This window comes from Aotus nancymaae, unplaced genomic scaffold (genome assembly GCF_030222135.1).
Source record: "Aotus nancymaae isolate 86718 unplaced genomic scaffold, 86718_ANA_hifiasm-v0.15.2.pri h1tg000036l, whole genome shotgun sequence".
Taxonomy (NCBI): domain Eukaryota; kingdom Metazoa; phylum Chordata; class Mammalia; order Primates; family Aotidae; genus Aotus; species Aotus nancymaae.
The window spans coordinates 93,562,579-93,849,830 of record NW_026988450.1 but is presented as its reverse complement, the minus strand read 5'-3'; the positions used below and the strand labels follow the sequence as shown (position 1 = coordinate 93,849,830).

Below are 287,252 nucleotides of genomic sequence, written 5' to 3'. Positions count from 1 at the left end.
GTAATTTATATCGAATATACATTTAAATAAATATATATTTAATAACTGACAAATAAAAACTATTGAAATAACTATATTATGAGCATATACTATATATATAGAGAGAGAGATTCTCTCATTATCTAGAAAGACTCTTTTTATATAGTATCTTCCTGAAAATCAGTGCAATATAATACAATAGGAAGAAAAATACCCAGTGAAAGTTTTTCTTTCTTGTTGTTGATATAGATTGGAAAGCAATGCTACTGAGATTTAAAAAATAATAAATGTCATTTAAAATAAATGAGTAGAGATGTGTGGCTCCTTAGATTTGAAAGCTTCTGACATCACCCCCACTCCCTCTCTGTTCCTCATCCTGGGCCTGACTGGCTGTCACCCTCAAGAGAACAGCTGGGTCATCATGGAAGTGTGTTAATCTCCTACTAACTTCCCTAACACCTTATTGACAGCTCAAGTCAGGGTGGCCTACTTTGACCTTTGTAAATCTGACTTGTCAAAATTCCTTTTAGACTTTGTATCCATTTAAAAAATATGATCTCTGCAATTTCCCAAGCGGGGTATGTAATGATAACTGTTCTGAATGACCTGGCATAGTTGTATGAGAACTGTTTCCCTTTCCTGGGAGGCATTCTGCCCTGCTGTGGACTCCTTTCTACATAAATCAGCAAAGACTTAGGTCTGTCTGTAGAAAAAAAACTAATGCACAACTAATGGGTTATAGACAGCCCTAGACATTGAACAGAAAAGCTAGGTGCTCTGGTAGTTGAAGATTTTAGCATTGTTTACTGAGAGTTTTCAGCTGGAGTGGAATGAGTGCAGCTAGTTCCAGATTCTCCACTGTACTCCTGCCTGGCTTCGGGCTTCCCTAGATTGGGCCTGTTCTAGGGATCAGAACGAATTAATCAACCAGCAAATGCTGACCAAACGTCTGCCTATTTTGATGATGTGCTGGTTGGAAGGAACAGTGCTGGGCTTGCTGGGGAAGCAAGTATGTGCATAAGATGTGCACGACAGGTACCCTGCCTGTAAGAATCATCTAGAAGGGAAGTAGTTATACTGAGAACTAGACCATGGGTCAGTGGACCATCAGCTATGGTGTCAGGCCATGTGATTGGCCGGACTCATCAGGAGGGAGGCATATAAGGGATGTGATAAGGGAATGTCTGGTGAGGGGAAGAGCATTTGAATCTGGCCTTGAAAGGCTAACCATGGTATAAGAACATTTCAAGCAGAGGATAAAGATTTAGGATGTAAAATCTTAATTCATTTATGGGCAGGGCAGGCAGGTGGAGCAATCAAATGTCATGGTTTTCTTGGCACTGAGTGCGTTCCCAGTTCATGGAACTTCAGTGCTAAAACTTGCTAAGCCCCAGGTAAACTGAGATGGTTGATTATTCTCCAGCAAGGTGAGAATGAAAAAGAAGGTTGTGGCCAGAGTGGAGAGTCATGGTCCCTGTTCAGTGGCAGCTGCTGCTGGTTTAAATAAAAGGTGACGGATAGGCCAGGCACGGTGGCTTATGCCTGTAATCCCAGCACTTTGGGAGGCCAAGGTGGGCAGATCACGAGGTTGGGAGACTGAGACCACCCTGGCCAACATGGTGAAACCCGGCCTTTACTAAAAATACAAAAAAATTAGCTGAGCATGGTGGCAGGTGCTTGTAATCTCAACTATTTGGAAGACTGAGGCAGGAGAATCACTTGAACCCAGGAGGTGGAGGTTGCAGTGAGCCGAGATCATGCCAGTGCACTTCAGCCGGGGTGACAGAGTGAGACTCTATCTCAAAAAAAAAAAAAAAAAAAAAAAAAAGATGTGTGTTTGGGAAATCCCTACATGAAGCTTGCAATCTAGCTGATGAAGTAGGTTGAGTGAGCCCTGAACTGTTTCAGCATTAAAAAGAAAACGCACTGATCAGGTTTAGTATTAATTTGTGCATTGCTCCCAACTAGAGTTTGGGCCAAGGACTCATTGGACTGAATTGCAGCAGGAGAGGGAGTATTGGGATGTTAAGGATGCTGGGAGGTTGGACTTAGTTTGGGCCTCGTAGTAGGAGAGGTGGAGAGAGACATTGATGGGGAGGGAGAACCTGAGTTTAGGTCAGGATTCCAGCCATTCATTACAAGAGAAAATGTTCCTGCTGAATGATAAGGGGAAAACTTGGCCAAGCAGGGCCTGGAAATTCAGATGGAAGCTTGGGGTTATGAGAGGCCAGCATTTCCTGGAGGGTGTTGCCCAGGCGAGTAGGCCTCTACAGGTTCTCAGAAAGAGGATGGGTTCCATGCAGTACTGAGTCTGGGAAACACTGCATACTGTCTTCTCCATGTGGAGATTCACAATGAACACAAACACATTAAAGGCCCAGAGAAGTCCTGCAGTAAAGAACATTTCCAATACAACCTTGCATTTGCAACACAGATGGCTGCAAAGCCCCTTTTGTTGGAAGGCTCACCAGGACAGAACATTTATGAATATTTTGTGAAAGAAGAATTCTTTTATTTAAACAAATAGAGATAGGGTCTTGCTATGTTGTCCAGGCTGGTCTTGAACTCCTGGACTCAAAAAATCCTCCTCAGCCTCTCAAAGTGCTGTGATTACAGGCATGAGCTACTGGACCCCACCAGGAAGAATTCTTTGGGAAGCACTAATACTCTGGAATGCTTTACTATAGATATGAATGAGTGATTTTTTAAAATACAAAAGTCATATTAGTATTTATTAGTTTTGATGCATTTTAGAAAATATGAATTTTCAAAAGCTTGCCCTAATCATGGTTGCAAAACACACTGGAGGAGGTACCATGACAGCAAGTGCTGCAGAGGGAGAAGTGTAACGGAGCTCACATTTGCTGCTCCCTGCCTGTGAGTCAAGCCTCACAGGTTTGCATGGTTTGATTAAAATACGGTTTTAAATACCTTGGCACAAAGCCTAGCACATGGTAAGCACTCATGGTATGGAAGCTATTATATTATTTTCGTTTTATTATGGTAAATCGGGGCAGACTAGGTCAAGTTATCAAAGTTTGGCCCACCCATGAGATTTGTAGACTTCTGCAGAGTTGTGCCTCCTTCCCTCCCTAGACAAAATCCATCACATCAGCAGTCACAGGGCACCCTCGTTCCCTCTCCACTGAATGAACTGTTAAATGACTAAGCTGGCTCCCAGCAGAGGCAGAGCCCAGCAATATGCGGCCTGTAATCTGTCAGATGATACAGAAACTGGCCCAGTGAGGGGCCCAGCATGCCCCGCAGGAGAGAGGAGTCTCTCACTGCATGTGATGTGGAAGACGCCGAAGAGGTGAGGGGTGCACCATCTGCTGCCAGCCTGCCAAGAGAGAAGAAACAGCACTGGAAGCCTGGCACAGAGCTCTGGCTGGAACGTCCACCAGGATTGGTCAGGCACTGTCATGGCATCCTCCTGGTTATAGGCTTCTGCTTTTGTTTCTAATTTTGGAACAGTGAAGCTGAAAGTGAGGAGTGAGGAAAAGGAGAAGACCCATTTGCCCCTGTTCATTCAAACAGCTTCATTTCATTTTGAAATTGGCAAGAGGCAGTACGGGGCTGAGGTCAGTCTGTACACCACCTGCTGTCCCCTAAGCCACTGTGCCTCTCTGGCTTTCTTTATCCACCTCCTATAAAATGCCAGGTTAGCACAGTCCCCTGGGATAGGGGTAGGGGGCATATGTTTTTATAAAGGAGGTTTGTAAGGGGCAGGATGGGGGAGGCAGATTTGGTGCGTAGAACAGAGTTGAACTCCATCTCTTCTGTTCTTGAGATGTTTTACTAATCCTGCTGTCATAGTAGAGTGAGTGTAGAATTGGTCATTCAAACTGGGACAATTTTAAGGTTGAAAGAATATGCTATTTAGTCATATTACATTGGGACAATGAACTTAGATCAAGTGTCCCTGGCAAACCAGAGTGTATGGCCAGTGTTATGTGCTGAATTATGCCACCCTCACCCGAATTCATATATTGCTGTCCCAATCCTCAGTACTTTAGAATATGCCTGCATTTGGAATAAGGCCTTTAAAGAGATGATTATGTTAAACTGAGGCTAAGATGGACCCTAATCCAATCTGACTAGTGTCCTTGTACAAAGAGGCAGTTTGGACACACAGAGATACCAGGGATGTGTGCACCAAGTGAGGACCCAGCCAGAAGGCAAGCATTTACAAGCCAAGGAGAGAAGCCTCAGGGGAAAAAAAGAAAAAAAAGCCTTGCTGATACCTTGATCTTGAACTTCCAGCCTTTAGAACTGTGAGAAATAAAGTTGTATTGGTTAAGCCCCTTCCAGTTTGTGGTATTTTGTTATGATAGCCCCAGCTGACAAATATAATCACCTATTTTCTTCCAATTTCCTTATGTGTAAAAATGAAGGAATCACGCCTACCACTCTGGATTAACTTAGGTAATATATACAATGTCTGGCACATTGCACAGTACTATAATGCAGTGTGTATGCACCTTGGCAGACATAAGCCTACTTAAGGCTCCATCCTGAAAGTTCTTAGCTCTACTAATTCCTGGCAATGCACTGGGATTTGACGATAATGCAGATGGTAAATATCCATCAATCCCATATAGCTCTTGAAAATGATAGGTAGCTTGAAGGAGTTTTTCTTTTAGGGTTTTTATGGCTTTGGGTTTTACATTTAAGTCTTTAATCTGTCTTGAGTTAATTTTTGTATAAATTGTAAGGTAGGGGTCCAGTTTCTATTTTCTGCACATGGCTAGCCAGTTTTCCCAGCACCATTTATTAAACAGGGATTCCTTTCCCCATTGCTTGTGTTTGTGAAAGATCAGATGGTTGTAGATGTACGATGTTATTTCTGTGGTCCCTGTTCTGTTCCATTGGTCTACATATCTGTTTTTTGGTACCAGTATCATGCTGTTTTGGTTACTGTAGCCTTGTGGTATAGTTTGAACTCAGGTAGTGTCATGCCTCCAGCTTTGCTCTTTTTGCTTAGCATTGTCTTGGCTATACAGGCTCTTTCAGTTCCATATGAAATTTAAAGTAGTTTTTCCTAAGTCTGTGAAGAAAGTCACTGGTAGCTTGATGGGAATAGTGTTGAATCTGTAAATTAATTTGGGAAGTATGGCATTATCACAATATTGATTCTTCCTATCCATTAGCATGAAATGTTCTTCCACTTGTTTGTGTCCTCTCTTACTTCCTTGAGGAGTGGTTTGTAGTTCTCCTTGAAGAAGTCCTTCACATCCCTTAAAGAGTTTTTTAACTTCAAATTTAAGGTAGAAAAAGAGATTATTTGAGAATGATTAAACTTAAACTCTGTGATGTGCACTAGAAATGCAGTTTATTATAATAAGGTTAATTTGGATATAATTCCAGGAAAAGAACATTTAGTGAGGCACAATGGTGTTCTGATTGGCTTTCCCACTCAAGGCTGCCAGGCCATGGTTTCTGGTTGGGGCTCATCTGCAAGACTCACCTCCTTGCGTTGTCCACCTTCCCCTAACCCTCTCCTTAACCCCACCCACCGGTGGCGAGGTCTTTCCTTTCTATATCCCGACTCTGTGGATGTTTTCAGGCTCTGACTGCCATGCCTCCAGGCACACTGCATGACTGAGTTTGGCGGGTTCTCAAAAAAACAATTTAATCTTCCACACTCCATTGGTGGGGGATGGAAGCTGTTTACCATAGGACAGGGAGGGGGCTTTCTCTCTACTTGGGCTGGGTTCTCTGCATCTCTGCCCTCTAGCCTGGGTGCTCCTCAGGACCCATGGATCTTTTCTGCCTGGAACTTGAATGGGGCAAACACTGGCAGAGGCATCCCGCATGATCCTCCTAGCTAGAGGCCTCAGGAAGATCTTGGGGCCATTGCCTACCAAACCAATGTCAGGAAGAAAGCTCCACCGAGCAGCGCCCAGGCAGCAGCAGGCACTCAGCACATGGTGGACTTTTCTCCCAGGCAGCTCTTAGGAATTACTCCAAGGTTGTCAACCTTCACTCTTCTGGTCTGAGGCAGAAAGGAGACATTGCTCTTCCTTGTGGGATGTGTAAGGAAATCTGCAGGCACTCACAGAGGCCATCCTCAGACACTCACATGACCAATATGCTTTGAGCCTTAGCTGATGACCCAGGAGTATTTAGGGTGAATGAGGCTCACCAGGAGGGGCACAAGGACAAGGCAGTGGTCAACCCTTGAAGACTTGGGCTTGGATTCAATTTCTTGCCTCTTATTAGTTTTCTCCTCTAGGCTCTGATTTTATGTTCATCTGGCTGAGTCTTTTTGATGCATCCTGTTCCTGCAGCTGGAACATGCTGTAGTCATGCAATCAGTTTCTTGCCCTTTAGGGGGCTGCTGCTTATTTTAGAGAAAGACCTTATTAAAAGAACCAATTCTGTTTAGCTATTCAACAAAGTCTAGCTCTGTTGCCTAGGCTAGAGTGCAATGGTGTGATCTCTGCTTACTGCAACCTCTGCCTTAAAGGTTCAAGCTATTCTCCTGCTTTAGCCTCCTGGTAGCTGGATTACAGGCACACATCCCCATGCCTGCCTATTTTTGTTGTTGTTGTTGTGGTATTTTTTTTGTGGAGACAAGGTTTCACCATGCTGACCAGGCTGGTCTTGAACTCTTGACCTCACGTTATCTGCCAGCCTCAGCCTCCCAAAGCGCTGGGATTACAGGCATGAGCCACCATGCCCTGCCCAGATACTCATTCTTCATTCATTTATTTATCCATGTAATCATCATGTTTTTAAAAATGGTATGCCTGGTAACACTTATAGTTTCTGGGGATTCATCAAAGAACAAAACAAGCCTTTACCCTTATCAGAGGGAGCAAGATATTAAAGTTTAGGGATAACCAAATATTATGTGTTAGAGTTGATGTGTGCTATGGGGAGGCCTGAGTGAATTGCAAATGTATGTAAGATAGCCTGTACCTGGCTCTCTAATGTGAGCAGAGACCTGATGGGATAAGGGGTGAGCTTGCCAGAGTGCTGGGACAAAAGCATTCTAAGCAGGCTAACAGTAAGGGCAATGAGGGTGAGGAATGAATGTGTCATGCTCAGGACCCATGTGGCACTCAGGGTGGCTGGTCAGAGTGGGCCAGCAGGTGAGGTCCAGGATGAGAAGTCAGAAGGGCAACAAGTGGCTGGACCAGGCAGGGCCTTGGGCAAGTGAAAGGACTTTGGCTGTCAATCTGTGTGACATAAGTCAAGCTCTGACACTTCAAAAGGATCAGTTTGGCCAGGTGCAATGTAACCCCAGCACTTTGGGAGACCAAGGCAGGAGGATGGCTTGAGCCCAGGAGTTCAAGTCTAGCCTGGGCAACATGGCAAGACCCCATCTCTATTAAAAAATTGGCCGGGCATGGTGGCTCACGCCTGTAATCCCAGCACTTTGGGAGGCCGAGGTAAGCAGATCACGAGATCAGGAGTTCAAGACCAGTCTGGCCAACATAGTGAAACCCCGTCTCTACTAAAAATACACATAGTTGGGTGTGGTAGCGTGTGCCTGTAATCCCAGCTACTCAGGAGGCTGAGGCAGGAGAATTGCATGAATCTGAGAGGCAGAGTTTGCAGTGAGCCAAGATCTCACCATTGCACTTCAGCCAGGATGACAGTACAAGACTCCATCTCAAAAAAAAAAAAAAAAAAAATTAAAAAATTAGCTGGGTGTGGTGGCTCACACCTATAATTCCAGCTCCATGGGAGGCTAAGATGGGGGCATTACTTGAGCCCAAGAGGTCAATTTTTCCAGACTGGAATGCAGTCGTGTGATCATAGCTCACTGAAGCCTTGACCTCTTGGGCTCAAGACTCCATCCCCCAAAAAGAATAAAATGAAGTAAAAAATAATAAAAATGAGATAGACTAAAAGGATCACTTTGACTTCTATGTGGACAATAGACAATGGTGAAGGTAGGGGCGGGGGTGGGAGTTGCACAAGGAGCCTGGTTAGAAGGCTATGGCAATGGTCCAGGTGACAGGATAGCTCCTGGATGGGCTTTGTTTTAGTTCACCTGCATTGAATGAAACAGCTAAACAGAGACACTCCAAGCTGCCTGCTGCAGGGACATGTTTAGCAGTGCAGTACTGGTGGGGTTGTGCCACGTGGGAAATGATCCCCAGTAGACAGTGAGCCAGAGAAACCCACTTCAGCTTCCATCGAGTGTCTGCCATACCCCAGGAACTTTCCCTACCTTATGTCCAACTATCATAACAACATCTTAAGATATATTATTGCTTCCAACGTATGAATGAAGAAACTAAGGCCCAAAGAAGCTACGCCACTGGTCCAAGGCTACACAGCCAGGACTTGGCAGAACTGGGCTCTCCCTTAAATCCATCTGTCTTCAGATCTGCTGTTTATTCGCACTACCATAAAGCATCTTGCACTTCCCTTTTTTTTCTATGGATCCTTGAGATGTAGCACCTTTTGGGACTTGAGAATTTTAACAGTTAAAAAAAATTTCCATAAGCCATCTCTGCATCTCCTGTAAGTTTCTGGCACGTGACTGCCCCTTCTGCCCATATTCACCAAAAAATATACTGAATCCCTATTGAGAGACTGATCCAAAACTTCCATATCCTTCTAGAGGTCTAAAGCCTACCTTTCTATTGGAAAATGTAATGTGAACAACACGAAAAACACCTTAAACTCTGATATCATGGGAACCAATGTAAAGAAAGCAAATACATTTAAAAATACTTAAAGAACTTACTCTTTGAATCTTGTCATTCACTAGATCAAATTGCAATTTAATATAATAATTATTTTTTGATCACCTTTAAAACTGTCCACATCAGCTATGTTATTTCTTAAAAAAAAAAATTGAACACCCTAATCATTTAATACAAGGCAAATGTCATGAATTACTTATATTTTCTTCATGCCAGGTCTTCCCCAGTCAAGTGAAGCCAAGAAATGAGATGGTTATCTGGATAACTAAAACAAAGTCTTATTTTTACTCTCAATAATTGGTGAGATTTAAGACAAAGCATTTTTTTTTTTTTTTTTTTTTTGGCAGGCCAAAACCTTAGTTTATTTCAGCATCAGCAGTATCTTAGCCATCAAAAAAATAAACTACCAAGGGTGACAAAGTCTCTACAGCAAGGCTAAGGGCTCACCAGGTGGCGAACATCAGGGGTGCATGGTGGGCACTGCCCAGGCAATAAGTTAGGAAGCAGCAGGGCTGGTGTCGGGTGTGGGCCGGGCTTCACTTCTGGGCAGGCATGAGGTCATCGATGGCCTGGCCCTGTTCCAGCCGCTGCTCCATCTCAATGAGCAGCTTCACTCCGTCCACCACCATCTGCACCAGCTCCACCTCCGAGAAGCCCAGGCGGTCAGCGTTGGAGACGTCGAAGACCCCGCCCACCGCAGCTGTGTCCCGCTTCTGAAGTCGCAGCCGCTTAAGCACCTCCGAGAATTTCTCGTGCTTGCCCAGGTGGGGCAGCTTAATATGCACACCTGCCCGCAGCCCTGTGCCCAAGTTGGATGGGCAGGTGAGGATGTAGCCCAGGTGAGGGTTCCACATGAACTCATAGTTCTTAGACTTGAAAGGAGTTTCAATCTGGGTGAGGTCGGTGCAGAAGCGGGTGAACACTTCCTTCATATTGCCCCCCTTCTGCATGGAGATGACCCGAACGTGGTCCTCCTCGTTGACCCACACCAGGAAGGTCTTATTGTCATTGTGCCAGATGCCGCGGGCGTCCGGCCAGTCGCGGGCCATGCCCGAGGCCAGCAGCAGGGGCGACACGGGCTTGTCAAAGAGGAAGTGGTCGTCGATGAGCTGCTGCTGCTCCGCCTCCGTCATGCTCTTGAGCGCGTAGTATCGGCCAGTCAGGTCGCCGTCCAGGCTAGACAGGGCTTCCACCGCGAGCTTCTCGATGGCGCGGCGCTCCCCGCGGCTGCAGTGCGGGGGGAGGCAGAAGCCGCGGATGCTGCGGCCCGTGCGCACCCGCGAGCTCAGCACGTAGTTGGGGTCCAGGTCGTCGCCGCCCTGCAGGTTGTCAGGGTTGAGGTCGGTCTTGTGCTCATCGCTGGGCTTGTAGCCGCCATGCCGGTCCTCGATGATCGGGTCGAAGAGATCCTTGAACACTTCGTAGGACTCCTCGTCGCCCGCCACGCAGCCCACGGTCATGATGTATGGGTGGCCCGGGTTGTCCACGCCTGCCTGGATGACGTCGTCCAGCGTGAAGCCACTCGGCGTGCTCTTGGCGCGCAGCTCCGCGTACAGCTCGGGGGTCAGCACCTTGGCCATGTGGTTGTTGTGGCTGCTCAGGTTGGGGAACTCGTCCTCGGCCGGGAAGCGCAGCTTCAGCGTGTTGTGGCTGTTGGAGAACGGCATGGCGGCGGGCGTTCGTGCGGGGGCGGGGACGGGGTCGCTCCGTCGGTCGGCAGCTCCGGGCGCGGCGCAGGCGAACCAAGACAAAGCATTTTTAAAAAAATATTTTTTGTGGATTACCCAAGTAAGTTTTATCTGTTTTTAATATTAGCTTTGGGACCTGAAAGCATCTGAAATTGCTATGTGCTTCAGGTATTTTTGTGTTCTATAAACTTTATCCAAATTAGTCTAAACCTTTGTGGGAGGCTTTTTTTTTCCTCCAATCTCAGAAAAACTTCACTGAATGCTGAAGACAATCTTCATGAATTGTAAGCAGGATCTCTGTGAAGGTTGGGGTGGAGGTCTGGCTCCTCCACCTGCACCTAACCTGGTCCAGGTGCTGCAGCACCTTTGTGACTTCCAGCATGTGTTTTGATTCAGCGTTCAGCCTGCAACGAAGCAGGGAAAGAACAACGGACTGTTTGCTCCTCGAGCCCTACAGCCCTTGCTGACCAGGAAAGGTTGCTGTTTGTCAAGTGGATGTGGACAGGGCACCGGCAGGTGGGAACAGGGTCAGCTGTGAAGGTGGATGTTTGCGGCCAGATTGCCAGCGCTGTTAAACCAAGTCCCTGAGATGACACTCCTCCTTCCCTCCAGGAAATGCTCTGCCAGTGCGTGGAGCGTGAAGCGTGGAGCATGGAGCGTGGGTCTCCACTAACTTTTCAGGTTCCCCCACATTTTGTGCTGTGTCCACCAGCCCCCCTCCACCACGTGCTTAGGTAGAGAGTTACAGAACATCTTTAGCATCAGGCTCTGTTTTTAGGCAAGGTATTATGTATTTCCCTTCTCTCTTTTCCTTGGAAAGCATCATATGGTTTTCATCACAAAGTTGAAATGCATAATAACCGCGTATCTTTTATAAGTTCTGTTTGCCTCAAATACAGGAAAGTTTGCTATAGACTTGCATTCAAGGTCTAGGCCCTGTACCAGCAGCATGGTGTCCCTGGAAACTCTTATGAGTCTCTCAGGCCCCACACCAGAACTACTCATCAAAATATGCATTTTAACATGTGTCCCAGGGATCCCATGTGTCTGAGTACAGTACCTCTGATCCTGGAAGTGGCTGTGTGAACTTGCTGTGTTAAACTATTTAATATCTGTTGCCTCCGCTTCCTCATTGATAGCCTGGGGACAGGAGAGGCTGGATGAGGGGAGGGGGGCCCAGTTCCCTGCCTGGTGTTTGGTGGGGAGCAGCAGTCATGGATACCTGGGATTTTTCCCTTCATGGTCATTGCAGGTCCCACTGGGAGGTAGAGTACAGCAATAGTCAGCCTGGATCACGTGGGGAGATGGAATGGCAGCCATGGAGAAACAGCTCAGGAAACATCTCAGGAAATGCAGCCAGCCCTGACTTAGAGGGATCAGCAGGCTCTGCTGTGATGCCAACCACCTGCCAGGCTCAGCCCGGCCCCCACCATGGAGTGTGCTGCATCCAAGTGCCAATCAGCTGCAACAAACCCCAGTGGGCCCCAACAACAGGTGTCTCATTAAACATCTCTCACCCTCCCAGGCTTACCCACTGACAGGCACCAAACTCACACTCAATCACCGCCTAATCACAGCCAAACTCCATTAACAAGTCATGCTAATGACTAACTTCTAACAGTGTCTCTGGTTTGGAGGCAAAACACCTTATTCTTTTTAGATGAAAACTGGCTTGTGATCCTTCAGAAAGACCCATAATTAGGTCCTTTAAAAATGAGGGTCAAGGGAGGAGGCAGGGGAAAGCTGATAGACCCAGGGTGGCTACGGTCCTGAAAGTGCACAATGCGAAGCTCTGTTTGTTTTAATCTTGTGCCTGTTGGGTGGCCCACAAGAGTCCAATTAACTTATTACAGATGCTTGTATTGGTTCCATCCTCTTGTCTCCTCCTTCCTTCCTTTTTTCTCCTTTTCTTTTTTTTTTTTCTTTAATTTTTCCCTAGGAGGGATAAACTTGTAGCACAGATTGCAGGCCTGCAGGCTTCCAAAGATCAACAACTAGTTTTCTGTGATCGAACCCCCTGTGAACCATGAACACTCATTTGCAGAATTCCTAATGCATTGGATGAGGCAGGGAGGTGCTTGAGTGGCTGTAACAGGGTTTGGTACAATTTTGAAATGGCCAGAAGGTAGACATTCTTCTCTGAATGGAAGCAACTTTGCAGACTGGCTTTTTTTTTTTCTTTGCCTTTTAAAAATGTTATTTTGCATCATAATAAAATTATTATTACTTGCATTACTTTTTATCGTAAGTCATCCCATTCTATCATTTGAAAGGGATCTTGCTTTTAGAGTTTATACTTGTTACAGAATATCTTTTGCAAGCCAAATATAATGAATAACTAAAAATAAATTGATTCCTTAGACTTGCTCATGTACTCAACCCCTGGAGGATGTTTCTCTGATGTCCAAGTCAGGGCCGCCAGCACTAGCAATAGTGAGAGGAATTAAGGCAAGAAGTGAAACGACAGTAAAATATGAGTGGTTACCTTTCACCCCAATCTTCCATTGCCAAATGAGGGGCATGTAGTCCAAATATTTGAATTCATCCCACCTTTAACTCAAGCATTTGAGATTGAATCAAATTATGTTTTGAAATATATGATTTCTTTATGCCCTAATGGGCATATGAGAATAGTTTTAAGGGCTCTGATTTATATGAAGTTTATTTTTCTTCCTAAATTTCTTCTCTAAAAATCCTTGAAGTAACCAAGATTCCATCCAGCAAGTATTTTCAAACTCTCATATCTTCGGTTCCTCTAGCAACAGTTGATCAGATTTAGTTTCTGAGATGGGAGACAGGATTTGCCAACATTCACTGGTGATGAAGACCTTGAATTCTATGGGGATTATGGAATGTTTTAGATGCTAATATGCAAGTAACTGTAGGAGGGCATAGAAAAAAGCATGGTCTTTAAAGGCTGATGAACTTGATCCTTGCTTACCATACCAGCTTATCTGAGGGTTAGACCCTTTGCCCAGAACACTGGGATAATATTTACCTCACAATGCCTTGAAAATAAGAAGACATAATGAATAGGAATTTTCTTAGCCAGTGCAGCTATGCAGTGGGTACTCCATCGTACTCCTTGACAGTTCCTTCTTCTTTTCTGTAGCCAGAGCCTCTTCTTTAGAATCTTCCAAGGCAGGATAAGCTTGGTAGGCAGCATCTCCTAAACTTTGGACTGAGCTGCAGTAGCAAGAGTGTTGGGAGCCAGGAGTCTGGAGTCATGGTTCACCAGGTTTGGCTGCAACTCTTAGGGCTTAGATGGAGTGGTAGAGAAGCAGGAAGCCTAACCCAGGGATGGAAAAGCCAGACTGGCAAATTTCTACTAAAACCAGATGCTTTGAAGACCTTAGAGGCAGTCATTAGCCTAAGATTCTATAGGGGGGATCTTGCCTTCCCTTTGGCCACCACTCTGAAATGTTTTCTAATATCTACATTTAGGGGTTTCTTTCTGGGGAATGAATCAGTGAGTTGATCACAGAAGTCTATAGAAACATAGAATTTCTCTAACAGAGATTCACTCTAGAGCCATTTAAAAAATGGAATTCTTTTTTCCTATTCCTTCGTAGAACCTCATGAAAAGCAGTAAGGTTGAATGTATCTATATCTAACAAAATGTTCAAGTGCTGGAGCTCTGACTGCTCAAAGTGCTTTTCCTTTCAAAGTGTGAGCATGTTCTTGATATTATGCACTCCAAGAAGCTGATTGGGACAATGGGGTGCTAGGACCTCCTTTCATCATTTAAAGTATCAGAACTGCAATAATAAATATTGTACTTTTTGTTAGGACCTGGGAAAAATGTACATTCTGAGTCTCAATGTGCATATTTTAACTTTCCAGTTATATTTCAAAAATGACAAATTTATCTGGCAGTACTAGATAGTGGTAATATTAAATATACGTTTATTTTTATATCTTGTCCTAATGGCTTTCTTCTAGTCTCTACAGACATTGGGCAGCTAATATTAAAATGTTCATGTAAGTTTAAGTCAGTATATATATATATATAGTTTAATACGAGTCCAAATAAATGACATCATATTGTTTAGCAAGTCACAATTTTAGGTTTTTATGCAAACAGGTAACAAAGACTCTCACCTACATACTTCTTGGTGTTAAGTAAGTGTTCTTATGCTCATAAACTAGTTGCTGGGTTAAATTGCCATTTTATAGCAATTTTTGTTTAGATGCCTCACCCCCATATAGAAATAGCAGAGACAATATGGCTAGAGAAAAACTCATAGGGTTGGGTGCCAGTAACAACCAACCCTGTGAATTTTTCTCTAGCCATACTGTATGGGTTGAAGACAATATTATGAAAAATTTAATGAAAAAAAATTTGACAACTTAGATTCTTAGATGTCAACTTTTTTGAAAGTCACAAACTAACAATGATCACACAACAATGGCTTTACATATCCTAAAGAAATGTAATTTGTAGTTTAAAACATTTTCAAAAGAAAATCCAGATGGCTTTGCTAGTAGATTTTACTAAGCATTTTGGAAAATATATATCTATATATTTTACGAAAGTCTGAAAGAAAATTGAAAAGGAGGAAAGGAGGGGATATTTTAATGACATTTTTTAGGCTTAGTACATTGATACCAAAATCGGACAAAAATATTACCAGAAAAGGAAACAATATACTAATGTATTTCATGGAAATACATGGAAGAATTCTGAACAAAATGTTATTAAGTTGGACCCAATAATATGTAAAAATAATCCATCAAACAAAGTGGGGTTTATTTCAGGAATGTAGTGTTGTTTTAACATTGGAAAATATCAATTGATGTCATTCATTTTATTAGTAAAATGAATTAAAAACCTGTATGTTCATCTCCTTAAATACAGATAAAACATTTTGACAAAAATAATCACCATCTATTCCTGATGAAAACTCTCAGCAAATTAGGGAAAGAAGGGAATTTCCTAAACCCAAGAAAGAGAATCTATGATAAAACTCCAACTAGCAATCATACTGAAGATGAAAGACTGAATGCTTTTCCCCTAAGATGAAGAACAAGACAAAGATGTTAGCTCTCAACATTTTTATTCAACAATATACTGGCAGCTCTTGCCACAGCAATTGGGGGGAAAAAAAGCATTCATATTAGAATAGAATAGAATAACTTTATTCACATATATGATTTTCTATGTAAAAAGTCCGATGGAATCTCCATAAAAGCTACTAGAAGTAGTGGGTTTAGCAAGATTTCAGCATACAGGATTAATACACAGAATATAATTGCAATTCTATACACTAGCAGCAAACAAAAGGGAATTGAAATTCTAAAGGAATTCTATTTATAATAACATGGAAAAATATGAAATATCTCAAAATGAATTATAGTCTTATGTATAATACCTAAACTATAACACTTATAAAAGAAAGCAGGGAAACATTTTAGGACTTTGAGTTGGATAAACATTTCTTTAGAAAAGCACAAATGCATAATCCATAAAATAAAAAGAAATTGATAAATTGAACATCATCAAAATTAAAACCTTCTGCTCTTCAAATGGCATGGTTAAGAGAATTTAAAAAAACAAATCATAGGCTAGGAAAAATATTTGTAAAGCATGTATCTGATAAAGGACTTGCATCCAGAATATCTAAAGGACTTTCAAAATCCAATATGAAAAAAAAAAACTCAATAAAAAAGTGGACCAAAGATTTGAATAGATATAGGAATGGCAGATAAATAAGATATATGAAGGGCAAGTAAACACATGAAAAGATGCTCAACATCATTAGTCCTTGATAATGCAAATTAAATATAAAATAAGATAATATTACTCAACAAATAGAATAGCTAAAATGAAAACTGATGACACAAAGTGTTGGTGAGGACGTGGAGTGACTAGAACTTTCATGCAGGGCTGGTCACAATTTTCAGTGGAAACAATCACTTTAGAAAACAGTTTGGTAGTTTTTTGTGGAGATGCAGGTAAGAGGGTTTATTAGGAGGGTGAAGGGGTAAGTGGGGCAGGCTGAGGTAGAAAGGATGACAAAAGGAATAAGAAAATGTTTCAATGTAACAGATCTGTTCATTTTCTTGATTGCGGTAATGTTTTCACATGTGTATAAATATACCACAACCTACCAAATTTTACACTTTAAAATGTAAAGTTTCTTGTACTTTAATTATACTTTAATAAAGCTTTCTTTTTTTTTTTTTTAAGAAAGTTTTATTTCTTTGTTAGTCTGTGGGGCAAATCAAACTTTTTTTTAATCTGTATTGTAGCTCCTGAGAATCCCATGGTCCAGAAGATGTAGTGGGAAGAGTAGTGTTAGCCTTTCTCTAAAACTTTTTTTTTTTCTTTCCTTCATATAATCTATTGTCTTTAACATGCCAAAAATCCAACTTTATTAGTTGATAGAGCCATCGTCCTTTTATGAGGCTTTTGTGCACTTTAATTCCAGCTCTCATGGCTAAGGCTGTTGGGTTGACAGAAATTAGCTCACAAACCATTCCCCCCAAACAACTGTGCTTTCTGCTTTAATTGAGAAACAGAGCATGTTAAGCACTTTTATTGAGTGGTGCCTGGTGAATGACAGATGTGCTCTGTACGATGGACTGCTGTGTACATCCTGTGTCAAAATGGGCCCATTTGTTGCAAAAACACATAATGAAAAGCTTGATTTGATAAAGATACAGCCTGTGCACCAACTCCATATTGGAGCTTGTTTAAATATGAATCCGGATTTCCAGTGAGACCATGGGCAGAGCCTCTCTCATGTTGCTTTGACAACTGAGCTCCAAACGGGAGCTAAGTCAGCAGCTGGAGATTCGATGATTTTTGCACTTATGCAGAGTTTCAAGGTCCAAAACTGCTAGGAGAAGATGATTTCCTCTAATGCATTGAACTGTCAACTCATCAAGATTTGTTTTCTGACATTTCAAAGTGCACTGTATTATTCCGTTTAAAGCTATTCCTGAACTCTTTTAATCTTTTTTTCTTAATGCATATTTATTGCAATAGAGGTATTTTCTTATTTAGAGGGGATTTGACTTAGTGCATGGATATAGAATAATTAACTATGTGCATGAATACAGAATAAAATGAGAGGCTAGAAACTCCTAATTTGGCTCTACTTATTGAGATAATAAGGAGCAGAAGTAATTTCCAAACTTTGTGAGAACTTCGGCACTCTTAAAACTGTGGCATTTTTAACTAAAATGAGTTTAGAAAGCTGAATGCTGGATTTAGAATGAGTTAAACGATGTGCACAGTTGACCAGAAGCTTAGCAGATGAGCCTACCCCACCCTTTTGATGTATTAGTAACAATTCAACAGGTCACCCTAACTGCTAGGCAGAGCCAGTCCAGAAATTTAGTATCCCACCATTAGTAGCAAATTCTTCTGAGTTCTTTCTCTGGATTCTATTTGTAGTTCAACAGATGTTAATCATCTATATTAAGAAATGTTGCATGATCTGCACAAGTGCCCCAGAACCTAAAATACAATAAAAAAAAAAAAAAAGAAATGTTGACAATAAATGGCATAACTACTCACCTGGCCATTCTACTCTTCCTTCATTCAGCAAATAGTCTGAGAGCACCTTCTATGTGCCCTGCACTGTGCTAGATAGGCCATAGGACATTTTCTCTCATTTATGAAGCCATCTTGTAAAATAGTCTTTATGTATCTGGTAACAGATAATACAGCATCTATTTCAAGGTCAGCTGCGATGAATGCATTTTCTGAGGTTTATATGGACTTTTCTATATTTTTACCATGTTCAATTCCCTCCCAAGTTAGTTCTTCTCCCCATAACAACCCTCATTATATGTCAAACAGCACTTTCAGAAAAAGAGACAAGAGAAGTGAGTGGTGCAGGCTTTTGTAGTTACCATTTTTGTGACCGTATCTTTGTGTGAGCTCTTGGGGTCTTGGAATCTGAAATATCTTCCTTGAGCCACGGCCAAAGTTACCTGATGGCTCCAAGGCCGGGAGACATCAGGTGCCAAAGTTACTATCAAAATTCAGATGTGTTCTGTCCAGCATCCTGCATCAAGTTAGGTAACAGTTGGGTACCTAAATCCAACACAGAAGAAGGAGAAAAGCAAAGGATGTTGTTTTTATGTTACTATGACCTAAACACAACGGCAAGCTGTAGAAAGTATTAAGGCAGAAGGTGATATAGAAAGCCCCCTGGTGCTTTAAAGCTTCTCTCTTGTGATAAATAAGATGTTACCCACCCAAAGCATTCATGAAGGGCATAGAAGGAGCTTCCACTGATGCCTTGATAGTCCATTAGTCCATTACAGTTCCAAGCAGATCCTAATATAATTATTTTGTAGAGTTTATGAACATGTTTTCTGGAGTCAGACTATTGCAGGCGTGATCACTGGGTTGACCCTTGAGCAAATTATTAATTTCTCAAGGACTCAGTCTCTTCTTTTTCACAATTAGACTAAGATTGTCTATTTTATAGAGTTGTTATAAGCATTAATCTTCTGTGATTAGCATTACTAATTTTCTATAATGTGCTGGAAACTTATTTAGAAACTGGAGCTATTAATATAAAGTTAGTTCCTGACTTCAGGGACACCAGAGACTAAGGGAGAGACAGACATGAACAAGGCAATAGTACACATGGTGGGCATGGTAATAGAAATTCATGCTCAAGTGGGAATCTGACGGGCGGGAGGGCATCTCAGAGAAGTTGACCTCACATTGTGTCCTAGAGATTAGGAAGCATTAGCCAGGGCAGCATAGGTGAAGAAGGGGAATGGGGGTGCAGCATGAATGGTTCAAGTGCCAGCAAAGGCATGGCATTGAGAAGCAGTGTGTGAGGGCAGGGATGATGGACAACTTGCTGCAGGAACAGGAGGGGCAGGCATTGCAGGTTAACCAAGGCTCCAAAATTAGTAATGATAATGAGGGAAGATTAATGCTTACGAGAACTCTATGAAGTAGGCAATCTTATTAGTCTAATCTTAAGAAGAAACTGAGTATTTCCACAACAGCTGAAACCTAACAGTATTTAGTGGAAGCTCCTTCTATGCCCACCATGTGTATGATCATCTTGTTAGTGACTGGGGGGGCCTTGCAGGCTGTGCCCAGGTCCTGGAACTTGACCCTACTAGATGGCAAGATGGAAGGATGTCCAACAGGGAGTTGGCATGGTGACATTTACTTTTTAGATGGACTTCTCTTGTGGGCATAAGGTAGTGCTTGAGGAGACAAGGCAGGGAAGCAGGAAGGAGAGGGCCAAGGTGGGTCTGTACTGGGATAGCCACAGTAACCATAGAAAGATGATGAAGGATTGGAGACAGATGGCAGCACCCTGGAGCAAGGAGATTTCCAAAGTCCAGTGGAGAAGATGGCAGTTGATGGTCAATGTCTGCAGTCTGTGTGTGCAAGTGACAGTAATATTTTCAAGTGTTAGATATTTGTCATTCCTAAATCAGGAAGTGAAAAGTGTGGGGATGATTGAATTGAGGGAGTGGAGTGAGAAAGAGGAGGGAACTGGGCATAATCCCTGGTTCTCCAGCTTCAGGAATTGGGAGGAGCAGGGAGGACAAGACTGGGAGGAGAGGGAGGACTGTCATCCTGGTTTTCCTCCTTTGGCTCTGAGCAGGCCCCAACCTGTTCAGCAGGCATGGCTGGAACTGGAACTGAAACTGGATCTGGAAGTCCAGGTGCTTCTGGAACTGGAAACATGTGAGACGGACAACTGAGAAGATGGACTGCTGAATCATTGCTCCTGAATTCCTAGGCATATTCTGTTTTTGTGCATTGGTAATGGGTATGTCCTCTGAGGCTGGATAGTGCCTTTTGCTGATGACAGCACAAGGACCCTGATCAGCATCCGTGGTCATCTCTGTGGGTCCCACAGAGCTCTCAGAATTCTTCCCACTGTTTCTATTTTGTTCTTCTTGACATCTCATGCTCAGCTTCTTGGATGGATAATATTCTGCCTCACGTCGCATCAAAATGACTTTGAAGAGGGCTGTATTTCCATAACAGGCTGAAACCTAATGGTATTTAGTGGCTCAGCAGAAGGTGAAAGGTGCTGAATTTTAATCAAGGGATTTTTTTCTTTCATTTTCCACACCACCAGATGTAATCCTCCTTCTGCCTTCTGTTTTATCAGAGACTCACAGTACCAAGTGGTGATTAAATTAGTATGTGGCGTCACTTGGGTCTGATTGCAAATATACAGCGTGGAGGGGATTTCAGTGAGCTTTGGTTCCAAATTTCCTTCTCAGAACAGTTAAGCCAAGAGATCAACTGCAGTAAGCAAGAGATATAGAAGCAGGCTTGAAAACATTAGGCTGGGCAGTTATCCTAGGCCTGGCTTTCAAAGGAATGCAGCACCACCCTTATTAAATACAGGTGGCACAACTCCTGAGCATGAGCCTATCACCACACTTCTTTGCTGTGAAGTGAGTGAAAGCAGTGCTGTGTGAAATACTATGATGGTGGATAAGGCATTCTGTAAGTCCCAAGATGGTAGCTTTGGCAGAAACATTGCATGCAAGGAAGGCAAAGTTATATCTGGAGTGTCCATTCCTGTAAGAACAAATCGTTGTCCCAACTATGATGGCAGTTATTGGTATTGAGAAGTGAGGTGATATAACAAATATAAAGTGAACGTATTTTTAGAATTGGCTAAGGGTTAGAGACTGGAAGAGTTTTCAGGTGCATGCTAGGAAGAGCCAAGATTGCCATGAACGAACTGTTAAAGGAGACTCTGGGGAGGGCTCAGAAAGAATAGAGGAGAGCTAGAGAGAAAGCTTTTATTTTCATAGGGAATACATACATAATCATGACCATGATGTTGCTAGAAATATGCACAGTAAAGACCATTCTGTTGAGGTCATGGATAGAAAAGAAAACTCTGTTATCAAAAACTGGAGGAAAAGCAGTGCTTGTTATAAAGCGGCAAAGAGCTCGGCTGAATTGTGTTCTAGTGTGTTGTGGACAGCAGAACTTGTGAACAATAAAATTGAAATTTTAGCTGAGGAGATTTCCAAGCAAAGCATGGAAGAAGAGTTTTGATTCCTCCTGACTGCTTTTAGTAAAATGTGAGGGGGACAGAGAAATTGAAGATGAAACTGTTAAGCAAAAAGGAGCTAGAACTTAAAGATTGGAAAAATTCTCAGCCTACCCAAGTTACAAAAAATGACAATGCTTGCTTTGAAGAGAACAGTATGGGTGTGGCTGCACAACTGTTTGATAAAGAGGTCATAGGTGCAGCTTATGAACTTAATCAGCCATTTCAGCAGAGGCCAGGAGTAGAGATGGGATTTTAGCAGCGAAGGCAGTTCAGTTTGAACTAATGGAGACAGAGAATGCAGGACAAAATGAAGGAAAAGCGTTGGACTTCTTGGCTTCTGTAAGATGGAAGCACAGAGCTATTTGGCTGTAAACACAGGCTGTTTTTCATTAAAAGGGAAGACGGATCCCTTTTAATTCAGGTAATTCAGAGATCATCAGCCAGTCCCACCATAGGCCCACAGTGCACAAGCCTTGCAGAAAAGATTACGTAAATCTAAGTTTCAAAATGTGAGACCATTTTCCCTGCAGAGAGCTGTGGGATGGAGGGTAGCCCACCAAGCCTTGGGGGTGACATTGGCACCCTAGTAGGTCTGGAGAGCAGAACACTGAGCCAGAGAGGATTCTTCTCTAGCCTTGGCATTCATGGAATTTACCTTGGTTGGGTTTGGACTTCCTTGGGACCTGTCACCTCTTCTTTCATTATTATTTCTAGCTTTTAGGATGAGATTATCTCTCGTATGCCTATCCTACCATTGTGTATTTTGGCTTCACAGGTTCACAGATGGAGAGAAATTTTGCCTCAGGATGAATCATGCCTTTTATAAGTATCTGATTTAGATAATATTTAAATGAGACTTTGAATTTTTGACTTTAAAGTTCATACTAGAATGAGTGAAGATTTTGGGGGCTACTGGAGTGGAATCATTATATTTTGCATGCTATATGGGCATGGCTTTTGGGGGTTCCAGGGCAGAGTTATGGAATAAATATGTGTATGTTTATTTATATTTGAAGCCCTAACCCTCAATACGATGGTATTGGAGACAGGGCCTTTGAAGGTAATTAGGTTTAGTTGAGATTGTGAGGGTAGAGTCCTCATGGTGCTATTAGTGCCCTTACAGGAAGAGATTGAGGAGATAGCTCTCTCTGTGTCTGCCATGTAAGGCACAGAAAGAAGGCAGCCATCTGCAAGCCAGCCAGAGAGTCCTTAGCAGAACCCAACCAGGCTGGTACCCTGGTCTTAGGCCTTCCAGCCTCCTAGAAATATCTGTTGTTTCAGCAACCCAGTTTTGTGGCATTTTTTACAGCAACTGGAGAAGACCAATACAGATTGTTTCCCCATTTTTGACTATTATGAATAATGCTGCTATGAACATTTGTGTGCTAGTGTTTATAGGGACATATTTTTTTAATTTCTCTTGGGTATATACCTAGAAGTATAATTACCGGGCCTTCTTATGAAAGTTTTTTGTTTAACTTTTGAGACACTGCCAAATTGTCTTGTAATGTAGTTGTACCATTTTGCAATTCTATGAGCAATGCACAAGAAATTCCCATTTCTCTACATCCTCACCAACATATTATCTCCTACTCTATTCATTATAGCCATTTTAGTGCTTGTAAAGTGCTGGCTCATTGTGGTTTTAATTCACGTTTCCCTAATGACTAGTCATGCTGAGCATCTTTTCATGTGCTTATTAGACATTCATATGTCTTTGGAGAAATGTCTGTTCATATTTTTTGCCCGTTTTTGGGTGGGCTATTTGTTTTCTTCTTATTCTTTGTAAATTCTGGATGCAAGTCCTCCCCTAGGTTTGTGTTTGCAAACATTTCTGAATTGTTTGATGAGAACTTTGAGGAGACTACTCTATGTGGGCTCTAGGACATAGGATATTTCATGCATGGCTCCCACAGCCCTCTTCTCACAGACAGCCTTTCTTCTAGTAATTTCTGGTTATGTGAAAAATCAAGCCATTTATATTGTCTGATGGATCCACCAGACTTCTCTTGGATGCCTGAAAACCGCTGATGTACTTCCCTGTTAGGTTTGCAGGTTGGGGGAGGAGGGATATGGCTTATTTTACCCATTGGTAACAAACCCGCAAAGAAAACTTCCAGCTGTTTGCAGAAATTTTTGATAGTACAGGGTACAAATGATTTTGGATATCCATTTGATTTGTTACTTAGTGACAATGTATTGAAATCCGAAGAGAGTAGTCTCTAGGAGTGTACAGAACACAGGTCCATGGCTTACCTGGTGTGTGCTTCCTTCTGCACAGGCCTTCCTAATTTTTCAAATAATGCATTTGGGATTTACAACTTTCTTCACGGACTGTGACCTGATTCGAAAACACTTGCTCTTTTCTGCAAATAATATTTTTCAATGTGTGAAAAATGAGAATAGAATCAACTATGTGAAATAAAAGAAAATCTAAACTGGCTTTTAAAATGCGAATAAATATCAGGGTTGACACAAGGCTTGGAACTTTCCTTGTAGTAACATAATCCTCATTTCCTCTCATCAATGAACAGCTACCCAGAGAATCACAGGAAGTTTCCCACAATGTCCTCCTCTTTCTCACTTAATGTCAAGTTGTCATCCAAATTAACCTAAAACAAATAGCATCTTAAATATAATTAGCATACTAATATGAACAGCATCCAAATATAAACAGTATCCTAAATTCTTACCCAAATTACAAGCTTGATGCATCCCTTTCCCATTTTGCTAAATCTACTTTCCTACTGGCTTTGATCATCTCTTTTTTCAGATGGAACATTTTTCAGAAAAATATGTATGGTGCTAAAATCTCAGAGAAAACTTATAGAATCTAGGAAGATGATCCATTCAAGAGTCCTAGCTCTTAAGGGAAAACTCAGGCATTAAACAAACATCAGGCATCTTTGTAAATGAATGATTTATATTCCTTTGGGTATATACTCAGTAATGGGATTGCTGGGGCAAATGGTATTTTGGTTCTAGATCATGGAGGACTCTATTATAAAGATACATGTGCACGTATGTTCATTGCAGAACTATTCACAATAGCAAAGACATGGAACCAAAGCAAATGCCCATCAATGATAGATAGGCATTTGGATAAAGAAAATGTGATACATATACACCATGGAATGCTATGCAGCCATAAAAAGAAATGAAATTATGTTTTTTGCAGGGACATGGAAGAGGCTGGAAGTCACCATCCTCAGCAAACAAACACAGGAACAGAAAACCAAACACTGCATGTTCTCACTCATAAATGGGAGCTGAACAATGAGAATACATGGGCACAGGGGCTGGGGGGGGGGCGGATCATCACACACTGGGGCCTGTAGCAGGGACACAGGGAGGGAAAGCATCAGGATAAATAACTAATGCATTCTAGGCTTAATACCTAGGTGATGCGTTGGTAGATGCAGCAACCCGCCATGGCACACGTTCACTTATGTAACGAACCTACACATTCTGCACATGTATCCTGGAACTTAAAATAAAAAAAAAATCAGGCCTGTAAGGTTTTATTCAACAGATTTCTGTAGTCTTATATGGGAGTTATAAATCCTTATTTCTTTCCTCACCTATAAATTTAGACCTGCACTGGAGTAGGGAGTAGGCATGTGCCCCAGCAATATGCCCATGTGAAATCCCCACATTCCAGAGAGGAGAAAAAACTTACAATCATTAGAATTACAAGCACATGGATAAATACATATAAGAACAACTAAATCCATTGTGACACATAGTTCCTATTATTGCTTTTGGTGCTCTGGGACAATATAAGAGTTGCATTTTTCATAAACATAGAAAATAAAAACAAAGACACTCTGAGCATCACCTCATGGAGAGACCTCCCTTCTCCTGGCCACCCCCATGTATCAACTCCTCCTTGCATGGCTCTCCTCATTCCACTTTTTTTAAAGCATTGATCTGCCACAAGTACACTCAGGATTCCTTCGAAACAGAATTCTCATGAAAATCAGATTGAAATGGAGCAGACAAAAAGGTAGAGATTGTCCATACTTCTGCCCTGAATTTTTTTAGGTCTGTGGCATTTACCCAATATTTAGTTTCTTTTAAAACATAATTTCGATAGGGTTGTTTGTTTTTGATGAGGTTGAAAGTGGGTAAGTGGTATGAACAGACACTTCTCAAAAGGAGACATTTATGCAGCCAACAAACATGAAAAAAGGCTCGTTATCACTGGTCATTAGAGAAATGCAAATCAAAACCACATTGAGATACCACCTCACGCCAGTTAGAATGGTGATCATTAAAAAATCTGGAGACAACAGATGCTGAAGAGACTATGGAGAAATAAGAATGCTTTTCCATTGTTGGTAGGAGTGTAAAGTTCAACCATTGTGGAAGACAGTGTGGCGATTCCTCAAGGACCTAGAAATAGAAATCCATTTGACCTAGCAATCCCGTTACTGGGCATACACCCAAAGGATTATAAATCATTCTATTATAAAGATACATGTACACATATATTCACTGTAGCACTGTTCACAATAGCAAAGACTTAGAACTAACCCAAATGCCTATCAGTGATTAATTGGATAAAGGAAATGTGGCACATATATACCATGGAATACTATGCAGCCATAAAAAATGGATGAGTTTGTGTCCTTTGTAGGGACATGGATGAATCTGGAAATCATCATTCTCAGCAAACTGACATAAGAACAGAAAATCAAACACCGCATGTTCTCACTCATAGGTGGGTATTGAACGATTAAAACACATGGACACAGGGAGAGGAGCATCACACACTGGGGTCATTGGTGGGAGCTAAGGGAGGGACAGTGGGAGGGTGGGGAGGTCGGGGAGGGATAACATGGGGAGAAATGCCAGATGTAGGTGACGGGGGGATGGAGGCAGCAAACCACATTGCCATGTATGTACCTATGCAACAATCCTGCATGATCTGCACATGTACCCCAGAACCTAAAGTACAACTTAAAAAAAATGCCATATATTGCCAATGATATTCTCTCATTTAAAAAAAAGAATAAAAATTAACAAAGTATTAAAGGTGCCTTTAGTCACTAATTACCATTACATATGTCCAGATATTCAGTATGATGGGATGACAATATTTGGATATAAATAACAAAATAAAACATGTACTTTGTAAATCAATATATGCTTATCCTGTACATTACTTTTCTTGCCATCATCTCAGACAATTCTCTGTTTCACAATTAAAATTGTGTTTTGCTGCAAGGAGGAACCAAATAATTGAATAATAAAATATAATCATGTTCAAAGTGAACAAAATTATATTCTCATTAAAAATATGACTAAAATGAATACAACATCTAAAACATCAAAAAGTTCTTCCTCAACTATCTTAAAATTTGTGTTATAAATAAAAGAGAAACACAAATTATACCCTTAAAATTCAAAATAAAATTATACAAGTTAAGATTGAAATGTTTTTATAAAAGTTAATAGTTAATAAAATTTTATTAAATGTTTGCATGAAAATAAAACTTTTTTCCATTCCAGGACTCTATGTCCCTCTCTGTCAATATCAAGGAAGGCATCACACTTGATTTACTCTTCATCTACATCTCCAGCTATTCAGATTTTAGCTGGACATAGATCTATTTAGTGTTGCAAAATGATCCTTGGCACCATGGGCAACTGTTGTGAGCATCTTGTTAATTCGTAAGGTCCTCTGGAATCACCAACTGGAACTGAAAGAGAAGCTACAAATGGGAGCTAGGCACTAGAGGGAAATGATGTGCAAAAGTCTGCTGCACTCATTTTATCTAAGAGGAAAAACTGACAAGTTAATTAATTTTTTTTCTCACTTTCCCAATCAAACCTTCCTCTGACTTCTAAGCCGTGTGCATTCTTCATGCTGGCACTTCACAGCCTGCAAATCCATGCCTGTTTGGACCAATCTCCTTTTGTAAGAAAACTGAGGGCAAGAGGTGTGGCCTCCAGAGATGAAGTCACCAGCAGGGACATTAGGGGACAGGCTGTGCTGTGCCTAATCCCAAGTGACAGAGAAGCTTGTGTGCTCTTTAATAAATGTGTTTTGTGTGTGTGTGTGTGTGTGTGTGTGTGTGTGTGTGATTTTTGGGTCTATAGCATGGAGCCCAAGGCAAGGACTCCTCTTGCCAGGGTCTAAAGGTGGTGCTGTTAAAAATATCTTAAGATCAGAAAAATTCATTCTATTTGATTTCCAAAAGTCTTGAAAATGAGTCATGTATCTTGAGCTGGTCACACAATATGGTCTATCTATGCAAATGAATAAAATAAAAACAAGTCTATTTTAAATCAAGTGAAGAGAGAAGATGTTTAAAATAATCATGAAAATTCTTTCCCCAAAAGATTTGTTTAAATCTTATTCTTGTGTTTGAGGCAGTATGAAAAGGTAACAATGCATGCCACCCCCAGCACTCTAGTGGGGTTTTGGCATCTCATTAGCCCTTGTGCCATCCCCGTGGCTTTGTTGTATTTTGGAGCCCAGTGGTTTTGAGGCTCCTCATCAATAGAACTGAAATTCACACCAGAGCTGGGTGATTTCAGAGGCCTTTTTCTTAATCACTTTGTCAAACTGTGGGTCCCTGAGAATACATGGTTTCTACAGGTGAATGGATAAACAAATGCAACCCATCCATTCAATGAACTATTGCTCAGTCATCAAAAAGAATGAAGTTCTGATACATGCATCAGTGTGGACGGACCTCAGAAACATCATTCTCAGTGAAAGAAGCCAGGCACAAAAGACCACATACTGCACGATTCAATGTATTTGAAATGTGCAGAATAGGCAAATTCAGAAAGACAGGAAGTATATTTGTAGTTTCCAGAGACTGGAGGGAAAGGAGAGTAAGGAGTGAGTCTTCATGGGGTGGGGTTTTACTCTGGAGTGATAGAAATGTCTGGAACCAGGGAGATTGGTGCAACACTGTGAGTGCAGTAAATGCCACTGAATTATACTTTAAACTAGTTAATTTTATGTTATAGAAATTTAACCTCAGTAACAAACAGGCATAATTTTTATTTTGTCTTACTCTAAAGTGATTTCTACACTTTTATTATCTTAATGCTAAACCATATGGCTGCCATGGAATTTTACTTTGGGGCTCTTTTAAGAAAACAAGATGGCATTTTTACACAATGTTATTGATTTTATACAATTTGAAATTTTTAAGAGAAGCAATTTATAATATGTGCAAATATATGTGCACTCAAATGCACATTATTATTGGTTGTTGTATGTGTGGTGGTGGTGGGGATGTTGAGGACAGGGTGATGGGGGAGATATTAAATTAGAAACCAAGGTGTAGATGTGGAAATATACCGTAAGTGGCCCTTGCTTGAGAGGGACCATGCTCACACAGCTAAGGTTCTATAAGGTCACAGACATGGTTCTGGACTTTCAGATGTTGCTACTGGCTGTAGATTCTAGGCTTGTGCCTCTGCAGCCTGCTCTGGAGTGGGAAGGAGAGTAAGGGGGAGGGTGGCTTACATGCCTGGGGGCAAAGCAGACAAGCTGTAACAGATGGCAGCAGGGTCCTTCTGACATTAGGCCCCTGATTCTTTTCTGTCCTGCATGAGCTTTGCTCTCTCTCCCTCCTTATAGGGCTCTGGCATTTGTTTTTTTTCTTTTTGAGATGGAGTCTTGCTCTGTCACTCAGACTGGAGTGCTGTGGCTCGATCTCAGCTCAAAGCAACCTCTGCTGCCCAAGTTCAAGCAACTCACCTGCCTCAGCCTCCTGAGTAGCTGGAATTACAGTTGCATGCCACCACGACCAGCTAATTTTTGTATTTTTAGTAGAGATGGGGTTTCAGCATCTTGGCCAGGCTGATCTTGAACTCTTGACCTTGTGATTCACCTCCCAAAAGTGCTGGGATTACAGGTGTGAGTCGCTGTGCCCAGCCAGGGCTTTGTTTTTAAATTGCTTACTGTTTCTCTAGCCTGCCATCTTCCCTTTGCCCACCAGTTGCCTGGGTAAACAACAAATGGGTGTTTGAGGGAAGCACCCATCGAGATCAGACATGCTATATGGAGAATGGTGACTCATAGACTTGGTGGGCAGAAAAACCCAACACCCAGGAAAACCAGAAAAGACCTGTGGTGACCCTCCTTCTTTGGAAAGCACTCAACACTTGGCAAATACGTTCTCTAGCATCTGAGGCCATAGCACAGACTATGAGCTCTCTTTAATAAATAAATAAATAAATAAATTTATTTATTTACTTATTGAGAGTTTTGCTGTGTCACCCAGGCTGGAGTGCAATGGTGTGATCTCAGCTCACTGCATCCTCCACCTCCTGGGTTCAAGCAATTCTCCTGTCTTGGCCTCCCGAGTAGCTGGGACTACAGATGTGTGCCACCATTCCCAGTTAATTTTTGTATTTTTAGTAGAGACTGGGTTTCACCTTGTTGGTCAGGCTGGTCTGGAACTCCCGACCTCAAATGATCTGCCCGCTTTGGCCTCCCAAACTGCTGGGATTACAGGTGTGAGCCACTGCACCCAGCCTCCTTAATGAATTTAATGCCAGTGACCAGTACGTTGTAATTTGATCACATTGTTTCAAACATATTCTTGGACATCTGAAGGTGTACATGCAGTGAGTCATCTTATGTGTTCTACCTAATTTGATTCATTTTGCACTTCAAATAATAGTTTACTGGGCAACTACTTACACTGTATGCTGTAGGGAGAGTAAAGGAAATAGGTACGACATTGCATTTTGCATGGAGCAGGTGTGCTTTCGTTATCACACAAAGCAATCCTTTCCCAGATATTTCCAAAAGCTGAAATTGCTGAGCAAAAATCGCTCTTGTATATACAATAAAGGTGGTCAAAAATATAAACTGTTCTAACTAATAGAAAACAGAATTGATGCATCCAGTACTTTTTTTTTTTTTTTGAGACGGAGTTTTGCTGTTGTTGCCCAGGCTGGAGTGCAATGGCGTGATCTCGGCTCACTGCAACCTCTGCCTCCTGGGTTCAAGCGATTCTCCTGCCCTCAGCCTCCTGAGTAGCTGGGATTACAGGCATGTGCCACCACACCTGGCTAATTTTTGTATTTTTTTAAATTGTACTTTAAGTTCTGGGGTACATGTGCAGATCTTGCAGGACTGTTGCGTAGGTACACACATGCCAGAGTGGTTTGCTGTTTCCATCCCTCCCATCACCTACATCAGGCATTTCTCCCAGTGTTATCCCTCCCCAACCTTCCCACCCACTGCTGTCCCTCTCCCAGCCCCCTACCCCCAACATACCCCACTGTGTGATGTTCCCCTCCCTGTGCCCATGTGTTCTCAATATTCAACACTCACCTATGAGTGAAAACATGCAGTGTTTGGTTTTCTGTTCTTATGTCAGTTTGCTGAGAATGACGGTTTCCAGATTAATCTATGTCCCTAGAAAGGACATGAACTCATCATTTTTTTTTTTATGACTGCATATGGTGTATACGTGCCACATTTCTGGCAGAGATGGGGTTTCCCCATGTTGGTCAGGCTGATCCCGAACTCCCAACCTCAGTTGATCCTCCCACCTCAGCCTCCCAAAGTGCTGGAATTATAGGTGTGAGCCACCGTGCCTGGCGATGCATCCAAATAAAAACATGTTATCCAATGTAATTCACATTGGTATAATAAAGTCCTCAGCTTTTTAGCATACATACCACATTATTAAATATCCAAGTATGGGTTAGTAGTAAGAGGCTTATCAGTACTGATTGAAGGAAGATGCTTGAGTTCCTGGTAAATTCACTGTCTCCCATAAGCGAGCTCACCCACCAGGGAATGACCAGGGCCTATGAGTACATTGCTATGAGCGGAACTGAGGCTTGTGCATGGCCAACTTCTCCTTGAGTGAACTCATTCTACCCTTTCAACATTGCAGTTTCATAATTTTATTTTGATTTTTATACTCTTAAATATTTACATATAGAAGGACACACATGCATTGCACATTGTTTAAACACAATGAAAGTAGACACAAAAGCTAACACTTTGTCCTCGGGGAGTAATTTTAATCAGATAATATTTAGTGTTCAGCTTAAATAGTTAGTGGCACTTGCAAACAAATTCCCTTTTTGTCAAGGAGATAGATTTTAAATTTCCAGCCCTACAAGAGAGGACAGTTAGGCCCCCTGACAGTTTGGGGGTTCATTTTTTTTCCAGTTGGCTGCAGAGCGAAGAAGGACGATAGCAGCTTGAGGTCCCCGGCATGTTCGGAAGCTGCGAATCACTTCTCCCAATTGCAGCTCCTTGAGGATACCATCAGTATGCACCAGCGGTTTCTCGTTTTATTGTTTTTTTTTTTTTTTTTTTTTTTTAGCCAGAAGCAAATGAATATATTATCTGTCCACAGCAAGACATGGGGCAAATCAATCTATGAGTCGTGGGTGATTGGGATTCCTCTCATGCGTGGGGGTGTGACCATACTTCAGAGCTCATTTTCACTAATGCTGACATGCAGGACTGTCCTCGGAGACCTGTCTATCAAACTGCAACATGCTCTGCAGAAAAATTAGATTACTCATGCTCAGAGGGGGCGATGGCAATTTAGAGGGGCCCCTTAAATGCCAATTACACTTGTATTCATAAAGCAAATTAAACCCACGTAAAGGGCATTGTTCACACTGGCTTCTCTGGCTCTGTATGTACGAGGTTGCACACTGTTTGGAAATCGTGAAGAAATGGAAGCGTGCGCACACATGGACACCCATCCACAGGCAGTCACTGTGTACAGCTTTTTCTCCCCCTTTGAAATTTAATTTTAATAACCCTGAAAGGCTCAATTTATTTATTTAAGTAGCTGAATACACTGTTTTACTATTATTGCCATATAAATTGGTTGGCCAGTCCACTGCCTAAATACCTGTTATCCATATCCAAATATCCATCATCAGTTAGAAATTTGCAGGTGGATTCTCTTTGTCTGTCAGAGGAGAGGCTAGAGCAAGGCTTCCTGTGCTCTCCATAAGGAGGCATTGTGGGGCTCTGCATGTCATTCACAGTGTTTGCATAGTTACCGAAGAAACAGCTGGGTCAACACCCATAAGATGGACCCAATTCAGTTATGTGCAGGCTTGCCAATAAAAGTCTATTTTTTAATTAAAAATAAAGTAGTAAATCATGTTAAGAAAAAAATTACATATTGAAGGTGCAATGAAGTCTCACAGAAGAAAAAGCATAGCTCTGGGAAGAGAAATTTTAAAATAATCCAGAGGAGCACACGGTGACTGTTGGCTGAAAATAGACTTTGGTGCATGCGGAGGTCGAGTACTTCCCAGCCCCTCATGGAGGGCTTTTCACAGCACTGGATAATGAAAAAGCCTGGCTGGGAGAACATTTTCCCCTCATAATGGTACGAGAGTGCTGGGCTCTTTGAAACTCCCTGAGTATGTTCTGAAATGCTAATTGAGCACTTGGATCCTCATCTGGGGGGTATTTATTTGGATTTACTTGCATCAACTCAGTGGCAGCCTGATTCTTCTGATCAGTGCAGCCGTCGTGGAGGATTTCTCTGATTGACAACACCCCAGACTGTGTGGCACTCGCAGCTCAGCACCAAATTGTTTCATGTCTCCACATCTCAGTATCTTTTGCTGTCTAATGCAGCACGGTCTTGTCTCTCCAGCATTCTGTCATCCAGAAAACTCTATTAACTTTTGCATCTGTTCTTTGCTGCCATTGGGATAATTGATGTTCATCATTTTGACCCTGAAGCAATTCAGGAGCCTTTTGAATCATGCAGGATTCCATTATATTTCACAGGCATGTGAGTGAGGGAGTCTCTGGTCTTGAGACAGTGTAGCAGTTTGAGAGTCACATTAGTGTCTAGCACAGGACAAGCCATGGCTTAATAGAAGAAGAAGCCCTCCTTAATAGAAGGACTTCTATTAAGGCTTAATAGAAGAAGCTTAATAGAAGAAGAAGTTTGGCCAAGAAAGGCTTTCTCCCTCACTTTTCTCCATCCTTTATGCATGCATCTAGCCCACATTATCTTTTCTCTTTTTAAACAAAAGCCATTTATTAAAAAAAAAAAAAAGACTTCCCAAAACTTACAGTAAGAAAACAAACATCTCAATAAAAAATGAGCAAAAGATTTGAGCAGACACTTTGTCAAAGAAGGTAATATGTAGATGACAAATACATGGAAAGATGCTCAACGTCATAATTAATTAGGAAAATGCAAATTAAAACCACAATGTGATTACATTATTCACCTGTCAGATTGACTAAAACAAAACAAAACAGAATGAAACAAATGGACAATTCCATGAGCTGATGGGAATGATGTGGAGAAACTGCAAATTATATTGCTGATAAATATATCGAATGGTACACTCATATTGTATTCTTAGAAAATATTGGCAGTTTCTTATAAAGTTAAACACACTTATTGTATCGCCCAGCAATTCCACCCTTAGGTATTTATCCAAGCAAAATGAAAATTTATGTTCATACAAAAAACCTGCATACAAATATTTAAAATAGCGTTACTCATAAATGCAAACTGGCAAACCCAGTGTCTTTCAACTGGTGAATCCATCCAATGGAATGCTCTTCAGCAGTGAAGAATGAACTATTTCACATGCACCAAAATTAGTGACTCTCAAATGCACTTTTCTAGGTGAAACAAGCTAAAGGACATTACATGACACTAAAGAGCAGACAAACTATGGGGACAAAGAACTGATCAATGGTTTCTAGAAACTCAGGGAAAGTAGAGTTTTGTACTACAAAAGGGCAGCATGTAGGCATTTTTGGAATAATGGAGTTGTTCTAAATCTTAATTGTGGTATGATTATATCACTGTGTATTTTCCATGACTCAGAATTATATGCCAAAATATGTGAATTTTACTTATGTGAATCTAATCAAAATTTTTAAAAAGTAGCCAAGGCCTATCTGATTGAAAACTGTCAACAGAGCAAAACCAATGTTTATTGAGTATCTACTAGGAGCAGGGCCTGGACTGGTATTGTGAGGAGAACAAAACCTCATAGTAAGCTCCTTCTCTCCATAGACACCAATCCACTGGAAGACAAAAGCAAGCACACAAATAACTACTATGAGGCAGTGAGGAATATGAAATCAAAAAAGGAGCCAGAAAGGTGGAAGTGAAGAACGCTGAATTCTTATAAGGATAATGCTAAGCTTGGAGAACTGTGAGGCTGAGTCATAGCCAAAAATAAAGCAGACTGTAAACTGACAAGAATAAGAGAGGAGCAAGTTATGAGTATGCAAAAATATGGTCATTCATCTGGGAGGGTAGGGTAATAAAGGAGTACTCTAAATGCAATGAAATCGAATCAATGGATGCAGCACACACTTTCTGAGTGTGTGCATCTACCAGGCCCTCTGCTAGGCACAGAGACACAAAGAGAGGTTAAAATCCAGCCCTGTGTCTAAGCAACGGCCAGTGTAGAGTGGGGCAGACTCCTGATCTGATAGTTATAAAACAGTGATAATGATTTGCAGTGTGTTTTTGAGTGCAGAGGATGGGAGAGTGGTAGGGATGGGGACTTTCTGGTAGAGATAATGGTCAAATTGATTGTGAAAGCTTGGATTGGGGCTTAGTGGGGTGGATAGGGCTAGGCAGAGAGAAGGGATCAACAAAACCTTAGGGCCGTGATACAATGCCTGCTGGGAAATACAAGTTGTTCATTGTCGTTGGAAGATGGTGTGCAAAAGGAAGATGCTGAAGTGGTGTGTGTGTGTGTGTGTGTGTGTGTGTGTGTAGTGGTTGCAGATCACGAAAGTACTTGCATCACATAGAGAAACAGCTTCATTTTGAGCCTGTTGGGGACCACTATAGGGTCTCAAAGAGCAGTCTGTCCTAAGTCACGCTCATGATCAAATTTTTGTTTTAGGTTGGAATTTTCTATAGCTTTTCTTTTTGGTGGCAGAAGTTCAACACTTTCTTATTCTCTGAATTCAATCCTAAGAGGATATTGCTTCATTCATGTTAAGGAGCAGATGCTTCTGCCTCATGAAGCAGATTGAAGCGGTGCTTTTCTGTTTGTAGCAGCTCTTGTGGCTATGAACTGCCTGGATTGACTTTTCCATGCCCCTAGCTACAGGGCTTCATAAGACACTGCCTGAGGAACTAGAAGCCTTTTGTATATAGCTCCTTTACAAAGTCTAGGAGAGATGATTAGGACTTGAACTGGGCTGCAGGACTAGGGGAGAGGGAATGATTTGAGAAATGTTTAGAAGGAAAATCTGGTAGCAGGAAGCCCAATGAAAACTTTGCCTATTTGATTCAGTTACTTCAGCAATTGATAGAGAGTCCTACTGCTTTACCCCGGGTGGGAGACTCATTGCATGTCATTAGTAAGACATAGACGGCATTTTCCTTCCAGAAAAGGTGCAGAAACTTCTCAGTGCTCCTGGATTTAGAGCCCTTCCTAGAGAAGCTCAGGTTTTCTTGTGTGTGAAAGGGAGAGAAATAAAAGCATTGATTAGAAATGCTTATTTAGATCAGGTTTCGCTCTGTCACACAGCCCAGAGTGCAGTGGCATGATCACAGCTTGCTGCAGCCTCAAACAACTGGGCTCAAGCAATCATCTCATCTCAGCCTCTTGAATAGATGAAACCACAGGTGCACACCACCTTGCCTCGCTTTTTGTGTTTCTGGTAGACATGGGGTTTTGCCATGTTTCACAGTCTTGTCTCAAACTCCTGAGCTAAAGTGATCTACCCACCTCGGCCTCCCAAATTGCTGGGTTATAGGCGTGAGCCACTGTGCCCAGCACTTTTTTCTTCTTTTTAATTAAAAAAAATTTTTTTGTGATTACATCTCCCTCGTCTTGCTGTAGCCTCAACCTCACATGCTCAAGAGATTCTCCCACCTCTTGAGTAGCTGGGACCACAGGTGCACACCACCACCCCTGGCCAATATTTTTGTATTTTTGGTAGAAATGGGGTTTTGCTATGTTGCAAATCCCTGAACTCAAGTATTCTGCCCACCTTGACCTGCTAACTTTAGCAGTGCTGGGTTACAGGCGTGAGCCACTTTGCCCAGCCCTTTTTTTTTCTTCTTTTTGCTTTTTTTTGCGATGCAGTCTTGCTCTGTCCCCAGTCTGGAGTGCAGTGGTGCTATCTGGGCTAACTGCAATCTCTGCTTCCTGGGTTCAAGCGATTCCCCTGCCTCAATCTCCCAAGTAGCTGGGATTACAGGCGCACGCCACCACGCCCAGTTAATTTTTTGTATTTTAGTAGAGACCAGGTTTCACCACGTTGGCCAGGATGGTCTCAACTCCTGAGCTCATGATCTGCACGCCTCGGCCTCTCAACTTGCTGGCATTACAGGCGCCCAGCCTTTGTTTTTTTTTTTAAATATATATATATATATATATACACATATAGATTAGGTCTCGCTCCATTACCCAGGTTGGATTACAGTGGCGTGATCAAGGCTTGCTGCAACCTCAACCTCCTGGGCTCAAGTGAGCCTCACACCTCAGCCTCTTGAATAGCTGGGACCACAGGTGCACACTACCATGTCTGGCTAATTTTTTGTATTTTTGGTAGATGTGCAGTTTTGCCATGTTGTCCAGTCTGGTCTCGAACTCCTGAACTCAAGTGATCTGCCCACCTCGGCCTCCCAAAATGTTGAGTTACAGGTGTGAGCCACTGTGCCCAGCCATTTTTTCTTCTTATTCCTTTGTTTGTTTGTTTGTTTTTAGATTACAAATTGTGCTGTTACCCAGGCTGGAGTGCATCATCATGGCCACAGCTTGCTGCAGCCTATCCCTCCTGAGCTCAAACAATCCTCCCACCTCAGCTTCTTGGATAGCTGGGACCACAGATGCATAACCCCACACCTGGCTTTTTCTATCCTTGGTAGAATTGGGTTTTGCCATGTTGCCAAGTCTGGTCTTGAACTCCTGGACTCAATTTATCTGCCCATCTTGGCCTCCCAAAGTGCTTTGTTACAGGTGTGAGCCACTGTGCCCAGCCATTTTTTTTTCTTTTTTCTTCTGTTTTTTTTTTTCAATTAAGATGAGGTCTCACTCTGTTACCCAGGCTGGAGTGCAGTGGCATAAGCATGGCTTGCTGCAGCCTCAACCTTCTGGGCTCAAGTGATCCTCCCACTTCAGCTTCTTGAATAGCTGGGCCCACAGGTGCACACCACCGTGCCTGGCTAATTGTATTTTTAATAGAGATGAGGTTTTGCCATGTTGCTCATTCTGGTCTCAAACTCCTGAACTCAAGTGATGTGCCCACCTCAGACTCCCAAAGAGTTAAGTTACAGACATAAGATACTCTACCCAGAACTTTCTTCCTCTATTTTTCTTTTTCTTTCTTTTTTTTTTTTTTTTTTTTTTTTTTTTGAGATTAGATCTTGCTCTGTTACCCAGGCTGGAGTGCAGTGGTATGTCACAGCTTGCTGCAACCTCAACCTCCTGGGCCCAAGTCATCCTCCCACCTCAGCCTCTTGAACTGCTCAAAGCACAAGTGCACACCATGCACGGGTAATTTTTTGTATTTTTGGTAGAGATGGGGTTTTGCCATGTTGCCCAGTCTGGTCTCATACTCCCAAAACCAAGTGGTCTGCTCACCTCCACCTCCCAAATTACTGGGTTACAGGCATGAGCCACTGTGCCCAGCTGTGTTTTTTGTTTTTTAGATTAGGTCTCACTCGGTTACCCAAGCTGGAATACAGTGATGTGATCATGGCTTGCTGCACACCACCACACCTAACTAATTTTTTGAATTTTTTGTGGAGATGGGGTTTTGCCACATTGCCCAGTCTGGTCTCGAACTCCTGAATTCAAGTGATCTTTCCACCTTGGCCTCTCAAATTGCTCGGTTACAGGCAAAAGCCACTGTGCCCAGCCCTTGTTTCTTCTTTATTCTTTCTTTAATTTTTATTTTTTTTTGAGATTATGTCACGCTCCGTTACCCAGGCTGGAGAAGAGTAGTATGATCATGGCTTATTGCAGCCTCAATTTTCTGAGCTCAGGCAATCATCCCACCTGAGCTTCTTGAATAGCTGGGACCACAGGTTCATACCACCACACCTGGATAATTGTTTGTATTTTTGATAGAGATGGGGTTTTGCCATGTTACCTCGGCCTTCCAAAGTCCTGGGTTACAGAAGTGAGCCACTGTGCCCATGTCTTTCTTTCTTTTTTTGAGATTAGGTGTCACTCTGTTACCCAGGCTGGAGTGCAGTGGCATAAGCATGGCTTGCTGCATCCTCAACGTCCTGGGCTCAAGCAATCCTCCCACCTCAGTCTCTTGAATAGCTGGGACCACAGGTGCACACCACCATGAAAGGCTAATTTTTTGAATTTTGGTACTGATGGGGTTTTGCCATGTTACTCGGTCTGGTCTGGAACTCCTGAGCTCAAGTGATCTGCCCACTTCCATCTCCTGTAGTGCTGGGTTACAGACCTGAGCCACAGTGCCAAGCCCTTTTTTTTTTTTTAATTAGGTCTTGCTCTATTACCCAGGCTGGAATGCAGTGGCCTGATTACAGCTTGATGTAGCCTCAACCTCCTGGGCTCATGCAGTCCTTCTACCTCAGCCTCCTGAGTGACTGGAATACCAGGCAAGTGTCACCATGCCCCAATAATTTTTAAATATTTTGTAGAGACAGGGTCTCCCTATGTTGCCCAGGCTGGCCTCCCACTCCAGGGCTCAAGCCATTCTCACACCTTGGCATCCTCAATGTTGAGATTAGAGGCATGAGCCAATGTGCCTGGCCCCAGTACTTTTCTATCAGAAGCCCTGAATTTAGCATATGTGGCCCATTACAGCTGATCCTTTGCAGTTCCACCATCCCTATAGTTCAATTCCATGTCTGATTTTCAGCCTCTTCTGCTCTGGGCAGGAGAAGAGGATTTCTGGCTTCCACAACATGCTCTGAGCTGACAGGTCAGCTCACTCCCTTTCTTCAAGATGTCTAAAGAAATCAACGTAAGTCAGCAATTCCACAATCCTTATCATTGCAGTTGCCCCCATACTGTTCAAGTGTGAGCCGTGTTTTTCAAGTATTAGCTGTATAAGAATCATGTTGAGGCTTATTAAGACACAAATTGATGGCCTCACTCCTAGAGTCTCTGATTCAGTAAGTCTAAGGCAGTGTTTGAGAATCTGCATTTGGAGAACTTTGTTCTAGAGCTACTGCATCAGCAATGCCTGCCCTTCCACCTGTACCATATCCCAGTCCACAGTGGGCGAGTGTCCTAGTGTTGGAACTGCTACAGCACCCCAGCGCAGCCCTACCCACTCACCACCAGCAGGGGGTCCTGTTGCCATCTGACGAGTGAGTTCTGGAATCCTGTCCTAAAAGTCAACTCTCTAGGGCTACTTTTGTTTTTCTTTCTTTTTAAAGTTTCTTTATTTTTTAACTTTTATTATTATTATTATTCTTTGAGACAGTCTCACTATGTTGCCCAGGCTGGAGTGCAGTGGTACGATCTTGGCTCACTGCAACCTTCACTTCCTGGGTTCAAGTGATTCTCCTGACTCACTCTCCTGAGTAGCTGGGATTACAGCTACTGGCTATAGATTACTGGGATTACATGCCTGGCTAATTTTTGTATTTTTTTAGTAGAGACTAAGTTTCACCATGTTGGTCAGGCTAGTCTCAAAATCCTGATCTCTTGATCTGCCCATTTTGGCCTCCCAAAGTGCTGGAATTACAGGTGTGAGCCACCATGCCTGGCCTTATTTTATTTTATTTTTGTGTTTGTTTTGTTTTTTTAAGATGGAGTCTCACTCTTTTGCCCAGGCTGGAGTGCAGTGGCACAATCTTGGCTCACTGCAACCCTGCCTCCACTTCTGGGGTTCCAGCAATTCTCCTGCCTCAGCCTCAGGGAGTCTTGGCTGGGTCCCTGGGGTAGGGAGGGAACTGGAGGGCTCTGGCTTGTGACTGGAGGGATGGGGGAGAGATGGGACTGCGAGCACTTCCTGGTCCACCCAGCCCCAGGCCTGAGGTCAGCAAGGCAGGCTGGCGCTGGAGCTCTGAGGCCTTGAATGTCACATGGAGAATTCAGAATTTGCAGAGGATGTGCAGGGTCCCAGGGGCTCCCCCACCCTTTCCTCCCTGTTTTTCTTGTGAGCCCCACGTTCTGAGGACAGATCAGGAGATCAAGAGGCCTGAGCTCCCAGACCTTCACAGCACTTCTCTGATGAGTAAGATAACAGACAGGAGATTAAGGTCTGGATCTGGCAGGCACTTGCCAAGGGCCACACAAGGAGAGTAAGATGGCATGAGCCCTGCCTCCACTGGAGCTTGGGCTGGGAGGCAGGAAAGAGCAGGCCAGCTTGGCCCCCATCCCTGCAGCTGGGGAAGCCTGCCCTGGAAGGTACACAGGCAAAGTGCAGCATCCGCTGGCCCCACTGCCTGTGTGTCTAGGCAAATGTCTTCCTGGCTCAGCCCGTGAGTGACCTGCCTCTGTCCTGCTCCTCCCCTTGGGGTCCCACCTTGCCCGCTGCTGCCCCATACTCCAGGACCCTTTGGGGCTCCACATACCCCCTCCTCTGGCCCTGGAGGAGGGACACGGGATGACCCCCAGTGCAGACTCCTCTTCCTGCCCCAGGGAGCCAAGTGGGATAGAGCAGATGGGAAGCCACAGCCCTGGACTGTCAGTGGAGAAGGGTCCCCTCTGTGCAGGGAGGTGCATGGAGGGTATGGAGAGGGGCAGAACTCTACCACGGAACAGCAGGTGTAATTGCAGCTGGACTGCAGGCCTGGCAAGGCTCAGGAGCTCAGAGGAGGAGGGGAACACTGGACTGAAGGGCCAGGGAGGTCCTGGCAGAGGGGGCTGAAGCTGGCTCATGACAAGAGGAATATCACCTGACCTCCTTTCTGTCCTGGACACTGCGGGTGTTTTAAAAGTATTATTGTTGAAATATTTATCCATGTGAGGCCAGAATTCCCACTGAATTTATTTCAGGTATCAGGATGGGTTAGTTCAGGTCCTGGACTGGCCTCTGGTGAGAGGCTGGGCAGGGGAAGAACAGTGTGAGAGACAGCCCAGGCCTAGCCTGGCACACAGTCAAATGCCAGACTTGCCTACCCCTGACCCCACACTGAGCCCTGACACTTGTCACAGACTCCGCCCTGGTCCTGGCCATTCTCTGAGCACTGATCTTAGACAAAGACAGAACACTGACCCTGGCCCACACAGAGCCCTGATCTCCAGTTCTTGATTGAATTTTCTCTAAAATTGTCCCTGGTCAGGGGAGGGTGTTGGTGGGAGAGGGAGCATGTTCCTGGCTTCCTGCAGCACTCCCCTCTCCTGGAGCCTGGGCCCTCTGCCTGAAGGCATGGAATGGCCTTCAGGTGTGTTTCTGTCCCTTATCTCTTATCATGTCCCAGGTAGCTGCTGCTTTCCCCATTGTTGCCAGGCAGGCCTCAGCATCCAGAGAATCTCTAGCAGAGGCCCAGCAATGCCAGGGCCCTGCCCCCCAGCTTTGGCTCCAGCCAGCCTGATCTGGAGGGGACAGGAGATGAGGATCCAGTGTCCTAGGGTGTGGGCAGGGCCATCAGGGACCAGATCTTCCTGGCCCTGAGTGTGCCAGAAAAAGGGGTGGCCCTGCCAGGCCCAGCAGGGGTTGGGCCTGATGCTGCTTTCACCCCTCCTCTGTGGGACACCAGCGCCCTCACACACAGAGGCTTCTCGGCAGTACCAGGTCCACCAGGTGAGACCTGGGCGTCCTGGGGGCACAGGCAAGGGAGGAAGATTGGGGCTGCTAGAGTGGGTTGGCTGGCCGGGAGATGAGGTCACGGCCCATTAGATGGGTGGCTGTGGAAGGGTTTGTGGGAGAACAGGGGCCGGTGAAACCGGGACTCAAGGTAGAAGTTGCCAAAGGCTAAGCCTCCCTCCCTGCCCTTGGGAAGCCATCCATCCCCACCCCCACCTGGCCAGGCTGGCCCCTTCACAGCTTCTCCAGAGGAGCCAGGAAGCAGCAGAGGATGCCAGCTTTCCAAACAGATGAGTTGTGGTGAACCGGGAGGAAGAAGGGCTGCACTGGGAGGCGTGTACGGCCGGGCCTGCAGGCCTTGCGGAGGGGAGTGGGTCGTGGAGGATTGCTTTTCCTTCCTTGGAAAATATCTCCAACTGGGAGGGGAGACAGCTGGGGAAAGGGGTATCCAGGTAGAAGGAGCTGGGTGGGGTCAGGAGGCTTTGGGGAGGACAGGAGTCTGGCCGAGGCCCTCTCCAGGTCTGATTTCCTACTGAAGAGTTTCAGCCATTATCTTCCCACCAGTGGAGGCTCTGGTGACCTGGGACAAATTATGGCAGGGTCACACAGACACCAAGAGCCTGGTGGGAGAGGCTTTGGAAACTCCCCAGGACCTCAGCAGGTGGGGTAGGGGGCTAGGTCTGAGGCCTGAGCCATCCCACGAGGCACCAGCCTCCCACCCTGCCTATCCCCTGGCAGCTCTCTGAGCCCCTTAGGGTTGCCATGGCCCTTCTTCTGTGTCGGAGGCTGGGGAGGGGCAGGGGCTTGAGAGGAACGCGCAGGGAACCTGGGAAGGACTGCTCTATTCAGGAGCGCCCACCTCCACACACACCCTGCCCGTCCGGGGCTCTGATCAGGATTCCACATGGGAAAAGCGCTGGGGGAGGAGGACTGTTCTCTTCTGATCTGTCCCCCTCCAAACCCCCATACAGCCTGATGGAATGGGACAGGAGCTGGCCAGGGGATGGGGCATGGCTGTTAATACCAACGCCTCCCAGTGAGCTCCACACCAGCTGGACACAGACAGAGCTCCCACCATGGCCACAATCAGCACCTCCAGCGTCCCCACAGCCACCATCCTCATGACTGCGCTCACCACAGTCACTCCACACCATACCCAAACCCACACTCACACCCAATCACCGGCACGGCTGCCACCTCCATGGGAAGACTGAACAGGACTCTGAACTCCTTCTCAGTGTGTTTTCAGGCCTATCACTACCCAGGCTGGGGGGCAGGCTCGTGCCATCCCTATTCAAGACTGCAGCCGCAGAGGCTTTGCTGGAGGCCACCTGGAGAGTTAGGGCAGCCAGGTGGGCACCCCTAGATGAAGGGGTAGAAATGTGGGAAAGGCTGGGCAACATGAGTCTTTTCTTGCAGGGAAATTCGAGAGGGTATCTTTGTGTTTGCCACCTGCTTCTGAAACCTCAGTTGCCTAGAGTGCCTTCAGCATGGGCGTGCAGTGGCTTCTGGCTGCTGGGGTTCTGCTGGCTGGTAAGGGAGTAGGGTGGGGCGGCTGGGGCTGGGCCAGGGGTCCTCCTTCTCAATGAATTTCCACATCTGGGCTGGCCTTCATAGTCCTCATGTGGGTTTCAATTGAACAGCATGGGGGACACCAAGATGGGGCCAGGGTCCACTCCTCGGTCCCCCAGGCTTGGGGCTCCCAGATGGCACTCAGGGTGACCAGCTGTGGGGAGCCTGGCACAGAGCAGATCCTGCATGGGTCTCAGTGTACCCTTGTATGTAGGTGTGGAATTAGCCCCCAAGGCTTTCAGAGATGCACCCCGCCCTCCCCCAACATAACTTTAGGTCCAGCCCTCAGCCTTCTGTGCTCTGAGGATGTGCTAAGCAATAGCCTTATCTTATGCTGAGGACTGGGCAGCACTTCCCAGCACCCTCAGGCTGGCCTGGACCTCACGGGTCATTGGAACAGAACAGTCAAGGGCCCCAGCCTGGAGACAGCATCCCCCTGGGGAGCTCTTGAGGCCCCGGGGGAAGGGTCCTGAGATGGGGTAGAGTTGGGGTGGGAGGCACAGAGGGTCCTCGAGGAGTGTCAGGGTCCTCTCCTGCTTCCCTCAGCTCTGGTGGGTTAGGATCAGTGTGCTTACCTGGGGTAGCTCAGTGGTTTGGGGCCAGAGCTGGGCCAGGGTTTGGATCTCCGCAAACCTCCCCGAAATGAGAGAGGCTGCAGGGAGTGTGTGGCATCTGAGAGGCTGTGGGCAGTCCCGTCCCGGCCCCCTTGGTGGCAGGCAGAACTGGCCTCTCCTGTTTGCAGCTCTCTGGATGGTCTCAGCCTCCGCTCTGATCCTTCCTTCTAGTCATAAAGACCCTGGCTGGACCCCCTCAGCCCCTGGCACATCGGCTTTGGAAGGCAGCAGAGAGAAGACACTCCTGTCACTGAACCTCCTGCCAGCCGTGGCAGATGGAGCCTCTCTCAGTGGAGAGGAAAGAGGAGGCTCCCAGCACAAGGGCAAAAGCCCTCTCTCCCAAGGTGTCTGGGGACCAGAAAGCCCCTGTTGCCTTGTCTTTGGATTCCCCCTTGGACCAACCTGTCCCTTCAGGAAGTGCTGGGTCGCAGGCAGGGCCCCACCTGGACCAGCCCCTTCAGTACCAGCCTGGCCTACAGTCCACAGAACCACTGAGTCCCAGCCAGCATCCTCAGTGGCTGGACCTGTGGCTGGACCTGCAGAGAAGACGGTGGTCCCTGAATCTCCAGAGATTGCTGCCACATTCCCACCACCAGCTTCTCCTGGCCCAAAGCACCTCAGGTCTGGGCAAAAGTCCAGTGGGGCCCCTGGGTTGTGTGTGACAACCCATGCTCCTGCCCCTGCAACCCTGAGGACACCTGGCACCCCTAGACTAACCCAGCAGCCAGCTGGAACACCCTCTGCCCCTACCACTCCTGCACCCATATCTGGATCCCCACTGCAGCTGCCCTGGCTCACCAGCAGGCACACCTTCAGTCCCCATGGCTGGATGCCATCAGGGGCCAGCAGCTTTGGACCAGAAACCTCCCCATCGCTGACATTGGTTCCAGGGGCCTCGGAGGAGGCTATGTCCTCAGAACCCTCTGGCCCACTTGTGTTTGCGTCAATCGTTAACACACTGGCAGTCACAGAGCCTCTTACCCCTGTAGCTCCAGGGTGGTCAGCATTGGCCATGACCTCCCCAGTCCTCACTGGGGGCTCAGGGTCACATGGAGAGGCTGTGGCTTCCAGCCAGGGCCCGGGGCCCAGTGTTTCTTTGACATCGCCATCAGCCTCAGCAGCACCACCTCCACAGTCATCACTGTCCTCCCCATGCCTCTCACCTGTGTTGGCCCCACCCTCATCCCCACTACCCACCGTTCCATCTTTGTCACTGTCACTGTCCCCACCACAACTGACATTTCAGTCATCAACTGCATCCCTATCCCCAGTCCTGGCCCCAGTTTCCCCTGTGAGTACCAGAGCTGAGACCTCTGTAGATCCTTCTGTGTCTGTGTTCCCACGCACAAGCACAGATTCTCCCACTGATACCTCCAGCCTCCCACCCACCCCACCACCCCCGACAGTTGCAGAGCCAGCCACTCTGCAGAGGACAGTCCAGCCTGGGCCGGGGGTCCCTGCCAGCCCAGCCCCGACAGCTACCCTCCCTCTCAGATGTTCCTCCAGCCTTCCCTCTGCGCTGCCCAACCCTGGCTCCCCAGGGGTCCCTGGGGGTGCTGACCTCATCCAGTCTTCCGCCCTGCCTCACCACAGCCAGATCTTCTCATGGCAGGACTCGGTCTCCTCCACCACAAGACCCAGTCACGTGACCCGCTCCGTGACCTTTGCAATCACCAATGAAGCCTTCTCAGCTGTGCTCTTGAACCCTGCCTCCCAGAAGCACCAGCTGCTACATAAGAGCATCAGCCACCAGGTGAGGGCCCCTCCTTTGGCCCACAGGTGGCCAGTGAGGCAAAGTGAGGCAGAGTTCCTGCAGTTCAAACCAAAGCCACTTCCACCTCGATTCTGGAAGCATGAGTGCACTAGCCAGCAAGTGCCATTTCTTGCCTGTCATCCAGGGGGAACTCTAAGTCTCTCGCCATTAGTTTATTGGTTCATTCCATCGTTTATTCAACTCATTTCTTCCTACCACTCACTGAGCACCTACTGTAGCAGTTATGGTGCTAAGTGCTGGGAGCACGCTGGTAAGCAAAAGCAAGCAGGCCACTGCCCTCAGGGAGCCTGCAATCTGGAGGAAGGGACAGCCCTACAATGAGTGATCAAACGAATCCAGATGTCACTGTAGTTGAGATATGCTATGGAAAGGGGAAGTGCAGACAGGATAGGCAGCAAGAGGGGGCTGCTGGGGAGGGGGGCTGCCCAGACAACACCTCTCTGAGAAGTAGGAATTTAAACTGGGACACAGAAGGTGGCCAGATGAAACACAGAGGGGCTTTCTAGGCAGAGAACAGCACCTGTGAGGACCCTGAGGTGAATAGGTGGTCGGAGGCAGCAGAGGAGGAGGGACACAGGGGAGAGGGGCTGGAAGGAGAAGCATTTGGAACGGTGGGGGAGAGGGAGAGGGAGAGGCCTGTTAGGAGCAGGGCAGTTGTCCAGGTGAGAGGTCTGGATGGCAGACCAGCGTGGCAGCTGTCCAGTGACCGCACTGGAGAGCTGAGAATGACTGCATTGGAGAGCAATTTTCAAGAAAACAGCAGAGAGAGAAAAACCTAGGAAGGCTGGATGTTAGCTGCAGCCTCTGCCTCCCGGGCTCAAACCATCCTCCCACCTTGGCTTCCCGAGTAGCTGGGACTATAAGCACACACCACCATGCCTGGCTAATTTTTGTATTTTTGGTAGAAAAGGGGTTTTACCATGTTGTCCAGGCTGGCCTTGAACTCCTGGGCTCAGCAATCTTCCTGCCTCAGCTTCCCAGAGTGTTGGGATTCCAGGCATGAGCCTCGGCACCCAGACAGACCTTGAGACTTTCAGCAGAGGGTGATTGGCAGGTTATCTCTGGCTGCTGTGTGAGGAGCAGCTTGGGCAGGGCCAGGGAATTCCAGGTGGTCCGTGAGGGGCCACGACAAAAGGATGGAGGGTGGACGAGCGTAGGCGGTGGGGTGCAGTGTGGGGGCGGGATAGGGTAGGAGGGAAGGTGGCAGTGGGTGGCACGTGCTGGCCTTCCATGCCTCTGCCTGTTCTCAGCTCCAGTCCCTCTACCAGGAGGCCTTCCCCAGCTTCCAGAGCATCGGTGTCCTGGTCTTCAGGTGAGTGCACGTGGCTCTCAGGGCCCACCCCTCACCCATCAGCTGCTCTGACCCTTCTCAGCCACAAGGACACTGTCCCAGGTACCTAGCCCTGCCCCTTCCACCCCCTAATCAGGAGCACCCCAGGGGAGAGGCAAAAGAGCCGTGGACAGGCAGGGAGGAGGCCCACGTCTGATTCTGCCACTGGCTATGTTGTGTGACCTCAGATGCCCTTTGACCTATCCTGAGCCCTGATTCCAGCTGCAGGATTTGAGCAGGAATGCCAAGTGTTGTCTGAGTGCAGTGGGGAAGGCAGGGACAGCAATGGCAGCAGGCATGTAAATGATATGCAAAGGAATGCAAATCCCTTGGGTGGGGCCCTCGACTCTGAGCCTCTGGGGGAAGAGGATGCTGGGGGAGACATTGGAGAGGAGCCCTGCAATGGCATGAGAAAGGCTGAAAAGGTCCAAATCACCGCAGCTCCACTTGAGTTGTGGGCTTTGTGAACTTTGAATCCTGCAAGTAATTTAAAGGCTCAAATGCACCCAGGGACAGGAAGCTCACTCTCTGTCCAGGCCATGCTCCAGAGCTGCTGAGACAGTTTTTCCTTTTAAAAACTGAAGCTTTCTTCTATGACATCCCTGCCCTGGGCCAGAAGAGAAGTTTCCTCTCCCCAACTTCAAGATGCACAGCACATAAGTGCTCACGGGAAGGAAAAACGTTATTCTAGACTCTTGTTTCCTGGTGTCTCCCCAAAAGCTTCTTCAGTGCCCTGTCGAGGCCAGGCTACCTCCTCAGGACATGGGCAATTAGTCCATCTCCCACTGTCTTTCAGAGATTCTTCAGGCCTGTCACCTCCCTCTCTCCAGAGCCCCTGCTCCTTGTGATGCAGCCAAAGTTCTTTTTCTCAGTGTGACCTAGATTAGCGTCCTGAGAGCTCACAGCCAGCTGCAGCCTGGCTGGGTAACCTGCCCTGGGCTCTCCCTGGGCAGGATTCATGGTATTCCCATGACAGCCAGCTTGCTGGGGTGTTTAAGGGAACTCAGTTTCATTGAGTGGCTGGAAAAGGGATCATTTGTCCCCTTGTACCAAGAAGGCAGCCAAGGCCCAGAGGGGTGGGGCGACCTGCCTGGAGTCACTCAGGGAGGCTCTTCTCCGTGTGGCCCACGGCTTCCCCTGTGGACTTTGCTCCCTTGGGATGCCGACTCTGCCCAGCTCCCAGGCCCCCACTGGGCGCACACAACCCATCATGCCCTCACTGGCCCTGGCTGAGGATGTGGCTCTGCCCTCACAGGCCTGGCTCTGTAGCCGTGAATGCCTCCCTTGTATTTGGGGGCCATGTCCCAGGCCCTTCTCCCTGTGAAGTCCTCTGGGCTTTGTATCTCAAAGTGAAGAGCTCAGGGCACATGCTGGGGAAGCTGTCGCTGGCTGAGAACAGCCTCACCTCTGATGGTGAGTCCCATCCCCAGCCCCTACCGCAGTGCCTTTTCACCTGCCTGGGGGGGGCGGCACTGGGTGGACTCCCTAGAGGGATTCAGCTTCTGCCCTGACCCTGAAGCAGCTGTCGGTGCAGGGGGTGAGGAGGGTCCTGGCGCATCCAGAACTCCTATCCATGGCTCTACAGGGGCCGACCTGATCACCCTGGCCCGGGAGACCATCAGTATCCGCTTCATAGCCATGAAGCCCTTCCTGCCGCAGCTCCTCATACGTGGTTCTGTCCCCTTTGTCCTGCTGGAAGGGCAGATCCTCCAACAGGTGAGGTGGCCTGTTCTACCCCTTCTGGACCCCAAAACACTCACTATGGAAGCAGGCCTCCCAGCATGCAGGCAGCACCCAGCTGTGGCACTGTCGGGGAAGGCAGGCATGGAGGGCACCATGCCATGCCCTGCCCTGGGGGAGAGGGTGGTCTGAAGGAGGAGGTGACTCTGTCTGAGTGGGAACACAGCCAGGATCTGTAAGCAGACGCCCCCACCCAGGACACATGTTTCAGGGTATGCTCCCTCCCAGGTCCTGCCTCCTGCCTCACCTGGTCCCCTCCCCACACTGGGTCTCAGGAGAGACAGCTCCCAGGCCTGCCCCGACCTCCAGACTTCCCCACAGGTCACACCAGTGGTGTCAGGATTCTACAAGGCGAGTCCCCAGGAGAGGCCCCTGCTCCTCTTCAGGTGGGTGGGGTCACCCTCCCATCCCCAGCCAGCCCCGCTGCTCTCTTGGGAGCTGCCCTGGGACATAAGGAGGCAGCTCTGTCCCAGAACCAGGATGTAGGGATGTAGGTTTGGACTACCTGGGAAAGGACTTTGTCCCAGGTAGCTGCAGCTTGGCCGTGTAAGCTGGCTCTGCCTTCCAGGCAGGGAGCCCGAATGCTAGAGGGTGTGCATGGTGGGGACACTCTGCCTGCTTCTAGAAATGTATGGGAAAGAGCTTGTGACCCCTGCACTCCCTCCTTGTGCTTCTCCAGCAATGCGGACCAGTGGGTGGGTGTATATATCGAATACAAGTTCCAGATCCCCGTCCCTACCCACCTCCAAGGCCTGGCTAATCACTTGGCCCAAAACATAAGAGACCCCATTCTCCAGAAATCCAGCATCGTGGCCAATGGTGAGTCAGGGCTGCGACCCCTGTGTGTCTTTGGGCCAGCAGGCTCTTCCCTCGCTGTTCCCCTTCTAGAGAATGGGCAGAATTTCCTTCAAACAATACTTGCTCATGTGTTGGGGTTAGAGAGAGGAACAGGGCATAGAGCTTTAGCAAGGAGCTGGATAGAGGCAAGAAGCAGCTGGGATCAGTGGGACGAGAGGGTCCAGCCACCTCCGATTGCCCAGGACCTCACTGAGTCCTCACATGCGTGACAAGATCTGTCCAACCAAGTCAGGGGCCAAGGCACTCAGCTCTGTCCCAGTGCTGGGGTTGTGGGAAGCCATTATCTCCTCTTGGGGCCTCCTGATGGGACAACTTCTGCAAGCTCGTGCCGTCCAAACAGGGAGAGCCGCTCCACACCAGGTCAGGAGAGCGCTGCATCTGGTCAGTGCCTCCAGCTACACACAGCCCGGAGCTGCTCTCCAAGGACCCGTCAGCCACAGACGGTGCTGGGCCTCCTACAGTGCTGCCCCCCACCCTGCAGCCTTCTGGGGGTGCAGTCAGGGGTGCCCCCTTCGGGCTCTACCCTTGCACCCACTCCTACACAGCTATTCTCCATGCCGGCAGCTCCAGAGACTAGAATAGTTTCGGCCTCCACCTCTGCAAGCTGGAACCACCATCTCTTCTGCTCCCCAGGGAGCCAGCTCCCAGCAGACCGGTAGTATTCCCTCTTCACTCCCCAACACGGAGGGCCCATCACAACCCTCTCAGCAGACGGTAGAGCTCCCCACACATCCTCGTCAAGAGGGCTTTGGCCATAAGCACCATGACCTCCTCCCAGGGAGTGAAATTTCTTACATGACTCCCACCAGAGCAGGGACGAAACAAAACATAAAAACAGCAAATGTGAAATTATCAGCAACATTTCCTCCTAGCTTCAGCTCTCAGGGTGAGCAGTGTATTCCACTGGATGGATTAGTGCAGGGGGCAGGGCCAGATGGGAGCTCTGTCAGGCTCTGCAGGCCAGTGGGTGTCTGTCACCACCTCCTCACACCCTGCCCTGAAGCAGCCCCAGGTAACATGTCAGCAAATGAGCATGGCCACATTCCTGAAAAACTTTCTTTACGGACGTGGAAGTTTGCATATCATGTACTTTTCATATGTCACAAGATATTCTACTTTCCACGTTTTCAACCATTTAAACATGTGAAAGCCATTCTTAGCTCATGGGCCACACAAAAACAGGCAGCAAGGAGTTTGGCCTTAGACCAACCGCGGCTGGCCCCTGGACAGAACATGAAAGCTTGGGTGTGGGTCCTACCATAGGGGGAGCACAGGCTGATGCCGCCTCCACCCCTGTGGTTCTAGGGGAGAAGGCAGACCTGGTGCTGTCTGAAGTGTGGCTGCAGATCCTGGGCCATCCCCACACCAAGGCCTTGGAGGACAGAGCCAGCCCTGAGTTCTGGGCACTTCAGGGGCAGCTGAGCAGATGGGTGAAGTGCTGGGATGAAAGGGGCTGGGGAAGAGGCCCTGGGGGGATGGGGATGACTGCACAAGGCTTTGGTACAGCTGTGACCCTCTTCATCCTCTCCTGACCCCCTAGCTGACCCTCGTCCTCAGACCTCTGCAGAACTTTGACCAAGTGGTGGTGGAGGAGTTCCGGTGGGTCTGGGGTGGTCCTGGGTGACCCAGAGCTCAGACCTGGGTTCTGGGGATGAGGGCAGGAGGCTGGAAGAGATGACCTCCCCTAGCCCCCCAGGCTATCCAGGACCCTGAAGTCTGCAATGACCCTCCCACCAGGCTGGACCCACTGACCACCAGAATGGGAGCCACCTTCTTCAGGGAGGCACCAGCCCAGGCCCTCGTGTGGGACCACGTGCGCCAGGGTCTGCATGCCCTGTGGGAGGCAGAGGGCCTCTTGGCAGAGATGGTCATTCCAGACTTCGGTCAGTACCTCCTTCCCTCTGCAGGCCCCCTCCCTCTGTCCATCGGCCTCCTCCCTCATACTCACTGCCTCTGCATGCCCTGATCTGAAGCCTGCCTCCCCTCCTCATGGAGTCCTCCAAGCTGCCCCTAGCCCCAGCTCTCTGGTCCCGCAGCACCTTCTGGGTCCAGACTCTGCCTTCTCAGAAGTCTGGGAGGCAGGGCCCCGCCTTGCCACGGCCTTCTTGCTCTGCTCCAGGCACGCCTAGCCTCACAGCCTCCAGACTGCTGGACGCTTTCTTCCCTGGCTATGCCGTGGCTCTCCTCATCCTGGGCCTCCTGCTCCTTACCCTTGCCCTTGTCCTGGTGAGTGTGGCTGGGCCCAGGCTCCTTCCTGAGGGGCAGGCTGAGCCTTTGACCCCTCGACCCTTTGAGCCAAGCTGAGGGGTGAGCAGGCCCCTTTACACCCCTGATTCACCCACCCAAGCCCAGCCTCTCCTCGCCCTCCAGCTGGGGCCTCGGGGTTTGGGGCCAGGGGGCTGGGCCTGATCCCAGTGTCCCCGCCCTTCTTGTCAAGGCGCTAAAGTGGAGGGCGTGCCTCGGGGTGTCCAGCCTGGGGCATAGAAGCGCTCAGTGCAGTACGGAGGACGCTTTCCAGACAGGTAAGTGGAGGGCCCTTCTCCACAAGCGTCACCAGGTGTTTCTTCTGGGTGGGGTCTGCTGTTCCTGCTGCCAAGGCCTCCTGCAAACACTCCTAGGGGGCTGATGCTGGCAGTGCAGGGGTGGTGCAGTCAGTGTGCCAGAAAAGCTCCTGCTACTGTGGGCAGTGGTCCAGGAGGCTTAGCAGACTCCCCCAAGCCCCCCCACCTACCCTAGCCGGTTCCCAGCTGCCTCCCACCAACCCTAGAAATGATGCTGGGAGCTAACAGAGACTGAACGTAGGACCACGGGAGGCCAAGAGACCCGGGTCAGGGCACAGAGGGTGGGAGGGAATCTCCCTTCCCTGACTTCCACCACATGAGGGCCAGACAGTGGCACTCCAGGTCTGGGAAGGACATGTGTGGCCCCAACTCAGTCTCCCCTCTGTCTCTTGGCCTTTCTTCTCCCGATTCCTGGGCCGGGTGGGTGTGGGAGGAGAGTGCCCCATCCTGGGGCACTCAGACTCAGTCCTCACTCCTGGCCTTACTCCATTTCCTCTACACACAGGCGGCCCCTCACGCTGCTGCTCCCTCTGCTGAAACCCCAACTCCAAACCTCTCCTCTCCCGTCCTTCACCTCGCCCCATGGCTTCCAGACAGCACCTCAACCCTGAGGAATGAATCTGGAGTTCCAACACTGCTGCCTTTCCCAGGAACTCAGCCAGCGAGGGCCAGGTACCGGTCCGAGGTCACACAGCCAGGGGCTTCTTCTCTCCTAAGTCCCCAAGGACTGGACCGGCAGTGCTGGGACAGAGGCGGGATGGGGAAGCCGTGCCTTGTCAACCCACGCAGGGAGGCTGCTGCCATCCCCAAGGTGCATAAAGCGGAGGACACCCCTGCTTCCCTGTCCACGCTCACTCAGGGCCCTGCTCCAGTGCTCAGGCTCACACCACCTTCCCGGCCTCCATGTCACAGATATCGGGCTCATTTACAGAGGGGGAAATGGTGGCCAAGGACTTTTTTTTTTTTTTTTGAGACAGAGTCTTACCCTGTTCCCCAGGCTGAAGTGCAATGGCACGATCTCAGCTCACTGCAACCTCTGCCTCCCAGGTTCAAGCGATTCTCCTGCCTGAGCCTCCTGAGTATAACTGAGCCTCCCAAGTAGCAGGGATTACAGGCGCCTGCCACTATGCCTGGCTAATTTTTTGTATCTTTAGTAGAGACGGGGTTTCACCATGTTGGCCAGGCTGGGCTCGAACTCCTGACCTGGTGATCCACCTGCCTCAGCCTCCCAAAGTGCTGGAATTACATGCGTGAGCCACTGCACTTGGCCAAAGATGAGGATTTAATTTCTGTTAGTGTTTAAGATTTAGCAGGACTTGTGTGTCGTTTTTAGATTCCAGGAGTCAAAGCCCGTAACACGACGTCACAGGGTCTTTAAAAGCACACACAGAAAGACACATGGATGTAATAAACTTAATTAAATTTTTTTTTTTAGTTACAGTTATTTTTCTAAGCAAATCAAACTTAATAATAATAGCATCAGAATTATTTTGATAAAACATAACATTTGTTAGGCCATTTACCAAAAGTCAAAAGAAAAGATCTTCTTCAGTGCACAGAATATTTTGATGGAAAAAACCATTTTCTTTAGGGCTTTAAGGAAACATTGTTAACATTAGGCCACAACAAACAGAACCCAAGGGGAAACAAAGTTTGTATGAGCTGAAAATGAATTGAAGAAGATTGTTACTACTTCACAATTTTTAAAAGGGGAGAGAAAACCAATGGTGAGATGCAATTAAAAGTTCAACTTTGGGTTAAAAAAAAAAACCATTATAATTTCCCTTTAAATTTAGACAACCTGATCATATATAAGCTTTTTTTAAAAAAGTTAATCCTCTTACTGTGACTTACAACCATTTATGACATGATTGGACTTACTGTTTTTTTCTGAACATCCCTGTTTCTTAAACAATCAGTCATTTTGTTTTAGGACTAAATTTCTGTACAAGATTCTTTCTCATATAAAATTATTTCTCTGTAAGCTTTCTTACCAAAAAATACTTATTTTTTTTCCATGACTTTCTTTATATCTTTCTTATTGCTTGGATCCTGTTACCTTGTTTATAAATAAACTTTAAATAAGATTTGAATTAGAAAAAAATATTCATCATTTTTAAAAGGACACTTTTTGTTCAGAAAAACTGTTTTTCTATAATATATTTTATTGGAAAATAGCCAAATAATAAAATATCTATTAAATTTAATATAACTTTAGATTCTAAATTATGACATTTGTCAACAAGTATTTATCCCATTACATTTACCTAATTATTTTATTTTAATCGTTTACATAGATTATTTATGGAAAACACAATAATCATTATTTAAGGTTATGAAACTGCCATTGCAAAATTATAACTGAGACAGTGAAAACATCTGACTTAACTGACTCCATCTTGCTTCTAACCTTCCAGCTGTCCTTGTTCATTCCTGGGCATAGGCCAAATTAACTTTGAGAGGAACTTAGTTTATAGTTTAGCTTTGAAACAAAGATGATAACAGTCCTTTCCCAAAACAAACCTCCTTATTGCCTGTGGACTAGACTGCCCAAAGCCACAAGATTTGAAGTTATGGTAATTTTACCAAATAATTCAAGATGTAGCTATTTTCATTAAACCAATATCAATACCTTATTTATTAAAAATTGCACAAGCAAAGATCATTCTATTTTGGGCTGAGTTTACAGATTTGTAAACCCTACACAAAATTGGGACAGCTTACAGTATTTGGCAGGGATAATTATAAAATCCCTTGATCAATAAATGCCAAAAAAAGTATGCTGGCAGTTTTTAAGACATCCCTAATACTACTTTACCAAGAATTTTAAAGCTAGCTTGTTTATTAATGATTTTACTTAAGTAATCTTGAATATATATATATATTATACTTCAAGTTCTGGGGTGCATGTGCAGGATGTGCAGGTTTGTTACATAGGTATACATGTGCCATGGTGGTTTGCTGTGCCTATCAACCCATCATCTAAATTAGGTATTTTTCCTAATGCTATCCTGCTCCTTCACCCCATCCCCTGAGAGGCCCCGGGTGTGTGATGTTCCCCTCCCTGTGTCCATGTGTTCTCATTGTTCAACTCCCACTTATGAGTGAGAACATGCAGTGTTTGGTTTTCCGTTCACGTGTTAGTTTCCTGAGAATGATGGTTTTCAGCTTCATCCATGTCCCTGCAACGGCCATCAACTCATCTGCTTTTATGGCTGCATAGTATTCCATGGTGTATATGTGCCACATTTTCTTTATCCAGGCTATCATTGATGGGCATTTGGGTTAGCTCCAAGTCTTTGCTATTGTGAACAGTCCCTTGCATTGGGTTAAAACATGCTCCTTTATCTCAGGGGAGTTTGTTATTACCCACCTTCTGAAGCCTATGTCTGTCAGTCTGTCAAACTCATTCTCAGTCCAGTTTTATTCCTTGCTGGCAAGGAATTGTGATTCTTTGGAGGAGAAGATGTGTTCTGGTTTTTGGAGTTTTCAGGCTTTTTGCATTGGTTTTTCTTCATCTTTATGGATTTATCTACCCTTGGTCTTTGATGCTGGTGACCTTCGGATGGAGTTTTTGTGTGGATGTTCTTTTTGTTGATGTTGATGCTATTCCTTTCTGTTTTTTAGTTTTCCTTCTAACAGTCAGGCCTTTCTGCTTCAGGTCTGTTGGAGTTTGTTGGAGGTTCACTGCAGACCCTATTTGCCTGGGTATCACCAGCAAAGGCTGCAGAACAGCAAAGATTGCTGCCTGTTCCTTTCTCTGGAAGCTTTGTCTGAGAGAGGCACCTGCCAGATGCCAGCCAGAGCGCTCCTGTATGAGGTGTCTGTCGACCCCTGCTGGCAAGTGTCTCCCAGGCAGGAGGCATGGGGATCAGTGAACTTGAGGAGGCAACCTATCCCTAAGCAGAGCTTGAGGGCTGTGCTGGGAGATCTGCTCCTTTCTTCAGATCCAGCAGGCAGGAATGTTTAAATCTGCTGAGTTGCGCCCACAGCCATCCTTTCCCCCAGGTGCTCTGTCCCAGGGAGACTGGAGTTTATCTAGAAGCCCCTGACTGGGGCTGCTGCCTTTCTTTCTTTCTTTTTTTGTTTTTCTTGATACGGAGTTTCGCTCTTGTTACCCAGGCTGGAGTGCAATGGCGTGATCTCGGGTCACCGCAACCTCCGCCTCCTGGGTTCAGGCAATTCTCCTGCCTCAGCCTCCTGAGTAGCTGGGATTACAGGCATGCACCACCATGCCCAGCTAATTTTTTGTATTTTTAGTAAAGACGGGGTTTCACCATGTTGACCAGGATGGTCTCGATCTCTTGACCTCGTGATCCACCCGCCTCAGCCTCCCAAAGTGCTGGGATTACAGGCTTGATGCTGCCTTTCCTTTAGAGATGCCCTTCCCAGAGAGGAGGAATCTAGAGGGACAATCTGGCTACAGTGGCTTTGCAGCACCGTGGCAGGCGCTGCCCAGTTCAAACTTCCCTGTGGCTTTGTTTACACGGTGAGTGGAAAACCTCCTACTCAAGCCTCAGTAATGGCGTATGCCCCTCCCCCCACCAAGCTCAAGCTTCTGAGTTCGACTTCACACTGCTGTGCTGGCAGTGAGAATTTCAAGCCAGTGAATCTTAGCTTTCTGGGCTCCATGGTGGTGGGATCTCCTGAGCTAGACCACTTGGCTCTCTGGCTTCATCTTCCTTTCCAGGGAAGGGAATGGTTCTGTCTTGCTGGCATTCCAGGCACCACTGGAGTATGAAAAAAAACTCCTGCAGCTAGCTTGCTATCTGCCCAAATGGCTGCCCAGTTTTGTGCTTGAAACCCAGGGCATTGGTAGTATAGGCATGTGAGGGAATCTACTGGTCTGTGGGTTGCGAAGGCCATGGGAAAATTGTACTATCTGGGCTGGAACACACCGTCCCTCACTGCAGGGTCCCTTGTGGCTTTCCTTGGTTAGGGGAGGGAGTTTCCAGACCCCTTTCACTACCCAGATGAAGCAATACCCCACTCTGCTTCAGCTCGCCCTCTGTGAGCTGCATCTACTGTCTAACCAGTCCCAATGAGGTGAGCCGGCTATCTCAGTTGGAAATGCAGAAATCACCCGCCTTCTGCATTGATCTCGCTGGGAGCTGCAGACTGGAGCTGTTCTTATTTGGCTATCTTGCCAGCCTGCCACAAAATAAATTTTCTAAATTGACTGAGACCTGTCTCAGATATTTTGGGCTCACAGGTTTCAGAAAATTACATATAATTTATCCCAAGTATGGATGCTGTCATATCATGACAAGGGGAAGTTTAACTCAATTGACCAGAAACAAACAACCACACCAGAAAAGACAAAATTCAAATTACCAAAATAAGAAATAAACACCATCAACCTGACAGAAGTAAAAAGCATTACAAAAGAATAGTGTGAGCAAACCTATTTCAACAAACTAGATAACTTGGATGAAATGAACAAATCCCTAGAAAGGCACAAACTACCAAAATGGAAACAAGAAAACATAGAAAATTTGAGGAGACCTACAGCAAGTGAACAGGCTGTATCAGAAACTAAAGAAAACCTCCCAAAAAGGAAATTCCAGGATCAGATGTTTTCACGCTTAGTTCAACTATGCATCTAAAACAGAATTAGTACCAATTATATATAACTCTTTCAAAAACATGGGAAGTACTAACACTTAGCAACTCCTTCTACGGGGCCAGTATTAATCAGATACCAAAACTGGACAGAGACCTCATAAGAAAAGTAAGCTTCAGCCTAGTAGCCCTGAAAAATATTGACATAACAATCCTTGACAAAATACTAAATCAAACCAAATCCAGCAACATATAAAAGGGAGTATGTACAATGATCAAGTGAGATTTGACACAGGAACGCAAGGTTAGTTTACCATACTGAAAACAGAGCACTCCCTGATCTCCCCTTGTGGACGTGTGACAGGAGTGTGGCTTCTCTGCTCAGTTGCCACTGATGCTCAAACCCCTTACAGGAGGGGGCCGTCTCAAAAAAAAAAAAAAAAAAAAAATTAGCTGGCCATGGTGGTGCATGCCTGTGTTTCCAGCTACTCGGGAGGCCAAGGCAGGAGAATCACTTGAACCTGGGAGGCGGGGGTTGCAATGAGCTGAGATTGCACCACTGCACTCCAGCCTGGGAGACAGAGTAAGACTCTCAAAAAAAAAAAAAAAAAAAAAAGGCCGGGCATGGTTGCTCACGCCTGTAATCCCAGCACTTTGGGAGGCGGAGCCCGGTGGATCACGAGGTCAAGAGATCGAGACCATCCTGGTCAACATGGTGAAACCCCGTCTCTACTAAAAACACAAAACATTAGCTGGGCACGGTGGTGCTCGCCTGTAATCCCAGCTACTCAGGGGGCTGAGACAGGAGAATTGCCTGAACCCGGGAGGCAGAGGTTGCAGTGAGCCGAAATCTTGCCATTGTACTCCAGTCTGGGTAACAAGAGCGAAACTCCGTCTCAAAAAAAAAAAAAAAAAAAAAAAGCTGGCCATGGTGGTGCATGCCTGTGGTTCCAGCTACTCAGGAGGCTAAGGCAGGAGAATCGCTTGAACCTGGGAGGCTGGGGTTGCAATGAGCTGAGATCGCACCACTGCACTCCAGTCTGGGAGACAGTGTAAGACTCTGTCTCAAAAAAAAAAAAAAAAGGCCGAGGGTCGTGGCTCACGCCTGTAATCACAGCACTTTGGGAGGCCGAAGCGGGTGGATCACGAGGTCAAGAGTTCGAGACCATCCTGGTGAACGTGGTGAAACCGCGTCTCAACTAAAAATACAAAAAATTAGCTGGGCACGGTGGGGTATGCCTGTAATCCCAGCTACTAAGGAGGCTGAGGCAGGAGAATTGCCTGAACCTGGGAGGCGTGGGTTGCTGTGGGCCGAGATTGTGCCTTTGCACTCCAGCCTAGGTAACAAGAGCGAAACTCTGTCTCAAAAAAAAAAAAAAAATTAGCTGGCCGTGGTGGTGCATGCCTGTGATTCCACCTACTCAGGAGGCCAAGGCAAGAGAATCACTTCAAGCTGGGAGGGGGGCGTTGCAATGAGCTGAGATCGCAAAACTGAACTCCAGCCTGAAAGAAAAAAAAAAAAAACAAGAGCGCAGTTTCGCTCTTGTTACCCAGGGTGGAGTGCAATGGCGCAATCTCGGGTCACCGCAACCTCCGGCTCTCGGGTTCAGGCAATTCTCCTGCCTCAGCGTCCTGAGTAGCTGGGATTACAGGCACTCGCCACCGTGCCCAGGTAATTTTTTGTATTTTTAGTAGATACGGGGTTTCACCGTGTTGACCAGGATGGTCTCGATCTCTTGACCTCGTGATCCACCTGCCTCGGCCTCCCAAAGTGCTGGGATTAGGGGCATGAGCCACCACGCCCGACCTTTTTCAATTTTTTCTTTGAGACAGAGTCTTACTCTGTCTCCCAGGCTGGAGTGCATTGGTGCCATTTCAGCTCATTGCAACCCCCGCCTCCCAGGTTCAAGCGATTCTCCTGCCTTGGCCTCCTGAGTAGCTGGAACCACAGGCATGCACCACCACGGCCAGCAATTTTCTTTTCTTTTTTTTTTTTTTTGAGACGCAGTCTTACACTGTCTCCGAGGCTGGAGTGCAGTGGTGCAATCTAAGCTGATTGCAACACCCGCCTCCAAGGTTCAATCGATTCTCCTGCCTTGGCCACCTGAGGAGCTGGAACCACAGGCATGCACCACTATGGCCACCTAATTTTTTTTTTTTTTTTTTTGAGACTGAGTTTAGCTCTTGCTACCCAGACTGGAGTACAATGGCGCCATTTCGGCTCAGCGCAAGCTCCGCCTCCCGGGTTGAGGCAATTCTCCTGCCTCAGCCTCCTGAGGAGCTGGGATTACAGGCACGCGCCACCGTACCTTGCCAATTTTTTGTATTTTTAGTAGAGATGGGGTTTCACCATGTTTACCAGGATGGTCTCGATCTCTTGACCTCGTGATCCACCCGCCTCGGCCTTCCAAAGTGCTGGGATTACAGGCGTAAGCCACCACGCCTGGCCTTTTTTTTTTTTTTGATTTTTGAGACAGAGTCTTACTCTGTCTCCCAGGCTGGAGTGCAGTGGTGCCATCTCAGCTCATTGTAACCCCCGCCTCCCAGGTTCAAGCGATTCTCCTGCTTTGGTCTCATGAGCAGCGGAACCACAGGCATGTACCACCACGGCCAGCAATTTTTTTTTTTTTTTTTCAGACAGAGTCTTACTCTGTCTCCCAGGCTGGAGTGCAGTGGTGCGATCTCAGCTCATTGCAACCGCCGCCTCCCAGGTTCAAGCGATTCTCCTGCCTTGGCCTCCTGAGTAGCTGGAACCACAGGCATGCACCACTATGGCCAGCTAATTTTTGTTTTGTTTTTTTTTTTGAGACGGAGTTTCACTCTTGTTACCCAAGCTGCAGTGCAATGGCGCGATCTCGGCTCACCGCAACCTCCGTCTCCCGGGTTCAGGCAATTCTGCCTCAGCCTCCTGAGGAGCTGGGATTACAGGCACGCACCACCGTGCCCAGCTAATGCTTTGTATTTTTACTAGAGACAGGGTTTCACCATGTTGACCCGGATGGTCTCAATCTCTTGACCTCGTGATCCACCCGCCTCGGCTTCTCAAAGTGCGGGGATTACAGGCATGTGCCACCACGACTGGCCTTTTTTTTTTTTTTTTTTTTTTTTTTTTTTTTTTTAATTATCTGGCCATGGTGGTTCATGCCTGTAGTTACAGCTAGTCAGGAGGCCTAGGCAGGAGAATCGCTTGAACCTGTGAGGCGAGGGCTGCAATGAGCTGAGATTGCACCACTGCAGTCCAGCCTGGGAGACAGAGTCAGACTCTGTCTCAAAAAAATAAAAATAAAAAATGCCGGCGTGGTGGCTCACGCCTGCAATCCCAGCACTTTGGGAGGCCGAGTCAGGTGGATCACGAGGTGAAGAGATCGAGACCATCCTGGTCAACATAGTGAAACCCTGTCTCTACTAAAAATACAAAAAATTAGCTGGGCACGGTGGCGCGTGCCTGTAATCCCAGCTACTCAGGAGGCTGAGGCAGGAGAATTGCCTCAACCCGGGAGGCGGAGGTTGCGGTGAGCCAAGATCGCGCCATTGCACTCCCGCGTGAGTAACAAGAGCGAAACTCCGTCTCCAATAACAAAAAAGAAAAAAGAAAGTCCTACTGCGCAAAAACGAAGCCCTTCTCTGGCTGCCTGCCGTCGGGGAAAAGCTGCGCCCCTTAGGCTCCAGGGCTCTGGGGGCCTGCCGGCGCCCATTCCCGGCGCGCACCTGGAAGTCCGGAGCTAAGGCCCCGCCTTAGCCGCCCACTCCAAAGCCCCGCCCCGCCGCGCTGCACCGCGCCTGCCGCGCGCTCCACCGCCCTGTCCCGCTCCACCGCGCCTGCGCTTCACTCCACGGCCCCGCCCCGCTGCACTGCGTCTGCGTAGGGAGCGGCAGGGCTGCACTTGCAGTCGGTCGGGAGCAGTGCGCGGGTTGTCTGGCGGTTGGGGAGCCGTTGGCGTCCGCCGTGAGGGAGCGTCGGCGTGGAGGCGCCTTCTGGCTCGGGCTGGGGCCGGCTGGAGCGCGAACGAGTAACGGCGGCAACTGCGGGCATGTGAACGGCGGTCTCAGCGGCCGGTAGGTAAGGTCCGCGCGGGGGAGGGTGGGTCTTGCAGGCCCGTGACGGGGTGCGGGTTGCGGGCGTGCCAGGGGTGCGGCGGCCTGGCCGGGGGTGCAGGTGAGCGCGGCCCGCGCGGGGCCCGGTGGGGAATTGTCCTTCCGGCTGCGCCCGCACCGCGCCCACTGCCGGCCGGGCCTCGGCGGGGACCCGGGTGGGGCGGGCCTCGGCCTCGGGGCGGGCGTGCGCTCCTTTTTCGCCGGTCCGTACTACTCCGTCTTCCCATTTCCTCCGCCCCCAGCCAACATGGCCGCCACTCTCCTGTCTCCACTTCCTGGCCATTGCCGGCCTCTTTGCGCGCGCTTTCTTTGAAGCAGAACTAGGAGGCCGGCGGAAGCGGGGACGGGGGAGGGGCGGGTTGGGTCACCCTGCGGACGCGGGCCTGCCCTCGGGCCACCCTTCCTAGGCCCGGGGGATGGCCGTGGTCCTTGCAAGCTGTAGGTTGCCGGAACGCCCACCGGCCAGTCCTCGCGCCGGCAAAGCCCCCTTCCTGATGCGCGCGGCGAAACTTGCGTGCTCTGGAGAGCCACGCACTTTTCTTCTCCTTAGTGAGTGGCCTTGGATGTATTCGTGTAGGAGTGAGTGTGTTGAAATTTGCAATGTGGGACTGCGCAGCCCCTCTGGTTTGGCTTTCTCCGGCGTCGATTGTGCGTTCTTGGTTTTACAGAGGTTTCTTTTGAGTAATGGCTTCAGTATTGTCAACCCCATACCCATTTCGAAGTTTGTTTATGCAATTGTTTTTACATTTCTCTTGTTATTTGTAATGTTTGAATTGGATTTTGTGTTTTTGGAGAGATTTTCCATACGTGGTGGAAGCGTTTTTAATCTTGGTAAATATGGATTTCTATTTTATCGTGTTGATCGGAAAGCAATACCAGGAACATTGAAACGTTTTTTTTTTTTTTTTTTTTTTTTTTTTTTTTTGAGGCGGAGTTTCACTCGTTACCCAGGCTGGAGTGCAATGGCGCGATCACGGCTCACCGCAACCTCCGCCTCCTGGGTTCAGGCAATTCTCCTGCCTCAGCCTCCTGAGTAGCTGGGATTACAGGCACGCGCCACCATGCCCAGCTAATTTTTTGTATTAGTAGAGACGGGGTTTCACCATGTTGACCAGAACGGTCTCGATCTCTCGACCTCGTGATCCACCCGTCTCGGCCTCCCAAAGTGCTGGGATTACAGGCTTGAGCCACCGCGCCCGGCCAGAACATTGAAACGTTTTAAAGGCTTTCACTCTCCACTGACTTGTGCAAAAGACGACGTACATACTAAAACGGGAATACCTGTCTTTTTTTCTATTGGAGTTTTCTGGAAGAAATTCTGTGCAATCTGAAAAGATTGATGGAGGATACAGTACTTGCTGTCTACATCGCTTTTGTTAAGCAGTGAAAATTAGACAAACTTGGAGATTTATACCTGGACATACTGAGTTTTTGAAGGCTCTTGAAGTGAAATTTTGGAAAGGGCAGGTGAAATGAGGCTTCTTCCAACCTCCCCCTCCCCCCCTCAGCTTGGTTAACAGGCAAACACCAAAATATTGTAATATCTGGTAATTTACAGAACATTGGTTATCAGATTTGATAATTATATATTAAGGTTGTACAATATGTGTATGTCAGAGTTACGGGTAGTAGGTCTTAGGTCGTAGAGTCTTATGAAAAATACGATTTTTTTATAATCTGAGTAGCGAAATGGTAACTGTTACAATGGTTATGAATTGTCAAGGCAATAGGGCCGGTATATGTCTTCAGTCATGTTTTTATGCCTGAAATCCAGGAACCTGTGTAAATGGATGTTTCCTGAAATAGCCATTGCAATGCCATATGTATTGGTGTCCTTACAGTATGTCTCAGATAATGGTGTGTCTCCCTTACTTGTGAACTGAGGGGTCGTGATATTGCTGCGGCTTGTCTGTGCCCCTCTGCATTTTGTGAGTAGTGTCTCACATTTGGCTATCATATTTATAAGACGAGAGTTATTAATTTGGCTTTAACTGGAAGAAATTTAGGTGGTTTTCACTTCCCAGTGACTTACCTGATTGCACGTAGTTACAACGTTAATGGTTGCCCTCCTTAATTGCTAGCATCTTTTTTCTAGTGTGTTAGATATATATTCTTTTGGTTTATCATTTAAAAGAATATTGCTGAGAAAGCATTTAAATGTTAATACTATATTTGTTTATATTTATTGGATGCTTAATTAAATGTGTTTTCTTTCCCTTTTCCTGAATGAAAAGAAATTGGGAGAAGAGAATCAACCATTTTGTGCAAGTACTTTGTTCAGTTTAGAAGGCATGGTATTGTGAAAACAGTGTAGTCTCTGGAGTCTAGACCTGGAGTCAGAATGTATATCTAACATACTAGAAAAAAGATGCTTGGAAGAATGGCCTTCCAAGTCAGAAGCATCTGGGTTGAAATTGAGCTCCACTCCATACTGGGCCAAAGCCATGTAACTGATTCATCATGCAGCCTTTTTTTTTTTCTTTAAGAAAAAAAAAAATGTTTTTAATGTTACTCGAATATGTCAGTTTTATTGTTTCTGTATACACGTTTGTTACTGAAAGTTGCAAAAATAGCACATTGAAAGTCCTTTTATTGGAGTTCAAACTTTTGAAAACAAGAAAATTTAATTATACTGTAGCCAGACTACCTAGTGTTTTCTTTACATTGTTGCCCCACAAGTTGGTTTCCTCCGATTCTTGATGTTGGGCTTCATCTCACTGACTTCAGGCTTCTGACACACATGGGAATCTTAGGACCTACAGGCTCTTTGGGTCAAGTCAGAGAGGAGAGCTTATTGAAAAGGATGTATTGAGCATGGTGGCTCACACGTGTAATCCCAGCACTTTGGGAGGCTGAGGCGAGTGGATTGCCTGAGACCAGGAGTTGTGAGACCAGCCTGGCCAATGTAGTGAAACGCATGTTTACAAATAATACAGAAAAATGAGCTGGGTGGGATGGTGCGCATCTCCTGGGTTCAAGAGATTCTGCTGCCTCAGCCTCCCAAGTAGCTGGGACTACAGGAGCATGCCACTATGCCTGGCTAGTTCTTTTTTTCTTTTTTTTTTTGGTAGGAGTTTTGCTCTTGCCGCCCAGGCTGGAGTGCAGTGGCGCCATCTTGGCTCACCGCAATGTCTGCCTCCCGCGTTCAAGTGATTATCCTGCCTCAGCCTCTGGAGCAGCTGGGATTAGCCCAGCTAATTTATTTTTATTTTTATTTTTGAGGTAGAGTTGTGCTGTTGTTGCCCGGAGTGTAGTGGCGCTATCCCGGCTCACTGCAATATCCACCTCTTGGATTCAAGCGATTCTCCTGCCTCATCCCCCTAAGTAGCTGGGATTACAGGCGTGCGCTACCACACCTGGCTAATTTTGTATTTTGAGTAGAAACAGGGTTTCTCTATGTTGGTCAGGCTGGTCTTGAACTCCTGGCCTCAGGTTATCCGTCCACCTCGGCCTCCCAAAGTGCTGGGATTACAGGTGTGAGCCACTGTGCCCTGCCCATGTCAGTTTTTAACATGAGTGTGCATGTAGTTGTTAGTATGTTCTTTTATTACCTGTTTAGTGACTACAGGATCTGTGGTTATATGTTCTCTTTCAGTGCTGGCATTCTTAATTTGAATCTCCTCTAGTGTTTTAGCATCAGCAGATTGTGAAGTTTACTGATTGTATTAAAAGAACAATTTTAAGCTGTGTGCTGACCATCGTAAAGGACTGAGCCTTTCTTCATTCTTTCCCATGGCTCTGATGCACGGTTTCCAGATACCAGTTAGGAAAGAAGTTCCTGAGATGATGGAACTTGTGCTAGTCACATAGGGCTGCTGGGACAAAGTGACCATAGACTTGGGGGAGCATATTAAAAACAGAAATGCATTAGTCACAGTCTGGGGGCTGGAAGTCCAAGGTTAGGGTCCCAGTGTGGTGAGGTTCTGGTGAGGGCTGTCTTCCTGGCTTGCAGACGGCTGCCTTCTCACTGTGTCCTCGTGTCGGGGAGAGAGAGCTCTGGGGTCTCTGCTTCTTACCAGGGCCCTAATCCCAACATTAGGGCCCCACTCTCATGATCTCCTCTAACCCTGAAGAACTCCCAAAGGCCCCATCTCGAAATACCATCATCTATCCTGGATTAGGGCTTCAACACAGGAATTGGGCAAGAGGGGGGAACGAACATTCAGTCTGTCAGAGCTCCCCAGTCGCCCCCACTGTCCCCGTTTAGGGGCAGATTTTAGGCCTCAGGCGGGACACAGAGGTGGAGGAAGCACAAGTTCTGCCTCCTGGGAATGGTTCAGCCAAAACAAGGACAGGGACGTGGGGCAGACAACAGCCAGTGGGGTAACCAGCAGGAGTCCCGAGGTGTCACTAAGCCTAGGTGTCACTAAGCCGAGGTGTCATTTTCATCCTTAGGTGAGGAAGTTGACTGAGCACCCACACACACCAGAGTACAGACCACGTTCACTTCCAACACGGCTCACTTACATTCCTCAACCCTGCAAAGGGGAGGTGCTGCCTCGTCTCCTTAGGATGGCCCTGGAGGTAGAGGAGTCACGGGAGCTGCACACATCACGCACCAGTGACTCTTCACTCCCCACATTTTCCCTGATGGGCTGATGTGCGCTGAGCTGGGGAAGCCCTGCCAAGATAAACTCTTCCCAAAGGCCACAGAGGGCAGGCCTCCGACACTGCCCACATGGAGCAGAAGGGATGGGGCAGAGGGGCATCTGTCCAGCTGACTGGTGTGTTCTGGGGGAGGATGGGGCCGAAGAGGACCCAAACATGGCTCCCTTTGTCACTCGGCAGAGGGTCCAGACCGCCGTGTGCCAGACAGCTGTGCCCCACCAGCCTCTCCTGCTGGGCCAGCCCCTGGCACCATGACCACAGCTCTGCATACAGGCAGTGCTGGGACCAGTGCTCTGGCAGTCACCATGGTCCTGAGCCAACAAGGGCCCTGGGGAGGAATCAGAAGTCAGACAGTGAAGAAGGTATTGGCCAGAAGGGAACCGGGGTGGGTGCCAGGTCCTGTCTGTGCTGGGATCTGAGATTCTGAGAGGTGGGTTAGGGGTAAGGGGGTAGAGGTCGGCCACATGGGGTGAGGGGAGTTCAGCAGAGATGAGGAGGACCGGACAATGTGGGAAAGAGCAGAGCATCCTCCCCAGCCTCAGTCCCTCTCCTGATGCAGTCGTCGTCTCACTCTTAGACTCCGGAAGTCTCCCTTCAGCCAACACCTGGCCCCTGACTCCCAGGGCACTTCCCAGACAACCAGTGCCACATCCCAAGCAGCCCCCGCTCTGCCCTTGAGGTCTGTGCCTGGCAGAAGGGTGGCTGGCCCTCGGCCCCTCTCTGCCTGGGTCCCAGCTCTCCCTGGCCCTGGGACCAGCAGACACAGCCACCCTGCGCCTGGCAGGCTGCCCATGCTTGTACCCGTTTGTGATGGTGGATTGGGAGGGAACTGTTTGAGTTACCAGTGTAAATCTGTGTCTGCATCAATTCCACACAAGAGTTGAGTTATCATATGGGAAGGGAATCATAGCTGTGGGGGGCTCCATGCAGGACCCCGAGGGCCCCTGTGAGGCCAGTCTCTGTGGCCACGGCAAGGAGCATCTGCTTCCGCCAGTTGGACAAGATTCTTTCCTGCCCAGAAACCGGCAGAAGGACTTTCTCTGCTCCCCACCCACCGTCGTATCCCAAACACACCCCTGTGAATGGATGCCTTATCTCCCCTCAGCCCAGGGCCTGAGCTCTTCCTGATGAGGGTTAAGCAGGAGCGGCCACCTCTCCCCGTGTCTATGTTGCGGGCAGTTGCCTTCTCCTCAGCTCCTACGGGGCAGAACAAGAGCCAGCCAACTCTCAATATCCCAGGATTTTCCGGGGATGCTGATAACTAAAGCAGGCAGGGCCTTGTGAGTGGGTGGTGGGAGGGATCAGGGTTTCCTCAGCATCCGTCAGTCCCTGGAGCATCTGAAGGGGCAGCCTACACCTGGAGGAACGAGTGGGGCTGACCCCTGTGGGTCCGCAGTGCCTGGCATCTCCCGGTCCCTCTGCTCTCCCTCCCAGACCCCCTCCACTGAGCAGCACAGCCCTGAGGACAGAGACAGCAGCCCAGAGAGCATTTCCAACACCACTATATTTATTCATATTTACACATGAGACCCCCAAGGCATTGCTTCCACCCCCTCCCCCTCCCCCCAGGCCTGCCCTTCCGGTTCAGTCACCTTTTCCGCTCCCTCCCTCCCCTACCCTTCCCTATCAAGCTAAGGCCCAGCAAATCAGCACTGGGGGAGAAGCTTTTGTCTGCTTTGGGGCATCAGATGTCAGAGCCCCACCTCAGGGATTGGCACCAGAGAGCCTGCCCTGTCCCCCTACTGGCTACAAGCCCGCTTCTTCTTCTTCCTGGAGACCACGGCGTCACGCTTTCTCTTTTGAGGCTGTGAGGGGCCAGCCAGCCCCCAACCCAGGGATTGCGCCCCAGAGACTCTGAGCCCAGGCCCTAGGTGGGGCGTCTGTTCAGCAGAGGATGGGCCTCCAAAGAGAGCTCGCTTCTTGGACTTGGTGGTGGGAGCCGCTGCTGGGCTGAGGCCCCGTCTCCGAGCAGAGGGAGACTGACGAGCTCCCTGGGGACCCTGTCCTTCTGGGCTGAGAAGGCCTGAGGCAGGGACAGGACTCTGGGGCAGCCTCCAGGGCAGCAGCCTGTGCTGGGAACACAAGAGGAAGGCCAGGCTGGGGATCTCCTCCTCCTCCTCACTTGAACCCTGAGCCAGCCCACGTGACTCCCTGACAGGACACCCTCCAGGGAGACCCAAGGTGTCCTTGGTCCCCAGACCAGGGCAGGTGGGTCTGTGGTCCTGGGGAGGAGAGTATGGCTGGGCAGCCCTCGGCCTGCGGGAATCCAGACTCACCAAAAGCACAACAGGGCTTTTGGACCTGCTCATGCCAGTGCAGGCTCTGCCTCATCCCTGAGGGTCCAGGGCAGCTGTCTGGGGTGGGCAGGATTCCACGCTGACCCCTTGCTGGGGGTCGGGGACATCTCTCTCTGCTCCTTGGGCCACTGCAGACTTCGAAGGACTTGGGTCCAACCGGGCAGTGCCATGACTAGGGGCTGCCCTCCCACAACGTTCCTCCTTCAACGATAGGCGGCGCTTCTCTGCTACCTGCGGGAGGAAAGGGGGCACTTACTGGTGCTGCCCAAGTGTGAACAGGGCCCAGGGTGGTGGAGACCAAGGCACTTGGGTGGCAGGCAGGGAAGCCTGAGGCAGCTGGGCTTCCTGTCAAAGGCAGAGGGTGTGGCTGTGCCAGGCATCCCATTGGGCCTCACTCCAGTTTGCATCCTGACTCCCCTCCCTGGTTCCTCTCCATCCCGCTCCATCTGAACCTGCACCTCCCCACCTCGGAGTGGCTCCCCAAGAAGCCGAGCATACCCCGCAGGGTGGGGTAGACAATCAGGTGGGGCTTGTGTGCCGGGTCCCTCCTGCCCCCGGGGTACCTGGGTTCCCCTCCCTCCCTGCTCTACCTGGGCAAGGGTGAGTCCTTCCTCCTGCTCCAGCTCCTGGCTTAGGGCCAAGAGATCCATCTGTGGATCTGGGGAAAGCAATTCTTCCAGGAATCGGGGGTGAATGATGGCCTCCACCTGGAAACAGAAGGAAGACGGTGTGAGCTACCTGGGCAGGGAGTAACGTGGAGCCAAGGACACCTGGAGGAGATGCAGAAAGCAGCGAGCACCCTGTCCCCACCCTTCTGGAGCTGTCTTGTATCATGGCAACCACCAGCTCCACACACACACCACAGACCTGGTAGCATACACACATGCAGACCGAGACACACAAACAGACCCACATATGACACAGGAAAAGACGCAGACACAAGTAACGTCCACACTCCACACTCACACCCACACAGACACACAAAGAAACATAGTAAGAAATGACAGGCACAAACATACAGCAGAGCTTAATTCCAAGGACCTGCGAGTGACCCCCTTATCCATCCGGAATCCTTCAAACCCCAGCACTTCAGGCCAGCCCACTTTGGTGATGAAGTCTTTCTGGGAGCACAGGTTGTCAATGTAGCTCAGGAGGCCTTGGTCTAGAAGCATCCCGTCCCCTTCCTGCTCCACTTCGCCCTGTTCCCATTGTGCCTTGAGCTCCCCCGTGGCCCCAGCGGGAGGCCCCAGCAGCTCCTCCATGATGTCCACATACTCCTGCACCACTTCAGGGGGGATCTCCTTGGGGGCCTTGGTCTTCACTGGCCGCTGGGGTGGTAGTAGGTGGGCCTTGGTCTTTGCTGGCCACTGGGGCCTGGGTGGCGGCAGGCAGGCAGGTGGGGCCTTGGGGCCGGCCTTCCTCGGAAGGTACACTGAGGCAGGGAGGGAGGAGGATGGGCGTGGTGAGGGCTGCTCCTCCTGCCCGCACCACACAGGGGAGGGCAGGGCTCGGGGATATGAAGTGGGACCCAGCTGGGTCAGGACCACCTGAACCACAGCGCCCCAGAGGAGATGCCGCAGGAGGGGCACATCTGAGACAGCATCGTTTGGGAGGAAGTTTGGAGCCACCGATATGCCGTGTACTCTGCCCGCTCGTCCCTGTTCCTGGGTGGATTGTATGTTGAGTTTTGGACAGGCGAGGGGAGAGTAGCTAGGAAACCTGACCAGGTCAATACCCTCCTTGGTGACCATGGGCCACCCACGAAGTGACCTGGTCAGTACCCAGCATATGCCCTTGGGAGCTGTCCTGTTGGAGGAGCACATCCCTCTCTTGAAGGGAGGCATGGGGTGTGGGGACAGTGGCCTCCCTTGGCCCCTCTGGCCTTTGCCGTGGCTCCTGTGGGAATGTGGGAAGCCATACCTGGCTGCTTGACCACCTCATGGGCCGACGATTTCTGAGGTCCAAGCCTCGGCAGGGCTGGTGGAGGCAGGCACTGGGGCCCCTTCATCCACTGTGACTTCTGAAGCTGCATCTCCTCCTCAGCCTCAAACTCCAGGAACCTGTGGTGGGACCATAGGTGCATGGCACCACACCTGTCTAATTTTTTAATTTTTTTGTGGAGGCGGAGTCTCACTATATTCCCCGGGCTGATCTCAAACTCCTGAGCTCAAGCCATCCGTGCCTCAGCCTCCCGAAGTGCTGGGATTACAAGCATGGACCACCACACCCAGCCTCAAGGTCACTTTTACTTTGAAATAGATTTGTAAGTTTATTTTGTCCACAGGTTGCCATGATGTGGTGACCAGCAAAGCTCTCCTTTGATGCTCCTCTCCTGATGTTTCCAGTGCTTGTCAGCTCTGAACCCGCCACAATGAACCAGTGCTATGGGGCTGATGTGGTGGCCACTGGTCCAGGTGGCTTGTTACATTGTAGTTTAATTCAGCAAAATGAAAATTTCAGCTCCTCAGTCACATGAGCTACGTACTGAAAGTCCGCAGGCAGCATGTGATGGGTGGGCCCTATTTGGCAGCACAGATGGAACATCGGTCATCACTGAGAACTCTGCGGGCATTGTAGGTGGTGGGGCAGGACATGGGAGGGTGAGGGAGGCGGCGGCCTGAGTGCTGTCCTCATGCTCCAGTCCTGGGCCTGGCGGTGTGAAGGGAGAGGTACCAGGCCATTAGTCAAAGTGGATAGCTCCTGCTTTGGTGCAGTTGAATCATGTGATGTTTCTTCTGTGGTTTTTTCCTTTCTATTTTTTTATTTTAGGTCTCAGCCCAGATCAACTGAAACAGAATTTGAATTGTAACTAGTTCTCTAGGTGGTTCTTCTGTGTTTTTTTTCTAACAGTTAGTCTTATTAACACGCAGATGCCATGTTTACACAGAGAGGAAGTGAGGTGATTCTGAAAGTCCTCACTGTTGTTTCAGGTGACGAGAGCAGATGTGGATGTCCAGCCCTATGTGTTCACAACCAAGTCTCTGTTCGTTGGGCACATGGATTATAAGTATCTACGTTGGCAGGTGAGAGTCTTTACTTTTATTCTTTTTGAGACGAAGTCTCGCTCTTGTTGCCCAGGCTGAAGTGAAGTAGCACAATCTCGGCTCGCTGCAACCTCCACCTCCTGGGTTCAAGTGATTCTCCTGCCTCAGCCACCCAAGTGGCAGGGATTACAGGCGCCACCACTATGCCAGGCTAATTTTTGTATTTTCTTTAGTAGAGAAGGCGTTTCAGCATGTTGGCCAGACCCATCTTGAACTTCTGATCTCAGGTGATCCACCCACCTCGGCCTCCCAAAGTGCCAGGATTACAGGTGTGAGCCACCGTGTCTGACAAGAGTCTTGTCTTTAAACAGAACAAATATCTTGGTTTATCTAGGGTTATCAAGAGCTTGAAATTTCTCCGTCATGATAAAGAAAACTCATCTGAGCCCTGGGGATGCATAAGAACAGGTCACATATCTCTGAAATAATTCAGGGGAAGCAGCCAGCCACCAGTGTGGATTTCTGCATTTTGTTAACGTAAAATGAAATTCTCTTTGTGTCATTTCTAACTCTGTTATCAAAAATTGCATGTATACAGTTTAAAAGCATGAAGCAGGCGGGGCGCAGTGGCTCACACCTGTAATCCCAGCACTTTGGGAGGCTGAGGCAGGTGGATCTCCTGAGGTCAGGAGTTTGAGATCAGCCTGGCCAACATAGTGAAACCCCATCTCTACTAAAAATACATTACCCAGGTGTGGTGGCGGGTGCCTGTAATTCCAGCTACTCGGGAGGCTAAGGCGGAAGAATTACTTGAACCCGGGAGGCGGAGGTTGCAGTGAGCCAAGATTGCACCATTGAGCTCCAGCCCGGGCGATAGGAATGAAACTCTGTCTCAAAAAAAAATAATAATAAGCACAAAGCAATATTTCCACACTGTAATTTTATAAATCGTGAAGAAAGTAATACCTAAGACATGGGAGGGTTCTCAGTTATCCCAGTTTTTGTATTTTATTATGTCACTAGTAAAAAGAAGAGTCATTCGTCGTAAGGGTGTGGCTAGTATTTCACTGAGCTCTACAGGGTTCCTCCCCGCTTTTTTGATGTTTAAATAGTGTGTACTTTTCTCTCACTGCTTTGTTTATCTTATCATGCTCAGTTTGGGAGACGACTTCTTTTTTTTTTTTTTTTTTTAATCTTTTTTTTTTTTTGAGACGGAGTTTCGCTCGTTACCCAGGCTGGAGTGCAATGGCGTGATCTCGGCTCACTGCAACCTCCGCCTCCTGGGTTCAGGCAATTCTCCTGCCTCAGCCTCCTGAGTAGCTGGGATTACAGGCACGCGCCACCACGCCCAGCTAATTTTTTTGTATTAGTAGAGACGGGGTTTCACCATGTTGACCAGAATGGTCTCGATCTCTTGACCTCGTGATCCACCCGCCTCGGCCTCCCAAAGTGCTGGGATTACAGGCTTGAGCCACCGCGCCTGGCCCTTTTTTTAATAAATTCTCCCGTTAAGATTATTAGGTCTGGTTGGGTGTGTGAGTGACTTCTGGAATGTGCTGGACAAGAAGCTCGTGGGTGAGTGTGCTTTCAGTGACATGGTCTGGTTGTTGTTAGGTTGTAGACACTCTTGGGATCCTGGACCACCCTCTGGAGGATAGGAACACCATCGAGATGCAGGCCATCACCGCCCTGGCCCACCTCCGTGCTGCGGTCCTGTATGTGATGGATTTGTCTGAGCAGTGTGGGCATGGGCTGAGGGAGCAGCTAGAACTCTTCCAGAACATCAGACCTCCCTCTATCAACAAGGTGAGTGTGGTCACTCATGTTTTCCTTCATATCCTGCAGTATGAGAATAATGATTTCATTATTTTTCTTCCTTGCCTAGTCTCTTACAGATGTAGCCAACAAATGTGATGTGAAGAGAATAGCCGAACTTTCTGAAGATGATCAGGTAAATCATGTTAATATTTTGAATATTTCTTACTTAGCCATTTTGAATTCTCATCTCAGACAGCCAAAGTTTAGAAGAAGGAATTTTAGGAATATTTAATCCACAATTGTATTTTATATTTTATAGTTGAGACAGGATCCTCAGTGGTTTAGTGATGTGACATAGTAAAAGCCTAGTTAGTGGCAAACTAAAGTAAAAGCAGAGGTTTCTGGATTCCTACTTTGTTCTTGAGTGTGTGGAAACGTGTATTTGATGGTTGGACTTCTGGAAAATGTGATGACTTGTGAGAGAGCTGTTCGAGAAGGGTGCTCACAGGTGTTACTTCCTAAAACAGGTTCTGTGATTAAATAAGTTTGGGAAACGAATGACTGAGTGAAGGAGAAGTTTCTCGGAATTTGGGGCTTTCTGGATGTATAAATGATGAGTGTCTGCTAGCTTTCTCCAAGAGGCAGGCAGTGATTGTTGGGCCTAATTTTTCAAACTAATTGAGTTCTACAAACCTTGTCAATAGGCGTCCTTCATGATAAGTGCTTTTAGAAGCGTGCAGTGGTAGAGTGGCTTTCAAATTGTGGTCCTGGACCAGCAATGTCAGCATCACTTTTCCCTTGTTAATTTCTTCCTTAATTTCCTCATTGTCCCATTGGTCATTCTGGGACATGTGTATAATTCCCCCCACCTTTTTATTTTTACAGTTTTGAAAGTTTCTCTTGGTATTGATTTCTAGTTTTATTCCATTGTAATCTGAAAAGATACTTGACATGATTTTAAGTTTTAAAAATTGATGAGATTTGTTTTGTGGCCTAACATTTGGTGTATCCTGGAGAATGTTCCATGGACTAAGGAGAAGAATGTGTATTATGCAGCAGTTGGATGATATGTTCTGTAGATGTTTGGTCTACAGTCCACTTTGTTTGTTTGTTTGTTTGTTTATTTTTGAGACAGAGTCTCGCTCTGTCACCCAGGCTGGAGCACAGTGGCATGATCTCAGCTCACTGCAGCCTCCGCCTCCCAGGTTCAAGTGATTCTCCTGCCTCAGCCTATAGAGTAGGTGAGATTACAGGTGCATGCCACCACACTTGGCTAATTTTTTTGTATTTTTAGTAGAGATGCGGTTTCACCATGTTGGCCAGGCTGGTCTTGAACTTCTGATCTCAAGTGATCCACCTGCCTCGAACTCCGAAAGTGCTGGGATTACAGGCGTGAGCCACCATGCTTGGCCTACAGTGCACTTTAAATCCAGTATTTGTTGATTCTTTTTTTGCCTAGGATCTGTCTAATGCTGAGAGTCAGGTGTTGATGTCCCCAATAATTACTGACCCCCTTATTATTATATAATGACCTTCTTGTCTCTTTTTACTGTTTTTGACTTAAAATCTGCTTTATCTGATACAAGTAGAGCTGCTCCTACTTGGCTTTGGTTTCCTGTGTAGCGTATCTTTTTGCATCTCTTCTTTGTTTTCAGTCTGTGTATGTCTTTACAGGTTAAGTGAATTTCTCGTATGCTTTTTCATGTTTTCATGGTAGTGATTATTGTCTTCACTTCCAGATGTAGGACTTTGTGAAGCATTTTTTGTAAGGCTGGTCTAGTAGTGATGAATTGTCTCAGTTTTTGCTTTTCTGGGAAATAATTTATTTCTCCTTCATTTCTGAAGGATAGCTTTGCTGGATGTAGTATAGTTGGCTGGCAGGCTTCTTCTTCTTCTTCTTTTTTTTTTTTCCCCCAACACTTTGAATATGTAGCATCCTCTTCTCTCCTGGTCTGTAAGGTTTCTGCAGAGAAATCTGCTGTTAGTCTAATGGGGATCTTATATGTGACTTTAAGCTTTTCTCTTGCTGTTTTTAGAATTTCCTTTGTATTTGACATTTGACAGTTTGACTACAATGTGCCTTGGGGAAGACTTTTCTAGGTTGACTCCATTTGGGAAACTTTGAACTTCCTGGTTTTAGATGTCCATACCTCTCCCCAGTCTTGGAAAGTTTTCACTTAAATAGGTTATTAAGCCTTTTCCCTTCTCTTCTCCTTGAACTCCCATAATACTAACATGTATTCACTTAATGTTATCCTGTAAATCTTTTAGGCTTCCTTCATCCTTTTTCATTCTTACTCCTTTTTTCTTTCTGACGAGGTAGTTTCAAATGACAGAGATTTTTTCTTCTTGTTTATCCAGTCTGCTGTTAAAACTGCTGTTGGGCCAGGCCTGGTGGCCCGTGTCTGTAATCCTAGCACTTTGGGAGCCCGAAGCAGGCGGATTGCCTGAGGTTGGGAGTTTGAGACCAGCCTGGTCCGCATGGCAAAACCCTGTCTCCACTAAAAATACAAAAATTAGGCGGGTGTGGTGGCAGGCACCTGTAATCCCAGCTACTCGGGAAGCTGAGGCAGGAGAATCACTGGAACCCAGGAGGAGGAGGTTGCAGTGAGCTGAGAGCGTGCCATTGTACTCCAGCCTGGGCGACAGGGTGAGACTCTGTCTCAAAAAAAAAAAAAGAAATTAAAAAACAAAATCAAAACTGTCTATTGTATTTTTATCTCATTCATTAAATTCTTCAGCTACAGGATTTCTGTTTGACTCTTTTCTTTACAATTTCTGTCTCAATTTCTTGTTCATATCATGAAATCGTTTTCCTGATTTTGTTGAATTGTCTGTTTATATTTTCTTGTTTCTCATTGAGTTTCCTTCAAAAAATAATTGTTATTTTGAATTCTCTTTCTGGCAATTCATTGGTTTCCTTTTCATTAGGATCTGTTCTAGAGAGTTGTATTCCTTTCATGATTTCTTATCTCCTTGCTTTTTCATGTTTCTTGTGTCCCTGCATCGATGTCCCTGCATTTAGTAGAATGATGGCTTGTTTTATACTTTCTTCTGGAGTGGTTTTCATGAAGAAAGATTTTCACCTCACTTGGGTTTTAGTGTGCCATTTTGGAAGGGAACCGTGACTCATTCTGGATAGGAGCAGTGACATCATTTCTGTGCATCTTCCTCACCTCCAACAGAATAACTGTAGGTGGCTGAGTCGCCACAGCTCTGGAAGTTTGTGCCAGTGGCGATGTACATTTTTAATATCCTTGGTGTAAAGGGCTTTTGGGGTCCTGCTATTCTTGTTTTCCCCACAATGGTGGACTTAGCTGAGGGGATCTCTCTTGGTGTCACGTCTGACATGGTCTGCAAGTAGCTGCCACAGTACTGGGTTCTAGCTGCAGGAACCCAGATTGCTGAGGGACTGGGGCTCTAGCCTTAGGGCCTCGTGTACCTGTAATGGTACCTGGCCTTGGGATGCAGGTTTGTTCTCTGTGGAGGATCTGTGACTCCGAAGCACCCCTAGCAGCTTAGGCCCAGGGCCAGGTTGTAGCTGTGACTCTACCCAGGGGGTAAGGAGTCCTAGTCTGACTCCTGGGAAGAAGCACTCTGGAGGTCTGAGCCTGGGAAGCCAGGTACAGCTGCACTTCAGAAACCTGAGCCAGTAGGGAGGGCTTAGTGTCAATTCGAGGGGATGAGGCACTGTGTGGTAGTAACTCTGGACCCTGGGATGGTGGGGCCCAGCAGTATCCCAGACTCTGTGAGGTGGCAGCAACGACCCCCAGAAAGGACCAGTCCAGCTGTCACTTGGGCCCTGGAGGACAGGGAGGAGAACAGCAGTGACTCCACTTCCTGGAAAGAGTGGTGTCTCCGCAGCTCAGTCTGTAGGGTTAGTCCAGCTCCAGGGTTAGAGCAGGTGCTGGAGCTGTTTGCATGGTGGGGCAGGTGCCTCTGCTCAGCCCCTGCTCTGTTTCCCTGGGATGTGGAGTATGATGTCAGCTCCTCCCCATGGTGCTTGGCTGGTCAGTGTGGGCCTGAGGGGTGTGACTTTTCTGGGCGGCCCAGGCACCGTTTCCCTGGGATACATGGTACCTCTTCAGCATAGGTGCTGGGATACGTGACCACTCTGGGCATTTCCCAGGAGGCAGGGCACTGCTTCAGCTTAGGCAGCAGGGAGACAGGGATGCTGTGAGAGGCCAGGTGCCGTTTTCCAGGAGGCAGGGTACTGTTGGATCCTGGAGCAATGGGCGGCGGACTGGCTCTGCCTTCACCTGGCCCTGCTGGGAAGGGTGTAGTGGCTGCTTGCAGCTGGCTCAGGGGCGGTGGGCCACCAGGTTTGGGTAGCTTCAAGGCAGCTTAGCCTCAGAGACGAAAGGGATCTGTGGCTACTTTACCCTGAACAAGACACATTCCAACTGTGGTTCCAACCCCAGGATGGCAGAGCATCGTCGCCGCATGGGCCCAGAAGACAGGGCCCAGTGTCAGCTCCTCTGTGGAGGGAGTGCAGCTGTGAGGATGCCGGGGGACGCCAGTGGTGAGGGCTCTGGGTGTCCATAGTGGTGGTGGGGGCTGCTGGCATCCTCTTGCCTACCCCTCGCTGTTGGGATACCTCTCTCCTGGGTCCCGTCGTGTCACAGCTGTGGGGTGGGTTGCTGGCGGCCCAGCGTTTTCTTTGGGCTGTATTTCACTGTCTTGTGTTTCTGTGCTCACCAGGGTCTGTGATACTCTGTGGAGCTCTCCCTCAGTCATTCACATGTAGTTGTTCATTATTCTGACTACGTTTGTTGTGCGGACAGATGTGAGGGGCTACTAGTTGGCCATCTTGTTGATGTCCTTTGTATGTTCTTAATCATTGAAGAATATGAGGAAAATAACTTTTTAGGATATGTCTGTTTTTTAAGAGTTTGAAACAGCCACAGATGTTGAACAGTTCACATTTGCAACCTCCATCTGCAGAACTATATAGTTTGTTCTGTAGGGAACTGGAAATCAATAATACATCTCTCATTTTTTCTTTGCATTCCCAGAAAATATTTACAGATTTGCAGGCTGAAGGCTTCCCTATACTAGAGACCAGCACCCTGACTGAGGAAGGTGTTATTAAAGTTAAAGCAGAGGCCAGTGCTGCCTTAAGTCAGGTATCAGTCTTTTTACCGTCTTTCTCTTGTTTGATTAAAGTCAGTCGTCGGGATAAAAGAGTTTTCTTTCTAAACATTATTAACACTTGGAGCCCTCACAGCGGTGAGATGAGGGGCATGAAGAGAGACCCCTCCAAGACCCACTTTCCCCAGTGGACAGTGTGGTTTGAGGGGATGCTTTGCTGTTCCTACCCCAGACAGTTTTTGCCTAAAGCAGCTGCTGTAGGATGTGTTTGCTTTGTTTTTTACATTATTAGGCTTGCGATAGGCTTTTGGCTCATCGAGTGGAAACCAAAATGAAGGGAAGGAAAGTGAATGAGGTGCTGAATAGACTGCACCTGGCTGTCTCATCCAGGAGGGACGATAAGGTAAGATGGCTTACCCTGGGACAGATGCCATCCATGGGCCTTTTCCAGAAGCCTCAGATCCAGTTTCACACGCACACTGGCGGATATTGTGGGTGGGCCTCAGTTTCACCTTCTTGTGTAAAGAATCAAGAAGGTGGAGAAAAGTGCAAAGCGCTACGTGGCACCCGTTTCTCACTTCATTACGCGGTCACTGTTAGTCTAGTTTATCCTTCTAGAAATGTTTCTGATATAGAAGCTTAATTTTTAAAGTCTTTAAACACAGGTGGAAATCTGTTTTATTCTTTTTTTTTTCTGAGACGGAGTTTCGCTCTTGTTACCCAGGCTGGAGTGCAATCGCGGGATCTCGGCTGACCGCAGCGTCCGCCTCCTGGGTTCAAGCAATTGTCCTGCCTCAGCCTCCCGAGTAGCTGGAATTAGAGGCGTGAGCCACCGCGGCCAGAAGATTTTTTTTTTTTCTTTTTTTGGAAAGGAGTTTCGCTCTTGTTACCCAGGCTGCAGTGCAATGGCACGATCTCCCGTCAACGCAGACTCCCCCTCCTGGGTTCAAGCAATTCTCCTGCCTCAGCTTCCTGCGTATATGGGATGACAGGCACGCGCCACCATTCCCAGCTAATTTTTTGTATTCTTAGTAGAGACGGGGTTTCACCATGTTGATCAGGATGTTCTCGATCTCTTGACGTCGTGATCCGCCCGCCTTAGTCTCAAAAAAAGTGTTGGGATTTCAGACGTCAGCCACCGCGCCTGAAAGATTTTTTTTTTTTTTTTTTGAAACGGAGTTTCGTTCTTGTTACCCAGGCTGCAGTGCAATGGCTCGATCTCGGCTCACCGCAACCTAAGCCTCCTGGGTTCAAGCAATTCTCCTGCCTCAGCCTCCCAAGTAGCTGGAATTACAGGCGTCAGCCACCGCGCCCGGAAGATTTTTTTTTCTTTTTTGAGACGGAGTTTCGCTCTTGTTACCCAGGCTGCAGTGCAATGGCGCGATCTCAGCTCACCGCAACCCCACCTCCTGTGATCAAGCAATTCTCCTGCCTCAGCCTACTGTGTAGGGGGTGGCAGGAGTAGACCACGGACGGCGAGCCGGTCCCGGCAGGGGAGTCCAGGACCAAACAGTGGAGGGGGTGGGGCAGGAGGAGACCAGGGATGGTGAGCTGGTCTCAGCGGGGGAGTCCTGGGGCAAACGGTGCAGGGGGCGGGGCAGGAGGAGACCAGGGACGGCGAGCTGGTCCCGGCGGGTGAGTCCAGGGGCAGTCGGTGCGACGGGGGCAGGAGGAGACTAGGGACGGCGAGCTGGTCCCGATGGGCTAGTCGAGGGGCAAACGGTGCGGGAGTAGCAGGAAGAGACCACGGACGGTGAGACGGTCCCGTCAGGGGAGTCCAGGAGCAAATGGTGCGGGGGGGGTGGCAGGAGGAGACCAGGGACTGGGAGCCGGTCCCATTGGTGGAATCCAGGAGCAATTGGTGTGGTGGGGGCAGCAGGAGACTAGGGATGGCGAGCCGGTCCCTTCGGGCGAGTCCAGGGACAAATGGTGCGGAGTGGGCAGGAGGAGACCAGGGACGGGTAGCCGGTCCCATTGGTGGAGTCCAGGAGCAATTGGTGTGGTGGGGGCAGCAGGAGACTAGGGATGGCGAGCCGGTCCCTTCGGGTGAGTCCAGGGGCAAACGGTCCGGGGGGGGGCAACAGGAGACCAGGGACGGCGAGCGGGTCCCGGCGCGGGAGTCCAGGGGCAAATGTCACGGGGCGGGGCAGGAGAAGACCAGGGACAGGGAGCCAGTCTCAGCGGGGGAGTCGAGGGGCAAACGGTGCGGGGGGGGCAGGAGGAGACCAGGCATGGCGCGCCGGTCCCGTCGGGGGAGTCCAGGGGCAAACGGTGCAGTGGGGGGGCAGGAGTAGACCATGGACAGTGAGTCCGTCCCAGCCCGGGAGTCCTGGGGCAAACGGTGCGGGGCGGGGGGGCAGAAGGAGACCAGGGACGGCGATCTGGTCCCGGCGGGGGAGTCCAGGGGCAAACGGTGCGGGCGGGGTAGGAGGAGACCACGGACAGCGAGCCCTTCCCAGCCCGGGAGTCCAGGGGCAAATGATACGGGGTGGGCAGGAGGACACCAGGGACAGCGAGCCTGTTGCGGCCCAGGACTCCAGGGGCAAACGGTGCCGGTGGGGGGCCCAGGAGGAGACCAGGGACGGCGAGCGGGTCCCTGCGGGGGAGTCCAGGGGCAAATGGTGCCGGGGGAGCAGGAGGAGACCAGGGACGGCGAGCAGGTCCCGGCGGGGGAGTCCAAGGGCAAATGGTGTGGGGGGTACAGGAGGATACCAGGGACTGCGGGCCGGTCCCGGCAGGGGAGTCCAGGGGCAAACGGTGCGGAGCGGGTAGGAGGAGACCAGGGACCGCGAGCCCGTCCCGGCACGGCAGTCCAGGGCAAATGGCACGAGGGGGCGCAGGAGGAGACCAGGGTCAGCGAGCTGGTCCCAGCAGGGGAGTCCAGGGGCAAAAGGTGCGGCAGGGGCAGGAGGAGACCAGGGACGGCGAGCCGGTCCCGTCGAGGGAGTCCAGGAGCAATCGGTGCGGTGGGGGCAGCAGGAGACTAGGGATGGTGAACCAGTACCGGCACGGGAGTCCAGGGGCAAATGGTGCGGGAGGGGCAGGAGGAGACCAGGGATTGCGAGCCGGTTCCTGTGCGGGAGTCCAGGGGCACATGGTGCGGGGTGGGGGGCAGGAGGAGACCAGGGACAGCGAGCTGGTCCTGGCGGGGGCGTCCAGGGGCAAACGGTGCGGGGCCTGGGTATCTGGACAGTGGTAGGTGCCAGGGGGCCTGGGTCTCTGAACGGGGGTAGGTGCCGGGGTCCTGGGTCTCTGGACTGGGGTAGGTGCCGGGGTCCAGGGCCTCTGGACGGGGTAGGTGCCGGGGGCCTTGCTCTCTGGACGGGTAGGTGCCAGGGGTCCTGGGTCTCTGGACGTGGTAGGTGCCGGGGTCCTGGGTCTCTTGACAGGGGCAGGTGCGGGGGACCTGGGTCTCTGAACCGTGGTAGGTGCCGGGGGATGGGTCTCTGGACAGGGGTAGGTGCCGGGGTCCAGGGCCTCTGGGCAGGGGTAGGTGCTGGGGGCCTTGGTCTCTGGACAGGGGTAGGTGCCAAGGTCCTAGGTCTCTGGACAGAGGGTAGGGGACCTGGGTCTCTGAACGGGAGTAGGTTCAGGGGGCTGGGTCTGTGGACAGGGGTAGGTGCCAGGGGTCCTGGGTCTCTGGATGGGGCTAGGTGCCGGCGGGCCTCGGCCTGGGAAGTTGCCGGGGTGCACGGCCTCTGGACAGGTGCAGTTGCTGGGGGGCCTGGGTCTCTGGACAGGGTCAGGGGCTGGGGCGTCTGGGTCTCTGGACAGGGACAGGTGCAGGGGGGCCTGGGTCTCTGGAGAGGGGCAGGTGCCGGGGTCAAGGGCCTCTGGACAGGGGTATGGGCCAGGGGTCCTGGGTCTCTGGACGGGATAGGTGCTGGGGGCCGGTGTCTCTGGACAGGGGTAGGTGCCGGGGGGCCTGGGTCTGGGTAGGTGTTGGAGTTCAGGGCCTCTGAACAGTGGCAGGAGCCGGGGGGCCTGGGTCTCTCCAGAGGGGTAGGTGCCGGAGGGCCTCGGTCTCTGGACAGCTTTAGGTGCCGGGGGGCCTGGGCCTGGGTAGGTGCCGGGGTCCAGGGCCTCTGGACAGGGGCAGGTACCGGAGGGCCTGGGTCTCTGGTCAGGGGTAGGTGCCGGGGTGCCGGGGACCTGGGTGACTGCACAACGGTAGGTGCGGAGTCGTAGACAGTGGTAGGTGTTGTGGGACCTGGTTCCCTGGACAGGGGTAGGTGCGGGGTCTTGGACAGGAGTAGGTGCCAGGGGTCCTGAGTCTCTGGACAGGGGTGGATGCTGGGGTGCCTGGGTCTCTGGACAGGGGTGGATGCCGGGGTGCCTGGGTCTCTGGACAGGGATAGGTGGCGGGGGCCTGAGTCTCTCGACAGGGGTAGGCACCGGGGTACTGGGTCTCTGGACAGGATAGGTGCTGGAGGCCTGGGTCTCTGAACAGGGTTAGGTGCCGGGGGGCCTGGGTCTCTGGAAAGGGGTAGGTGTCGGTGGCCCTGGGTCTCCGGACAGGGGCACTTGCCGGGGTCCAGGGCCTCTGGACAGAGGCAGGTGCTGGGGAGCCTAGGTGTATTGAAAGGGGCAGATGCGGGCGCGCCTGGGTCTCTGGACAGGGTTAGTTGCCGGGGGACTTGGGTCTCTGGACAGGGGTAGGTGCCGGGGTCCTGGGTCTCTGGACAGGAGTAGGTGCCGGCGGGGCTTGGTCTCTGGACAGGGGTAGGTGCCGGGGGACCTGGGTCTTTGGACACGGGTAGGTGCCGGGGGACCTGGGCCTGGGTAGCAGCTGGGGTCCAGGGCCTCTAGACAGGGGCAGGTGCCGGGGGGCCTGGGTCTCTCGACAGGAGTAGGTGCCGGGGGGCCTGGGTCTCTGGACAGGGTAGGTGCCGGGTTCCAGGGCCTCTGGACAGAGTAGCTGCCGGGGGCCTGGGTCTCTGGACAGGGGTAGGTGCCAGGGGGCCTGGGTCTCTGGACGGGGGTAGGTGCCCCGGTGACTGGGTCTCTGGACAGGGCTAGGTGCCCCGGTGACTGGGCCTGCGTAGGTGCCAGGATCCAGGACCTCTGGACAAGGGCAGGTGCCAGGGGGCCTTGTTCTCTGGACAGGGGCAGGTGCAGGGGGCCTGGGTCTGAACGGGGGTAGATGGCGGGGTCCAGGGCCTCTGGACAGGCTAGGTGCCGGGGGCCTGGGTCTCCGGACAGGGGTATGTGCCAAGGTCTCGGGTCTCTGGACACCTGGGTCTCTGGACAGGGGCAGGTGCCGGGGGTCCTGGACGTCTGGACGGTGGCAGGTGCTGGGGGGCCTGGGCCTCTGGACGGTGGCAGGTGCCGGGGGGCCTGCGTCTCTGGACGGTGGCAGGTGCCGGGGCACCTGGGTCTCTGGACAGGGTTAGGTGTGGTGGACAGGGGTAGGTGCCGGGGTCCTGGGTCTACAGAAAGGAGTAAGTGCCGGGGGGCCTGTGCCTGGGTAGGTGCCGGGGTCCAGGGCCTCTGGACAGGTGTAGATGCCGGGGAGGCCTCTGTCTCTGGATAGGGGTAGGTGCCGGGGAGACTGGGCCTGGGTAGGTGCCGGGGTCCAAGGCCTCTGGACAGGGGCAGGTGCCTGGGTCCTGTGTCTCTGCTAAGACGTAGGTGCCGGGGTACCTGGGTCTCTGGACAAGGGTAGGTGCTGTGGGGCCTGGGCCTGGGTAGGTGCCGGGATCCAGGGCCTCTGGACAGGGGCAGGTGCCAGGGGGCCTGGGTCTCTGGACAGGGGCAGGTAACGGGGGCCTGGGTCTCTGGATAGGGATAGGTGTCGGGGTCCAGGGCCTCTGAACAGTGGCAGGAGCAGGGGGGCCTGGGTCTCTGCATAGGGGCAGGTGCCGGAGGGCCTCGGTCTCTGCACAGCTTTAGGTGCCGGGGGCCTGGGCCTGGGTAGGTGCCGGGGTCCAGGGCCTCTGGACAGGGGCAGGTGCCGGGGGGCCTGGGTCTCTGGACAGGGGTAGGTGCCAGGGTGCCTGGGCCTCTGGACGGGATAGGTGCCGGTGGCCTGGGTGACTGGACAAGGGTAGGTGCGGGGTCGTGGACAGCGGTAGGTGTTGGGGGACCTGGGCTTCTGGACAGGGGTAGGTGTTGGGGGACCTGGGTCTCTGGACAGGGGTAGGTGCGGGGTCTTGGACAGGGGTAGGTGACAGGGGTCCTGAGTCTCTGGACAGGGGTGGATGCCGGGGTGCCTGGGTCTCTGGACAGGGTTAGGTGGCGGGGGCCTGAGTCTCTGGACAGGGGTAGGCACCAGGGTCCTGGGTCTCTGGACAGGATAGGTGCCGGAGGCCTGGGTCTCTGGACAGGGGTAGGTGTCAGTGGGCCTGGGTCTCTGGACGGGGGCACGTGCCGGGGTCCAGGGCCTCTGGACAGAGGCAGGTGCTGGGGGGTCTGGGTCTATTGAAAGGGGCAGATGCGGCGGCGCCTGGGTCTCTGGACTGGGGTAGTTGCCGGGGGACCTGGGTCTCTGGACAGGGGTAGGTGTGTGGGGGCCAGGGTCTCTGGACAGGGGCAGGTGCCGTGGTCCTAGGTCTCTGAACGGGGGTAGGTGCAGGGGGGCATGGGTCTCTGGACACTGGTAGGTGCCGGGGTCCAGGGCCTCTGCACAGGGGCAGGTGCCGGGGGGCCTGGGTCTCTGGACAGGGGCAGGTGCCGGGGGCCTGGGTCTGAAAGGGGGTAGGTGCCGGGATCCAGGGCCTCTGGACAGGCTAGGTGCCGGTGGCCTGGGCCTCCGGGGTATGTGCTGAGGTCCTGGGTCTCTGGACAGGGGTAGGTGCCAGGGGGCCTGGGCCTCTGGACGGGGGTAGGTGCCGGGGGGACTGGCCCTGCGTAGGTGCCAGGTCCAGGACCTCTGTACAGGGGCAGGTGCCGGGGGGCCTGGGTCTCTGGACAGGGGCAGGTGCCAGGGGCCTGGGTCTGAATGGGGGTGGATGCCGGGGTCCAGGGCCTCTGGACAGACTAGGTGCCGGGAGCCTGGGTCTCTGGACAGGGGTATGTTCCGAGGTCCTGGGTCTCTGGACAGGGGAGGTGGCGGGGGCCTGGGTCTCTGGACAGGGGTAGGTGACGGGGGGCCTGGGTCTCTGGACGGGGTAGGTGCCAGGGGGCCTGGGTCTGTGGACGGGGTAGGTGCCGGGGTCCTGGGTCTCCAGAAAGGAGTAAGTGCAGGTGGGCCTGTGCCTGGATAGGTGCCGTGGTCCAGGGCCTCTGGACAGGTGTAGATGCTGGGGAGGCCTGTGTCTCTGGATAGGGGTAGGTGCCAGGGAGCCTGGGCCTGGGTAGGTCCCGGGGTCCAAGGCCTCTGGACAGGGGCAGGTGCCTGGGTCCTGTGTCTCTGTAAAGAGGTAGGTGCTGGGGTACCTGGGTCTCTGGACAAGGGTAGGTGCCCTGGGGCCTGGGCCTGGGTAGGTGCCGGGATCCAGGGCCTCTGGACAGGGGCAGGTTCCGGAGGGCCTGGTTCTCTGGACAGGGGCAGGTGCCGGGGGCCGGGATCTCTGAACGGGGGTAGGTGCCGGGGGACCTGGGTCTCTAGACAGAGATAGGTGCCGGGGTCCAGGGCCTCTGGACAGGGGTAAGTGCCGGGGGCCTCGGTCTCTGGACAGGGGTTGTTGTCGGGGGCCTGGGCCTGAGTATCTGCTGGGGTCCAGGGCCTCTGGACAGGGGCAGGTGCCGGGGGGCCTGGGTCTCTGGACAGGGGCAGGTAACGGGGGCCTGGGTCTCTGGATAGGGATAGGTGCCGGGGGGCCAGGGTCTCCGAACAGTGGCAGGAGCAGGGGGGCCTAGGTCTCTGCATAGGGGTAGGTGCCGGAGGGCCTCGGTCTCTGGACAGCTTTAGGTGCCGGGGTCCTGGGCCTGGGTAGGTGCCGGGGTCCAGGGCCTCTGGACAGGGACAGGTGCCGGAGGGCCTGGGTCTCAGGACAGGAGTAGGTGCCGGGGTGCCTGGACCTCTGGACGGGAAAGGTGCCGGTGGCCTGGGTGACTGGACAAGGGTAGGTGCCGGGGTCCAGGGCCTCTGGACAGGGGCAGATGCGGCAGCGCCTGGGTCTCTGGACAGGTGTAGTTGCCGGGGGACCCGGGTCTCTGGACAGGCGTAGGTGCGAGGGGGCCAGGGTCTCTGGACAGGGGTAGGTGCTGGGCGGCCTGGGTCTCTGGACAGGGTTAGTTGCCGGGGGCCTGGGTCTGAACGGGGGTAGGTGCCGGGATCCAGGGCCTCTGGACAGGCTAGGTGCTGGGGGCCTCAGTCTCCAGACAGGGGTAGGTGCCGAGGTCTTGGGTCTCTGGACAGGGGTAGGTGCCAGGGGGCCTGGGTCTCTGGACGGGGGTAGGTGCCAGGGGGACTGGGCCAGCGTAGGTACCGGGGTCCAGGACCTCTGGAAAGGGGCAGGTGCCGGGGGGCCTGGTTCTCTGGACAGGGGCAGGTGCCGCGGGGCCTGGGTCTCTGGACAGGCTAGGTGCAGGGGGCCTGGGTCTCTGGACGGTGTAGGTGCCGGGGGGCCTGGGTCTCTGGACGGGTTAGATGCCGGGGGCCTGAGTCTCTGGACAGGGGCAGGTGGCGGGGGGCCTGGATGTCTCGACGGTGGCAGGTGCTGGGGGGCCTGGGCCTCTGGACGGTGGCAGGTGCCGGGGGGCCTCCGTCACTGGACGGTGGCAGGTGCCAGGGTCCAGGGCCTCTGGACAGGGGTAGGTGCCAGGAGCCTGGGTCTCTGGACGGTGTAGGTGCCGGGGGGCCTGGGTCTCTGGACGGGTTAGATGCCGGGGGCCTGAGTCTCTGGACAGGGGCAGGTGGCGGGGGGCCTGGATGTCTCGACGGTGGCAGGTGCTGGGGGGCCTGGGCCTCTGGACGGTGGCAGGTGCCGGGGGGCCTCCGTCACTGGACGGTGGCAGGTGCCAGGGTCCAGGGCCTCTGGACAGGGGTAGGTGCCAGGAGCCTGGGTCTCTGGACAGGGGTAGGTGCCGGGTGGCCTGGGTCTCTGGACAGGGGTAAGTTCTGGGGGGCCTGGGTCTCTGGACAGGTGTAGGTGCCAGGAGGCTTGGGCCTGGGTTGGTGCCTGGGTCCAGGACCTCTGGATAGGGGCAGGTGCCGGGGGTCTGGGTGTCTGGACAGGGGCAGGAGTCGGTGAACTGGGTCTCTGAACGGGGGTAGGTACTTGGGGGCCTGGGTGTCTGGACAGGGGTACGTGGTGGGGTCCTGGGTCTCTGGATAGGGGTAGATGCGGGGTCCTGGACAGGGGTAGATGCTGAGGGGCCTGGGCCTGGGTAAGTGCCGGGGTCCAGGGCCTCTGGAAAGGGACTGATGCCGGGGGTCCTGGGTCTCTGGACAGGGGTAGGTGCCGGGTTCCAGGGCTTCTGGACAGGTGTACGTGCCAGGTGGCCTGTGTCTCTGGTCAGGGGTAGGTGCCGGGGTCCAGGGCCTCTGGACAGGGGCAGGTGCCGAGGGTCCTGGGTCTCTGGAAAGGGGCAGGTGCCCTGGGTAGGTGCCGGGGGCCCTGCGTCTCTGGACGGGGGTAGGTGCCGGCGTCCAGGGCTTCTGGATGGGGTTAGGTGCCGGGGGTCCTGGATAGGGGTAGGTGCCGGGGGGCCTGGGTCTCTGGAAGGGGGTATGTGCTGGGGGGCCTGGGTCTCTGGACAGGGCTAGGTGCCGCGGGGTCTGGATCTCTGGATAGGAGTCGGTGCTGAGGGGCCTGGGAATGGGTCGTTGCCGAGGGGCCTGGGACTGGGTAGGTGCCGGGGTACAGGGCCTATGAACAGAGGCAGGTCCCGGGGAGCCTGCTTCTCTGGACAGGGGTAGGTGCCAGGGAGCCTGGGTCTCTGGAAGGGGCAGGTACTGGGGCATGGTTCTCTGAACGGGGGTAGGTGCCACGGGTCTTGGGTCTCTGGACGGGGTAGGTGCTGAGGGCCTGGGTCTCTGGAAGGGGTAGGTGCCCGGGGCCTGTGTTTCTGGACAGGGGTAGGTGCGGAGGGTCCTGGGTCTCTGTACAGGGGTAGCTGCCGGGTTCTGGGCAGGGGTAGGTGTTGGGGGACCTGGGTCTCTGGACAGGTGTAGGTGCGGGGTCCTGGTCCTCTGGACAGGGGCAGGTGTCGGGGAACCTGGGTCTCTGGAAAGCGGCAGGTGCCGTGGCGCCTGGGTCTCTGGACAGGAGTAGGTGCCGTAGGGCCTCGCTCTCTGGAGAGAGGCAGGTGCCGGGGGGCCTGGGTCTCTGGACAGGGACAGGTCACGGGGGCCTGGGTCTCTGAATGGGCGTAGGTGCCGGGTGGCCTGGGTCTCTGGAGAGGGGTAGGTGCCAGGGTGCTTGGGTCTCTGGACAGGGGTAGGTGCCAGGGATCCTGGGCTTCTGGTCGGGGTAAGTGCCGGCGGCCTGGGTCTCTGGACAGGGGCAGGTGCCGGGGTCCAGGGCCTCTGGACATGGCTAGGTGTTGAGGGCCCTGGATCTCTGGACAGGGGTCAGTACCGGGGAGCCTGGGTCTCTCAACAGGGGTAGGTGCCGGGGACCAGGGCCTCTGGACACGGTAGGTGCCGGGGGCCTTGGTCTCTGGACAGGAGTAGGTGCCAAGGGTCCTGGGTCTCTGGACGGGGGTAGGTGTCCGGGGGCCTGGGCCTGGGTAGGTGCCGGGGTCCAGGGCATCTGGACAGGGGCAGGTGCCTGGGGGCCTGGATCTCTGGACAGGGGCACATGCCGGGGGCCTGGGTCTCTGAACGGGGGTAGCTGCCAGGGTCCACGGCCTCTGGACAGGGGTAGGTTCCGGGGACCTGGGTCTCTGGACAGGGGTATGTGCCGGGGTCCTGGGTCTCTGGACACGGTATGTGCCGGGAGCCTGGGTCTCTGGACAGGGGTAGGTGCCGTGGGGCCTGGGTCTCCGGACAGGGGTATGTGCGGGGGGGGCCTGGGTCTCTAGACAGGGGTTCGTGCCGGGGGCCTGGGCCTGGGTAGGTGTCAAGGTCCAGGGCCTCTGGACAGAGGCAGGTGCCGGGGGGCCTGGGTCTCTGGACAGGAGCAGGTAAAGGGGGCCTGAGTCTCTGGACAGGGATAGGTACTGGGGGGCCTGGGTCTCTGGACCCCTGTGCCGGGGGGCCTGGGTCTCTGGACCCCTGTGCCGGGGGGCCTGGGTCTCCGGATGGGATAGGTGCCGGGGGCCTGGGTCTCTGGACAGGGTAGATACCGGGGGTCTGGGTCTCTGGACAGGGTAGGTGCCGGGGGTCTGGGTCTCTGGACAGGGGCAGGTAACAGGGGCCTGGGTCTCTGGACAGGTATAGGTGCCGGAGGGCCTGGGTCTGGGTAGGTGTCGGGGTTCAAGGCCTCTGGACAATGGCAGGAGAAGGGGAGCCTGGGTCTCTGCATAGGGGTAGGTGCCGGAGGGCCTCGGTCTCTGGACAGGTTTAGGTGCCGGGGGGCCTGTGCCCGGGTAGGTGCCGAGGTCCAGGGCCTCTGGACAAGGGCAGGTGCCGGGGGCCTGGGTCTCTGGACAGGGGTAGGTGCCAGGGGTCCTGGGTCTCTGGACAGGGGTAGGTGCCGGGGGACTGGGTCTCTGGACAGTGGTAGGTGCCGGGGGCCTGTGTCTCTGGACAGAGGTAAGTGCCGGGGGCCTGGGTCTCTGGACAGGGGTAGGTGCCGGGGGCCTGGGTCTCTGGACAGGGGTAGGTGCCGGGGATCCTGGGTCTCTGGAAAGGGGTAGGTGCCGGGATCCTGATTCTCTGGATGTGATAGGTGCCGGAGGCCTCGGTCTCTGGACAGGGGGAGATGCCGGGGGGCCTGGGTCTCTGAACATGGGTAGGTGCTGGGTGCCTAGGTCTCGGTTGGTGCCAGGGTCCAGGGCGTCTGGACAGGGGCAGGTGTCGAGGGGCTGTGTCTTTGGACAGGGGTAGGTCCCAGGGGGCCTGGGTCTCTGGAATGGGCAGATGCCGAGGGCCTGGGTGTCTGAGCGGGGGTAGGTTCCGGGGGGTCTGGGAGTCTGGACAGGGATAGGTACCGGGTTCCAGGGCCTCTGGACAAGGTAGGTGCCGGAGGCCTAGGTCTCTGGACAGGGGTAGGTGCCAGGGGTCCTGGGTCTCTGGACAGGGGTAGGTGCCGGGGTGCCTGGGCCTGGGTAGCTGCCGGGGTCCAGGGGATATGGACAGGGGAATGTGCCAGGGGGCCTGGGTCTCTGGACAGGGATAGGTGCCCGTGGCCTGGGTCTCTGGAAGGGACAGGTGCCGGGGTCCTGGGTCTTTGAACGGGGGTAGGTGCCAGGGTCCTGGGTCTCTCGACAGGGGTAGGTGCCAGGGATCCTGGGCTTCTCGACAGGGGTAGGTGCCAGGGATCCTGGGCTTCTGGATGGGGTAAGTGCGGGTGCCTGAGTCTCTGGGCAGGGGTAGGTGGCGGGGGGCCTGGGTCTCTGGACAGGTATAGGTGCCAGTGTCCAAGGCCTTCGGACAGGGGTAGGTGCCAGGGGCCTGGGTGTCTGGACAGTTGTAGGTGCCAGGGGTCCTGGGTCTCTGGACAGGTAAAGGTGCCGGGTGGCCGAAGCCTGGGTACGTGCCGGAGTCAGGGTCTCTGGACACGGGCTGGTGCTGAGGGGCATGGGTCTCTGGACAGGTGTAGGTGTCGGGGGGCCTGGGTCTCTGGAAGAGGCAGGTGACGGGGAACCTGGGACTCTGGACAGGTGCAGGTGACGGGGGCCTGGGTCTCTGGACAGGGATAGGTACCGGGGGCCTGGGCCTGGGTAGGTGCCGGGGTCCAGGGCCTCTGGACAGTGGCAGGTGGCGTGTGGCCTGGGTCTCTGGATAGCGTTAGGTGCCGGGGGGCCTAAGTCTCTGGACGGGGGTTGGTGCCCGGGGGCCTGGGTCTCTGGAAGGGGCAGGTGCCGGGGCATGGTTCTCTGAACGGGGGTAAGTGCCACGGGTCTTGGGTCTCTGGATGGGGTAGGTGCCGGGGTGCCTCGGTCTCTGGACAGGGGTAGGTGTTGCAGGACCTGGGCCTCTGGACAGGGATAGGTATTGGAGGACCTGGGTCTCTGGACAGGGGTAGGTGCAGGGTCTTCGGCCTCTGGACAGGGGCAGGTCCTGGGGGCCCTGGGTTTATTGACAGGGGCAGATGCGGGGGCGCCTAGGTCTCTGCACAGGAGTAGGTGCCGGGGGGCCTGGGTCTCTGGACAAGGGTCGGTCCCGGGGGAGCTGTGTCTCTGGAAGGGGCAGGTGCCAGGACATGGTTCTCTGAACGGGGGTAGGTGCCACGGGTCTTGGGTCTCTACACGGGGTAGGTGTCAGGGGGCCTGTGTCTCTGGACGGGGTAGATGCCGGGGGACTGGGTCTCTGGAGAGGGGTAGGTGCCGGGGGGCTGTGTCTCTGGACAGGGGTAGGTGCTGGGGGCCTGGGTCTGTGTACAGAGGTAGGTGCCAGGGGGCCTGGGTCTCTGGACAGGGAAAGGTGCCGGGGTCCAGGGCCTCCGGAAAGGTGCAGGTGCTCGGGGGCCTGGGTCTCTTGACAGGGGCAGATGCGGCGGGCGCCTAGGTCTCTGGACAGGGATAGGTGCCGGGGGGCCTGGGTCTCTGGACAGGGGTATGTGCCGGGGGCTGGGTCTCTGGACAGGGTTAGCTGCCGGTGTCCTGGGTCTCTGGACAGGGGTAGGTGCCGGGGGTCTGGGTCTCTGTACAGGGGTAGGTGCCAGGGGGCCTGGGTCTCTGGACCGGGCTAGGTGCCGGGGGGCCTGGGTCTCTGAACAGGGGTAGGTGCCGGGGGCCTGGGTCTGTGGTCAGTGGTAGGTGCCGGGGTCTAGGGCCTCTGGACAGGGCTAGGTGCCGGGGGGCCTGGGTCTCTGGATAGAGGTAGGTTCTGGGGGGCCTGTGCCTGGGTAGGTGCTGGGGTCCAGGTCCTCTGTACAGGGTAGGTGCTGTTGGCCTGGGTCTCTGGACAGGGGTAGGTGCCATGGGTCTTGTGTCTCTGGACGGGGTAGGTGCTGGGGGACCTGGGTCTCTTGAAGAGGCAGGTGCCGTGGGTCTGAGTGCCTCGACAGGGGTAGGTGCTAGGGGTCCTGGGTCTCTCAACAACGTTAGGTGCCGGGTTGCCTCGGTCTCTGGACAGGGGTAGGTGACGGGTTCTGGACAGGGGTAGGAGTTGGAGGACCTGGGCCTCTGGACAGGGATAGATATTGGGGGACCTGGGTCTCTGGACAGGGTAGGTGCCAGGGGCTTGGGTCTCTGGACAGGGTAGGTCCCGGGGGGGCTGTGTCTCTGGACAGGGGTAGGTGCTGGGGGCCTGGGTCTGTGGACGGGTTGGTGCCAGGGGGCCTGGGTCTCTGGACAGGGGCAGGTTCCAGGGTCCAGGGCCTCTGGAAAGGTGTAGGTGCCCGAGGGCCTGCGTCTCTTGACAGTGGAAGATGCGGGGGCGCCTAGGTCTCTAGACAGGGATAGGTGCCAGGTGGCTTGGGTCTCTGGACAGGGGTAGGTGTCGGGGTCCGCGGCCCCTGGACAGTGCTAGGTGCCGTGATCCTGCGTCTCTGAACGGTGGCAGGTTTCGGGGGCCTGGGTCTCTGGACAGGGGTAGGTGCCAGGGGGCCTGGGCCTGGGTAGGTGCCGTGATCCAGGGCCTCTGGAGAGGGGCAAGTCCTGGGGGGCCTGTGTTTATTGACAGGAGCAGATGCAGGGGCGCATGGGTTTCTAGACAGGAGTAGGTGCCGGGGGGCCTGGGTCTCCGGTCAGGGGTACGTGCCGGGGGCCTGGGTCTCTGGACAGGGGTATGTGCCGGGTGGCCTGCGACTCTGGACAGTGGCAGATGCCGGGATGCAGGGCCTCTGGAAAGATGCAGGTGCCGTGAGGCCTGAGTCTCTTGATGGGCAGATGCGGGGGTGCCTGGTTCTCTGGACAGGGATAGGTGCCAGGGGGCCTGGGGCTCTGGACAGGGGAAGTGTCGGGGGGCCTGGGTCTCTGGACAGGGGTAGGTGTCGGGGGTCCTGGGTCTCTGGACAGGTGTAGGTGCCGGGGGTCCTGGGTCTCTGGACAGGGGTAGGTGCCGGGGGGCCTGGGTCTCTGGACATGGGTACGTGCCGGGGGGCCTGGGTCTGTGGACAGGGGTAGGTGCGGGGGTCCAGGGCCTCTGGACAGGGCTAGGTGCCGGGGGGCCTGGGTCTCTGGACAGGGTACGTGCGGGGGGCCTGTGTCTGTGTAGGTGGTGTGGTCTAGGGCCTCTGGACATGGGCAGGTGCTAGGGGGCCTGGGTCTCTGGACAGTGGTAGGTGTCGTGGCGCCTGGGTCTCTGATCAGAGGTAGTTGCTGGGTGGCCTGGGTTTGGGTAGGTTCCTCGGTCCAGGGCCTCTGGACAGGGGCAGGTGCCGAAGGTTTAGGTCTCTGGACAGGGGCAGGTGCTGGGGGCCTGGGTATCTGGACAGTGGCAGGAGCCGGTGGGCCTTGTTCTCTGGATACGGGTAGGTGTTGCGGGCCTGGTTCTCTGCATAGGGTTAGGTGCTTGGGGCCTGGGTCTCTGGACAGGGGAAGGTTCCGAAGGGGCTGAATCTCTATACAGCGGTATGTGCCGGGGTGCCTGGGTCTCTGCACAGGTGAAGGGGCCAGGGGACCTGAGTCTCTGGACAGGGGCAGGTGCCGGGGTTCAGGGCATCTGGACAGCTGCAGGTGCCGGGGGGCATGGGTCTCTTGACAGGAGCAGATGTGGGGGTGCCTGGGTCTCTGGACAGAGGTAGCTGCCGGGGGCCTGGGTCTGTGGACAGGGGTAGGTGCAGGGGTCCAGGGCATCTGGACAGCTGCAGGTGCCGGGGGGCATGGGTCTCTTGACAGGAGCAGATGTGGGGGGGCCTGGGTCTGGGTCTCTGGACAGGGGTAGGTGCCGTAGGGCCTGGGTCTCTGGACAGGGGTAGCTGCCGGGGGCCTGGGTCTCTGGACAGGGGTAGGTGCCAGGGGTCCTGAGTCTCTGGAAAGGGGTAGGTGCCCGGGGGCCTGGGTCTGTGGACAGGGGTAGGTGCCGGGGTCCAGGGCCTCTGTATAGTGCTAGGTGCCGGGGGGCTTGGGTCTCTGGACAGGGGTAGGGGCCGGGGAGCCTGGGTCTCTGGACAGGTGCAGGTGCTGGGGTCCAGTGCCTCTGCCGGGGGCCTGGGTCTCTGGACAGGGGCAGGTCTTGGGTGTCCTCGGACTCTGAACAGGGGTAGGTGCGGGATCCTGGGCCTCTGGACAGGCGCAGGTGCCGGGGGGCCTGGGTCTCTGGACAGGGGCAGGTGCCGGGGGGCCTGGGTCTCCTACCCCTGTCCAGAGACCCAGGCCCCCCGGCACCTGCCCCTGTCCAGAGACCCAGGCCCCCCGGCAGCTACTCATGTCCAGAGACCCAGGGCCTCCGGCACCTGCCCCTGTCCAGAGACCCAGGCCCCGGCAGCTACCCCTGTCCAGACACCCAGGCCCCCCGGCACCTATACCTGTGCAGAGACCCAGGCCGCCCTGCAACTTGCCCTGTCCAGAGGTCCTGGACCCCGACACCTACTCAGGCTCAGGCCCCCTGGCACCTACCCCCGTCCAGAGACCCAGGACCCCAGGTACCGACCCCCGTCCAGAGACCCAGGACCCCGGCACCTACCCATTTCCAGAGACCCAGGACCCCTGCACTTACCCCTGTCCAGGGACCCAGGACCCCTGGCACCTGACCCTGTCCAGAGGCCCTGTACCCCGGCCCCACGACACCTGCCCCTGTCCAGAGGCCCTGGACCTCGGTACCTACCCAGGCTCAGGCCCGCGGCACCTACCCCCGTCCAGAGGCCCAGGCCCCATGGCACCTACCCCTTTCGAGAGACACAGGCCCCCCGCACCTACCATGTACAGTTACCCAGGTCCCCGGCATCTGCCCCTTCCAGAGACCCAGACCCCCGGCACATACCCCTGTCCAGAAACCCAGGCCCCCGGGCACCTAGCCCTGTCCAGAGGCCCTGGACACCGGCCCCTACACCTCTCCAGAGACCCAGGCCCCCCGGCACCTGCCCCTGTCCAGAGACCCAGGCCCTCTGGCACCTGCCGCTGACCAGAGGCCCTGGACCCCGGCACCTACCCCTGTCCAGACGCCCTGGACCCAGGCACTTACCAACTACCCCTGTCCAGATACCCAGGCTCCCCGGCACCTAACCCTGTCCAGAGACCCTGGTCCCCGGCAACTACCCCTGTCCAGAGACCCAGGCCCCCCAGGCACCTACCCCTGTCCAGAGACCCAGGCACCTACCTCTGTCCAGAGACCCAGGCCCCCGTCACCTACCCCTGTCCAGAGACCCAGTCCCCCGGCATCTACCCCGTCCAGACAACGAGGCCTCCGGGACCTACCCCTGTCCAGAGACCGAGGACCACGGCACCTAACCCTGTCCAGAGACCGAGAACCCCAGCACCTACTCCTGTCCAGAGACCCAGGCCCCCCGGCACCTGCCCTTGTCCAGAGACCCTGAACCCCAGCATCTGCCACTGTCCAGAGACCCAGGCCCACCGGCACCTAACCTGTCCAGACTCCCTGGACCCCCGGCACCTATACCTGTCCAGAGACCGAGGCCCCCCGGCACTTACCCCTGTCCAGATACCCAGGTCCCCCGGCACCCACCCCTGTCCGGAGACCCAGTCCCCCGGCACCTACCCCTGTCCAGATTCCCTGGATGCTGGCACCTACCCCCGTCCAGAGACACAGGCTCCTGGCACCCACCCCTGTCCGGAGACCCAGGCCCCCGGCACCTACCCCTGTCCAGATGCCCTGGATGCTGGCACCTACCCCCATCCAGAGACACAGGCTCCTGGCACCTGCCCCGTTCAGAGACCCAGGCCCCCTGCACTTGCCCCTGTGCAAAGACCCAGGGCTCCCGACACGTAATCCTGTCCAGAGACCCAGGCCCCCCTGCACCTGACCCTGTCCAGAGGCCCTGGACTCCGGTACATACCCAGGTCCAAGCCCCGGCACCTACCCCTATCCAGAGACCCACGCTCCCTGGCACCGACCCCTGTCCAGAGACCCAGGCTCCTGGCACCTACCCCATCCAGAGACCCAGGACGCCTGGTACCTACTCCCATTCAGACACCCAGGCTCCTGGCACCTGACTTCCAGAGACCCAGGCCCCACGGCACATACCCCCGTCCAGAGACCCAGGCCCACCTGCACCTACACCCGTCCAGAGACCCAGGACCCTGGCACCTACCTCCGTTCAGAGACCCAGACACCCAGCACCTGCCCCTGTCCAGAGACCCAGGCCCACTTGCACCTGCCCCTGTCCAGAGGCCCAGGACCCCGGCACCTGCCCTTGTTCAGAGGCCCTGGACCCCAGCACCTACCCAGGCCCAAGCCCCCCGGCACCTACCCTTGTCCAGAGACCCAGGCCGCCCGGCAACTTGCCCTGTCCAGAGGCCCTGGACCCCGGGACCTACCCAGGCCCAGGCCACCCGGCACTTACCCCTGTCCAGAGACCCAGGACCTCTGGCACCTAGCCCTGTTCAGAGACCCAGGCCCCCGGCACCTACCCTGTCCAGAGGCTCTGGACCCCGGCACCTACCCCCGTCCAGAGACCCAGGCCCCCACACCTTCCCCCGTTCAGAGACTGAGGCCCCCAGCACCTGGCCCTCCCAGACACCCAGGCACCCTGGCAACTATCCCGGTCCGGAGACCGAGGCACCCCGGCACCTACTCCAGTCCGGAGACACAGGCCCCCCGGCACCTGCCGCTGTCCAAAGGCCCTGGACCCCGGCACCTATCCAGGCTCAGGCCCCCTGCACCTACACCTGTCCAGAGATGCAGACGCCCCGGAACCCACCCCTGTCCAGAGACCCAGGCCCCCCGGCACCTACCCCCATCCAGAGACCCAGGCACCCCAGCACCTACCCCTGTCCAGAGACCCTGGCCCCCCGACACCTACCCTGTCCAGAGACCCAGGACCCCAGCACCTGTCCATGTCCAGAGACCCAGGACCCCGTAACCTAGCCCGTCCAGAGGCCCTCGACCCTGGCACCTACCCCCGTTCAGAGACCCAGGCCCCCGGAACCTACCCCTGTCCAGAGACCCAGGCCCCCCGGGCCCTGCCCCTGTGCAGAGTCCCTGGACCCCGGCACCTATCCAGGCCCAGGCCCCCCGGAGCCTACACCTGTCCAGAGACCTAGGCCCCCCGACACCTACCCCTGTCCAGAGACCGAGGCCCCCTGGCACCTGCCTCTGTCCAGAGGCCCTGGACCCCAGCACCTACCCACGCCTAGGCCGCCCGGCACCTACTCCAGTCCAGAGACCCAGGCCCCCCCGGCAGCTAGCCCTGTCCAGAGGCCCTGGACACTGGCACCTACCCCTGTCCACAACCAAGGCGCCCCGGCACCTACCCCGTCCAGAGACCCAGGCCCCCCCGCACCTGCCCCTGTCCAGAGGCCCTCTACCCCGGAACCTACCCAGACCCAGTCCCCCCGGCACCTACCCCTGTCCAGAGACCCAGGCCCCCTGGCACCTGCCCCTGTGCAGAGGTCCTGGTCCCCGGTGGCAACCCCTGTCCAGAGACCCATGCCCCCCGGCACCTATCCCTGTCCAGATACCCAGGCAGCTGGACTTACTGTTCAAGGCAGCTATCATGGCTTTCTTGCTGTTGGCTGCATGGTATCAGGTGACCTCTAGGGCATCTCGGCGGCTTATCTGGCCCAGGCTCAGCAGGTAGTCCAGCATGTCAGCATAGGGGCTCCAGGCCTCCGGCTCACAGCCTGGAAGGAATGCCAAGGAGCTGTTAGCATCTGTCCTCGCCCCAGCCCAAGATTCCTCTTTGTTCATCCCATGACCCTCCCTGTGACCAACACTCCATCTGGCAGAGGGACGGTGAGGCTCAGACTCACTGGTGCTGCAAGAGAGGGAAAGTGGATGGGCTTCTGGGACCCAGGGAGGCCTCAGTACCAACCTGGGGCAGTCAGGAAAGTGGGGTAGGTTCACAGAGAAGGGAACACTTAAGGAAGATCTTGAAGGTTGGGTATAAATTTCACAGAAAAGGAGGAATGGGTTATTCCAGACAGAAAGCAAACGCTTGGCTTCAGGAGAGCACAGTTGCCTAAAGGAAGAGCCATTGGCCTGGTAGAGATGGAACACAGAAGTGGAATGTGGGAAGGTTGGAAGAGGGGGCTGGATGCAGTGGTTCATGCGTGTAATCCCAGCACTTCAGGAAGCTGAGGCAGGTGAATCACCTGAGGTCAAGAGTTTGACACCCACTTGTCCTGATTCTTTGATAAGTGCTCCCTGCAGGCCATAATGACGCTCTCTGGGAAATGTCACCAACTCCAGGCCGGCCAGAGTCCCTCAGGCTCCCTGTAGCTGGGATCCCATGGGAGGCAGGAGCTCCCAGCAGAACCTAATTCTCCATCAGGCCTGGTCTGCTCTGCAGCCCCGGAATGTCCTCGACTGGAGATAACCCCTGAAGCCCCTCCTCCCTCCCCACCCTACTCCTCTTCCCCATACCCTCCTGGGATCTCAACAGGCTAACCAGAAAATCTGCCATCCCTAAAATGACCTTTGAGCACACTAAGAGGCAGCAAAGAATGTTGGACTGAGCCCAGACACCTGCCTGTCTCCTGGGGAGCTGGGTGACCCAGCCAGCCCTGGTGAGGCTGCAGATGTCTGGGCCCTAGAAAGGCCCCCGGGCTCCCACAGGACGGATGCGGACAGTGAGGCCAAGGAGGCCCTGCTGCCCTCGGGACTGTGTCTCCAGCCTGCAGTTTTCCGTGGTTCTCTGGGTCCCATCTGTGGAGGGGCAGGAGAGCCCACTCTGGATCCTGAGGCGCCGAGCTTGAGGGACCCCAGAGCTCCCTCCAGGCCGCTTCCTTGGCAGATTTTGAAGCTGAGGTCCAGAGGAAGCAGGGGCAGATTCCGGACGCTCCCTAGGCAAAGGGAGCTGATCTCGGGGCTGTGGTCACAAGGCTCCACTCCTGCCACCTCAATGGCTCTAGAGCCAGGGAGGATGAGAGACAGGAGGCCTTTAGTTCACCCCTGGGGCTGGGCAGAGTGTCAGCCTGTGCCGCAACCCTAGGCGGTTCTGGCCAGGCCAAGCCGCGGCCCCTTTAAGAGAGGGTGGTGCTTCAGCTTGAGGGGAGGGACGCTGCCGGCGTGCGTGCCCTACGGAAGCCGAGACTGCGCTTCCTGCGAGGATCCGGCAGGAGCAGCGGGGCGGTCCGAGGGCAAAGAAGCGGTGGCGCGGCCGGAGGGAGAAGCAGCAGCGGCCCGGCTGGAGAGATGAAGCGGAGGCGCGGCCGGAGGGAGAAGAGGCGGCGGCCCGGTCCGAGGGAGAAGAGGCGGCGGCGCGGCCGCAGAAGTTTCTTCGGAGAAGCCGTGGCGGCTTCCACGTGATAGTGGAGGAGGAGGCAGGTCTCTGCGGTAAGTGGCGGGGACTCGTACACCACCGGGAACCCTCCAGGCCATCCTGCTCCTTCTCTGCGGTTCCCTGCTTTCCAGTCCTTTTTTTTTTTTCCTTTTTTTTTTGAGACAGAGTTTTGCTCTTGTTACCCAGGCTGGAGTGCAATGGCACGATCTCGGCTCACTGCAACCTCCCCCTCTTGGGTTCAGGCAATTCTCCTGCCTCGGCCTCCAGAGTAGCTGGGATTACAGGCATGCACCTCCGTGCCCAGCTAATTCTTTGGTATTTTTAGTAGAGACAGGGTTTCACCATGTTGACCAGGTTGGTCTCGATCTCTTGACCTCGTGATCCACCCGCCTCGGCCTCCCAAAGTGCTGGGATTACAGGTGTGAGCCACTGTGCCTGGCCTCCCGTCCTGACTTCTTTGTGGGCATTTGGGCCCCAGTCATCCGTGTGGGGGCGGTTGTGGGTTCCTGGCCGTGGCAGCGTCCGCAACCCTGCCGAGGAGGCTATGCCTGTGTCTGACCTGCATCCAGCATCTAGGAGTGCACAGGCCCTGAGCCATGGTGAAGCCCGGGATCTGGGTCCCTCCGAGCCCCATGGTCCTCTGAACTGGGGTATCCTAATTTTCGTTTCCACCTACAGTGTATGAGTCCCCCTTTTCTAAAACCACACCCGCATTTCTACTTTTTTTAAGAGACTGAGTCTGGTTCTGTCGCTTAGGCTGGAGTGCAGTGCCACAATCTCCGTTCACTGCAACCTTCACCTTCTGTGTTCAGGCAATTCTCCTGTCTCAGCCTCCTGAGTAGCTGGGACTACAGACACCCACCATGATGATGCCAGGCTAATATTTGTATTTTTAGTAGAGATGGGGTTTCACCATATTGGTCAGTCTGGTTTCAGACTCCTGACCTCAGGTAATCCGCCCAACTAGGCCTCCCAAAGTGCTGGGATTACAGGCGTGAGCCACCTTGCCTGGCAAATTGCAGTTTCCTAATGAATTGTTCATTTTGAGGACCTTATCTCTTATCTGTTGTTTGATTTTACGTCTGCAGAATTGTCTGGTCAGGTTCTAGATTGGATTCTTCTGCTTCTTTGTGTAGTGTTTTTTGTGTACATGTTTGTCTCACCGTTTCAGACTCTTCTGGGTACGTGGGCCCACCTGCTCCCAATGGGCTTAGAGGAGAAGGAGGATGCCCGCGGCCCATGCTGGAGGCGGGAGCCTGCACTGTTCCCGACGGGGAGTGGGTTAGGGCACTCACTATTCAGGGTTGCAGTGCCTGCAGTGGGGGGTGGTTTGGGTGCCATATAGGGGCATCACTGCCTGTGGTGGGTGTCTGGTGGGGGACTCTATCTGTGGTTACACTGCCCATTGCAGGGAGTTGGTTGGGGCGCTATCCCGGGCTGTGCTGCCCATGGCAGGGGGGTGATCTGCAGGTGCCATCGAGTGCTGCGGTGTCTAAGGCAGGGGCAGGTTAGGGGCTGCCATCACGTGCTACACTGCCAGTGGTGGGATCTGGGGTGTTGGCACTATCCTGGGGCTACACTGCAGTGGCAGCGGGATAGGGGCTCTGTCGGAAGCTGCACTGCCATTGGCAGGCGATGGAGGTTTCAGTGACAGCTGTGGTCTCTGAGAGAGGTGTGGTCCTCCTCTCCCCGGACTCTAAACTCTAAAGGGCCATCTCCCACTGCATGGCGGGCAGGATTTTCACGTGTCTCTGAAAATCCTGATCACAGCAGGGCACCCAGACCCATCATTGTTCCAAGGCCTGAGCCCTCACATTCTGTGTTGCAGAGACTGCCAGGGATACCCAGGCATGCAGTAGCAGACACCATGGGGTGATAGGTCCCTGTGGGTGGAGGTCTCAGGAATGGGAACTAGCACTTTGGTGAAGAGGGCTGGCTGGGGCTGAGGTTCTGCTGCTCCTGCTTCCTGAGCACAGCCTGGGTGGTCCCAGTGGTTCCTGTGGAGCGGGAAGCCCAGACACCATGGTGTCTCCAGTCTCCACTCCCTAGCCAGTTTGGGACAAAAAGAGCTGCCATGGACTTTGGAGGGTGGGTGTGAGTGCCTTGACTGAGACTACCCCATGGCACCCAGTGGCCTGCAAATCTAATGCTACCACTGTCTGTGTCCCGTTCTAGGCTTTTCTGGCTTTGCCCACCCGGCTGCTCCATACCAGGAGAAGGAAGAGCCGTGTGCTTCATGCTGGAGGCTGGAGCCTGTGGCATCATGGCTCACCTCGCTGTGGTGGGTGGCAGCGACGGAGACTGCAGAGCGTCAGAGAGGTAGGAAGTGGCTGGCTGCCACTAGGGCAGGGACGGGTGCAGAGGTGGCCAGGTGGCAGCCTCTGAGGTGGCCTCGGTCCCCGGGTCCCCCGCTGCTGGTTACAGCGGCCAGAGCTGGGGTTGCCACCTCTTCTGCCGCAGCTTGTGCAGGTGGCAGCTGCTGTTGAGTCCACGGCAGAGGGTGGGAGTGCAGGTCCCAGACCTGAGTGAGGCTTGAGGTTCGTGGAATACCCTCCTCCCACCCTAGGATCCGCTCCTCTGTGGCGGCTCCCTGAGTGATGGGCCACGGGTCTGTACACTGTGCAGCCACTGGAATGGGGCTGAGCGCCACTTCCTGCCCTCCTGCAGCTGTGGCTTCACCGCCTCCTTATGGCCACGGTGGCGTCTGGCCTCTGGTTCTGTGCTGCTGGTCGCCGTGTGCGGCTGCACAGAGTCACCAGCCTCTTGGAGCTCCAGGACAGCTGTGGAGGCCAGGATGGCAGCAAGGGAGCCAAGTGCCATGTGCTCTGCAAGCTTCTTTCTGGATGCTGTGCCCACTTGGTCAGACGGTCAAGATGAGGAGGGCAGCCCAGTTTAGTCCAGTCACAGATGAAGCTGCTGAGGCTCTGTGGCTCTGTGCCTGCCTGGCACAAGATATGGACTTGTGGGCCCCAGGACTGAGTGGGCCCCTGTGCTCTGGGCTGTCCAAGCATGAGCCTAGAGCATGCTGGATCGAGAGCTGACTCCCAACAACCTGAGCTTTGTGTGGAGCAGGTGAGGGAGTGCCCCCGCCACCTTTCTCCCCATGTGGGTGGTGCAGAGCCTGCAAACCTCACTCCTGGCATGGGCCAAAAAGAATGGGCCCTTTGCCTAGTGCACTAGGTGACCTTCAGGCTGTCTGGAACCAGCCCTTACAGCCTCTGCTCTGGGATCAGCTGCCCAGAGGCCTGCACATAGCATGGGTTAGCAGCAGTGGCAACCCTGGACACTGGCCCCAGTAGCGTGGAACCCAGGACCTGACACTGCCATGGTCAGCCTGCAGGTGCGGGAGGGAAGGAGGCGCTCAGTCACAACTCCCCAGAACCTACCCCCGTCCAGAGGCCCTGGACCCCGGCACCTACCCCCGTTCAGAGACCCAGGCCCCTGGCACCTGCCCCTGTCCAGAGACCCTGGACCCCGGCACCTACCCCCGTCCAGAGACCCAGGACACCCGGCACCTACCCCTATCCAGAGACCCAGGCCCCCCAACACCTACCCCCATCCAGAGACCCAGGCCCACCGGCACCTGCCCCTTCCAGAGACCCAGGCCCCCCGGCATCTACCCCTGTCCAGAGACCCAGGCCCCCTGGCCAGGCCTGGTGGCTCATGCCTGCAATTCCAGCGCTTTGCGGGGCCAAGGCAGGTAGATCACCAGGTCAGGAGTTTGAGACCAGCGTGGCCAAGATGGTGAAACCCTGTCTCTACTAAAAATACAAAAATTAGCCAGGGGCGGTGGCAGGCACCTGTGATCCCAGTTCCTTGGGAGGCTGAGGCAGGAGAATTCCTCGAACTGGGGAGGTGGAGGTTTCGGTGAGTCGACATCGTGCCACTCCACTCTAGCCTGGGCGACAGAGCAAGACTCTGCCTTAAAAAAAAAAAAGAAAGAAAATGCATTCCCTGTTTGAGGTTGCAATGAGCTACCATCTTGCCACTGCACTCCAACCTGGGTGACAGAGTGAGACCTTGTCTATTAAAAAAAGAAAGAGCATTTCCTTCTTGCCTCCCTGACACAGGCACATACTGTAACACCCTAAACACACATACACACATACATCCACACACACACGAACCTCACACAGGCCACGCAGAATGAGTCCTGAGAAGCCAGGAGTTTCCTCAGAGTTTCTGAGAAGCGACCAGGGACAGAGGGCCAGGGACCAGACCGAGGCAGCGACTCAGGCAGCCCACCCAACCATGGAGGATGACAAGCACTCATGTGGGCTGGGGGCAAGTATGGGCGCCCTCCCAGGGGCGCTCTCAGGGCTCCGAGGGGAGCAGACTGAAGGGGTGGGAGTGGGACTCCTTGCTGGTGGTGGTGAAGCTGCAAGACAGGGAACAGAGTCAGGGCGGAGGTCAGGGAGAGGCCTGAGCGACACAGCGGGGAACGGCCATGAGGGATTGGCCACAGTGGGGAATCCACAGCCCAACAATGGGGCTGGCTCCCCAAGCCTAGGATGGGACCCCCATCCTGTCCCCCACTCTCAAGTCTGAAGGGCTTCTCCCAGAGCTGGAAGGTTCCTGGGATTCCCTCTGTCAGAGCCCCCTTCCCACTCGATTGGACCAGGGCCTTCCGTTTTTCTCTCCCCACACTGCCCACCCTGCGTGGGAAAGGTGAGTGAGAACCAAATTCTGGGCCCAGCTGGCAGAGATGGGCTAGGTCATTTCCAGCTATATTCTGCCCTGGGTCTTGTGTCCCTGCCCTGTTCCCTTTGCTCCCCCTGGGCCAGCCCCTCTGCTTGCTCCACCATGAATGGCTCCCACTCTGCACTCTGTTCTGAAGCTGGCCTCCTAAAAGGACTAAGGGATGGGGACAGAGAAAGGATGGATCAGAGACAGGACAGAGACTGAGACAACGTCAGACAGTGCTGCAGTCAGCAGCAACCCATAAAGAGAAGTAGAGAGCAGAAACAGAGAAACAGGCTGGAGGGGAAAGGCTGGAGAGAAGGAAGGAGGTAAAGGAGAGGACCCACATAGGGACAGTAGGGACAACCGGGAGCTAGGGCTTGGTGCCCTCAAGGCGCAGCAGGGGCCCTCTCACCTTTCCCAGAAGCTGCAGGTGTTGGGATCACTGGGGTTGAGAGTTCCAGCCAGCCCCAGGCCCAGGGCCTGCAGAAGGAAAGGGCGCAGAGGCGGTGACATTGCAGAGGCCTGCCCCAGGGCCGGCACAGAGCGGGCAGGGGTGCTGCAGTGAGCAGCCTGGAGGACCTGTCTGCAGAGATCTGAGCCGTGGGCCTGCAGAAGAGACCAGACTGCAGCCCCATGTCCTGTGGTCCCTTGCTCTGGGCTCCAGTTCCCCACCTCACTCCTGGACCGCAGTCACTTCCATGCCTCTGGTCTTTGCTCATGAATTACCCTCACGTTTCATTCACCTGGAGTTCTCATCTTTCAAGGTCTAACCCAGGTGCCGCCCCTTTCTCCTCCTCTTCCTGACCCTCAATGGCAGACAACCCCACTCATTGCTTCTGGGGGTCCCAGAACCATTCACCCTCCCCTTCCCAATGTTCCAGTGCCTGCTCCCTGGCCATGACTTCCAGAGGCTGGGACCCAGTGCCTTTCATCTCTGAATCCCCAGCCCCCATCCAGGCCCTTCCCAGGGCACTTTGATATTTGTACCAAGGTGTGAGACCAGAAGCAGTGAGGGGAAGTAATGAGGAATGCAGCCTTGGGCTCAGTCAGAGGAAGAACTTTCCAAGTCAGAGCAGCTCAGGAATGGAATTGGCTACCTCAGGTGGTGAGCTCCCCATCACTGGATGTATGCAGGCAGAAGCCAAAACCAGCCTGATGCAATACTGTCAGGGGTTTCCTGTTCTATGTGGTGGGAATGGGGCTAGGTCTAGGTGACCTCCCAACCAGTGGTGTCTTGGAGCCAGCTCATGCAGGCTCAAAGAGCCAATGGTACACATCTCTTCCTAGAAATGTGTTCAGTGACATCACATGAGTAGCTTGGAATCCGGCATGGGGGTTATTTACACCAGAGAAACTAGCAAACACTACAACCCAAGGCCAGTCCCTGCCTCCCGCAGTCAGTAGTGACACCTCAGCCAGCACACTACACCCAGCTCTAGGGGCCATCGCCTGAGGAGGTCTTCAACCTGGTGACCCTGCATTTAAGGAAAAGCTCCCACCTCCCTCACTTGCTGTCAGCCATTTGGAAATGGGGTCCTCTCCATGCCCACCACCCCTGGCTCCCAGGACTTCATACAGCTCTGCTCCCTCAGCTCCTGAGCTCAGGAGAGGCTGAGCTCCCACAGCGGCCGGCTTCAGGCTCTGTGTTCTGTTTCCAAAACTCGCTCTGGCTCCCTGCTCTACACTCCCCGAGGCGCCCACATCTGCTTATAATTTTTCTGAGAAGAGAGAAAGGTCACGGTTGCTGGCCCGTTATTCTCCTGAGTATGTCTGGAATGCTGGCCCCACCCCACACCACACACTCACACACTCCCAGGGCCCCCACAGCCCCTCTCAGCCCCAAGGAAGGCAGCCCCTCCTTCCCTCCAGGTCTAGGCTCCTAACTTAACTCCATCTCAATGTCATGCTCTTCCTCCATCTTTAACCTGCCAGCAGCCTTTCATCCAGGAGGCTGGCCCACCCTTCCTCCCAGTGCCAACGTCTACCCACCCCTCCAGTGCAGCCCAGCCACCATACCCCATCGTGCCCCCCTCCAGTGCAGCCCAGCCACCATACCCCATCACGCCCCCCCTCCAGTGCAGCCCAGCCACCATACCCCATCGCTCCCCTCTCCAGTGCAGCCCAACCACCATACCCCATCGCGCCCCACTCCAGTGCAGCCCAGCCACCATACCCCATCGCGCCCCCCTCCAGTGCAGCCCAGCCACCATACCCCATCGCGCCCCCCTCCAGTGCAGCCCAGCCACCATACCCCATCGCGCCCCCCTCCAGTGCAGCCCAGCCACCATACCCCATCGCGCCCCTCTCCAGTGCAGCCCAGCCACCATACCCCATCACGCCTGCCTCCGGCTGAATCTCAGCCTCTAGCCTCTTCTGTGCTTCCTCCCATCCATCCACAGTCCCCAAGTAACTCACCAGGTGAGACCTGCCCACAGCTCAGCCCTGGGGCCTGGGGCCAGGGGGCCAGGGGGCCAGGGGGCCAGGGAATGTCGGCGGGGGATCCCAGCATTCGGGATATGAAGCCTGCAAACAGGAAACAGAGCCTGACTAGGATAAGGGACAGCAGGCAGCATGACAGGGGTGGCTTCGTCCTCCCACCATCCCGAATGCAGTGGGGAGCATAGGAAACGGCCGTGACCAGAAGCCTCTTTCTGGCGGCTTGTCTCTAGAGCGGACACTGCGGCCCCCTCTGCAGGGGAGAGGCCAGGGTCAGGAGTGCCCTAGATACACTCCCCAGAGTGTTCCAGCGCTCCACTCACATCACCCATACACGTCCCCAGTCCTGGAGTCATCCCTTCTCCCAGCGTCCTCAAACCGTCCCCTCCCACCCTGCCCTGCTCCAGCCATCTTCCCAGGCCCAGTGCCCACTCCAGGGCTCGCTCTGCCTGGCTCCAGCTAACCTTCTCCCCACCTCTCCCTCCTCGTGGTTGGCAGCCAAGGCCGTGGGCAGGACCCTGAGCCCTCCCTCCACCCGTCTCTGCCTCATCTCTCCACCTCCACGTTCCCCTCTTCCCGGACCCTCAGCTCTGGCCCTGGCCTGGGGCCCCTGTGCTCGGACTGGACCGCAGCTCAGTCCGTCTGATGCCAGGCTGATCACCCTTGTCCCTGGGTGAGCCTCATCTCCTGAGCCACCCAGGGACTCCCCAGGCATCCGCCTGCCCTGGACCTGTTCCCAGAGCCGATGGGGTGGTGTGGACGACCCCTGCTGCAGGAAGGACTTGGGTTAAGGCCCAAGGAGGAGGTGCCGTGTAGCTTGAGCAGTTGTGGGGACTAGAAAAGGTCCTTCCCCCATTCCTGTCACCCCCAACCACCCAAGTGCTGCCCCTGTCACCTCCTCCCAGACAACTTCTAAGGGATACAGTTCACCTGGGGGGCTTTCAGATGGACTGGAGGAGGAAGAGGAGCATAAGGAGGGGCTGGCTCTAATCCCCGCCCCCTTCTGGCTGGCTGGGAGGTTAGCTGGCTAGAGGGGTGGGTAGGTTCTGTTTTCCCAAACGTCCTCAGGGTAGGGCCTGAGTGTGGAGGAGGCATCAGCTGGTCAGCCCAGGGGCTGGAAGCCAGGGTGGGGTCAGGGGAGACCAGTGGGTGGCCCAGGGAGGGGACAGATCGGTGGACATCCTGGCCAGAAGAGGAAGGGTTTGGCCTAACCATTCTTTGCCCCTGAGAAGGGAACACAAGTCAGACCAGGAACCCAGAGCCTCCAGGCTTGTTCCCATCTGAGCCTTTGTCCCTGAGGGGCTGGGGCACCTGAACCGGCCCGTGCTCCCCAAACCCCTTCCAGCCACAGCAGCACTGCGCCCCAACACTGCACATACCCCTCGAGCGGGTGAAATCAGACTACTCCTGGGCCCCTGATCTGCCCTGGGGGCCCACAGTGCACTCACTGCCTGGGGGACCCTGGAGCACCTCCCCGGCAGGCTTGCTGCTTCTCACACAGCGCCCCCTCCTGTTAGTAACTAGGAGTATGTGCATGACCTTGGTGAGTGATATCTGGGCAGGAGCAAGGGCAGGAGCCAGTTTGCAGCAGATCCAAGTGAGAACCGGAGGTGAGGAAATGGTGATGGACACAGGCTAGTCAGTTCTTTCATGAAGTTTCAGCAGAAAGGAAAAACAAATGTAGCTCCTGGTCCTGTCAGTAGGACTTTAATTTTTTTCAAGGTAGGAATGTGTTATCTAGAGGTGCTCAACCTTTAGAATCCTTTAGAATCAGTTGGAGAACTTGTTAAAATATAGGTCTGTGGGCCCCATCCCAAATGTTCTAACTCTGTGTGTTTGAGCTCAGGTTGGGGCCTGAGGATCTGCAACTTCCTCAAATGATGTAACTTCCCAGAATGATGCCAGTGCTGGCATTCCGTTTCCATAGTCACTGTCTTGTTGACATCTACAATCCCAACTGACTCTTCAGAGCTCTTGTTCACTGTCTATTTCAAAACTTGTTAGTGGCTCTACTCTGCTGTGAATTGCTTCAGTGGATTGTGAATACCTTGGAGCAGACTGGTTGTTTTGTAAGATTAATGTAAGCTCCCCATCTGGGAAACCTTGCTTAGCCCATTTCTGCTTACCTCTGACATAGATGCAAATAAATCCCGTCTACTAGAGATCGCTAAGGATGGTGGGTTTACAGGATGTTTTTGTGATTTCAAAATTAAAGTCCAGAAGAGTCATACACTAGATAAATGTCAAAGCTTATAGTAAATGTCAAAATCAAATATACATAATGTTAATAATTCAGTTTTGGGTTAAGAGAGAGAAAACATTTCCTCAAACTGATCCCAGGTTCTGAATTTTCCAGTGGGAAGGATCCTTGGGGAGGACAGTCAAGCGCAGGGACCAAGATTAGGAGTGAGCCCCTACTGCGTCAGGCACTGGGGATGCCCAGCAAGACCCTCTCTGCTTTCACAGACCATCCAGCTTTGCCTGTACAGCATTTTTCAGTTGGGTATTTGAGCTGCGGGAAGGATAGATATTGGCAGCTGTGGAAAACATCAAACGGTGCTTCCACGGGCATCAGGCATTATCCTTCCTGTTAGATGCTGTGGCAAATGGCCTAGCTGAAGACAGATGACCGTTCCCCGACTTCAGTGGGGAGGTTCTAAAAGGTTTTAAGTGGCAAAATGACGTGAGTAAATTTGCCTGTTAGTAAGGTCATGACTGTGTTGTGGCCAGGTGCCTCCCCTGGGTCACTCTTGGCTCTGTTGTGGTTTTTCTTTTGAACCAACCATCTCTTGGGTCTTGTCTGGTTTATGTCATGTTTTGTTTTCCTTTCTCTTTCTTCCTCCTGTCCTGCATCGCTATCTCCTGGGCCCCGCGCTCTCTTCCTCCTTGATGTCCTTCTCTCTCTGATCCAAAGGTCAGCCAGTAAAAAGCAGTCTCACCTGTCCAGGTAAGAGGGGTGCCACTGTCAGAGGGGACAAAGACCCCCTCCTTTATAAGATACTTGTACCCTCTCATGGTTCCAAACTTAAAAAGTACCAAAGAATATCACGAAAGCCTGCAGTTCCATTCCTGTGCCCTAGCCACCCACTTTCTCTCCTTAGAGACTGTCATGTTATATGTTTCCTTTGTATTTTTCCAGAGATATTTTAGACATTTTTGCATATGTAAATAAATGTTTAAACACATATAAACACATAATTGTATTCTCCCTTTTACTCACTTTTTTTAACTGTCAAAAAAAATTGTACATTTTGTTTATTTCACTCAGTAACATATCATGGAGATCATTCTCTATCGTGTATAAAGAGCCTCTTCATTCTTTTCTGTGACTGAGTTCTGTGTCATTGTATTACTGTAATTTATTTAACCAGTCACTCATTGTGAACATTTAGATTATTTCCAGTGTTTTGTCATCACTCACAGTGCTTCCACGAGTAGCCTTCTGCTTAGTCATTTGCTCTAGGTAGGATAGGAATCGCCCCTTTCTGAGGGGCAGCAACTGTTGATTCAGGAACTTGCAACTTGGACACTTTTCCAAAAAGGAGTGCCACAGCAATGACTGAAATTTCTTCTATTCCGTGGAGGGTCCTAGTTAAAGGAGGTCAAGCAGAGAAACCTTTGGTGATCTGTACCATTTGGAGGTTTGGGGTCTTTCACAGTTTCTAAGCAAGGTGCGTACGGTGGCTGAGGGAACGGAGCTGAATATGGGGTTGGAATACTACCACCAAACAGACCACATTCCTGTTCCCCCATGGTACCCAAAGGATAAATGGAATTTTCAGAGGCTTGGGCCATTGCTCTACCCTCTTTTCTAGAAAGTGTGCAAGTTGCCAGTTACCCAGCGGGCTTGTGCTCATGCCCACTTACCCTCCTGGAGATCACTGTTACAGAGAGGTGGAACTTTGAGGGACAAAGAGGTGAAGCTAAATGGGGAGCTTGTCCCTGCTGCGCTCATGCAGGCCTCTGTACGTGTTTGACCCACCTCGTCCTTCCCTCCAGTCTCCCCCTCCTGTGCAAATATCGCCTAACACTAACTGGCTGTTTTTTTCCTGTCTTTTCCTTGCATTCATTTTCTCTGCTGCTCCGTTCTGTTCCATCAGCCCGATTGCAGCCTGGTAAGACCCAACAAGCTTGTGTACGTGTGCACATCCCCTTCTTGCTATTCTCTCTTTGTCGCCTGACTCCAGGAAGGGTTATTTCCCTTCACAGCTTGCTGGGTATTAAAGAGATCATGCTTGCCCTGCCAGTCCAGGATGCCAGATAGGTGGTGTTGCCAGTGATGTACACATGGCTAATGTCCTGCCAGATTGGGTTACAGGGTGGGTGGGTGGGTCTCTCATTATCCAAGACCCAGGGCCCCTTTCGACAGAGCCTTCATCTACTACAAGGATGGTCCCTCCCTGCCCAGCTCACTGACGTGCTTTTCTTACTCCTTCTCCAGGTTAAGAAGCCTGTCTCCTCTGGGAGATTCTGCACCTGAGTGCAGGTCCCCTTCCCACCATCGCCAGCCCTCGGATGCCTCTGAAACAACAGGTAACCTCCTTGGGCATTAACACACAGACACAGCCAGGCATGGTGGCACATGCCTATCTTCCCAGCTACTTGGGAGGCTGATGGGAGGATCACTTGAGCCCAAGAGCTCTGGGCTGTAGTGTGCTATGCCAGTCAGGTGTCTGTACTAAATTCACCATCAGTATGATGACCTTCCAGGAGTAGGGGACTATGAGGTTGCCTAAGGAGACATGAACTGGCCCAGGTCAGAAACGGAGCAGGTCAAAACACCTACGCCAATCAGGAGTGGGATCACGCCTATGAATAGCCACTGTACTCCAGACTGGGCAACATAGTGATACTCCATCTGTTTAAAAAAAATCACATGGCCGGTCATGGTGGCTCACACCTATGATCCCAGCACTTTGGGAGGCCAAGGCAGGCAGATCACTTGAGATCAGGAGACCAGCCTGGCCAACATGGTGAAACCCTGTCTCTACTAAAAACACAAAACTTAGCCAGGCGTGGTAGCACCTGCCTGTAGTCCCAGCTACTCAGGAGGCTGAGGCAGGAGAACTGCTTGAACCCAGGAGCAGAGGTTGCAGTGAGCCGAGATCACGCCACTGCACTCCAGCCTGGTGACAGAGCAAGACTCTGTCTCAAAAAAAAAAAAAAAAAAAGCACATGAATGCAGAGGTATACACTCATACAAACAGACCTGTGTACTCCAAATGTAAAGCAACTTAGTTTTTATGTTAAGCACATGATGTGTACTAGGTAACTAGCTATTGTATTAATGGTTTTTATAGAAATTCCCTCCATACACCAACTGTAGAAGCTAGGTTTTATTATCTTTATTTTGCAAATGAGGAAGCTGAGGCACAGAGGTTAAGAAGTATGTGCAAGTTTACAAGCTTATTGGGGACAGAATCAGGACCTGAAACCAGTTCTGTTTTAACCCTAGAACCCACACTTTAATCGGTACACGATACAATCACACAAACCATACATAGAACCTACACTTTAATCAGTACACGATACAATCACACATACCATACATAGAACCCACACTTTAATCAGTACACAATACAATCACACATACCATACATAGAACCCACACTTCAATCAGTACACGATACAATCACACATACCATACATAGAACCCACACTTTAATCAGTACACGATACAATCACACATACCATACATATGCACAGTGTCTACTATACACTCACAGGAATGGAGACATCTGATAGTCAGAGCCTCTGTTTCTTTTTGTTTTCTTAACTCTGTATTTAAAAAAAAGGGGGGGATACAAGTCAAGGAGTAGAGGAAAGGCTTCCTAAAGAAAAAAGCCTGCTTTGAAGTGCAAAATACAGAGCCCACTCAGCAGAGGGAGGGATCAGAAGAGAACAAAAACAAGTAGAGGCCAGTGCAGTGGCTCCCGCCTGTAATCCCAGCACTTTGGGAGGCCAAGGTGGGAGGATCACTTGGGCTCATGCGTTTGAGACCAGCCTGGGCAACACAGCAAAACCCTGTCTCTACCAAAAATACAAAAAATTAGCCAGGCATGGTGGCACGCACCTGTGATCTCAACACAGTTAGAACTGATCTCTACAAAAAAAAAAAAAAATTTTTATTAGCCAGGTGAGGTGGCACGCACCTGTAGTCCCATAGCTACTTGGGAGGATTACTTGAGCCCAGAAGATGGAGTCTGCAATGAGCTGAGATCACGCCTCTGCACTCCAGCTTGGGCTACAAGGCAAGACTCTGTCTATTAAAAAAAAAGGAAGGCAGAAGCTGTAAATGTCTTTTTTTTTTTTTTTTTTTTTAAGAAATGAAAGTTATCATCTTTAATGATGTGAACCCCCAGAATATCTTTTTGAGCCTACATGACATGTATCCTTTTTTTTTGTCGTGTATCCTTCCCTGGATTTGCCAGGAGACCATTCCTAAGTCACCTTGCATGAGTTATCCAGCTCTCTAAGAAGAGTCAAGCATTGCTGTACCACCTGCTGCATTCATTAGATGTCACTTGACGTGTAACTTCTAGGCTCACTTGGGCTTCAATCCTGGGAGGCTCCTTACTGGTAACATTAGTCTGCAGGAGGACGGCTAGACTTGGCCCTGCCACTTCTTTGACCAGTCTCACCCAGACACACCAAAAGGCAAGACATGTACGTGAGAGACAAGCATTTTAGCACCTCAGAGAAGGGTAGTTTCTTATTTGGAATACAAAGTATACAAGTCTTGCCAACCCCCGAAGGAGGCATGTCTACAGGTAGTTTCTATAGGTAGACATGTCTACCTAGTTTCTACAGGTAGTTTCTTATTTGGAATACAAACTATACAGGTTTTGCACCTGCCCCTTTCCAAAGGCCCTGGACCCCGGCACCTACTCCTGTCCAGAGACCCAGGCCCCCCAGCACCTACCCCTGTCCAGAGACCCAGGCCCCCGGCACCTACCCCATCCAGAGACCCAGGACCCCTGACACCTACCCCTGTCCAGACACCCAGGCCTCCGGTACATACCCCTGTCCAGAGGCCCTGGACCCCGGCACCTATCCCTGTCCAGAGACCCAGGCCCTCCAGCACCTGCTCCTGTACAGAAGGTCTGGATCCCGTCACATACACAGGCCCAGGCCCCCCCGCACCTACTCCTGTCCAGAGACCCAGGCCCCCTGGGACCTACCCCTGTCCAGAGACCCAGGCCCCCAGCACCTACCCCTGTCCAGAGACACAGGCCCCCTGGCACCTACCCCTGTCCAGAGAACCAGGCCCCCAGCACCTACCCCTGTCCAGAGACACAGGCCCCCTGGCACCTACCCCTGTCCAGAGACCCAGGCCCACTGGCACCTATCCCTGTCCAGAGGCCCTGGACCCCGGCACCTACGCCCGTTCAGAGGCCCAGGACACCAGCCCCCGGCACCTGCCCCCGTCCAGACGCGCTGGACCCCGGGACCTACCCAGGCCCAGGCACCCCGGCACCTACACCCGTCCAGAGACCCAGGAACCCTGGAACCTATCCCTGTCCAGAGACCCAGGCCCCTGCCACCTACCCTATCCAGAGGACCTGGATCCCGGCACCTACTCCTGTCCAGAGACCCAGGACCCATGGCACCTATCCCCGTTCAGAGACACAGGCCCCTGGCACCTGCCCCTCCCAGAGACCCAGGCCCCCCGGCACCTACCCCTGTCCAGAGACCCAGGCCCACTGGCACCTATCCAGTCCAGAGACCCAGGCCCCCCGGCACCTACCCCTGTCCACAGACGCAGGCCCACTGGCACCTATCCAGTCCAGAGACCCAGGACCCCCGGCACCTACCCCTATCCGGAGACCCAGGCCCCCGGCACCTGCCAGTGTCCAGAGACTCAGGACCCCTGGGACCTACCCCTGTCCAGGACCCCGCACCCACCCCTGTTCAGAGACACAGGTCCCCCAACACCTACCCCTGTCCAGAGGCCCAGAACCCCAAGACCTACCCCTGTCCAGGACCCCACACCTACCCTGTCTAGAGACCCAGCCCCGCCCCCCCGACACCTACTCCTATCCAGACGCCCAGGCCCCCGGCACCTACCCCTGTTCAGAGGCCCTGGACCTCGGCACCGATCCCTGTCCAGAGACCCAGGCCCCCTGGCATCTAACCCCGTTCAGAGACCCAGGCCTCCAGCACCTGCCCCTGTCCCGAGACCCAGGCCCCCCGAAACCTGCCCCGGTCCAGAGGCCCTGGATCCCGGCACCTACCCCCGTTCGGACACCCAGGCCCCCGGCATCTACCCCTGTCCAGAAACACAGGACCCCCAGCACCTACCCCTGTTCAGAGGACCAGGACCCCGGAACCTTCCCTGTCCAGAGACCCAGGACCCCGGTACCTACCCCTGTCCAGAGACACAGGCCCCTGGCACCTGCCCCTGTCCAGAGGCCCAGGACCCTGGCATCTACGCCGGCCCAGGGCGCCCGGCACCTACCCCTGTCCAGAGACCCAGGACCCATGGCACCTACCCCTGTCCAGAGACCCAGGCTCCCCAGCACCTACCCCCGTTCAGAGACCCAGGCCCCCGGCACCTGCCCCTGTCCAGAGACCCAGGCTACCCGGTACCTACCCCTGTCCAGAGACCCAGGCCCCCCAGCACCTAGCCCTGTCCAGGGGCCCTGGACCCCGGCACCGGCCCCTGTCCAGAGACCCAGGCCCCCCGGCACCTACCCCTGTGCAGAGACCCAGGCCCCCAGCTCCTGCCCCTTCCAAAGGCCCTGGAAACCAGCACCTACCCCTGTCCAGAGACCCAGGCCCCCCATCACCTACCCCATTTCAGAGACCCAGGCCTCCGGCAACTGCCTCTTTCAGAGATGCAGGCACCTCAGCACCTTCCCCTGTCCAGAGAACCTGGCTCCCCACCACCTGCCCATTTCCAGAAGCCCTGGACCCCGGCACCTACCCAGACCCAGGCCCCCGAGCACCTACCCCTGTCCACAGACCCAAGTCCCCCGGCACCTACCCCTGTCCGGAGACCTAGGCCCACTGCACCTACCCCTGTCCAGAGAACCAGGACCCTGGAACCTACCCCTGTCCAGAGACCCAGGAACACTGTCACTGACCACTCACCAGAGACCCAGGCCGTTGGCACCTATCCCTGTCCAGAGACTCAAGCCCCCCGGCACCGGCCCCTGTCCAGAGACCCAGGCCCCCAACACCTGCCCCCGTCCAGACACCCAGGATGCTGGCATCTGGCCCCGTCCAGACGCCCTGAACCCCGGCACCCACGCAGGCCCAGGCACCCCGACACCTACCCCTGTCCAGAGACCCAGGATCCTGGAATCTACCTATGTTCAGAGACCCAGGCCCCCGGCACCTACCCTGTCCAGAGGCCCTTGACCCCGGCACCTAACGCTGTCCAGCAACCCAGGCCCCGCAGCACCTACCACCGTCGAGAGACCCAGGCCCCCAACACGTACTCCCGTCTAGAAACAGAGGCCCCCGGTACCTACCCCTGTCCAGAGACCCAGGCCCCCGGCACCTACCCTGTCCAGAGACCCAGGCTCCTGGCACTTACCCTTTCAAGAGACCCAGGACCCCTGGCACCTACCCCTTTCCAGAGGCCCAGGACCCCGCACCTACCCCTGTCCACAGTCCCAAGTCACACAACACCTACCCCTGTCGAGGACCCCGCACCTAACCCTGTCCAGAGACCCAGGACACCGGCACCTTCCCTTGTCCAGACACCCAGGCGCACTGGCAACTACCCCCGTTCAGCGACTCAGGCCCACGACACCTGCCCATGACCAGAGACCCAGACCCCCAGCACATGTCCCTGTCCAGAGGCCCTGGACCCCGGCACCTACCCCTGTCCAGAGATCCAGGACCCCGGCACTTATCCCTGTCCAGAGACCCCGGGCCCCCAGCACCTACCCCTGTCCAGAGACACTGGCTCCCGGCACCTACCCGTGTCGAGATACCCAGGCCGCTGGCACCTACCCCTGTCCAGAAACCCAGGCCCCCCGGCACCTAGCCCTGTCCAGAGAGCCATGCCCCACAGCACCTGCCCCGTCCAGAGTCCCTGGACCCTGGCACCTACCCAGGCCCAGGCCCCCCCGGCACCTATCCCCATCAACAGACCCAGGCCCCTGGCACCTACCCCTGTCCAGAGACCCAGGCCCCCTGGCACCTACCCCCGTCCAGAGGTCCAGGCAACCCGGCACCTACCCCAGTTCAGAGACACAGGCCCCCGGCAGCTGTCCCTTCCAGAAACCCAGGCCCCTGTCACCTGCCCCTGTCCAGGGACCCAGGATCCTGGCATCTGCCCCTGTCCAGACGTCCTGGACCCCGGCTCCCACCCAGGCCCAGGCAGCCGGACAGCTACCCCCTTCCAGAGACCCAGGACCCTGGAATCTACCTATGTTCAGAGACCCAGGCCCCCGGCACCTACCCTGTCCAGAGACCCAGGCCCCCAGCACCTACCCTGTCCAGAGATCTAAGACCCCTGGCACCTACCCCTTTCTAGAGGCCCAGGACCCCGCACCTACCCCTGTCCAGAGTCCCAGGTCACCCAACACCTACCCCTGTTGAGAGGCCCAGGACCCCAACACCTACCCCTGTCGAGGACTCCACACCTTACCCTGTCCAGAGACCCAGGACCCTGGCACCTACCCCTGTCCAGACACCCAGACCCACCGACACCTACTCCTGTTCAGAGACCCAGGCCCCCGACACCTGCCCCAGTCCAGAGACCCAGACCCCCGGCACATGCCTCTGTCCAGAGGCTCTGGACCCCGGCACATACCCCTGTCCAGAGATCCAGGCCCCCCGGCACTTACCCCTGTCGAGAGGCCGAGGACCCCAACACTTACCCCTGTCGGAAGGCCCAGGAACCCAAAACCTACCCCTTTCGAGGACCCCGCAGCTAACCCTGTCCAGAGACCCAGGACCCCGGCACCTACCACTGTCCAGAGACCCAGGCCCCCCGGCACCTACCACTGTCCAGATACCCAGGCCCCCCGGCACCTAGCACTGTCCAGAAACCCATGCCCCCTGATGCCTAGCCCTGTCCAAGGGCCCTTGACCCCGGCACCTACCCCTGTCCAGAGACCCAGTCCCCCCGGCACCTACCCCTATCCAGAGACTGAGGACCCCTGGCACCTACCCCACTCCAGAGACCTAGGCCCCCCGGCACCTACCCCTTCCAAAGACCCAGGTCCCCGGCACCTGCCCCTCTCCAGAGGCCCTGGACCCCCACACCTACCCAGGCCCAGGCCCCACGGCACCTACCCTTGTCGAGAGATGCAGGCCCCTCCAGCAACGTGCCGTGTCCAGAGGCCCTGGACCCCGACACCTACTCAAGCCCAGGCACCCTGGCACCTATACCCATCCAGAGACCCAGGATCTCTGGCACCTACCCCCGTTCAGAGACCCAGGCCCCCGGCACCTGTCCCTTCCAGAGACCCAGGCCCCCGGCACCTACCCTCGTTCAGAGACACAGGCCCCCAGCACCTGTCCCTTCCAGAGACCCAGGCCCCTGGCACCTGCCCCTGTCCAGAGACCCAGGCCCCCCGGCATCTGTCCTTGTTTAGACGCCCTTGACCGAGTCACCCACCCAGGCCCAGGCACCCCGGCACCTAGCCCCATGCAGAGACCCAGGACCCTGGCATTTACCCGTGTTCAGAGACCCAGGACCTGGGCACCTACTCCTGTCCAGAGACCCAGGAACCCCCGGCACCTACCCCCGTTCAGAGACCCAGGCCCCTGGGCACCTGTCCCTGTCCAGAGGCCCTGGACCCCCGCACCTACCCAGGCTGAGGCCCCACGGCACCAACCCTTGTCCAGACACCCAGGCCCCCCGGCAACTTGCCGTGTCCAGAGGCACTGGACCCCGGTACCTACCCAAGCCCAGGCCCCCTGGCACCTACACCCGTCCAGAGACCCAGGATCTCTGGCACATACCCCCGTTCAGAGACCCAGGCCCCCGACACCTACCCTGTCCAGAGGCCCTGGACCCCGACACCTACCCCTGTCCAGAGATCCATGCCCCCTGGCACCTACCCCTGTTCAGAGACACAGGCCCCCGGCACCTGCCCTTGTCCAGAGGACCAGGACCCAGGCACCTACTGAAGCCCAGGCCCCCCGGAAACTACCCCTGTCCAGAGACCCAGGCCCCTCGGCACCTACCCCTGTCCAGAGATACAGACCCCTGGCACCTACCCTGTGCAGAGACCCAGGACCAGGGCACCTACCCCTGACCAGAGACCCAGGCCCCCTGGAACCTACCCCTGTCCAGAGGCTCTGGACCCCGGCACCTATCCCTGTCTAGAGACCCAGGTCCCCCGGCACCTAACCCCGTTCAGAGACATAGGCCCCCTGCACCTGCCCCTGTCCAGAGGCCCTGGACCCCGGCACCTACCCCCGACCAGAGACCCAGGGCCCCAGGCACCTACCCCTGTCCAGAGACCCAGGCCCCCCGGCATCTACCACCGTCAAGAGACCCAGGTCTCCGATACCTACCCCCGTCCAGAGGCCCTGGACCCCGGCACCTACCCTCGTCTAGAGACCAAGGTCCCCCGGCACATATCCCCGTTCAGAGATCCAGGCCCATGGCACCTGCTCCTGTCAAGAGACCCAGGCCCCTGGGTACCTACCCCTGTCCAGAGACCCTGGACACCGGCACCTACCCAGGCCCAAGCCCCCAGCACCTACCCCTGCCCAGAGACCCAGGCCCCCCGGCACCTATCCCTGTACAGAGACCCATGTTCCTCACCACGTATCCCTGTCCAGAAGCCCTGGACCCCAGCACATACACCTGTCCAGAGACCCAGGTCCCCTGGCACCTACCCCTGCCCAGAGACCCAGGCCCCCATCATCTATCCTTGTCCAGAGACCCAGGACCCCGGGATCTACCCTTGTCCAGAGACTGAGGCCCCCGGCACCGACCCCTGTCTAGAGACCGAGGCCCCAGGCACCTACCCCTGTCTAGAGACCCAGGCCCCTGGCACCTACCCCAGTCCGGAGGCCCTGGACCCCGGCACTTACCCATCCAGAGTCCCAGGCCCCCCGGCACCTACCCCTGTCCAGAGAACCTGGCCCTCCGGCACCTACCCCTGTCCAGAGACCCAGGCCCCCGGCACCTACCCCTGTCCATGGGCCCTGGACCCCGGCACCTACCCCTGTCCACAGACCCAGGCCCCCGGCACCTACCCGTGTCCACGGGCCCTGGACCCCGGCACCTACCCCTGTCCACAGACCCAGGCCCCCAGGCACCTTCCCCCATTCAGCTACCCAGGCCCCCAGCACCTGCCCTGTCCACAGACCCACGCCCCTGGCACCTGCCCCTGTCCAGAGGCCCTGGACCCCTGGCACCTAACCCTATCCAGAGACCCAGGCCCCACGGCACCTACCTCTGTCCATAGACCCAGACCCCCGGCATCTACCCCTTCCAGAGACCCAGGACCCCTGACCCCTACCCCTGTCCAGAGACCCAGGCCCCCAGAACCTACCCCTTCCAGAGGACCTGGACCCTGGCACCTACCCCTGTCCAGAGAGACAGGTCCCTCCATCACCTACCCCCGTTCATAGACCCAGGCCGCCGGCACCTACCCTGTCCAGAGACCCAGGACCCCAGGCACCTACCCCTGTCCAGACACCCAGGACCCCGGCACCTACCGCTGTGCAGAGGCCCTGGACCCTGGCACCTATCCCTGTCCAGAGACTCAGGCCCCAGAGACCCAGGCCCCCAGCCCCTACCCCTATCCAGAGGCCCTGGACCCCAGCACCTACCCCCGTCCAGAGACACAGGCCCCCCGGCACCTACCCCCGTTCAGAGACCCAGGCCCCCGGCACCTCCCCCTGTGTAGAGACCCAGGCCACGCAGCACCTGCCCCTGTCCAGACGCCCTGGACCCTGGCACCTACCCAGACCCACGCACACCTTCTTTGCATCTTCTTTGACCAGTCTCATCCAGACGCACCAAAAGGCACAGACATGTACGTGAGAGACAAGCATTTTAGCACCTCAGAGAAGTGTAGTTTCTTATTTGAAATACAAAGTATACAAGTTTTGCCAACCACCAAAGGAAGCATGTCTACAGGTAGTTTCTTTAGGTAGGCATGTCTACCTAGTTTCTACAGGTAGTTTCTTATTTTCAATACAGTGTATACAGGTTTTACCAACCACCGAGGGAGGCATACGGTAGTGTTCAAAGAGGAATAGTCTAGGGAATTTGGTTAGTGTGAAAAGGCTTCTTGAAGAAGACACGTAGTGGGGCTTCCCTGGGTTGGTCTTGGCATGTGTACACTAACCTTCCAAAGACACTGTGTACTCAGCCTTTCTCTCCACCTTCTAGGTCTTGTTGAACGCTGTGTCATTATCCAAAAGGACCAGCATGGCTTCGGCTTCACAGTCAGTGGGTATCAAAGTTTTCTGGTGCAGTCTGTGCGGCCTGGTAAGTGCTGCATCCGTCCTGCCCACAGTGGACAGTTCTTACAAAGCCACCATGTATGTGACAGTGCCACTGTACTTGGAGAACTTGTGCGTTCCTGTGGGGCACGAATGAATTACTCTAGAACTGGCTCTCCGTGGATGCCTGGGGAAGCCTCTTCAATGCAAAACCCCTGGGCAAAGTTTCTAGAGATTGTACCTCATGCTTGCTTCCCTGGTTGGGAAGGGAAAAACCAGCAAAGTAGCTGTCAGGTCATCATCAGGCAGATGTCTGATTGCCGTCAAAGGGAGATCCTCATACTGGGTCACAAGATTCTGTGGCAGAATCCAAGGTCCCCTTTCTTCATATTTACCTCCACACTACCTGGCTAAGTACACAGATGGTCATTTTCTACAGAGGTTTATAAGTTGAGACAGGCACAATAGTCCAAATGATTACAGAGCACATTTGCTGATACAATTCACATGAAATAATAACTTACCAACAGATAAATGATATGTGCTGGACATGATATCGGGGGAAATGGTGTTTGGAAGTTTGAGTAGTTTGCAATTTGAGGTGTAGTCATTTTCCTTGTGATCGTTGGGGAAGCCCTCTTTAAAAAAAAAGGATTTCAGAAGTAGTTTGAAAGATGGAAATGAAAAGCAAATCAGCAGAATAGGAATTTGGTGGGAAGGGAGTAAAGAGTGAGTGGGCATCATAGCCAAATCCATCAAGTTACCAATTGTGTATAGAAGGGGTGCGAACAGTCAAAACTCTAGCATGTGCCAGCTAGTGGAACCATTGTTAGTGGTCCAGGCTGAGGAGGATAGTGAGAAAGACAGTGGGTGCAGAAGATTCCCTAAAAGGTAGAGAAGTGTCCCTAAAAGGAGTGAACTTCAGTGCAGTAAGTAGCGTTGGGCTGGTGCCAGGGAGCATCCTAGGCTTGGCTTAGATGAGAGCACAAGGAAAGGATTGGGAGCAGGTTTCCCCTTAGAGATGTTGCAGAGGAGGAGGGAAAATATACTTGCATTGATTCTGGAGGAAGATTTGGGCTATGTTCACAGGAAAGGTGAAAAAAGAATTCCAAATTTGTGACCAAAATGAGATATGTGGATCATATAAGGATATAAATAAGCATGGCTTCTTATGTTTGGGAGATTTGTTTTGCATATCCTGAGGTGAAGCTCTAAAAAGATAGTTTTATTCTTTGCTTTTCTCATTTCTCAGGGTTCCTGGACTGGGGTGAGACAGAGTTAGTAGAACTGCCAATACCTTGTACTTCTCCTCTGCAGCCTATCTGGTTCAGGAAATACGGGATCCCCTCCAGGGAAGTGTAGGTTCAGCTCTCCTTTACCTTCTTCCTTCTCTTAGGCTGAGCAGAGTCAGACCCAGAGAGGAAAGAAGGAAAAGATGGCTTACAAGGAGAATGTGAGTTTGAGAGACTGTGTGTGTGTACATGCGTGCATGTGTGCGTGTGTGTGTTGGGGAGGAGAGTAGAAGAGACTTCATTCATTTGGATTGGCCTTGAAGTCACAAGAATAACAAAGCAGTAGTTATCTTTTCCAGATATATATTAGGTTTCTTTAATTCACTGTTTCTGAAAGTATAATCTGCGTTCTGCCTGAATCAGAATCACCTACGCTCAAGATGATTGAAATCCTTTTTCTTGGGGCTGACCTTGGAAGCACTGAATTGCTTTCTGGCAAGAGGTCCATGAAACACACTTTTAAAAATTCCTGCAGTGATTCTCATGCTTGCTGAAGTCTGAGAACTTCTGCTGAAGTTCCTTTACTTTGAAGAGTTTAGTTGCTTTTTTTTAATCACTAAGTTATTAGAAGTCACCTCACATGTTTCATACATTCAGGCAAGACAGGTCTGTTCTCTTCAACATTAGTTTATAAATGAATGTCTAAGCAGGAATTCCAAGCTATTTGCAAGTGTTCTTCCATAAATAGCACACTTTAGATGAGGGTAGTCTTGAGTCCCAGTATTGAAAAGCCAAATTGGAATGCAGTCATCACTGTATTTTTCTTTTCAGAGTAGAAACATTTAGATGGGCTTTGTGGGAGTTTTGTTTTGATCAGAGGAATGCAACTTACAGACTTAATGATCACGCTGGGACAAATGTACAATATGTAGTTTTTATGCTTCTCATTAACTTGTTTTGGCTTTAATGCTTTTTGCGCTTCCTGGATGTAAATTAAACTAGGACTATAAGTCATTTAAAACTATCTTGTGAGTCTGGGCATGGTGACACACGCCTGTAATCCCAGGTCTTTGGGAGGCCGAGACGGGACGATTGCTTGAGCTCAGAAATCCAAGACCAGCCTGGGCAATACGGTGAAAATATTTGTCTCTACAAAAAATACAAAAATTAGTCAGGTGGGGTGGCACATGCCTGTAGTCCCAGCTACTTCAGAGGCCAAGGTGGGAGGATCGCTTGAACCCAAGAGGTCAGGGGTGTGTGAGCCAAACTCACACCACTGCACTCCAGCCTTGGTGACAGAGTGAGGAGACAGTATCTCATAAACAAACAAACAAACAAACCATATTGTGATCAAAACCACTGTAGCCTCCAGTCAGATGACAAGTTGAAAAGGTGAAGAGCATGATCTTTTGAGCACCTCAGTCAGTCACCATCAGAAGCTCTTAATTTGGTTTATTTTAAAGGGAGAAACTGGGCTGAGTATGGAGGCTCACGCCTGCAATTCCAGCATTTTGGGAAGCCAAGGCAGGAGGATCACTTGAGCACAGGAGTTCAAGACCAGCGTGGGCAACATAGTGAGACCTCATCTCTACAAAAAAAAAAAAATTTTTTTTTAATTAACCAGGCATGGTGGCACACACCTGTAGTCCCATAGCTACTTGGGAGGTTGAGTTGGGAGGATCGCTTGAGAAAACTAAGTCTGCAGTGAGCTGAGATCATGCTTCCGCACTCCAGCTTGGGCTACGGGGCAAGACTCTGTCTGTTAAAAAAAAAAAAAAAAAAAAAAAGGGAAGGGAAAAACTGTAAATGGCTTTAGAAAGGTTTTTTTAAAAGAAAAATTATTATCATTTTTAATGATGTGAACCCCCAGAATATTTTACAAAACCTCTCAGGACTTAGGAAAGTCTTGTTTTAAGCCTTTTCTCCATATTTCCCTTAATAATTATTTTAACAATTCTGTTTCATACAGGAAACTCATTTTTCCCCCTGGATAATAAAAAATAACCGATTTGACCTTGGGACATATCCAGATACATTAGAATGAAGCACACGTGCTCTTCCCAGAGCCTGGCCCTGCCTGCCTCCTGCCTTGGCCTGCTGTCAGAAGTCTAGCACCTTATCTAGGTGGAAGGAAGAGCAGGAGATGGGACCTTACATAGTTCACTCTAGCTTAAAAGTAGTTGTGTCTCTAAAGTGGAATAGGAAGTGCACCCAGTATTGGAGGTACTTAACACAGAGAAATAGGAGGAAATTTCAGAGGAGAGGTGATCTGACAGGGACCTTGGTGTAGCTTCAGTGGCCTCTGGGAGAGGTTGTTGGGCTCTAATGACCAGGCCTTCTCCTTACAGGAGGTGCAGCCATGAAGGCTGGTGTGAAGGAGGGCGACCGAATCATCAAAGTGAGTGACCCCAACATGCAATCCCACTCCCAGCTGTGGAGGCAGATGTGCAGGGCACCCCTGGCCTTGCCCCATCCTGCACACTTCAATCTTGATACCAACTGCCAGGCAGCCACTGAGTTAGGGGTGGTCCATGCGAGGGAGCACGGTGGTATAGTGTGAGAGAGAGAGCAAGGAGGAAGATAGCTGTGCTCCGTATTTTAGGCACTTCTTGACTCTGAAGCAACCAAGCTTTGAGAACAAGTTTTTTTATTCTCATTTCATAACTGACCAAAATAAGATTAACTTATTTTGGTAGTAACTCGTGGAAGGACCCAAGACTTTGATTCTCAGGTTGATATTCTTTCCTCCATATAATGCCAGCCTGGGGTCCTTGCCCATGCTGAACTACTATAACCTGCCCTGGTTGTTGAGGCCTTTCTTCGACAGAATGGTGTTCAGAACCAGCCTGGGCAGCATAGTGGGGAAGCATTAAGGAAATCGAGATGCAGAGACTGCTTAGTCCTCTGTGAGGAGGAAGCACACTGGGGCGGTGGACAGTCACATGTGTGTGAGACAAATGGTCGGAAAAGCGTATACCAAAACTAAGTGAATGAATGAACAAATTAAGGAATGAAGACGCAGGTCTTATCCCTGAAAACTTACAGGCTCGCTGGAGAGACAGAACAAATAGCAGATATGAACAGAACACATTCATAGTGTGACTTGAGTAAACAAGTGACCAGAGGAGGCTAAAGAGCACTGGAAAATGGCTTCCTGAAGAAGTGGTGTTTTGAACTTACAGAAGGATGCCCTAGCTGTTCATCACCATTACTCAAAATTGTTTGTCCCTCCAACAGGTCAATGGCACCATGGTGACCAATAGCTCACACCTGGAAGTGGTAAAGCTGATCAAATGTGAGTTGGAGAGAGGTGACAGCTAACGTAGGGGAGCAGATGGGCTGGGAGGGAGGAAAGGGCAGGCCTGCCATCCCAGGAGGTTTCCTTTGTAGATGTGTGAGTCAGCTGAAGTCACGTCTTTAATCTTAACATGGAGCGATCCACTTAAATGGCCACAATTCCCTATTATTTCAAGTGGAGACACTACTAGGCTGTCATGAGACATCTTATGTTTACCCACACCCGTCTTTGCCTCTCCTGTTTAGACCACATCCTACTGAGACCAGGTCTCCCTCAAATACCTTCCAATTCCCTCTCCCATTCATGGACATTCATACTCATTTGTTTTCTAGTTGGCAGGGAAAAGCAACTATAATCTGTTTGTAGCCAGGAAGGCTCAACCAGTTGAGTCTGTCCAAATATTCAAATAGAAGCAACAAATGTTGAAGAAAGAATTTAAGAATGTGGGAAGTTTGGGGAGGGCAGAGGGCTGGAATCTGAGTGCCTGGTCTGTGCCATGTGGGCAATATGCCCAAAGTGTGACACTGGCTACGCACTTTAGTGAGATAAAGGGGGAAACAAGGGGCTGCTGAGGCGGCCCGTGGGGTGTGTTCCCAGATATTTATGAGTGGAGTTCTAGTTGAGGTCTGTGCGTGAAGGAAGGGCAGGACGTGGTACTTGGGTCCATGCAGGGCATGAAGGCAGGGATTAAAGAACAGGTGAGGCATTAAAAGTGAGGAGAACTTAACCTACAGAATTATAAGCTTAATGACAGGACAAGGGAGAACAGTCCCCCCGACCCCCCTACCACCGTACGTGGACTGTCTGTCCAGAACAGCCCTCCTGGAGCAAGTCTCTGTCTCCCTCTAGCTGGTGCCTCTGTCAAACTCGCCCTCCTGGGCTCTTCACCTTCATCCGTGGGCATCCCTGGACTGCAGCAGGACCCATTCCCAGCAGGAGCTCCCCGAATCACCCCAGCGATCCCCCCACCACCACCTCCTCCACCTCTACCACCTCCACAATGCATCACAGGACCCAGACCTCTGCAGGTAATGATCCTTCTGGTTCTCTTTCCTCACCCTAATGTCCTGTTGAAGAGCTCCGCATTGGGGAGGAAAGCAGTTAAATCCATTGGGGCTGTGGTAAGCAGAGCAAGTCAAAAGACATATGGAAGACGATTGAAAGAGTTCAACAAAAACCAGGGCTGCACAGTAACAGTTGTTCCCTGCCTCAGTGTCCTCCTTCCATGGAAATGCATATTGGTTTTATCACACTGGAACATTGGGTGTTTCCTAAATGTGTGGAAGACTCTAAGGGCACTCTCCAAAAGTACTCCTCATCGGAGAGAGAGTGCACGCTTCCGGCAGGGACAGAATGCATCTGTTCAAGACCGTTGCCAGCCAGTGTTAACCAGGGTATGGTATAAAGTCAAGGTGTAGGGGAAAGGCTTCCTAGAGAAAAGCCTGCTTCAAGGTGCAAAATACAGAGCCCACTCAGTAGAGGGAGGGATCAGAAAAGGACAAAAACAAGTAGAGGCCAGTGCAGTGGCTCACACCTGTAATCCCAGCACTTTGGGAGGCTGAGGTAGGAGGATCACTTGGGCTTAGGAGTTTGAGACCAGCCTGGGCAACATGGCAAAACCCTGTGTCTACCAAAAATACAAAAAATTAGCCAGGCATGATGGCATGTACCTGCGGTCCCAGGTACTCAGGAGGCTGAGGTAGGAGGGTTGTTTGAGCCAGAAGGCAGAGGTTGCAGTGAGCCATGATTGTGCCACTGCACTCTAGCCTGGGTGACAGAGGGAGACCCCATCTCTTTTTTTGTTTTTTTTAATTGCATTTTAGGTTTTGGGGTACATGTGAAAAACATGCAAAGTTGTTGCATAGGTGCATTCATGGCAGTGTGATTTGCTGCCTCCCTCCCCCTCACCCATATCTGGCATTAACAAAACAAATAAGTAGAAACGGAGCTCTAGAAGCAAGGAAGGAACACCTATGTGAAGAGTTGAAAGAGAACAAGATGCAGACAGGTAGAGGGAACAGGATTTTTCAGTTGGAATGAAGACTAAACCCACAAGTCTTGGGAGACTTTAGGGAGCAACTTGATGCCAAAGGTGATTAGAGCCAAGGTTTCTAGAAGTTCAGGAATAAACTCAAAATAAGATGTGTGTTTACTGCATTCCAGCAAGGTACTGAATAAAACATACTTATGATTCAGGCTCTACTCTCGTAGCTTTCCTTGCCCAAGAATCAGCAGATAGAAGAGAGTTAAGCTATTGAGTTCATCCCTAACTCTTATACTGCCATATTTTCCATCTCTAGGGTCCTGAAGATCAAAAACATGTCACCCAGATCCTCAGAAATATGCTGAGGCAGGAAGAAAAAGAATTACAGGTAAGGCCACTGCCAACGGTAGACTGGCCATTGCCTGAGTGAAATAATACTTTTTCAGAGCAGCCTGCCAAACATGCACAACTTCATTTACAGGCAATATCCCATCACAGTAAAACCTCAAAAAATGAAACTTCCGGACCACTAAAGAGTGACCATTGGCCGGTAGAATTTATTAAAGCAGAACTTCACCAGTAGAATGAATAGGATTCTCCATGTGTAATAGGTTAGGATAGTGAATATGTAGACCAAAAAAAAAGGTCAATGGAGTTTATCTGGGACATTTCCAAGGAAAGGAAGGGAAAGAGAGAAGAAAGGAAGGGTCAAGTGAGTCCTGAGCCAGCCTGATAGAGGTGGGGAGCACTTGGATGAAGGATGAAGAGAGTTTTCAGGCCTAGAAGTGATGTGCACAGAGAACAGTAAGTAGATTAATTTGCTGGAGTAGAATAACCAGATTCCTATTACAGCCATACATGTAAGTGCCGCCATATACAGAACATGGTTAGCTAGGCGTGGTGGCTCACACCTGTAATCCAGCTCTTTAGGAGGCTGAGGTGGGCGAATCGTGAGATCAAGAGATCAAGACCATCCTGGCCAACATGGTGAAACCCCGCATCTACTAAAAATACAAAAATTAGCCGGTCGTGGTGGTGCGCACCTGTAGGCCCAGCTACTTGGGAGGCTGAGGCAGGAGAATCATTTGAACCCAGGAGGTGGAGGTTTTAGGGAGCCAAGGTTGCACCACTGCACTCCACCCTGACAACAGAGTGAGACTCTGTCTCAAAAAAAAAAAAAATTGTTTTATTTTCTAGGCTATATAGAAATGAAAAAGATTCTGGTTCTTCCCCTCAACATGTTTAAAATCTAATGGAGGAAATTTAAATTACAGCAGGAGGGAGAGTGGGAGGAACGAAGAGCTTACAATAAGAGAACAAAGGAGAGCACAATTAAGTAATAATGGGAAATATGGGGAAGGGCTTCGCAGAGTGGATAATATTTCAGCTGGGCCTTGAAGAGCAGTACTTGAGTAGGCAAAGGAGATGGGGGAGGGAATGCTAGTGAAAAGACAGCATAGGTCAAAGACACAAACATGTAAAAATACATGTATTTATTTCACAAGCACTGAGTTCTTGCTGTATGCTAGGTACTGAGTGCATGTTGGGGCAGTAGGTGGGAGTAATGTCAGGGGTGGGCGTTGGAATGGTTACAAAGATAAACAAGAAGTAAACCTCTCCTTTAATGAGTTAGTGATTCCATAGGATATGGATGAATGAATATATACTATATTATGATAAGTGCTGATATTTATATATTGGCAAACGTCAGGGTAATCAGGCCAGTATGGTACTGGTTCAAGGACAGACCTATAGATCAATGGAATAGAATTCAGATTCTGGAAATTAACCCATACATCTGTGGTCAACTGATTTTCAACACAGGTGCCAAGACAATTCAATGGAGAAAAAATAGTCTTTTGAACAAATGAGGCAGGGACAAATGGATATCCACATACAGTTAATGAACTTGGACCCTTACCTCACACGGTAAACAAAATTTAACTCAAAATGGACAAAGACTTAAATATAAAAGCCAAAAGTATTTTTAAAAACTATAAAACTCTTAGAAAAAATTTTTGATAGCAGTAAATCTTCATGACTTTGGATTGGGCAGTGGTTTCTTAGATGGACACCAAAAGCTAACCAAAAAAAAAAAAAAAAAAAAAAATTAGTTGGATTTCATCAAAATGTAAAACTTTTGGGTGTCAAAGGATCCTATTAAGAAAGTAAAGGTGGGGCTGGGCGCAGTGGCTCAAGCCTGTAATCCCAGCACTTTGGGAGGCCGAGGCGGGTGGATCACGAGGTCAAGAGATCGAGACCATCCTGATCAACATGGTGAAACCCCCGTCTCTACTAATACAAAAAATTAGCTGGGCATGGTGGCGCGTGCCTGTAATCCCAGCTACTCAGGAGGCTGAGGCAGGAGAATTGCCTGAACCCAGGAGGCGGAGGTTGCGGTGCGCCGAGATCGCGCCATTGCACTCCAGCCTGGGTAACGAGCGGAACTCTGTCTAAAAAAAAAAAATAAAGAAAAGAAAAAAAAAAACCCAGCTTTCCTAGGACCTTTACTGATCAGCAACCCCCTGCCCTCAAGGGCACTTGCATGGAGCCCTAAGGTTCTGCAAAACCTGATTTGAAAGGCCCTACTCTCAGGGGCAGAGCTAGATCCAGGAGAGACTTCAGGAAGACGGGTTTTGACTCAATGCATACAGCTTGCAAAGAAGCTGGGCTGTGTGGCAATGGAGTGGACTGACTTGAGAGCCAGAGAATTGTCCTGTTGTTTTTCAGACACTGTCAACGGTGTCTAATAACAGTAGCATCTAACAATGTTCAGATGTCGTTAGACATCTAAATATTCAACATTCTACCTATATACATTATATTATAATATTATATTATATATATAGTATATATATATATACACTATATATATTATTTTCAACCTTATACCTAAGTATAAGGTTACTTAATATTTTTCTTTAAGCCAACTCTTTTCTTTAAACTTAAATTCATCTTAAGGAAATCTGTCATTACCTTAAATGAAAACCAACATCACACACTATAAATGCAGAGAAAATGTTTAACACTAAATATAAGTGTAGAACCAAGTTTGTTAAATTCTACCTAGAAATATATAGAGCAGTGTAGAAGTGTAGAAGAAAGCTGCCATTTATATTAAAAAGAGGAAAATGAGCCTCTTTCTTTAGACCGCTCTGAATGAATGTTTAGAAACTGATGGTTATTGCCGCTGAGGAGGGGAATTAGCTGGCTTGAGGGTGAAGTGGATGGAAGACTTTTTATTTTATATTTACTCCTTTGTGTCCTTTCAATTTAAAACTACATGTAGAAAATTACTAAAAAAAAAATAGAGACAAAATTTAAAACAAGCTGAAAAATAAACTCTAGCTCAATTCTATTGCTTGTCAAAGGCTTTAATGAAGCTTGAGGCCAATTCTGCCTTGGTTAAGGTATTATTGCTATGCAGGCACCAGGCCGAATTTTTTTCTGGGTTAATCAAAAGGGTGGAATGAGAACTGAAAAGAAACTAACTTTCTTACAATATGAGCCAATGTTATTTAATGCCTGTCCACATCACCTAAGATCATTTTGACCCTCAACAAAAATCATCTCACTTAAAATCATCTTGAGTTCTACTTCACACACTGGAGAACATTGGTGTCAGGAGTTATATAGGTGGTATTTTCAAACTGTGGGTTGTCAACAACGAGGTAACGGTTTCCTAGTTTTCTCCTTTTATCATTTTTTGTGTGTGTCATACAAGATGCTCTTGACTAGAAGCAGTTTGGCTAGCACCAGCTGTGAAGGGAACTTGGGGCAGGGAGCTGTTCTCTTATGAACCCAGGAAGGGGGAATCACATGGGAGCTAAGCTGGAACCAGCTGTGCTGCTGTGCCCTGCCTCCCATCACACTCATCCTTCTGCCTTTCAGAGTGACATCATATTCCAGGATCTGGAGAAACTGAAGTCTCGGCCAGCTCACCTGGGGGTTTTTCTACGTTACGTCTTCTCTGAGGCGGACCCCAGTCCACTGGTAAGTCAGAAGCATCCGTCTTGATTGAGTGCCTGCTGTGCTGAACAGAGAGAACCTCTAGCCTCTGTTTCTGCTCCCTAGCTGTTACAAGTCAGATCCATGGGCACAGCCGGGCTCTTCAAGGACAGAGACAAAATAGCCAAGAAGATGTAACCTATACAGAAGGAACTTTTCACTGTATGACACAGCTAACTCACTACATCAGTTGCCTAGAGGGGAGTAAGAGGGCAAGGCCAGGAAAACTCATTCTTGATCAGTTCAGAACGTCTTCTTGGAGAAGTTGTTGTTCCTAGAGTTTTTTAAATGAAGGTAGATAGAGACTGACTAGGGAGTTGAGACAGTAGCCCTGCGAAAAAACTTGCAGATGGCAAGGCTGAAAGGGTCTTCCGTGCTAAGATGATGACGGGGGAATGTGAGCGCATGGAACCAAAGTGTCTGGGGACAGTGCTCAGAGCCAGCAGCCTTCCCAGTTTCTTCCTTCTGCTCAGCTGCTTAGAAAGGAAAGGGAGATGGAGGAGAGGGGTTGGGGCTGTAGCCTTCAGAATAAACTTCTCACCTGGGGCATGGGCTGCTGTTTTGTCTTTCTGGGGATACCATCAGAAGCCAGAATGAACAGCCATCCACGGGTATTCACCGAACACCTGTGTGGAAGTCCAAGTGCTGGTGACTCGGAAGCATTCCTGAATAAGACAGGGCACACCACAGAGAGAATTAAAACATGACCCCTTAGGAAACAAGACGTAAACAAGCACAAGATGCAAGTGAAATACACGTGTGGAGAGGATGCGGAGTTGAGGCGTGATCAGTGTTGAAGATGTGCCCGTGGGAAGGGGGTGCGGATTACTTTACCACGGGTTTTGAAATGGTCTGACCCCAGCTTTCTCAACCTCGGCACTCTTTTGAGCTGGAGAATTCTTTGTTGTGGTAGACTGTCCTGCGGCTTTAAGGAAATAGAGCAGTGTCGCCGGGCTGTACCCACTAGATGCTGGTAGCACCATACTCGCCCAGTAGTTGTGACAATTAAAAATGTCTCCAGAGGTGGCCAAATGTTCCCTAGAGGGCAAAATTCCTGCTGGGGGAAAACCACTGCTCTAACCCAGTTGTCTCTCCTCCTAGCTTTTTTACCTGTGTGCAGAAGTTTATCAGCAGACAAACCCCAAGGAGTCCCGAAGCTTGGGGAAAGACATCTGGAGTATTTTCCTGGAGAAAAATGCGGTGAGGATTATAATTTTATTATATTCTTTGAACTACCCAGAGGCAGAGGAAAATTAAGCAAAACATTCAGACCAAATGGAGACATGTTCTTAAAGAGAAATCTAGGCCGAGAGATTAGTATCCCTGGATTCTGTTCCAGCGCCACTCTCAAAAAATCTCGCTGTACCTCGTTTTCCACATAGAATACACATTGTGTCTCTCTGGAATGTTTGGAGGAACAGATTGTACCAGATTCTCTTTACCCTCCCCTGATTCAGCACCCTGGTTCCCCCCAGCCGTCCCTGCCTTGCCCATCTTTGGGCTGAAGAAACAGAGGTCTAGAGACATCAGATGATCTAGATCAGTGAGGCAAGAGGAGAATCCTGGCTTCTGAAGCTCAGTCCGACTTGCTATTACTACCCGAAGGCAGGAGTCAGAGGTGGGAGGCCTCTGAGTGTCTGGCATAGGCAGCACCCTGTGCACTGGCGCAGAGTTCCCAGGGGTGTGTCAGGGATCCCACGGGCAAGAGCACTTCTGCCTGCAGAGGGCAACTGCCATCCCAGAGTTTCTAATCTGATCAACTAAACTAATTCCAAGGTGACTTTATTCTTCTGGCAGTAAGCTAGTAGGGTTAATGAGGTTGGGGAAAATTGTTTTTTCTTAAGAGTTTTGGCCCAGCGCGGTGGCTCAGGCCTGTAATGCCAGCACTTTGGGAGGCCGAGGTGGGTGGATCACAAGATCAGAAGATCGAGACCATCCTGGCTAACATGGTAAAACCCCGTCTCTACTAAAAATACAAAAGAATTAGCTGGGCATGGTGGCAAGTGCCTGTAGTCCCAGCTACTCAGGAGGCTGAGGCAGGAGAATCTCTTGAACCTGGGAAGTGGAGATTGCAGTGAGCTGAGATTGCACCACTGTACTCCAGCCTGGACAAAAGAGTGAGACTCTGTCTCAGAAAAAAAAAAAAAGAGTTTTATATTTGCCCCCTTAAATGGGTCTTGAGTAGGAAGGTTAGAGCTGCTGGTTGTTCTCTGTTGGCTGTTTGGAGCCGCTCCAGTACCCAGGTTTCAACGACTTGTGTAGCAAAAGCCAGACACCATACTAACTGCAAGGCTGGGTGACACAAGGCTAGCTTTCCCTTGGGACTTGGAGGGAGGAAAAGTTCACTACATAGCCTAATGAAGGCTTTTCCCTTGCTGCTAAGTCAGCACAGGTCCACTTTTTGGACAACATGCCATTCCATGTACTCTAATGGCCTGGAAATAAGAGTGGAAAAAACTGCGTGTGCCGCTCTCAGAATATAGTCCCAGCTCTGTAGCCTCAGACTCCGTTTCCCAAAAACCCTAGCCTAGAATTCAGGTGTGCAGTTGGAGAGTAATGAGAATGATGGTGGGCAGATGTAGGCAAAAAGGCATGTGGCCAAGCCCTTCTCACCCCACACACTGTTCATCTCTCGAGTGTGCAGACCTGACCATTCTGCTCCACGCTTCTGTTTTTTAGCCTCTGAGAGTGAAGATCCCTGAGACGTTACAGGCTTTAATTGGTAAGTTGGCTCAATTGTTGGTTAGTCTCTGCTTGGTGCCTTTCTTCTCCTGAGCTCTCAGGAGGCTCCAGTGGACAGAAGGGACATAGTCGCTATCCTTGGGCAACCGTCCTCTAATAGGGGAAAGGACCCATAGGACAGTTGCTCCAGAGCACTGCACAGTAGCTAACGGACAGGTGCAAATGGGACAGACCCTGCCGAGGCGCTCACTCTGCCGTGGGGAGCTTGTCATGGGAAGACAGTGGACTTGGAGTTAGGAGACCTAGGTTCATGTCTGCCATCCTTCCACATGACCTCTCTGGGCCTCCGCTGGCTTATCTGTACAAAGAGGAAATCAGACTTGATCAGGGATTCCTAAGCCAGGTTGATTATCAAGAATCCCTTGGGGAACAAAAAATAGAGAAACTAGGGCCTCACTCCATCCTCCTGCAGAGCTGGAATCTCTAGGGTGGTTTTTCTTGTTGTTTTTTTTTGGGGGGGGGGGTATTTTTGTTCCTTAACTTATGAAAGTTAAGGAACTGACAGCAGCTAGTCCAGAGTGAGGACCCAGCAGGCTAGATGGTGCCGGGCTCCCTTTTCCTTCTGATCATGAGAAGAAGAATTAAGCAGAGGCAGTCTAAGGTGATGTCAGCCTGAGAAGCTAATCACTAGCAGCTTTTTAGAGGACAGGAATTGGAAGCTGCATTTAGAAAGAGATGATTTGTGGGCACATGTGACAGGGAGGAGAGCTTATGGACCCAGGCAGAGGGTGAACAGAGCTTGCTCAAATGCAGAGTGAGAGTGAAGCGCATCTCCCAGGAACTTAGCCTAGCCTGGGTGGGGATGGATGCAGGAATTAGAGGAGAGACATCTTTCGGTTAATACTGGGGAGCTCAGGTTTCATGGGATGTGAAGTGCTTGCCTTTTTTAGCCTTGTGAGTTGCTTCTGGGGCAGTAGAGGGGAGCAAGCCTCTCAGAGGTCTGCACTTGGATGTCAGACTGGCACTTAGACACATCTGATGAGAGGGGCTTTAATACTTCTCTCAATGGAGCACAGAACATCCAGAAAATATTTTTGTCCTTGCCGTGGACTTTGTATATCAGGATTCCAGTCCTGAATTCAGGAATGATCTGAGAGGTCCAGGCCTCCTCTTCCTTTAGGCTAACAGGGCAGATAGCCAGCTCTTCCTCCCAGTGTCACAGCGAGCTGAAATGCCTTGAGCTGCTCAGCAGAAGTGACCTTCCCCCACCCCCAGCACCCCACCCACTGTGCCTTCTCTGGTCTCCCACTACAGACTTGTGCCTGCGGAACAGCAAGGACGCCCGCGACGTTCTCTGTGAAGCTCAAGAGGCAGCCGTGCCTGAGATCCAGAAGCAGATCCATGACTACAGGTTGGCCCAGGAGCTGCCCTCCCACCACTCTCCTCTCACCTCCACCACTTGGCCCTTGCTCCTTCCCTCTGGGGCCTGCATGTGTCTCTTGTTATGTGTGTTTGCCTCACTCTTTCTGGGTGTCCATCTATTGAGCATTTGTGTATAGTTCTTTCTTTCCCTGTGTTTCTCTGGCTTAGAACGAAGCACACTCTGGGCCTGGGCAGCCTGTATGGTGAAAACGACCTGCTGGACCTGGATGGGGACCCTCTCCAAGAGCGCCAAGTGGCTGAGAAGCAGCTGGCTGCCCTTGGAGATATTTTGTGAGTCTTCAGCTTCCTCCCTCCCCACTGAATGTGCCAAGCAGGTTGACATATTTTGTGGATCTGTTCTTTCAGTCTCTCACCTTCTTCCACTTCTTGCCTGATTCTCCTGCCCCTGGAAGACGGCGAGTCATGCCCTCCTGCTGCATTGGTCAGGCTGAGGGCTGCAGGTGTCAAGGGTGTGGCAGAGCTCAGAGCTCCTGATAGTCATTTGGTGGTTATGACAGACCACGGACCCCACGAATGTGATGAGCTTTCTGCTTCCCCTGCTGGCCCTCTTCCTGACCTCTCTCCCTTCCTGCCTCTAAGATCTTACCTGTCACAGTGAGTGAGGCCAGTGCTGTGTGTGCCCAGTGGATACAGTTCCTTCAGGAGGCAGCTAGAACTGGCTTAGGAGAAATTGAACCATCTTTTACTCCTCCACGTCAGAAACCTGAACTAGGCGCTTCTGGCACAGTTGCTTTTGTTATGCATTCCTGGCCCCATTTTCTAAAGCGTCATAGGCTCCTGTGATGCAAGCTCCAGTATCGCAGACTTTGTGGGGACACTTCAAGCTTAGAAGCAAGTTTTTGCCTAATACTGCTTCTCACTAAGTAGTTATGTGGCCTTGGTTAAGCCATTCCATACAAGTCAGATCCATGGGCACAGTCGGGCACTTCAAGGACAGAGTCAAAATAGCAAAGAGGATGACATGTATGCTGTCTCTGCTAAGGCTGATATTTCAACTCGGCAAATATCGTGGAGTTCCTCCTGTGTACCAAACACTTGCGCACTTTTCCCCCACTAACCCTCCTTTCATCTAGAAGCAATCTTACCCTCCTCCTAGTGTCTGACCAGGTGACCAGCCTGTGTCTTTGCAGCCTGAGTCATCTGTTCTTTCTTTCATTCCAGGTCCGAGTATGAGGAAGACAGGAGGTAAGAAAGTCTATGGCATGCATCTGCAGCTTTCAAGGTGGAAGGAGTGGGATTGAGCTACTGTGCTTTCCATTCCTGCCAATAACAGGGCAGTCCCTAGTGTTGTACAACCACGCAGGACCATGGTTCCTGCAAGTTTAGCTCTCAGGGGAGATCATGAGGCCCATGCCCCAGTGTTCAGGGATCGCTGCCTGGGCATGTGGGCCCGCTCCTCATTGGGAAGACACCAAGCTGCCATCGCTCCTCACAGTCCCATACCTGGCTGCAGCTTCTCTACCCAGATGAGCCACTTTTTTCCCTTAAATCACCTAAAGTGGTGATGGTAATCATGAAGTCAGCCTGTTAGTGGCATCTGCAGAGGGGAGCTGGGGTGCAGCACAGTTCCTTTCTTGGCACATATTAGAATTTTGTTTTGCAAGCTATATATTCATCTCATTGTTTTTCATTAGCCAAGGTTAAAGTGAGTTTGCACTCCCTGAGCAGACAAACTAATAGGGGAGAGAAAATGGGGTTAGGAGTCTGTTGAAGAGGGAAAAACAGCCAGAGCCAAAGCCTTGCTGCATTGAATGCACAGGGTGGATCATCATCCATCCAGGAAATTGTGGGTACAAATGCATTTTTAAACACAGAGCTCTGGACATTTTCATCTGTGGCAATTGGAAGCCACTTGCCAGCTCCTTTTCTGTCTCTTTTTCTCTGTCCTGGGGGTGGGAGGATGGTGACGGCAGTATACCTTGGCAGAGGCTGCTTGACATTTCTCCTTTGCCCTGGCCTCCCCACCCCTGCACATATGCCTGAGAGTATCAGCTGCTGACCTCAGCCAGTCCTCCAGGTCTGCCTATGACTTGACCAGCCAAGAAATTATTTATTTACATTTTAGGGAATTGGCATGTTCTTCCACTGACCATCATCTGCTCATGGGGAACAGTTCTGCTTAGGGAAAGAATTAAGACTTCTCCTGGGAGTCTTGCTAGCCCAGACTTTTAGCCAGCTTCTGCCTGCTCTCCCATTTACTTATTCTAGACTTCCCTTTGAATACTTTGACCTATAACTACCCCTTCCCCACTCCACTGGGTGGTGGTGAAACACACAGGGAAGATAACTTGAGCTCTCTGATTTAAGACAGTGTTCCTCTTTTACAGCGCCCCCATGGACTTCGCCCTCAATACCTACATGAGCCATGCTGGGATCCGTCTTCGAGAGGCACGACCTTCTAACACAGCTGAAAAGGCCCAGTCTGCTCCTGCCAAGGACAAGTGGCTACTCTGCTTCCCTAAGACCAAGAAGGTGAGGGCTGCGTGCAGTGGCTCATGCCTGTAATCCTAGCACTTTGGGAGGCCAAGGCTGGCGGATTGCCTGAGCTCAGGAGTTTGAGACCAGCCTGGGTGACATGGTGAAACCCTATCTCTACTAAAATATAAAAATTAGCCTGGCGTGGTGGTGTATGCCTGTAACCCCACCTACTCGAGAAGCTGAGGCACGAGTATTGCTTGGGGAGATGGAAGTTGCAGTGAGCCAAGAGCACACCACTGCACTCCAGCCTGGGCAACAGAGTGAGACTCTGTCTCAAAAGAAAAAAAAGAAGAAGAAAGTAAGACAGCTGTCCTAGAAAATACCTCCTCATGGTGCAGTGCGCTGTGCTAAGGTAGATCAGGAAAGCCATCTTGCAGGTCTCTGGCTATATCCCTCCACCTGGATGTGGAGTCAGTGAGAACCCCCAGACTAGAGCAGCTCTCAGTCCCTTCTAAACCCAGGCCAGAGGTGAATGTACTCTTAGGGTACCAGCAAGAGTCAACTCTCCAGTTATTTGCTGAGGGCCAGCCTTGGGGGACAGTGACAGAACTGATTAGCAGCCACACCTGGGTATCGGGACCTCCTCCAAACCCCAATGTCTCCTGTCTCAGCAGAGCAGCAATTCCAAGAAAGAAAAGGATGCCTTGGAGGACAAGAAGAGAAAGCCCATCCTCAAATACATTGGGAAGCCCAAAAGCTCTTCTCAAAGCAGTGAGTATTTGGGGAGCAACAGCCTTGGGCATTCCTTGGGCAGGGACCTCAGCCCTTTTATATACCGGTATGTTGGCAGAGGGCCTTCCAGTGTTTCTGGGAGCCACAGGCTCGAACTGAGACCACAGCCACTTTCTCCCCTTGCCAAATCCAGTGCAGGATCTCTGGGGTTCAGGTAGATGTTTCCAAGCCAAGGAAGCTGTGCCGGTCCCTGGGTCTTAGTCTAGGAACCCAGAACAGTTGTAGTTAGCAAACAGCCATGTGAGAAACATCTCCCCCTGGCAAGGATCGCCCTGTGGACAGTAAATGCCCCCTTCATCTTCATCCAAGGGCCTATCATATTTCCCAGCACACAGGACTGCAGGAGTACAGATGCAGGCGGGGGATGGTTGAGTCACTATTAGTAGAACTAGTCAGTTTGGGGGCAAGTTTGGGACCCAGAGTTTCCTCTAATGCCATCAATAACCTAAAACTCAAGTGATCCTGCCATTGATCTCTTCCCAGCACGGAGAAACTTGTCTGGAAATTGTTGTTGGCCCCTCCCAGTCATTACCTTAAACCCCCCAGCATCAGTGGGAATCTGTGAAGGGCAGTGGGGTGGGCCAGCTGCCCTTTCTGAAACTGCTGCATTGCAGGAGAGGGAAAGGGATTCTTCGAGATCAGCCTTGATTTTTGCCACTGCCTTTTCATTTTCTGGCTTGATGTAACTTGTATTTTGATTCTTAAAACATTGATGTGACTTTTAATGGTTTACTTCTGTTTTGGTTTTTCTTTTAGCATTTCATATTCCCTTGTCCCTGTGGAAGGTAAAAGGACCATTTTCTTTGGGTTTGTCTTTGCATTAGCATTGAGTTTCCATCTCCCAAATCCTGTCTTTTCTGTTCCTCTTCCCTCCCTTTCTTTCTCCTCTCCATTTCTCTTATGCATTGCTCTTTGTTGCTAAAGCTGCTGTGTGCTGCAAACCCTGTGGGGGGTTGGGGAGGGCACCACCCTCATGCCAGGTACCAGACCTTGTCTCCTAACCCAGAGTTTCAGGGGGCAGGGCCCCTTCTTCTGCAGGGACAGCTCCTTCTGGTAGTTCTGGCCAAGGCTAGACTTCTGGTTCCTCTGGCAGTTTTTTCACAGCTGGAGGCCTTTTCTCTATTATTCAGTCACATCTCCATGGATGAGCATTCCAAAAATCCAGAGTTCTATATAAATGAGAGGAATCCTTACACATTGAAGGGTCTTGCAGTGAAGCAGAGCACCTCAGATTTTGTTTTAAATTTTTTTTGGAGTCGTATTCTCACTCTTGTTGCCCAGGCTGGAGTGCAGTGGTGTGATCTCACCTCACTGCAAACTCCACCTCCCAGGTTCAAGGGATTCTCGTGTCTCAGCTTCCCAAGTTGCTGGGACTACAGGCATGTGCCACCACGCCCAGCTAATTTTTGTATTTTTAGTAGAGGCGGGGTTTCACCATATTGGCCAGGCTGGTCTCGAACTCCTGACCTCAAGTGATCTGCCCACCTTGGCCTCCCAGAGTGCTGGGATTACAGGTGCCAGCCACCATGCCCGGCCAGTGCCTCAGATTTTTGTTTTTAGTTAAAATAATAATAAAAATTCTCATTTTTGAAAGTGTTTTTTTTTTTTTAAAGTAAAGTAGGAGTCTCTAACAATTTTTTCTCCTGGGTATTTTTGTTCCTATCATCTACTTAAGCCCTTCAGTGTAGCACCTCCATCTCTCTTGACTTTTAACTACCAGCACCGGGTAATCACGGCAGTGAAAAAAGAATGACCCTTAATGTATTTTAAAGGACCTAATATCTTCCAGAATCTATGTATTTAAAACATTAATGTGATACATATTAACGCACGAGAAGCTTAGCGCCTACAGTGAAGTGTTCCAGAACGCACCAAGTTCATTTCCTGTTAATAAGGTCCATGTGCATGCAATTGATTCACACTCTCTAGGCTCTACAGTAAATAGAGAGAGAGAGAGGGAGGCGCCCACAGTGAAGTGTCCCAGAACGGAGCAAGTTCATTTCCTGTTAATAAGGACCATGTACATGCAATTGATTCACACTCTCTAGGCTCTACAGTACATAGAGAGAGAGAGAGGGAGGCGCCCACAGTGAAGTGTCCCAGAACGGAGCAAGTTCATTTCCTGTTAATAAGGACCACGTACATGCAATTGATTCACACTCTCTAGGCTCTACAGTACATAGAGAGAGAGAGAGGGAGGCGCCCACAGTGAAGTGTCCCAGAACGGAGCAAGTTCATTTCCTGTTAATAAGGACCATGTACATGCAATTGATTCACACTCTCTAGGCTCTACAGTACATAGAGAGAGAGAGAGGGAGGCGCCCACAGTGAAGTGTCCCAGAACGGAGCAAGTTCATTTCCTGTTAATAAGGACCATGTACATGCAATTGATTCACACTCTCTAGGCTCTACAGTACATAGAGAGAGAGAGAGGGAGGCGCCCACAGTGAAGTGTCCCAGAACGGAGCAAGTTCATTTCCTGTTAATAAGGACCATGTACATGCAATTGATTCACACTCTCTAGGCTCTACAGTAAATGGAGAGAGAGAGAGAGAGGGAGGGAGCAATGGGATGCAATCAGGAAATTATTCTGTTACTACAATTTATTTTATGTAAAAGTGACAATGAAAAATATTCAAAATTATTTTAAAAGTTACTAAACTCTTAGACTCTATGCCATTTTAAGCAGTAAAAATAAGGAATTAATGAAAAAAAGTTTATAAAACAATGGGGAAAAAAGAATGGCCTTGAAATCCAGTCCTCAGTTTTGTTTTTTTGGTTTGTTTTTTTTTTTTTTTGGTTTTTTGTTTTTTTTTGAGACAGGGTCTTGCCCTGTCACCCAGGCTGGAGTGCAATGGTGTAATCATAGCTTAATACAGCCTTGAACTCCTCAGCTCAAGTAGTCCTCCCACCTCAGCCTTCCAAGCAGCTGGGACCACAGGCGTATATCACCACACCTGACTAATTTACTTTTGTAGAGACAGGGTCTCACTCACTATATTGCCCAGCCTGGTCTCAAACTTCTGGGCTCAAGTGATCCTCCTGCCTTGCCCTCCCAAAATGCTGGGATTGTAGACATGAGGCACCATGTGCCTAATAACTTCACTCTTTTTAAAAATGCATTTCCTTCTACCTGTTTTTCCCGTTACTCTGGGTCATTCGGTTATACCAGATCTCAGGGCTACACCTGTTTCTTGCCACAGGTCAGGTATAACTCTATCTAGAGCACAACTGGGTGTTTTCCAAGTGGCCCATGGGAAAGGGAAGAGGGGACTCAGCCTGTTGGCTTTCCATTATAGGATGTTCCCAGACTCCCACATCACCACCCAGCCAAGGCGGCTCAGGGCTGTGTCTGCTCAGCTGACCCTGGCATCTGCATGGCTTCAAGGCCCAGGTACACATTCAGGCTGGCACAGGCGAATCTGCTCTTAATCTCCAAAACAAGAGTGATGTTAGTAGCCCTTGTTCCTATAATATGCACACACAGCCACTTACACAGTTTTAGAAAAATATTCCCTAGCCACTTGCCTAAAGGCTGTGGAGCTGTAGACTTTGAAAACAGCAGCTAAATGTTTTTTTTTTTTTTCTGTTCTCTCTGACTTAGAAATTTTCCTATGAAAGTCAGATTTTGAGACAGATTTGTAAGATTGTATATTTATAAGTTTGCCCATGACTTCAGATGTCAGAATCTCTGAAGTCATCGGCAGAACTCTTAGTATGGTTAGGATCAAGGCCCAGACCCTGAGCTGTTGATATTGCCTCCTCATTTCCACTCATCCTTACCGCTGGTCTCAGGCAGCCAGCATCTCTAGCCCACCCCTGTTCTAGCATCGCTGGGCTGGGCTGAGAACTGAGCTAGTTGACTTGAAGGTGAATTCCTTATCTCTCTTCCCTCCTGCCGAGAGCCATGGAACAATGGGTCTGATTTCTCCAGGGGCTCTAGATGGCACTACCTGTGCCTTTTCACTCTCTCTTCTGCCCTGTCTGTCTGAACAAGAACAGCTCTCTTCTGCCTTAGCTGTGAAAGGGGGCTGGAGTTTGAATGCCAGTGAAGTCTTTCTTCTGTTCCTCCTAGGTCATCTCTCACGGTACTAGAGAGTCTGATTCTGTAGTGATGGAGGCCAGAGAAGCGCAGAAAGGACAGGAAGGAGAGACAGAGAGAAACAGAAATAATGAACTCTAAAATTCATTTAAATTTGAGAAACGCCTGATATATTTTGGCAACATGGTCAAATTACATGTAGATGTGCTTTGGTCTTCCTGGGTATTTTTTTAAACTGTATGTGGCTCTTAGGAAAAACCTGATCGTGACTTTCAAGCAGAAGCATTATTGTAATAATATGAGAGCCAAAAGAACATTTATGGAAAATAGACTTCCAAACCCTCTCATTTTGCACATGAGGAAAGAATAGACCCAGAAAGGTAGCATGACTGCCCAGGGCCACACGGCGAATTCATAGGAGAGCCGGGACCAGGGCGCATCTCCTGACTCTTGGTCTGGTGCTGTTCTCATCCACGCTTGCTCATTGCTCTGTCTGCTGGGGTCTGGGGGAGTCAGGGCCTGAGAAGCCATCCCTGAACAGCAAGCCTAGCATCCTTCATTTCCTTTTTGCTTCTAGTCAAACCAGGCAGTGTGAGGAACATCATTCAGCACTTTGGGAACAATCAGCAGCATGACGCCCCAGAACCTGGGACCCGGCGACACTTGATGGGAAGCTTTCCCGAGGAACTGCTGGAGAGTGACAGGTAGCAGTGGCTGGATGGGACTTGCCAGCTGCTCAAAGAGTAGGGCCTGGGCAGGGCTGATGCTAGGGTTTCATTCCAGCTACCTTACCCATCTCCACTAGCCTCTAAGCTCCCTGTACAGAACTTCCTCCCCAGCCCCAGTATCTTCAGGAGACACATTATTTGCTGGTGAGCAGGCCAGTAGGAGAGCGAGGATATCCCCGACTTTCAGCCCAAGAACGACACGCTTTTAAAATTCCCTTTGGATTTACCACCTGATGACTCAGTAGCCTTCATCTAAGATCCAGCTAGATATTGTAAAGCAGTTAATCAGGAAACCCTAAGTGACAAGGATAAGGAAGACTATAGTGGGGGCAAGAGGAAATCCTGAGAAATAAAGACCCAGCAGGCAAAAGAAAGTCGTTTCCTGTCTGTATGTGAAAAAGAGAGCCAGAGATGAGGTTCTGCTGGGTACTTTAACGACCAGGGATGTAACTATAGGCATCATGTCCACCTCAGCAAAGAGAGGCCAAGTGGATTGATTATAAATGAATTGTTTTTTCCTTTTAAGAAGGAAAAAGGGATTGAGACACTGGCATCTCTCATATTCTCCTTCTTTGGTCAGGTTCTAACTAGAGTCCTTGTCTGGCATGAAAACATATTCTTGGACTTCCTTGCTCTTGACTGTAGCATGACAACAATCAAGTCATGTCTAAAATTCTACAGCCAACACTTAAAATCAAATGCCTGTAGTCAGAAGTATTCATGCAAATTATTTAAGTCACCCTCAAGGTATAGTCACATGGTCTTATATGGGGGAATAATGCTTATGTACACTCAAGCCTGAGAGCCATTGAGGTGGAGTACAGGCAGGCATGAAAGCAAGTCAGCACGTAGTAGTCTGGATATTCAAGCCATTTTGTCTTTGATTTTTTTTTTTTTTTGAGACAGGGTCTTGCTCTGTTACCCAGGCTGGAGTACAATGGTGCAGTTATAGCTCACTGCAGCCTCAAACCCCTGGGCTCAAGAGATCCTCCCATCTCAGCCTCCTGAGTAACTAGGGATACAGGCATGCACCTGGCTAATTTTTTTTTTTTTAGACAGTCTTAAGTTTCCCAGATTGGTCTCAAACTCCCGACCACAGCAGTCTTCCTGCCTCAGCCTCCCAAAGTGCTAGGATTATAGGCATGAGCCACTGCACCTGGCCTATTTTGCCTTTGAAACAACTAATTGCCAGGCCAGGCACAGTGGCTCACACCTGTAATCCCAGCACTTTGGGAGGCCGAGGTGGGTGGATCACATGAGGTCAGGAGTTCAAGACCAGCCTGGCCAACATGGTGAAACCCCGTCTCTACTAAAACTACAAAAAAATTAGCCAGGCATGGTGGCAACCGCCTATAATCCTAGCTACTCGGGAGGCTGAGGCAAGAGAATCGCTTAAACCCAAGAGGTGGAGGTTGCAGTGAGCCGAGATTGCACCACTGCACTTCAGCCTGGGTGACAGAGCAAGACTCCATCTCAAAAAAAAAAAAAAGAAATAACTGATCATCAAACCGTGAGTCAAGCTTTCCTGCTTGAGTGCAGGTTACTCCTGTTTATCTGAAGCCTTTTTTCAGCTTAACACTTATTTAAAGATTTTGTTGAAAAAAAAAAAAAAGATTTTGTTGTCATGAGAATTGACAGATTTACGGGAGGTAAAGGTTAGATTTGTACTAGGGGGAAGATTGAGTTCTAACGTTAATTAATACACAAATTATGTGATTCCTGTGGTAGCACATGTCATAGATACAGCAAATATTTTAAGATTATAAGACATCAGCCGGGCACGGTGGCTCATGCCTGTAATCCCAGCACTTTGGGAGGCCAAGGCGGGTGGATCACAAGGTCAAGAGATCGAGACCATCCTGGTCAACATGGTGAAACCCTGTCTCTACTAAAAATACAAAAAATTAGCTGGGCATGGTGGCGCATGCCTGTAATCCCAGCTACTCAGGAGGCTGAGGCAGGAGAATTGCCTGAACCCAGGAGGCGGAGGTTGTGGTGAGCCGAGATCGCACCATTGCACTCCAGCTTGGGTAACGAGTGAAATTCCGTCTCAAAAAAAAAAAAAAAGATTATAAGACATCAGCATTTTGAGAAAATATCTGAGACCATTTACAAACTTGTATTCTTGGCATTGTTAGGTAAATCTGCCCTAAGATGTTCACTAGGATCCTAAAGCCACTCTAAGCAGAAGCCTTTGGATTTGATGCTTATAAATTCTTTGGCAATCTCAGAAGAAATAGTATTAGCAGTATGGTGGGTGAGAGCTTGTTGTAGATACTCAGCAAGGTTAAGATTCCCCAGTTCTAGAAGGCAGTATCCTAGGAATTTTGGGCCAAAGCTAGATGATACGCCTCACTTGTTGGTGGGAGCATTACTCGCCTCTGGGTGCTTGAAGGAAGGTGCTTAGCTCTGCAGCTCCAGTGACTCTACTGGGTGTTTGTTGTGGTGGTACAGGGACCCATTAGGATGCTGTGAAAAGGGTTCCGAGTTAGTCTGGGTCGGGATTTTCTAACAGAATTCTGGAGGGTGGATTTAGTAGGGGATCAGTGGGCAATGTGTTTTCTAACCCTGCAGATAAACCCATCTCAGGACCCTAGGAGATGAGCTCCATTTTGGATCATCTGGCAGTTTGGCCACAATGAATGGAGACTGAGACATTTAGCTCCTCATTGCAGCAACTTGCTGTGCTGTTAAGAGCTCTGCAGGCATTTCCAGGCCTCCTGTGGTCCTAGAAGCAGAGCAGGATGTAGATTACTGATAATATCAGAAAAGAACCAGCCCAGCAGGGCCATGGCATGGGGGTGGGGGACCATCCTGGGGCAGTTAGGGGTCAGAGATGCCAGCTGTCTTGGGCTGATGCATGGCAGGACCCAACACCGCAACACCCAGTCGTCAGCATCTCATCAAACCCCAGAGACACTCAGTGGCCAAGCACAGCCGGCCAAGGAGCGGGTCCTGCCCATCAGTAAAAAGACCCCTTTAAGCACAAGCCTGTCTGCTCCTGAGAGGTAATGGAATCTTAGAAAGGGTACTGTTAAGAATGGAACTCATCCTCATCACAACTGGAGGGCTAGGAATCCAGCAGCAGACAGAATTTTCTGACAGGTAGCAATTTCTGACAGGCAGCAGATAGAATTTTCTGATAGAAATTTCTGACAGTTGTGGAATATCCTAAAATAAGCTGCCAATATAGTGACTCTGCTTTCCTCTTATGACCTTGTAAAAGAGGTCCGCCTCAAGCAGAGTTGAAGGTGGGAGCTGACTCGTTCCAAAGCAAGGGCAATGTGGACTGGCCACTGGACGGCCCCAGGGGCAGGAAGCTTGGACTCTGTGGTCTCTGATGAGGGACAATGATGTCCACCACCTTCCTGACAGGACCATGGTTTCCCAGGCCTCTGGACACCCTACAAGTCTGATTTCATTTGCCCCAGGTTTCATCTTCCTGTTAGGATCCCTTCCTAACAGCTCCAGAGGAAGATGACTGTTCATCCATCAGGCTAGGCTGGGGAGAGGGAAGGAGTTTGTAGAGCAGCAAAAATGGCCTGTCACTGAGAAGCTTCCACTGCCATCCAGGTGCCTTGGCCATGTTTGGCAGGGAGAACCTGCGTCACGGAGGCACCCCTGAGATGGAGCCGCAGGTAAGAGCTGGCCAGGATGTAAGCATGGCCCACTGGCTTCCCAAGTCCCAAAGTCTCTGTCTCTTCTCCGCAGTTCACGCTCAGAGATTCACCTGGGCTGCTCTGAAAGCCTCAAGGGCCGGGAAGAGATGAAATGGTCTCGAAAGGCAGAGAATGTGCCCCGCTGTCGCTCTCGCAGTGACGTTGACATGGATGCTGCCGCAGAAGCTACTCGCCTGCACCAGTCGGCATCGTCTTCCGTCCCCAGCCTCTCCACCAGGTGGGCAGGGCTACAGTGGCTGCACCCATGGTCATTTTGGGGGGTGGGCAAGGATAGAGGGTTGCTGAGAGTTGACATTCCCTGCACAGGTCTCTTGAGAACCCAACCCCTCCTTTCACTCCCAAAATGGGCCGCAGGTAAGTGATGGGCACGGTGGGGCCTCTGTTTGGTGTCTCCATGTCCCAGCCACACCTAGCTGCTCTCTCACCCGCAAGGGGCTGGTTGGGTGGGTGTCTCCTCTTCTGGGCCCACTGGTTTCCCATGTGCATGAGGCAAGCACGTTGGGCAGGAGAAGGAGGGCCAAACCCTGTGTGTGAGTTCTTCCTCCTGGGTGAAGCTGAGCTGCCTGTTTTCCCCTAGGAGCATTGAGTCCCCCAGCTTGGGGTTCTGCACAGATGCCCTCCTTCCCCACCTCCTAGAGGATGATCTGGGCCTGCTATCTGAGCTGGAGCCAAAGCCTAATGCCCAAAATTGGCAGGATACAGTGGGCAAGGATGTGGTGGCTGGGCTAACCCAGAGGGAGATTGTCCAGCAAGAGGTCATCAATGGTGAGAAGGGCCCCACTGCCCACCGCTCTGCTCACACACGGGAACCACTGCCTGCAGCTCTGCTCACACATGTGGGAACCACTGCCCGCAGCTCTGCTCACACACGTGGGAACCACTGCCCACAGCTCTGCTCACACACATGGGAACCACTGCCTGCAGCTCTGCTCACACACGTGGGAATAGGTCCAGAATGCCTAAGACACAAGGGCAGGAAAGAGGCAAATAGAGTGGGGACCCCTGTGGGCTGGAGCAGCTCCACATTGCCTATTGCTGTAAGGTCCCCCTCAGTTCTGGCCCTTGGGGTGAGAGAAAAGTTGTATGATCTAAAACCAGCACTTCAATTCCCCCAAAGGTAGAGTGGTGGAGGGGCCAGGGCAGGGACTCTAGATACTTGCTGATCTCTTTTCTCCCTGGCTTTCTACCCTCCTTGTCACAACCACCACTCAGAGCTGTTTGTGACTGAAGCTTCCCACCTGCGCACACTTCGTGTCCTGGACCTGATCTTCTACCAGCGAATGAAGAAGGAGAACCTGATGCCCAGGGAGGAGCTGGCCCGACTCTTCCCGAAGCTGCCTGAACTCATAGAGATTCACAGTAAGGAGCTGGTGCCCCTCCAGACTCCTCCTCTGCTGCCCTTCAGCTTCCTGTTCCACTTTGGCCCACCTGCCAGGACCTCCCTGAGTAGATAAACCCCCACCAATCCCTGGTGAGGAAAAGATCTGTGGACAGCCTGAAACCAGCACTGGAGTTCACCCAAAAGTAAAATGGTTTCCAGACCCTCCCCATGGCACTGATGTCAGAGATTCACTTGTTTCTGTCAGAAAGGTTCTGGTAATTGAGCTCAACCCCAGGCATTTCTAGTTGTTCTCTTCTCACCCTAGATTCCTGGTGTAAAGCCATGAAGAAGCTCCGGGAGGAAGGCCCCGTCATCAAAGAGATCGGTGACCTCATGCTGGCCCGGGTATAGCTCCAAACTTTTCCCTCTCAGCAAGGAGATTGGGGGAGGCAGGTTCTCATTCCCCAAGGCCAGGGAATTTGGCAAAGGAAGGGATAGGCAGGGGACCGGTCCCAGGCAGGGATGTGATGCCTGGTCCTGTGTCCATTCTGCCTCTTTAGTTCGATGGCCCTGCCCGAGAGGAATTCCAGCAGGTGGCTGCACAGTTCTGTTCCTATCAGTCAATAGCCCTAGAGCTAGTCAGTACCAAGCAGCGCAAGGAGAGCCGATTCCAGCTCTTCATGCAGGTACGTCTCACTCATGCCCCGGCCTTCCTTCATCTCCATCAGCATCACCAAGGGTCTCCTGAGCTTCTCTCCTCTGGCCACACCCTCCCTCTCTACAGCGACTCCTTCCATCCTTCCGCACAAGCTCCTAATAAGCACTGACTCACTCTAGACAAAGAGATGGCTGTTTGTTGAAAAGGATCCTGGATTAGCAGTCAGAGGCCTGGCTTATCCACCAGCACCTGTGTGCACGGTGGTGGATCTCAGTTTCCTTGTCTATAGAGTGGCAGCAGTATACCTGCCCTTCTGTTTTGACCGTATCCTTTCCTTGGGTTGGTGTCTCCCTGCCACCACCAACCCTTCTCTACACCTTTAAGGAAGAAGCTGCCACTACCATTTCTGAGTGACCCATCTGGGGTTAGGACCTGTTTCTCACGTTCACACCCATCTTGGCCCTGAGGCCATAAATCAGCTCCCAGCCACGTTGACATCTCCTCCCCTCTGTGTCTCCTGCTGTCTAGGAGGCTGAGAGCCACCCTCAGTGCCGGCGGCTGCAGCTGAAAGACCTCATCGTCTCCGAGATGCAGCGGCTCACCAAGTACCCACTGCTGCTGGAGAGCAGCATCAAGCACACAGAGGGTAGGCCTGGGGAGGGGCTCGCACCACAGGTAGCAGGCCTCCTGCCAGACCCTCATTCTGGCACTGCTTTGTGACCTTAGCAAGTCACTGTGCCTTGTGGCCTCTGTTGTCTTCATCCTTGTCCTATTGTGGGGCATGTCAGAGAAGAAAATGATTATAAATGTCCTTTGGAAAATATAAGGTATTCAACAGCGGGAGGAGTAAGAGCCACTATCAGAGGCCCACCTGTTTGGAGCCTTTGTGTAAATCCAGGGAAAGCATCCATCTGGTGCTTGGCACAGGCTGGCACTCAAGGGCACCTGGGTCCCTCTGGTTGAATGGGGCTGGACTTTATCCCCATTCATGCCCCCTACAGTGCACAAAAGACACAGCCTATGTGGTAACCCTAGAGGAGCAGGGGGTGAGACTGAACAAGGGGGTCTAGCCTCAGCTTGTCACTCTCCCTGGGGTCCTGGGCATCTTTTACTACCCCCAAATTTCAGACATTGGGATCAGGACAGAGAAGTGTTAGGAACCCCAGCCTGATTTGAACAGGGTTTCTGGAGGTGTTATCGTGACCATTCCCACAGTCTGTCCCCTGCATCTGTAGAGCTGGCTGTGGTAGAGGCAGGAATTCCCAAGAGCTATCAGTGTCTTCAAAGCAGTGGTCTGTCTGAGACCTGGTGATGCTCAGTAAAAGTTACCCTTATCACTTGAGGTCCTCATGTGAGGCAGGAGTGGCTCACCTCTACCCACCCACGCCTGCTGGTTTGAAGCAAGCCAGTTGCCATGGATGCATTCAGGCAGGTAACAGCTGACGCTGTGATAGACTTCTCAGGCAGGAGCCCCAACCATCTCCTCTGTCCTGTTTGGTAGGTGGCACCTCTGAGCATGAGAAGCTCTGCCGGGCCCGGGACCAGTGCCGGGAGATTCTCAAGTATGTGAATGAAGCAGTGAAGCAAACAGAGAACCGCCACCGTTTAGAGGGCTACCAGAAACGCCTGGATGCCACCGCCCTGAAGAGGGCCAGCAACCCCCTGGCAGCAGAGTTCCAGGTAGGAGGCAGAGGCTGCAGCACCGTCAACCCCTCACACTTGTTGCACACCCTTAGGAGCAGAACTCTGGCAGGGCTTGGAGAGTCTTAGAGGTAGGAGACACAGACCAGATACGGTGGCACGATGGAGCCCCAGAAGACACATACCCTGTTACTGTCACCCTGTCCCTAGCTGAACAAGGCAGACAGCCCCACCCAGGAAAGACTAGATCTTGGAACTCAGCCTGAGAGAGCAGGGCACAGGATAGAACTGGAGGCATGGCCAGGAAAAGCAGTGTGTGGTCTTTTTAGGACTGTAGCTGGCACATGGTAGGGGCGGATGGGAGACCCAAAGTCAGAGCCATCAGTATATCTCCCAGCTGGCACGTGGCACATGACTTCACAGTTACCTTTTTGCTTGTCTTCATCTCCTACAAGAGAGTAAGGGCAAGGACTGTTTCTTATTCACCAATTCCCAGCACCTTAGCACAATGTCTGGCACACAGTAGGTTCTCAAATACTTTAATGAATGAATGAATGAACGAATTTGAATGAATGGTGTCTCCTTAACAGAGCCTGGATCTTACAACCAGAAAAATGATTCATGAAGGGCCCCTGACCTGGAGGATCAGCAAGGATAAGACCTTGGGTATGTGCCAGGGCACTGGGACTGAGCAGGAACCTGCAGTGGGTGGGCCTCCCTGGGCTCTTCTCTGTGTGTTTCCCAAGCATTGAAACATGATTGGAGGTGACATCTTGGGGCATGGGAAAGGAGTAACCAGAAAGAGAAATGGGGTCACCAGACTCCCAGGGCTTGGAGGTGACATCTTGGGACATGGGAAAGGAGTAACCAGAAAGAGAAATGGGGTCACCAGACTCCCAGGGCTTCCTAGAGCCTCCAAGAGCCTGAGGCTCCACATTGTGCTCATGAGGGATGAGTGGGACCAGGGAACGCCTCCCCCCTACCATACTCCTCCAGACCTTCACGTGCTGCTGCTGGAGGACCTCCTAGTGCTGCTGCAGAAAAAGAAAAAGAAGCTACAGCTGAAGTGCCACAGCAAGACTGCCGTGGGCTTCTCAGGCAGCAAGCAGACCTTCAGCCCCGTGCTCAAGCTCAATGCCATGCTCATCCACTCTGTGACCACAGGTACCTGGGGAGATGGTCCAGGCTGGCTTCGGGCTCGAGGACTGTGATCTCTATTACTTGTGTCCAGCTGGATGAGGCAAGACCAGTCTGGGGCCTTTATAGGACCTACCAGTCCACCTATGTTCCTTTCTTCCTGTCCTGACCCAGCCTAAACAGGAGGACAGAGTGGGGTAGGATGAGGGTTGAGAGGGACCAAGAGGAAACTAGACAGCCGTGGTCAGCGGTCCTCCAGCACCGAGAAGAAACTAGACAGCCTTGCGCAGGCGTGGTCAGCCATCCTCCAGCACCAAGAGGAAACTAGACAGCCTTGCGCAGGCATGGTCAGCAGTCCTCCAGCACCGAGAGGAAACTAGACAGCCTTGTGCAGGCGTGGTCAACGGTCCTCCGGCACAGTGCTGGTTTGGTTGGGATGTGCACACCGAGGATGGGGTAAGGGTGTCTGAGCAGGACTAGGAAGAATGGGATTAGGCAGGGTGAGTAGGGCACAGCTTTCTGCTACAAGAGTGACTTGAGCAGAGCTTGGTTCCAAAAGATGTTAGATGTTAGTACCTACGGTACAGAGCTGGGTCCACTGGACAAAGGCATTTCAGTGAGAAGTGCCATGTGTGTGAGAAAGGACTCTGGAGCAAGAGTCAGGCAACCAAATTCTCTGGGCTCACTTCCTTCATCTGTGAGATAGGAGTGATACCTACCCTACTTCTTGGGGGCATCAAAAGGGATGACAGGTATGAAAAAGTTGTATAAACTCCTGACCAGCTCAGCGGCTCACGCCTGCAAACCCAGCACTTTGGGAGGCCAAGGCAGGCAGATCACTTGAGGTCATGAGTTCAAGACCAGCCTAGCCAACATGGTGAAACCCCATCTCTTCTAAAACAACAAAAATTAACTAGGCGTGGTGGCAGGTGCCTGTAATCCCAGCTACTCCGGAGGCTGAGGCAGGAGAATCACTTGAACCCAGGAGGCGGAGGTTGCAGTGAGCCAAGATCTCACCACTGCACTCCAGCCTGGGCGACAGAGCAAGACTCTGTCTCAAGAAAAAACATTTTGTCAGTCCTAAGCACCATACACACATCAGCCATCACTATTATTAGAGCATGAAAGGAATGGTGGTGGCTGTGAAAGGTGACATTAGGGGTCCTGGAATTTCCTCTGTCCCTTGTGTAAGTGGGTTCCAAGTGGTCCCGATGACCCACCTCTGTCTCACGCTGCACTCTTCATCCTCATTGAGGGTCAGGGCTTTGGGTCCCACTCTGTCACCCTGGCCCAGGCTGCAGTCACACCTGCCGTCCCTAATACAGGCCCTTCTACCTTCCTTTCCTCACGCAGATAAACAGGCCTTCTTCATCATCTGCACCTCCATTCTGGTCCCACCTCAGATCTATGAGCTGGTTGCACTGACGCCATCAGACAAGAACACGTGAGACTTGATTGAGGGGTCATCCATAACTGTGGTCCCCTTGGGACCAGGGTGGTGTGTATGAGGACGGTGGACAGCAAGGCCAGGGCTGGGCCCCAGAGCAGTCCCTGGACAGGGAGTTGGGAAGGGAAGTGGGAGGTAGGACAGAAGAAGAGAAGCTGGGAGGGGTCATAACCCCTGACCTGGTCACCAGGCCCGCCTCTGGGAGAATGAGCTCCTGGCTGTCTTCCAGCCGCAGCCGCTGCTGCTGCTTCTCTGCTTCCTGCCCTACTCCGTTCACCATCAGGCGAATTAGATTCATGCATCCTTCTCAGGCGTTTGCCTCCCACCCAGCCCGTGTTTTCTGACAGCAGCCACCAGAGGTGGCGTGGTATAGTGGAAGGAGGCGGGTCGAGTCAACCCGTTTCCCACCTCCAGGGTTTTCATTTGTAAAATGTGGCTAATGCTCCCTGTTAGAGAGTTACTTTAGAGAGAAAACAGAATGCTTTGCACAGAGCGTAACAGAGGGTTGGTGTCTAGGATTTGGTCGCTGCAAGTAATATAACCCCAAGGGAGCAGCCAGGGAGGACTGTACGGGGAGGTGGGAACCTGCCAGGCAGGGGGTCCTTAGGGCCTGAAGAAGGACCTGGAAGCCCTGAAGCAGTGGGCTCAGCACGGGGTTGGTGTGTGCCGTGGTCTTGCTCTCACTACAGTCCTCTCTGTTCCTGCCGAGCAACAGATGGATGGAGCGCTTAGAAGAGGCTGTGCAGCATGCCACCAGGCACCCCAGAGCTGCCCCAATGCCTGTCCATCCTCCACCCCCAGGGCCCCAGGAGCCAGCCCACCAGGGATCTACACCCAGCAGGTGCAGCACTTAGCCCTCCAGACCCTGCACTCTCTCCACTCCAAACCGCCTGTTTTCTGCTGCTTCTAAGTCCTTCACCCCAGGGATGGACAGCCACAGCAGGGAAATGCTAGCAGGGAGCAGACAGCTCCAAGCGCTGGCAGATGGAAGAACATGCCCCCTGTCCCTGCTTCCTGTCCCTGTCTGCTCCCCCACAGCCTGCCACCTGGCTGTAATAGAGCCTGAGCCTGAAGTAGGGTGATGGGGGTGTAGAGCAGGGGACCAGAGAAGCTCAGCCAGCAGCCCCCCTCACCGGGTTGCCATGCAAACCAGCCAGGTGAGGAGGCCCCACACCGTCCTCAGATCCTACTCCATCGCCCATTCTAACACAGGAGTCCATGATGGAATCTCATGACATCTCACCCTGGGTTGGTTTCCTCCTTCAGGGTAGAACTGGATGACTCAGATGTGTTCCATGGTGAACCTGAACCTGGGGAGCTGCCTGGAGGTAAGGGCCCTGAACTGTGCAGTGGGAGCCAGCACAGGTTGGGTGTGAGTATGGGGGTGATGGGAGAGGCCATCAGGGCCCAGGGTGTGAGGTTTTGATGAAGAGTATAGAAGAAAGAGGGTGGGAGAAAGAGTCTGGAGGAGGAAGGAGAGCAGACTGAATAGACTTAGGCAAGTGTGAGCTCACTCACCTGACCAGAGATTCCCACCCAGCCTCTCTGGGTGATGGCATCAGCCGTGGAGGAAGAGGAGCAGCCTGACGGGGTCCCCTGCATCCTCCAGCCAGGGATTACTGCTGGGGAGAGAGATGCGTGCCGCAGCTACAGGAATGGGAAACATGGGAGGCCAGGGCGCTCAAAAGGCTTCAGATGCACTTACCGTGATGGGATTGGTAGAGGGGACGGCGTTCTCATTGAGAGCTTGTGTGTGGAGTAACCTGGGGTCTTGGGTTTCAGGAGAAATCTCAGGCTTCCTGGCTGGGTCCCTGTTGTTTCCTTCTGCTTAGAATGTTTTTCCTCCTAACGCCGCACCTCCTTCGCATCTGTTCCTGTGTCCCCTTCACGCAATCTGTTTAACGCCAGCACTGCCCAACCCTCACACCCTACTCTGTTGTTTTCTTCTTTCCCGTGGAAGTTACCGCCTTCTAACAAACTGCATAACTGACTGAAGTGTCTATTTTTGTGTGTCCTTCCACTAGAATGTATGCTCAGCATGGGCAGGGATCTTTTTGTTTTGCTTACTGTTGTATGCTTAGAGCCTGGGACAGTGCCAGCCAGAGGAAGTGTCCAGTGACAATGGTAGAATGACTCGGTGTTCCCAGCCCCTTGGCTCCAAAGCTGCACATGGGCTCTCTCATACGTGCCCTCTCCCTTTCCCTGCCTGGCAGTCTTCTCATCCAAAGCAGGTACTGGGCCCGAGCAGAGGGTCCAAGGGAAGCACCCGGTCCTGTTGGAGGACCCTAAGCAGGAAGGCAGTGCGGAGGAGGAGGAACTGGGTGTCCTGCCTTGCCCTTCCACATCCCTGGATGGAGAGAACCGGGGCGTCAGGACAAGGAACCCCATCCACCTGGCCTTCCCAGGCCCTCTGTTCATGGAAGGCCTCACTGATTCTGCTCTGGAAGATGGTGAGTGCCTCAAGGCCCTGGCGTCAGCCTCTGGTCCCCAGTCGCACAGCCTATGTAAACTGACAGGCGCCTGCACCCTCCACCTTCCCAGAGGCTCTCCCTGGTGTGCTTGAGGAGAGGTGGATGCGGCGACAAATGTCATTGCCCAGCCAACCCCCACCAGCTAGTTGGCCAGAGCCCTCCAGCTCTACCTGTGCCTGAGGTCACCACCTTGGGTGGGGTCGGTGATGCAACACAGCGATCCTTCTGACGTGGTGTGCAGTCCCGTGCTGGGAAGACATCACCCTGTTTCACCTCCAGTGGAGAACCTGCGACGCCTGATCCTGTGGAGCCTGCTGCCAGGTCTCACCATGGAAACTCAGGCTGCCCGGGAGCCCGAGGACGACGTGACACCCACACCTTCTGTCATCAGCGTCACCTCTCACCCCCGGGACCCAGGCTCCCCAGGGCAAGCCCTCCCTGGGGGTGAAGGGGACAACACCCAGCTTCCAGGGCCGAAGGGGGAACGGCCAGAGCAGGAGGACGTGGCTCTCCGTTCTCTGGAAGATCTACCCCCAAGGATCAGAAATTCTGGGATATGGGAATCTCCAGAACTGGATAGGAATCTGGCTGAAGAGGCTTCAAGCACAGAGGCAGCAGGAGATTACAAAGTTGTGAGAAAAGGTAAAATAAATGGGCATGTCCAGTGCGGGGGAAGCACCCTTGCTAGGTGAGATAAGTCTTCGGAACAGCTGCTTCCTTCCCTGTATTCCCCCTGGGTGTCGCGTGAGCAGAGACCTACACTGGGTCCTGGAAGAAGGGGACACGCCGATATCAGGCAGGCTTTGGAGGTGGACAGTGGAGATTCAGAGCTTAGCTCTGCCGCTTAATATCTGCGTGGCTTTAGAGAAAATTGTGAATCATCGCTCAACTTCATTTTGTAACACATAAGGACATTTCTTTCTGCCTGGCACAAACCGACTACCAGAACCGGTCTCTGTTAGCACTCCTCACTGCGCTTCTGGTCCCGGGGAAAAGAGCCGCCCTTCCCAGGAGCCTCAGCCCCGGACAGACAGGGCAGGGGCACGCAGCCCCTCACGCCAGGCAACAGCGCCGCGGGCAACAGAGGTGGCAGCTGGGACTAGAGGGTGTGGAGGACAAGGCTGGGAAGACACCTGGCGAGTGAGGGGTCTGGGGAGTGAGCAAGGTGATAGGAAGGCAGCCAAGGTTGGGGAGCACCACAGGCGGCCTTGAGACAAGAAAAGCGGAGACAAGCCCGCAGGGAGGCAGACAGGTTTGCCTGGCCCAAGCAGTGAGCCCAAGGAGGAAGGTACCCGCCCCGGGAAGAGTGGGCTAGTCTGAGAGGGTGGCAAGAAAGGCAGAACAAAGCCTGGGGCACGCACGGGGTGGGGTTCCACGCTGGGGGTCTCGTGGCAGGGGCTTCCTGCCCTCCCCTGGGGCTCCGCTCTGCCTCCCTTCCAGTAGCATTTTTCATTCCATCTGCCCGAGGCCTGCCTGTCTCCTGGGTTTCTGGGAACTGACCTTCCTTCTCTCTCTCGGTGAATTGGTGGAAACTTCTCCACGCTGCCCGGGATGTCATCGTGTATGATCTTGTGTTCACCTTGTTCTTCCCGTTTTCTCCTCCCTTGCCCCCACCTCCTGCCCTCTCTCCTTCCTGCTCGCTCTCCCTTCCCTTTCCTTGTCTTTCGGTGTCTCCTCTTCCTGGTGGTGGTGGTGTCGGTGCAGCTGAGGCGGCAGGCAGCAAGGTTGTCCCTGCACTACCAGAGAGTGGCCAGTCAGAGCCTGAGCCGCCTGAAGTGGAAAGCGGAACAAAGGCTACAGGTAATAACTTTCCCCTCGGAGCCAAAGACAGGCCAGGACTGGTGTGTGGGACCTGAGGGCAGAGCCGGACCCCTGCCCGCGGTCACACACACACCCACCAGCTCCCTCAGCTGCCCGGAAAGGGGAGGAGGAAGATGTGGACCTAAGGACGTGGATGGTCCCTGTGCTGTCCGTCCAGCCTTAAGAAGCCACCTATCCAGGCTCCCGTTTAGAGCAGCAGGGATAAACACCAGCGTGCAGTTGTGAGAGGGGCAGGGAAGCCTGGCCTGGTGCCAGGAACCCAGTGTCCTTCACCTGATGTTCGAGCAGCTGCTTCCCCACTCCAGACGCCACTCCAGTGTCACTGTGGAAAGCAGCTGAAAGGGCCTCCCAGGTTCCACAGTGGTTCTCTGAGCTTCCTGCCTGTCAGGAACCCTCCAAATCTTTCCTCCAGCTGTCTCTGACACCCCTCGGTTGGGTCGAGGGACCTCCAGAGGCTCATGGCATGGGTGGCAGAGGAGCAGGGCAGGGCTGCAGTTCATCCAGAGCTGGAGTCAGGCAGGGCGAGAGGGCTGCTGCCTGCTCCTTTTAGAAGAAGAGCCTGAAACCAGCCCCTGATCTGTTTACTCAAGGAGGGGGAGCCACTCCCATTTCCCCAAACAAAACACTGCAGCCCGACACATCTCCCTTGAGTTCACTGCTCAGCATCTCCCCCAGGTTGGGGCCAGACTGAGCAACGTACCGTCTAGAAAGGCTGGGGACCAGGGCTTTTAGGGGGCTGGCAGACAGTGAGCAAGGCCCATGTGCTCAGACTTCACATGGAGAGGGCTGCCTGGTCTGCACTATCAAGCAGCTGGGGAACCCCACGGGAGCGGGGGGATAGCTCCAACTTCTCTGTTTGCCTCCTGATCACTTTTCTCTTCTTGTGGGGACAGGGAACTGCTTTTATGTCAGCATGCCAGCAGGACCCCTGGACTCAAGCACCGACCTTTCAGGGGCACCCACGAGCCCCCCTCAGCCTGCCAGCCTCCCTGCAGGGCAGATAGAGCCTCAGCCTCAGCTGCAGGGAGGCAATGGAGATCCAAGACGCCCCAGCCACTCTCCCCAAAGCCTGGCCCTCAGGGATGTGGGCATGATCTTCCATACCATCGAGCAGCTCACCCTCAAGCTCAACAGGCTCAAGGTGAGGGAAACAGGGCTTGTCCCTGCAAGTCCGTCACCCCAAAACCATTCCCTATGAGCCCAAGATCCTGTCCTGGCCCAGGGATCTTCCCCCAGCTCACCCAGCCACCCTTAAATCACACCCCCTTCCCCAAGGCCCAGCACAGATCAGAGTGTGACCCCTTCCCCAGGGGCCTTAGCAATAGAAGGACTTGAGCAGACAATCCCCTGCCAACTCTTCCAGGACATGGTGCTGGCCCACAGAGAGCTGCCCAAGTCCCTTGGGGGAGAGTCGTCTGGTGGCAGCACGCCTGTGGGCAGTTTCCACACAGAAGTAGCAGCAGCTCGATGGACAGATGGCTCCCTCTCACCTCCCACTAAGGAGCCCGTGGCTTCTGACTCCGGGAACGGCCATGAACTGGGACCCTGCCCTGAGGATGGTGAGTGAAGCCAGGTCCCTCTCAGTACCTACCATCAGGGAGAGGTCCCCCAATTTGTGAGGACACATTGCCAAGCAGTAAGAGATGGTGGTTCTGAGAGTCTGGTTTCCCCTTGAGTGAAACGAATTCATTCCCTCAGCTTCAGAGAGGGACCCCACAGACGCTTCCCCGCAAAATGGGGAGCTTAGAATTGAGCCGTCTTATTCCTTGTGCTATGGAGGTAACAAACCAGGAGGAGCCTGGTGTCACATCTGAGACTTTTTTTCCTTTTTTTAATTATTTTCATTATTTGTGTGTGTGTGTGTGTGTGTGTGTGTGTGTGTTTATATATATTATATTTGAGATACGGGCTTGCAGGTGCACACCGCAGTGCTGGCCTAAGACTCGTGCTTATTAAATGGTGCAGAACCATACTGGGTGGGCCAGGCTATGTTGTAACTGAGGAAGACTTGGCACATACCTACTTGACGTAAGGGCTTTCGGGGCTGATGCAAGTGGAGTTAGGTAGATAGCCCTTTTCAAGCCCTACAAGAAACTAGGGTTTCTGGAGGAGAGGGAAGGTGCTGAAGGAGCTCCTCTCATGAGCCTGAACACTTTCTAGACAAAACGTGGAAGCGGTGGCCTCAGGCTGGCCAGTTCCTCACCTTCATCCTCCTCCCGCAGGCTCTGACACCCCCTGGAAGAGAGCGCAGCAGCCGCAGCCGCGTCACCAGGACCATAACCGTGCAAACCACCAAATCCCCTGCGTCCCCACTCCTTCAGGGACTGGCCTGAGACCGGACCCAGGGTGGGGGGATCCTAACTGTCCTCACTGTGGAGGAGGCAGTTGGGGAAACTCGGATCCAGCCAAGGCCTTGGGGGAGACCGGCATGTTGCTTGGTCTGCTCAAATCAGAGTCAAGTTTCGGTGTCTTTTCCCTCCCTTAGCCCAACCCTCTAAGGCCTGGTGTCTCCTAAGGATGCTGACTGCATCTGAAAGGCCCCCAATCACCACGGCTGCCCTCACCCCATACACGTGCGTACGTGTGCATGCCTGGACGTGCGCTGCCCTCAGACATGCAAGTGAGAGAAGGAGACTTCTGTGTAAATGCACTTTCTTCCTCCCCTCTTTCTCCACAAGACCCCAGGCGGAGGTGGGTGCCTCCCCTCCCCGTTGTCACTTTGGTCCTATAAATATGTATTTATTGTATGTGCATCTTTGCTGTTGTAAATAACTTTGACCTTTTTTGTTCCTGTTCCTGGAGTGCTGGAGACAGTTACGGAAGGAGCTGCCAAGGGAAGAGGGGGTTCACTTGTATCTCCTAGTTAACCCGCATGGGGCTGGAGACCACATTCCAAGAGGGGCTGGGATGAGAGGTACCAGGCAAGCCTGGAATCCCAGGGGTATGCCCTTTGCCTCCATTCCTCCCGGCAGCTTACCTCCAACTCTGGGAAGATGCTGCGCTTCTCTCTGCTCCCGATCTTGATCCCTTTTATCCTGCTTGGCTTCTGCTCAGGGATGGTTACCTCTGGGGCCAGAAGAGGAGCCAGAATGCACAGTGCACATTTCTGATACCACCCAGGCTCCCTCCCCAGAGAGAACAGGCTAGGTGAGGCAAAGACACCCCCCAACCATGGGTTTGGGTGCAGTAGAAATGGCTGGAGGGGGCCGGGCGTCGTAGCTCACACCACCAGCAATTTGGGAGGCCAAAGTGGGAGGATCACCTGAGGTCAGGAGTTCTCAACCAGCCTGGCCAATATAGTGAAACCCCTTCTCTACTAAGAATACAAAAGTTAGTAGGGCATGGTGGTGCATGCCTGTAATCCCAGCTACTGGCTAGGCTGGGACAGGAGAATTGCTTGAACCCAGGAGGCGGAGATTGCAGTGAGCTGAGATCGCATCTGTGCACTCCAGCCTGGGCGACAGAGTGAGACTCCATCTCAAAAAAAAGAAGAAAAAGAAAAAAGAAATGGCTGGAGGGGGACCCCAGCTAGGTGGGTGGGTTCTTTGAAGACAGAGCCACAGAGCTCCAGCTCCGACGAAGGGGGTGTGGAGAGCAGTGGCTCAGGACATCCGGGCCGGATGAGGCTCCCCACGTCATCCCACTGTGAGAAGGAAATCAGGCCCAGAGAGACATGGTGAGGTGAGCTCCAGGCAGGCGCGCTCAGGCCCAGAACAGCCTCCTGCACCCTGCCCAGCACTCTTTCCTCCTCCACGTGGGAAGGTGCTGCCCAGGGGCGCCCGCACTTACTCCCCTTGCCTGCCTTTGTGGCGTCTTTTTTCTTAGGGGTTCCTTGTGCAGGCAACTGCCCAGCCCCTGACTTCTCCTCTTTCTTGGTCAATTCTCATGGAGAAGGTGAGAAGAGAAGTGCAAGTCCCACCTCTGGAGGGGATGAGCAGTGGTGAGGGAAGGAGAGGGGTTAGGACCGGAGGCTTTAGGGGGAATTCAAAGGCCCATGTGTCCTTCTTCCCTCTACTGCCTCTGCACGTGATGGAAGCCCCCTCCGCTGTCCATCCAGCACCCAGGCTCTGTCCCATTGCACACCTACCCATGATTTCTCCTTTTTCTTGCCCAGGCCCTTAGGGGTTTTCATTGCCTGCGTCTTGTCTGTCTTGTCCACCAATGCACTGTTGCTGATCCCTACCATCTGACTCTTCTCACAGTCTGTTTTGGAGTCCCCGTGTCTTGAGGAGGAGGGCTGTGCTCACAAATGGAAAGGGAGGGAGGAAGAAGCCAGAGCCCCTTCCTCAATGGGGGCATGAAAGGTAGCTGTGCCCGTACTTGGGGAGCAGTGGAGCTGACAGCACCTCCCACCCACCTCCCTGCCTAAATGCTACAATAATTTGTAATGGACTCCTCTGGGGTGAGATGCTTTGGAGAAGAAATAGAAATAGCAGAGGGACCTGGGTGGGGGTGAGACAAAGGGTGAGGCAGGATCTCAGACTGTCATACTGAGGGGGGAAAATAGCAGCTAACTTTTATTGAGCTAAGTGCCAGGTGCTATTTTAAATGGATTGCAGGAATTAAGTCATTAAATCCTCTCAACAGTCATGAAATAGGTACAGTCATCCCCACTTACAGATGAAGAAACTGAAGCAAGGAGAAGTTAAATAACAGGCCGGGCACAGTGGCTTATGCCTGTAATCCCAACACTTTGGGAGGCCAAGAGGGGCCGGATCACTTGAGACCAGGAGTTCGAGACCAGCCTGGTCAACACAGCGAAACCCCGTCTCTATTAAAAAATACAAAAATTAGCCAGGCCTGGTGGCACACACCTGTAATCCCAGCTACTCAGGTGGTTGAGGCAGGCGAATAGCTTGAACCCTGGAGGCGGAGGTTGCAGTGAGCCGAGATTGTGCCACTGCACTCCAGCCTGGGCAACAGAGCCAGACTCCATCTCAAGAGAAAAAAAAAAAAGTTTAGTTATCCCAAATATCCTGCACATAATGAAATAAAGCAAAATATTCTACCATTAAAAGAAGAAGTTTAGTAACATGCCCAAGGTCACAAGCTAGGATATGGATGAACCGGACTTCAGGTCCAGATGGTCTAAATCTAGTGTCCTGTCTCTCAACCAATACACTCAACTGCCCATAGGGTGGTTCTGCAATTAGAGCCCGCCCAGCAGCGGCTTGGCAAACGTTTATGCAGAAGTCGGAGGGAAAAAGTCATGACAGAGGATGGAGATTTAACCGGATGTCCAGTTTGCTGAAAAGCAGCGGACTTCGGAAGTGGGCTCGAGGGTTAGAGGGCCTGGGCCTGGGGCCTGGGGCCTGGGGATTCCTCACCGATCGCGAGCGTTCCTGCGTCCCTTTTTCCAGCAGGAGGCGCCGGCGCTCCACCACCTCAGTGTGCGTCAGCTCGAAGGGTCGCAGGACCTGCGGAAGGCGGGTGCCCCGAGGTCGAACGCCAGCGGAGTCAGGGTCGGCTCCCCCGGCCAGTCCTCGTCCCGGACCCACCTGATCGGCACACCCACCTCCGCCAGCTTCAGGGCACCCTTGTCCTGGATGCGGTTGTGGGCCAGGGACAGCCAGAGCAGGGAACAGTTAAGCCGGAGGCCCTAAGGGGTGGTCAGGGAGGCGTGAGCCGCCCGAGCCGCACCTGCTCCCAGCGGGTCTCTCCCCGCTGCACACTCACGTCCGCGATGTGGTTGAAGCCCAGGTTGAGCGAGACGAGGGTCCGGTTGCAGCTGCGCAGCGTGGACAGCGCCTGGCCCAGGAGTTGCGCCCCGCGGTCATCGATGTTGTTGTTGCGCAGAGACAAGCGCGCGATCCTGGGCAGCCGGAGGGAGAATGTGGGTCGCTGGAAACTCGGTGCAGGGCGTCCGCCGGAATTTAGGACTCTTGACGGCTTGAGGAGCCGTCTGGTCTGAGGATGTAGGGGCAGGAATCGAGGGCCCTTGCCGAGATGGTAGGGGGACAAGGACGGCTGGGGACTAAAAATGGCTTGGGATTTCAAGGCAGCCCCAGAGGAAGGGATGAGGGCCGGGAGTCTCACATGCTGTCCATCATGTCTTCCTATGGCTCCTTTTGTTCAGAAAATTATGAAGCAAACGAACGGGCCGTTTTTCCTATTACTCAGCATCCAATGTCAATGCAGATACAGGAAAACTAAATCAAAACTACCCTGCGCAAAGGAAGATAATGGTGACACATGGCAGCCACTGGGCCTTGGTACTCTGAAATCCAACTGGGCAGGCATTGTGAAGCCACACTCTTCCCATTCCAATATACCAGAAGTGGCAGAAGTTCCTTTTAAGGTGTTGATTCTGTTCTCTGGAAAGAACTCCTTTTAACTTTGCTATGCATTTTTTTGCCATAGGTAGAATTATCCCTTTTTTATACTGTTCTCTATAATCAAACCTGAAGTGTGTACTGTGGACTATGCCCTTCTTGGTTAGGTAACTTGGCAATTCACTTTTCTTTTTAAAATTTTTTGTTATTTTTTTCTTTTCTATAGTTTCCACTTTTATTTCAGATTTAGGAGTTGACATGGTTTGGTTATGTGCTCCCACCCAATCTCATGTGAGACTGTCATCCTCAATGTTGGAGGAGGGCCTGGTGGAGGTGACTGGATCATGGGGGCAGACTTCCCCCTTGCTGTTCTCATGATAGTGAGTGAGTTCTCACAGGATCTTGTTGGTTAAGAGTGTGTAGCACTTCCACCTTCGCTCTCGTCCTGCTCTGTCACGTGAAGATGTGCCTGCTTCCTTTTTGCCTTCTGCCATAATTGTAAGTTTCCTGAGGCCTTCCCAGCCATGCTTCCTGTACAGTCTATGGAACTGTGAGTCAATGAAACCTCTTTTGTTTCTAAATTACCCAGTCTCAGATAGTTCTTTATGGCAATGCAAGAATGGGCTGATACAGGGGTATACACTTGTAGGTGTGTTACAAGGGTGTATTGTGTGATGCTGAGGCTTGAATATGAATAAGCCCATCACCCAGATAGTGAGCATAGAACCCAACAGGTAGTTTTTCCACCCTTAACCCCTTCAATTTCTTCCCTCGTCTATTAGTCCCCTGTGTCTATTGTTGCCATCTTTATGTCCATGAGTATCCAATGTTCAGCTCTCATTTGCAAGTGAGAGCGTGTGATATGTAGCTTTCTGTTCTCACATTAATTTGCTTAGGATAGTGGCCTCCAACTCCATCCACGTTACTGCAAAGAACATGATTTCATTCTTTTTTATGGCTGTGGAACATTCCACGGTGTATATGTACCACATTTTCTTTATCCAATTCACTGTTGATGGGCACCTAGGTTGATTCCATGACTTTGCTATTGTAAATAGTACAGCAATAAACATACAAGTGGATGTGTCTTTTTGTTAGAATAATCTATATTCTTTTGTATATATACCCTGTAATGAGATTGCTGGGTGAAATGGTACCTCCATTTTAAGTTCTTTGAAAAATCTCCAAACTGCTTTCCACAGTGGCTGAACTAATTTACATTCTCATCAATAGTGTATAAAATTTCTCTCTTCTCCACAGTCTTGCTAGCAACTGTTGTTTTTTTACTTTTTAAATAATAGCCATTCTAACTGGTGTGAGATGGTATCTCATTGTGGTCCTGATTTACATTTCTGTGGTGATTAGTGATGTTGAACATTATTTCATATTTTTTGGTCACTTCTGTATCTTCTTTTGAGAAGTGTCTGTTCATGTTTTTGCCCACTTTTTAATGTGATTATTTGGTTTTCACTTGTAGTGTTGTTTGAGTTCCTTATGGATAATATCCTCAGGATATTAGACCTTTGTCAGATGATTTTTTTTTTTTGAGAGTGCAATGGTGTGATTTGACCTCCCATTGGCTCACTGAAACCTCTGCCTCCCAGGTTCCACCTCCTGGGTTCAAGCAATTCTCTGCCTCAGCCTCCCGAATAGCTGGGATTAAAGATGCCCACAACCACACCAGGGTAATTTTTGTATTTTTGGTAGAGAGAGGGTTTCACCATCTTGGCCAGGCTGGTCTTGAACTCCTGACTTCATGATCTGCCTGCCTTGGCTTCCCAAAGTGCTTGGATTACAGAGGTGAGCCACCACGGCTGGCCCTTTGTCAGATGATTTACAGATATCTTCTCCCACTTAGCAAGTTGTCTGTTTGCTCTGTTGATAGGTTCTTTTGCTGTGAAGAGGCTGTTTCATTTAACTGGGTCCTACTTGTCAATTTTTAGTTTTGTTACAATTGTTAAGAAATTGGGCGCGGTGGCTCACGCCTATAATCCCAGCACTTTGGGAGGCCAAGGAGGGTGGATCTCGAGGTCAAAAGATCAAGATCATCCCGGTCAACATGATGAAACCCCGTCTCTACTAAAAATACAAAAAATTAGCTGGGCATGGTGGCGTGTGCCTGTAATCCCAGCTACTCAGGAGGCTGAGGCAGGAGAATTGTCTGAACCCAGGAGGCAGAGGTTGCGGTGAGCCGAGATCGCGCCATTGCACTCCAGCCTGGGTAACAAGAGCAAAACTCCGTCTCAAAAAAAAAAAGAAAGAAATTGGTCATAAACTCTTTCCCAAGACCAGTGTCTAGAATGGTGTTTCCTAGGTTTTTTCTAGGATTCTTATATTTTGAGGACTTACATTTAAATCTTTAATCCATCTTGAGTTAATTTTTCAGATGGTGAAAGATAGAGGTTCAGTTTCATTCTTGTGCACATGGCTAGCCAGTTATCCCAGCACCATTTATTTAATAGAGAGTTCTTTCCCCATTGCTCATTTTTGTTGATGTTGTCAACAATTAGATGGCTGTAGGTGTGCAGCTTTATTTCTGGGTTCTCTATTCTGTTTCATTCGTCTCTGTGTCTGTTTTTGTACCAGTACCATCCTGTTTTGGTTACTATAGCTTTATAGAATAGCTTAAAGGCAAGTAATGTGATTCCTTGTTCTTTTTGTTTAGGATTGCTTTAGCTATTTGAATTCTCTTTTGGTTTCATATGAATTTTAGAATAGGTGTTTCTAATTCTGTGAAAAATAGCATTCATAGTTTGAAAGGAATGATGTTGAATCTGTTGATTGCTTTGGGCAGTATGGCCATTTAACAATGTACAAAATCAGTAACATTTGTATACATCAATGATGTTCAAGCTGAGAGTCAAATCAAAAACAGAATCCCATTTACAATGGCCACACACACACACACACACAAAAATAACTAGGAATACATATAATCAAGGAGGTGAAAGGAAGAATATAAAACATCTCTACAGGGAGAACTGTAAAACACTGCTGAAAGAAATCATAGATAACACAAACAAATGAAAAAATTTCATGTTCATGGATTGGAAGAATGCAGTTCACTTTCTAACCAAGTGTCATTTAAGGCTGTTGAAAAGCTGTTTTGCTTCATTTCATTTTATTTTCAGATCCTGCTTGTGGTTACTTTGGAAACATGATTCCTCAAAAATTTAGTGGATTTCTAATCTGTTTGCTTCTAGCCAGTTCTATATGCTAGTAACTATACTCACATTTCTTTCACAGATGAAATTCTTGTACTTCCTTTTTCCATGTCTTCTTCCTTTACCGTGGCTCCTTTGACATTATTTGGAAAAATAAACTTAGGTGGGATGACATCAAAACTTAATCTAATCTTACCTGCAAACCTGAGTTTTGATGGACTTTTGTCTCTCAAAATCACTCTGGATTTTATCTCTTCAGATTTTTGGTTTCCTTCTATTTTCTTGCATTTATGTTTACAAAAGAGCCCATTTTCTTTGTTTTTAAAATACCTTTATTGACACAGAATTTACATACTACAAAATTCACCCTTTTGAAGTGTATATTCAATAGTCCTTCATACATTCACAGTTCATGCAATTATCAACACTATCTAATTTCAGAACCCTTTAATCACTCCTCCAAATAACTCCATACTGATGAGTTGTTAATCCTCATTCCCCTGCCCCCAGACCCCTAGAAACCACTACTCTACATTCCGTTTCTAGAAATTTGCCTATTCTTGACATTTCATATAAATAGCATTAAACAATATGTGGTCCTTTGTATCTGACTTCTTTAACTTAGCATAATATTTTATTTTATTCATTTATTTATTTTTTATTTTTATTTTACTTTAAGTGCATACTATATCTGGCATTTCTCCCCATGTTAACCCTCCCCACCCTCCCCACCCCCTCTCTCCCTTCCCTGGCTGCCCCTCCAACTGCCCCCAGTGTGTGATGCTCCTCTCCCTGAGTCCACACGTTATCATTGTTCAACACCCGCCTATGAGTGAGAACCTGTGCTGCTTGGTTTTCTGTTCTTGTGTCAGTTTGCTAAGAATGATGGTTTCCAGATTCATCCAAGTCCCTACAAAGGTCACAAACTCATCGTCTTTTATGGCTGTGTAGTATTCCATGGTGTATATGTGCCACATATTCCTTGTCCAGTCTATCATTGATGGACATTTGGGTTGGTTCCAAGTCTTTGCTATTGTAAACAGTGCTGCAATGAACATTCGTGTGCATGTGTCCTTATAGTAGAATGATTTATAATCATTTGTATATATACCCAGTAATGGGATTGCTGAGTCAAATGGAATTTCTATTTCTAGGTCCTTGAGGAATCACCACACTGTCTTCCACAACGGTTGAACTAATTTATGCTCCCACCAACAGTGTAAAAGTGTTCCTATTTCTCCACATCCTCTCTAGCATCTGTTGTCTCCAGATTTTTTAATGATCGCCATTCTAACTGGCGTGAGATGGTATCTCAGTGTAGTTCTGATTTGCATTTCTCTAATGACCAGTGACGATGAGCATTTTTTCATATGTTTGTTGGCCTCATGTATGTCTTCTTTTGTAAAGTGTCTGTTCATATCCTTTGCCCACTTTTGAATGGGCTTGTTTGTTTCTTCTTGTAAATCTGTTTTAGTTCTTTGTAGATTCTGGATATCAGCCCTTTGTCAGATGGGTAGATTGCAAAAATTTTCTCCCATTCTATTGGTTGCCAATTCACTCTAATGACTGTTTCTTTTGCTGTGCAGAAGCTGTGGAGTTTGATTAGGTCCCATTTGTCTATTTTGGCTTTTGTTGCCAATGCTTTTGGTGTTTTGGTCATGAAGTCCTTGCCTATGCCTATGTCCTGAATGGTTTTGCCTAGATATTCTTCTGGGTTTTTATGGTGTTAGGTCTTATGTTTAAGTCTTTAATCCATCTGGAGTTAATTTTAGTGTAAGGTGTCAGGAAGGGGTCCAGTTTCTGCTTTCTGCACATGGCTAGCCAGTTTTCCCAAAACCATTTATTAAACAGGGAATCCTTTCCCCATTGCTTTTGTCAGATTTATCAAAGATCAGATGGTTGTAGATGTATGGTATTGCCTCTGAGGCCCCTGTTCTGTTCCATTGGTTTATATCTCTGTTTTGGTAACAGTGCCATGCTGTTTTGATTACCGTAGACTTGTAGTATAGTTTGAAGTCTGATGGTGTGATGCCTCCAGCTTTGTTCCTTTTGCTTAGAATTGACTTGGCTATGCGGGCTCTCTTTTGGTTCCATATGAAGTTTAAGGTGGTTTTTTCCAGTTCTGTGAAGAAGGTCATTGGTAGCTTGATGGGGATAGCGTTGAATCTGTAAATTACTTTGGGCAGTATGGCCATTTTCACAATATTGATTCTCATTTACTCTTTTCCCATACTGGGGAGTCTCTCTTGGCTCCCAGCCTATCATCGGCAAGCAGGCTGCCTAATTTCTTTCTTCTTCCTTTCTTTGTTTTAGTATTTCTTATCATTTTCCTGCTGAATTCCAGTGTCTGCTCTGGATCATCTATTTGAAGTATCATTATCTACTCTCTATTTTGGTTATTCTTAGTAATGGAAGTAAGTATAATATACCTTAAGTTAGCCACCTTGAAGCCTCCCTCTTTTAGCACTTTGACTATATCATTTCAGTCTCTCCTGGCCTGCATGGTTTTTGGTGAAAAATCTGCTAATAGTCAAATTATGGGGATTTCCTTATATGTGACTTGATGCTTTTCTCTTCCTGCTTTTAGGATTCTCTCTGTGTCTTTGACTTTTGCAGTTTGGTTATTATATGATTTGGAGAGGACAGCTCTGGTTTGAATCAGTTGGGGAATCTTGAAATTCCTGGATCTGATGTCCATATATCTCTCAAGACTTGGGAAGTTTTCAGCTATTGTTTTGCTAAATAAGCTTTTTGTGCCATTCACTATCTCTTCATCCCCTGGAATTTTTATAATGTGAATATTTGTTCACTTAATGGTGTCCCATAAGTCCCATAGACTTTCTTTACTCTTTTCTAATTTTTTTCTTTTAACTGGAAAAAAATTAAAATGATGCTTTCAAAAAACTTACCTTCAAGTTCTGAAATTCCTTCATCTGCTTGATTTAGTCTGTTGGATGTCCTACATTTCTGTGCTCCGCATGGGTTTCACCACTTCTGTGCTTTATCCCAGTGCTCTCCTTTAGATACTGTAATCCAAATGTAGTTGGTTATTTGTTGTTTTGGTTTGTTTTTGTGAGGGTGGTGGGAGAACTGGGCATCTCTAGTCATTCATCTTGCTGATATCATTGTTCTCTTGTTAATTTTATTTCTAAATGTTTTATTGTTTTTGGTTCTATTGTAAAAACTGTAAATGTAAAGCCCAAAACTATGGGGGAAAAAAAACCCTAGAAGGAAATCTAGGCAATACCATTCAGGATATAGTCTTCAGCAAAGATTTCATGACAAAAACATCAAAAGCAATTGCAACAAAAGAAAAAATGGACAAATTAGATCTAATTAAACTAAGGAGCTTCTGCACAGCAAAAGAAACTCATTAGAGTGAACAGACAACCTAAAGAACGGGAGAAAATTTTTGCGGTCTATCTATCTGACAAAGATCTAATATCCAGAATCTGCAAGAAACTTAAAGAAATTTACAAGAAAAAACAAACAACTCCATTAAAAGTGGGCAAAGGACATCAACAGACAGTTGCCAAAAGAAGACATTTATACAGTCAACAAACATAAAAAAAGCAGCACAGATGCAGAACCCACAGATACAGAGAGCTGACCTAAGAAATTCTTACACACACACACACACACACACACACACACACACACTTAGAACTTACAGACAAATTCAGCAAGATTACAGGATACAAGATCAATATGCAAAAATCAATTGTATTTCTATGCACAAATAAGACAATTTTTTTAGTTTAGACATGTTAAGTACACTGATATTATGCGATGTATCTCTAGAACATTTTTATCTTGCAAAAGTAAAACTCAATGCACACGGAACAACTGCCCATTTTCTCCTTTGCTCATTGTAGTTTTGATTTGAATTTCTCTGATGATGTACTGCTGCTAATAGACTACTATAAAATGAGTAGTAATGATGTGTCAGCTGAATTCCTGATACTAATTCCATTTTATGCCCAAGATAAATTTGTGATATAAATATTATTTTCCACAGTTTGCAATAAAGAGATTAAAATTCTGATTGAATTGTTCCTCAAATCAATCAAAAACTAATTAAGGAAAAATAAAGGGGTTTAAAATGATATGAAAATAATCGTTGATATGGCCCAAAATTCAGATAACAATAATTGTGAGATCCTGCCTATGGATGAAAGAAAGATGGAAAAAAACCCAAATAATTGTATAATATTGCTAATAAAGCAGATTCAAAATGAAGCAAAAGATTCATTCACAAATATATATGCAAAGATGATTTATTCAGGGAGTGAAAGAAAAGTGACAATTGCACAGGTGGGAGAAGCTCATGCCCAGGTGACAGACAGACACAGAAAACATCAACAGAATTCTCTGATGGTTCCCAGGGAGAGAGCTGCTGCTCTTTCTTCCAAAGCTGTGAGAGCTGGCACAGCTGAGGACTTCCTTTTCTCAGCTCCACCTGGACAGTGGCAGTATGGCAGCCTCAAAAAGGAAACATTTTGCTGTCAGGGATCATCACAGGCAGATTACAGGCCAAGGGGAAAGAAGCTCCCTGTGTAACCACGGTAGGCTTTGATAAGAAGATGCAGGTGAAGCTGTGGAACAAGATGAGCCAATTATCCTCATCATTTCATGATCCTGATGAATCCCGAAGCTGTTACTTGCTCTTGGGTGGATACTTCTGCTGGCAGGGGGGAGAAGGTGGCACAGGAGGACATTTCTGCTGGCACTGCTGAGGTGGGCAGGGCTCTGGACACTTTGGTGGTGGGCAGGGCTCAGGGCACTTCGGGGGTGGACATGGCTCTGGGCACTTTGGCATGGGGCACATAGGAGGTGGCTGGCAGGGCTGCTTACACTGCTGCTGTTGGTAAGACATCCTGCTGGAGTCTCAGAACCTGAAAGAAATGATATGACAGTGTTCACAGGAAGGGGTTCCTATAGAGAGAGAAGCCAAAGCTTATGTAACACCATGGGATATTATTTCTCCAGTCTCCAAAAATTTATTTAAAGTCTTATCTGCCTTTTAATGACTCCCTCATTTCTCTCTTCCACTTTAGCAAATTAATTGCTTCCTTGGCCCTGGGAAATCCTGTGTTTTCTCATACAATTTTTCCAAAGAAAATATCTCTGCAGTAATGAACCAAGCATGTTATCTCTGTGAAAATTACACCTTCAGGAAAGGCAGTGACACGTTCAGATACCATGGGCAATCTCACACGCCGTTTCTACCACCATTATCTGTTGTAAAGTTCCAGTGGGTTGACTTGAGCACAGAACAAAGGGCTGTTTGGGATGGATTGCAGGCTCTTCCGCCTATTAAGTCACAAACATTTGAAAAGAACACCAAGAAAACATGAGGAAAAAAATACTTTGTTCTTTCTTCTTCTCCAAATCAAAGCTTTCCTATTCATTTCTCTGTCCTTATAGACACCTAAGTGTATACAAGAAACAAGCTAAAATAGCATATCATTGTACTCTAATTCTAAATTTCCATCTACTAAGTAGCATCAAACCCATGGTCACAGAATTGGATCAACCAAACTTGCTGATAACCGATTAAATTCAACATTTCAGGGCACAAAGAACAGAGGAACTCAAGGAAGCAGACTCACTAGGTTCTCCAAAGCAGATCGATGCTCGGGTACCAGGAGTTTAGGAGTCTCACAGCAGGGAATATCTTTATAGGGCCTGCTACCCCACCCACTGGGAAGTGGAACTGCCTAAAACTGGGCTGGTCCAGCAATGTCCCAACTAAAATGCAAATGTATTCTTAGCTGGCATGACAGGGATTCTCAAACTAGGAAATATCCTGTTCTGGGATCTCCCCACTGAGTTAAGTGCTCCTGACTCACAGAGGACCTGCCCTAGCTCTCAGTTTCAGTGACTTATGTTAGAGAGAAAATTGGGGGATTCTCTAACTGCTTGTCAAGGGCGCTCTTGATTAGGAACAGTTATCCCTTCCTATCTTAACTCCCCTGAATCCTAAAACTTCCCACCCTGATCCACTTTAGCTGAATGCCGTATTGCTGTACGTGAACCCAATTCTGCGTCTACTTTCCTTGTACAATTGGCCAATGTGCTAGAAGGAAGGAGAGACCTAACAAAGGCCTGAACTGGGCCTGGCATTTTCTTTGCTAAGTTCCATGATGACAGGCAGGTCACATCAACTCCCTGGGATTACACACAGGGGAGAAAAATGCTTACCTCTGGGTTTGCAAGCTGATCACATGTGCTATCCGCTGACCCTGTTCAAGACAGAAATTTACCACCTTTCTGTCATAAAAACCCAGATTTTTACCTATATTCCTTTCCTCTTTGAAGCTGTCTTCTACACCACAAGTGCCTCCTGGGAGGCACTTGCATCCCAGGACAGATTCCAGAGTGAGATCTAGTCTCCCCAGCACGTTTGCTACTTGCCACCATCAAAGATGTGAACTACAGCCTTTTTATTTATAAAAGGTAGTGGAGAGAAGGAAACTGAAGTTACAAGCATTCACTCAAAATCTATGCATGGAACCATGTGTATATGGTTCCCTGTGAAAATCCTATAGAGAACAAGATGCATAGACTCACATTATCATATGTAAATAATTAGAAGTAGGTTTGCAGAGTGAGGAAAGTTGGAGTGCTTGAAGTCTGAAATCAGGGGGAAAATACAAATGAAGGGTAGTCTATATGTATTATTTCTATTTCCAAACAGGTTTTAGATGTTTCTCAGTGCTTTTTAATTTGTTTGCATGTTCTTCTTTTGTCTTTTCCATAAACCTTCCAGTCCCACAAATTGCTAGATTATCAACTCACACCCCAATGTATACCTCTCATCTGTCTATTTTGGTACATATGTTCACTCAACACATATGTTGTCAATGCATTTAGTGCATTTATAAACAAATTTTCAAAATTGTTCTTTCACGTGTTTCTTAAACTCTTCCTGCAATCAATGAGGCTTTCTAAATATTATATATTTAACCTTTAAAGTGATGTTACTGGAGCTTCCTTATCTGGACCATTAATCAGGAAGCTTTCCAAGAAAAGTGGTTTTATAAGTGAATAAGAAGAGAGGAGAATGAGGATGAGGAAAGACTCAGAATCACTGGAGAAGTCAACAGCTGTGCTCCAGAAAAGGCAGGCGTGCTGAATCCACCCAGCATCACATCCCTCAGTTAAGCAGGTTAGGGTCCCAGAACAGCTGCTGATCCTGTCAGTAAGGAAGGGCTTGGCCAAGATCATCACCAGCCAGAACATTACAAAAATAGAGCCATTATGTCAGCACCATGAAGCCAGGTGTTTACAAATGATGTTCTCACAAAATGCTTCCTATAGACTATTATACGTGGCAAGCATTTCACTGGGCCAAGTAAAGGTCCCTTATGAAATAGGTCCCCTACTACCACCCGAGAGCCTCACATCACATCTAAAACATAAATCCATAGAGAAATGTCTGATGTCTGCCATGCAAAAGTGAAGAATTTGCTGCCAAATGAGATCACTGTGTGACATAATACAATTGGGTCACACCCTGAGACTCCCCTTCTGAGGACACCCCACTCAAACATGCTGCTTATCATGGCAGTGCAGGCACCAGAGTGGCAGCAGCCCTAGTGCACCCAGGATCTCAACCAGGGTCACTTTACGAGTTGAGGTGGTGAACTTGAAACTCACAGTTCCACACAGATGAGTTACATGAAGAACAGCCACCACATGAAGAGAGGCGGCTAACAGGCACAGTTTCCCCAAGTTAAGGCATCCAGGCCCTCAGACAGGGAGCCCAGCATATTTCACACACACACACACACACACACACACACACACACACACACACGCACACACCAGGGGCCTTATTTATCTATCATCTATCTTCATGTCTAAAGAGCTTAGCTTTATATTCCTTAAGAGTCTGATAGCATTAGGTTCGTTCCTATTACTTCTACTTCCTAATTTTCTAGGGGATCATTAAGTATGAATTATTAGTACCTAAAAATGACAGGAAAGAACAAAAACTTTTATTTGGTCTAATACTTGATTTAACATGTTATCTCACATTTTACTATGATACTTTCCACTAAACAAAGCAGTGCTGGAAAATGAAGATTTTAAATTAAATATGTTTTAAAAATTAAGAAACAGGAATCATGGTAAAATATTCTTTTTATGTTCCAAGAAATGGTAACTGTGAGTCCCCACACATGTCTGCCTTCTGCTTTCATCTCTGAATGGAAGGCTTAGTCTCCATTGTCTTTCCATAATTTGATGAATCAGGTAGAATATGGGAGAATTCTGAAGATAATTAAGAAGGATATTTTGGAAGGTTACTTAACATTTTAAAACATTCAAATTCTACTAAAAACTTATGTAAGCCATGATGATATTTTCATTAACATATATTTATTTAATGTTAGGCAATATATAAAACAACATATTAAATGTGATTATATTTGACTGGTATAATTAGAGATGATGTTTATTTTCTTGTTTTACTTTTCAAAATATTCTCCAAATGTTACCTTTATTGAGTAAGTAATCTTAAAATTCTACTTTGAAAAGCCATCAACAGACAAGCCTGTCTATTGCTTAATTAGTGAGATAACAGTCTTCCTTCTTTTCAGTATTTTTGGCCAGACACTAAAGGTGGGGCTGGATGTAAGTAGTTTTTTTTATTGTTATGGCTCTACATTTGATCACATCCCTTCTAAAATCTGTCTTGAAGAAAACTCCAACAATAATCCCCATCCTCATAGCATTGACATATACACGCAGAAGCCACAGACACGCCACAGCCATATGTATCTATGAAACAATTCACCAGAATTGGGAGATCATACCGTAGTAAAAAGAAATCAGGAATGAGTTTCTCCACTAACCAAGAGCCAGGTGGATAGAAAGCATAAATTGGCCATAATATGATGAAATTGGAAGAAATGGATAATTAGTAGGACAGGCAGTAAGGATACTAGAACATAGTGATAATATAGTACCTGCCACTAAACTGTCATGAGAAAACAATTAAATCAGAGACTGCATATAAGGTACTTAGCACAGGCTACAGATAGTACTCAAAATACTAACGTAACACATTGTTAATAAAAGAGATAGAAGCAAAATATTGAGTTCGTTTATGGTTCAGAAAGTTATTTGCTTCAACTTTAAGACTTTTTATATTATCTTTATTTTAACTGTGTGCCACAGTTTTTAGGAGAAAGCAAATGCAAATATATGATTTGAATGAAGTGTGCAGAAACAGTAAGATGGGATGATTTTGACACTTATCCTATGTGATGAAAATGAGAGTTAATCTAAGCAGAAATTTACAGCAAAGGATAGAAACCAGATACTTCAATTGTTCCTTGTTGTTTGGACTCTCTAAGACTTTCCTCTGAATTCAGTTTATATAAGAAAATAAGTCTAAATACAATAAATAGCAATATGTCAATTTGTTCATGTGTAAAATAAATAGTATTTATATACATTTAGCATTCTATGTGAAAAATATATATAAAGTTACCTCCAATTTAGTTTGCTGTTGGTGTGGTTAGCTGTGTAGGACAATTAAAAACTGCTCATTTAAATATCACATTCCTTCTGGTGGGAAATAACCTAAATTTTAGGATAAATCCTTATAAGAAACTGAATAGCTCATTAGCACTAACCTTCCCAAAGTGAATAGACCCTATATATTCTACTTTTATTTTCTGTGTATATTAGATCAGTGTATTTAAGAGCATAATTTCAAGAGCTATTAGTAATATAAAGTAGTCCTGTATGCTCAGTGTCAATGAGATTAAGAAGGATAAGTGGTAAATGATGGAATGAATCAGATACTTCTCCTTGTAAAAATCTTTTCAAGATAGTGAATGTGCATGTTATGGTCTCCCTCCAAAAAAAGTCAAAAAGGAAAACAAAGAAACACAGACAAAATTGTGAAAAAATTTGGACAGAAAAAAACTGTTTGAACTCTAACATATAAGACAAGAGATCCGAATTCTACTGGAAGTATTAGAAAGGTTACATAAACCAGAAACGTTATGAGAAAAGTGAAAACCAATTCACAATCTTAAAGAGATAAACATAATTTTATGCTATGATTCAGCAAAAGCACATTCAAAAATTGATCTAACAAATTTCAAGCTGCATTCAAATGATTATAGCAGCTTTATTCATAATCTCCAAGATCTGTCATCTACCAAGATGCCCTTTAATAATTACATTGATAAACTGTGGTGCATCACATCCAAGCAAGCACTGGAATACTATGCAGTGATAACATGGAATGACCTATCAAGACTCATGAAGACATGGCTGAATTTTAAATGCAAATTGATAAGTTAAAAAAAAAAGTCAGTCTCAAAGACTATAACCTGTATGGTTCCATTTATACAAATTCTGAAAAGTGTAAAATTACACATACAAAAAGCACAACAAACTCCCAGTTAAATGAATTCAATGACACCCACACTGAAATACATTATAATTAAACTATCAAAAGAGAGACTATTGAAAGCAGCAAGAGGGAAGTGAATCATCATATCTAAGGGATCCTTAACAAATAGTTGACCAAATTCTTACCAAAAGTCTCAGCAAGAGGGAAGTGAATCATCATATCTAAGAGATCCTTAACAAATAGTTGACCAAATTCTCACCAAAAGTCTTTAGGATCAGGAGGCAGTGGGATGATATATTGAAAATAAAGAAAACCTAGAATTCTTTCAACCTAGAATTCTACAGCTGGAAAAATTGTCCTTAAAAATGAGGGCAAAATTATGACATTCTTGGAAATCAAAACTTAAGGCAGTTCATTGCCCCTAGATTTTCTGTATGAGAAGTGATAAAGAGAGCCTCTGACATTCAAAAAATGCTAGAGAGAAACTTGAAACTGTATGAGAATACAAAAATCTCTGATAAATGTACACAGGTACATAAAAGACAGCATTATTGTAATTTTATCTTGTAACTCCATTTTTTGTTTTCTACAAGACTTAGATTGCAAATGTATACAAAATAATTACAAATCCATGTTAGTGAACACGCAATGTGTAAAGATGTAATTTGTGAACTAAACATAAAAAGAAGATAGGATTGTACAACTTCTCTCTCTTTCTTTTTTTTTTTTTCTTTGAGACAGAGTCTCACTCCATCACCCAGGCTGGAATGCAGTGGCATGATCTTGGCTCACTGCAACCCTGCTTCCTGGTTTCAAGTAATTCTCGTGCCTCAGAAATTACAGGCAGACGTGTGCCACCACACCCAGCTAATTTTTGTATTTTTAGTAGAGACAGGGTTTCACCATGTCAGCCAGGCTGGGTATAAGTCAACTTTTCAATGCGATTGGAGTTAAATGGTTGTTAATTCAAATTAGATTAATATAACTTTAGGATAGTATGTATAATCCCCATTGAAACCACAAAAAAATATTTTTGAGTACACGCAAAAGATAAAACGCAATAAATTAGCTTTACCACCAAAAAATCAAATAAACAGAAATCAGACTGTATTGAAAGACAAACAATATACAGAAAACAGTAAATCCAGAAAGACCAGAGGTGGATACACTAACATTAGACACAATTAACTTTGAGAACTGTTATAAACGACTACAAAGGACATGTATATTGTTAAAGAGATTTATTCATCAGGAAATTATAGAAGTTATAAACATACATTTACTAAACATCAGAACTCCAAAATATACAAAGATAAAGTGAGAGAAATTAAAAGAAGAAATTGATAGGTGTATAATAAATGCTAAAAACTCGAATACTTCACTCTCAAAAATGGCTAAAATAACAGAATTTTAAAAAAATAGAGGACTTAAATATATAAGCCAATTGGACCAAACAGACAAATATAGAACACTCCACCCAAAAGGAGCAGAATACACCTTAAAGTTTTCTCAAGAGAACATGGAAGAACACTCTCCAGGATAGACCACATATTAGGCTAGAAAACAAGTTAATATATTTTCAAAGACTAAAATCATACAAAGTACTTTTCCCAATCACAATAGAATAAAACTGAAAACTTATACAAATCGGATCTAATTAAACTTAAGAGCTTCTGTACAGCAAAAGAAACAATCATTAGAGTGAACCAGCAACCAACAGAATGGGAAAAAAGATTTTTGCAAGCTACCCATCTGACAAAGGGCTAATATCCAGAATATACAAAGAACTAAAACAAATTTACAAGAAAAAAACAAAAAACCCATCAAAAAGTGGATGAAGGATATGAACAGACACTTTTCAAAGGAAGACAATTATGCAGCCAACAACTATATGAAAAAACGCTCATCATCACTGGTCGTTAGAGAAATGCAAATCAAAACCACATTGAAATACCATCCCATGCCAGTTAGAATGGCGATCATTAAAAAATCTGGAGACAACAGATGCTGGATAGGATATGGAGAAATCGGAAAGCTTTTACACTGTTGGGAGTGTAAATTAGTTCAACCATTGTGGAAGACAGTGTGGTGATTCCTCATGGATCTAGAAATAGAAATACCATTTGACTCAGCAATCCCATTACTAGGTATATACCCAAAGGATTATAAAACATTCTAACATAAAGACACACGCAGACATATGTTCATTGTGGCACTGTACAATAGCAAAGACTTAGAACCAACCCAAATGCCCATCAATGATAGACTGGATAAAGGAAATGTGGTGCATACACACCATGGAATACTATGCAGCCATAAAATAGGATGAGTTCATGTCCTTTGCAGGGACATGGATGAAGCTGGAAACCATCGTTCTCAGCAAACTGACAGAAGAACAGAAAAACCAAACACCGCATGTTCTCAGTCATAAGTAGGTATTGAACAATGAGAACACCCGGACACAGGGAGGGGAACATCATACACTGAGGCCTCTTGCGGGGTGGGGAGCTAGGGGAGAAATAGCAGGAGGTGGGAGGAATAGGAAGGGATAACATTAGGAGAAATACCTAATGTGGGTCACATGGGGATGGATGCAGCAAACCACCATGGCGTGTGTATACCTACGTAACAATTCTGCACAATCTGCACGTGTACCCCAGAATTTAAAGTATAATTTAAAAAAAGAAAAAAACCTGTAATCTAATTAAAACTGAAAATTTCACAGATTTGTGGAAATTAAACAATAAATTCTTTTTTTGTTGTTTTGAGATGGAGCTTCACTCTTTTATTGCCCAGGCTGGAGTGCAAAGGCGTGATCTCAGCTCACCACAACTTCTGACTCCTGGGTTCAAGCAATTCTCCTGCCTCAGCCTCCTGAATATCTTAGGTTACAGCATGTGCCACCATGCCCAGCTAATTTTGTATTTTTTGTAGACACTAGGTTTCTCCAGGCTGATCAGGCTGGTCTCAAACTCCCGACCTCAGGTGATCCATCTGTCTCAGCCTCCCAAAGTGCTAGAATTACAGGCATGAGCCACTGCACCCAGAGAACAACAAATTCTTAAACAACCAACAGATCAAAAAAGAAATCACAGAGAAAATTAGAAATTGCTTGAGACTACTGACAACAAAACACACGATACCAAAATTTACGGGTTGCAGCAAAAGCAGTGCTAACAGGGAAATTTATAGCCATAACCACACACATTTTTAATGAAAAAAACAATTCTCAGACCAATAACCTCATAATACAACTTAGGAAGCTACAAAAGATAAAATACACTAAGCCCCAAAAAAGCAAATATGAGCCTAGAGTAGAGATACTAACAAAATACAAACAAACGGTAGAGAAAAATCAGTAAAATTGTTACTTCTTTGAAAAAGTAAATAAAATTGACAAATCTTTAGACAGATTAACCAGAGAAAAATACAATATAACACTCAAATAGCTAAAATCAAAAAGAAAGTGGGGACATTACTACTGATTTTACAGAAATGAAAAAATTTGAAGAGGAAACTCTGAACAATTCTGTCAGTTTATCAGATAACCCAGTTGAAATGAACGAATTCTTAGATATATACTATCTACCAAACCAAATCATGATGAAATAGAAAATCTGAATAGATATATAGTAAGAAACTGAATCACTAATTTAAAACCTCACAAGAAAAAAAAAAAGTGTTGAACCAGAAGGATTTACTGAAGATGTATATACCAATCCTTCTCAAAATCTTTCAGAAAGGGAAACGGAAAATACAGAATACTCCCTCTCTTGTTCCATGAGGCCCGCCATTATACTGATAGAAAAACCAGGCAAAGACACTACAAGGAATGAAAACTACAGACCAATATTCCTCATGAATATTGATGCAGAAAAAGCCTCAGAAACATTTACCATACCAGATAATTCCTGTGGCTCGGGGCAAGATGGCCAACAGGACGCAGCCAGGTGGAACAGCTGCCACTGAGGGACCGAGATGCCAGGTGCACGTCTAACAGATATTCAGAGGGAAGGTACTGAAAGTGAACAAAGGGAAGACCCAGAAGCTAGGCTGAAAAGAGAGAAAGTTAGGAACCCTGCACAGGGACACTACACACCAGGACTCGTTCCTGGCCTCCAGTGACTTCAGGGGAACAACTGAGTTGAACTGGCAGGAAGCTACCCACTCTCACCGTAGGCCTCTGGAATCCAGGCAGGAGACCTCCTCAACCACCAGGGAGACTCCAGTTGGAAGGGAGAGCTGCTTAGAGAAGTGACAGGGCAGCACGCCAGCTGACGTGGACCCCAAAGGGTTTGGTGGGGAAGTATCTGCGGTGGAGCAGGGCCAGGGATGGCCATCTCCCTAAGCTCAACTTTCTCTCATCGAAGACTTTAGCTCTCGGGGAACCACTGGACCTGAACTCTACAGGGCAATCTTGCCCTTGAGATGGGGCCAGTCTGACCTGAGCACTCCCTGGTCAGCTGGCCTCTCTTGGGGTGTCAGTCTGGCTGTACCTGCTTGCAGGGAAAACACTGGTGCCCTTGGGACCCACATCGTAGCCTCTGTGCTGGCAGATCACAGCTGACAAGTGGAGAACCGCAATGGGGCAGCTGCCCACAATCACCCACTAGCCCATCTGCTTGCTCCACACACTGCAGCTTCCCCTGGGTTCAGAGCAACACACCATGTCACTTTGCCAGCATGTGTGTGCATGAGTGGGTTTTGCTTTCCTCTCCGCAGCAGTACATGTGAGTGTGTGCATCCCTCTCTGCCACTGCTGCAGTGAGAGTACAGTCAGCCCCCTTCTCCCTGGTGATGGCCATTGCTGTCTTGGAGCCAGCCAGCCCCACCCCTGCCAGTGTACTGCCCATGCCAGCATGTACCCTTGTGCCAACACTACCATGGGAGTGAAACTAGGCACTGAAAACAGTGGAAACTCCTGCACCACAAAAAACAACAACTTCCCACTGCACACAGAGAAAGCACACAGATCTGCACCCGCCAGCACCCCACCCAAATACCAATAATACAAGTGTGACCACACACACAGTCACCAGCAGGGACCCCCTACAGCCCCAAGCTACATTGCCTTCACAGAGGCAGATACCCTAGCACCTGCTAGAATCCTGCCCCAGTCTAAGAGTATGCAGCCTGACATGCTGCCACTGCTCCTGGCACATACAAAACAATAATGGACCCCGCTGGCACCATCCTGCTAAACACTTCGGCTGACACCACCCATCACAGTGTAGTGGCTAGGGGTCAGCGAGCACATCAGCCTCCAAAGCACAGTGGATTCCTAACCTGGGGGAGCCAAAGAACAAAGTCAAGCCTGATACAGTCCCCCCAGAGTTACAGCATGCAGGCCAGGAGTTCGGACCTGAGTGTTGGGACCCTAAAATCTTTCAGAAATGAAGTCAGTTGTCTGGATTGACCTTACACCACAATCAAAAGTTCAAGGTTATCAAATGAGATTAAAAAAAATAAAACCCATCCAAACATTGCCAACTTCAAAGACTGAAAAAACATAAGACACAAAGATAAGAAAGAAGCAATGCAAGAACTCTGAAAACTCAAAACGCCAGAGTGCCGTCTTTCTTCCAAAGGATCACACGACCTCCCCGGCAAGCGTTCTGAACTGGGCTGAGATGGATGAAATGGTAGAAATTGGATTCAAAATATGGATAGGAAGGAAGATCAATAAGATGCAGGAGTATTCTGAAACCCAATCCAAGAAGGCTAAGAGTCACAATAAAACAACACAAGAGATGACAGACAAAATACCCAGTTCAGAAGGCAATTGCTCAAAGACTTTAAAGCAGAACTACCATTCCAACCAGCAATCCCATTACGTGGCATATACCCAAAGGAATATAAACCATTCTATATTCTAAAGACACATGCATGTGTTATGTTCATTGCAGCACTATTCATAATAGCAAAGACATGGAATCAAACTCAGTGCCCATCAATGATAGCCTAGACAAAGAAAATATGGTACACGTGTACGTATACACCATGGAATACTATGCAGCCATAGAAAGGAAGGCGATCATGTCCTTTACAGGTACATAGATGAAGCTGGAGACCATTATCCTTAGCAAACTAATGCAGGAACAGAAATTCAAATACCACATGTTCTCACTTATAAATGTGAATTAAATGATAGGAAAACACGGACACCTCGAGGAGAACAGCAGACACTGGCGCCCACCACAGGCAATGGAGAGGATCGGGAAAAATCACTAATGGGCGCTATAATTAAACCCCGTGACACGAGTTTACCTATATAACAAACCTGCACATGACCCCTGAACTTAAGAGTTAAAAAGATTATGCTGGAGAAGATGCAAAGAAAAAAGAAGACTTGTATACTCTTGGTGGGAATGTAAATTAGCACAGCTGCTATGCAAGACAGTACAAAGATTTCTCCAGAAACTAAAAAACTACCATTCAATCCAGCGATCCAATTACTATGTATCTATTCAAAGGAAAAGAAATCGGTACGTCAAAGGGATGCCTGAACTCCTGAGGTTCTTGCAGTACTATTCACAATAGAAAAACTGTGTAACCTAGGTGTCCATTAATGAATAAATGCATAAAGAAAACACGCATATATGCACAATGAAGTACCATTCCATTGCAATAAAAAGAATAAAATCTTGTCATTGGCAGCAACACAGATGGAACTAGAGGTCATTATTCTAAGTAAATAAATCAAGCAGAGAAAGACAAATATTGCATGTTTTCACTCGTATGTGGGAACTACAAAAGTTCATCTATAAAGGTAGAGAGTTAATGATAGATGCCAGAGGCAGGGAAGGGTGTTCAGGGGGATAGAGAATGAAGAAATACTGGTTAATAAGTAAAAACATACAGATACATAAAAAGAGTAAGTCTTAATATTTTTTTGTATCGGATTACTTTATTTAACTGTTTTACAACTTGTCCAGTGTTACATGTAAATTTTCAGTGTTGCAAAGAAAAAAATCCTCAGTTCTGGGACAAAGGATCTCTCAGCAAAGCAATTCCTTTTACTTCCTGCAGAAAGGGGACCCCTGTTAGCAATCGTGCCATAAGAGTACAAGGTTTTAATATTCGATAGCAGAGTAAGGTGACTACAATATACAAAAATGTGTTGTATACTTCAAAATAGCTAGAAGAGAGGAACGAAAACGTTCCCAACAAAGAGGAAAGATAAATGCTCCAGGTGATGAATGCTGTAAATTTCCTAATATCCTGACTTGATCATTAACACAGTCTATTCATGTAAAAAATACTACACGTATGCAGTAAATGTGTACAAATATTACTAATCAATACAAATAACACTAGAGAGTCTTCTTAGTTCCTACATTAGTTACATTCAAGCCACACTCTTGCTGGTACATATACAGAGGTGTTGTGGCCGGGAGTGATGATGATGGAGGTGGTGGTGATGGTGATGGTGAAAACAATGATGATATATTGCTGTGAATAGACCTCTATCAAATGAGGCCTAATTATATGTCAGGCAATGTACCAATCAAATATCAGATAGTAATCCTATTTTATGCCTTAGACTAGTTTGTGATGTAAATGTTATTTTGCTCACTTTGCATTAAAGAGATTGACATTGAGAGAAGTTCAATAATATGTTCCTCAAATCAATCAAACGCTAATGAAGGAAAGTAAAAGGGGTTTGAAATGGTAAAGAAATAATCTGTGGTATGACCCCAATTGTGAGATCCTACTGTGAATCATAGGAACATGGAATTAAGCCCAAACGATTGTATAAGATTGCTAATAAAGCAGATTTGAAGAGAACCAAAAGATCCATTCACAAATATATATGCATAGGTACTTTATTCAGGGAGTGAAAGAAAAGTGACAATTGCACAGGTGGGAGAAGCTCATGCTCAGGTGACAGACAGACACAGAAAACATCAACAGAATTCTCTGATGGTTCCCAGGGAGAGAGCTGCTGCTCTTTCTTCCGAAGCTCTGGGAGCTGGAACAGCTGAGGACTTCCTTTGCTCAGTCTCTACCTGGACAGGATGGCAGCCTCAGAAAGAAAACCTTTTGCTGTCAGGGATCATCACAGGCAGATCACAGGCTAAGGGGAAAGAGGCTCCCTGTGCATCCATGGTAGGCTTTGATGAGAAGATGCAGGTGGAGCTGCAGAACTAGGTGGGCCAATTATCCTCATCCTTTCATGGGCCTGACAAATCCTGAAGCTGTTATTTGCTCTTGGGTGGACACTTTGGCTGGCAGGGTGGGGAAGGTGGCACAGGAGGACATTTCTGCTGGCACTGCTGAGGTGGGCAGGGCTCTGGACGCTTTGGTGGTGGGCAGGGCTCAGGACACTTCGGGGGTGGACATGGCTCTGGGCACTTTGGCGTGGAGCACACAGGAGGTGGCTGGCAGGGCTGCTTACACTGCTGCTGTTGGTAAGACATCCTGCTGGAGGCTCAGAACCTGAAAGAAATGATATGACAGTGTTACGGGAAGGGGTTCCTATAGAGAGAGAAGCCAAAGCTTATTTGTAATACCGTAGCATATTATTTCTCCAATTTCCAAAAATTTATTTAAACCCTTAGCTCCCTTTACATGACTATCTTCTATTTTCCACTTTAGCAAGTTGCTTCATCAGACCTGGGAAATCCTGCCTTTTCTCATACGATTTTTCCAAAGAAAAATCTCTGTAATAAAAAATTAATCATGTGATTCCACAGTCACAAGTGCAGACACCTCAGGCAATCTCACAAGCTATTCCTATCATCATTATCTGTTGTAAAGTACCAGTGGATTGACTTGGGAACAGAGCAAAGAGCTGTTCAGGAAGAATTCCAGGCCCTCACACCTGCTAAGATACAAAACTTTGAAACGGATGCCAGAAAAACATGGAAAAGAGAAAAATACCTCATCCTTTTCTCTTCTTCTAATAAACCTTTCCTATTAACATCTCTGTCCATATGGACCTATAACTCTGCATTTTTCAAAAAGCAATCTAAAACATTGTATCATATTATCTAACCCTGTGGTTCCATCCCCTAAGTACCATCAAACCAATGATCATAGTTTTGGATCCTCCAAACTTGCCGTATTCAGATTAAATTCAACATTACAGGGCACAAAAAACAGAGGAACTCAAGGAAGCAGACTCACCAGGTTCTCCAAGGCAGATCGGTGCTTGGGTGCCAGGAGTTTAGGAGTCCTGCAGCAGGGAACCTCTTTATAGGGCTTGCTACCCCACCCAGCAGGAAGTGGAACTGCCTAAAACTGGGCTGGTCCAGCAATGTCCCAACTAAAATGCAAATTTACCCATAACTGGCATGACAGGGATTCTCTAACTAGGAAATATCCTGTTCTGGGATCTCCCCACTGGATTGAGTGCTCCGAACTCATGGAGGCCCTGCCTTAGATCTCAGTTTCAGTGACTTATAGCAAAGAGGGAATTGGGGGATTCTTTAACTGGTGGTCAAGGGCTCTCTTTCTTGATTGGGGGCAATGAATCCTTCCCGTCTTACTCCCTCCCTAAATCATAAAACTTCCTGCCCTGATCCACTTCAGCTGAATGCCATATCGTTGTACATGAACCCATCTCCACCTCTACTTCCTAGTACAATTTGCCAATGTGCTAGAAGGAAGGAGAGACCTAACAACGGCCTGGATTCTGGCCCCAGACATTTTTTGCTGAGTTGTATGACCACAGACACATCAAGTCTCCTCCCTAGGATTCTAAATAGAGGAGCATCATACTTACCTCTCGGTTGGAGGCACTGACCACACCGTGCCATCTGTTTCCCCTGTTCAAGCCTGAAATTTTCTGCTCCGCCTCTGCCTTTCTCTCACAGAACTCCAGATTTTACCTATATTCCTTTTCTCTTTGAAGTTGTCTTCTACACCCCTCATAGAGGTACTTGTGTCCCAGGACGTATACCAGAGTGAGACCCAGTCTCCCCAGTATGTTTGCCACTGCTGCCATCAAGGATGTGTACTACAGCCTTTTTATTTATAAAAACACACTCTTAGTCACCACATTAGGGAAACGGAGGGAAGGGAACCAAAGTTACAAGCATTCACTTTACATCTATGTGCTGAACCATGCCTCTATGTTTCCCTGTGAACATCCTATAGAGAACAAGAAGCAAAGACTCTCAGTATCTTACTGTAAATAATTAGAAGAAGGTTTGCAAAGTAGAGAAGGACAGAGCACCTAAAGTCTGAAAACTAGAGGGAAATATAAACTAAACGTGATCCTATATGTTTGCTCTCTCTATCTCGCTTTCCTAACAAGTTTTAATCCTTGAAAGACAGTCATTTTTGTTTGTTTGTATGTTCTTCCTTTGTCTTTTCGAAAAGCCCTCCAGCCCCATAACTTGCTAGATTATCAACTCACAGCTCAATGTCTACCTCTCGTCTGTCCATTTCAGTACAGATTGTTCACGCAACACATATGTTGTCAATGTGAATGTCTTTCACATCTTCTTAAAATTCTTTCAACGGTCAATGGGACTACTACACATTGTATATTAAACATTTAAAATAATGTTGCTGGAGCATCCTCATCTGGGCCAATAATAAGGAAGCTTTCCAAGAATGTGGTTTTATAATTGGAGAAGAAGAAGGAAGAGGAAGACAAGGAAAAAGAGGAAGAGGAGTGACTCAGATCCTTTGGAGCGCTCACCAGCTATGCTCCACGTAGAGCAGGAACACTGAATCGACCCAGCATCACATCCCTCAGTTAAGCAGGCTAGGTTCCCAGAACTGCAAGTGCTCCAGTCTCTAAGGAAGGGCTTTTGGCCAAGATCGCCACTGGCCTGTCACTACAGGAACAGAGCCAACACATCAACACCTTGAGGCCAGGTGTTTCCAAACAGTGTTCTCACCAAATGCTTCCTACAAACTATTACACATGCCAAGCACAGTGGGTGAAGTAAAGGGACGTCTCTCAGTAGGTCCCCAACTATTCCCCAGATCCTCGCATCACATCTGAAACAAAAATTCTTAGAGAAATGTCTGATTTCTCCCACACAGAATTGGAGAATTTGCTGCCAAATGAGATCACCGTGAGAGATAATACAGTTTGGGTCATGCCCTTCTGAGGACTTCCCTTCTGAGGACACCCCACTCAAATAGTCTGCTTATCACAGCAGTGCAGTCACCAGAGTGGCAGCAGCCCTAGGGCCCCCAGCATCTCAGACAGGCCGGCTTTATAAGTTGAGGTGGTGAACTTGAAACTCAGAGTTCCTCACAGAAGAGCTACATGAAAAGCAGCTGCAACATGAAGAAGGGCAGCTAACAGTCGGCTTCCCCGAGTTAGGACACCCAGGCCCTGAGACATAGAGCGAGGCACGCGTGCGTGCACAGACACACACACCACACACACACAACACACACACATGCACACATACACAGACACACACATACACACCACACACACAGACACACACACACCCTGCACACACACGCAGACACAGACACACAGACACACACACCACACACACACCACACACACACATGCACACATACACACCACACAACACACACACATGCACACATACACAGACACTCATACACACCACACACACACCACACACACATGCACACACACACAGACACACACACCCTGCCCACACACACAGACACACACACAGACACACACACAACACATACACACACATGCACACATACACAGACACACACATACACACCACACACACCCTGCACACACACACAGACACATACACACACAGACACACACACCCCCACACACACATGCACACACACACACCACACACAGACACACACACGCACACATACACAGACACACACATACCACACACACAGACACACACACCACACACATACACACCACACACACAACACACACACATATGCACATACACAGACACACACATACATACCACACACACACACCCTGCACACACATGCAGGCACATACACAGACACACACACACCCCACACACATGCACACATACACACATACACACACAGACACACATACACACCATGGGTCTTTATCTATCTAACATCTATCTGCACGTCTAAAGAGCTTAGCATTATGTTCTCTAAGAGTCTGATCACCTTAAGTTCATTCCTATTACTTCTACTCCATAATTTTCTAGGGGATCATCCCGTATGAAGGAACAGACACTTCATTTTTTTGCATTTCACAAAGTATATTTGAATGTTATAGGTTATATATTCACTCATTTGTGTGTGTGTGTGTGTTTATAATGCTATGAAATTTACATCACATCCGTAGCTTTGGCTGACAGCCACGACAATCGAGATGCGTAACTGTTCCATTCCCACGAGGCTCCTCTGTTCCCCACTTAAAGCCATAACCACCCCTTGTTTCCCAGATGCTTACCTCTAGTAAATACTACTCTTTTTTCCATCTCTAGGATTTTATTATTTTAAGAATATTTGAGTGCATCTATACATCATGTAATCTTTTGAGAATTGCTGTTTTTTTTCACATAACATAATTTCGTGGTGGTCCATTCACTTTGTGCAAAGCCTTTTAAGGTTGTCTAATTATGGTAAAATATTCTTGATGTGCTCGTAGAAATGGTAACGCCAACTCCCATGCATATCTGCCTTCTGCTTGTATTTCTTTATGAAAGCTTAGTCTCCATTGTCCTTCCATGCTGAGTCTGATAAATTACAGCACGTGCATATGCTAGAATTCTGAAGATCATTAAGGTGGATGTTTTGAAAGATTATTTGATATAATTTAAAACATTCAAATTGTGCTAAAACCATATATAAAGCATGACAACATTTTCATCAACATTTATTAAAAGATAGAAAACACACGAAACAGTATATTAAATCTGATTACATATGGCTGGTGAAAGTAGAGATGATGTTTATTCTTTTGTTTTACTTTTCAAAATATTCTCCAAATATTACTTATTACTGACTAAGGAATCTTAAAATTCTACTTTGAAAAGCTGACAAGACAAATGTCTGTCCATTCCTCAGTTCGTGAAATAATGGTGTTTTTTTCTTTTCAGCATTTTTGGTCAGACACTAAAGGGGGACTGGATGTAATTACCACCTTTTATTGTTGTAGCTTTACATTTGATCACATCCCTTATAAAATCTCTCTTGAAGAAAACCCCAATAATAATCCTTGTCCTCACAGCACTGACATACGTACACAAGACACAGACACCCAATAGCCATATGTATCTATGAAACAGTTCACCAGGCTGGGCGCAGTGGCTCACGCCTGTAATCCCAGCACTTTTGGAGACCAAAGCGGGTGGATCACGAGGTCAGGAGTTTAAGACCAGCCTGGCCAAGATGGTGAAACCCTGTCTCTTTTAAAAATACAAAAATTAGCCAGGTGTAGTGGTGGGTGCCTGTAATCCCAGCTACTCAAGAGGCTGAGGCAGAGAATTCCTTGAACTCAGGAGACGGAGGTTGCAGTGAGCCAAGATCATGCCACTGCACTCCAGCCTGGGTAACAGAGTGAGACTCCAGGTCAAAAGGAAAAAAAAAATAGTTCGTCAAAATTGGCAGCTCATACTAAGGTAAAAAAAAAAAAACAGGAGTGAGTTTGTCTACTATCCAAGAGCCAGCTGGATAGAAATCATAAAATTGGCCATAATTTGATGAAATTTGAAGAAATTGATTATTATTAGAGAGGTGACAAAAATAATAGAACCCAGTGATAATAATGGTACCTACCACTAAATTGTCATGAGAAAAACTTTAAATCAGAAACTGCATACGAAGTACTTAGCACATGCTACAGGGAGTATTCAAAATAGTAAAGAAACACATGACTAACCAAAGAGATAGATGCAAAATATCGAGTTCGAGTTGTTCACGGTGAGAAGGTTATTTGCCTCACCTTTAAAATCTTTTATTTTATCTTTATTTTAAGTGTGTGCCAGGAATTTTTAGGACAAATCAAATGCAAATATATGATTTGAGTGAAGTGTGCAGAAATAATAAGATGGGCTGATCCTGACGTTTATTCTTATGTGATGAAAATGAGAGTTAATCTAAGCAGAAATTTAGATCAGTGCCTAGTTGTTTGTGATTTCTAAGACTTTCCTCTGAATTCAGTTAATACAAGAAAATAAATCTAAATACAAGAAACAGCAATATGTGGATTTGTTCATTTGTAAAATATTAGCATATATAGATATTCAGTATTCTATGTGAAAAAATATATATAATGTTACCTCCAGTTTAGTTTGCTGTTGATGTGGTTAGCTGTTTAGAACAATAAAAAAATTGCTCATTTAAATATCACATTTCTTCTGGCGACAAATTCCCTAAATTGTAGGCTATATCCTTATAAGAAACTGAACACCTCATTTGTACTAACCTTCCCAAAGTGAATAGACCTTGTAAATTCTACTTCTGTTTTCTCTATACGTTAGATCAGAATACTGAGGAGCATAATTTCAAGAGCTATGAGTAACGTAAAGTACTCCTGCATGCTGAGTGTTAATGAGATTAAGAAGGACGTATGGTAAATGATGGAAGGAATCAGATACTTCTTCTTGTAAGAATCTTTTCAGGATAGTGAATGTGCATAGGCTGTGGTTTCACTCCAACAAAGTCAAAAAGGAAAACAAAGAAACACAGACAAAATTGTGAAAAATTGTGGAGAGAAAAAACTGTTTGAGTAAGGTGACTACAGTTTACAACAACATATTGTATTTTTCAAAATAGCTAGAAGAGAGGAATTTAAATGTTTCCAACAAAGAGAGAAATGATCAATGCTCAAGGTGATAAAAGTCCTAAATTTCCTAATGTCCTGACTTATCATTACACATATGATGCATGTAATAAAATTTCACATGTACCCCAAAAGTGTTCATAGGTATTATGAATCAATAAAAAGTGACAAAAGAGAGTCTTCTTATTTTCTATATTAGTTACATCCAAGCCATTCTCTTGCTGGAACAACTATAGGAGGTGATGATGATGATGACGGCAGTGGTAATAGTGGAAACAATGATGATATGTTGCTGCAAATAAACCTCTATTAAATGACAGGTAATTACGTGTCAGGCATTGGGCCAGCAAAATTTCACATAGTAATTCAATGTTATGCCTTAGACTAGTTTATTAAGTAAATGTTATTTTGCTCACTTTGCAGTAAAGAGGTAGACATTCAGAGAGTTGAATAATATGTTCCTCAAATCAATCAAACACTATTAAGGAAAATAAAAGGGGTTTAAAATAATACAGAAATATCTTTGGTATGACCCAAATTGTGATATGCTGCCTGTGGATGAAAGGAAGATGGAAATAAACCCAAATGATTATATAATACTGCTAATAAAGCATTTGAAAAGAAACAAAAGATCCATTCACAAATATATATGCATAGATACTTTATTCAGGGAGTGAAAGAAAAGTGACAATTGCACAGGTGGGAGAAGCTCATGCCCAGGTGACAGACAGACACAGAACACATCAACAGAATTCTCTGATGGTTCCCAGGGAGAGAGCTGCTGCTCTTTCTTCCGAAGCTCTGGGAGCTGGAACAGCTGAGGACTTCCTTTGCTCAGTCTCCACCTGGATGGTGGCGGTATGACAGCCTCAGAAAGGAAACCTTTTGCTGTGAGGGATCATAACCAGCAGATCACGGGCAAAGGGGAAAGAAGCTCCCTGTGCATCCATGGTAGGCTTTGATGAGAAGATGCAGGTGGAGCTGCAGAACTAGATGGGCCAATTATCCTCATCCTTTCATGGTCCTGATGAATCCTGAAGCTGTTACTTGCTCTTGGGTGGACACTTTGGCTGGCAGGGTGGGGAAGGTGGCACAGGAGGACATTTCTGCTGGCACTGCTGAGGTGGGCAGGGCTCTGGATGCTTTGGCATGGGGCACACAGGAGGTGGCTGGCAGGGCTGCTTACACTGCTGCTGTTGGTAAGACATCCTGCTGGAGCCTCAGAATCTGAAAGAAATGATGCGACCCTGTTCATGGGAAGGGACTCCTCCAGAGAGAGAAGCCAAAGCTTATGTAATACCATGGGATATTATTTCTCCAATCTGCAAGAAATTATTTAAACTCTTAATTTCCTTTTCAAGACGCCCTGGTTTCTCTCTTCCAATTTAGCAAATTGCTTCATTGTCCCTGGGAAATCTTGTGTTTTCTCACACAATTTTTCCAAAGAAAAATCTCTGTGGTAAAGAACCAATCATGTTATTCCTATGAAAAGAACATCTTCAAGAAAGACAGTCACAAGTTCAGATACCCATGACAATGTCACAAGCTATTTCTATCATCATTATCTGTTGTAAATTCCCAATGGATTCACTTGGAAACAGAGCAAAGTGTTGTTTGTGAAGGATTGCAGTCTCTCACACCTACTACGACATAAACCTTTGAAAAAGACACCAGAAAAGCAGAGCAAAAAGAAAAATACTTTGTTCTTTTTTTTCCTTCCAATCAAAGCTTTCCACTTAACTTCTCTGTCCATATGAACACCTAACTGTACCAAAAGAAAGTTAAAATAGCACACCATTGTGCTCTAACCCAAATTTTCATCCACTAAGTAGCATCAAATGAACATTCATAGGACTAGATCAACCAATCTTGCTGTATTCAGATTAAACTCAACATTTCAGGGCACACAGAACAGAGGAACTCAAGGAAGCCGACTCACCAGGTTCTCCAAAGCAGATCGGTGCTCGGGAGTTTAGGAGTCCTGCAGCAGAGGATCTCTTTATAGGGCCTGCTGCCCCACCCAAGACAGAGTCCAGAATGAGATCCAGTCTCCCCAGCACATTTGATACTTGTCCCCGTCAAAGATGTATACTATTGTCTTTTTATTTATAAAAATGTACTCTTGGACACCACATTAAGGAAATGGAGAGACGTGAACCAAAATTACAAGCATTCATTCAGAATCTATGGATTTGAACCATACCTGTAGGGCTCCCTGTAAACATCCTATAGAGAACAAGCTGCATAGACTCACATTATCATATGTAAATAATTAGAAGTAGGTCTGCAGAGTGGAGGTGGTCAGAGCCCTTAAAGTGTGAAATCTGGGGAGAAATATGAGCTAAGTATAATTGAGTATGTGTTCTTCCTATTTCCAAACAGGTTTTAGGTGGTTCTCAGTGTTTTTACATTTGTTTGCATGTTCTTTCTTTGACTTTTCCATAAGCCCCTAGTCCCACAACCTGCTAGACTATCAAGTCACATTCCAATGTACACTTTGCATCTGTCCATTTTGGTACACATTGTTCACTCAACGTATATATTGTCAATGCGTGCAGTGATTCTTCTTTCATTTCTTTTGTAAATTCTTCCTGCAATCAATGAGGTTTTCTAGACATGATATATTAAACATTTAAGGTGTTATTGCTAGAGCTTCCTTATCTGGACCAATAATCAGGAAGCTTTCCAAGAACGTGGTTTATAATTGGAGAAGAAAAAAGGAGAATGAGGAAGAGGAAGAGGAAAGACTCAAAATCATTGGAGCAGTCACCAGCTGTGCTCCAGGAACAGCAGGAGTGCTGAATCGACCCAGCATCACATCCCTCAGTTAAGCAGGTTAGGTTCCCAGAACTGCCATTGCTTCTGTCAGTAACGAAGAGCTTTGGGGCAAGATCACTACTGACCAGGATGCTACAGAAATAAAGACATCACATCGGGACCTTGAGGCCAGATGTTTACAAAAGGTGTTCTCACCAAATGATCCCCATAGACTATTACACATGCTAAGCACTTCAGAGGGCAAAGTAAAGGGCCTTTACTCAATATTCACCTACTCTACTACTCCCCAATAGCCTGACATCACATCTAAAACACAAATCCTTAGAGAAATGTCTGACTTCTGCCATGTACAATTGGAGAATTTGCTGCTAAATGAGATGACTGTGTGAGATAACACAGTTTGGGTCATACCCTGAGATTCCCCTTCTGATTCTGAAGACACCCCACTCAAAGAGGCTGCTTATCACAGTAGTGCAGGCACCAGAGTGGCAGCAGCCCTAGTGCCCCCAGCATCTCAGACAGGGTCATTTTACAAGTTGAGGTGATGAACTTGAAATTCAGAGTTCTTCACAGACCAGCTACATGAAGAATGGCCACAACATGAAGAGGGTCAGCCAATAGTCACAGCTTCCCCAAGTTAAGACATCCAGGCCTGAGACATGGAGAGAGGCATACTTCACACACACACACACACACATGCACACACACACCATGGGTATCTATCTATCTATCTCTCATCTCTCCACATATCTAAATAGATTAGCTTTATGCTCTTTCAGTCTGATAGCCTTAGGTTCATTTCTCCTACTTTTACTCCATAATTTTCTAGGGTATTATTAAGTATAAATCATTGCTACATAAAAATGACAGGAAAGAAAAAACTTTTGAACTTTTGTGTTATTCTTGATTCAGCAATGAATAAGGAAGAGAGATACCAGAAAGGCCAAAAGTGGATGCATCTGGAAGTTTTGCCCACCAAGTATCCCTGGGGATAGTCATTTAGTCCAAAATCTCTAATCCAATGCTGGGTGGGCAGAAGCTCAAGAGAGCAGTCTGAAGAGGGGAGGGGAGAAGGAAGTAAGTGGCTTTGTTATTTTACAATAACTTGGGTACCAAATACAATCATCCCTCAGTATCCATGGGAGATTGGTTCCAAAACCCTCCCATAGATACCAAAATCCACAGATGCTCAAGTACCTTACATAAAATCAGATAATGTTTGTATATATCCTATATACATCCTCTGGTATACTTCAAATCATCTCTAGATTACTTATAATACCTAATACAATTCCTAAGCATCATTTCATTTCTGTGGAGTGGGTTCAACATAGAACTTTACACACTGCAAATTCAAGTTTGCTTTTCGAAGCTTTGTGGATTTTTTTTTTCTGAATACGTTTGACCCACAGTTGGTTGAATCCACAAATGTGAAAAACGTGGAACCCACAGATATGGAGTACCGGCTGTATGTTTAAGGAACCTAAAACTTCCCTCAGGCTAGAGATGGAAAGTGGCAGAATAACTTCTACACGCTTCTCACCTCTCCCTGTTGAAAACTTTCGGGAAATTCTTTTTGTTTTCATCCTTTAAGTTGATCCAAGATAGAAGTAACTTAGGTCCTCTGAGAACAGGAGCAACTAGAAGAAGATGATGAATGAGATGGTTCTACCTGGCAGGAGATAGACTCCCATTGAGTCTGAAAATCAGATCCAGAACGTTTGTACCCAGGCAGCTTTCAAGGTAGGATTTAGAAAAAAAACATGGAAAGATGGATGGATGGATCAATTGATTGATCAAAATATAGGGAGAGTCTAAATATTGACAGATATTGAACTAGTACAATAAAAAGGATATTATAAGTAAAAAACATAAAAGAGGAATCCTACTGCAGAACATGAAACTGAAACCCAGAGTAGATCACTGACTTCATAACAACTCTGCCACACTTAGATTATGACAAACTCAGCATGTGTTCTGGTGGGGAAGTGGCAGAAATAACAAAAAGCCTAAGACAAGATAATACATAATAGAGTCCTGAAAGTGTAGCTTTGGAGGGAAATCAGCGTTCTACAACAGGTGATAAGCAACGTCTTCTTTCAGTTCTGCTGGTGTGTCTTTGTGATTGTGCATAAAACCTTCTTTGAAGATGAGAAACTAAAATCTCACTTTGAGGGCCTCTGTGACTGTGAGGCACAGGCTTCATGGCCCCACCAATAGCAATGACAGACTTGGAGTCAACTCAGAAATACCTTTCTTGTACTGTGGTGGAATCAGGCTGAACCTCTGGCCGTAAACTTCACAGGCACCAATTCTGCTTTTTAATCAAGGCTCAGCTGTTTGGATGGCACAGTTAATGCTCTTACTCACCCAAGCCTTCTCTTTCCCGTAAGGCATCCCCAGTGCCTCGCATGACATAATTTTTAGCTCCTTTCCTGCCTGGTCTCTTTCCTTGCACCTACATACTGGGTGGGTTGATAGGGCAGGTCCAGAGAATCATTCCTAACCTGTGTCTGGGCAGAGATTTTCCATGGACAGCCTTGAGGAGAACTGGTTTTCTGCCCTGCCTTGTACCAGGGAGGCTCCTGCACTTGTAATTTTCTTTCTGGTTATGGTAGAGGCGAATGAAAGGTGTTTAGTCATTGAGGATGAAAAAGATTTGAGTGTTTATGAACCTCTCCTACATGAGTATTTAACTTAATCACTTGGGCTTTTGTTGTTTGAGAAAGAACCTCATATGAAAACCTGGTTTCTACAAGCCTTTTTGTTGTTGTTGTCATGTTGTCTTGGTCCCAAGGAAGTGTTCCTAATATCAGCAGCAACAAAAAAATTACTACCCCTTCTCCTCTTTTCCTTAATATGTAAGCTCTGACCCTGCACCCTCAAATAAGCAGAACTGGGCCTCTGGAAAGCAGAGGACCATCCAACAAGGTAGAAGCAACACATTTCACAGTCTCCAGACCACTGGGATGAAGATCCCCAAGAATAAATACGTATTTCATTCATCACTCATTCCCATATTAGCCCACAGTATCAAGATCTGGAAGATCAAAGATGGGTTTTGAATCTAAGAAAAGAACAGTCCTACTCAGAACTCTCTTGGGATAACTGATACCATCCAAACAAAGACAGAAAATATCTTGATGTGCTCAACACTGTAAGAAATTGAGTATCACAGAATGTGAGGGCAGTTAAAGAACTACTGTAAAAATCCACTTGACCACTTCGGAATAGTTTTTAGGGAAAAAAAATCCACTTGAAAATTGACAAAGGTCTATAAAAGGAACATAATTTGGGAATGGAGAAGAGGGGCAAAGATCCAAAACCATGCCATAAATAATCAAAATTGACCCCAATATAATCTGTTTGATTCCACTACCACCATCATAGAGGTCTCAAAATATATATGAGATATTTGGATCCTAATAACCTTGGCATGCCATACTGCAGTTAATGATGTGAAGAGATAAACACGAGAGCCTCTGTTTTGGAAAGAAAAAATATATATCTAAAGTAGGTAGGGTAAATTTGACAATTACAGTAAGTTATTTTTATATGTTTACTGTATTGGTACCATGTAAATTTGATTCACATCTGTTTAATGATTAGAGATTAGGAAGTAAAATTTGTTACTCTGCTAGATGCTGGATATAAAATGGAGGATAACTCAGAAAATATTTGTATCCTCTGACCTTATATTCCTATGGAAGATATAAGACAAAATATGTAAACTTACAAGTAAATAATATCAAATGATAATAAAGGTTTTGGGATCTTACCTGTTCCATTGTCATTGGGACCAAAAGTCATGTGTGCCCTTCACCACAATAATATAGTAATGTTTTTAATAAGATTCAACAACAACAAAAATACATCCTATTTAATTGTGTAATGCTTGCTATTAATGGTACGGCAATTGTCTTAATACATTCGCCTAATATTTGCTACCCCAAGTTTTATAAAATATTAGAACCTGAGTGTAAACGGTTCCATGATCCCCTGAGAGGGAGAAATGCTATGTTCTAATCACTTTCTTGGTGCTCTGAGTAGTGTCTCAGTCAAAGAAGAATATGTTTTACTTTAATATCTCAAAATATTACTAAGAGAGAAGAATGTTTTATATAACACAGTTGTCAACATCTACCAAAAAGAATGAACTCTTCCACCAACTGGTGAAGCACCATCAGTCCTGGAAACATTCAATTCCACAGAATGACCCCCTAGACCAAAGGCTCAATGCAATGCCCATAGCTTTATTTATTTCCAGCAAGCAGTCTGGGAATTGCTTGTGTCTCAATAGAACTTTCACTGTATCTTATATCACATAGAAGTACGTCAGGGGCTTAATTCAGCATAGACTTTCAGTTTTACAGCAAGAAAGGCATGGATGTGAATCCCATGGAAATTGATTTCCCTCACATTCCCACTAATTCTGCACCTATATTTTGGCATTTATAACTATCTGATTTTGACTATTATTATTTTTATCATAATAGCAGAATCATAATAATTGTCAATTATTAAGTGCTTATTATCTGTTCGGGACTTTATTAGATGCTACTTTATATCATCTCATCTAAAATTCTTAACTTTCAGAGGGGTTTTGAAAGAATTATATAAGCGTGTGAATGATCCTATGGAAAGGCGTTGATACCTTCTTACAGCCAGTGAAGAGAACATGAAAATACACTGAAAGACTCACAGCAAGAAAAATCCAAATAAGTAGCAAATGAAATCAAATAAAACCTGGGAAGGAAGATGCAGATTTGGACAACAGAGAATTCTTGGTTAATGTGCAATTTGAATCAGAAGAGCATTGACTATGAGACTACCCTACCTGGATGCCAATCCCAGCTGTCATCTTCACTGTATACTCGTGTGTGTGTGTGTGTTTTTAAGATATAAAATTTGGCATGTTAGATTATCAAAGAAATCAGCCTTGAGAACCAAAAACAAAATCCTAAGCCTCCTCAACTGACTAGGTAGACCCACTCTTGGCCAAGGGGTCCCCGAAGAAACCTTAAAACTGGGTTCCTAACATTACAGAATGAGAGGTTGGAGGTGCCTTGTTATACTCCCTAACCACCTTTAGGCTTTCTTCCCTCAGAATTAAAAGAAACCAGCCCTTCTGAAAGATCTGCTCCCCACTGATTTCAACCAAGCTTGTGACTACTCCTCCCTTTTCCCTTTGAACACAACAATGGACTGACATGCCTTCCTGATAAAAGGCCACCAACCACGAAGTGGTTCTGGCCAGCCAACAGAGGATGCACAATGACGGCTTTCATGTTCTCCACTTCACCTTTTAATGTCGGAGGGCTGAAAACTTTAGCCTTCCATCTTACTAACACTGCCATTTTTTGAACATGGGACCCAGGAGCATGAAGCTCGGTTGTGTATGTGCATGTTTCTCCTTTCATAAATACTCATGACTCCTCCTATAGCTTATTGAACATGTATATTCAGCCACACCATTCAGCAATAATTCCTGTCTTGTTCTTCTCATCCTCCAAATATCTGTATATCTGGCTTCTGGCTGGAGGCTGTGCTTCCCAGTCTGTCAGAATGGCCACCTTGCAGATTGAACCCCTTTATGAGAAAGAAAGCTCTCCTCTCCAGGTGTATGAATCTTGTCATTCTTCAGTTGACAGTCTTACAGTTTACATTAAAGCACGTAACTATTTTATTTAGACATGATTTTAAGTTACAAAGTGTAATGGAATTTGGTTAGGTTTCTGAATAGTACTGAAATACTTAAGAAAACATAAGAATCAAAATATGTATAAATTTTCTTCAAGTATGTCTTTGGAATTGTACTAGTCAGTTGGAGAGTTAAAGTACTCTAAAATTGAGGGTATCAACTTTGTAACCTCACTTTACATTGTTTAAGAGAAATTAAACAAAGTTGTTAAATGGATCAGTTATCACTCCAAAGCCCCTTGGAAAAATTACACAAATTTCTAGAATTTTAATTAAATTAATAACATTAGTTATTTATGCTTATTGAGGAAGGAGACCCAGGCATCTAGGATCACCTCCCCCTTAACTTCCACACTGCATTTAACAAAAGAAAGCCTGGCCGACAGGCACCTCCTAAATCACCTTCCTGTAAATAGCAGGCATGGTATGGGGGAATCTCTCAGGAAGACACCGTTTTTACTTAAACAGGATCAAACCCATTCCTCCGTCCGGAGACCAGAAACCCTTTCACATGTAATTCCTAAAACTGTAAGCCGAACACCGTTTCATATGTGATTTCTAAAGCTGTAAACCCAAGACCCTTTCACTTGTAATTTCTAAGGCTGTAAACCTAAGATCCTTTCACGTGTAATATCTAGAGTGTAAGGCTATATAAAGGCAAAGCTTCTCTTTGTTAGGGGAGCTTGGCTGTTTGACCAAAACATAAAGCCTTGCTCCCAGGTTGCAATAATAAAACCCCTTCCTTTTCTAGTTCGGTGTCTGAGAGGTCTGTTTCTCGCAGCCGCTCCTGCTTCATTATGGCTCACAAAAAGCAGTGTAATTGGTAACTTTAATAAAGTAAATATAAATTTTGAAAACCAAACTATGCTTTAAATCATCCATGTGATATACAAAGGCCAACTTCGAGGATACAAACAAAAACAGCATATGGCAATTAAAAATGAACAGAAAACAAAAGCCTTATGTGTTACAAAGAGTAGGTAGAAAAGATAGACCCAGGTTTAGGAATCAACTCCAGAAGACTATTGGGCAATAGAACAAGAGAGAGGAAAGGAGGGAAGAAGAGAAAGTAGAAGAAGGGCTTGATACAGAGATAACAGTGACATCATGCCATGGTTTTAATTGCTTTTGATTCTAAAAATTAACTGGCATATGGTAAATCAGCCCAGGATCCCATAGACCCACCTACCAGGCCCCTCACATGCTTTTCTCCTACTCAAAGTTCCTACCTCCCTGCACCTTCCCGTGGCTACCCACCACCCTCTGAGAGCCCTCTGTGCAGATGGTGATTCAGGTCAGGACCCCACAAATCCACCTAAATAAACCAGCAATGGCCTGTCGGTGACTCAGAGAGGTAGCCAACAAACGAGGAAGAACAGGGTATCATGGGCAACTGACATAGAAATTTTTCAAAGGCCCAGAAAATCCATGATCCACGATCAGCTCATTCTACCCTCTTTGGCCTTGGCAGTGACATCAGATGGGAGGGTCAATCCTCCCTCTTTTCAGGGAAGAGTACTTTGCTTGACAAGGCTGTTTCTGTCCCTAATGTTTATTTGTTCACACCTGCCTTAAATGCCAGCATGACTAAAATATTGAAACTCTCTCATCTACATTATTTTAACCTGAATTTCCCCAGGCAATTAGTTTCTCTAAATATGAGCAGGTAAACACCCTTCCTCCACCCTTTTCCCAGCAGTCCTGGGACTACCTGAAACACAGGTGTGTCTTACCACACATAAACACTAAAACTCAAAAATAGAGTAAATGACAGCTACAGCTACTGAGGAAAGAGACCCAGGCATCTGGGATTCCCTCCCCCTCTGTCATCCACAGTGCATCTCAATAGAAGAGAGAGCAGGCCAGCTGGCTCCTCCTGAATCTCCTTCCTGTAAGTGGCAGGCTTGGTCTTGGGGAAACTCTCCGGAAGGCACTGTTTTTACTTAAAACAAGATCAAACCAGAAACTTTTTCATATGTGAGTCCTAAAACTATAAACCCAAAACCCTTTCATACGTGATTCCTGAAGCTGTAAACCGAAACCCTTTTCATATGTGATTCCTGAGGCCATAAACCTAAGATTATCTAAAGTCTAAGCCTATATAAAGGCAGAACCTTCCTTTGTTAAAAGAGCTGAATTTGGATAAATTATTCCTCAGCTCCCGGCTGTAGTAAACTCTTTCCTTCTTCATTCGGTGTTCGAAAGATCCGTTTCCCACGGCTGCTCCTGCTACACTACTATTGAGTTAATAGATTGCATATGAACATTCCAGATTTCTGACCTGCAAGAGGCTTTTAGACCCACTCACCTCCCCACAAGTACTCCACTGTATTCATTCATCAGACTGACATTTAAGAATTTGGGTTACGTGGACTTGTGTGATCATACCACATATTCTTTCAGTACCTGAATCTCCACTGCACATGCCACCACCTTTCCTCCGCCCAGCCTACAACCACTCATCACTGTGGACAGCTCTTCAGCAGATAATTGCTCACTGGTTAGGGCTTGGGTATCATGCACAAAAACGCTGAAAGTTGGCTGGAAACCCTGTGTATTCCAGAGGTGAACAGCCACCTCTCAACTTCATAGCTGCCCACAGATAGTGATCCCATCTCCCTGGCACAGTGAAGTCTCTTTTTCTTCTGCCCATGTATGATCCTATAGGCACAGTTTTCCCTACTAGACAACATGACAAAGCAAACACATCAACTAGTGAAATTAGTGGATGTCTAACATGACCCAAGGACCAGAATCCCCCTCTTGAGCTCTGCCTAACACTTCTGCCCTCCACTCCCAGGCCCCCTGAATCCCCAACCCTGTACTCCAACTATCAGTATCTACATCTGTCCTTCGGCCATGTACTAAAGACTTGTTCAGAGCATCTTCTTTGGTTTACCAATTTCCTTTTACTCTCAACTTTAATCCTCCATTGAGATTGGAGTGACCTATGGCTTCAGGTATCCAGCATCTTCCTCACCGCATGGGACAAGTGACAGCCGAGCCATGTCCCATAAGATGACCAGGAATTAGCTCCCATTCTACTTCACCTCTCACCTTCCAGGGTCTATCAAGACTCCCTGACAAAACTATTCTTAAATTACAACTCTCATGCTCAGAAGACCAGGTCTACTTCTCTGGACTGTCTCATTTACTTTTCTCTAATGGCCGTTTTTATCCATTAAGTCCACAGAGTTATTTCCTGGTGGCACCTACCACAATATGTGATCTGGTCTCATGGGTTGACTTTTGCTGTAGCATTACAACATAAGTTCACGTCTTCCGCCACTAGCCTACCACCTACCAGTCCTCACACACATCCCTTCCCCACTCAAGGGTCCTGTCTCCCACACACCTCATTGAACCTCTCCCTTGGTTGCCCACCCTGAGAACCCAGAGGCACGGTGGGAAAGGTCTTCTGTGTCCTGTTTCTCCCAGGCTGCCCTTCCACAGGAGATGAAAATCTTGCTGGTCACTCAATACCTGCAAAACTGGAGTTTTCTGTACAAAGAAAGAGTTAGACACGTCACTTTAGCACCTGGAATGAGGCACCCAAAAAACAGCAAACTGGGGCAAACCCTTTTGTTTGCCAGACGTTTGACTGTGCTTGGGATCAAAGAAAGTTTCAAGATTGAGGCCCTTTTTATGCCATCTTAATCCTCTGAAGCAGGAATTTGAAGAAGAAACAGTGACTAGGATTATCCCTGAAAGGAGGAAAGAGATCCCCTAGGGCTTGGGCTAGCCCTCATCTGGGCTGGAAGAAGATTGTGTGGATGGACTGAGAGTGACCACTTTTTTCAAGGTGGAGTTTTAAAGAATTAGGATAGTTAGGAACATAAATAGACAGACAGGCAGGCAAACATAATATAATTCTAAGATTAACTTTGGAACTCTTACAAGTCTTCAATATTAGAGATGAAGAGATAAAGTGGTGGAGATACTGAGGAACTTCACTAAGACTGCACAGCTGGTTAATGTCAGTAAAGCTAGCATCCAGACCTTCACATTCTATCTCATGTTCTTTCTACAACCCCAAGAGGCCTTATTTCACTTAAACTTGAAGTCAAATCCCAACTATTCAGAAACCAGAGTCTTTTTATTTTTATATATTTTTTATTTTTTTTCTTTTTTCTTTTTTTTCTTTTTAAGATGGGGTTTCACCATCATGGCCAGGCTGGTCTTGAACTCCTGACCTCAGGTGATCCACCCACCTCAGCCTCCCAAAGTGCTAGGATTACAGACGTGAGCTACAGCACCTGGCCTAAAACACAGTCTTCAAGTGCGGATATAGACCTGAGAATTTGAGTGAAGGTCTTGGGACAGAGAATGACTAACACTTCCGGAATCCCCAGGCTTGTGATATTCAATTACTTCCTGGTTCCTCTCTAAGCGCCTGTGGTTTGGACAGCAAAGTGGGAGAGAAAAAGTATAAAATATCCCTATAAAGAGTGAGTATATGGAGGTCGCCCTACAGAGAGAGGGAAATGATGAAGGCTCTAAAGGGTAGTCAAACCAGGAAAAACAAAATCTCAGATAAGAATAGGAATTACGGGATCAGAAGCATATATTGAATGGAAATCTGCCCTAAAACACCCCCTGATGGTTTTTCAGCCTCTGCTTGAAGCCTGCCCACAGTAGAGGGCTCTGTACAAGGGAGGCAACCAGATTAATTGTTAATGGAATTACTTAGAAACTATTTCCTTGGTTGCACTGAAATGTGCTTCCCAGTGATTTCTGTTACTTTAGGAGAATTCTGCTCTGGACTACAGAGCAATTCCCTCCTTGTCACTGGAGGTATCATACGAGGCTAGAAGTCCTGAGTCTGTGACACTCCAAGGAGTTCCTTCCATGGGATTGGGGGTGGCAGGACTGAAGTCTCTCCTTAGCTTCAGGAATTGTTTTTGCCTTGGTTCTTCCCCGCCGAGTCCACTCTTCCACCTGCTCAGGGACTCCTCGGGAAATCTTACAGATTATTCCACACCATAAAGGATGGGGCAGAAAAGATTCACTCAGTAATTCAGAAGCATTCACATTTTTTACTTTGTTATAGTTTAATTTTTAGCAGATGAGCTCAGAAATTCATCTATGAGAAGGCCCTATGAAAGAGTTTATTCAGAATGTTATAGGGACATACATTTCTCTTATATGTTGATGAATGTTTGGCATAGCCCATATGTAAGCCAAGTATAAAGAAAAGTTCTGATCAGACCTATTTCTTCCTATTTGGTCACTTCCAATAACTCCAATTTCATGATGTTGCTTTAGTAGAATTTAAAGAGCAGGCTAATACTGTGTAATTAATAGCATTTAGTTTTGTATCATCTCAGGATATTAATTACAAGCAAGAGAAGCTTACTCTGGCTGATTAAGCAGAAAAGGGATTTATTAAAATATTATTGAGTAGATTATAAAAATCAGAAAAGCCACAGAACCAGGCTTGAGGCTAAACATATAGGAGAAATGTCCAAAAACCACACCACAAAACTAGCCTGGTGAGGAGGCTACTGCCACAGCGACTCTCCCGCATTGCTCCATCGTGCCAGGGACATTTTCTTGCATCCTCAGCCAGCAGCAAAAGGGAGCCACCACCCCTGCCAGCAAAATGTCTTCTGCAGGGAGTTCCTCCTCCAATTGTTCCTTTCCAGAGCACAGCTCTGACTGGTAGAGTCTCCGTCATAGGGTGCACCCTGACTGCAAAACAGACTGTGAGATTTACTTTCTGGGTTTTACCTTGGGGAGAAGGTGTATAAGTCTGTAAAACAGTCCATACGTAGTGACAGTGTGCAAAGAGTACTGGAAAGCAAGGGGAAAGATTACGTGTTTGCCACAAGCTCAAATTATCTCTGGTTTTAGATCCAGGCAAGTCGAGACAACACCTGCAGTGTCAGCCACATATTTGAAGCGTTTGTCAAGGCATCCAGTTTTGCTATCTGAAAATTACCTGGATGGATGCTGGGCTTGAAAGAAAGGAAGAAAGAAAGAGAGAGAAAGAAAGAAAAAAGAAAGAGAAAGAAAGAAAGAAGAAAGAGAAAGAAAAAAGAAGGAAGGAAGGAAGGAAGGAAAAAGAAGAAAGAAAAGAAACAATACCTCAGGCAGCAGGCTGCATCCTAGAGTAAGGTAGACCTAACTGTATTTATTAACTGTGCCATAATTTTGACTACTAAGATATTATTATGGATCCCAGACCCAGAGAATTGTTAGAATGATCAGAGCTAATATTGTGAGCTTCACAATTACACCTGATATCTCCTCTATATCTTCCATTTACTTTTCTCCATTTCACTCTTGCTACCTTCATCCAGGTACCATCATCTTTCACTTGAACTAACCATAAGAACCTCTTAACAGGTCTTCAACTCCCAATCCCCTATAAGCTACTCACCACACCACCAAAATAATCTTTCAAAAATGCCAAGGCAATTGTGTTATCCTGTCCGCTGTCCTTCCTTCAATGCTTCCTGTGTTACACTTAGAAATAATAGTTGAACTCCTTAATATTGATCTGTAAGATTCTAATTGTTTGGCTGTTCCCCTAAGTCCAGTCCATGCAGCACTCCTCTCCCTGGGCTTGGTTTAACAGGCCCTGGTCTCTCTATTCCCCGTATGTGCCAGGTTCCTTCTTCCCTCCTAGCCAGGAACTCTCCCTGACGGGCTTTCATGTACCATACAAGGTCCAGGCCAACTCTCATGGATTCTTTCATATGAGGTCAGTTCCCTCTGTTTCATGCTTTTATAAATCTGAACAACTCCTTTATGACACATATCAGCATTATACTTAAGTAATTATCAATTCCATGTATTACTCATGACTGTTACGTGCCCAGCATCTCACTGTTCCTAAGACATATGAGGACTCATTAAATATTTGTTGAATAGTTGTTATAGTCTGGTTCATTTCTCTTTCCTCCTAAAAACGAAGCCTTGATCATGCAAGCAAGGGGAGGTGAGATCTGATAGTGCCGGAGAAGGAATAGGGCACTGTCAACTTGCTAACTGGATCCTAGTATTGGCTATGCAACCTAGACCAATTATTTTACATTTCTAGACCTCAGTTCAGCAGTTGCAACACATGGACTTTGGATTTCCTTCTTGCTGGAACTTTCTTTATGCACTCGTGTTTGTTACTCACGCATATATTTATCCACTGTCCGTGTCTGCTTGTCAGTTTTAATTACCTCCTACCCACACCTGTCCAAGGTGCTCTCGTACTCAGAAGATCCCGGTGGCATCGAGAAGACTGACTTGGGAAATTTTATCCTAGATAAAACTGGTCCTATCTTGTGTCCTGATAAAAAGTCTTTCCCCACAGTTTTCATTCACCTCAATTCCCCAAAACTAACTTCTGACTTTCAAGGAAAATTCTACTTTGGCAGCTGCACGGGCACCAACAACAGTTTTCTCTTACCTGGAAGAACATCCTTGGAGGAGAAAACACACCATATCTGTATGGGTGTGATAAAGGCTACTTTTTCTAGCACTCCTGGGGCTCACAGAGAACGTATTTATTTTTTTCCTGACATCTAACACCATAAATTTGTTCTTCAAATTCTGAACTGTACATAAAGGTGATCATACAGTATGAATTCTTTGGTGCCTGGATTCTTTTTCCTCAAAATTGTGTTTGTGATACTGATTCATTTCCTGGTGTGTAGTTATAGATTTTTCATTCCCATTGCTGTACAGTATTTCTCTATGAGAATATACCACCACTGATGTCTCCATTTTATTGTCAAAGGCATTTTAGTAGTTTCCAATTTTGAATTTTTTTATATAGTGCTAGTGTGAATATTCATATACATGTCTTTTCGTGACTATATGTATGTACTTATGTCAGGTACATACCTATGAATATAATGACTGGGTCAGAGGATAGGCATATGCTTAGCTCTAGTGAATACTGTTAACTTTTCCAAATTATTTCTACCATCTAGTATTCCTATCAGCAGTGTATAAAAGTTTCAATTGCCCCACACTCTGATCAAACTTGATATTGTCTATCTTTTTTCGTGTTAGCCATTTCAGTGGCTACGTGGAGATAATACATTGTGATTGCATTTCTCTTATGAATGATGAGATTGAGCTCTTTATCATATGTTTATTAGAAATATGGAAATGCCCTTTCATGAATTGCCTATTCAAGTTGTTCAGATATCTTTTTATTTGCTCATTTCTTGTTTTCTTGTTGATCTGTGAGTAGGAATACATGTGTATATATGTTCTGGAACCAAGCCCTTTGTAAATATAGATATTACATACAGCTTCTCCATCTCTGTGGCTTCATGTTTTCACAATCTCGGTGGTGTTTTTAATAACCAGAAATTTTTAATTTTAATGAAATCCAATTTATCATTTTTCCACCTTATTGGTATGTGTTTTGTTACCTGATTAAGGAATGTTTCCTATCGACAACATCTGAAGACGTTCTCTCAGGGTTTAGGATTTTGTTTGTTTTGGTTGTGTAATGTATTTTTATTTTCTACTGATACATAATATACATATTTAAGGGGTACATGTGATATTTTGTTACACACACAGAATGTATAATGATCAAACCACAGCATTTAGAATATCCATCACCCTGACCGTTTATCATTTATCTGTGTTGAAGACATTTCAGTTCCTCACTTCTAGATATTTTGAAACACACAACACATTCTCATTAACTATAGTCACCTCACTCTACTATCAATCGTTAGAACTTATTTCTTCTATTTAACTACATGTTTGTACCCATTAACAAGCCTCTCATTATCCCCACAACCCCATGAACATACACACCTCTCCCAGTCTCTGGTAACTGTCATTCTGTTCTCTATCTTCATGAAATCACCATTTTTAGCTCCCACATATGATGCAACATGTGATCATTGTATTTCTGTGCCTGGCATGTTCTACTTAACATAATGACCTCCATCCAGTTCCATCCATGTTGCTGCAAATAATGTGATTTCCTTATTTTTATGGCTGCATAGTATTCCATTTATACATACATACATATATATATAATGTATATCACATTTTTTTTATGCATTTATCTGTTCATGTCTATGTTATTGTGACAGTGCTGCAGTAAACATTAGGATGCATATCTCCTTTTGATATACTGATTTTCTTTCCTTTGAATAAATACTTAGCAGTGGGATTGCTGGAGCACATGGTAGTTCTATTTTTAGTTATTTGAGACATCTCCATACTGTTACCCATAATGCCTGTATTAATTTGCATACCCACCAATGGTTTATGAGAATTCTCTGCATCCTCTCAAGCATCTGTTACATTTCACCTTTTTGATAATAGCCATCTTTACTGGAGTGAGATGATATCTCACTGTGGTTTTAATTTGCATTACCCTGAGGATTAGTGATGTTAAGCAATTTTTCATACACTTGTTAGCCATTTGTATATCTTCTTTTTAGAAATGTGTATTTAAATCCTTTTCCTACTTTTTAACAGGATTGTTTGGTTTTTTGCTATTGTTTGAGTTCCTATATACCCTGGATATTAGTCTGTAGAGTGTTATCTAGAGACATTAAAGGAGATTTAAATGAAATAAAAGTATCACATGTTCTTAGTTTGAAGACCCAATTGTAAAATACATTATACTCAAATCACTCTATGGATTCACTGTGTATGAATTATAGTACTTTTATTTTTGGTAAAATTTGGCAAGCTTATTTAAAAATTCAATTTTAAAATTAAGTTGTAATTATTGTATATGAATTCTGACACAATTTTGTTGGTAGCCCTTGATAAGCTTATTTTAAAATTTATTTGGACAGACAAATAACTAACAATAGCCAAGAGGTTCCTAGAATATAACTAAGTAACAGAATTTCAACTGCTAGATTTGAATGCTACAGTAATTAAAACAGCATGGTGCTGGTGTAAGGATAGGCCAATGGATATATATATATATATATATCTTCTTCCCTACCTTACGTTATATACAAAAATTCATTCCAGGTGGATTACAGATCTAAATTTGAATGGTAAAACAATGAAACATTTAAAAAAATAATCCACGGGCCAATAATGAGTAACGAATAATGAGTAACAAGATTGGATCAGTAATAAAAAGTCTCTCAGCAAAGAAAAGACAAGGACATGATGGCTTCACTACTGAATTCTACCAAACCTATAAAGAACTAATACCGGCCGGGCGCGGTGGCTCAAGCCTGTAATCCCAGCACTTTGGGAGGCCGAGGCGGGTGGATCACAAGGTCAAGAGATCGAGACCACCCTGGTCAACATGGTGAAACCCCGTCTCTACTAAAAATACAAAAAATCAGCTGGGCCTGGTGGCGCGTGCCTGTAATCCCAGCTACTCGGGAGGCTGAGGCAGGAGAATTGCCTGAACCCAGGAGGCGGAGGTTGCGGTGAGCCGAGATCGCGCCATTGCACTCCAGCCTGGGTAACGAGCGAAACTCTGTCTCAAAAAAAAAAATAATAATAACTAATACCAATTCTCCTGAAATTATTCCAAAAACCAAAAGAGAAGGGAATTCTACCTAACTCACTCTATAAAGCCAACATTATCCTAATACTAAAACCAGACAAAGACACAACAAAAAAAGAAATCTATAGGTCAATATTCCTGATGAACATAGATGCAAAAATCTTCAAAAAAATACTGGGAAACCAATTCCAACAGCACTTCACAAAGATAACACACCAGAATCAAGTGAAAGTTATCCCAGGGATACAAGGATGGTTCAACATATGCAAGTCAATAAATGTGATATATCACATAAACAGAATGAGGGAAAAATAACATGTGATCCTCTTAATAAATGGAGAAAAGGCATTTGACAAAATTCAACATCGTTTTATGATAAAACTCTCAACAATTTTGTATAGAAGAAACATACCTCAACAAAATCAATGCCATATACAAGCCCATAGCTAACATAATATTGAGTGGGGAAAAGTTTAAAGTCTTCCTCTATGAACTGGAATTAGGCAAGGAAGGCCACTTTCACCATGCATATTTAACATAGTACTAGAAGTCCTAGCCAAAGCAATCAGGCCAGAGAAAGGAACGAAAAGCATCTAAGTTGGTAAAGAGTAAGTCAAATTGTCCCTCTTTGCAGATGACATGATCTTATATCTAGCAAAACCTAAAGACTCCATCAAAAACTTCTTAGATCTAATCAACAAGTTCAATAATGTGGCAGGACACAAAATCAACATACAAAAATCAGTAGTAGTTCTAGACAAAAATAACAAACTATCTGGAAAAGAAATCAAGAAAGCAATCTTACTTACAATAGCCACAAAAAAAAGCTAGAAATAAATTTAACCAAAGAGGTGAAAGATCTTTACAAGGAAAACTATAAAACACTGATGGAAGAAACTGAAAAGGATACAAACAAATGGAAAGAGATTCAATGTTTATGCACTGGAAAAATTAATACAGTTAAAGTGACCATCCTACCCAAAGCAATCCATACAGTCAATGTGATCTCTATCAAAATATCCATGTCATCTTTTTACAGAAATAGAAAAAATAATCCTGCAATTTGTATGGAACCAAAAATGAGCCTGAATAACCAAAGCAATGCTGACCGAAAAAAGACAAAGCTGGAGGCATCACTGTAGGCTGTTTGTGTTGCTATAAAGGAATACCTGAGACTGGGTGATTTCTAAAGAAAAGAGGTTTATTTTGGCTCACAGTTCTGCAGGATGTACACGAAACATAGTGCTTGGCATTTGCTTCTGGTGAGGGCCTCAGGAAGCTTACAATGAATCATGGTGAAAGGCGATGGGGAGCCAGCGTGTCACACGGTGAGAGAGGTAGCAAGAGAGAAAGAGGGGATGAGGTGTCACACTTTTTTACAATCAGATCTTGCATGAACTCACAGAATGAGAACTCATCTCAACATCCAGTATTTATTACACAGTAACAAGATGCCACCAAAATTTTGATTTGGGGCTGTTGCAGCCTAACTTTAATAACATCTAATAGACATTATTTTTTAGAATAATTATAGGTTTACAGATAAAATTCAGCAGATAGTACAGGGGGTTCCCCTATGCTCCCTTGTCCCCTAGCACACAATTTCCTCTGTCATTAGTGTCTTGCATTAGTGTGATACATGTTTACAATTGATTAATCAATATTGACATTATTATTAACTAAACTATAGTTTACATTAGGGTTACATTAATGTAAACCATAGTTTACATTAGGGTTCATTCTTTGAATTTTAAAGTTCTATGGGTTTTGACAATTACCTAATGTCATGAGTTCCCAGTATAGTATCACACAGAATAGTTTCACTACCGAAAACCTCCTTGTGTTCAACCAATTCATCCCTCCTCCACGCTTGGCAATCACTGATCATTTCACTATCTCTACCATTTTGACTTTCCTGGAATGTCCTAGTGTTGGAATCATACAGTGTGTAGAGTCTTTAGACTAGTTTCTTCCTACCATTATGTATTTAAAGTTCCTCCATGTCTTTTCATGGCCTGATAGCTCATTTCTTTTTACCACGGAATCATACTCTATTGTACAGATATACCACAGTTTGTTTAGCCACTCACTTAGTGAAAGACATTTTTGTTACTTCCAGTTTTTGACAAGTATGAGTAAAACTGTTGTAAATACTTGGATGCAAGTTTTTGAGTGAACATGTTTTCACATTACTTTGGTAAATATACTAAAACTGCTATTTGCTGGTTATATGGCAATGTTATGTTTAGCTGTGTAAAAACAAAACAAAACAAAAAGAACCCTGCCAAACTGTTTTCCAAAGTGACTACCATTTTGCATTTCCAGTAGCAGTGAATGAGAGTTCCCATTGCTCTGCATCTTTGACAGCCTGTGGTATTGTCACTTCTTTGGATTTGAGCCACCCCATTAGGTATATATTATAGTGTAGTGGCATCTCATTGGTTTAATATGCAGTTTCCTAGTACAAATGATTTTGAACATCTTTTTCATATGCTTATTTGCCATCCATATATCTTTTTCTGGTGAAGGGTCCAGATCTTTTGCCTATTTTTAAATTGGGTTGTTTGCTTTTTTATTATTGAGTTTTAAGAGTTCTTTATATATTTTGGACAACAGTCTTTCATCAGATCTGTATTTTGCAAATATTTTTTCCCAGTCTATAATTTGTTTATTCATTCTCTTGACAATGCCTTTCACAGAGCAGAAGTTTTTCTTTTTAATGAAGTTCAACTTATCAATTTTTTCCTTCCTGGATTGCGCTTTTGACAATTGTATCTGAGAAGTTATCATCAAACCCAAAGTCACCCAGATTTTCCCCTATGTTATTGTCTAGGAGTATTAACAGTTTTTCACCTTACATTCAGGTGTAAGATCCATTTTGTGAAAGGTGTAAAATCTGTACCTAGATTTATTCATTTTTCACATGTTGATGTCTAGTCATTCTAGCACCTCCGTTGAAAAGACTATCCTTTCCCTGTTAAATTGCCTTTGTGCCTTTCTCAAAGATCAGTTGAGTATATAGGTCTATTTCTGAGCTCTGTATTCTTTTCTAGTGACCTTTCTTCACCAATTTCCACCCTGTTTGGTTACTGTAGCTTTATAATTAGTACTGATGTTGGTAGTGTCAATTCTGTGGGGATTTTTCTGATCTTTACTATGAGAACCCTGTTGGACTCCTGGTGGTAAAACTTAGAAAAGCATGAAATCCCCACTAAATCTGGGCCCCAAGGAGTTTCTAATGCTTAAGCCAGGCCACCCTCAGCTTCTAGTAATCTGTCAGTACCATTTAAGTGCTCCTCCCAGTTGCTGGCTTCAGCAGCTTCTGTTCCCTGTATCTGCCTGTCTTTCTTGTTCTGAGTGTGGCAATTTGTCCTGTGACTTCTCCTCTTGTCCTCCTAAGAAGGGTTGATAATTTTCAGTTTGTTCAGCTCTTTTCTTGTGAGGACAAGTGGTGACTTCCTAGCTTCTTATAAGTTGGAATAGAAACTAGAAATTTTATTTAAAAAATTACTTGTAACAAAGTCATTAATTGTAAGTGTAGAATTTAATCATTTAAGTAGATATGTAGAATTTTGCAGCCATCACCTCAGTCCCCTCTTAGAATACATTTTTTACCTCCCCAAATTCCCCTGGAGCCTCTTTGCAGTCATTTTCTCCATGACTGGAGCCTGAAGAAAATAAAAATTTGGAAAACAGACAACACTAAATTTAAGCTTTTATTAGATTGGAATTTTACGTAATGGACCATAGTCTTATGGCAACTAGAGGAGATATTTTATTCTAAGGAATTTCTTTTGGGGAAACTTAGTTTATTGCTCTTTATTGCTCTCCTTGAATTGGTTCATTCATGCTGGTGACAGATAGTTGCTATCAAACTTTGTCTGGTGAGCACAAGTAAAAGAGCTAAAAAAATCTTAGAAATGTAGTTGATGAATTTGCAGATAGTGTTATGCAGAGTTAAGTTTTTTTAAGATGGAGTTTCACTCTTGTTGCCCAGGCTGGAGTGCAACAACGTGATCTCGCCTCAGTGAAACTCTACCTCCCAGGTTCAGGTAATTCTCCTGCCTCAGCCTCCCAAGTAGCTGGGATTATAGGCATATGCCACTATGCCAAGCTAATTTTGTATTTTTAGTAGAGATGGGGTTTCTCCATGTTCGTCAGGCTAGTCTCAAACTCCTGAGCTCCGGTGATACGCCCACCTTGGCCTCCCAAAGTGTTGGGATTACAGGCATGAACCACCATGCCCGGATTTTTTTTTTTTTTTTTTTTTTTTTTTTTGGGACACAGTCTCACTCTGTCACCTGGATGGAGTGCTGTGGTGTGATCCTAGCTTACTGCAACATCTACCTCTAGGGTTCAAGCTATTCTTATACCTCAGCCTTTCGAGTTGCTGGGATTACAGGCATGCACCACCATGCCTGGCTAATTTTGTATTTTTAGTAGAGACAGAGTTTCTCCATGTTGGTCAGGCTGTTCTCGAGCTCCTGACCTCAGGAAATCGGGTTGGTAACATTAAAGAGACACTTCTCACCTGCCTGAAATACCCTTCATTATCTTCTTCAAGTTGCAAGAGCTCTGGAACAGCCCTTGCAGTGCTCCCACAAAGGTAAGTATAACATTTTACTGTAGTTCTTTGCTTTTTTTTCTTCTTTGTGCCTATAGGGATTAGCATACATGTATGTGAAAATATAAAAAGAGTACAGGTAGGCACCTGTAACTTGTTTTCTGTTGCCACCTATTAACACATTATAACAAGTTAGTGGTTATAAGTTGGAATGATTGGATTCTCTGATCAGGGTCTTAGGAGGCTGAAATCCAGTTATGGGCTGCCTGTGTTTTTCATCTAGAGCTCAGGTTACTCTTCCAAGTTCACTGCAGATGTATTGGCAGAATCCATCTTCCTGTGGATGGAGGACTGAGATCCCTTTTTCAGTCCTCCTGGCTCTCAGCCAGGAGACACCCCGATTCCAGAGGCCACCTGCATTCTTTCTCACTTTCCCCATCTTCCAACCAACAACAGCCCATGGAATTCTTCTCCAGCTCCCATCCTCTGACTTTGTCTTCTCCTACATGATAGTGAAATCTCTGAAACTTAGGGAGTGATATGATTAGATCCAGCCCACTCAGGAAAGCTCAGCTTTGTATTAGTCTGTTCTTGCAATGTTATAATTAATGATCTGAGACTGGGTGATTTATAAAGAAAGAAGTTTAATCAGATCATGGTTCTGTGGGCTGCTCAGGCTTCCACTTCTAGAGAGGCCTCAGGAAACCTACAATCGTGGTGGAAGTGGAAGCAGGCACGGTCTTCACATGGCCAGGAGGAGAGGGAGAGAGGGAAAGGGGAAGTGCTACATACTTTTAAACAACTAGATCTCATGGAAACTCTATCATGCGACAGCACCTGGGGGACCCATACACAGACGTTCATGTCCCTGTGCATATTGGGCTGGCTGTGCTTGCAGCGTGTGAAATGGGAAATATCTGAACGAACACATCTGTATTTGCAGAAAATAATGAAGATAAGGATGAAGATGTTAAAGTTGCTCAGGCTGAGAAAATACAGGAGTCATGTGCCCCCAGGTAACACTGAATAATCAGGAGCAAGTAATGGGTGGTAAAATTAGATAAAGGTCTAGAAGCGTACCCTCTCTGGTGTCTACCATGGGCCAAAAGCCTGCATTCCCTTGGCCATAGTATGTTAAATTCAACCCAGGTTAGACACAGGATGTGGCAGCTGTTGTGGTTCTCTGGACATGCTGAGTGTCATGTCTGTACCATACGGGGATAGCTAAGTCTCATTCCTTCTCAGCTCCTGTCTGCCCAGTACAATGAACATCAGCTGCTGTCCTCTTCTCTGGCTCCCATGGCAGCCATGCTCTGTTGCAGAGAGAGGAGGATTGCCTGTTCCCTCTTAAAGTCAACCTCCCATTTGCTTACAAGGACCACTCTCTTATTCCTCCTGTCAAAACCAACTAGGATTCCCTGGGTTGCAATTGATGGTGGTGACATGGGCTTGTTTGTAGAGGACAGGTCAGCTGTCTGACTCAATGGTCTACACTCTGAAGTTGTCTGAAAATGTCCTCATGATTAAATTCAGCCTAAGTGTCTTTCCGGGAACACTGCAGGGTCAATGCTACCTCACCCATCTGCAGGCAGAGAAGGTCCCGTGTGTCTCCCACCGTGATCATGATACCAGGACTGTTCCACCATTTGTCTGTCACCACGATCGTGATGCCAGATCTGTACCTTTCAGAGACACCTTATTTATACCTAAGTAATTGGAAAAATGGTTTTTAAAAGTATTAATATCTTGCATTCAAATGATCATCCCCTAAAAATTTTATTATTGATTAATCATCCCTGGCTGTGTCAATTATTATATCTCTACACTGGAAACTTTCAATTTTTACTGTATCTTTGCTTTTGCTAGTTTCTGTTGTTGAAAAAAAAAATTCCCTGCCTGCATTTTAATTTTTGCCAGTTAATTTTAATCTATACAATTAAAGTTTTTTGTCTTTAAGATAAGATCGTCAGCACATAAGACCACAACAAAACAGAGATTTTGCTAATTTTTAAGCCTTTGTTAACTTCTGGCTGATAAGAGAGGGAGTTTACTTAGTTAGCTGCTAATATTTATTTAAGTGAGCAACCAGAGAAATGTTCATCAGACTAATGGTATGCAAAGCCCAGGCCATTCTCTGTGAGTCTTTTAAACTATTTCAGAAGAGAAGAGAATAGGCAGATTCCACATATGTGGACAGGAAGGAGAATACACTAAAAGACACAAACTACTATTTCCCAAAACAGAATAGAAAATTAGATTTAAATAAACACACACCATTAAAATTCATAAAATATCTTCTCACAAAATATAATCTTTCTAAACCATTATATGAAAGTCGATTCTTAAAATACCACACACTATGTTGACTGTTGACATTCATAAGAATACATTTCCCAGTTTATTATTTGTAAAAGAAAATGGACTATAATCATTTTTTTTTTTGCAGTGATCTTTTTAGGATTGAGGATTTCTTTTTTCAAAATAAAAGCAAATATTTTAAAGGTTGAAAATGACATTAAAGTATATCTACTCAAAATAATGATGTTTAACTCAGGCTTATTCCCATTTATAGTATAACTGTCAAGTGATTATTTAACCATTCTTTAAATGTTTCCAGTTACTGGGAACAAACCACGTTCCAGGGTGTATCTTCTTCTTCTTTTTTTTTTTTTCATTTTACTTGAAGTTCTGGGGTACATGTGCAGATCTTGCAGGATTGTTACACAGGTATACACATGCCATGGTGATTTGCTGCCTTCATCCCCCCATCACCTACATTAGGTATTTCTCCTAATGCTATCCCTCCCCAATCTCCCCACCCCCTACTAAACCTCCCCTAGCCCCCCACCCTCCAACAGACACCAGAGTGTGATGTTCCCCTCCCTCTCTCCACGTGTTCTCATTCTTCAGCACCTTCTTATGATTGAGAACATGTGGTGTTTCATTTTCTGTTCTTGTGTCAGTTTGCTGAGAATTAAGGTTTCCAGATTCATCCATGTCCCTGCAAAGGACATGAATGCATCTTTTTTATGGCTGCATAGTATTCCATGGTGTATATTTGCCACATTTTCTTTATCCAGTCTATCGTTGATGGGCATTTGGGTTGTTTCCAAGTCTTTGCTATTGTAAACAGTGCCACAATGAACATATGTGTGCATGTGTCTTTATAATAGAATGATTTATAATCCCTTGGGTATATACCCACTAATGGGATTGCTGGGTCAAATGGTATTTCTATTTCTAGATCCTTGATGAATTGCCACACTGTCTTCCACAATGATTGAACTAATTTACACTCCCACCAACAGTGTAAAAGCATTTCTATTTCTCCACATTCTCTCCAGTATCTGTTGTCTCCTGATTTTTTAATGATCACCATTCTAATTGGCGTCAGATGGTATCTCAATGTGGCTTTGATTTGTATTTCTCTAATGACCAGTGATGATGAGCAGTTTTTCATATGTTTTTTGGCCACATAAATGTCTTCTTTTGAAAAGTGTCTGTTCATGGCCTTCACCCACTTTTTTATGGAGTTGTTTTTTTCTTGTATGTTTGTTTTAGTTCTTTGTAGATTCTGAATATTAGCCCTTTGTCAGATGGGTAGCTTGCAAAAATTTTCCCATTCTGTTGGTTGCCAGTTCACTCTAATGATTATTTCTTTTTCTGTGCAGAAGCCAGGGAGCCAAGTGGTCTGGCTTGGTGGGTCCCACCTCCATGGAACCCAGCAAGTTAAGATCCATTGGCTTGAAATTCTTGCTGCCAGCACAACAGTCTGAGGTTGACCTGGGATGCTTGAGCTTGATGGAGAGAGGGGCATCCACCATTGCTGACACTTGAGTAGACGTTTTTACCCTCACAGTGTAGACAAAGCCTCCAGGAAGTTCAAGTTGGGTGGAGCCCACCACAGCTCAGCAGGGCCACTGTGGCCAGACTGCATCTTTAGATTCCTCTTCTCTGGGCAGGGCATCTCTGAAAAAAAGGCATCAGCCCCAGTTAGGGACTTAATAGATAAAACCCCCATCTCCCTGGGACAGAGCACCTGGGGGAGGGGTAGCTGTGCGAACAGCTTCAGCAGACTTAAACGTCCCTGCCTGACAGATCTGAAGAGAGTAGCAGATCTCCCAGTGCAGTGTTTGAGCTCTGATAGGGGACAGACTGCCTCCTCAAGTGGGTCCCTGACACCCATGTATCCCAACCTGGAGACACCTCTGAGTAGGGGTCCACGGACACCTCATACAGGAGAGCTCTGGCTGGCAGCTGGCAGGTGCCCTTCTGGAATGAAGCTTCCAGAAGAAACAGGCAGCAATCTTTGCTGTTCTGCAGCCTCTGCTGGTGATATTCAGGCAAACAGGGTCTGGAGTGGACCTCCAGCAAACTCTAGCAGACCTGAAGCAGAAGGGCCTGTTAGAAGGAAAACTAACAAACAGAAAGGAATAATATCAACATGAACAAAAAGGACATTCACGCAGAGACCCCATCTGAAGGTCACCAACATCAAAGACCAAAGGTACATAAATTCATGAACATGGGGAGAAAACAGCCTCAAAAAGGCTGAAAATTCTAAAAAACAGAAGACCTCTTCTCCCTCAAAGGATCACAACTCCTCGCCAGCAAAGGAACAAAACTGGAAGGAGAATGAGTTTGATAAATTGACAGAAGTAGGCTTCAGAAGGTGAGTAATAACTCCTCTGAGCTAAAGGAACATGGTCTAACCCAATGTGAAAAGGCAAAGAACTTTGAAAAAAGGTTAGATGAATTGCTAACTAGAATAATCAGTTTAGAGAAGAACAAAAATGACCTGATGGAGCTGAAAAACACAGCACGAGAACTTCATGAGGCATACACAAATATCAATAGCTGAATCGATCGAGGGAAAGAAAGGATATCATGGAAATGAAATAAAGTGGGAAGACAAGATTAGAGAAAAAAAGAGCGAAAAGAAATGAACAGAGCCTCCAAGAAATATGGGACTGTGTAAAAAGGCCAAAACTATGTTTGATTGGTGTACCTGAAAGTGATGGGGAGAATGAGTCCAAGTTGGAAAACACTCTTCAGGATATTATCCAGGAGAACTTCCCCAACCTAGCAAGACAGGCCAACATTCAAATTCAGGAAATACAGAGAACACCACAAAGATACTCCTTGAGAAGAGCAACCCCAAGATGCATAATCGTCAGATTCACCAAGGTTGAAATGAAGAAAAAATGTTAAGGGCAGCCAGAGAGAAAGTCTGGGTTACCCACAAAGGGAAGCCCATCAGACTAACAGCGGATATCTCAGCAGAAACCCTGCAAGCCAGAAGAGAGTGGGGGCCAATATTCAACATTCTTAAAGAAAGGAATTTTCAACCCAGAATTTCATATCCAGCCAAACTAAGCTTCATAAGCAAAGGTTAAATCAAATCCTTTACAGACAAGCAAATGGTGAGAGGTTTTGTCACCACCAGGCCTGCCTTACAAGAGCTCCTGAAGGAAGCACTAAACATGGAAAGGAGCAACCAGTACCAGCCACTGCAAAAACGTACCAAATTGTAAAGACCATTGACTCTATGAAGTACACAGAAGCACCCAGATTCATAAAGCAAGTTCTTAGAGACCTACAAAGAGACTTAGACTTCCACACAATAATAGTGGGTCGAGACTTTTATACCCCACTGTCAATATTAGACAGGTCAACAAGACAGAAAATTAACAAGAATATCCAGGACTTGAACTCAGCTTTGGGCCAAGTGCACCTAATAGACATCTACAGAACTCTCCATCCCAAATCAACAGAATATACATTCTTCTCAGCACCACATTGCACTTACTCTAAAATTGACCACATAATTGGAAGTAAAACACTCCTCAGCAAACGCAAAAGAATGCAAATCATAACAGTCTCTCAGACCACAGTGCTATCAAATTAGAACTCAGGTTAAGAAACTCACTCAAAACCTCACAACTACATGGAAATGAACAACTTGCTCCTGAATGACTACTGGGTAAATAACAAAATTATGGCAGAAATAAAGATGTTCTTTGAAACCAATGAGAACAAAGACACAACATATCAGAATCTCTGGGACTTATTTAAAGCAGTGTGTAGAGGGAAATTTATAGCACTAAATGCCCTCAAGAGAAAGCAGGAAAGATCTAAAATCGACACCTAACATCACAGTTAAAAGAACTAGAGAAGCAAGAGCAAACAAATTCAAAAGCTGGAAGACAAGAAATAACTAAAATCAGAGAGAACTGAAGGAAATAGAGACAAAAAAACCTTTAAAAAATCAATGAATCCAGGAGCTGTTTTTTTTTAAAGATCAATAAAATAGACAGCTAGCCAGACTAATAAAGAAGAAAAAAGAGAAGAATCAAATAGACACAGTAAAAAATGATAAAGGGGATATCACCAGGAAAGCGAACGGTTCTGTCTCTCTGGCATTCCAGATGCCACTAGGGTATGAAAAAAGAAAACCTCCTGCCACTAGCTCAGTGTCTGCCCAAACGGCCACCCAGTTCTGTGCTTGAAACCCAGGGCCCTGGTGGCACAGTCATATCCTAGTCTGCTGGTTGTGAAGACTGTGGGAAAACCACAGTGTCTGGACTTGAATGCACCTTTCTTCTCGGTACAGTCTCTCACGACTTCCCTTGGCTAGGGGAGGGAAATCCTGGAACCCCTTGTACTTCCCAGGTAAGGCAACACCCCACCTTGCTTCAGCTCACCCACTGCCCAACTAGTCCCAGTGAGATGAACCGGGTACCTCAGTGGGAAATGCAGAAATCACCTGCCTTCTGCATCGATCTCGCTGTGCTCCCAGAGTCTAACATACAAGTCGGTCTGTGACGAGGGACACTAATGTTCCTGAAGAAGTGCTGATCAAGTTGTAAGTTGTAGGGGCAGTACAGAAGGTCCAGGGAAGCTGCCAAGGAGGGATGAGTAAGAGAAAAAAATGCCTTAGGAACAGGGGTCATAGAGCCAAAGAGAGGACATGTTTCATAGCAGAAAAAAATATAATCCAATTTCCCTCTAAATGAGATCATCTGCAACAACAGTTCTGATTAATTTAGCCGGCGCTCTGCTATCCCCTATCCCATTTTCTTCAAGCTGACTATTCTAAAAACACTTTACCTTTCACTTCAAGGCTTGCTTCCCACATACCTTCCACATCTTTTCTCTCCCCTGACTCACTGTGGTGTGAAAATGTTCCAGGCAAAGGACAGAGTGCAGTCCAGACACCAACTCCTTGGAGGGGCAGACACTGCAGACCCTAGCCATCCATGGGACAGCCCTACAAAAGGCTCCTGTGGGGTGGGCAGTCTCAGGAGCAACTGCCCACCCTACAGGAGCCTTTTGTGGGGATGGGGATGTCTTGTCATTGACATTAAAGAGAGGGGTGACGAGAAAGGGTGCTTCTCCCTTGTGGTATTTTGGGGAATACTTTTCTTCACCGATGTTGTCTTATACTAAAGTACTTTCTTCTTTCTCTCAGTTTACTTTCAGCTAGGGAAAATGTCCCAGCGGCAGCAGAAACAAGTCAAAATCCCCTGCCAGCACTGACACCCCCACCTCAGGTCCCACAGCCCTGTCCTCCCCAGGTGCCTGAGCCCTATCTCCCACCCTTCATACAGTAGAAGTACCCCCCGTAAGTGCCCCCATGCCAGCAAGACTGCAAACCAAAGCAGAAGTGATCCTCAGAAGCCACCCTCTCCGACCTTGACAAGAGGATACTGCACCCCCCCACCCACCTCCATCCCCTTATTTCCAGCAACAACAAGGACCACCACATAACCTAGAAGATGCCACCTGTCCTCAGATTCAAGACGGAAGATATTGTCATAGTCTACTGGGATTTCCTCCCTGAATCAAGAACCCCTCCCAGCTTTTCACCCAGGAGACAACATGGTTTAGACAGTGTCACGTTTTCAAACCTTCCACCTGTGGTCCAAATATGCCATATTCCCACCTGCTGCCTTCTCTACCACACTGCCTTCTGCTGGCTGTATGAAATTCCTACAAGAGCACAGAACATTCAGCTCCCTGCCTCAATGGGATTCAACAACTTTATTAAGGTTTCTAGGAGCAAACATTGCTAAAAAATTCACAGAAAAAAATTGCTTGAATCAATGGAAAATGTACCAGAATTCTTTGCAGGACAACTCCACACTCTTTGATAAAGACAACGACATTGTCTATTTGTATTTTCTTCCTGATAATCTCCATAAATCCTAACAAAGCTCACCTCTTCCTCTGGACTTTAAACCTATTCCAAGGCCTATGATTTTTTTCTCTCTCTGCTTCTCAATCAAACATATGTATCCCTGACTGGCCATGTCTCTGCTCTCTTGCCGGAAATGGATCTCCTTTTCCTCTCTGGTTGCCCAGTCTCAGTCTCTGATTTCAGCTGCCTCCAGACCCACCTCTACATGAGGCACCTATCCATTTCTGATTAGAGACCAGCCATGCAGGGGAGGTGAGGAGGGTGCACAAAGGAGCCATCAGTGTCAGGACTGCAGGAGGGATGAGCATGTGACAGGCCCTGCAGGGTTCACATATGTGTGAGCGCTCAGCATCTGGGACCAGAATTGTGAGCCTGGCTCCACACAGAACCCAGCCTGTTGGGGATCGCGCCCGGGGAGAGTTATTACTGCAGCAGTTCTCACACTATGTGATCTTGAAAATGATTTACATACTTAAAATTATTAAGGACCCCAAAAAGATTTTATTCATGTGGTTTACATCTATTTCTTGTATTAAAAATTAAAACTAGAAAATTTTAAACACATTTTACACAAGTAGATATTGCACTAACTGGCAGAGTGATAATGTCATTGCATATCATCTACTCTCTGGAACATTCTACCATAGACTCATGAAAGAATATGAGTAAAAACATCAAATAATACCAGCATTATTATTAAAATAGCTTTGACCTCCCTGACCCTACCGAATGCATCTCCGGGACCCCCAACGTCCCCACACCACACTTTGGCGACTACTGATCTAGGGCATGATTGTGGGCCAAGCCTCTGGAACCTCAGAGCACAACGCACCACAGTAGCACAGGTTTCAAAGGGTTGAGGACGTTCCCCTCAGTCTCAGCTTACTTGTGAGTTTTATTTATGTCTGTTGTTTAACTATCCAGCCAAATTAAGTTCTGCCCTTCAATTCAATAATCATTGATCAGAACCAATTTAGCACGGCTAAATTGAGTTTTGTACCATCCTTCAACAATCATTGACAACACCTAGAAAGCAGATAATTTATAAAACCTGAAACTAAAGAGAATAAGACACTGAGTCTCTCTAGGGAAGCCTCCTCGGTTGTCTCCTGCAGCAGTGGGGGCACACGTGTGCTGCAGGAACCATTAGACTGATCTGGCGAGGGCTTCCATCAGGTGCAGAGGGCATGCCGGATGATGTGTTGAACATGGAAGGTGAGGAAGAAGGCAGAGCAGAGGATGCTTCCTGGCTTCCTATCTCGGTTTCTTCCTTGGGTTCCTAAGTGCAACCGGCAGGAATTTCCTTGGGAGCTAATCATATTCAGTGATTATGGAAGTTTGAATCTAATCAAATTATTTCCCAATTCTTTTCCTGCCAGCCCTGCAATAGCCTCTCCATTATTTCCTTGGATATAAAATCACATCATAGTCAATTGAAAAATATATCTGAAGGATGAAAAATTTCAAGAATAATCAAGAGTGGAGGTGGAAGAGAAAGGATAGAATTTTTTTTTTTCTAAGAGAGTCTCCCTTCGTCACCAGGCACTAGGCTGGAGTGCAGTGGCACGATCTCCGCTCACTGCAACCTCCGACTCCCGGGTTCAAACAATTCTCCTGCCTCAGCCTCCCGAGTAGCTGGGACTACAGGCACGCACCACCACACCCAACTAATTTTTGTATTTTTAGTAGAGACAGGGTTTCACCATGTTAGCCAGGATGGTCTCGATCTCTTCACCTCATGATCCGCCCGCCTCGGCCTCCCAAAGTGCTGGGATTACAAGCATAAGCCACCATGCCCAGTCACTAATTTTTACCTATAGTAGGATTGGGAAGGTCCCCCCAAATTTCACCCACTTCCCTTTTGCCTAGTCAACAAGATTATAGGTTCCTGGGTCCCTTCACTGTGCACAGGAATGTCCCTGCTGGCTGATTTCAGACAGAAACAAAGAGACTGGAGCTTCTGGTTCTTGTTCTAAATCTTATTAAACTCTTCTCCTGGACCTAAATTTTTTTTCTCAAGCTCTTTGCATTGTAGGTGTATAGAATGTATTTTTCTCTGCAATCTCCACAGCTTCAAGTCTTTTTTTTAATGTTTAGCAGGTGGAATTTCTTAAATAAACTTTAAGCTGACACTATTGCCTGTGTAGGTAAGAACCTCTGTCCATCCGCTGTCCGGCCCCAAACCACTGACGTGTTTCTAGCACCACCACCTGGGAACTGGTGGTATCAAAAGATCAGAGACACTCAGGCTGCGCCTTGGCAAGGAGCACAAGGTGAGTCCTTTGTGAGGCACACACGAGGACACGGTTTCCATTTCTTTATTTTGAGAGCTTGGGTAAACCTTCTCCTGGCCCGCTGACTAGCCCAGGAAGTCTTGCTGGTGAAGACAAGAAAAGGATGTAGTATCCATACACAAATGCAGCCAGAGAACGAAAGACTGGATAAACTGCCACACGAGGGTCAATATGTATCGACCTAAAAAGAGACAGAGTCCCCTCTACACCATCCCTGGAGGTGACAGCTCCCCAGGAGGTTTTCTGTGACCCGCTCACCCCCACCTATCACCCAAATGGATTTCCATAGCACACTGATCAAACTTCAGCCATATCTCCCCATACTTAACTCCATGCCTCAACATCAGTGACTCCCGCTCACTCTTGCCTAAACTGCAGAGTGCTTGTCAAGGGTGCTCTGCACCTTCATCCCCTGTGCTGCCCTCACACATGCGCGTCCACACACACAGGCACATGCATGCACACATGAGCACACAGGCATGCACACGCACACACAGGGTCTGGCCTCTGGGAGAGGCTCAATGACTTTAAACTTCCTTTGATCCTAAAGAGCAGAGCTAGAGGTGGGCTAGTTAATGTTAAGTGATTTCATTTCAAGTCCCCGAAAGAGATGGTGGGATTGGGGTGGGGCATATGAAAGATGCTAAGTACCCAGCCCAGGAATCCCTGCAGAAGAACCATTTCCTGGAGAGGAGGAGCTCAGCAAGTCCTTTCTGCTTGTCTCCTCTCAGACCAGGATGTCCCAAAGACCTGAGGTGCTGCTGAGCAAAGTGGACCTGCCCCCCTATCCCTTTCTCTCACTCCCACATCTCCATCCAGGGCAGCTATCTAACTGGAACCCCCCTGGGGGCTTAGAGCAATAACACCTCCGCAGGTCTATGAGGGCTGCATGGACACCAGAGCCCCTGACACACTGCCTGCCCACCACGCCCCAAAGACACAGATCACAGGCATGATTCTCTTAGACCTGAGCTGGAACTTAACTTTCTTGGATCCCCATGCTTTGCTCCTCCTCCTGCATCATCTTGAGCTTGTAGGAAACATCTTTGTTCTCCAGCATCAAAGGCGTGCACAGATTGGAGTCCAAGATGAGACACCCAGGCATTAAGAGGAAGCACGGGACTAATGAACAGGGAGAGTCCAGACTTATCAGAGAAAGGAGAAAACTGCTGATTACAGGGGAGGCCTCTACAGATGGGAAGGGGACAAGTCTGCAGATTGCAGACAGGTAAGCAGACGCCAAGCAGCCAGCAGGCCTTCATCGAGCTCTGTCATAGGAACCTCCACACCTCCTTGTGCTCACAGAGGTCTGCCCCAGCCTGTGCCTGGGCCACTGCTGCTGCGGCCTGGGCTCTAAACACGCAGACCAGGGCCACAGCCACAGAGGCCACAGGGACAGCTAGGACACACCATTCAGACTTCCCCAGCTGCTGCTTCTGTGCTGAGCCTTTCAGAAAGTGGGGAGGGGTCTTACCAAGGAGAGTCCCAGACGTTAGAGGTTCTAGTTAACAGTTAACTCAACATGCGACAGCAGTGGGTCTCTGGGCTCTGCATGCCAGGAGGATAAAGTGCAAACTGACAGGAATTCACAGGAGGAGCTGTGGATTCACTCAGTCGTTCAAGATATTTACGGGGAAACCACTATTCCAAGCCAGGCTGTGCCTGAACAACTCTCACATCAGGAAGTGTTGAAAAATATTTAGTGTACAAAAGAAACATCCGAGGGAGTTGGGCAGCTGAACCCAAATATCTTAAGTGCTTTCATGAGGGAGGTGTGAGATTTTTGTGAAGTGCCAAACAACAGAGTTAGGACCCATGGGCAGAAATCATGAAACTGGGCTCAGTTTAATAACTTTCTTATAATAAAATCTACTGGATGGCGACAACAGCTGACTTTGGAGGTGTTGTGTCCCATGAACTGGAGGTCTGCAAGCCAGTGGGTGACAACCAGCTCCTCCCAACCCGTCAAATGCTGAGACTCCTCTAATTCTAACTTGTGTGTGGAAATGGGACCCAGGGGCAGGAAGCATCCCACGAAGGGAGATTCAGAAGACCTGACCGCAAGGTCAGCACACAGTAAGTTTCTTTGGCTTTCAGAACACTCCTGGGAGGCTCTTCGGGGGGCCCAAACTTCTGGGGACCAGCAGAATGTATGACCACGGGTTGAAACTAAAGGAAAGGAGGAAGATGGCTAAGTTATGGGAAGAGGTTCCCCCAGATTTGGGGTTTTCTTAATGTTTTTGGACCGATGAATGCTCGGCCCTGAGCAGTACCCTACGGTAATTCCTCTGTGCTTTCTAATCTGGTTCTTCCCAGCTGGGTTTAGTGTGTCCCGTAGAAGACATCTCATTTCTTTACCATCCAGACATGCTTTCTCTTTTGTACCAAAGTAATCTGCCTGTTCTTCCACCCAACCCATCGTAGATTCCTTTCTGCCTGCACTTACCTCTCCCACCCAGGGCTCTCTCCCGTTTGTCTCAGCCAAACCAGGAGTTTCAACCTGACCTCCAGGAAGCCCTCCACAGTTCAGCCTAGTTCCTAAGTACTGCAGCTTGGACTCTGCATTGCAGTGGCTTCAGGGGTCTGCACCTGCAAGCTGCCTGCGTGTGAATGACACGTCTCCTGTCAGCATGAGAGCCCAGATGGCAGCTCCTGGGGCTTGGCTGTGTTCTTGCCTGACTTTACAGCACTTGTCATGCTGAGATCTGAGACACCCTCATGGTCAGCCACCAGCATGCCCCGAACAAGGACAAAGGGGAGTGCTGGCCTCTGGGCCACCAGGAAGGCGTCTTTTATTGATAGGGTAACCAACTCATCTTGGTTTACCTGGAACTGTCCCTTTAGCACTGGAAGTTCTGAATCCTGGGAATTCCCTCAGTCCCCAACAAACTGGGATGGTTGGTTGCCCTAGCTGAGTACCTGAGTGTATGAGACATGATGCTTGGTTCTGGGTTGGGGAGCACAGAGGGAAAGCAGATGAGGCCTTCCATTCTGGAATAATTTATAGCCCAAGGGATTTTTCTGGAAAACTGTAAACCCAAAAAACCTAGTTCCCACTGCCTGGCCCCTCCATAGCCACATTCTCCATAAGCAGAAGTGGGGGCAACAGGGGCTGGTGGGGATGGTCAAATACTAGATCAACAAGCAGGTTCCCAGCCTAGGCCTGTTTAAGCATGAATTGGCAGGTCTTGACCAGAAGTGGTATCGTGGGGGATATCCCACCCATTCCTGCTCCTGTTCATAACGCCGTAGACAGCAGATCTGAACTTGTCCACTCCTGCTCCTTCTTCTCTCCCACGGACACCTGTCTCACATCTGAAAATGGCTGAAAGAAAAGAGGTGGCCAGCCTGCAGGGCCTTCACATCTCAACCGCCCGCATCACCGGCTTCCCCAGCCAATCTCCTAACCAGTCTTCCGTCCTTAGAAGCCGCTGGGGACCCCATTTCTCTTCCCAACAGCACCACCTGCTGGTCATAGAGGCACTTGGCCGTCTGCTAATCACACCAGTCTGGCTGAGTTGGAGAGGGCCGCACACACCCGGCAGGAGCGAGAGTACAGAGACGCAGCATCTAACAGAGTCAGAGGAAGGCTATATGTGCAAGACAGAGTTACACACTTCAGTGTCTGCCTGCAGATCGGTTACTCAGCTGTTGCATCAGTACCTCATTCTACCATCAGTTGGTACAAGCAAGTCCTGGCTTTGGCTGTGGAGACCGATCACACCTTCCTACTTGCTGAAAAGGTCAAGGCCTTCTTGGCTGATCCATCTGCCTTTGTGGCTGCTGCCTCTGGGGCCACTGCCACCACTGCTGCTCCTGCTGCAGCTCCCGCCAAGGTTGAAGCCAAGGAAGAGTTGGAGGACGAGAATATGGGATTTGGCCTCTTTGAGTAATCACCAAAAGGCAACCAACTCATCCAGCTCTATTAGCAAAACAAAGAAATAAGGCTTATTTCTTTAAAAAAAAAAAAAAATTCATTCTAGTGTTACTCATAAAATCCAAGTATCAGAAAGAATACAAATACCCATCAATGAATAAATAAATGGTATATTCACACAATGGAATTCCATACAGCAATGTGTACAAATGATCTACAGCTACACACAGAAATATGGATGAATCTCACAAACGTAAAGTGAGTGGGCAAACAAAAAGACACGTAAAAAAGCATTAGGATGAACCATAGGAAATTGCCATTTATTGAGGTTGAAAACTGTTCTTAGGGTTCAACATAAAACACGCTGTTTGGCTCCATTTATATCATTTATGTACAGTGCAAAAGCTGGCCAAACAAATCTCTGTTGTGGACAGTAAGACCGTGGTTGTATGTGTGTTGGGTGTAATAGCGTGGTCATTGGAAGGGAGAAGAAGGAAGGCTTCTGTGTTGCTGGTAACATTCTATTTTTTTATGTGGAGTCTGCTTGCCTGGTTGTGTTTAGCTTGTGAAAATTCATTGAGCTGGACATTTATAATATGTGTACTTTTTTGAATGCATATTTTAATGAAGAGTTGAAAGTTGTGTTGGGGTTCATCATATAATACATACATATTATTTAGAAACAACAGCTATGTACTGTCATTCTAACATCATGTAAGTTAAAAAAACACGGCCGGGCGCGGTGGCTCAAGCCTGTAATCCCAGCACTTTGGGAGGCCGAGGCGGGTGGATCACGAGGTCAAGAGATCGAGACCATCCTGGTCAACATGGTGAAACCCCGTCTCTACTAATACAAAAAATTAGCTGGGCACGGTGGTGCGTGCCTGTAATCCCAGCTACTCAGGAGGCTGAGGCAGGATAATTGCCTGAACCCAGGAGGCGGAGGTTGCGGTGCGCCGAGATCACGCCATTGTACTCCAGCCTGGGTAACAAGAGCGAAACTCCGTCTCAAAAAAAAAAAAAAAAAAAAAAACACACACACAAAATACAGATAATTTTAAAAGATAAAATATATACAGAAAATTTTTTCTTTCTGGTTCCAGTGAATAGTTTTATGCACCCTCAGTGAACATCAGCTCCCGCTGGAGATTTTTTATAAAGAAGTCCTTGGTTACTTAATGGCTGCATGATCTTTGGCAAATCTCCCAGCCTCAGCTTCTGTGTCTGTAAAATTCCACTAGATGGCTGTCCTCAGGATCAAATGAGGTATTTGTGAAAGTATTTAGTAACTGGTAAAATGCGAAGTGTCAGTATGATTATTACTATTAGCAGAGAGTTACTATTAACATAGATTTACAAGCTAGTGAAGCCAATTCTATAGTAAATAGTTTGAATTTCACTAAAAGTAGCTAGAGATTTTAAGAAGAGTGTTCCGGCCAGGCGCGGTGGCTCACGTCTATAATCCCAGCACTTTGGAAGGCCGAGGCAGGCGGATCACAACGTCAAGAGATCAAGACCATCTCTACTAAAAATACAAAAATTAGCTGGGCATGGTGGCGCACACCTGTAGTCCCAGAGGTTGTGGTGAGCCGAGATCACGCAATTGCACTCCAGCCTGGGTAACAAAACTCCATCTCAAAAAACAAAAAAAAGAAGAGTGTTCCCCATCACTAGAATGGCAAAACTATCTGCCAAAGATATTGCAGAGTGATTTCTGCACCAGGCAGAGTGGAAATGATAATATTTAAAATGATAATAGTGGTGAATCCTGTGTGGCAGATATTTTCTAAGCACTTTATGTATATTAGCTGCTATTATAACCCTTATAACAAGCAAAAGAAGGAGGTCATAATATTATGACTATTTTATAGACAAGAAACTAAGGCTCAAAGAAATTAAATAACACACACAAGATCTCAGAGAACACAGATGAGATAGCCTAGTGTAAATGCTCTCCACGTTACCCTCCTGAGGCAGGAGAGTCACTTGAACCCGGGAGGCAGATGTTGCAGTGAGCTGAGATTGTGCCACTGCACTCTAGCCTGGCAACAGAATTAGACACCATCTCAAAAAAAAAAAAAAAAAAAAAGCCCGGGCGCAGTGGCTCATGCCTGTAATCCCTGCACTTTGGGGTGCAGGTGGGCTGAGGCTGAAAAGGGTGTCAGCGAAGGTCGGTGGGAGAGAAGTTGGTTTTATAGGTTTGGGGTGGGCAGCGGAAAGTTACAGAAGTTACTCTAGGGTGGTTTTTTGCAAGCTGGGAGGGTGTCATAGGTTTGCAAGCTGGGAGGGGTTCGTAGGGTGTGGAGTCAGGAGGTTGACCAAGGTCAGTTACAAAGTCCAATGACCTTATCAATTAGTGTGGGAATAAGGAACAATAGAGAATGTCTCAAAGTTAAGTAGATGCCACAGGGGATGATCATTTCTTCAGTCTTCCAGTTACTTTAGATATTCTAGGAACTCATCTGGAGTGTCCGTGCAGGTCACAGAGGTTAATATGGTATCCATGGCACGTCAGTCAGCCTATAAGATCTTACAGGGAGGCTGAGGCGGGCAGATCACCTGAGATTGGAAGTTCAAGACCAGCCTGATCAACATAGAGAAATCCCCATCTCTACTAAAAAAAAAAATACAAAATTAGCCGGGTGTGGTGGTGCATCCCTGTAATCCCAGCTACTTGGGAGGTTGAGGCAGGAGAATCACTTGGACCTGGGAGATGGAGGTTGTGGTGAGCCAAGATCACTCCATTGCACTCTAGCCTGGGCAACAAAATCAAAACTCCATCTCAAAAAAAAAAAAAAAAAAAAGAAACCCTTCTATCTCACCATAGCCTCTGAGGAAGACAGGGAGATGGGTGAGAAATGGCCTCGCAGTAGCTCCTCACAGGCCTCTCACTTTCTCATGTTCTGGGAGGATCATGGGGCAGTTTACCAAGATTTAGATCAACTGAGGTTAAGCCCTGTCAATGTGGCCTATATGGACACATGCAAGGTCATCAGGACATCTCACAGAGCAGTTTACCTCCACTTCCTTTATTTTTAATTTTATTTTTTTCTTTGAGAGGGAGTCTCCCTCTGTCACCCAGGCTAGAATGTAGTTACACAGTCTTGGCTCACTGCAACCTCCACTTCCCATATGCAAGTAATTCTCCTGCCTCAGCCTCCAGAAAAGCTGAGATTACAGGTGTACACCACCACACCTGACTAATTTTTGTATTTTTAGTAGAGATGGGGTTTTGCCATGTTGGTCAGGCTGGTTTTGAACTCCTGACCTCAGGCCCATGTCAGCCTCCCAAAGTGCTGTGATTATAGTCATGAGCAACCATGCCCCACCTGACCTTATTATTATTTTTTTTAATAGCCAGTTAAGAACTCTTTTCCAAATACAGGCCACCCCATTAGATGCTTTAATTAAACAAACAAATATATATATATGTTTTGAGACAGAGTCTTGCTCTACAGCCCAGGCTGGAATGCAGTGGTATGATCTCAACCCCCACAACCTCTGCCTCCCGAGTTCAAGTGCCAAGATTCTTGTACCTCAGCCTCCTAAGAGGCTGAGATTATAGGTGCACACCACTGCTGCCAGCCAATATTTGTATTTTTACTAGAGACAAGTTTTCACCATGTTAGCCAGGTTGGTCTTGAACACCCGGCCTCAAGTGATCCACCTGCCTCAGCCTCCCAAAGTGCTGGGATTATAGGCATGACCCACCACGCCCAGCCTTAAACAATTTTTTAAAATTTGTCCTAGACAATATAGATCCAACAGTTAAATTTTAAGCAATTGCTATAGTCTGTGACTCAGATCAGATCAAGGTGAAGGAAATCAGATTAACATCCAGAAAACTGATCTTGTTCTGACGTGGATCCTGTTAACTCCTGGAGTTACTGGAGTTACCACTGCTGGGAGGATTTTGAGAATTCTCAGATGAAGATTTCCTACTGGTCAGGCTGAAGGTGGCTAGGGCAGTCTGCATTCAAGTGGTCAGATGCCCGGCAGACAAGAGCTGAGAGAGATCAATGGTTCCTCCTCAGCATTTTTCTTTCCCAGCCGCCAAGGTTGTTGCTGTCCTGCCACAGACATGCTGTGTTTTGTTTTAGGTTACTAAGCTTTGGGGTGATTTGTTAGTGATATGCATCCTAGGCATCATTAGAAAGGGTATCTCATGTATATGTAATCTATAAACATATAGTTCCTTGCTTTATATGAGGCTATGAGTTAAGCTTTCCCCCTCAGGCTCCAGGGCTCCGGGCGCCTGCCGCCCCCCATTGCTGGAGCGCACCCGGAAGTCCTGAGCTCGCGGGCCCGGCCCCGCCCCGCCCCGCCCCGCCCCGCTCCACCGCGCCTGCGTGGTGGGCAGTCGGCGCCCGGCGCCGGGGCGGCGGTTGCAGTTTGCAGTCAGTCGGGCGCAGTGCCGCGGGTTCGCTGGATGCCGGGGAGCCGGCGGCGAGGCGCCGTCTGGCTCGGGCTGGGGCCGGCGGGAGCGCGAACGAGCAACATCGGCAACTGCGGGCATGTGGACGGCGGCCTCGGCGGCCAGGAGGTAAGGTCCGCGCGGGGGAGCGTGGGTCGTGCAGGCCCGTGAAGGGGTGCGGGTTGCGGGCGGGCCAGGGGTGCGGCGGCCTGGCCCGGGGCGCAGGTGAGCGCCGCCAGCGCGGGGCCCGGTGGAGAATTGTCCTTCCGGCGGCACCCGCACCGTGCCCACTGCCGGCGGGGCCGCGGTGGGGACCCGGGCGGGGCGGGCCTTTTTCGCTGGCCCGTACTCCTCTGTCTCCCCATCTCCGCCGCCCCCCGCCAACATGGCCGCCACTCTCCTGTTCCCACTTGCCTGGCCACTGCCAGCCCCTTAGCGCGCGCTTTGTTTGAAGCAGAACAGGGAGGCTGGCGGGCGGAGGGGGAGCGGCGGTGCTGTGCAGTCGGGCGCGGGGAGAGGGGAGGGGAGGGTTGGGTCACCCCGGCGATGCAGGCCTGTCCTCGGGCCACCCTTCCTAGGCCCGGGGGATGGCGTGGTCCTTGCAAGCTGTAGGTTGCCGGAACGCCCACCGGCCAGTCCTCGCGCCGGCGCAGCCCCCTTCCTGATGCATGCGGCGAAACTTGCATGCTCTGGAGCGCCACGCACTTTTCTTCTCGTTAGTGAGTGGCCTTGGATGTATTCGTCTAGGAATGAGTGTGTGGAAATTTGCAATGCAGGACTGCTCAGACCCTCTGGTTTGGCTTTCTCCAGCGTGGATTGTGCGTTCTTGGTTTTACAGAGGTTCCTTTTGAGTAATGGCTTCAATATTGTCAACCCCATATGCATTTCAAAGTTTGTTTATGCAATTGTTTTTGCATTTCTCTTGTTATTTATAATGTTTGAATTAGATTTTGTGTTTTTGGAGAGATTTTCCGTACGTGGTGGAAGTGTTTTTAATCTTGGTAAATATGGATTGTCTATATTATCATGTTTATCGGAAAGGAAAGCAATACCGGGAACATTGAAACGTTTTAAAGGCTTTCACTCTCCACTGACTTGTGCGAAAGACGACGTACATACTAAAACGGGAATACCTGTCTTTTTTTCTATTGGAGTTTTCTGGAAGAAATTCTGTGCAATCTGAAAAGATTGATGGAGGATACAGTAATTGCTCTCTACATCGCTTTTGTTAAGCAGTGAAAATTAGACAAACTTGGAGATTTATACCTGGACATACTGAGTTTTTGAATGCTCTTGAAGTGAAATTTTGGAAAGGGCAGGTGAATGAGGCTTCTTCCAACCTCCCCCTTCCCCCCTCAGCTTGGTTAACAGGCAAACACCAAAATATTGTGATATCTGGTAATTTACAGAACGTTGGTTATCAGATTTGATACTTATATATTAAGGTTGTACAATATGTGTATGTCAGAGTTACGGGTAGTAGGTCTTAGGTCGTAGAGTCTTATCAAAAATACAATTTTTAATAATCTTCTGAGTAGCGAAATGGTAACTGTTACAATGGTTATGAATTGTCAAGGCAATAGGGCCGGTATATGTCTTCAGTCATGTTTTTATGCCTGAAATCCAGGAACCTGTGTAAATGGATGTTTCCTGAAACAGCCATTGCAATGCCATATGTATTGGTGTCCTTATAGTATGTCTCAGATAATGGTGTGTCTCCCTTACTTGTGAACTGAGGGGTCGTGATATTGCTGCGGCTTGTCTGTGCCCCTCTGCATTTTGTGGGTAGTGTCTCACATTTGGCTATCATATTTATAAGACGAGAGTTACTAATTTGGTTTTAACGGGAAGAAATTTAGGTGGTTTTCACTTCCCAGTGACTTACCTGATTGCACGTAGTTACAACGTTAATAGTTGCACTCCTTAATTGCTAGCATCTTTTTTCTAGTGTGTTAGATATATATTCTTTTGGTTTATCATTTAAAAGAATATTGCTGAGAAAGCATATAAATGTTACTATTGTATTTGTTTATATTTATTGGATGCTTAATTAAATGTGTTTTCTTTCCCTTTTCCTGAATGGAAAGAAACTGGGAGAAGAGAATCAACCATTTTGTGCAAGTACTTTGCTCAGTTTAGAAGACGTGGTATTGTGAAAACAGTGTAGTCTCTGGAGTTAGACCTGGAGTCAGAATGTATATCTAACATACTAGAAAAAAGATGCTTGGAAGAATGGCCTTCCAAGTCAGAAGCATCTGGGTTGAAACTGAGCTCCACTCCGTACTGGGCCAAAGCCATGTAACTGATTCATCATGCAGCCTTTTTTTTTTTTTTAAAGAAAAAAAAATGTTTTTAATGTTACTCGAATATGTCAGTTTTATTGTTTCTGTATACACACATTTGTTACTGAAAATTGCAAAAATAGCACATTGAAAGTCCTTTTATTGGAGTTCAAACTTTTGAAAACAAGAAAATTTAATTATACTGTAGCCAGACTACCCAGTGTTTTCTTTACATTGTTGCCCCACAAGTTGGTTTCCTCCGATTCTTGATGTTGGGCTTCATCTCACTGACTGCAGGCTTCTGACACACATGGGAATCTTAGGACCTACAGGCTCTTTGGGTCACGTCAGAGAGGAGAGCTTATTGAAAAGGATGTATTGAGCATGGTAGCTCACACCTGTAATCCCAGCACTTTGGGAGGCTGAGGCGGGTGGATTGCCTGAGACCAGGAGTTGTGAGACCAGCCTGGCCAATGTAGTGAAACCCCATGTTTACAAATAATACAGAAAAATTAGCTAGGTGGGATGGTGCGTGTCTTCCGGGTTCAAGCGATTCTCCTGCCTCAGCCTCCCAGGTAGCTGGGACTACAGGAGCATGCCACTATGGCTGGCTAGTTCTTTTTTTCTTTTTTCTTTTGGTAGGAGTTTTGCTCTTGCCGTCAAGGCTGGAGTGCGACAGCGCCGTCTTGGCTCACCGCAACCTCTGCCTCCCGCGTTCAAGTGATTATCCTGCCTCAGCCTCTGGAGCAGCTGGGATTAGCCCAGCTAATTCATTTTTGTTTTTATTTTTATTTTTGAGGTGGAGTTTTGCTGTTGTTGCCCGGAGTGCAGTGGTGCTATCCCGGCTCACTGCAACATCCACCTCTTGGGTTCAAGCGATTCTCCTGCCTCAGCCCCCTAAGTAGCTGGGATTACAGGCACGCACTACCACACCTGGCTAATTTTGTATTTTGAGTAGAAACAGGGTTTCTCCACGTTGGTCAGGCTGGTCTTGAACTCCTGGCCTCAGGTTATCCATCCGCCTCAGCCTCCCAAAGTGCTGGGATTACAGGTGTGAGCCACTGTGTCCTGCCCATGTCAGTTTTTAACATGAGTGTGCATGTAGTTGTTAGTATGTTCTTTTGTTACCTGTTTAGTGACTACAGGATCTGTGGTTATATGTTCTCTTTCAGTGCTGGCATTCTTAATTTGAATCTCCTCTATTATTTTAGCATCAGCAGCTTGTGAAGTTTACTGATTGTATTAAAAGAACAATTTTAAGCTGTGAGCTGACCATCGTAAAGGACTGAGCCTTTCTTCATTCTTTCCCATGGCTCTGATGCACGGTTTCCAGATACCAGTTAGGAAAGAAGTTCCTGAGATGATGGAACTTGTGCTAGTCACATAGGGCTGCTGGGACAAAGTGACCATAGACTTGGGGGAGCATATTAAAAACAGAAATGCATTAGTCACAGTCTGGGGGCTGGAAGTCCAAGGTTAGGGTCCCAGTGTGGTGAGGTTCTGGTAAGGGCTCTCTTCCTGGCTTGCAGATGGCTGCCTTCTCACTGTGTCCTCGTGTCGGGGAGAGAGAGCTCTGGGGTCTCTGCTTCTTACCAGGGCCCTAATCCCAACATTAGGTCCCCACTCTCGTGATCTCCTCTAATCCTGAAGAACTCCCAAAGGCCCCATCTCGAAATACCATCATCTATCTTGGATTAGGGCTTCAACACAGGAATTGGGCGGGACGGGGGAACGAACATTCAGTATGTCAGAGCCCCCCAGTCGCCCCCACTGTCCCCGTTTAGGGGCAGATTTTAGGCCTCAGGCGGGACACACAGGTGGAGGAAGCACAGGTTCTGCCTCCTGGGAGTGGTTCAGCCAAAACAAGGACAGGGATGTGGGGCAGACAACAGCCAGTGGGGTAACCAGCAGGAGTCCCGAGGTGTCACTAAGCCGAGGTGTCACTTTCATCTTTAGGTGAGGAAGTTGACTGAGCACCCACACACAGCAGAGTACAGACCACGTTCCCTTCAAACACGGCTCACTTACCATTCCTCAACCCTGCAAAGGGGAGGTGCTGCCTCGTCTCCTGAGGATGGTCCTGGAGGTAGAGGAGTCCCGGGAGCTGCGCACATCACCCACCAGTGACTCTTCAGTCCCCACATTTTCCCCAATGGGCTGATGTGCGCTGAGCTGGGGATGCCTTGCCAAGATAAACTCTTCTTCCCAAAGGCCACAGAGGGCAGGCCTCTGACACTGCCCACATGGAGCAGAAGGGATGGGGCATAGGGGCATCTATCCAGCTGACTGGTGTATTCTGGGGGAGGATGGGGCCGGAGAGGACCCAAACATGGCTCCCTTTGTCACTCGGCAGAGGGGCCAGACCGCCACGTGCCAGACAGCTGTGCCTCACCAGCCTCTGCTGCCGGGCCAGCCCCTGGCACCATGACCACAGCTCTGCATACAGGCAGTGCTGGGACCAGTGCTCTGGCAGTCACCATGGTCCTGAGCCAACAAGGGCCCTGGGGAGGAATCGGAAGTCAGACAGTGAAGAAGGTATTGGCCAGAAGGGAACCGGGGTGGGTGCCAGGTCCTGTCTGTGCTGGGATCTGAGATTCTGAGAGGTGGGTTAGGGGTAAGGGGGTAGAGGTCGGCCACATGGGGTGAGGGAAGTTCAGCAGAGATGAGGAGGACCGGACAATGTGGGAAAGAGCAGAGCATCCTCCCCAGCCTCAGTCCCTCTCCTGATGCAGTCCTCATCTCACTCTGAGACTCCAGAAGTCTCCCTTCAGCCAACACCTGGCCCCCGAATCCCAGGGCACTTCCCAGACAGCCAGTGCCACATCCCAGGCAGCCCCCGCTCTGCCCTTGAGGTCTGTGCCTGGCAGAAGGGTGGCTGGCCCTCGGCCCCTCTCGGCCTGGGTCCCAGCTCTCCCTGGCCCTGGGACCAGCAGACACAGCCACCCTGTGCCTGGCAGGCTGCCCATGCTTGTACCCGTTTGTGATGGTGGATTGGGAGGGAACTGTTTGAGTTACCAGCGTAAATCTGTGTCTGCATCAATTCCGCACAAGAGTTGAGTTATCATGTGGGAAGGGAATCATAGCTGTGGCGGGCTCCATGCAGCACCCCGAGGGCCCCTGAGGCCAGTCCCTGTGGCCACGGCAAGGAGCATCTGCTTCCGCCAGTTGGACAAGATTCTTTCCTGCCCAGAAACCGGCAGAAGGACTTTCTCTGCTCCCCACCCACCGTCATATCCCAAACACACCCGTGTGGATGGATGCCTCGACATCTCCCCTCAGCCCAGGGCCTGAGCTCTTCCTGATGAGGGTTAAGCAGGAGCGGCCGCCTCTCCCCATGTCCATATTGCAGGCAGTTGCCTTCTCCTCAGCTCCCACGGGGCAGAACAAGAGCCAGCCAGCTCTCAACATCCCAGGATTTTCCAGGGATGCTGATAACTAAAGCAGGTGGGGCGTTGTGAGTGGGTGGTGGGAGGGATCAGGGTTTCCTCAGCATCCGTCAGTCCCTGGAGCATCTGAAGGGGCAGCCTACACCTGGAGGAATGAGTGGGGCTGGCCCCCGTGGGTCCCCAGTGTCTGGAATCTCCCGGTCCCTCAGCTCTCCCTCCCAGACCCCCTCCACTGAGCAGCACAGCCCTGAGGACAGAGACAGCAGCCCAGAGAACGTTTCCAACACCACTATATTTATTCCTATTTACATATGAGACCCCCAAGGCATTGCTCCCACCCCCTCCCCCTCCCCCCAGGCCCTCCCTTCAGGTTCAGCCACCCTCTCCCTCCCCTCCCTCACGCTCCCTCCCTCCCTATCAAGCTAAGGCCCAGCAAATCAGCACTGGGGGAGAAGCTTTTGTCTGCTTTGGGGCATCAGATGTCAGAGCCCCACCTCGGGAATTGGCACCAGAGAGCCTGCCCTGTCCCCCTACTGGCTGCAAGCCCGCTTCTTCTTCTTCCTGGAGACCATGGGGTCACCCTTTCTCTTTTGAGGCTGTGAGTGGCCAGCCAGCCCCCAAGCCAGGGATTGCGCCCCAGAGGCTCTGAGCCCAGGCCCTAGGTGGGGCGTCTGTTGAGCAGAGGATGGGCCTCCGAAGAGAGCTCGCTTCTTGGAGTTGGTGGTGGGAGCCGCTGCTGGGCTGAGGCCTCCTCTCTGAGCAGAGGAAGACTGACGAGCTCCCTGGGGACCCTGTCCTTCTGGGCTGAGACGGCCTTGGGTGGCAGGCAGGGAAGCCTGAGGCAGCTGGGCTTCCTGTCAAAGACAGAGGGTGTGGCTGTGCCGGGCATCCCGTTGGGCCTCACTCCAATTTGCATCCTGACTCCCCTCCCTGGCTCCTCTCCATCCCACTCCATCTGAACCTGCACCTGCCCACCTCGGAGTGGCTCCCCAAGAAGCCGAGCATGCCCCGCAGGGTGGGGTAGACAATCAGATGGGGCTTGTGTGCCGGGTCCCTCCTGCCCCCGGGGTACCTGGGTTCCCCTCCCTCCCTGCTCTACCTGGGCAAGGGTGAGTCCTTCCTCCTGCTCCAGCTCCTGGCTTAGGGCCAAGAGATCCATCTGTGGATCTGGGGAAAGCAGTTCTTCCAGGAATCGGGAGTGAATGATGGCCTCCACCTGGAAACAGAAGGAAGACGGTGTGAGCTTCCTGGGCAGGGAGTAACGTGGAGCCAAGGACACCGGGAGGAGATGCAGAAAGCAGCGAGCGCCCCATCCCCACCCTTCTGGAGCTGTCTTGTATCATGGTGACCACCAGCTCCACACACAGACCACAGACCTGGTAGCATACACACATGCAGACAGAGACACACAAGCAGACCCACATATGACACAGGAAAAGACACAGACACAAGTAACGTCCACACTCCACACTCACACCCACACAGACACACAAAGAAACACAGTAAGAAATGACAGGCACAAACATACAGCAGAGCTTAATTCCAAGGACCTGCGAGTGACCCCCTTACCCACCCCGAATCCTGCAGACCCCAGCACTTCCAGCCAGCCCACCTTGGTGAAGAAGTCTTCCTGTGAGCACAGCTTGTCGATGTAGCTCAGGAGGCCTGGCTCTTCCCATTGTGCCTCGAGCTCCCCCGTGGCCCCAGTGGGAGGCCCCAGCAGCTCCTCCATGATCTCCATATACTCCTGCACCACTTCAGGGGGCATCTCCTCGGGGGCCTTGGTGTTCACTGGCCGCCGGGGTGGTAGTAGGTTGGTCTTGGTCTTTGCTGGCCGCCGGGGCCTGAGTGGCGGCAGGCAGGCAGGTGGGGCCTTGGGGCCGGCCTTCCTCGGAAGGTACACTGAGGCAGGGAGGGAGGAGGATGGGCGTGGTGAGGGCTGCTCCTCCTGCCCGCACCACACAGGGGAGGGCAGGGCTCGGGGACATGAAGTGGGACCCAGCTGGGTCAGGACCACCTGAACCACAGCGCCCCAGAGGAGATGCCGCAGGAGGGGCACATCTGAGACAGCATCGTTTGGGAGGAAATTTGGAGCCACCGATATGCCGTGTACTCTACCCGCTCGTCCCTGTTCCTGGGTGGATTGTATGTTGAGTTTTGGACAGGCGAGGGGAGAGTAGCTAGGAAACCTGACCAGGTCAATACCCTCCTTGGTGACCATGGGCCGCCCATGAAGTGACCTGGTCAGTATCCAACATATGCCCTTGGGAGCTGTCCTGTTGGAGGAGCACATCCCTCTCTTGAAGGGAGGCATGGGGTGTGGGGACAGTGGCCTCCCTTGGCCCCTCTGGCCTTTGTCGTGGCTCCTATGGGAATGTGGGAAGCCATACCTGGCTGCTTGACCACCTCAGGGGCTGACGGTTTCTGAGGTCCAAGCCTCGGCAGGGCTGGCGGAGGCAGGCACTGGGGCCCCTTCATCCACTGTGACTTCTGAAGCTGCATCTCCTCCTCAGCCTCAAACTCCAGGAACCTGGGGTGAAAAAGGTTGCAGGCCGTGTTGAGAGGGTCCAGGCCCCCTGCCCCCAGGACCAGGCAGCAGCCGATGGCAGGGATGGGAAGGCGTGCCTCAGACGGGCTGTCCAGGCCTTGCCTGGGGCCCATCCCCCAGTCCCAGAGGGAGCTGCTCCCAGAGTTCTGGGCTCTCCCTCCCTCACCCGGCCCCCGCAGAGCCCATGGCATCAACAGGGCTTCCTGACTCAAGTCAGGGCCGCGAGGCCCAGGAGGGCACCACGGGGACCCCTCCTCCTGACTTCAGCTGGCCAGGGGTGGGGTTTATGGCAGAAGGTGTCAAGAATGTTGCCCAGATGCAGGAGTCCTGAGGTAAGGACTGTGGGTCCCTGAAGTATAACCCAGGAGCACGAGGCCTGGGAGACCCCTGGTCAGGAGGAAGCAAAAGCTGGGCCCAAAAGACAGGGCCCCTTTCCCCCGAGGCTGCTGTCTTTCTGTCTTAACGGAGGGGACTTCCCAGGAGCAAAGGCAGGGAGGCCAGAGATGGGTCTCATGGTGTCCTGGACGCAGGTCGCCCCTGACCCAGTGCAGGTTTCTCGAATCCTGGCCAGGCCGGGATGGGTGAAAACCGACTTCTGGCCACTGCTGTGAGGAGAGTGCACCCGACTCTGTCTATAGTTGCCAGCCCCACTTCTCCCCATCCCCACAGCTGGCGGTGATCTCCTTTGGGCTGTGATGCTGGCTGCTCCCTCCATGACCCCCAGTGTCAAGGCAGGGGTTGGCCCCAGGCCAAGCAGGGTGTGGCTTTCCACCAGGGCAGTATAGAGACCCCAGAGCACTCTAGGAGGGAGGAGTAGTTTCTTGAGGGAGGCAGGGGCCCAGGAGGGCCTGTGTTTGTCCACACCCTCATGCTCCACGCTGAGAAACCACCACGGCCACCGGGCCTCTGTCACCCTCTCTTACCCTGCCATGCGGGCTCTGCCCCTGCATCCCAGACTCACTTTGCCGCCATCTGGTAATAGATGATCCGCTCAGAGTTGCTTGTGTGCTGCCATTCCCGCATGGCCCGCCACAGTTGCTCCTCCAGGGTCATGCTGGGCTTCCGCCGGGCCAGGGATCTGAGAACTGGGCTGTAAGGCGGTGCAGTCAGTCCCAGTCCATAAGCCTACCCTCCGTCCCAAGCCCACCTGGTCCCAACACCCGGCCCCTGTCCTCCCCACACCTGTCCTGCCATGTGTCCCTGTCCTGTTTTCCCCCACATGGGCTCCTCAGCCTCCAGGACACGCCCCCAAGATCAAACATCAACACAAGCCACTGGGTGGCCTCTCCTACTGCCCCTCGAGTCCTCAGTGTTGACAAGTGAACTCAGTACTATGGGTGGAACGTGTGTGTCCCAGCATTCCTGTACTGAAGCCCTGAGCCCCAGTGTGTCGGTTCTTGGAGTCAATCAAGGTTAAAACAGGTCATGAGGGTGGGTTCCTGTCATGGCATCCGAGCCCCGATAAGGGCAGGAGGAGACGCCAGGGCTGTCCCTCTCAGCCACAAGAGGACACAGCCAGAGGCAGCCCTCTCCAGCCAGGACACCAATCTGCTGTCACCTTGATCTGGGACTTCCGGCCTCTGGAACTGGGAGACATGACTGTGTCCTGATCAAGCACCCAGTCTGTAGGATTAGTTATGGCAGAGCCCGAACTGACTGAGACAGCACCCACACAGAATGACCGGGGAGCGAGGGTTAACGTGCAGGTTCCAGGGCCCCAGGACTGAGCATTTAAGCAGCTTCCTGGGGACTCTGGAGTAAGGTAGCCCCTGGGGACATAGCCTCAGGGTCCTGGAGAGGAGTAGAAACCAGAACCAAAGCAGAGCGGCATCGAAGCCCACTCCACGCCAAGTCTGTGAGCCTGGGGCGACTCCATTCTGAGAATCAGGGTCCCCAGTGTACCGGGACTCAGCTCCAAGGGAGAATGCAACCAGTTCCAGGATGCAGGGGCTGCAAGATTTTTTGGGAACAGTGATGGAGCCTCCTTACACCTACACGCTGGGCAGGGGACTTGCCTAGGGAGTGGCCAGTGTGTTGCCTGGTGGTTGTGCTCAAGCTCCCGTGGAGTACGGGTTTGCTCATCAGCGGGGGACACAGGGTCACAGAGGCCCTGCAGGATGGAGAGAGGCAGGACTGGGAGTGAATTGACAAACTCTCAGATCTGAGGCGTTGCCGCCTCAGTCACCACAGTCCACAGCCCTGAATTTCTGGGCTCGTGGGCTCGTGGTGCACTGAGAGCCATCACTGGAGCCCGTGGCTTTGGGGAGCGCTGTCCTAGATGGCCTAGTTCTGATAATGATAGCAATAGGGACAGTAATCATAACAGCTATCATGTAATGTGTCCCAGCATGTGCCGGACACTGTGCTATGTGCCTCATATGTGAGCTCAAGTCACCTCCTCACCATCCTCTGAATGAAGCATCATTGTCCCTTCTTCTAGAACGGATCGAGGGCGAAGCTGCAAATACCTGCCCAGCATCGACCCTAGTGTGGGGCCCAAGACCATCCCTTGTGCAGGCTGCACCACCGCTGTGCCAGCTGGACCTCGGCAGAACGGTGGGCGTGTGCCGGTTTCCTGCAGCTCCCACCCCCAGCTCCATGTAATGTGCCCCTGGCCTTTGCCACTCAGGTCAAGGGGAGGCACTGGGGTGCACTAAACCCAACCCGTGGCTCATGTTGGACCGGGAACCCTCTCTGACCTGGGTCTTCTGTAAACATTGTCATGAAAATGTTTGAAAGTAAGGATTGGCCGGACTCACAGGACAGTGAGGGGCAGGTGAGATGAGGCCCCTGAGAGTCTGTCCTGAGCGGCAGCCAGATTAATGTTGCTGAAAATGTGCCCTTCCATAGCTCCACCCATCACCTTCAAGACCACCCTGCAAGCTTCCCTGAACGGCGCAACCTCCCATCCATCCAGCAGCCTCTTTATGGGTGAGCTGCGAGATGAACTCCGGTGCCCCGAGGACACTCACATGAAGAAGCAGGAAAGCGCTTCCATGTCCGGACTCTGGGGAATGTGCCTCCGGGCCAGGGTCTTGTAGTGCTGCCAGAGTCGGAAGTTCTCATACACACTCTTGTTGCAGGAGTCGGCCGGTTGGGCCTTGGCCTGGGAGGGAGCCTGGCTGCCCTCTCCATGAGCCCCTTGTGGCCATGGACAAGCATTCCCTGGGGCCATGATGGGGGCCGGCTGGGGAGCCAGTGGTGGTGCTGGAGGAGGAAGGCTCTGGGACCAGCCTCCCTCACAGGCCTGGGTGCCCCCAATGACGTGGGCAGCCCTAGCGGGCACCACAGGGGCAGCTGCTAGGGGTCGGGGAGGTGGACAGGTGACACCCCCGCAGAGGGTGCCTGGAGCCTGCCAGACGAGGGGTGCCTGAGTTAGGACCAAGGTCTGTGCCTGAGGGACCTTCACAGGCCCCACTTCTGTCTTTATCTGTACAAGGGTGTTGGAAGCCCCAGCCCAATTCAGGCCTTGGCCATCCTGTCCTGCCACCAGAGGGGTGCTGGGGAAGGCAGACAGCACAAGAGAGCTGCCTGGAGGAACCACTGTAATCACGAGGGTCGGCCCGTGTGCTGGGCTGGGAGCAGGTGTGGTGAAGGGCAGAGCCGTGAACACTGGCATGGAGGCGCCAGGGTTCTTGGTCACACTTGGTTCCAGCACTGGGCATGCTGTGGAGACAAAGGAAAGAGGTGAATGAGCTGGGGTCTCCAGGTCCGCACTAGTCACTGGGAATCAGAGGGGTGTCCCAACAGCTGAGGGTGTGGGACAAGGAAACTCTGCAGCTTGTAAGTGTCTGTGAGTGTGCATCGCATGCGCTGTTCCTCCACGGGAGGGTCGCTTCACTAGAGAGCCTGGCCCTGGCTCCACTAGACTCCCTGACCCCTGTCTGCCAAGAAGCAACAGCCAAGCCTTCGCTGCCTCTGAGGGTCTCCCTCAGACATCCCTGGCAGACCCTGCCAGCCTTACAGGCATCTCCCAAGCCATGGGTCAGGGATGAATCTCTTGCCGGCTTGGTGGCCCTCAGCATGCTCAGCAGCAGGTGAGGGGCCTCCCCCAGGGCAGTGCTATGCACTCAGAAGGCCTATAGGAAGCCAGAAGATTCCTAATATTATGGTCCTATCTCCTCTTCAGTCTTCCTTTTCCTGAAGCTCTTGAAAATCCCTTTCTTTCTTAGCTCAGCACAACAAAATAAAACCACTGATTAGAGTGGGCGTGGTGATTCATGCCTGTAATCCCAGCACTTTGGGAGGCCGAGGTGGGCAGATAACCTGAGGTCAGGAGTTGAAGACCAGCTTGGTCAATGTGGTGAAACCATGTCTCTACTAAAATACAAAACTCAGCTGAGTGTGGTAGTGCATGCCTGTAATCCCAGCTACTCAGGAGGCTGAGGCAGGAATATTGCTTGAACCCAGGAGGCAGAGACTACAGTGAGCCAAGATTGCACCACTGCATTCTGGCCTGGGTGACAGAGCAAGACTCTGTTAAAAAAAAGAAAAAAGAAAAAAGAAAAAGAAAGAAAGAAAAAGAGAAAGGGAGGAAGGAAGGAAGAAGGAAAGAAGGAAGGAAGGAAATCATTGGAAAGAAATCTGTCCCAAGCCAGCACCCTGTGAACCCTGAAGATAACCCATATGTGTTATGGCCAGTGTGCAAGTGATTGTCCTGGCACCATGCACGGCAAGTGCTGAACAGGGGTCAGATTTGGGCCACTCTTTCCTCAGTGCTCAGTGGTCCTGGCTGCCACTCAGGAAGCTCTGTTCCCAGGGGGCAGGTCTGAGAAGCAGTGGTGTGGAGTTCCCTGAGATACTTTGATTGCTCAGCCAGCAACAGCTGCACACGATTAGAGCACAGCCAGGAAGCAGTGAGCAGTGGGGCTGTCAGGGGAGGTGTCCAGGGATTTCCACAGCTGCTGGTCATGTTACAATAGGTCATGGGACAACGAGCCCGTCTCTGGTCCTTTTCCTTTGAGCTCCCCATAACTGAATCTAGTGACCAACCAAGAACCAGAGGTTCTTGGGCCACAGGCCAGGTGTGGCAAAGTTGTCTGGAGCTCATCCCTGTTCACTAGGACCTCATGCAGTCTCCAGTCAAGGGGAATAGGGATACAGCACACGCACCTCATCAGTCAGGACACACATCCTGACTTGAAGAAGAATAATAAGAGGACCATCTTCCTATTTGTACGCTACTCTCCTTCCTCTACTGAATAGGAAACCAGTCTTTCCAGACCCTTCCACTGAGAACCAGCAAGAGTCCACACCTGACCCCTGTTCACGAGGTAGTAAACATGGAAAAGAGGCAAATTCTTCCTCTCCACAGTAACACAAAGTGCAGAGGACAGGTCATGAGCTAGCAGACAAGAGGAAGTGGATCTGAAGACCTGAGCTTCCACAAAAGGACGAACAATTCAGAACAAGCTGGGAAGCCCAGGCTGTGTTGCCTGAACTTCCCCAACTGCCCCCACCCCTGTTAAATGAGAGCCAACAGCCACCTGAACTGACGGAGAAGCCACCTCTGGGCAGGGAGCTGAGAGGCTGTGGCAGTTACAGTAGCCCCAGCCTCGCCCACCCAGAGGCTGTCACTGCGTGCTCTGTCACAGACAACCCACCCAACAGTTTTCTGGCTGAGCCCACTTCTCCCCACTCTTCCCTAAGATCTAGAAACGTCCAGTCCAAATCCCTCTGAACAATATGGAAGGGCACCTTCCAGGTGCCTCAAGACACAACACAGGGCCCAGACTTGCCTGTCATCCTCCCTGGGCCACCAGCACAACACGATCCCACCACTCCCTACAAAGACACGGCGATGTGACCTGTCCCCCTCTAGAAAGAATCAATACATCCACTCCATCCTTTCCCCTACATGGTGTATTCCGCCGGGCACCTTGGTCCACCTCTAAGGAGCCGTCCTCCCTAACCACAGACTCAGGGTGCCATGGCCCTCCCCAGGTGTGATGTATTTGGGAACATCCAGTGCTCCCTACCTCCTGGACATCAGCCCTATCAGCTGTCCCCTGGGGCACTGTGAAATCTGAATTCCCAAGGATTTGAAACATGGCAGAGAATTGGATAATGCCCTTGTCCCTACAGACTCACCTCCATTTGAAGCCATCGCCTCAGGCTGGGTGCTGATCACTGCTGTCTGGCAGTTTCTGTGGTGAGAAAAGTCAAGGGCAGGACCCAGAGAGTGACCTGCCTCAACAGATTCTCCTGAGTTCGGGTAGGTCAGGTAAAATTTGAAAGTATGGCAGTTTAGAACATAGGACCCAGACATTCTGCAGAGGGGGAGGGGCACTGCAGCAAGTACTGGTTGCAGCAGGGGACATTCTGTGAAGGGCTCCAGTCAGTAGGCAAGAGCTGAGCTTCCCTTCCAGCTGGAGGGCAGCAGCGCAGACTGTGTGCGCCCCTTTAGGCAACTTTTAAATTGTCCTTCTGTCTCACAGCACAAAGCTTCAACCTGATGTCCCCTTTACTTCCGTTCTTTGTCAACAGACCTACTTTTGTGCCCCTCAACCCATGCTCCTTCCCATTTGGGCTCTTTCCCTCTCTTCATGAATCTCAGCTGCACTTCCTAAACACAATTTAGGACACTTTTCCTAAGAAGCCCTGTGTTTGTCAGACGATCCACATCTGGATCCTCTGCCTGGTTCAGGCAGAAAGCCTTTCCTGGAAAGCCTCAGTCTGGGAAAGAGTGGCTCTGCGGCCAGAAAGCCTTTCATTTTGTTTCCCAGCATATTGTGCTTGTATTAAATATTTATTTTTTATCTTTTAAATGACTTGAATTTAACCAAGCAATACTTTTGCATGGTTCGAAATTCAAATTGTGCACAGTGGAATAGGCAGTGACCAGTCTTCCTCCCACTTTTTTCCTGTCCACAACATTTTGTTTCCTGTAACAAACGGGTGTTCTGATTCTTTTTCATCTGTCCAGAGATCTGTTATACAAACGAAAGGATAATGAAGCTGTTTTTGCTGTCTGCAAATGCTTTCAGGTTTTTTTGGGTGAAAGTTGATATATTCATATTAATATGTTCCAGTATTCTAACACTTCCCGTTGGCACTTATGAAGCATTTGCCCCTTCCTAGGACAATTGGACTCATGCAGGCAGAGTTGCGAGACAACATAACCGGGGCCACACTGCAGGGAAGGCGGCGGATTGCAAGTCTGAAGCCCAGGGTTCTCCCCTCCTTGCTCCGGTTGTGTGAGAAACTCATTTTCTAACTCCTGTCCGATATCCCTCATGAGTTCTCGGTTTGATCCCGATTCTGAATGTGAATGGTCCTTGAGCATTTCTATGAAATGCCTCCACAGTGGCCACTGGGAGGGGAGCGACCTCCACGCAGTGCCTGCCTGTCCGGGTGCTCCCAGGCCTTTTGTCCTCTGAGACAGAGCTGCCTTCTTACACGCAGCCCTCTTCCGCCGTGCAGCTCACCTCGATCTTAGCTGAGAAGATTGGTGGAGAGCAATTGAAGCAAAACGATGGTAAACTTACCAAAACAACATCCCCAGTAGTGGGGATTACAGGTGTGCACCACCACACACAGCTAATTTTTGTGTTTTTAGTAAGAGACGGGTTTTCACCACGTTGGCCAGGCTGGTCTCGAACTCCTGACCTCAGGTGGTCTGCCTGCCTTGGCCTCCCAAAGTGCTGGGATTATAGGCATGAGCCACTGTGCCTGGCCTGTTAACGCTAACTTCTAAGTTACTCCTTCCCATTTCCTTTTTTGTATTCCTATTTGCAAATGCTTTGTATCCTTATATATCAAGATCATCTGTGATATTGACTGACTTAATTGGCATCTCCCTTTTGTTTTACAAGTGATGGCCAAAAAATGAGCAAACGGAAAAAGAATTATCCAGATCCAGTTTCCATTATCCAGAAGTATGGTGCTGATGCGCGCAGGTACAGACCGGTGCTTTGCCTTGTGTGTCTTTATTGTTTTATATGTAAGCGTCTCCTATACTATTAGTCAGAATTGTTAGGTTTGGTTCATAGTTAGGTTTTTGCCAACACATCTCTGTTATAATTTGGGTGTTATGTTGGTGTGCTTGTTGATCTTCAACTCCCCAAATAGTTTTCTAGATAATAAAGGCATTTTTCAACCTAGAGGTCCGTTTGGGGAAGAGGTCCTCTGTTGGGTGTTGGTCAAGCTGTCCCAAGTCTTCCCCAGGCTAGATGTGGATTGCCTCTGCCTTCGTTCCTTTCTAGTTTCCCTGTCTTGTTGGTATTCGAATTCTCTTTCATCATTTATTTTAATTTTGTACCTACAGGGCCATGTGAGATATATCTATGCTAGAGCTAATATGTGTATGCTAGAGCCTGGTTGTGGTGCTGCCAGAGAAACAAAGCAGGACATGAGTTCTGTGTGTGGAGCAGGGACTTAAGATCAAGGAGGATTTTGCAAAGAGTGGGATAGAACATTCTGGGTAAAATGAAGAGCTTTAGCATGGCAGTTACTTCTCAGTACTCATTTTGAGTTTGTGGACAATCATTCAGTCCTAGACAGTTTGACTGTCCTTCCTTCCTGAGGTTTAAAGGAACTAAACCCTGCACTTTCTGACAAGGTTTTAGAATCTCTCTCAATTCTTAATTACTGTTTGGTGCAGAGAAGTAATATTTTCCTAAACTCTCTTCGGTTCACTCAAAGACATAATCGAGGACTTAATGTCGTACGTTGGTGCTTATGTTGAAAGTATTGCTGAAAATCAGAAATTCACACTGCCAGCAGTGTTTGGGATTTTTGTTATTTGTTTGTTTAAGTGATTGTAAAAGTTTATTTCCTTATAGTAACTTACCCCAATGTGCAAGTGTTTAACTGATTGTTCATTCCTAGGAAGAAGAAATAGAATTTCTCTCCAATGAGAACACAGTTAGAAAAAGCCCCAACATGACGGACCGGTGGATCCTGTCCTTCATGCGGTCTCTCATTGGCTTCTTTGAGACTGAAATGGCAGGTGAGTCTCTCTTGGTCTGTCCTCCCAGAACTACTCTCTTTGTAACTGCCCTTTTGGCATGTGTCTGTCTATAAACATAGTGGAAATATTGAGAGATACAGAAAATTAAATAGTTACTTCCTTTCACCTCTCAAATGCAGTTTTGTTAGGGCTTGTTAATTGTTGGGATGTCTTTGTTTCAAGGCCCTGGGGAATTCTGACCTGGCTTGGTGGCTCACACCAGTAATCCCCAGCATTTTGAGAGGCCGAAGCAGGTCACCTGAGGTTAGGAGTTCCAGACTAGCCTGGCAAACATCGGTGAAACCCCGTTTCTACTAAAAATATGTTAAAGTTAGCTTGCGATACAGGCGGGGCACATGTAATCCCAGCTATTCAGGAGGCTGAGGCAGGAGAATCGCTTGAACCTGGGAGGCGGAGGCTGCAGTGAATCGAGATTCCACCACTGCCTGGGTGACCAGAGTTAAACTCCATCTTTAAAAAAAAAAAAAAAAAAAAAGGCACTGAGCAATTCTGTCTTTAGGAGGTGTCCTGGCAAGCTCAACCCTCCACAGAAGAGCTTTGGAGTTCGATAGCTGTGGGTTCAAAGCCCAGCTGTACCACTTGTTCCCAATCCAGAGAGTTGCATAAAGTCTGACCATCAGTTTCTTTTTTTTTGTTTCTTATTTATTTATTTATTTTTTTGATTTTTATGGGTACCTAGATATATATATTTCTGGGGTATATATTTTTAGACAGGCATACAATGTGTAATAATCACATGACGGTAAATGTGGTATCCATCATCTCAAGCATTTATTGTATCTTTAAACATACCAATTATACCCTTTTAGTTGTTTTTCTTTATTATTTATTTATTTATTTATTTTTTTGACACACAGTTTCCGTCTTGTTAACCCAGGCTGGAGTGCAATGGCGTGATCTCGGCTCACCACAACGTCCACCTCCTGAGTTCAGGCAATTCTCCTGCCTCAGCCTCCTGAGTAGCTGGGATTACAAATACGCGCCACCATGTCCAGCTAATTTTTTGTATTTTTAGTAGAGACGGGGTTTCACCATGTTGACCAGCATGGTCTCGATCTCTTGAGCTTGTGATCCACCCGCCTCGGCCTCCCTAAGTGCTGGGATTACAGGCGTCACCCATCGCGCCCAGTGAAAGCTCACCTTAAAAAGAAAAAAAAAAGAAACACAAAAATTAAGTTGGAAACGGTGGCCCAAGCCTGTAATCCCAGCACTTTGGAAGGCTGAGGAGGGCAGATCAGGAGGGCAGATCATGAGGGCAGAGGTTCGAGACTACCCTGCCCAACATAGTGAAACCCATTCTCTGTAAAATAAAATAAAACAAAATAAATTAATAAATTACCCGGGATGTGCTCGCTTTGGCAGCACATACACTAAGCTTGGAATGATACAGAGATGATTAGCATGGCCCCTGCGCAAGGATGACATGCAAATTCATGAGACATTCCATATATTTTTTTGTTTTTAAAAATCAAATAAAAATAAATTTAAATTTAAAGTTAAAAAAAAAAAAAGAAAATTAGCTGGGCACAGTTTTGGACACCTGTAAACCCAGCTACCTGCGAGGCTGAGGCAGGAGAATCGCTTGAACCAAGGAGGCAGAGGTTGCCATGAACCAAGATCGCACCATTGCACTCCAGCCTGGGTGACAAGAGGGAAACTGTATCTCATAAAAAGGCGGGTCGGGGGGATTTATCTAGCACCTCATTTTTATAAGTGTGGACACTGAACTCTCTGATTTTTTTTTTTTTTTTTTTTTTTTTGAGAAGGAGTATTGCTCTTGTTACGTAGGCTGGAGTGCAACGGCGCGATCTCGGCTCACCGCAACCTCCGCCTCCTGGGTTCAGGCAATTCTCCTGCCTCAGTCTCCTGAGTAGCTGGGATTATAGGCACACGCAACCATGCCCAGCTAATTTTTTGTATTTTTAGTGAAGATGTTGTTTCACCATGTAGACCAGGATGTTCTGGATCTCTTCACGTCGTGATCCACCTCACTTAGCCTCCCAGAAGTGCTGGGATTACACTCCTGAGCCACCGCTCCCGAAAGATTTTTTTTTTTTTTTTTTTTTTTTTTTTTTATGAGACGGAGTTTCGCTCTTGTTACCCAGGCTGGAGTGCAATGGCGTGATCTCGGCTCACCGCAACCTCAGCCTCCTGGGTTCAAGCAGTTCTCCTGCCTCAGCCTCCAGAGTAGCTGGAATTAAAGGCGTCAGCCACCAGGCCCGGAAGATTTTTTTTTTTTTTTTTTTTGAGTCGGAGTTTCGCTCTTGTTACCCAGGCTGGAGTGCAATGGCGCGATCCCGGCTCACCGCAACCTCTGCCTCATGGGTTCAAGCAGTTCTCCTGCCTCAGCCTCCAGAGTAGCTGGAATTAAAGGCGTCAGCCACCAGGCCCGGAAGATTTTTTTTTTTTTTTTTTTTTGAGTCGGAGTTTCGCTCTTGTTACCCAGGCTGGAGTGCAATGGCGCGATCCCGGCTCACCGCAACCTCTGCCTCATGGGTTCAGGCAATTCTCCTGCCTCAGCCTTCTGAGTAACTGGGATTACAGGTGCGCGCCACCATGCCCAGCTAATTTTTTGTATTTTTAGTAGAGACTGGCTTTCACCATGTTGACCAGGTTGGTCTCGATCTCTTGACCTCGTGATCCACCTGCCTCATCCTCCCAAATTGCTGGGATTACAGACATGAGCGACCGCACCAGGCAGATTTTTTTTTTTTTTTTTTTTAATAAGATGGGGTTTCACCATGACGGCCAGGCTGATCTTTAACTGTTGACCTCAGGTGATCCACCCACTTCCGCCTCCCAAAGTGCTAGGATTACTGGCATGAGCCACAGCACCTGGAAGATTTTTTTTTTTTTTTGAGACAGAGTTTCACTCTTGTTACCCAGGCTGGAGTGCAATGGCGAGATCTCGCGTCACTGCCACCTCCGCCTCCTGGGTTCAAGCAGTTCTCCTGCCTCAGCCTTCCGAATAGCTGGGATTACAGGCATGAGCCACAGCGCCAGGCAGATTTTTTTTTTTCTATTTTTATGGGGTTTCACCATGACAGCCAGGCTGATCTTTAACTATTGACCTCAGGTGATCCCCCCACTTCTGCCTCCCAAAGTGCTGGGATTACAGGCGTGATCTACCGCGTCCGGCAAAATCTCACGTTTAAAAAAAAAAAAAAAAAATTAAGTGGAAACGGTGTCCCAAGCCTGTAATCCTAGCACTTTGGAAGGCTGAGGAGGGCGGATCATGAGGCCAGAGGTTCGAGACTAGCCTGACCAACATAGTGAAACCCATTCTGTGTAAAAATAAAATAAAATACAATAAAATAAATTAATAAATTACCTGGGCATGTGCTCGATTCGGCAGCACATACACTAAGCTTGGAATGATACAGAGCAGATTAGCATGGCCCCTGCGCAAGGATGATATGCAAATTCATGAGGCTTTCCATATTTTTTTGTTTTTAAAAATCAAATAAAAATAAATTTAAATTTAAAGTTAAAAAAAAAATTAGCTGGGCACGGTGCTGGACACCTGTAAACCCAGCTACCTGGGAGGCTGAGGCAGGAGAATCGCTTGAACTAAGGAGGCAGAGGTTGCAATAAGCCAAGATTGCACCATTGCACTCCAGCCTGGGTGACAAGAGGGAAACTCTATGTCATAATAAGGTGGGTCAGGGGGATTTATCTAGCACCTCGTTTTTATAAGTGTGGACACCGAGCTCTCTGATTTTTTTTCTTTTTTTCTTTTTTTTTTTTGAGAAGGAGTTTCGCTCTTGTTACCCAGACTGGAGTGCAATGACGCGATCTCGGCTCACCGCAACCTCCGCCTCCTGGGTTCAGGCAATTCTCCTGCCTCAGCCTCCTGAGTAGCTGGGATTACAGGCACGCGCCACCGTGTCCAGCTAATTTTTTGTATTTTTAGTAGAGACGGGGTTTCACCTTGTTGATCAGGATGTTCTAGATCTCTTAACCTCGTGATCCATCCGCCTCGGCCTCCCAAAGTGCTGGGATTACAGGCGTGAGCCATCGCCTTTTCCTTTTCCTTTCTCCTTTTCCCTGCCCCTCTCAGCCTGGGACACCCATGACTTGACAGCTGGCCTTGGGGTGCAAAGGCTGCTGTGGGTGACGCATTGATCTCCAGCCAGGTCTGGGCTGATGGCGCGTGGCTTGGGTGGATCTGAGGAATCCAAACAAGCAGCACATGGCATGGTATACTGGAAGGACCATGGCCTCATTTCAGGCTGAGCTAAGATTGAATCCTGATGGTGCACTGATGAGTCAGATGACCTCTATTATCTCAGCTTCCTCACCTGTAAAATGGGTTTGTAGTGTCTCTTTCACAACATATGTAAGACATCAAACACAGTGGTTTTTTGTTTGTTTGTTTGTTTGAGGCGGAGTCTCCCTCTATCACCCAGGCTGGAGTGCAGTGGCATGATCTCACTGCAACCTCTGCCTCCCAGGTTCAAGCAATTCTCCTGCCTCAATCTCCTGTGTAGCTGAGATGACAGGCAAGCACCACCAAGCCTGGCTAATTTTTGTATTTTTAGTAGAGACTGGGTTTCATCATGTTGGCCAGGCTGGTCTTGAACTCCTGACCTCCAGTGATCTGCCCGACTTGGCCTCCCAGAGTGCTGGAATTTACAGGCATGAGCCACCTCACTTGCCCGCACAGTGTATTTTGGATGTCCAATTGGCACTGTGGCTGCCTCTGGCCAGCATCAATTAAGCCATGCAGATGGTGGACTAGGCTGCTGGGGTAAGAGGAAGGAGAACCGGCTCTTCTCTCCTCACTTTCTTTTCTTTTTTTTTTTTTTTTTAAACAGAATCTTGCTCTGTCACCCAGTCTGGAGTGCAGTGGCGTGATGTTGGCTCACCGCAACCTCCACCTCCTGGGTTCAAGCAGTGCTACTGCCTCAGCCTCCTGAGTAGCTGGGATTATAGGTATGTGCCACCATGCCCAGCTAATTTTTGTATATTTAGTAGAGACAGCATTCACCATGTTGGCCAGGCTGGTTTCGAACTCCTGACCTCAGGTGATCCATCCATCTTGGCTTCCCAAAGTGCTGGGATTACAGGCATGAGCCACCACACCTGGACCCTTTCTTACTCTCTTTCTCTTCTGGTGACTTCTACAGCCGGACAAGAGCTAGGTCTCCAGTGGTTGCACAGAGAAGTGTGTTTGCACAGCAGGAGCCATTCAGTGCAGGGACTTCCGATGCCCCTCTGGATCCCACTGCCAGCTCAGTTCCAACAACAGCAACATCAACTGTGTCTCAGACAGTAAGGGGAGCAACCAGGGCGGGTGGAGAGGGGAGCACTTGGGGCCAGGGCAGAGCTGTGGGAAGAGGCAGGCTGGTAGAGGCTTAGCCTGAACCCGTGCACAGGCTGGGTTTGGGGCGGGCAACTGAATCAGGAGGTCTGGTCTCCAATCTGGCTTTTGCCAACTCTGGTCATTTGCCAGGTCCTGATCCCCTCTGGGACCCTGCACCTGTAGGGCAAAAAGAGGGGACTGGTCAAGGAGATCCTCCAAGGTTTTCGTTTGCTTGTTTGGGTGGGTTTTTTTTTTTTTTTTTTTTTAGTCTCACTCTGACGCCAGGCTGGAGTGCAGTGGCGTGATCTTGGCTCACTGCAACTTTCGACCCTCTGGTTCAAGGAATTTTCCTGCCTTAGACTCCCAAGTAGCTGGGATTACAGGCACTCACCACCACGCCCAGCTAATTTTTTTATTTTTAGTAGACATGGGGTTTCATCATGTTGGCCAGGATGGTCTCTATGTCTTGACCGCTGAGCTGGGGAAAGAGGCAGGGCAGGAAGGGGTTTAGCCTGAACCCGCGCACAGGAAGGGGTTGGGGCGGGCGACTGAATCAGGAGGTCTGGTCTCCAATCTGTCTCTTGTCAACTCTGTGGCCGTGTGCCAGGTCCTGATCCCCTCTGGGACCCTGCCGGCCTTGACCTCCCAAAGTGCTGGGATTCCAGGTGTGAGCTACTGTGCCTGGTTGCTTGTTTGTTTTTTGAGACTGGGTGGGTCTTGCTCTGTTGTCCATGCTGGAGTGCACTGGCACCATCGTATAGCTCGCTGTAACCTCAAATGCCTGGAATCAAGTGATCCTCACATCTCAGCCTCCCAAGTAGCTGGAACTGCAGGCATGCACCACCACACCCAGCCAATTTTTCTATTTTTTTGTAGAGATGGGGTCTTGCTACGTTGACCAGGATGGACTTGAACCCATCTCAAGTGTTCCTCCTGCCTCGGCCTCCCACAGTGTTGGGATTACAGGCGTGAGCCACTGTGCCCGGCCTCTCTAAGGTTTTTAATCGGCCCAGGAGAGGGAGAAAGTTGAAGATCAAGGATCCAGGGAGGCTGAGCATGGTGGTTCATGCCTGTAATCCCAGTACTCGGGAGGGCGAGGTGGAAGGGTCACTTCAGTGCAGGAGTTCAACACCAGCCTGGCCAACATAGAAAGACCCTGTCTCTACAAAAAATTTTAAGATATTAAAAAATTAGCCAGGTGTAGTGGCTTGTGCCTATAGTCTCAGCTACTTAGGAGACTGAAGCAGGAGAATTGCCTGAGCCCAGGAGTTTGAGGCTGCAGTGAGCTATGATTATACCACTGCACTCCGGCCTGGGAGACAGAATAAGACCCTGTCTGAAAAAAAAAAAAAAAATGGGCCTTTAATTGAGTGTCACTAGGTATTGGGGAAAAAAAAAAAAGCTCAGGCACCAGGCACAGTGGTTTATGCCTGTAATCCCAGCACTTTGGGAGGCCAAGCTGGGAGGATTTCTTGAGGCCAGGAGTTCAAGACCCGCCTGGGCAACATAGTGTGACCCCCACCTCTAAAAAAAAAAAGAAAAAATTTAGCTAGGGGTGGTGGTGCACTCCTGAAGTTCCAGTTACTCAGGAGGCTGAGGCAGGAGGATTGCTTGAGCCCAGGAGCTGGAGGCTGCAGTGAGCCATGATTGTGCCACTTACACTTCAGTCTGGGTGACAGAAGGAGACCCCGTCTCAAAAAAAGAAAAAAGAAAAAAAAAAGAGAAAAAGGATCCAGGGAGCCTAAGAGGGTGTAGCCACAGGGGACGTCACCGTGGGGGAGTGACTTTGGGGACCATTACACCTGGGCAGGGTCCCTTCTCACTCTTTTTGTTTTTGTATTTTTTGAGACGAAGCCTTACTCTGTCGCCCAGGCTAAAGGGCAGTAGCGTGATCTTGGAGCTCACTGCAACCTCTGCCTCCCGGGTTCAGGCAATTCTCCTGTCTCAGCCTCCCAAGTAACTGGAGTTACAGGCACACACCACTGCACCTGGTTAGTTTTTGTATTTTTAGTAGAAATGAGATTTCTCCATGTTGGCCAGGCTGTTCTCGGACTCCTGACCTCAGGTGATCCACTCGTCTCTGCCTCCCAAAGTCCCTGGATTACAGGCCTGAGCCACCATACCCAGTCCCTTCTCACTGACTTCTTGGCAGAGTCTGAACAATGCTCAGTCTACGGGGACCCCCGTTACCTCACGTTTGACGGCTTCAGCTACCGCTTCCAGGGCCGCATGACCTACGTCCTGATCGAGACTGTGGACGTGCTGCCTGATGGGGTGGAGCCCCTGCTTGTGGAGGGACGCAACAAGGTGGATCCACCCGGGAGCTCCATCTTCTTGCACGAGGTGATTACCAGTGTCTATGGCTACAAAGTGCAGTTCCAAGCTGGTCTGGAGCTTGTGGTAAGTTCTGGGCCTGGGCCTGGTGGGTATGGGGAGGCAGCTGGACCAGGTAGGCCACCTGGAGGAGGAGAAGTCAGGGGTCCCTCTTCCCTGGGACGTTGGTGGCAGGGGCGGGCGGGTTGTAAAATGGGAGTCAGCAGGACGCAGTGGTTCATGCCTGTAATCTCAGCTACTCAGGAAGCTAAGACAGGAGGATCACTTGAGCCCAGAAGTTCAAGACCAGCCTGGGCAACATGGCAAGATCCCACATCTCTGCAAAAAATTTAAAATGAGCTGGGTATGGGGGCGCACACCTGTAGTCCCAGCTATTGGACAGTCTGAGGCTGGAGGATCGCTTGAGCCCTGGAGTTTGAGGCTGCAGTGAGCCAAGATCTTGCCACTGCACTTTAGCCTGGGTGACAGAGAGAAACGGTCTCAAAACCAAAAACAAATCCAACAACAAGCTCACTGCACATGGGGAGGCAGCAGAGGCTGGCAAGAGACAAGAGGAAGAGAGGAGGTGGAGGAGGGCAGAGCATGAGGTGTGTGAAGGTCAATCCCAGGCTGAAGAATCAGTGGCATCCACTGCACCAATGTGGGTTTATTTTGTTTTGTTTTGTTTTATTTTGTTGAGACAGAGTCTTACTCTCTGACCCAGGCTGGAGTGCAGTGGCACCATCTCAGCTCACTGCAACCTCCGCCTCCTAGATTCAAGTGATTCTCCTGCCTCAGCCTCTCGAGTAGCTGGGACTACAGGCGTGCGCCATCACACCTGGTTAGTTTTTGTATTTTTAGTAGAGACCAGGTTTCCCCATGTTGGTGAGGCCGGTCTCGAACTCCTGACCTCAAGTGATCCATTTGTCTCAGCCTCCCAAAGTGCTGGGATTACAGGCATGAGCCACTGTGCCCAGCCTCACTGCACCAATTTTTTGCAAGGAAGGACTTGCGCTGGGAAGGGGGCGGACCTCACAGAGGCTTCTGCCATGTGGAATAGCAAAGCCGCTACTTGGGTATCTCATTCCCCTGTCTTCACGGACACGTATGGACATGGCTGGGAAAAGCAAAGCCCAGGCAGGAAAGGTACCAGGTCAGGCAGATTCAGCCCTCCATGCTGCTCCTGTCTTCTCTCTTTAGGTCAACAACCAGAAGATGGCCGTCCCCTACAGACCGGATGAGCACCTGCGCGTCACCCTGCGGGACCAACGGCTCTACCTGGTCACCGACTTTGAGCTGGTCGTCAGCTTCGGTGGAAGGAGAAATGCAGGTAGCGGAAACAGGGCAAAGAAGAGCAGAAGGGCCATTTCTGAGAAGGGGTAGGGAAAATCCTAAGACAGGCAAATCCTGGTGAGAGGACCTCTGCCCAGATGTGGGGCACCTGGCTCCAGAGGAGGACCAGGAGGAGGTGGAGTGAGGCCAGTTGGAGAGCGGAGGGCAGAGCCTTGGTCGGGTGCTGCGGCACCGGCCTGTAATCCCAGCATTCTGGGAAACTGAGACACGGGGATTGCTTAAGGCCAGAAGCTCAAGACCAGCCTGGGGAACATAGTGAGACCCCCGTCTCTACAAAAATTTTTTAAGGCCAGGTGTGTGGCTCATGCCTGCAATCCCAGCATTTTGGGAGGCCAAGGTGGGCAGATCACCTAAGGTCAGGAGTTCAACACCAGCCTAGCCAACATGGTGAAACCCCATCTCTACTAAAAATACAAAAATTAGCTGGCCATGGTGGCAGGTGCCTCTAATCCCAGCTACTTGGGAGACTGAGGCAGGAGAATCAATTGGACCCAGGAGGTGGAAGTTGCAGTGAGCCGAGATCATACCATTGCACTCCAGCCTGGCAACAAGAGCAACTCTGTCTCAAAAAAAAAAAAAAAAAAAATTAAAATGAGCCATGTGTGATGGTGTGTGCCTGTAATCCCAGCTTCTGGAACTGGAGAGGCCAAGACGGGAGGATCGCTTGAGCCAGGCATTCGGGACCAGCCTGGCAACATAGCAAGACCCCGTCTCTACAAAAAATAAAAAATTAGCTGGGTATGATGGTGCACACCTGTAGTCCCAGCTACTGGAGAGGCCAAGGAGAGAGGATTACTTGAGCCCAGGAGTTGGAGGCTGCAGTGAGCCATGATTATGCCACTCTACTCCAGCCTGGGCAATAGAGCCAAACCCTGCTTTTAAAAAAAAGTTAATTAAAAAAAAAAGTGAGGGCTGGTTTTGGTGGCTCATGCCTATAATTCCTGAACTTTGGGAGCCAAGGTAGGTGGATCACTTCAGGTCAGGAGTTCTAGACCAGTCTGGCCAACAGGGTGAAACACCATCTCTACTAAAAATACAGAATTAGCCGGGCATGATGGCATGTGCCTGTATTCCCAGCTACTTGGAGGCTGAGGCACGAGAGTCACTTGAATCCGGGAGGTGGAGGTTGCAGTGAGCTAAGATTGTGCCCCCTCACTGCAGCCTGGGCAACAAAGCAAGACTGTGTCTCAAAAAAAAAAAAAAAAGAGCGAGGAGTCTCACTTTTGGGGGCCCCCTTCTCCCACAGTGATCTCCCTACCCAGCATCTACAGGGGGCTCGTGCGTGGCCTCTGTGGGAACTACAGTGAGAACCGCAAGAATGAGATGATGCTGCCCAGTGGTGCCCTGACCCAGAACCTCAACACCTTCGGCAACAGCTGGGAGGTGAAGACCGGGGACGCCCTCCTCCGGATTCCCCAGGTGCGTGGCCTGGAAGGGATGCGGCTGGGGAGATGAACAACTCTGCGCCCAGTGGCCGCTGGCCCTCCTGTCCTCAGCAGAGGATGAAACTCCAGGGAGAGGGTGCAGAGACACCTGGATCCTCCCGATTCTGTCATTCCCTCTCACCCGACTGTCGGGGCACCCACTCAGTGGAAATCCCAGTCTGTGCCCCCACCCCACCCTCCGCCTGCCTTTCCAGTTCTTTTTCTAAAAATCTTTTTTAGAGACAGGGTCTTGCTCTGTCGCCTAGGCTGGAGTGCAGTGGTGTGATCCTAGCTCACTGCAACCTCTGCCTCCCAGTTTTAAGTGATTCTGCTGCCTCAGCCTCCAGAGTATCTGGGTCTACAGGCACCCACCACCATGCCCGGCTAATTTTTCTATTTTTAGTAGAGATGGGGTTTCACCATGTTGGTCAGACTGGTCTCAAACTCCTGACCTCAAGGGATCCACCCACCTCAGCTTCGGCCTCCCAAAGTGCTAGAATTACAGGTTTGAGCCCCAATTGTTCTTCTTTCTTTTTTAGAAAAATCTTTTTTCGAGACAAAGTCTTCCTCTGTTGCCCAAGTTAGAGTGCAGTGGCGTGATGTCTGCTCACTGCAGCCTCTCTGTCTTCTGGGCTAAAGTCATCCTGTTGCCTCAGCCTCCCGAGTAGCTGGGACTACAGGCAGACACCACCACACTCAGCTAATCAGTTGTTCTTCTTCCCTCACTTCACCTTCATTGTGGCCTCACCTGACCCCGTGGCTGTCTCTGCTGCAGGGCTGTACCAGCGGACGAGGAGGGACGAGGGGCGGAACTCGGCTTCCATGTGTCTGAATGTAGCCCGGAGCAGCTGGTGAGCAACAGCACCCAGGCCTGTAGGGTGCTGGGGGACCCCCAAGGCCCCTTTGCTGCCTGTCACCAGATGGTGGCCCCAGAGCCCTTCCAGGAGTGAGTCATGGGCCCAGGACTTGTGGGAATGGTCCAGGTGCCTCCTCTGATCTTCCCTGGGACCTCCTGCCAGCTTCCTGACCCAAGCTCTGTCTGGTTCACTCCTCCGTTCTCCCTGTGGCCTCGTTTCCTTGTGACCCTCCCTGGACACCGACTGATGTCTTTCTGTTTGGGTTTCCAGGCTCTCTTTTGCAGGGGTGGGCCTCCTAGCCTCCCCAAACCTGACTGCGCCCTTCCTGTCCCCTCTCCACCCCAGGCACTGTGTGCTGGATCTGTGCTCTGCTTAGGACCCCAGAGAGCAAGAGGAGCTGCGTTGCCAGGTCCTCAGCAGGTATGCCATCCTCTGCCCTGGCTGGCGCTGCCCTGGCTGGCTGGCGGGACCACGCCCTCTGCAGTGAGGCACTACCCCTCCCCTCTGCTGTCCACCTCTGCTGAACTCTCTTCCCACCATTGCCTCATCTCCAGCTGTCTTAGTCCCAGCCTCCCTCAACTTTCTTAGTCTCATGTCCAAGTCAGTACAACCTGCAGCCTGACTCCTCTGACCCTACCTGGGAGCCTCCCGACCCCATCCCCCATCCCATTCCTTCCTGCCAGGATCCACTTTTGCTCAGCCAGTTCCTTCAAATGCTCTAATGCTGCAGACAAAAAGACCCTGGATAGGCTGGGCATGGTGGCTCACACCTGTAATCCCAGTGCTTTGGGAGGCCGAAGCTGGAGGATGGCTTGAGCCCAGGAGTTCGAGGCTGCAGTGAGCCATGACTGCACCACTGCACTCCTGGGCACAGAGCAACATCCTATCTCAAATAAAAAAAAAAAAAAGGCCAGGCACGGTGGTTCACACCTGTAATCCCAGCACTTAGGGAGGCTGAGGTGGGCAAACCACGAGGTCAGAAGTTTGAGACCAGCCTTGCCAACATAGTGAAACCCACTCTCTACTAAAAATACAAAAAATTAGCTGGACGTAGTGGCAGATGCCTGTAGTCCCAGCTACTTGAGGGACTGAGGCAGGAGAATCGCTTGAACCCGGGAGGCGGAGGTTGCAGTGAGCCAAGATTGCACCACTCCACTCCAGTCCAGGTGACAGAGTAAGACTCCATTAAAAAAAAGAGAGAGAGAGAGAGAGAAAGGAAAGAAAAAAAAGAGAAAGAAAGAGAAAGAGAAAGGAAAGGAAAGAAGAAAAGACGAGACAGGCTGGGTGTGGTAACCCACACCTGTAGTCCCACCGCTTAGGGAGGCTGAGGCAGGAGCATCAATTAAAGCCAAGAGTTTGAGACCAGCCTGGGAAACATAGTGAGACCCCATCTCTATAAAAATTTCAAACAAATTAGCTGGGTGTGGTGGTGCACGCCTGTAGCTCCAGTCGCTGGGGAGGCTGAGGTGGGAGGATCACTAGAACTCAGGAGTTGGAGGCTGCAGTGAGCTGTGATCACACCACTGCACTCCAGCCTGGGCAACAGAGCGGGACTCCATCTCTAAACAAAACAAAACAAAACAAAAAAAACAAGGAAAAAAAGACCCTAGATGAAGCCGTGACGTGTTCTGGGTTCCTGCCTGTAAGCATCTCTGAGTTTTATTAGGTGACCTTGCCCCTGTTTGGCCTGCCCAGCCCCAGCCAGCTTCTGACCGTGACTCTCCCCCCAGCCATGGAGTGCCCAGCAGGTACCATGTATCAGAGCTGTATGACGCACTGCCCAGCAACCTGTGCCCACCTGACGGACCCTGGGGACTACGAGGGCCCCTGCGTGGAAGGCTGCGCCAGCATTCCAGGCTATGCCTACAGAAGCACCCAGAGCCTCCTGCTGGCTGACTGTGGCTGCACCGGCAATGGCATCTACTACCAGGTCTGGGCTGGCAGTGGGAGGCCCCGGGGAGCAGAGGTGCCAAGGGGAGCCAGACCAGGGATGGAACCAAAGCGTCTCCTCTGGCCCTTCCCTTTTCTAGCTGGGTGACATCTTCGTGCCTGAGGACCGCTCTCAGCGCTGCACCTGCGGCAGCTCACGGATCCTGCTTTACGAACCCTTCAGCTGCAGAGAGGGGGAGGTCTGCAGTCTGGGGAACCACACCCGAGACTGCTTCCCAGGTGAACCTGCACCCATGCTTGCTTCCCAGCTGCCCCATGTCCTGGAGCATCCATGCACCAAGGATCGTCCCCTCCCTGTCCTTGGGACTCTTCCACATTGATTTCAGGATGTCTGTCCCTGCCTTTGTGGAGAGGGACAAAGGACAAAGATCTCCTGTTTCCTGAGCATCCATGAGCTGCTGGATCCTTTCCTACCCTGCCTTCCTGTTCCTCCTCCAGTCCTCACTTCAGTCCTGGTGGTTAGCACAGCACTCCTATTTTATATATAACAAACATGGAGTGCAGCGAGCCTCAGCCATGTCCTGCCAGGTGTAGGGGACTCCTGCCTGTAATCCTGGCATTTTGGGAGGCGAGGTGGGAGAATTGCTTTGAGCACAGGAATTCAAGATCAGTGTGGGCAACAGAGGGAAACATCGTCTCTAATAAAAATTAAAGGAAAAAAAAAAGCTGGGTGTGATGCTGCAAACCTGTAGTCTCAACTACTTGGGAGGCTGAAGTGGGAAAATCACTTGAGCCCAAGAGATTGAGGCTACAGTGACCCATAATTGTGCCACTGCACTCCATCCTAGTGACAGAGTGAGATCCTGTCTCAAAAAAAAGAAGAAGATGCCGGGCAAGGTGGCTCACGCCTGTAATCCCAATACTTTGGGAAGGCGAGGCAAGTGGATCACAAGGTCAGGAGTTTGAGACCAGCCTGACCAACATGGTGAACCCTGTCTCTAGTAAAAATACAAAATTAGCCGGGCATGGTGGCGCATGCCTGTAATCCCAGCTACTCAGCTACTTGGGAGGCTGAGACAGGATAATCGTTTGAACCTGGGAGGCGGAGGTTGTGGTGAGATGAGATCCCGCCATTGCACTCCAGCCTAGGCAACAAGAGTGAAACTCCCTCTCAAAAAAACAGAAGACGGGGCCAGGTTCGGTGCCTCAGGCCTGTAATCCCAGCACATTGGGAGGCCGAGGCAGGTGGGTCAGGAGGTCAAGAAATCGAGACCATCCTAGTCAACATGGTGAAACCTTGTCTCTAATAAAAATACAAAAAATTAGCTGGGCACAGTGGCGCGTGCCTGTAATCCCAGCTACTCAGGAGGCTGAGGCAGGAGAATTGCCTGAACCCAGGAGGCAGACGTTGCGGTAAGCCGAGATCCCATCATTGCACTGCAGCCAGGATAACAAGAGCGAAACTCCGTCTCAAAAACAAACAAACAAAAAAATTAGCTGGCCATCATGGTACATGCCTGTGGTTCCAGCTACACAGGAGGCCAAGGCAGGAGAATCGCTTGAACCTGGGAGGCGGGGGTTGCAATGAGCTGAGATGGAACCACTGCACTCCAGCCTAGGAGACAGAGTAAGCCTCTGTCTCAAAGAAAAAACAAAAAGGCCGGGAGTGGTGGCGTACGCCTGTAATCCCAGCACTCTGGGAGGCCAAGGCGGGTGGAGCACGAGGTGAAGAGATTGAGACCATCCTGGTCAACATGGTGAAACTCTGTCTCTAATAAAAATACAAAAAATTAGCTGGGCACGGTGGCACGTTCCTGTAATCCCAGCTACTCAGGAGGCTGAGGCAAGAGAATTGCCTGAACCCGGGAGGCGGAGGTTGCGGTGAGCCGAGATCGCATCATTGCACTCCAGCCTTGGTAGCAAGAGCGAAACACGGTCTCAAAAACAAACAAACAAACAAAAAATTAGCTGGCCATGGTGGTGCATGCCTGTGGTTCCAGCTACTCAGGAGGCCAAGGCAGGAGAATCCCTTGAACCTGGGAGGCGGGGCTTGCGGTGGGCCGAGATCGTGCCTTTGCAATCCAGCCTGGGTAACAAGCGCGAAACTCAGTCTCAAAAAAAAAAAAATTAGCTGGCCTTGGTGGTGCATGCCTGTAGTTCCAGCTACTCAGGAGGCAAAGGGAGGAGAATCACTTGAACCTGGGAGGCAGGGGTTGCAATGAACTGACATCCAACCACTGCACTGCAGCCAGAAAAAAAAAAACAGGAATGGAGTTTCGCTCTTGTTACCCAGGGTGGAGTCCAATGGCGCGATCTCGACTCATCGCAACCTCCGCCTCCCAGGTTGAGGCAATTCTCTGGCCTCAGCCTCCTGAGGAGCTGGGATTACAGGAACGCGCCACCATGCCCAGCTAATTTTGTGTATTTTTACTAGAGACAGGGTTTCAACATGTTGACCAGGATGGCCTCGATCTCTTGACCTCGTGATCCAACCGCCACGGCCTACCAAAGTGTGGGGATTACAAGCGTAAGCCAACACGCCTTGCCTTTTTTTGTTGTTTTCTGAGACAGAGTCTTACTCTGTCTCTCAGGCTGGAGTGCAGTGGTTCCATCTCAGCTCATTGCAACCCCCGCCTCCCAGGTTCAAGTGATTCTCTTGCCTTGGTCTCCTGAGCAACGGAACCACTGGCATGCACGACCACGGCCAACAATTTTTTTTTTTCTTTTCTTTGAGACGGAGTCTTACACTGTCTCCCAGACGAGTGCAGTGGTGCAATCTCGGCTCATCACAACCTCCGCCTCCCGGATTCAGACAATTCTCCTGCCTCAGCCTCCTGAGTAGCCGGGATTACAGGCACTCGCCACCGTGCCCAGGTAATTTTTTGTATTTTTTGTAGAGACGGGGTTTCACCATGTTGACCAGCCTGGTCTCGATCTCTTGACTTCATGATCCACCGGACTCCGCCTCCTAAAGTGCTAGGATTACAGGCGTGAGCCAGGACCCTCGGCCTTTTTTTTTTTTGACACAGAGTCTTACTCTGTCCCCCAGGCTGGAGTGCAGTGGTGCGATCTCAGTTCATTGCAACCGCCGCCTCTCAGGTTCAAGCGATTCTCCTGCCTTGGCCTCCTGAGTAGCTGGAACCACAGGCATGCAACACCATGGCCAGCTAATTTTCTTTTTGTTTTGTTTTTGAGACGGAGTATCGCTCTTGTTACCCAGGCTGCAGTGCAGTGACGCGATCTGTGCCCACCGCAACCTCCGTCTCCCGGGTTCAGGCAATTCTCCTGGCTCAGCCTCCTGAGTAGCTGGGATTACAGGCACTCGCCAATGTTCCCAAGTAATTTTTTGTATTTTTAGTGGAGACGGGGTTTCACCATGTTGACCAGGATGGTCTCGATCTCTTGACCTCCTGATCCACCCGCCTCGGCCTTCCAAAGTGCTGGGATTACAGGCATAAGCCACCATGCCTGGCCTTTTTTTGTTTGTTTTTTGAGACAGAGTCTTACTCTGTCTCCCAGGCTGGAGTGCAGTGGTTCCATCTCAGCTCATTGCAACCCCTGCCTCCAGGTTCAAGCGATTCTGCTGCCTTGGTCTCCTGAGCAGCGGAACCACTGGCATGCACCACCACGGCCAGCAATTTTGTTTTTTTTTTTTTTGAGATGGAGTCTTACACTGTCTCCCAGGCTGGAGTGCAGTGGTCCGATCTAAGCTCATTTCAACCCCCGACTCCTAGGTACAAGCGATTCTCCTGCCTTGGCCACCTGAGTAGCTGGAACCACAGGCATGCACCACCATGGCCACCTAATTTCTATTCTTTTTTGAGACAGAGTTTCGCTCTTGTTTCCCAGACTGGAGTGCAGTGGCGCCATTTCGGCTCACTGCAAGCTCTGCCTCCCGGGTTGAGGCAATTGTCCGGCCTCAGCCTCCTGAGGTGCTGGGATTACAGGAACGCGCCACCATGCCCGGCGTTTTTTTTTTTTAATTAGCTTGACATGGTGCTGCATTCCTGTGTTTCCAGCTACTCGGGAGGCCAAGGCAAGAGAATCGCTTGACCTGGGAGGCGTGGGTTGCAATGAGCTGAGATCGCACCACCTCACTCCAGCCTGAAAAAGAAAAAAAAAATTAGCTGGACATTTTGGTGCATGTCTGTGGTTCCAGCTACTCAGGAGGCCAAGGCAGGAGAACCGCTTGAACCGGGCAGGCGGGGGTTGCAATGAGCTGAGATCACACCACTGCACTCCAGCCTGGGGGACAGAAGGCCGAGGGTCGTGGCTCACGACGGTAATCCCAACACTTTGGGAGGCCGAGGTGGGTGGATCACGAGGTCAAGGGATCGAGACCATCCTGCTCAACGTGGTGAAACCCCGTCTCTACAAAAAATTCAAAAAATTAGCTGGGCACGGAGGCGCGTGCCTGTAATCCCAGCTTCTAAGGAGGCTGAGGCAGGAGAATTGCCTGAACCCGGGAGGCGGAGGTTGCGGTGGGCCGAGATCGCGCCTTTGCACTCCAGCCTGGGTAACCAGAGCCAAATTCCATCTCAAAAAAAAAAAAATTAGCTGGGGGTGGTGGTGCATGCCTGTGCTTCCAGCTACTCAGGAAGCCAAGGCAGGAGAATCGCTTCAACCTGGGTGGCGGGGGTTGCAATGAACTGAGATCGCACCACTGTACTGCAGCCTGAAAAAAAAACAGCGGAGTTTCGCTCTTGTTACCCAGGGTGGAGTCCAATGGCGCGATCTCGGCTCATCGCAACCTCCGCCTCCCGGATTCAGACAATTCTCCTGCCTCAGCCTCCTGAGTAGCTGGGATTACGGGCACTCGCCACCGTGCCCAGGTAATTTTTTGTATTTTTAGTAGAGACGGGGTTTCACCATGTTGACCAGCATGGTCTCGATCTCTTGGCTTCGTGATCCACCAGACTCCAGCTCCCAAAGTGCTGGGATTACAGGCGTGAACCACGACCCTCGGCCTTTTTTTTTTTTGAGACACAGTCTTACTCTGTCCCCCAGGCTGGAGTGCAGTGCCGATCTCAGTTCATTGCAACCGCCGCCTCCCAAGTTCAAGTGATTCTCCTGCCTTGGCCTCCTGAGTAGCTGGAACCACAGGCATGCAACACCATGGCCAGCTAATTTTTGTTTTGTTTTGTTTTTGAGACGGAGTTTCGCTCTTGTTACCCAGGCTGCAGTGCAATGGCGCCATCTGGGCCCACCGCAACCTCCGTCTCCCGGGTTCAGGCAATTCTCCTGCCTCAGCCTCCTGAGTAGCTGGGATTACAGGCACGCACCACCGTACCTAGCCGATTTTTTGTATTTTTAGTAGACACGGGGTTTCACCATGTTGACCAGGATGGTGTCGATCTCTTGACCTCGTGATCCACCTGCCTCGGACTTCCAAAGTGCTGTGATTACAGGCGTAAGCTACCACGCCTGGCCTTTTTTTTGTTTGTTTTTTGAGGCAGAGTCTTACTCTGTCTCCCAGGCTGGAGTGCAGTGGTTCCATCTCAGCTCATTGCAACCCCCGCCTCCCAGGTTCAAGCGATTCTCCTGCCTTGGTCTCCTGAGCAGTGGAACCACTGGCATGCACCACCACGGCCAACAATTTTTTTTTTTTTTTTTTTTTTGAGACGGAGTCTTATACTGTCTCCCAGGCTGGAGTGCAGTGGTGCGATCTAAGCTCATTGCAACCCCCGAGTCCCAGGTACAAGCGATTCTCCTGCCTTGGCCACCTGAGTAGCTGGAACCACAGGCATGCACCACCATGGCCACCTAATTTCTTTTTTTTTTTTGAGACAGAGTTTTGCTCTTGTTACCCAGACTGGAGTGCAATGGCGCCATTTCGGCTCAACGCAAGCTCTGCCTCCCGGGTTTAGGCAGTTCTCCGGCCTCAGCCTCCTGAGGAGCTGGGATTACAGGAACGCGCCACCATGCCCAGCTGATTTTGTGTATTTTTACTAGAGACAAGGTTTCACCATGTTGACCAGGATGGCCTCGATCTCTTGACGTCGTGATCCACCCGCCTCGGCCTACCAAAGAGCTGGGATTACAGGCATGAGCCACCACGCCCGGCGTTTTTTTTTTTTTTTTTTTAATTAGCTGGCCATGGTGGTGCATTTTTGCGTTTCCAACTACTCGGGAGGCCAAGGCAAGAGAATCGCCTGACCAGGAAGGCCGGGGTTGCAATGAGCTGAGATTGCACCACTGCACTCCAGCCTGAAAAAGAAAAAAAAAATTAGCTGGACATGTTGGTGCACGTCTGTGGTTCCTGCTACTCAGGAGGCCAAGGCAGGAGAACCCCTTGAACCGGGGAGGCGGGGGTTGCAATGAGCTGAGATCGCAGCACTGCACTCCAGCCTGGGAGACAGTAGGCCGAGGGTCCTGTCTCACGCCGGGAATCCCAACACTTTAGAAGGCCGAGGTGGGTGGATCACGAGGTCAAGGGATTGAGACCATCCTGTTCAGTGTGGTGAAACCGCATCTCTACTAAAAGTACAAAAGATTAGGTGGGCACAGTGGTGTGTGCCTGTAATCCGAGCTACTCAGGAGGCTGAGGCAGGACAATTGCCTGAACCCGGGAGGGTGAGGTTTTGGTGAGCCGACATCGCGCCATTGCAGTAGAGCCTAGGTAACAAGAGCGAAACTCCGTCTGAAATAAATAAATAAATAAATAAATTAGCTGGCCGTGGTGGTGCATGCCTGTGGTTCCAGCTACACAGGAGGCCAAGGCAGGAGAATCGCTTGAACCTGGGAGGCGGGGGTTGCAATGAGCTGAGATGGCACCACTGCACTCCAGCCTGGGAGACAGAGTAAGCCTCTGTCTCAAAGAAAAAAAAAAAAAGGCCGTGCGTGGTGGCTTACGCCTGTAATCCCAGCACTTTGGGAGGCTGGGGCGGGTGGAGCACGAGGTGAACAGATTGAGACCATCCTGGTCAACATGGTGAAACCCCAACTCTACTAATAATACGAAAAATTAGCTGGGCACGGTGGCGCGTTCCTGTAATCCCAGTTACTCAGGAGGCTGAGGCAAGAGAATTGCCTGAACCCGGGAGGCGGAGGTTGCGGTGAGCCGAGATCGCGTCATTGCACTCCAGCCTTGGTAGCAAGAGCGAAACACGATCTCAAAAAAAAAAAAAAAAAGAAAAAGAAAAAAATTAGCTGGCCATGGTGCTGCATGCCTGTGGTTCCAGCTACTCAGGAGGCCAAGGCAGGAGAATCGCTTGAACCTGGGAGGCGGGGCTTGCGGTGGGCCGAGATCGTGCCTTTGCACTCCAGCCTGGGTAACAAGAGCGAAACTCCGTCTCAAAAAAAAAAAAAATTATCCTGCAGCCTTGCTATTTCACTTATTAGTTACAGGAGTTTTAATTTTTATTCTTTCAGATTTTTTACCTAGACTGTCATGTCTCTGTGAACAAAAATAGCTATATTTCTTCCTTCCCAATCTGCACTTTTCTTTCCTTTCTTGTGTTATTGCATTAGCTAGGACTTCCAGTATGATCTTGGAAAGGAGTGGTGAGAGAGATATCCTTGCCTTGTTTCTGATCTTAGAGGGAAAACTTCTGGTTTTATTAATTATATTGTTAAATATGATGTTAGCTGTAGGTTTTTTATAGTTATCCTTTATAAATTGAGGAAATTCCTCTCTATTCTTAGTTTACTCAGAGGTTTTTAAAAAATCATGGGTGTTGAATTTTTTCTAATGCTCTTTCTGCATCTATTGATATAATCATGTGATTTTCTTCTTTAGTCCAATGTAATGTATTATGTTAATTGATTTTTGAATATTGATCAAGTCTTGTATATCTGGAATAAAACCCACTTCTTGGTTATATATAATTTGTAATGCATTGTGGGAATTCAGTTTGTTTATATTTTGTTGATGATTTCTTTCATGATCGATGCTCATGAAGGGTCTGTGTGAGGTTCTTTGTTCCCCCCCCCCCTTTTAAGGTCTTTTTCTGGTATTGGCGTTAGGATAATACTGGCCTCATAGAATCAGTTGGGAAGAATTTCCTATGCTTTGATCTCCTAAAAGAGACTGTAGACAATTGGTATAATTTTTTCCTTAAATGTTTGGTAGAAGTTACCAAAATCAAACATTTTATGTGGTTTCTCTCTCAGTATATTAGTCACACTTTTGTTTTGTTTTTTTTTTTGAGACAGAGTCTTGCTCTGTCACCCAGAGTGGAGTGTAGTGTGGCACGATCTCAGCTCACTACAACCTCTGCTTCTTGGGTTCAAGCTATTCTCCTGCCTCAGCCTCCCGAATAGCTGGGAGTACAGGCATGCGCTACCATGCCCAGCTAATTCTTGTATTTTCAGTAGAGACGGGGTTTCACCATGTTGACCAGGCTGATCTTAAACTCCTGACCTTATGATCTACCCACCTCTGGCCTCCCGAAGTGTTGGGATTGCAGGTGTGAGATACCGCACCTAGGCTAGTTACTCTTTTTTTAGTGGTTGCCCTAGAGTTTGCAATATACATTTATAACTAATCCAAGTCCATTTTCAAATAACTCTATATAGCTTCACAGGTAGTCTGAGTTCTTTATAATAACAAAATAATTCTAATTTCTTTTTCTTATCCTTGTATTATTGCTGGCATTCATTTTACTTATATATAAACATATATAATATATGATATTAACATATATTACATAATTTAATACATCATTGCTATTATTTTGAACAATGGTATGTTAGAAAAATTAAGAGTAAGAAAAGTAAGTTTTCATTTTATCTTCACTTCTTCCTTGTTTGATGCTGTTCCTTTCTGTGTGAAGATCCAAGTTTCTGAGCTATATTATTTTCTTTCTCTTGAAATAATTTCTTTTAACCTTTCTTACAAGGCAGGTCTACTGGCAACAAATTCCCTCAATTTTTGTTTGTTTGAGAAACTTCTTGTTTCTTCTTTACTTTTGAAGGATAACTTCACATGGTACAGAGTTCTAGGTTGGTAGTTTTCTCATTTTTTTTAATGCTTTAAATATTTTATACTACTTTCTTCTTGTATATGTGATTTCTGAGGAGGAGTAGGATATGCTATTTCTTTTTTTTAATTTCTCTATAGGTAAGATGTTTTCTTCTCCTGCCTCTTTCAGGATTTTTTTTTTTAATCTTTGATTTTATGTTATTTGAAAATGATATGCTCAGTTGTAGTTTTTTGGCATTTACCCTGCTTTGCTTCCCTGAGTTTTCTGGATCTGTGCTTTGATGTCTGACATTAATTTTGGGAAGATTCTCAGGCATTATTGTTCCAAATATTCTTCTTTTTGGCCATACACAGTGACTCACACCTGTAATCCTAGTGCTTTGGGAGGCTGAGGCAGGCAGATCACCTGAGGTCAGGAGTTCAAGACCAGCCTGGCCAACATGGTGAATCCCCATCTCTACTAAAATAAAAATTAGCCAAGAATGATGGTATGTGCCTGTAATCCCAGCTACTGAGGAGGCTGAGATGGGAGAATTGCTTAAACCTGGGAGATTCTCTCTCTCTCTTCTCTTGGTATTTCCATTACATGTATGTTACACCTGTTGTAGTTGTCCCACAGTATTTGGATATTCTGTTCTGTTGTTTTGTTTTGTTTTGTTTTGTTTTTGTCTTTGTTCTCTTTGCTTTTCAGTTTTGAAGATTTCTATTGATATATTCTCAAGCTCAGAAATTCTTCCCACATCCATTTCCAGCCTACTAATAAGTACATCAAAGGCATTCTTTACTTCTAGTACAGTAATTTTAATCTCTAGCTTTCTTTTTTGTTGTTGTTGTTTTTTCTTTCTTAGGATTTGTTCTTCCATTGCCCATCTGTTCTTGCTCATTATTAATTAGAGCCCTTATTATGATATTAATCATTGTTATTTTAAATTCTCAGTCTGGTAATTCCAACATCTCCACCATGTCTGGTTCTGATGCTTGCTCTGTCTTTCAAATTGTGTTTTTTGCTTTTCAATATTCCTTGTAGTTTTCTTTGTTTTGTTTTGTTTTGTTTTGTTTTTTTGCATAGCCAGATGAACTGCTACGAATAGGCCTTTAGTGATGTGATAGTAAGGTGGGAAGGGAAGGGAAGCTTTCTAGAGTCCTGTACTTATGTCTCAGTCTTTTAATGTACACATGCCTCTGGACGTGACCTTCACACATGCCCCTAACTTACTCCCTGACCCCCACACACACCTTAGGTAAGACAGGTAAACTAGAGTGGGCTGGAGTTGGGCATTTCCTTTTTATCAGGTTATTTAGGTTCTGATAAAACCCCAACAGATTAGGGCAGACCTTATTAAGAACAAAGTGCTCTTCTGTATTTTAAATTGTTCTTTGTCTCTTCTCCTTGCCAGAAGCATGAGGATATTTTCCTTCAATTTTTACTGTAAGAACCCGACCAAACTCCTAGAGATAAAACTCACAAAAGTGTGAAGACCCCTCCACCAGCCCCCATGACTGGATCTTCCTGGAGTTTTAGCTCTTAGACTTGTCCACAATGAACCTCCAGCAATTCATAAAGTACAGTTCAGGTTTTCCTGCCCAACAGTGATTCCTGCCATGGATTCTGTGTAGGAGTCTGTGCTCCAGGAAGCCAGGACTCCCTGAGTTCACCCATCCTTCCAGTCTTGTGGGCAGTGGTTTACTGTGTCCTGATCTCTCTTATGGACCCAGAAAGAGCTGCCAATTTTTCAGACTGTGCTGATTTGTATTAATTGTTAGGAGGAAGTAGCAACTTCCAAGCTCCTTACAATCAGAACCAGAAACCACATTTGCCACTTATATTTTAAAATAATGTTTTATTGGAACACAACCACAGTCATTATTGTAAGTGCTGTCTATTGCTGTTTTGTGTTACAATTGCAGAGTTAAATAGTCATAACAGAAACAGTATGGCCTACAAAGCCAAAAACATTCACTATATACCTCTTACAAGAAAAAGTTTGCTAGTCTAGTGAAGGGAATAAGATAATACTTGAATAATAATATTCAAGGGAATAATTATTGAAGGGAATAATAATAATACTTGAATAATTAACTAGCAATTTAAGGAAGTCAAAGAACCAAATGCAATTAATAGTGTTCTTTTTCTTTTGCCAAGTGGTTTTCTATTGTACAGATAGACGGAAATTTCTTTATTCATTTACCAGTTCATGGATATTGGGTTGTTTCCAGTTAAGGCTACTGTGAATATTCACTTTAAAGTCTTGAACATGTATCATTATTTCTTTAGGGTAGATATCACACCTAGCAGATGCTAAACTTTATCAGAAATTTTCAAACTGTTTTTCAAAGTAGCAGTATCATTTTGAATGCCCATAAGTATTATATGAAAGTTCCATTGACTTCCACATTTCTGCCAGCATTTGCTATTGTGCTTTTAAATTTTAGCTGTTCTAGAATAGAGAACCCAGAAATAAAGCCAAATACTTGCAGCCAACTGACCTTTGACAAAGCAAACAAAAACAACATGGGGAAAGGACACCCTATTCCACCAATGTTGTGGGGATAATTGGCAAGTCACAAGTAGAAGAATGAAACTGGATCCTCATCTCTCACCTTATGCAAAAACCAACACAAGATGGACTAAAGACTTAAATCTAAGACCTGAAACCATAAAAATTCTAGAAGATAACATCGAAAAAACTCTTCTAGACCTTAGGCAAAAACTTCATTACCAAGAATCCAGAAGCAAATGCAACAAAAACAAAGATAAATAGATAAGACTTAATTAAACTAAAAAGGTTCTGACCAGCAAAAGGAAATAGTCAACAGAGTAAACAGACAACCCACAGAGTGGGAGAAAATCTTCACAATCTATACATCAGACAAAAAAACTAATGTCCAGAATCTGCAAGAATCTCAAACAAATCACAACAAAAAACCTAAATAATCCCATCAGAAAGTGGGCTAAGAACATGAATAGACAATTCTCAAAAGAAGATATACAAATGGCCAGCAAACATATGAAAAAATGCTCAACATCACTAATGATCAGAGAAATGCAAATCAAAACCACAGTGCAATATCCCCTTACTCCTGCAAGAATAGCTATAATCAAAAAATAAAGAAATAATAGATGTTGGTGTGGTGTGGATCTGGTAAAAAGGGAACACTTTTACATTGCTGGTGGGAATGTGAACTAGTACAACCACTATGAAAAACAGTGTGACAATTCCTTAAAGAAGTGAAAGTAGGTCTACTATTTGATCCAGCAATCCCCCTACTGGATATCTACTCAGAGGAAAATAAGCCATTATACAAAAAAGATACTTGGACACACATGTTTATAGCAGCACAATTTAAAATTGCAAACATATCCAGCCCAAATGCCCATCAACCAATGAGTGGCTAAAGAAAATATAATGTGTGTATATATATATATATATATGCAAATATATATATAATATAAATAATATATATAAAATGTAATATATAAAGAATATTAAATATACACATATATGTGTATGTTTATATGTATATATAATAATTATATTTAGAATATAGTATTTTATATTATCTATTATATTTTTATAATTTACATATAATATATTTATATCTAATATGTAATATATACCATATATATTCTAAATATAATTATATATACATATAAACATATACACATATATGTATATATTAAATATATATATTTATAAATATTTTAAAATGTAATATATATTACATTATATATTTATATTTAAATATATATATTACATTATAAAATGTATTACATTATATTTATGCATGTAATATATAAAATATATGTAATATACAAAATATGTTACATATATTTTATATGTCATATATAAAATATATTGCATGTATTTGATAATGTCATATATAAATACATATTTAAATATGAATATATAATGTAATACATAATATAAATATACATGTATTTCTGTAATATGTGTATATATTACATTATAAAATATATACATTATATTTTTATATTATAAATATATAATGTATATATAATACAATGTATTATATATATTTGCATATTATATATTTACATATATATTTATATAATATATAAATATGTAATATATATAAAATATATATTATATATTTCTGTAATGTAATATATATGCATGTATATGTAATATATGCATGTATCTATATATTACATTACAATGTATAAATATATAAATGCATTATATAATGTAACATATATACACATATATTACATATATAAATACATAAACAAATGCATGTAATATATATGTGTATATATATTATAATGTTATATAAATATATAACATATATATACACACACATATACACACAAACAGCATAGAATACTGTTCAGCCATGAAAAGCAATGAAATAATGGCATTTGCAACAACCTAGATGGAATTGAAGATCATTATTCTAAGTGAAATAACTCAGGAATGGAAAACCAAATATTGTATGTTCTCACTCAGAAGTAGGAGATAAGTTATGAAAATGAAAAGGCATGAGAATTGTACAATGGATTTTGGGGACTCAAGGGAAAAGGTGAGAGTAGTGGTAATCAAAGACTACATATTGGGTACAGTCTACACTGCTTGGGTGATGGGTGCACCAAAATCTCAGAAATCACCACTAAAGAACTTATTCATGTAACCAAACACCACCTGCTGGCCCAAAAACCTATTGAAATAAAGATAAATAAATAAAATAAATAAAGTTTAGCTGTTCTAGTGGGTGTGAAGTTGTGGCAGTTTAATGTGGTAGTCTCAATGTACATTTTTCTTGATGACTGGAGATATTGAACATCTTTCATGTGCTTATTGGGTACTCATTTATTATTGCAAAGTATCTTCAGATCTTTTTCTCATTAAAAAAATTGAGATGTTTTAATTACATATTTTGAATGTAAGTCCTGTGTCAGTTACTGATTTTGCTAATATTTTCTCCTAGTCTGTGGCTTATCTTTTTGTTTTCTTAAAGTTTTTTAATTTTGATAATGTCCAAATTGTCCTTTTTAATGGTTTGCATTTTTTGTGTCCGTTTTTTAGACAGAGTCTTGCTCTGTCACCAGGATGGAGTGCGGTGGCACCATCATCTCCAGTCACTGCAACCTTCAACTCCCTGGTTCAGGTGATTCTCCTGCCTCAGCCTGCTGAGTAGCTAGGTTTACAGGCAGGCACCACCACCAGCAGAGATGGGGTTTCCGCATGTTGACCAGGATGGTCTCGAACTCCTGACCTTGTGCTCTACCCACCTTGGCCTCTCAAAGTGTTAAGATTACTGGTGTGAGCCACTGCACCTGACCTTTATGTATCTAATAAATCTTTGTCTAAACTAGGTTTGTAAAATTTTTTCTTGTATTTTTTCTATACATTTTATAATTTTAGCTCCTATGTTAAGGTCTAGGATTTATTTCAAGTTAATTGTTTGGTATTATGATTCAAAAAGGTGACAGATTTAAAAAAACACTTTCCCATATAGATATCTGGTTGTAGAGCATTTGTTGAAGACTATTCTGTCCTAATTTAATTCTGTTGCTTTTTTTATAGACAATCAGTTAACCAATTTTAGGTTTATTTCTGGACTCTTTCTTCTATGACAATGATCTTTATATGTATCTTTACACCAACATCATCACATCAGCAGAATGAAGGACAAAATCCACATGATCCTCTCAATACACACAGAAAAAGAATTTGATAAAATTCATGACAAATACTCTCAACAAATTTGATGTGGTAGAAGGAGCATACCTCAACATAACAAAGGCCATATGTAACAAACTTGCAACTAAATAGGAAAATGCTGAGTTGAAAGCCTTTCCTCGGAGAACTAGAATAAGACAAGGATGCCCACTCTCACTACTCTTATTCAACATAGTACTGAAAATCCTAGCCAGAGCAATCAGGCAAGAAAAAGAGAAGACATCTAAATTGTAAAAGAGGAAGTTAAATTGTTCCTGTTTGCAGATGACCTGATCTTTTATATAGACACATTTAAAGACTCCACCAAACCTCCTAGAAGTAATAAACAAAATCAATGAAGCTGCGGGGCACAAAATTATCATTTAAAAATTAGTAATGTGTCCATACACCAATAATGAACTAGCTGAAAAAGGAATCAAGAAAGCAGTTTCATTTATAATAGTTCAAAAAATAATACCTAGGAATAAATTTAAACAATTTAAGCAAGGAGGTACAACAAAAACTACAAAACATTGATTAAAGAAATTGAAGAGGACACAAACAAATGGAAAGACATCCCATGCTTATGCATCAGACTAATTAATATAGTTAAAATGCCATACCGCCCAAAGCAATCTATGGATTCAATGAAATCCTATCAATATATCAATGACATTCTTCACAAAAATAGAAAAGCAATCCTAAAATTCATATGAAACCACAAAGAAATCTGAATAGCCAAAGTAATACTGAGCAGAAATAACAAAGCTGGAGGCCATCACACTACCTGACTTCCAAATATACTATAAAGCTACAGTGACAAAAACAGTATGAGATCTATATAAAAACAGACACATAAACTGATGTAACAGAATAGAAAACCCAGGACAGCCACTTCAATAAATATATTGTCTTGTTTAATACAGCTTTATAAAAGCCTTGGATTCAGATACTCTAAATCCTCCAAATTTGTTCTTCTTTTTCAAAATTATTTTTGCCACTTCAGGATATATCACCTTATAAATTTTAGAATCAGTTTATCAATTACAACAATTAAGTCTTCTGGGTTTTTGATTGGTGTGATAGTGAATCTAAATATTAATTTAGGGATGATCAATGCTTAACAATGTTGCATCTTTCAATTCATTAATACAGTAACTCTATGCATTTATTCAGGTCTTTAATCAATGATAATTTTATATATTTGTTACATAATTTTTATTAAGTTTATTGCTATAAGAATTTTTGATGATATCAGATTTTTTTCAAATTTTATTTCTCAGTTGTTGACTGATGATATATAGAATATATTGAGTTTCGTATATTGAGCCTGCATTCTGCAACCTTTCTAAATTCCCTTATAGTTGTACTAGCTTTTAGAAAATAGATTCCTTAGAATTTTTCTATGTACAAAGTCATGTTAATTGCAAATTAAAATAGCTTTCTTATTCCTTCCCAGTCTGCATGGCTTTTCTTCCTGCCTAATCACAATGACTTAAGACATTAAATACAATGTTGAATAGAAGTAGTTAACCTGATCTCTGGGATGAAGTGAGATTAATTTTACTTACTTATTTTTACTACTGAGTAAGACATTAGCTAAAGGTTTTGTTTGGTTTTGTAGATACCTTTTATGCAAGGTATAAAGTAGAAAAAATTATCTTCTTAATTTTGTGAGAGGATTTTTTTTTAAATCATAAGAGGACATTGAACATTTAAAAACTTTCATGCATCAATTGAGTTGATTTAATAATTTCATTATTTATTCTCTTAACATGAATTACAAGGATATATTTTCTGATGTTAAATCAATTTTGCATTTTGGTATATAATCCACTTAAGAATGATAGGGGTTTTTTCAGTTTACTGCTGAATTATATTTGTTAATATTTTATTAAAGATTGTTGTGGCTATGTTTATGACTGGTATTTTTCTTTAGTTTTCTTTCCTTGTGATGTCTTTGATGATTTTGAAATCAGTATAATACTAGCCTAATCAAGTGAGTGGAGAAGTATTCCTCCCTCCTCTATTTTCTGAAAGAGATTGTATAGGAATTGATGGGTTTTTTTTCTTTAAATGTTTTGCCAGAATTTATCAGTGAAGTCGTCTGAGCCTGGATTTTCTTTGTGGGAAGACTTTTCCGTTATGAGTTCAGTTTCTTCTGTTGGTATAGGGCTATTCTATTCTTTTTTTCTGTTTCATTTTGGATCTTTTAAAAAAAAATTTTTTTTGCAATGTATCTTTCATGAAATTTGCTTATTTGTTTTAAAGTGTACTGACCAAAATTTGTTCATAATATGTATAACCACTTACCCTTTCAACATCTTTTATCTGGAGTGATGTCCCCTCTTCCCTTCCTGATATTGTTAACTTGTGTCTTTATCCTTTCTTATTATCAGTTTTATCAATCTTTTTTTAAGAACCAGATTTTGGTTACATTATTTGTTTGTTTTCCATTTCTTTGCTTTCTGTTTTTAAGTTTATTATTTCTTTTTGTATATTTTCTTTGATTTAATTTTCTCTTCTTTTCCTATTTTTATTTTAAGAGAGATGCTGGGATCATACATTTTATACCTTTTCTATCATTTAATAAGCATCTAAAGCTAAAATTTTCCTCTAAGTACTACCTTAGCTGTGTCCTACAAGTGTTGACATGTGTTTTCAGTTCTAATAATATTCTAATTTACCTTGTGTTGTTATATCTTTTCTGTTACCTAATAAGCATCTAAAGCTAAAATTTCCCTCTAAGTACTGCCTTAGCTGTGTCCTACAAGTGTTGACATGTATATTCATTTCTAATTACATTCTAATTTACCTTGTGTTCTCCTTAGATCCATTAGTTATTTGGGGAATTTTTCAGATATATTTCAATTATTGATTTCTTGATAATGTGATCACAAAACAGACTTTATGTGCTTTTATTTTTTCTAAATATATTGTCTTGTTTTATGGCCTGACAGATGGTCTTGGTGAAAGTTATAGCATTATAACATTTGTTGTAATTTGTTTTTAGGTGGAGCATCCTCTACATATGAATTAGGTTAAGTTGGTTGGGAGTGTTATTCATGTCTTTCATATCCTTACTGATATCTTAAAAATACTTTTTCTGCAAAAAAAACAAACAAAAAAACAAAAAAACATTTTCTGTCAGTTACTGAGTGGATTCTTAAAACATCTGACTAAAATCTGTATATAACTTGTTGGTATATGTATTTCCCTTTCCATTTTGGCTTTTGTTTCATGTGTTTTGGAGCTATATTATTAAATGATATATAGTTATAGTTATCATATGGCAGTGCTGTATTGATCCTTTTATCATTATGTCATACCCCTCTGTCTTCTGGTAATTCTTTTTTTTTTTTTTTTTTCATATAGTCAAGTCTGTATTAATATAAGATTGCTAACTTTCTTATACTAACAGTTTGTGTGGTATAGCTTTTTACATGTTTTCACTTTCAACCATGTTGTGTCTCTCTCTATATAGTTTGTCTCTTGGCTGGGCATGGTGGCTCATGCTTGTAATCCCAGGACTTTGGTAGGCTGAGGCAGGCAGATCACCTGAGGTCAGGAGTTCAAGACCAGCCTGACCAACATGGAGAAACCCCATCTCTACTAAAAATACAAAATTAGCCAGGCATGGTGGCTCATGTCTGTAATCCTAGCTACTCAGGAGACTGAGGCAGGAGAATCACTTGAATCTGGGAGACAGAGGTTGCAGTGAGCCAAGATCACGCCATTGCACTCCAGACTGGGCAACAAGAGTGAAACTCTGCATCAAAAAAAAAAAAAGCTTATCTCTTATTGAGAACATATAGTTGAGTCTTCCTTTTTAATAGAGTCTGACAGCTTCTGGATTTTGATTAGGATGCATAGTTCATTTATATTTGGTAACATGCTTGTACAATTTCATATTTATTTAATTATACATTTAATTGCATTCTATGTATGTATTCAGGTCTGCCACTTTGCTATTTGTTTTCTGTTTGTTCCATCTGTTTTCTGTGCATCTCCATTTCCTTGGTTGTCTTTTTTTGGGGATGTTAAGCAAATTATTTTATCTATTGGCTTTTTAGCTATATTTTACCACATTATTTTTGGAGGTCACTCTAGGGATTAAATGAGCTTCTTTAATTTATAACAATATTTTTAAAGTTAATATTAAATTATTTTTGTTAAAATATAGGACTCTTGCCATGGTATTCTATATTATCTCTCTATAAATTATAGATCCAAAAATAGTTATAACTTTTACTTTAAACATCTTAAAAATAGAAGAAAAAAATATAGTCTCTTAAATTTATCCTATACATTTACCATTTCTCATGTTCTTCATTTCGCTTGTATATCTAAATTATCCTCTGATGTCATTTCTGTTCATCCTGAAGGACTTGTTTTTACTTTGTTTTTTGTAGTGCAGGTCTAGCAGCAATCAATTCTCAGTTTTTAGTGTTTGAGATTTCTTTTTCTTAGAAAATTTCTTTTGTTTTGTCTTTATTTTTGATGGATAGTTTTACTTGATTTGTAATTCTTATTAAACAGTTTTTTTTTTCAGCGCTTTGAAGATGTCTTTTCAATTTCTCTGGCCTCCATTGTGTCTGATATGAAGTCAACTGTTAACCATATCACTGGTTCCTGGATCGATTAAGTGATTTTTTTTTTCCCTTCTGTCTTCTCAGTTGATTTTCTTTTTATAGTTGGCTTCCAACTTTACTATAATATGTCTAGGTCTAGGGGTGTGTGTGTGTGTGTGTGTGTGTGTGTGTGTGTACTTTATTTCAAATCTTTTGACTTTTCTGGATCTGTAAATTAATGTTTATTCAAATTTGGTAAGCTTTCAGCCATTGTTTCTTCAAGTAGTTTTTCTTCCACCCCCCAGCTTATTTTTTTCCTTCTGGGGAATCTATGATACGTATATTGGCTGCTTGATTTTGTGCCACAGGTTTCTGTGGCTTTCTTTGTTTTTCTCCAACCTTTTTTATTCCCCTCCCTGTTCTTTAGATTAAACAATTTTACTTGTCTATCTTGAAATTCACTCATTTTTTAAATTATCTTTTCTCATTGCTGCTGTTGATCTATGATATTTATTTTTTAAAGTATTACTTTTATAAATAAATTTTATAAGAATTTAAAGCTTTATGATTTTGAATTATACTTCTATAAATATGATGGTATCTATTAGTTTTATTTAAGATACTTTAAGTAAATTTAAAATTTTATCCATAATGGTTTTACACACCATTTTTGCATTTTATTGCTAGGCTTTTTCCTATTAAAGGCCTTTCTGTCTGTTTTTCATGATTGGAGTGTTATTTTTTTCTATTACATTTCATAGTTGGTTGCTTCTGTTCAATAACCTTGCTGGATCCTCTTAATAGTTTTATTTGTTTTCTGTGCAGATTATCTTGGATTTTCTAAATAGACAATCATATCAATAAAGACAGGGTTTTAAAAACATTTCATAATGTTTAAGATTTCTTATTTCTTTTAGTGTCTCAATGTCCTGGTGCTTTCTTGAGAAGATCCAGTATAATTTGGTTAGAATCATTGCTAATGAGTATCCTTGCCTTGTTTATAACTTTGCTGGGGTATCTTTAAAGTTTTACTATTACATTTGTTAGATGACCTTTACCCTTTCAAGGGAGCTCCTTTCTGTTCCTACTTCACTGAGATATTTTTATAAGTTATAAATGAACATTGAATTTTAGCAAATGCTTCTATTCTGAATTTACTGTGTGATGATCTTACTGCTACTCTCATTTTATTTGTTATTGAGCCTTCCCAGGATTAATGGCATACACCTTATTTAGTCGTGATATACTCTTTTTAAAACATATATGGTATTAAATTTGATTTTCTATTTATTATTTTTATTTATTTTATTTTTTTGAGATAGAGTCTTGCTCTGTTGCTCAGGCTGGAGTGCAGTGTCACAATCTTGGCTCACTGGAACCTCCACCTCTTGGGTTCAAGTGATTCTCCTGCCTCAACCTCCCAAGTAGCTGGGATTACAAGTGTATACCACTATGCCCAGCTAAGTTTTGTATTTTTAATAGACAAGATTTTACCAGGTTGGCTAACCTGGTCTCGAACTCTTGACCTCAGGTGATCTGCCAACCTTGGCCTCCCATGAGCCACCACGGCCAGCCTTTATTTATTATTTTTACATTGTACGAGCTTTGATTTTGTTATGAATTAAACGTTTGTGTCTCCTGCAAAATCAAATGTTGAAATCCTCCCCTGACCAATGTGATGGTATTAGGCGGTGGGGCCTCTGGGAGGTGATTAGGATTAGATGAGGCCATGAGGCCTCCCATCTCAAGTTGAGGACTTCCCTCAGCTTACTCCACCTGTTTTTGCATAAAGCTTGCTCCATAAGATGGAACAAAATTCATGAAAATAACATTGGACTAGTGTCCTTAAAAGAGTGCTTAGAGGACTTGCTTCTCTCTGCTCTTCGCTGTGTGCAAATACAAGGAGGAGTTGGTAGTGTGCACCTGGAAGAGAGCCCTCAGCAGGAACTGACCATGCTGGCACCCTGATCTCTGACTTCCAGTTTCTGGGACTGAGAAATAAGTGTCTTCATCACCATTAGCCACCCTTTTGGTACTTTGTTACCAAAAGGGTGAAGCGGCATCATTTGTCTGGGGTAGTACTTGAGGTTCATTGTCTCACACCAGGGAAATCAAGGATGCAGACACACAAGAAGTGAGTTTAAGAATGGAGGTCTAGGCCGGGTGCGGTGGCTCAAGCCTGTAATCCCAGCACTTTGGGAGGCTGAGGCGGGTGGATCACGAGGTCAAGAGATCGAGACCATCCCAGTCAACATGGTGAAACCCCGTCTCTACTAAAAATACAAAAAATTAGCTGGGCATGGTGGCGCGTGCCTGTAATCCCAGCTACTCAGGAGGCTGAGGCAGGAGAATTGCCTGAACCCAGGAGGCGGAGGTTGCGGTGAGCCGAGATCGCGCCATTGCACTCCAGCCTGGGTAACAAGAGCGAAACTCCGTCTCAAAAAAAAAAAAAAGGAGGTTTAATAGGCAAAAGAAAGAGAAAAGAGAATAGTCCTCTCTCCTGTAGAGAGAGAGGGGAACCTAAGTGGG

At 48.3% G+C, this 287,252-nt stretch overlaps 6 protein-coding genes, 1 long non-coding RNA gene, 2 other non-coding genes and 1 pseudogene across 9 annotated transcripts; 4 read left to right on the top strand and 6 right to left on the bottom strand.

Annotated features, from left to right (window-relative positions):
• Positions 1-9,081: 9,081 nt before the first annotated feature.
• LOC135278001 (creatine kinase B-type-like) lies at positions 9,082-10,315 on the bottom strand. The gene has a single exon (XM_064384158.1). The coding sequence runs from the start codon at positions 10,310-10,312 to the stop codon at positions 9,182-9,184; it is 1,131 nt and encodes a 376-aa protein (XP_064240228.1). The 5' UTR covers positions 10,313-10,315; the 3' UTR covers positions 9,082-9,181.
• A 58,148-nt stretch (positions 10,316-68,463) lies between these two features.
• Positions 68,464-249,541, bottom strand: LOC105705718 (NUT family member 2F-like; annotated as a pseudogene).
• On the top strand, positions 73,905-79,230 carry LOC135278000 (uncharacterized). The gene is made up of 3 exons (XR_010345521.1): positions 73,905-73,956; positions 78,779-78,889; positions 79,147-79,230. It is a non-coding gene; the product is annotated as an uncharacterized LOC135278000 (long non-coding RNA).
• Positions 102,359-160,707, top strand: LOC135278082 (rho guanine nucleotide exchange factor 11-like). The gene is given in 37 exon segments (XM_064384747.1): positions 102,359-102,454; positions 111,696-111,787; positions 121,572-121,670; positions 125,205-125,254; positions 126,094-126,151; positions 127,004-127,182; positions 128,455-128,526; positions 132,030-132,131; positions 133,248-133,346; positions 134,826-134,868; positions 136,143-136,239; positions 136,419-136,541; positions 137,433-137,456; positions 138,599-138,743; positions 139,361-139,460; positions 140,238-140,252; positions 140,255-140,266; positions 144,101-144,227; positions 147,963-148,148; positions 148,238-148,285; positions 148,509-148,696; positions 149,144-149,290; positions 149,578-149,657; positions 149,813-149,938; positions 150,439-150,556; positions 151,412-151,590; positions 152,142-152,217; positions 152,548-152,715; positions 154,042-154,132; positions 154,851-154,976; positions 155,402-155,463; positions 156,367-156,585; positions 156,886-157,248; positions 158,311-158,406; positions 159,321-159,568; positions 159,791-159,990; positions 160,650-160,707. Coding segments are annotated over 37 exon segments (4,299 nt in total). The 5' UTR covers positions 102,359-102,371.
• On the bottom strand, positions 160,922-164,477 carry LOC135278098 (leucine-rich repeat-containing protein 71-like). Its single transcript, XM_064384785.1, has 8 exons — positions 164,464-164,477; positions 164,104-164,239; positions 163,943-164,026; positions 163,755-163,844; positions 162,511-162,664; positions 162,217-162,309; positions 161,405-161,493; positions 160,922-160,957 (listed from the first exon to the last, which is right to left on the bottom strand). The coding sequence occupies exons 1-8, from the start codon at positions 164,475-164,477 to the stop codon at positions 160,922-160,924; spliced, it is 696 nt and encodes a 231-aa protein (XP_064240855.1).
• LOC135277999 (small proline-rich protein 2A-like) lies at positions 172,521-172,739 on the bottom strand. Its single transcript, XM_064384157.1, has one exon. The coding sequence runs from the start codon at positions 172,737-172,739 to the stop codon at positions 172,521-172,523; it is 219 nt and encodes a 72-aa protein (XP_064240227.1).
• On the bottom strand, positions 186,443-186,661 carry LOC135277998 (small proline-rich protein 2E-like). The gene has a single exon (XM_064384156.1). The coding sequence runs from the start codon at positions 186,659-186,661 to the stop codon at positions 186,443-186,445; it is 219 nt and encodes a 72-aa protein (XP_064240226.1).
• Positions 193,980-194,144, bottom strand: LOC135277997 (small proline-rich protein 2F-like). The gene has a single exon (XM_064384155.1). The coding sequence runs from the start codon at positions 194,142-194,144 to the stop codon at positions 193,980-193,982; it is 165 nt and encodes a 54-aa protein (XP_064240225.1).
• Positions 249,542-253,752: 4,211 nt separating the features above from the next.
• Positions 253,753-253,859, top strand: LOC135278113 (U6 spliceosomal RNA). Its single transcript, XR_010345672.1, has one exon. It is a non-coding gene; the product is annotated as a U6 spliceosomal RNA (small nuclear RNA).
• Positions 253,860-255,745: 1,886 nt separating this feature from the next.
• LOC135278116 (U6 spliceosomal RNA) lies at positions 255,746-255,852 on the top strand. The gene has a single exon (XR_010345675.1). It is a non-coding gene; the product is annotated as a U6 spliceosomal RNA (small nuclear RNA).
• The last annotated feature ends 31,400 nt before the right edge of the window (positions 255,853-287,252 follow it).

Coding starts and splice junctions, on each gene's coding strand:
- LOC135278001 (XM_064384158.1), bottom strand. CDS start 10,312: ATGCCGTTCTCCAACAGCCACAACACGCTGAAGCTGCGCTTCCCGGCC.
- LOC135278098 (XM_064384785.1), bottom strand. Junction 163,845..163,942: donor GTGCCCTGAAGCTGGCGGAG/GTGGGTGTGCCG, acceptor CGCCTTCCGCAG/GTCCTGCGACCCTTCGAGCT. Junction 162,665..163,754: donor CGCAGGAACGCTCGCGATCG/GTGAGGAATCCC, acceptor TTGTGAGCACAG/CCCTCCTCCTCAAGACACGG.
- LOC135277999 (XM_064384157.1), bottom strand. CDS start 172,739: ATGTCTTACCAACAGCAGCAGTGTAAGCAGCCCTGCCAGCCACCTCCT.
- LOC135277998 (XM_064384156.1), bottom strand. CDS start 186,661: ATGTCTTACCAACAGCAGCAGTGTAAGCAGCCCTGCCAGCCACCTCCT.
- LOC135277997 (XM_064384155.1), bottom strand. CDS start 194,144: ATGTCTTACCAACAGCAGCAGTGTAAGCAGCCCTGCCAGCCACCTCCT.